A 262,702-nucleotide genomic window follows, 5' to 3' on the forward strand; every position below is an offset into this window, starting at 1 on the left:
AATTAAATCACAGCAAAATATCATGAAACAAAATACGGAAGAAGTAGGACAAATAAGGAACCAAAAAAAAAGTACAACAATTGAGACCCAGACCCAACAATTGACACACCGATCACTGTTTTTGACTCGAATCTGATTGGGTCTGACAGAAGACAGAACCATTGGCTGAAATCTTTGGAACACCATTGTACCATCAGACCTAGACCAAATCACACCAAACTTTGTATGTACTTTAAGGAACATCAGAGACATGCACCATTCCAATTTGAAGATTTGTTAACATAATAGAATCACCAGAAAAACCGCGAAAGAGAACGAAGAAGCGAACCAAAACAAACATGCACACATGACACGTACCGCCCCCGAGCAAGGAGTTCTCTTTTAAAATTCAACCGCCGTATCCACCATTGAATACGCGTTTACTCTTGAGTTCACCCACCGTTGAAACTGTTCATTTGCTTGCGCCACCAGAACGTCAGGAACCATATGCTTCGCCTCACGATGAAACAACTTCAAACGATCACCATTTACTGCATGCTTCAAACGCAAACTGTTCTTCCCAGTAAGACGATAAGTACCAGACTTGCTGTTCACAGACAAAACAGTGTACGGACCCTCCCAACGGTCACCAAACTTCGAGTCTTGAACAGCCACCTTCAACAACACTTCTTCACCAACCTCAAAAGGTCTTCTAAACACCACCTTGGCATCATATCTACGCTTAGACATCTTCTTGCGCTCATCAGACACCAATCTTGCTTCTTCACGCACCTTCACTAACTGGTCTTGAATCAATTCAATACGCTCCGCCAGTTCTTGTTGTTCCTCTCCTTCCGCAAAGTCTAAACGAGGCGCAACCCAAACAGCAGGAGTTCTGAATTCATAACCAAATAGGAGATAACTTGGCGAAAACCCAGTACCAACATTCTTTGTAGACCTTAAGACCATCAAAGCAGCATCCAAGTACAAATCCCACTGATCAATCTTGCCTTGATCACGAGCCAGTTTTGCCAACACAGAACACAGCGAACCATTCAACCTTTCACACATACCATTAGCTTGCGGTCGATAGCTAGTAGTCATGATATTTTTACAACCCAACTTCTTCAGGAAATGATGAACATACGTAGAAATGAAGTTTGCACCTCGGTCACTGAGAATATATTGAGGTACCCCAAAGAACTTGCAGAAACTAAAATAGAATTCTCCTGTAGTGTTTTCATCAATATCGGGAACAGCAAGAGCAACCGGATAACGAGTAAGATGACATATACCCGTAAGAATATACCGATTATTTCGAGCAGTAACACTCAAAGGACCCACAGCGTCGACACTCACCATAAAAAACGGGTGTCTTGGAGTTTTCACAATCGCACCAGGGTTGGACCTTACCGCCTTGACCCTTTCTCGAAACTGACATGTTTCACACGTCTTGACCACCGTAGTAACCATATCACGAGCATCCTTCAGAACATAGAACTTGACAACCTTGTCTAGCGTATTCAGAATTCCCAGATGATTCTCTTGATGTATCTCTTTAACCTTCTCCAACGCATTAGCTTCATGTAACAGCTTTCTGCCCGAGTTTTCTTCCAAGAGACGACCATCAACAGCAATCACCAATTTCTTACACTGATACCTGACCCGTTGTTTCACCTTTTCATCAGCATCTTGTGGATATGAACCATTCGTCAAAAAGTAGTACAAACTGAGAAACCACGCAAAAGAAATAGCCATTGTGTCAACAAATACAATTAAATAAAACAGAGGTAAGTCTTATTTAAAGGGAACCAAAGTCAACTTGAACCACCAACACAAACCGAAACACAAATCTCCACCAACGATAAAATGATTCTTTGGATTATAGAAACCTTTTGGATATTGGATAATTTTTCAATTCTTGGATCTTGGATTTAAGAAACTTTTGTTTTTTTTGGATCTTGGATTTAAGAAACTTTTTGTTTTTTTTGGATCTTGGATTTAAGAAACTTTTGTTGATTTATTTAAGTTTTTTAACAATGCGATATTTATACTTCTACAACTAAAGTTACACTACGTTTTTTTTTTTTGACAATTAAATTAATTATATGAACACTTGAAACAATAAGTCCCTTAGACTATTTTGAGTACATCTTCACCGCAATCTAACCTGTCCTTGAATTCTTCAATGGAAATAGATCTAGACAATGGATCGGCTAGATTATCCTCGGATCTTTTGAAAATGATGTCAAATTCGTAATCCAGAACAGCGGCACTCCAACGATTCAACTTCATAGTAGACTTTGACGGCTTGAAAATATGCACCAGACTAATATGATCAGTTACCAACAGAAAACGACGTCCTTTCAGCAGATGTTTATAAGTAAATAGACCCCAAACCAGAGCGAGACTCTCCAATTCATGAATATGGTAGCGGGCTTCAGGACCACGTAAACCACGAGAAGCATAAGACACCACTCTCTCATTTGCACGAGTCTTTGGATCATCACATTGGGACAACACAGCACCCAAACCTTTGTGGCTAGCATCCACAGACAACACCTGATATTTCTCCTTATCCGGGAAAGCTAAGATCGGAGCAGAACAGAGAGCCTTCTTCAAAGTATCAAAAGCATCTTGTTGATCATTACCCCAGACAAAAGGTACATTCTTTCTCGTTAACTTGGTCAGAGAAGAAGCAATAGACCCATAACCTTCAACATACTTGCGGAAATAATTACACAAACCAAGAAAACTTCTCAAAACAGCCACGGACGAAGGCACCTCAAAGTTACGTATCTTGTCTACGTTTCTTGATCCAGGGGAAGCACCTTGACTACCGATACAGGAGAATGTGCAGCTACAGTTAAATATTTAGTTTTATCTAAAGAGAAATCAACTTGTTGTATAAAATGTTTTTGTCATTTGACCTTTATTTAATATCTAAAAGAGATAAGAATTAATTCTAATGTTAAAAATAATTACGTTTTTTATCTATTTGGTGACCCTATGGTCACGTGATCATTAGATCCAAAGATTTAAAAAACATTAAATATATATAACATAGAAAAACAAGATATGATGTAAAATTACTTAATAAATGTATCTAGAAGAAGAAAGGTATAAATATATTAAAGAAAACAAGAAATATATTAATATCTAGAAATACAAATGGAAAAATTCTTCAGAAAAGATGTAATCTTCATTCAGCACCGGCTAAATGTTTTTCCATTTGTATTTCTAGATATTAATATATTTCTTGTTTTCTTTAATATATTTATACCTTTCTTCTTCTAGATACATTTATTAAGTAATTTTACATCATATCTTGTTTTTCTATGTTATATATATTTAATGTTTTTTAAATCTTTGGATCTAATGATCACGTGACCATAGGGTCACCAAATAGATAAAAAACGTAATTATTTTTAACATTAGAATTAATTCTTATCTCTTTTAGATATTAAATAAAGGTCAAATGACAAAAACATTTTATACAACAAGTTGATTTCTCTTTAGATAAAACTAAATATTTAACTGTAGCTGCACATTCTCCTTATTGCTCGTGACAATATATTTATCTATATTATGTATAATTTGTGTTTAGCTTTACAAAGATTTTAAAAAGGTGAACATTTTGTTAAATCCTAAATATCTTAAATTCTGCTAAATATTAAAAATTAATTGATGCTAAATACTCATCTATTATAAATGTTTCATTAAAATCCTCTTGCCATATCCATTCATTATAAGTTTCATCATAATTCTTCCATTTTATCAAGAACTTCATCCTTTTTTTAAATTTTCTGTGGTCCAAAATCTTTTCAACTTCAAAATTTTCATCATCATCATCATTTTCTCTACTGTAAAAATTGAATTTCCAATAATAAAATAAATGGAAGAACATATATTAAATAGAGAATTATCTAAAATTAATAGTGGCTATTGGCAATTTTTAGATATAAACTACCCTATAAAAATATCAGATTATAAACATAGAGAAGAAATAAGAAATGTTAAAAATATTATTAAAGTAAAAGAAGAACTAATAAATAAATTAGGGTATATACCTGTTTTCTTTTTTCTTGTTATAATATTTCCGAAGTATGATTATAAGGGACCCTATGTATTCATGGAAAAAGGACTATTAATATTATACCATTTAGTTTCTGGTAACTCAATTAGAGACATGGAAGATTTTATGCCTTCAACATCATTTTATGAAATTTATAAACAGTTTTGGGATAATAATAGAAATGAATTGAATAGAATATTTACAGATTTATTAGAGAATATGTTCTCAACTACACCAATAAGAATAATTAATGCTTTAAAAATAAACCCCTTAGGTTTTAAGAATCAAACTCTATTTATAGATGGTCATGATAGTAGAGTTGATTATTTGAAAAAAGATATTGATAGAAAAAAATTTTATTCATATAAATTTAAAAAAAGTGGTTTAAGAACACAAGTAGTTTACGATATAAATGAGTTTGCAATATATGTATCTGAAAGTAAACCTTGCAAAAATTTTAATGATGGACAAATGTTTTTAAGTATGAAATTAGAAAATAAACTTAACGAGTATGACTGTTTAGCATTTGATGGAGGTTATTATTATTATATAGATAAATTTTTAGAAAATTGTGATAAAAAAGGAAATGATAAAATAAACAATAGCAACTTTATGTTTCCAATTAGGAAAAAGATAAACGAGGATCTTACTGATGATGAGATTTTATATAATGAAACTTTTGGTAGTTTTCGTAGTAAAATAGAAGGATGTTTTGGTCATCTAGGAAATAAATTTAAACGATATAATAATAATGAAGGAAGTTGTAAAATCACAGATATAAAACTATATAATATTCAATTGAAACTATCTTTATTACTATTAAATATTCAAAGATTTTGTAGCTTATATAATATTCCATTAAAACCTAACCACCTATTGTGGGCTAATGATAACTTCAATTATCCTAACCCTAAAAATAATTTGATAGACAACATAATATACAAGTTTGATATTTTAAAGTTAACCGAAATGAGCAATAGACAGTCAGAATTTATAAACAACTATTTTGATTGTAACGAGAATCAATCTATAAGATTAAATGAAATAGAAATGGAAATCGAAAATGATGATGATGATGAAAATTTTGAAGTTGAAAAGATTTTGGACCACAGAAAATTTAAAAAAAGGATGAAGTTCTTGATAAAATGGAAGAATTATGATGAAACTTATAATGAATGGATATGGCAAGAGGATTTTAATGAAACATTTATAATAGATGAGTATTTAGCATCAATTAATTTTTAATATTTAGCAGAATTTAAGATATTTAGGATTTAACAAAATGTTCACCACAGTGGCCCAAGTATTCAACTGAGTCGCGGCCAAAGAAACATTTCTTGCGCTTCAACTTGAGATTCGCTTTTCCACAAGCTTCAAATAACAGACGTAAATGATGAGCATGTTCATCCATACTCTTGCTGTACACTAAGACGTCGTCCAAAAATACTAAGACGAATTTACCAATATAGTCCTTGAAAATACTAGACACCACCTTCTGAAACTCAGAGCAACCACTAGAAATCCCCATAGGCAATACTTTGTACTTGAACACACCCTTCTTGGTAACAAAACCAGTCAATTCAGCATGATCTGGGTTAAGCGGCAATTGATGATACCCAGACGTACAATCACAAGTACTAAACACCGTAGCATTAGCAGTGGCTTCAGTCAACTCGGCTACAGTAGGTGTAGGAAATTGAGTACACAAAATCATCTTATTCAATTTTCGATAATCAATCACAGCACGCTTCTCGCCAGAGTGCTTATCCACTAAGAAAGCAGGAGACGCAAACAGTCCTTCACTTGGTTCAATTAAATCTAGAGCTAGCATTTCCTCAACATAGTTGTCCATGATTTCTTGCTCATGCCACCCCAAACGAAAAGGCCTACTTGTTACTGGTTCCCAACCTTCTTTCAAATGAATGTCCATTTGATATCCCTTGATCTTCGTCAAACCAGTCACCTCAGAGAAACAGTGTTTGAATTCTTCAACAACAGGCATCAATAATGGATCAACACCATCAGTTACATTACCACCATTAAACCCACTAGACCTGGATTCACCTTCAACGCCAATAGGACCCAAGCCTTCTTCAAACGTCTCTGTATATTTTTGCGAAGCCTCAACATGATACACCTTGCTTGAAGACACAGGCAAATGAGTGGTGTAACACTGCAACTTCACCATCCCACTTGTAGACGGTATACGAATAGTAGACTCAGACAAATTAATTTCAATACCATATGCTTGAAACCAAGGAACACCGAGCAAACAGAGCTTGTCATTCTTGCCACCTTCGTCTTGTACACACATATGATCCGGTCGCACCTTACCAGCTACAGAGATTGGTACATCCATGACCACATTGCTCTTGCTTGGCGCCTTCTTATTATTGAACCCAACCAAATGCAAACTATCACCATTCGGTACTAAACCCAAAGCATCAACCAATCCTTTAGAGATCACCGACACACTTGCCCCAGTGTCAAAGGTAGCCTCAACAGCATTACCATTGATAGTCACCACACCACGCAAAGGAGAGCTGACCTTCATTCGATTCAAATTGTATGGATATCTATACACCGACTCTGTTTCACTCAAAGCCAAATCCGCTTCATCAGATACCATCACCAACTCCGAGTCCAAAGAAACATCAGAACCATAACCAGACATACCAGAATCTCCAGAATCATAACCAGCAGAATCACTTGACGAGTCATTATCCACTACATTAATTCTAGCACCAACATTCATTCTTTCTACCGCAGCAGCTAAATGTCTCTTTGCCCTCTTTGGTCGCTGCAGCCTCAAGTCTTTCAGACCATCACTAACATCCCTAGCAGCACTTTGGTCGATAGCTAACCAATCCAGCATCGAAAGACCAGCGTCTAAACTCCTCAAAGTGTCCCAAACATTCAAGGTATTAGTCTTGACAGGTAACCTACGAGGTTTTGACCGCTTTTTCCTGGACTTGACCACAGGACCAGCAACACCAACAACCGGAGGAAAAACATTTTCACCCCTAACAGGAGCAGCAATACCATCAACCGCAGGAACAAAAGCACCATTACCAACTGGAACCGGCATAGTCATGACTACATCACCTTGATCCACCGCTTTACCCTTATTACCCCGCTTATTCGGCGTATCAACTGGCACAGCAGACACAGGTCTCTTCACACCGTAAATCTCGTTAACACCGTTGTCATTCAGGGTATCAACCAAGTTCACCGACTTGTCATTTTTCTTTAGAGGATTTTCACCATTACTACGAGTACCAATCACCTCCTTTAAGATCGGTACTCCTTCTCTTTTCCCTGGCTTTCACCAGAAAAGTTTGAAGACCCATTACCAATGGGTATAGCATTACTACCACTTGCAACCCCAGACCCAAAATTGTTCTTTTGCAAGAACTCCGGACACTCAGGCTTCTTATGTCCTTCTTTATTGCAGTAAAAGCAGACCAAATTACGACGAACAGAAGCGACACCACCAGTATTACCACGAGTACCATTTTGAGCCACACTGTTAGTTAAGTTTACTGTGATGTTTTGATAATAGAGTTATATAATAAGATGATATAGAGACAAAGGTAGATACTTTGAGACTGTTCTATACAATTTTATTGTTCTTTTTGATTATAAATTATTCTAGCATATTTATACATGAAGAGATGTCGGAGTAAGTAGTAGTAGAGTTCATGCAAATGACTGAGTCTCTATTATCATAGACTACTTTAAATTAATTAAATAATGTAAATTATGGATTTCGGTTATAAGTCTTGATCTATTAAAAGATCCATTGTCTTATTCAGTACAAGAGGTTCTTTTATGTCTATTTCTGATGTAAATTGATTATGATGTATTTTAGTATGTAAATGAAGACTTATTTAATGTCAGATCATCACATTTACCAAATTAATGCTCAACCTTTCTAACTTGTCCACCAAAGAGAACATACTGGACATAGAAGCAGCATCCGATACAGAACCACTTGCAACCGAAGGAGCAGACACAGGAAACTTAGGGACTACAGTCTCAACGGGCTCAAAACCAATAGTACTTGCGTACTTGACCAAACTACGCTCAATCTGCATAGCCTTTACTTTCGCCTCTTCAAAAGTCACCGGTGCACCTTCTTTTTCCACCTCAAAAGCAATGTTGGGTTTGATAGCGTTAAGAAACGTACGCACTTGCAAACTCTGCGATTTGTTGTCTAAAAGCATGAACAACTCTTGCATCTTGAGTGCAACATCATCCACTGAAGGGTATTCAGCACCTTGTCTAAGACCTTGTACTTGACTCCAAAACTTATCCTCTTGATCATATAAATATTGCTTCTTAAAAGCGCTCACGAAGGCATCCCAGGTAACTGTATTTGCACCAACCACGTTGAACCAAGTCTCTGCTTTACCAACAAGCTTGTCACTAGCGACGAACAACATTTCTTCATCACTCAAACCTCCTGAGACCTTCAACCTTTGCATACGATTGACCCAAACCAAAGCAGAATTACCATCACCTTCACCAGAGAACTCTCTAGGCTCATTCATGAACCTCATACCAGCACCACGTTTAGTACTTGAGTTTGCTTCTTTGATAGACATAATATAACTTGAGTAATAATACATGTTAGAACACATATATGATCTGGTAGGCCGGACCACTTGACAACTCCCTCTCTTTCCCTTTGTGTTTACCTTGAACGACGAGATCAACAAATAAAAGAGATAAACCAATAATTAACAACAGAAGACTGTAAAGACTATTGTAATTATAGAGAGATAGACACAAATAGAGAGATTATAACTGTTGTGAACATATATGAATTCATATGCATAGATCAATAAATGATGATCATGGCAAAAAACCAGATCACATCTATGGCAATTGCAATGGATCTATAGTCACTGACATTCACTCATTCTACTAGAAGTACTACATCATCCTCATAGACAGATATTATGAACCTATTGACTCTGTTATTATTAATGGCCCTTATAAAGTGACAGTTAGAGCTGACAAATACATTGGCATTGGCATTTGACAAATATGTAATAGTTTATTCAAGTTCAGGTCAGATCATGTACTATTGGCTGAGCTGACAACTTCCTCTAAAGGCATTTCTCTTAATTGCTCCTGATCTAACAAATCAATCCGTAGTCAAGAAGCTAACCCAAAACAATATTTTGACCGAGAAGAAAAAGTATAAATACCTTGACATTTTATAGCAATTGAAGGATAACATTTTTCTTGGAGAAATAAAAACCTATACAAGTTCTAACGGACTTTCTCTGTGTTCTTACCTTTTCTCTTATTGAATATCTACTCTCTCTTCATCTCACAACATTTTTTTCCGTTAGTTGCTTGGTAAATCCTACAAGATGAACAACTCTGGTAACTCTGGTAACTCTGGTAACTCTGGTAACTTTGAAAACATTACCAACCTTGATGTCTCCTCTTTGACTATTGGACCTTCTGCTGGAACATTGACTGATGCCCAGATGGATGAGTCGATTGATCAAATACTTAGTGAAGCATCAACTGTTAGCTCGGCTGCAAGTCCTGGCCAAGACTACAGAATGGTAGAAGAAAACCTCGCTATGCTGCGAAACGAAATGGCATCTACGTTGAGAGCTTTTGGCACTGCTAGGAGCCTAAATGATAGTGCCGCAGCCGATAGAGCACTCCAAGAAGTGGAGCGCATTAAATCGAGCATCCGCAGCTTAGACGAATATAAGTCTATGGTGTTGAAGATTGATGGAGCTGCAGAGCCCACCGGCTTCCAAAAGCAAAATGTTTCCTCTAGTGCTAGCGTTGGAGCTGTTTCGAGTGGCCTTTCTTTGAGTCGCCGGGGTTTGCCCAAATATCAGTTACTAGCCAACTCACATAGACCCTTTCCTAACGAAGAGGCTTTTGAGTCGGATGAGCACTTTCTACGTACCTTTGAGAATGTGGTATACTCTTCCTCACAGGATATTGAAGCCGTGTGGAAAAGATACATTCCATTGTGTCTTCCGTATGGAGCGGATGCCTGGGCCCAGACTAACTTGAAGCGCTGCGGATCCTGGACTGAAGCAAGAGAAGCATTTAAAAAGCACTTTGGTTCGAAGTTCAAGACTAGGGAGTATAACACTCAGGTGTTTACTATGACCATGAAGAACGATGAACCCATTGGCACATACACCAATCGCTTTCTTCAAACTGTTTACAATGCTGGCATACCGAAGGATGATCCTCGAGTAGCTGATCGTTTTCTTGCTTCTCTGACTGCTCCTGTACAGACTTTGACACGTCTGGCGTGTATGAATACGTTGGGTAGACAGACAGAAGATTCTTCGAGTTGGACTGTGGAAAACATAGCCGATGTCGCAAGAGATGTGTTGGGTGATGATGCGTCCAAATATACTACGTCTACTTCCTTGTTGCCTGGTGTGGCAGGGCTGAGTCATGCTGTTGGTGTGAACCCTTTGGGTCATGCTAAGAGACATGCTAGAACGATAAGAACGCAGGTTGATCGCTCTGCACCTTACAATAAACCTGGCACCAGCAAATCATACTTTTGCAAGATGCATGGGCAAAATAGCACTCATACCACGGATAAGTGCTATACCATAAGCAAGAATAAAAACAAAGAAAAGGAGAAGGCAACTATCTCTCGACAACGTGACAATCCTTGCAGATTTTGCGATGAACCTTGGATTCCCGGTCACAGTTGTACAAGAAGAAATGTCTTGGCTTTGACAGCTGCAAAGACCAATGATGATAAAAATAAAGACAATGACAATGACAAAAAAGAAACAGACGATGATACTGAAATGATCACGGATGATTGCTTTGACTGTAAGTACACAAACGAGATCAAAGCGAAAGATGCTTTACATAAAGACACTTTTGACTTATTGACACCTATTATTATAGAAAACCACAAGATGATGGCAAAGGTTGATACCGGAAGCACACATACTTTTATAAAGTTAGACTCGCTTAGAGCTAAATTAAATATAAACAAAATAAACAAAAATATTAGTGGTTTCTTTAATTGCTTGTCTAAAGACAATAAAATTTCTCGTATTGGTATTACAGATCCTTTGACTGTAAAATATACAAATGGAATCATTTTTAAGCACCAATTTGAAGTCATAGATTTCAATGATAGCTTTGACTTTGACATTCTTCTTGGTACGGACATTATGAGTAAACTGGGTATTGCACTTACAGGTGTTGCATACAATTTAGAAAATGATAGTGTTAATCCAAATGATAAAGACTCTATTTTTTCTAATGCAAACATCGTAACAACTGATACACCTGAACCTGATAATTCACCTGCTGGATCTGCTGAGGAGGTTGCACAGTTTATGGCTTCCATCCAAGATGCTATTGATGAAAATCAAAAGATACCAGTAGAGTCATTTTGTCCTATTCCAGAATCCATTATCAAGTTGCCCACACCTGAAGGAGCAACCGCTTATCGTCGTCAGTACAGCATCCCGCATACATTGAGGCCTGTCCTAGATGAACAGATAAATGAATGGCTTAGAACAAAAACAATAGAGAAGTGTGGTGTCAATACTTCTTTTAATAGCCCGGTGTTACTTGTACCTAAAAAGAACAAACAGGGTGAAATTGTCAGCCATCGAGCTTGTTTGGATGTTAGACTTTTAAATAAGATCTTACCACCAACATATAACTTTGAAGTGCCACTGGTGAGAAACATTTTTGAAAACTTAAGAGGCAAGAAGATTTTCTCAACTCTTGATCTCTCTAATGCATATCATCGCTTTAAAATCCATCCTCCAGATGCGCATAAATTAACATTTTCTCATAATGGACAGCAATACTGCTTCATCAAGGGATGCTTTGGACTAAAGAGCCTAACTTCTCAATTCTGTAAGGTTATGGCCATTTTGTTTGAGGGTATGGATTGCGTTCAATCTTTTGTTGATGATTGTATCGTGGCCAGTGAAACACCCGAGCAACATGCCAAGATGTCAAAATGGTGATAGACAGATTGATACAAGCCAAATTGATTTTGAATCCAAAGAAATGTGTTTGGTTTCAGCAGTCAGTTAGGATACTTGGATTTGTGGTCAATGCAGATGGGATTATGGTTGATAAAGCCAAACTCACTAACGTTGAATCATGGCCAGTACCAAAGACAGCGAAACACATTCAACAGTTCATGGGTTAATCAATTATTTTAGAGAATTTGTACCGATGATCTCTACTGTTGCTGAGCCTTTGACTAGATTAAGCCATGCAAAGAACGTAGAAGAGCTGTGGTCTGATGAGCAAACTAAGAGCTTTAATGCCTTGAAAGCCATCTTACACTCAAATATGCTTTTGCATTATCCTGATTTCACCAAAGAATTCTTTGTTGCCTCTGATACTTCTCAGTATGGTATATCGCTGTATTATTTCAGAGAGATGATAAGGGTAGAGACAAATATATTAGTTTTGTGTCCAATGCTCTATCACCCTCACAACGCAGATGGAGTGCTACTCGTCGTGAGTTATATGGTGTTCTGATGGCTTTTCGTCGCTTCCATCAATATATTTGGGGACGCAGATTTACATTGCACACAGATCACAAAGCATTGATTTATATGCATACTCAACGAGATTGCAACAATATGATGTTGAATTGGTACGAAGAAATTCTGACTTATGATTTTGATGCTGTGCATATTCCTGGTATCCTTCTTAAATTGCCAGATTTGTTGAGTCGTTTGTATTCCCCTCTCGACCAATTCGAAGGTGATCACAAACTGGTAGGGGGTAGCACTGGCAATCGAAAGCGAAATGTACAAGCTGCCAAAATAAAAAGAGTTGCTATTTGCAGGAAGAAATATAGCAGAGATAAAAACCTGCATGTTCTTACCACGCAGCTGGTTGAGCAGACTAAAGAACCACTTGATTATTTTACACCGCCTGAGACTGAAAGAGAAAAGCTCTTGCGTGATGCACATACTTTTGGACACTTTGGCAGCCATGCTATTGTGCGTGAACTACACTCTCAAGGACTTCATTGGACAAATATGTATCAAGAAGCCAAGGAACTAGTAAGTTCATGTCCTGAGTGCCAAAAGCATAATATAGCAAAAAGAGGTTACCATCCACTGACAAGCATTATTGCATTGCGACCCTTTGATCATGTATCTGTTGATTCTGCAGGTCCTTTTCCTGTAACTGAAAATGGGAATACTGAAATCTTGGTCTTGACTGATATTTGTTCAAAATATATTATTGTCAGAGCACTTAAGAACCAACAATCAGATACCATTGCTCATACATTGATGCAGATCTTTGGAGACTATGGATTTCCTCGTATCCTACAATCCGACAATGGCAGAGCATACCATAACTTATTACTTGAATCTATTTCGAAAAAGCTCGGCATTGATCGAAGGTACTCCACTCCCTACCATCCTAGAGGAAATGGAAGTGCTGAATCCAGTGTAAAAATTGTGAAAACACACTGAGAAAGATGTGTCAATCGAATAGCAAAGACTGGGATTACTACTTACCAGTAGTCCAGCTTTCTATCAACAACGCTATCAAGAATAAGACGTTGAGTTCACCCTTCTCATTGATGTTTGCACGCAGAGTCGGCTTACCTAAAAACTATGAAGAAAAGAACAAATATCCACTTCCCAAAGATATGATGACGCGCGATGACCTTGAGCAGCGCATTGATCACATGGAGAAGATTGTCTTTCCCGCTATCTTTGAAAGAACTCAAAAGATAAATGAGGAATATAATAAGAGGTTCAATACAAAGAACATACTTGTTGATATTGAACCCGGAACATATGTTATGGTAAGACTGCAAAAGAGACCGAGTAAACTGTCTCCATTATATGAAGGCCCCTATACTGTTGTAAGAAGAAACAAAGGTGGCTCATATGAATTAAAAGACGAGCAAAATGAATTATTGCATCGTAATTATACACCATCAGAACTGAAGATTGTGACCATTGATGAATCAACCATTGAAGAAGAATACTTTGAAGTAGAAGATATTCGTGATCATCGTGGCAAGCCAGGAAGACGAAAGTACTTGGTTAAATGGACTGGTTTTGGTGAAAGAGCTAACACTTGGGAGCCTGCATCTAGTTTCCAAGATCCTACAATCATCAATCGCTACTGGGATAAAGTTGAAAAACTAAAAAGATTAGAGCATGAACGCATTGAATCAAAATCAAGCGATAAATCTGCATCTAACAAAGAGAATAAGAATGATGTACTACACAAGACAGGAACAAAGAGAAGAAACCATCCTACTAGACAAAGTAGAGAGAAATTATCCACAAATGGAAGAGCTAGCAAAAGAATTAAATGCTAAGTGACATGAAAGAGAAGAAAAACTATTTTCCTTTTGAAGAACACAAATTGCATAGACTCTAAACCATTTTTATGTCAAGTAACGTTATATCAAGCCTAGATGTTCACATTGTAAGAAGCCGTTTACAACTATCAAAGATGAGTTGACTCTGGAGGAGGGTAATGTTGTGAACATATATGAATTCATATGCATAGATCAATAAATGATGATCATGGCAAAAGACCAGATCACATCTATGGCAATTGCAATGGATCTATAGTCACTGACATTCACTCATTCTACTAGAAGTACTACATCATCCTCATAGACAGATATTATGAACCTATTGACTCTGTTATTATTAATGGCCCTTATAAAGTGACAGTTAGAGCTGACAAATACATTGGCATTGGCATTTGACAAATATGTAATAGTTTATTCAAGTTCAGGTCAGATCATGTACTATTGGCTGAGCTGACAACTTCCTCTAAAGGCATTTCTCTTAATTGCTCCTGATCTAACAAATCAATCCGTAGTCAAGAAGCTAACCCAAAACAATATTTTGACCGAGAAGAAAAAGTATAAATACCTCAACATTTTATAGCAATTGAAAGATAACATTTCTTGGAGAAATAAAAACCTATACAAGTTCTAACGGACTTTCTCTGTGTTCTTACCTTTTCTCTTATTGAATATCTACTCTCTCTTCATCTCACAACAATAACCTTAGGCACAGTTCCTTCAAAAGACAATGAAGATATATGTAAAAGAAAATTTATAAAAAAAGTTTCGATTATTAAGATTAATTTCTTGATTTTTTTTATTCCTTCTAAAGTTCTTTAAGCTTTTATACTTTCTTTAGAATAAATTTCTACAAAGACAATTGCTTGTCATTAATCTAGAACAGATCAAACTTGCCCAAAAGCAATCACGTTTGAAATGTCAAACAGGAGAACAATTAATACAATTAAATTATAAAATTCAACAGATTCAAACTGAGATGAACTGTCAAATACAATAAACAAAATAAAACAAAATAAAATACACAATTAAATCACAGCAAAATATCATGAAACAAAATACGGAAGAAGTAGGACAAATAAGGAACCAAAAAAAAAGTACAACAATTGAGACCCAGACCCAACAATTGACACACCGATCACTGTTTTTGACTCGAATCTGATTGGGTCTGACAGAAGACAGAACCATTGGCCGAAATCTTTGGAACACCATTGTACCATCAGACCTAGACCAAATCACACCAAACTTTGTATGTACTTTAAGGAACATCAGAGACATGCACCATTCCAATTTGAAGATTTGTTAACATAATAGAATCACCAGAAAAACCGCGAAAGAGAACGAAAAAGCGAACCAAAACAAACATGCACACATGACAAAAAAAAGGTGGTTTCTTGGTTTAGTGGTATAATTCTCGCTTAGGGTGCGAGAGGTCCCGGGTTCGATTCCCGGAGAAACCCTATTTTGCTCGTGTCAACTTCCTTAGTCTTTTGCAGAAACGAAAATGATATTGTTACGAGACAAGGTTTGATTTTTATACCAGTAACGTATAGAAGAGTCTATACAGCAGAAACCAGAGTAAACGAAAGATTGTATGTAATGAGTACCACGTTGTTAAGGTAACGAGGCTTTAAGTAAATGATTTAAAGTAAAAAAATGTGAGTCATAATGAACTCGTTGAGATAGACCAATTTGATTTGTAATAAAGTGAAACTAATTGAGTTGTAAGACTATTCTAATAAGTAATAGTATCATGCATGAAAATAATCATGTCAAACAATAGAAGTTTCAGGCAGAATGAGAAAGTAATACAAAAATCAAGTGTGATGTTTTGATAATAGAGTTATATAATAAGATGATATTGAGACAAAGGTAGATACTTTGAGACTGTTCTATACAATTTTATTGTTATTCCTTTCTGACTATAAATTATTCTAGCATATTTATACATGAAGAGATGTCGGAGTAAGTAGTAGTAGAGTTCATGCAAATGACTGAGTCTCTATTATCATAGACTACTTTAAATTAATTAAATAATGTAAATTATGGATTTCGGTTATAAGTCTTGATCTATTAAAAGATCCATTGTCTTATTCAGTACAAGAGGTTCTTTTATGTCTATTTCTGATGTAAATTGATTATGATATATTATAGTATGTAATTGAAGACTTATTTAATGTCAGATCATCACAACGTCAATACTTCAAGAACCAATGGATGATCAAGCCGTATATATTCCAACAACTCCAACAGGCATAGGGCCTGTTGTGAACATATATGAATTCATATGCATAGATCAATAAATGATGATCATGGCAAAAAACCAGATCACATCTATGGCAATTGCAATGGATCTATAGTCACTGACATTCACTCATTCTACTAGAAGTACTACATCATCCTCATAGACAGATATTATGAACCTATTGACTCTGTTATTATTAATGGCCCTTATAAAGTGACAGTTAGAGCTGACAAATACATTGGCATTGGCATTTGACAAATATGTAATAGTTTATTCAAGTTCAGGTCAGATCATGTACTATTGGCTGAGCTGACAACTTCCTCTAAAGGCATTTCTCTTAATTGCTCCTGATCTAACAAATCAATCCGTAGTCAAGAAGCTAACCCAAAACAATATTTTGACCGAGAAGAAAAAGTATAAATACCTCAACATTTTATAGCAATTGAAAGATAACATTTCTTGGAGAAATAAAAACCTATACAAGTTCTAACGGACTTTCTCTGTGTTCTTACCTTTTCTCTTATTGAATATCTATTCTCTCTTCATCTCACAACACCTATGTTCTTTGACAAACAAAGTAACATAAGATGCTTTTGAAAGCTTATCAATAAAATATTTCATATGCCATCTAGAGCAAAAATGCTCAAAACACAGCTTAAACATGCCAATCTTTGACGTGTCGTTTCTCAACAACTACATTATCAAAACAGTCTGTTTTTCCATTTAAAACATGTTCTCTCACTCCAAGAAATTAAACGGCACCATTGATTTGGCTGTTGCGTGAATTTCGTTTTTTTAACCTAGGAGGATTACGAGAGGTTCGTGAAGATGGAAAAACAAGATCATTGAGAATTTTTGGAATGACTCAATCTACGTCTGGTCCAACCGAAATGAGGTATGACCATGTCTAGGTACTTCCAAGAAAAAGAAGACGAGTCCAATAAGATGAAAAGGCCTAGGTTATTTGAGCATTGGCGTCAGACCTGCATTCAAAGCTCATTATACGTTGTTAATGATAGAAAAGAGAACGTTTTTAGTAAATATTGATTAGTAAATAGGTATTCTCTTAGCATTATTCGATCAGCATAGTATAGGCGAGTAGGATTTACTATGAAACATGAGCAGCTTCGGATATGATAATCACAAAGAAAACTCTAATTTATCGAATGCATGTAAATCAAAGATAAATGAGTATGCAACAGGAGAAACATTGTAAAATTAAATCGAAAGAGTTGACATGCTTTGAAGATTGATGAAACAGTCATACAACTATACTTTCAAATTCAATATTTATGTCACTCTTTTGAAGTGGATGGAGTGTTCCCCTTATTTGTTTTTATATATTCTTGCCTCTATGTATTCTAAATCATTGTCTAATCTTTAAGCCCAATTTGATTTTGATTTTTTTTTCAATCACATATGCAATCAGATGATTTTTAAAGAAGCCTCAGATGTAATCAAACTTATTCTAACAAAGTCGATAACCTAACAAAATAATGCACTGATAGTCGTACAATGCATGATGTTTATGTTGAGGGGCTTAAAATGCTTAAAGCTCTAATTGTTTTATTTCACAAATACACACAAATTAAGGAGTTCCTAAAAATGATAAATGCTATAGCCTGGGATACCATAGATAGTGAAGCCCATTGATTTGACCATTTTTGCAAAGCCTTCGTTATCCAGATGATGTTGATATATAAATGGTGGGAATATAGCGCCTTCTCGGTGAACTGTTGCCTTCACCATGGTAAATGTTGTTCCTACACCATCTAATGGTACCTTATAGTTTAAGCCATTGTGAGAAGGCATATCTACAAGCTTATGAAATGTGTTAGTCAAAGTTTTATGCATCCATGTTGTCTTACCAGATGACGACCCATGGCAAATTCATTGTAATCTATCCTAGCTCCATTAGTTTTCTTATTAAAATTAGCACATTCAATATCGTTTACCTTCCATTAGTATTTCATTTTGATCCAAGTCTTGTTGCTTCTTTAAAGACAAATCACTTTCTTGCCAATTATTTCTATCAAAAGCCCAAAATTCATTATCTTCACGATATTGCAGACAATTGGGAACAACAACATCTGCATCTGCCAACATTAAATCCGAAAATATAGTGGCTGGGTAAGAATGCAATTTGACGTCAATCCAGACAACCCAGCTATGATATTCCTTTAATGCTGCTGCCAGTAAAAAGTTTTTTGCTTTTGCTAGTGCTGCTCTTTTAGAATCAAGTACAAGTGTAATGTCATCTGGTCTCTTATCAATTTCAAAATCTCTTTGAAATATATCGATTTCATGGAATTTATGTCTCCAACGAGTTTGAAGAATTTGGACCTTTTCAGATAGTTTTTGTAGTGTGTTGTCTGAAGAATCAGACACTAGTAAGCCAATAGAGATGAGTTTGTTTGGATAGGTGGAGATATCTAATAGATCAAAGTAATTATCGAGGTAATCTTGGTCGTTTTGAAGCAGTGTCAACACAAGGATGCGTTCTTTTGCCTGTCTACCATGTGTTGTTGAGTTTAAGTTATTTAAGTTCGAATAATTATATTTTCTTGGCGTTGATGTGCTTGTGTTACTGGTTGAGTGGGCTGCAATAATACAACCACTATCTGATATTGAAGATAGCTTTAGCTGATCATCCGAGAATTGAAACAGAAATACAAGTAGTGTTGTCAGGGCTAATCCGATAAGGATAATGCGCTGTTTGCCTCTAAAAAATGAAGATATTGTAGACACCATCACCAGTATGTTACGAAATCAATAAAATATGGAAAACAAAAAAAAGTGAACAATAAAACTGGGAGAGTAATTAAAAAGTGAAAAATTATCACTCCGGTTGCCTTTTTGGATTTTCCATCAGCCCTTTGAACACTGGTTTGAACAATAAATTTTCATACAATACCTGGGTGGCTTTTTTTAAAGAGCCATTACTCCCTTCCATGCCGATTTCTAATGCACTCTCTAGTGGCTTCCATATGAACTTTAGAAATTGTATAAATATCCATGCAACTAGTAAGTAAAAAAAGAAGCTTTACACAGAATAATAACAAGAAGTCCTCTTTTATTTTCTTGTGACTCTATTCCTTTCACCTAATTCAAGTCTAGTTACCATACTCATTCTAATACACTTTATTGAAAAAAAAATTTTTTTTTTGTGTAGAAAAAAAACAAAAACAAAATATTAAGCAAAAATCAATTTCTAGAAATTAAGCAGAGTATGAGATACATGAATAATACTTATATTGTTACTTACATTGGATTGTAAGAAAAAACAGGGAACAGAGGGAGATAAAAGGGAAACAAATCAGTTACAGATATGAACCAGTATATGTAAAATATTGACACGGATACAAAGAGGTAGTTGAATACCTCCCTTACTATCTTCATACTACTAAACAGTATGACCAACCAATACCAAGCTGTGATTGACGCCAAAGGTTGCACCATCAATCACTGATTTCTTCTACTTACATTATCTTAAAATAAACATCTCAACAAATCATCCACAAGAAACTGAGCGTGTTTAGGCATTATCTTGGCATATCAAAAGACTTTTGGATTATGGTACTGAAATAAGCTCAAAAACCGCAGACCTCCATTGATTTGTACACATTTGGATAGTTACATTGCTTCCTCTAATTTAAAAACCAATTCAAATCCAATTACTTTATATTTTTTTTCTCTCTTTTCCTCCCCTCTCCTCTCTGATTTAACAGCACTCAGTTAATACAGGAATTACAAAAAAAGTATGTTCTTTAGATTTATAAACTATCTTATACTAAAATTTCTATAACAATAAAGCTTTTCAGAAACTATAAATTACTGAAGGTCACAGTTCTAAAAGATTTCAGTACCTTTGTTGCTGAGTTCGAATGACCGAAAACCGGGCTAATTTTTATTTCGAGTCAGTGTAGGATTACAAAAAAAGACATGTTGTACAAATAAAAAGGCGATCTTTCTTTCCTTCAACATGAAAGTCTGGAACACATATACATATTTCTTATTTGCTTGAGTATCCTCGTTTGTGATGGAAATTCTCTCTTTCTTTGCTAGTATTTGGTAAGCATATGTGTAATTGAGATCAATTATCTCTGCATAGTTAAGTTGAATTCTAGGTTGTTGTTTGACTTGATCTCAACCACTTTTTTTTTTATTAAAGTTACCCAATCAAATACAGTGAACGCAGCGTTACTGTATGCTTGTATTGTTACAGAAAGACTCAAAGTCGCCACAATATTTGCTGCAAAGTTAATTCTGATTAACCCACCAACTGGCGTCTCAATTAATTGAGTTATAAGGAAATATAATCATTTGTAAATAGGCTGATTCGTTATTTTACTTTCATTATGTCTACGTGTCAAAAAAAAAATTCAAATTTACTTCACAAAATGCAAGAATGATGCCGATGCTTGTTTTGAACATTATGTTCATTACAATTTTATATTTATTAAGGCTCAAAGAGCTCAAGTGATAACATTGATGTAGACGAATGGTGGGTAGACTTTGAAAGAACAGATGCATCGACGAATATACCAGTAATAAGTTCATGTTCATTTTTATTAGACCAAAGGCAAAGCGCTCAAAGCCTGGAAACTGCTTGTAGATAGCTGCCCGCCGGACATGCAAAGTGGCACACTCTCATGCCAGTTGGCATGCGAGGCGGGTTGCCAACTGGCACATTATCATGCAATTTAGCAGTCTCTTATGCCAAATATACCAATATAATAGCAATTATATTACTACGCGTATACTTTCTCAGGTCTCCTGGTGTCTCTTGTGACCTCTAATTGTCGTTTCTGCATTTTGCACATATTCAAATACCCACTCATGCCAACTGGCATACTACTATGCGAGATTTTCAGCCAATGACACAGTATCATACCGCTTTGCATGTCCGCTAGGCAATCGGCGTTTCTTCTCTTCCAACCTTACTATCAACAATTTGAGCTTACTCTATCCTTTCGCTAGTTCACTGATTAGTCTACCTACTTCATTTGAGAACTTCTCTTATCTGAATTAAATTCTCAGCTTACTCTGAGCAATGTGCGAACGCATCTTAAATACTTCTGTTTTGGAACTATTTTATTGATATTTTACAGTTCGATCTTTGGGTCATTGTTATAGGCAAATTGACTCCTTTAGCCAATTTATTTTGCATACAGCTAATTTAATACATGACTTATATGCTTCAATTCACCCTACGTATTGCTTTATTTTTCTTTATTCTGAATTGGTGAAATACCTCTTTGATTTGCAGAAGCCAGGATGTCCTCTTGGCGCTGTTTATTTTGTGCAACATATGTACTACTTGGGTTGATCCTTGTTGTATAGTCCTTTGTCTATGATTTATCACAAACAATCAGGTCATAAACACAAATAAAAACAAGTTCTGCTTTAGAACTATCTAAAAGTGAGTTACTGAGAAATTGCAGCATTGTTCTGTATAGTAAAACGACTTTAAATGAAGCGGAGATGCTGGGCTTGGTATTACTTGAGCTATCTGCTGTTGTGTAAGCTCAAAGCCAAAAAGAAAGGAATAAAAGTCAACTTGATCAGACTGTGTTGCGTTGTATGAAACATTCAATGCAGATCGCTTCATAAAAAAAAAAAAACGATGCCTATACAATTACAATCAGTACGAATGCTAAGAAAGACGATAGTTTATAGTCATCAAAGGAACGCTTAAAAGCCAAACAAAACATCATGCTTATAATTTTCATGAAAGCGATCCATAAAGCGAAAGATTAGAGAAGAATGTGGCAATGCTTATCGTGCTACCGAAGGCTCTCTCTCTCTCTTTTTTTTTGCTAATTTCTGTGGATGCCTGAAAATAGAAAAAACAACGGCTAGACTTATGATTATGCACTGAGATCAAAAAATCTCTTGGCTTAATAACATTACAAGTAACACGGTGGATCGGCAGAATATGGCTTTATATCACACGCACGTTATTTCTTTCTTGTACAACAAGATTATCCTCTTGGCAAAACAATAGTCATGCTTTGAGAGTTGCAATGCCTTGAAAAAAGAAGAAAAGATATAATTTTGAATCGCTAATAATCCCGTTTTATTGAATTCATATAAATATAAACATATTGACATAAAATGTAGCATATAGAGAAAGGAAAAAGAGATTACATATATATATACACACACAGATAAATGATCCAAATAGTGTTGTAACTATTGTGGCCACATTGGTCCAAGCCATCCCAATTTACCGAAAGCATTCCAGAGTACGCTTGTCTTATTCACATCAATGCAGCATACTTTCTGAGCTTCAGATTTACGGAACAAGGATTTAGTTTCATAAGCATTTTTAGCAGCCAAGATAAGAGCCCATTTGCATTTCAGGTATTGTTCTGGAGTAAGACGAAGCGTTGCAGCAATTGAAGCTTCATCCCGATGCAATCTGTCATAATAAGGCATATGCTTGATTTTGAGTGGATGTCCTGTATTAAAACATGAGAAACTGTACATCTGAATGGTGCAAAAGAATACATACCTCTCCATTGAACACGTACAGAAGGCTTTCTGTTGAATGAATCAAAAGTAGGAATCCACTCTTCAGCACCTTTGAATGCAGCAGCAACATCAAAATCTGCAGCTAATTCATCGTAGATAAGAGCTGCTTCTGTAGAACGCTTAATAATGTAATCTTCCTTTTCTGCCGGAGCTTGTTTCACGTTGGTCTTCACTGTATTTGCGTTTCGAACACTACTTGTAGGGCGTTGTCTTGGTGTTTCATCACTTTGCTTGACAACAGGATAAGGATAAGGAGAAAAAGAAGGTGATGCTTTTTTGGTATATTTTCTTTTCATCTTATTGGTAACAGTTCCATGAATACATGATAAACTGGATCCTTTTCTATCTGTGAAATTAACAATAAAAGGCATATTGAATGCACCACGAGTAGAGCAGGATGATGGAGAAGGAACTGGGTTTCTTTGTTTGCGAATAGTGCGGGATGTAATGATTTCCGAGGAAGTCTCATTTACAAGAGAAGAGATGGCCATAATCGATTTTTGACGTGGCTCAAGTATAGTCAAAGGATGAGAGGGCGGGGAAGGAGGAAGAGTATAAGGTGATGTCCAATTTGACCGAACAACTTGATCTTCTGGCTTGAAATGAAAGTAGTGGTGATGATAGAAGTGGATATGATTTGATGATGACGAATTATGACCAAAGTTAGGCTCTGAATGCTGTTTGGGAGTAATTGGAGGAGACATGATTATATTATTGTTATTGCTGAATTGTTGTTTAATAAAAGTCATTGCCAAAAAGAAGGATTACTATTTTTTTTCTGAAAGAAAGAGAAAGATAAAGTAAAAGAAAAAAGACATTTTTTAGGCTTTTATATATTGTTGTAAATACGATGACAAAATTAGTACAAGCGCAAAACCGATAATTCGTTTCTAAATCTATATACCAAGACTTTATATTAAATTTGGTGAAAAAGATGCAATTACCTTTTTACTCGAATTGTCATTTTTATATTCTTTTTTTTTGTTTTAGAATCAAGATGGGTCTTTCCCCTCTTTTTTTTTCTGGCATATTTGCTTGCAATCATGCGCTTACTTTCCATCAGAACTAGATTGACATGTAAGAAACCATTTTTTTAAGCTTATTTTTTTTAAATGTCAGAATCCAAAAAGAAAGAACAAGATGTCCATAGTACTTCTTAATTAGGAACTCGAAAGGGTATCAAGTCAGATGCCAAGTAGTACGTCAAACCCGAGGTTTGAGCTCAGAAGGTTAAAATAATAGAGCCATGTACAGCATGCATCTATATAGATAATAAACAGCGGTAATTGATGAATGCTAAGCGTTACACGATCACTTTTTAATATCCATAAAAATAGTCTTCCTTTCTCTTGCCTAATAAATTGCATGTTAAAAAGACAAAGTTTATTGTATTAAGTGATTAAGAAAGAATGGTCCGGCCATCAATGCGAGGGAGCGGTATGATTATAAATAAATGTGTGTATAAATTCTAACTACTAGATGGAGTGTCTTGTTCCTCGTCTTTTGTAAAAGCTTCTGCTTCGTCTAATTCAACATCAAACAAGTAATGGTAGTTCAAAATAAGGTATTTCACAACAGTTTGATGATGCCCTATATTTGACATAGTGGTAGCAAAGGAAGTTGGGCTTGGTGAAGGCTGTAATAAAGTGGGACCAAACACAATAGCCAAATTGGTTGCGTACATGTGGTTTGTAGCCTCAAAATCGGTTACACTAGATAAAAAATAAGATACAATCTTGATATATAGAAACTTACGTGACAAAATGTTCGATAATCCTTTTCAACACTAAATAATTGGAATAAGGTAGTTTTTTGATAATTTTCTTGAGTAAATAAACTCGTTCATCATGATCTTCTAAAGCTATAAATCATATAATTTAGTTTCTGTTGCGTTTTTGTCTTGTTTACCTGCAGCATTGATCAATTCATCATAGTATGTATAGGTCAATAAGGGCTCAGGAAGTTCACGCAGAAATTGCTTCAAGGTATCTGCGACTACATTGATATCAGCCCAAAGGGGATCGCTTAGGTCCACTTTACTGACATCTTTATTAAATGTAGTCTTGAGAGCGCTCACGACAGATCCTGTGCCAGCTACACGATAGATACCTACTTCTTCTAGCCCGCGACGTTCAATTTCTTGAATGCATTTGTCTACCACAAGTGGTATCTGGTGATCGCGTATCAGACTATCCAAAGGGACGCCAAAAACAGATGTTCTGGAAAACGGCTTGGAGCGAGTTTCAGTATTAGGTAAGACGATAGGGTCTACATTGATTGAATCAGCTGCCAAGACACTCTGTCTCTTGGCAGCGCCTTCACGAGAAGAACTATTAATATACTGCATCCAGTCTTGCATGTCTTCTCTGCTCATGCCTTGAAGCAAGTATTGGCCGCCTTCTTCGGTCACAATGCGAAACACAAAATCACGTTTTGTATAAGTACTAGCAACAGAAGTTGTTGCATGAATTAAATTAATGACAGTAGATGCTTTGATGGAAGAAAGATGTGGAAATAAAGATGGATGATCTATATGGAGATGAGGTGGAAATGCAGCCATAGAATGTGGACGAAGCCCCTTCAAAAACGAATTGATACGAGGCATGACACTGTGCTGTTGTAATTGATGTGATGGTAGTGTTGTAGATGATTTGGCTTGATTGGTCTTACGGTCTTGTTTATCTGCCTGTCGAGCTTGTTCTAGCTGTTTCTTTTGAAGCTTGTGTTGAAAGCTAAGCCATTCTTTATCAATACGATCCCTATCTCTAAAATATCGTTTCAGCTTTTCCATTTGCTCAGTCACTAGCTTGTTAAACACAGTCGTACGAGGGCCTGCGCGAAGAACCAAATTGCCTGGTTGCTTTTTGTTTTCCCGAGCTGCCAATTCGCGCAAGTCTTTCCATGTGTGTTTTGATTCGTTAGGAGAAAGAAGGAAGGACATATTGATGCTCTTTGTCTCGACAGGTTGCTCGTCCAAGTCTGTCTGAACGTTCTGAACAAGTCGTAAGAATTGAGTGATGCAACGACGTTTATCGAAATTAATCATATAGTCTCTTGCTTCATAGGCGTCAGGCACATGAAAACAAAGTTCCAGCATGCGCTCAAATATCCACCCGAGGCTAGGAACAAGCCATGGGTGATGTTGTCCAGAAGAAATGGAAGAAAGCGAGTAAGAACTTGATAAAGTGGATGGCCGAGAATGACCAAGCACAGGTTGAGTCTTTTGCATCTGATTCAATAAGCCTTCAAGCGTGTCCAGACTAGCATGACCGTGCTGCATAGCCACATCATGCCATGCTTTAGAGAACAAACGGATTTCTGGACTCACCAAAGCATTGGCAATAGCGTACTCCACAAAGCCCGGTACACGTCCTTCAGGAAACAAGGTCAGCTTTTCGCTCATCGTCTTGCTGGTCAAGACAATCTGTAAGAACTTTTCTATACGTAAAACGCGTGTCTTGGAATCAATATTCATATCGGCAATCTCATGAATGACCCAGCTTCGAATAATGAAATGGATGCAATACAGGTACTGGATAGAGCCAGGAAAAGCAAGTAACAGGTCATCGTCAGAAAAAGCAGAGGGAGAAACAACAGAGCGTCGAGCACCTTCAATCGCAGTAAAGATGTCAGAAACAATGACCTCTTCTGACAAAATGTGGTAGGTTGTCAGGTGGGAAGAAGGTGAATCTATCACAGCCGAAAGTACAGCCGACATTCGAGAAGTACGCGAAGGCTTTCGAGCGGGCAACCAAGCATATAGATCACTGGCTTGTGCTTCAAAAACATCAAACGTTTGGATCCAGTCTTGCATGGTCACTGCGCTGAACAATTGACGAACAACACGATCGACTTGTTCAAGTAATACTTCAGGTGCAAAGGAGTCAACCAGGCTCTTTGCGTCTGCTACTCGAGGTTGACTCGTAAGCGATAATGGCTGGGATTTGTTCGTGACCAATTGTAGTGTCGTATGGTATCGTTGTGTCGTGTTTGTCAATTGGCGGTAAAGACCTTCAATACCCCGAGAGCGCTCAGGATCAAATGCAATGGCCTTCATATCGTAAATGGGAGACATAATTTTTTGAACAAACTGTTTTGATAGTTTGTTTAAGCGCTCTTCAATCACTTCAGCCAGTAAAACAGTATCTGCATGTCCTTGGTGGTCTTTTAAAGGTCGAGACCACTCTTCCAATGCCATTTTGGCATGTTTGAGAAAGCTTGCCACATACCGAATAATTTTGGCTTCGTCTACAAAATCATACGGATGTTCTTCCATCCAATAAAGCAACAGGTTCAAAATGCGCAATTGTATACTAGCCACTTGTTTCCAATCATAAGCATTTACTGTTCCTTGAGCGTGTGTTGGGCTGAAATAGGACTCTAACAGTATCAAAGAACCTTTTCTTTTTAAAGGATGTCGTGCTTTTGTTTTAGCATCTACAAAACGTTGTTGAAACATCTCGAGTAAATGCGCTGGGGAGCAAAAAGTGCGATACGTCGTAAAAAAGACATGGATATATTCTTCTTCATCTGTAGCTATCTTTGAAGGTTGTTGTTGATCAAATCCTTCAGCAAGTGGAATCATATGCCATTGTTCTTTAAGCATGTCTTCGAAAGGAGCAATACTCGTTGCAAGCACATCCACAAGCTGTTCTAAACTACCTGCTTTTAAAGTGACTAAAAGCGTATCATCATCTAAAATTTATGAGCATCAGCTTTTGTGTGTTTATGTCAGTATAAGTACCTTTGGTTGTATCGTGTTCGTTCTTTAAGAGAGCAGTGGCCTTAAAGACCAATTCGCCATGCTGAGTATTCAAGAACATGTCGCCTTGATGCCCATAACTATTTCGGTGTGCATGAATAAATGCCTTTGTAGAGAAAGTACGATGATGTCTATTTGAAATCAAGGAGCCTAGCCAAGTACGACTGTTTTCTTGTTCGAATAAATCACCCAACTTGGTTGGGTTCTCATGATGTGCTAAACGAGTACCACCTGGAGGAAAGCTATAGGTGCGTTGACGAATCATTTTGCCTTGTTTGTTGGTGGAGGGTGCATTGGATTCATGACTTTTTGTAACTGGTTGTTTCTTGTTGGGCAAGAAATAATCGCTTTCTAAAATAGACTTGTTCTTGGTCTTGCGCGACTTTTTTTGCTGACTTAAGGTATCTTGGTGTCGAATATCCAAAATGGTACAACTGTCCAAGATATTGGGAAACTTGAGAGATGCTGTAGAAGGAGGAGCCACATCAGCTACTGTCGCTGTGCTCGTCTTGTTTTGTCGTTGTTGAAAACCTTGACCAAAAATTCTAGGCTCACAAGCAAGGGAACATTCTTGTAAATGCTTATAGTCATGTGGCACAGACATGATATCTGTGACGGAGTGTTCAAAATAAGACTGCAAGGGACCTATGGGCACAATGTCTGGTATTTCAGCAGGTTCAAAACTAGGCTGTCTTTGTTGCCATTCATGTAGACCCGTCGTGATGATATCATGAATAAACTGACATTCTTCAAAATCAATTGTAGGTGTACACAGTGTGTTTTTCGCGTGCTTCTTAAACCGATCAACCGATTGTCGAAGCGTACCAAAAAAAGGTAAACCAGTAGGATGGATCTGTAATACCTTTGAAAAACAAACCATGGCTTGCTTTGACCAATAATCAGCACCTATTTCTTGAGTGAACAGACCGTATTCTGTCAAGAGGGGAACCCAATCGGTTTGGATGTGGCTCACCAAGTCACGATCAACAGCCTTCCATGTCTCTCTTAATCTCACAATGCCAACAGAGCATACGCCAAGCGCAATAGCACACCAACCCATGGTATCACCTAATTCAAACAGATGGAGACCAACACGTATCCAATGAGAGAGTAGCTGAGAGCGCATGAATGTGCAGTCTTCTGTAGTACCTTCATCTTGTTGATTCTCAATCAAGATATGAACCCAAATGAGTTTTGTCAAGAAATGAGGTGATGCAGGCGTAAACACAAGTGAGTTTGACATTTGAATAGGTATTTGTGGTCGAGGCAGAAACGACAATGGATTCAACAGATCTTGGCCAAACTGGTTGTATTTGATTGTATGAAATAAACAAATCTGTTGTGCAAAACTAAATGTATCCATTGACAAAAAGAGACTCGGTGTCAATCCTGTAATCAACAAATTTGATAAATTGATAGAATCTCGACGTTTATGATTGCTATGATGAGCCTTGATGTTTTCTATGTCTGTTGAATCCTCTTGTTCTTCAGTATGACTACTAGCAACTAACAAAAAAAAAAAAAAAAAACATATGAACACAAAATGCTTATCGCATCACCCTGATTACCTAAATTGACAGTGGAACTATGTTCATGTGTCTTTTTTGCGTTTTCATGGACTATCTTGAGTACTAAATCTTTGGTTTCTTTTGCTTGTGGATGGCTCAAGGTACTCAAGATATCCACCATGCCTGTGGCTACATCCCCTATCACGTCTAAAGCAAACTGTTGACACCAACCTCTAAACAACTGAATCACACGCAGCTCTGTCGCCTGAGTCAAACACGCCTTGATTTCATTCAATACGCGTGATCCTGTCGTGAATGTGGACCAAGTCAACAGAAACGTGTCTGAAAACACTGAGTCCTCCTCTGTTGTCAGCAACTGATGAACCAGTGCATGGATGGTTGTACAGTGATTTTCGGACCGATGACTCCGATTTAGCTCTTGTGTAGCGTCGTACATCCTGCTATGAAGCATGCTGATCCAAGCTTGACCTAGATCACCGTACTGTGTTGAATAGGTCCCTATCTTTGTCTGTTGGAAAAACAGGCTGAATTGAAACACATCTCGGTCATGAATCTGAGCTTGTAATGCATGAAGAGGATAGTCTGTCTTTATCTTCCATACATTCTCTATTCGACGGCATACGTACAGTGCCTCTTGAGCAAGGACTAAATACACTTGTTGTTTAGGCTGTTGTGTGGTCTGGTTCAGTTCCATAAAGATCGTGCCATACAATGACAAAGAATGAGAAAAAAGAATCTGTTGTGCTTCTTGATCAAATTCAGACGCCACAGGACTCATTGTCATGGAAGCACTGGCAATGCTGCTGGCAGATAAAGAATAAGTCAATGAAGGCTGGCTCTGGTGTTTGTGTTGACTGGTAGGAGACAAAGGAAAGAGAGAACGAAGAGGAGATTCAGAAGCAATCTTATAGAAATACAACTTGTGTCCTCTGAGAACTACTTTGTACAGTTTCCATCCACGATCCAGTTTTGCTTGTCGATGAAATGGTTTGAAATCAGATTTTTTGTACAGGTAGCCTTCTTTCAAGATGATCAGACTGTTTCTCTTTTCTTCTTTTTCATCATTGATGGCCATGGTGTTGGTTGAATTTCTACGACGAGTGGTTATATCGATAGGTGATGTTGTAGGTTGAGTGAGTGAGTCAATAGCCATCATTGACATAGGTCGCGTATTTTTCGTCTTTGATGTAGAACAAGAAGAAGAAGAAGAAGAAGAAGAGAAAGAGCATGTATTGGAGTCAGGCATAGACTGATGATCCTCATCATGCTGTTCTAAGTTATCAATGGACCATGATTTCATATTTGAAGAACTAGAAGGACGAGGACTGGTTAACAATGGTTGTTCTGTATTGGAGACAAAAAACCGATGTTTTAGAAATGAAAAAGCGTTGCGAGAAGACGAATTCTCTTCAGACGACCGTGGTGAAGTGGAATTTCTCTTTGTCTTTTTTGATTTCATCACCCCAAACTATTTTTAAAAGAAAGAAAAAGAAAAAATATAAAAAAGCGGCAAAAAATAATGAAAAAAAAAAAAAGTTCTTTCTCCTCCCACCCCTCCTCATTTTTTTTTTTTTTTTGTTCTTTTGATATTGTCCCTCCCCCCCTCCTCCCTTCTTTATTATATATATATATATATATATGCTCCTTAACTCTTTTTTATAACAAGTATTCTATTTTATTCTGCATGATTAAAGAGATAACTAACACTTTCACCATTGTGCTACACAAATAAATATAAGAAAACAATGCAATAAAAAAAGCAAGTCACTTACTGTTCTTCGAATGGCTTCTGCTAATGTATAAGAAATATCAATGACTACCAATTTAGAAGATTGGTCCATTTTTTCCTTTGGAATAGGGAAGGTATTGGTGACAACCAACTATAGAATATTAGGAGATCAAATCAAAGAGGGGAGGGGAAGCATTGTTTTACCTTGTATACACTATCACAAGATTCAATCTTTTGAATAGCATCTCCACTCAAGACACCATGAGTAGCAATGATATACACCTTATCAGCACCACATTTATGAACCAAATGTTCAGCAGCATCCAAGAAGGTACCCACATTATCGATAATATCATCCTATCTCTAGGCTTAATCATCTCTATCCATCATGGGGGGGGTGTACACTTACAGTCAAAAAGGCAATCTTGTCCTTGACATCACCCACCAAAGTAATTGTACTCTCACCATCCTTATCAGCAACCACACTGACAGCAGCATTCAAGATATCGCCATTCGTGCCCGCTTCATTCAGAGATGAGATGGAAGCAGTCAAATCATCTTCTTCGTTATCGTCTTCTTCATAAACACGCACACTGTCACCTTCACCATGCTTGGGCATGCCACTGTAAGGACGGTTGTGGCCTTGAGGACCCATACGAGAACGATCCTTGTGAATCAAAGCAAAATCAAGACGAAGAGCATCAGCTAAAGAAGTAACTCTGTCTGACATCAGTAACATCTATCTTATATCTTGTCTCTATACCTTTTAGCACCGCCTGCATTCTTGGACACAATGACACCGTTTTGCCAGTTGGGAACACTTTGTGTGATCCAACGGGCAATAACAGGTTCAGCATACAGATTATCAACAGGGCGTTGAAAGAAACCTTGCATTTGTGAAGCATGAAGATCCATGGTCTAAACAGAATAAATATATTTCTTATGTATGTATATATATATATAACTTACAATGATATGGTCAACACCAGCAACAGCCAACATGTTAGCAACAACTATTATGTCTCGTCAATAACAAAAAGAAAAAATAGAATCCTATAGTATCCCACTTACGTTTGGCAGTAATACTTGTTCTACCTTTACGCTTACTTTGTTTACAGTAAGGAAAGTAAGGAAGAACAGCAGTAATACGCTTACTTGAGCCAATACGAGCAGCTTGAATCATGATACAAAGCTCAATAATATTATCATTCATATTGTTGCTACCACTTTGGATAATAAAAACATCCTCGTTACGAACAGAAACACCTATACATGTTGGTAATTAGTCACTTATGTATGATCATTTAACCTACGTATTTCAACATTGGTTTCTTTATTACTAAACTTCTTTAAAGTACAGTCAGAAAGTGGTGTCCCAAGACGCTTTGAGACAAGAGCAGCAAGCTCAGGGTGAGAAGAACCAGCCAGAATTTTGGTATTACGCATAGTTGCCAATAAGAAAAAAAAAAAGAAAAAAATGGTGTTTTTCTATTTTTTTTTTTGCAAGATGGGCAGTCACAAAGTGTCATATCAATTTTTTAAGCGTGTTATCACATGCCATTAAAGAGGATGTTTATAAATTGAATTTATGCATCGCTTGTTTAAATTCCCTTTTTTCTCTCTTTTTTCTTCTTCATGTCTTCCTCTAGTAAATTCAACAATAAACAGTTTGAACAGCTATTATCAGAAATTCCTTCTTTTTATACTCAACCTACAGTTCAAGAGCCTTCTTTTCGAACCACAGTTGATGATGAACTCACTATGGGCGATGATAGTGATGCTCCTTATGAACATACATTGATGCAATCTGGTTTATTGGACTGGCTTCATGATGCTGGCATCAAAATACCCCAACAACGACTTCAAATGCTGCTTGAACATCTTACACATAAAAATAAATAAATCTTAATTCAATATAAAATGAAGCGTGTGAAATGAGATGAATAATACAGAATACAAAAATACACAACAGGATGGAACAGCCATGGATGAAAAGGGTTCTATTTTATCCAGATGACTCTGTCCGAGTTCGTTTGAAATCACTACATTATATTCATCAGTTCATAGAAAGACATCGATGTGACTTACTTTGTATTGGACAAGCAGTTGTTGTTTGTTGGCATGGCAAAGAAGAAGAGGAAGTGGCATTAAAAAAGAAAGTCATGTTTTTAATAAAGATACTGGCATCTTGTTTAGCAGGTCCTTGGCTGAAATTAGGGTTTCCGTCTGTCCAATGATTAAACATAACTCGACTTGGCAATCCCAACACGTGTGTAGTCATTCGATACTTTTCAATCCCATCCACATAAAAGACAGTCAAGTTAGGAAACCAATCAAAACGGTATTCATGGTAATCTAAAGAAGGATCAAATCCCAAGATAGATTCACCATGGGTTAAGGGTGATGCTCTCCCATTCTCATCATAGATCAATGGGTGCATGGCAAAATAAGCCTGAGGTGGTTGTAACGCACTGACCAATTCAATATCAATTTCACCTTCCGCATGATACAGAAACATGCCTGCCACAGTACCTGAAACAGCACTGGATCTGATAAAACTACGAAATGAGCCATACAATATATCCTGTCTGTCTGTGCCTACACCTCCACATGTGATATCATATCGACTGGCGTTGGCGATCAGATGTGTCTTGACAGCAATTTCAAGTCCAGCTTCTGTGATTTGTACATTCGTTCGCTTAAATGTTCTGGGATACGTGTCATTGAATTTGGCTTGAATCACATAGTTAGAAAAGAACAAGTCTTTAAACGAGTAGAATTGTTCTGGGTCAATCAATGAATGATTTGATTTGGTTTGATCAAAGTCAATATGCCATAATTCTTGCCATTGCGTGTCTTTGTCTTGCTGGTAGCCACAATCACACTGATTTAGGTTGGTAGTCAATTGAATGGCTGTTACTTTTACTATCAATAACACTATTATAAACCAATGCATAAAGAAAAAGGAAAATTAAAATTCCCTTTTGATTTCGGAATTTATTTTCAAAAAAGAATTCTATTGTCTTCTTGATATCTGTGGTTGTGGTTGTGGATGTCTTCTTGATGACATATGCATACCCTATAGATAAATAGATAAATATACACACACACACATATATATATATATATATATATATAAATACCTTCATACTCATGAAATCAATCTCTAATTCTTCTTCTTCTAATACAGAAGGTGCAGCATGAATATTATGGGGTGTTGCTTGTCGATCCGCTATTACAGTTGTTTAATCATACTATACCATAGAGGATACATTACCTCTTCTTCTTCTATCTTGACGAGAAGGAGATGCATTCTGATGTCTATCTAAACCTGCTCTTTTTCTTAAATGTCGCTTGTTATGAACACGGGCATAAGCATCTTTAAACAGATCTTTGACTTCAAATTCAGTCTCTATCTCTTTATCTTCTCTGACTTGTTTCTTTCTTTCTTCAATAGCTTGTAATACCATATCATGTAAATGATGTCTTTCATTCTATACCATTGTCAGTTACAATATACGTTGGAAGTTTTCTTGCTTACTTCATATTCATCTTGTAATAGACTGATTTCTTGATCGAATTGATATTTGGATAGAGATAATTCATAATTCCTATAATAGACTGCATCTTGAATTGTTTGTTCTCGACGTAATTCCATGTCCGCCAATGTCTCTTTAAATGTTGAATGTGTGCCTAACACAAAAGGAATAAGCGCCGATTCAACCTTCATCTTCTTTTACCTAACTGAATAGCTCGAATTTCTTCTTGTAAAGACTGCAATTTCTCTCGATAAATACTAAGTCTATGAGTACATGGATTGAACATGATGTACTTTACTTGTCACATTGTTCCCAAAATTCAGTATCCATCCAACTCATCAAATCTTTGAATTCTCGTATCCGACGCAACATTTTATTCTCATGGTCTATCATTGTTTCTTCTATTGCTGTGTAAGTCAATCTATACATTGCTTAATTTACCTGGCCATCGTTGAAATGAAGAAGAAGGATCGTCATACACATAATCATCTGTTTGTGCAACCTTTGAACCAGTCGTTTGATTTACAGGCTGTTGTATGACTTGAACAGGTGGAGGTGGGGGAGGTGGGGGAGGATGGCTTAATTCTTGTGGTGGATAGACTGGAGGATGCCAATGATAACTTTCTTCTGAATGCCATTTCTGTTGTTGGGGTAAGGGAGGCAATGGTTGCAATGGTCTATAACTAGAGGGTTCATACATAGAAGAGGGTTGATATCTAGCTGGTTGATAATAGTCGGGTGGTGGTGGTAATGAACTCACACTGTTATTATTATTGTTGTTGTTATTATTATTGTTATTATACATGTAAGGAAGAGGTGGTGGTGGTGGTAATAAAGAACTAGGTGGTGAACGCGTAGAACGGTAATAATATGGGTCATGAGATGGTGGTTTTGTCAAATGAGATGATGTAGAAGTAGTTTGGTTTGACATGGTTGGATGTGAGTCTGCACCTGCCTGTGCAACAATAAATCCAAACTGAGGCAACATGATATAAGGAAAGAGAATAAAAAAGAAAGAAAATCAAGTAGATGCCTTTTTATGTTTATGTTTATGTAAGTGTAACAAAATATAAAGAGAGAGAGAGAGAGAAAAAGAGGAAAAAATAAAGAAGAGATTTTTTTTTTATTTTATTTTATACAGTCCCTTTTTAATTTTAATCTTCTGAAGCTGTAGGCGTATAAATATGTTTGCCACGCTGTTGATATGAGGTCATGCCTTTACCACTACCTACAACACCCACTAAAAGAAAGTAACATGAATACATAGATCATAGATAGACGATAGACTTACCTTTACTGTGTGGGTTATCGGGTGTCTTGAAAATACTCTTTTTATTAATGACAGGTCCAGATACTTTCTTTTTCTTATTGGATCCTGTAGCAAAATTCAACCAAGCACTCTTCTTGCTCTCGAATTCACTTGCCTTTTTCTTTTTTAATGCATTGGCGGGTGTGGCTGGTAATGCAATAGCAGGAGGAGGGGGAACCACAGGTAAGACAGGTTCCTTCTTTTTCTTTTTCTTATCCACCACTTCAAAAATACCGGGTTCTCGTTTCTTGGTAGCAATGGCCTTGATATCTTCTGCCTTGACAAATTCAACATCACTATAGCCTTTGAATTTGACAGAAAATACTTGATCAGCACCACCAATAGCTGTAATCGTGGCTTTATAGAACTGTCCATCACCAGACCAACGTGCCATGACTTCTTGATCAACCGAAAACTCATGTAGCTTGAGTGCTGTTGTTGTCGTGGCTGATGGACTCGATTCGGATTTCCTTTTTTTTGTAGGTGGTGATTCTGTATTGGTTGTTTCTTGATTGACTGCTTCAAACATGGCTATTAGTTCTTTTAGATCTGCTTGTAGTTTCTGTAGTTCTTCATTATTAGCATCAGCCTGTAAAGCAAGTTCAACTTGTTCGAGTTGAAACTTGTAGGATTCAATCTCTTCTGCACTCATCAAAACAAAATAACAAAACAAAAACAAAAACAAAAAAAAAGAGACACGTCGTCCACTTGATGAATGCATGGCTCTTTATTACATCACGTGATTGGACTGTCTTTACCATTCATAATCAAAGCGTTCTAATTTCTCAGTTGCTTCATCCATATCTTTTTGTGCCTTTTTACGCATATAAAAGATAGAACAATCATTGTTGGAACAAATCACATCTTGATGTAATGACTCTTGACAACGTTGGCATTGTGTCCAGAGTCTCGAGAATTTGACAGAGAGCTTGTTGGTAAGTTCTAATTGATGACTATAGAGTTCAGGCAAACGATCTTTGCATTGTTTACAAGCAGCCGAGGTATCTCCTTTAGGCAAAGGTGCTTTACAACCTAAACAAGTAGCACTCTTGACTGCAAATCGCATTAAGCCACCTACAGTAGGTGTAGAGATATTGACTGTACGTGTATGGGCACCCGATACTGAACATAGGCATGAATAACAATGGCTATACAACAGATGTGTCACTTACATAAACTTTCTGTCTTGTCACCCAAGATAGGTTCAAAAATACGTAATAATGGCTTGGAAAGTTGATTTTCAAGGTAATATTTTGTATCAATAGGAATATTGTTGTCCAGCACATACAAGGGATCTTCAGATCGCTCATAAGCAGGCGTATTACTACTTGCCTTGATAATCACATAAGCAACACGATCACCCAAGGCAGGGGCTGAACCAGCATCACGCTTCCTCATACGCTCAGCTAATTCGACATGCGGTTGTTTATTGGTATAGTCTGCTTTACTGAGTGCTTTTGTAATCACCAGCTGAGATAAATCGACCTTGTTCTGTAAGAGATCAGCAATCGTCTGTTTCACAAACGCTTGAGCACCTTCTACATCGCGTTCAATCAACATCTTGTCAAGGCATTTAGACACTACATTTTGTACAAGACGACAATTATCACGACGCACTGTCTAGAGATACAGAATATACATACATATATAAGTGAACTTGATTTAACCATTTGATCTGTTTACTTGCCTCAATACCTTTGGCATCTAATTTATCGTATTTGTCTTCTCTTGTCCAATACAGACCAGCATATCGTTTCTTGTTGATCAACAGATAAGGGAAATAAACCTTTTCAAAATCAAGATTGATGGGACGAACAAACTCTTGAGTGACTAAAGTGGCACCTTCTCTACCTAAGGCCATGGCTTCCTTCAAATTATCGACACCAAATTTGATCATGACAGAATCTGTATCACCATAAATAACCTTGGCATCATGCTTGTATCCATTCTTGATCGTGAAATGCTCTTCTACTTTCTCTTTTGTCTTGAGAATCATGCCACGACCATAAGCAGTGACACTAGAAGAAATTTGGAGACAAGGTAATTTACCTACAGTTGCACCTGTGAAACCATAGACCGAGTTAGCACTGATCTTCAAGGCCAATTGACGACCATCCAAGACAGCACGTTTAAAGGGATCTGTTTCTTTCTTAAGGTCATTCTTGGCACGCTTACGAGCAGCCAACAGGTCACTCAGGATTTCAGGCAAGACGCCCTTGCGACGTGAGGCTTTGACAAACATGTCATTGTTGGGTGTGATTTCATAGTCTACGTCTTTGACCAAACCTAATTTATGCACGGTTTCGGGTAACAGTAAGGTTGTGTAACACAGGTTATGTGCCTGCATGATAGAGGGATACAAGGAAGTGAAATCCAGTGTGGCAATCGGGACATCGTAATAACCACGCTCAGGTTCAATGACAGTAGCACCTTCATAGGGTTCTTCCATGGTCGCTGATTTCAAGACAGGAATCACCAAGTCCTTTTCGAGTGCACGACGGTACAGTTGAGACACCACTTTGATCTGTTGACCACGAACCAAGATATAATTGAACGGAATACCTGTCACTCTCGCCATCTCGATATAGTTAAAGAGCAACATGAGCTTATCCATCAATCGCAAAGGCAAAAAAGCATCTTTAAGACAGTAAACAGCAAGACGACGACGTGTCTCTTCATTTCCGTTCTGAAGTTCAGTAATGATCGAGTGATGGACATCTTCTTTTTGTTCACCCAAGAATTCAGCCGAGACAGAATTGAGGGTATAAGAACGGAGTTTATAATCACGTTGAATAGCCTGAAGCATGTCGAGTTGCAAACGACCATCGAGATTGATCGACTTGTTTTCTCTTGTACCATAAGCCTTGGAAGAAAACTTGACATCTTTGGCTTCTGTCTGTAAGCCTTGGATTCTTCCGAGGAAAGGAAACTTGGTGACGCCTAAATGTTTCGCACGGTCCAACAAGTAAGGGAAATCAAAATTGGTCGTGTTGTAACCAATGACAACATCGGGATCTACTTGGCGAATAAAGTCACTCCATTTCTGCAACAATTGCTTTTCATCGTCAAACGACAGGACTTGAGAACCAGCAATATGAGCACAGGAACCTAAAGTGAATACATTACGAACAAATGGCTTTGTTTGACCTTGGATTTGAACAACAGAAGCAATCTGGATGACAGGATCCATATTGGGCTCAGGAAAGACACCTTTTCTACCAGCACATTCAATATCAAAACTCAAAATTCTTAAGGGAGCAATGTCAGACCAATCTCCTTCAGGTGCATGACTTATTAATTGATTGTATCTAGAATTCCCGCCCCAAGAATCAGTATGTATGCTTTCACAATCTATTATTTACCTCACATTCACTTCAATTTGTGCCAACGATTGTTTAGTGTCTACAAATGACCATGTTCCAGTAGGCAGTTCAATCCAATTAGCACCAAGTACTTTACAGTCAATCATAAAACGAAGGACATAGTTCATGTTGCTTTCAAATGTGGTATCTGCCTGACAAGGACGACTTAAGCCAGCCACATTTACACCTTCTTCAATCTTGTTTTTACATTTGGAGATATCTCGAGGGTCTCTTGTGGTGACTCGAATAAAGGGTGATTTGTGATCACCATGATACCCATAAATACTTTGTTTCATCACAATCTCGACACTTTCAACAGCATTTATACGTCCCACAGCAGACTAGTGATCATATGAGCTACTTGTTTGTTTGGTCCATTATACTTACAGCTAAAGATGACTTGAGAGAAGGTAAATGACTATGTTGAAATCCAACAGGAGCAGGGAAATAGAAATAGGGCAGAAAATCCCTGACATGACACACGACACTATGACCATTCTATTTCAATCCATGTCAATGATCTGTGCTTGATTGTCACTCAAATACTTACCGCAGTAGCACCATACAATCGAGCAACAGGTTTAAAAGCATTAAAGTCCATATATTCATCCACTTCAATCTGTTGAAAGACTAATTGATCCTATTAGATACCGCCTGATTGGGTTGACAATTTACCTATTTTGTCTTTGGTAGGATCAAGTAAAGGTGCTTTAGGACGGCCCCAAGTGGCTTCTGTGTTTTCAACTAAACAAACCATGAGCCATGGATTATCGATCAAGATCACTTACTTTGAATATCGACGTCCATATCCTCATTCAACATTTTTAGTTCGTCTTCAAAACTAGCGGGTGGATCACTGCTGGTGTCTTTATGGACTATCTTTCTCTTTTTCATGGCTGATCCAGGCTCAAACGGTTGTGAAGAATAAGTAATGTCGTCGCTTGACATAATGAGATTAATGTAAGGGAAAAAAAACTGAAAAAAAAAATTAGTCAACGCGTTGTCACGCGTCTTGTCAAAATTGGCGTACTACGCAAATCACGTGTTACAGCGCATAGCAGATACTCTGCTTATCGAATAATGCCCGCTTATTAGTCATTGGTCCTTTTCAAAGCATTCATCTTTTGAGTTTCTCGTATAGCAATGAGATTTCTGAAAACAGTTTCCGACTTACTGAACACTGCAAAAATTAGCTTTTTTTTTTTTGGTCTCCCTATACTTAAGAATACCTTTTTGTCTCCTCGAAGCCCTCTCCATTTATGGAAGTAAACTCAAGTCACAATTACTATAGATGGCATCCCCTCGACTTTAAGGAGACAGCTTGAAAAGACCAATATCTACCGAAAAGGACTTCTTTTTTTCCAATTACAGCGTAAAATAAACTTTGAATGCAGATTCGAAGGCAATGCTCAAATTGACTCGACTTTTTCATCTTAGTAAACTCGCTTTATTTTTATCAAAACTACCAAGAGATGACCTTTCCTCATTTCGGTTGGAACAGATTTCTTTTTTTTTTGTAAAATATTTTTATTAAAATGTATGTTTTTAGTTACACATCACAGAGGGGTGTAACGTGGATAAGCTGAAAAAAAAAAGAGTGCACAAAATTAGTCATTGAGAGAGTCAAAAAACGTTTAAGAGCAAATAATGTTGGTGCAGTGAGATCAAAGTCTGACTAATAATGTCGGAAATGATCTACTCAGGGTTGAAGGGTTGATTGTCCAAGGCGAAACGCCAGTAAGCGGACCATATTCTCCATTGGCAGACAGATAGGACCGTAAAGAGACGACTGTCAGGCAGTAGGAAAGGAGGGCAGGATTCGAGACAGAGTAGGCGATAAACCGTATCAGCTGACAAATACATCTGTGGTTAGAAGCAGATGAGGACTTCAATCCAAATGATCCATTTCCAAGGACAAATAAAGAATGAAATGTTCAAAAGAGTCGATACTCGAAGAACACAGGCGATAATTACTGTTGTGAACGCGATTGATTCTATATAGCTGTGCTTCTGTAGGCAGTTTCTTATTGATAATTCTGAATCAAAGAGTTCTGGAAGGTAAGAGCATTGAGGAAGATCAGAATAGACGCAGCAATTTAGATGGCAAATTCAATTGAGTATTCGAAGCACTGGAATAATTATGCATCCTGTAAGCCTTGGACGTGTATTGGCTCCAGAGAGGAGAGTCATGCAATTGGCTCACTAATGATTGATCGTTTTCTTCAACATTTACTTGCTCCACTTCATTATAGATATAAGAAATCATAAAGGTTTGTAACTGCACGCAATGTCGAATCAGTATATCGTTGTACAGCGAACGGCATAAGAGGGGAAACTTGGAATACTCTGTGCGTACTTGTAAACGTAGCCAGTGCATGTTTTCATCAAACTTGAAGAAGATCATTGCAGGCAATTCTGTATGTCGATAGAGCCAATGGCCAGAGGGCAGGTCAGAGAACATCCTAGTTAAAAGAAAATGCAGCAATGTTTGGATAGGCACTCGCTGTAGGTTAAAGTTAATCCCAAAATGGTCAAATGCTTGAAATATGACAGGAATGATAGAGAACTGATGGCAGATATCATGTTTTCGCAAGACCGGAGAAAAGAAAGGCAGAGTAGGAAAGGAGGAGCTGGTAGACATAAACAGTAGATGATGGCTTAAAGCACTCTTCAGCAGCGTATTACCTTGGTTTCGATCAAGAAGAGCAAAAAGCCATTTCATCTGGAGTACTAAATGTTGGCGCGCAGGATTTAGAAGACCAATGCCACCCTGTAGGCGGGGAAGACATAATTGATCGAAAGATACCTTGGGATATTTCTCTTGCCAGACAAACTTGTATATCAACCGCGGTATTTGATCTAAAAATGCTTGTGTCGGGTGGAAAAGCCGCAGACAGAACCATAGTTGGGACAGGATGAGAGTGTTTGCAATCATTGCACCTCCTCGAAGAGACAAGCGTCATTGTGAGAAAACGTAAATCAGTGTTTGTACTTTTTCAAGTAGCATATCCTGAACTAAATTTCTCTGCGTACTAGTATAAGGCATGTAGAGGTTGGATTAGACCTACATTGGGTTATTCTAAAAATTTTCTGATCGAGTTTTATTTTTTTCATCTTCACGGACCTCCCGTGGAGCCTTGAGTCAAAAAAATGAATTTTACAAAACTGCCAAATCAATGGTACCATTCGACTCCTTGACTCCAAAGAACATGTTTTGAATAAAAAGACGGACTGCTTTGATAATGTAGTTGTCGAGTAATGGTCGATCAAAAATTGGCTTGTTTAAGCTGTATTTTGGGGATTTTTGCTCTAGATGGCATACGAAATGTGATAGTAATGAATCTTTCTAAAGCATTATATGCTATTTCGAGTACTAAAAAACATGGAGAGATAGAAAACTAGGCATTTTTCAATGTAAATATGGGAGTAAATGGACATAGAACATACCAGATGGCATTGTGTGGAGACTGAAATGGAAGGCAATTCCGCAATCAAAATGGCAGCGGCATACCTTTCATATTATCCTTTCTAGTTAATTTGCGTAATATAATTCTGTATGAATTGCCCCCGTCTCTTGAGTGCCATTAGGGTAACTTTACGCGGAGCAATAATAAAATCTTTAAAAAAATGGAGCTTTTGTTAAGAACTGTTTGAAGACGTGGTTATTCGGCTTTGGTATATTGACAAGAGTTGTAGATCTTTGCTTTCTGAGTTTGCTGATACAAAAAAGACTGCAAAGTTGTTGCTAAAATGTTGAGCAAATGGACAAAAATGGTCTAAGATTTTTCGCCCCTATCCCATCATTTTTATAATGCGATTGCCAAGCAAACACATTCAACAGAAACTACAGATTCAGACGCACATTTTGATTATTTAATTCTGTAGCGTGAAAAAGAAGATCACAAGTTGTCAAACTCAAGGTTTCCATGGGTAATACCCTTTGGTCGAATGATCATTTTGGCCATTTTTTACAAGTCGCTTTTTTTTTTTTTGTTCAAATCAACTCCAAAAGTACCATGGATGTTAGTAAACATCATTTGAGAATACTTAAACTATTTAGGAGAATATAAACAGACCCTATGACACATTCATACGCCTAAGAAAGCGCCTCTCCCAATCATTCATGTATATACTAGAATTGACATTTATTTCAAGCTAAGAAAAAAAGTAAAAGACGTTGACATATTATAACCACCACCAGAAGAAGAAGTATTGGTCTAATGTTATCTTGTTCAATAATGAAAAGTTATGAAGAAAATCATGTATGACATCTGTTGTGAACATATAGAATCTATATACATGTGATGATCTGACATTAAATAAGTCTTCAATTACATACTAAAATATATCATAATCAATTATCATTCTATACAGTGCGGCTGATAAATTTTGTCCGTTTTGAGAAAATACAGTATAATCTTCTCAAATGTAACCGAAAATACTGTAAATGACGATTTCAGAAAAACATTATGTCCGTTTCCCAAAAATAAATGGAGAGTCTTGAACCTGCTGTTTGTCTTGATGGATAGTCTTGAAGACTCCCAGGGAACCAACTTGAGTAGAACAAACCTTGTGATCGTGGAACTTGCTAATCACAACCAAGCACCAGTAACACAGCATGATGACCAACCTCGGAGACACCTTAGACACCACCGTAAGTAGAGTATACCTAGGGATCTTGAGCTTGCTAACCATAACAGGGTAGAACCAGGGAGAGAGTCAGCCTTGGACCAGTAACAGACCTTGATGACCAACCTTGCAAACACCTAAACAAAAGGACTTTAGTGTATTATACTTTTAATACCATTGGAAGATACTTACTAGATATTCACTGAGCCATGGGAGTCATTCTTGATTGACCTTGAGACTTGTTGAGTAACCTTGGAGACACCTGAGAGAAAGCCTTGTCGATAGAGAAACACCAGTTTCAGTCTAGAAAGTGCCACCATGCCTTCTTTTTCCCCTTTGTGTATACAAGTACCCCGGAGTACAAGTATCTATGTATTGAGAATCAGTAAACCCAAAAACTGATATCTGTATACATATTTGCTTCCTTTTAGGTTTAGTGTTTACCCTTTGTCTGCAGCCAGTTAGTACGTACATGTATAAACAATCGCTATTGTCCCCTAGCTTTTGGTTACACAGGTCTTAGTACAACGTCATATCTAAACAGCGCCAAAAAAGCAAAACACTGAACAGACACAGCTACACGGCTGGAAGGTAGCACTCTTTTAGCTCCATAGGTTAGCTAGACAAGAGCTCGGGTACCCTGAGCAATATGGTCTTTATTTTGACAACAATGTAAAAATAAAAGACCACATTCGAAGTCAAGTGGCTTAGCCAATCAATCTGTTGCCTTGGCCACTTTAAGAGATGCATGAACAAATGGCCTTTGTGTTATTTTCTTATCAGATGCATTATAAAGTTGCTTGTTGTACACCAAATGATAGCAAGAAACTTAGGGTTATGCATGCATAAGTAAGCAGATTGAGCCTTCTAACAGGTATAAAGTTGCATATATGGATAGATAGAATCTATAAGGAAAATATAAAGGTGTTAAAAGTGATGAACAAATCTATCAAATTAAAAGCCTAACAAGTTCTATGAAAAAAGAAAAAGAAAAATAAAGATGTCTTTTGCTTTGATTCTATGTGTGATGTTTGGGTAGTGAAATGAAAATAGAATAGAATAAAAAGAAAACAAAGAAATACAGTGAGACTGTTCAGTACTTTTTTATTACAAAAATAATTGATTATCTTCTAAAATATATCTTTTCCAGGTTGTCTTCTATACTACCTGATTTATTGACTAATTATGATTACTGATTATTGATTACTTAACACTTTGACAGCTTGGGCCTGGAAGTTGACAATGTAGATTCTCCTTTAATTCTCCTGGTTACCTAAAAGTTACCATTATACTGTCATTATACAATGCTTACTTTATGTTTATGATGTATAGTGCTATAAGTGATTATTCATTTATATGATGAAAGACTATTTATTATATTTTGTATTAAAAAGTGCTCAGATCACCACAGGCCTGGAAAAACCAGTAGCAGCGACAGAAGAAGAACTAGGCTTGCTTGCCAAGGAGGCTGAGATTGACGACAAAGCTTTACATTCACTCGTCTGATGAGTGGTGACCTTATGTAATTCACAGTACTTGCCACTGCTGGTAGGTAAGGCTTTCTTTGTGATCTTTCCTGACTTAACAGCGTGTTTAGAAGACATGACAGAAACAGAAGGAGAGGAGCCAGAAGAGCCAGAGGAAGGTTTGTTACCCATGAACGACATCTCATGCAAGTCCTTGGAAATGTGGAGAGCCATTTGCATCAAGTGATCAATGCTCAAGCGTTTTTCAGCGGGCAAATTAGCACGGGCAAGGGAAACACGCTCACGGAGAGCTCCAGGCATGGCCTTAAAGAACTTGTCAATGAGTACAGCAACAGGTAAACTCTGGTCAGCAGAGCGACGACGTAAATCGCGGAATCTATCAACAAAGGCAGCAAAAGATTCACCGTGATTCATAGAGATGTTGACGAGTTTGAGTGCGCAGTCAGCACGATCTTGTTCAGTCGAACGACCAAAGCGAAGAGTAATGGCCTCCTTAAAGTCGCACCAAGTTGGACTTTGTATAGGATGAACCGCAACAAACTGTTCGTACCATTTCCTAACAATGTTTGGTAATTGTTGTGGGACTAGGCGACGATAATGATCATCAAGATTGAGACCATTGGCAAAGAGAACATCCTCAAAGCGGATGAGGCAAGCCGTAACATCAACAAAGATGGGTGCTTGGTGGTCATGAACCACACCTGTCCATTGAAAAATGGGTAAATTAGGTGGGCAGACAGGAACAGAAGAAGGAGCAGAGGGCCAAGAAGACAGAGTAGTAATAGCAGGGCCTTGAACCTTTACCAAAGCTTGCTTGATCAGGTCAAGATCTCTAGTACGAGCAACAAGATCTGAACGCAAAACAGTGATATCACAACCCTCAGGAGGATTAGCAACCTTAGTTCCCAAGATGACAAGTTCAATTGTCAGATCCTTGACTGCTTGCTGGAGAGTTTCCAAGTAAGTGGCTGGGAGAGCCGTACGAGAAAAACCAGAAGAAGAGACAGGGTAGTCTTGACAAGTATCCATGGGAGAATCAGAAGTAGGAGAAGACATAATAAGGTAGGTAGTATAAAGTAGAGCTAAATATACGTTCTTAATCGAAAAAAAAGTGATATAATCACTAATAAAATGGTCAAATCAATAAGTCGATTAGAACCAAAACGGCCAAAAGAAGTCTGCTTTATTAAAGGTTATATTTTGTATTGTATTTATACTGTTTGTATGATAATTGATTATCCTTAATTTGGGACTGAGTGTGTATACACTAGCTAATCGGTTGAATGGATTAAGGTACACAAGAACTGGGTACATGATCAGGGCACAGACCACGTCTACCACTGGTATGGATACAGATGTCAATTTATGATTATGTGAAACTGCGGATAAAACTGTGATTGAAAGATGTATCTATACATGACATTAATACTTGGTTTTTAGGACATGAAGGGATGAATAGTGCTGTGTATACAACAATTTGCCGAAGAATGTGGAAAACCTACGATTGAGAATGCTTATTCGCCGAGGAAAATAAGGGATTCAAGTTTCGCAGGATTTTTTTCTGAAAACGTTCGTCATTTTTTGCCTAAGTTGTCCAAAAAAAGCGCTTTTTCTGATACTAATACAAGGTCAACACAACAAAAATATGTTAATTTATGTTTACAAATGAGTTTTATGGGACACTTAATGTAACTACTGTATATATATATATATATATATATTAGGAGTAATTAACTATCATCTAAATTAAATTCGATCTTTCACTAAGTATTCATCAAACTATTATGCTTGTATCAATTTTTTTAATGTGTTTATTGATTGAGCCGCGTACACTAAGAGTAATAGTCAAAGTGAAGAGGAGGGTGCAATTAAAATGAAAGTTAATAAAATAAAACGAAATATACTAGACAAAATAAACTAAACTAAAATAAAATATATAGAAAGAAAAAAAAAGTTACATGATTGAATGGCATTGATCCTCTTCAATGGTCTGACGAACATTGAACCGGATGCTTGCTAATATGGTCGTGGGTACAATGGGGGGACTTGTCAAAGATAAATCTCATATGAGCAAGCCAGATTTGTGAAAGAGTAATTATGAGGATTCTGTATGGTTTTTATGCTTGTATCAAAGAGGTGGCACATGGTGAAATTGATTTTTTTCAAGCCAATAAAGAGCAACAAACACTCAAAATCATGTATCAATTGCCTTCATTTATTGGCTATGGTGTAAACACATACAACAAGCTATAAAGCGATTCCCGAGATGATGGTACAGATGCTAGCAAAATAAAATTAGCAATCATAGTAAAGCATGTGAGCAAAAGTGATTACAGAATGATATTCGAGCGATTGATTTTTTTAGCTGATCTCATTCAAGACGTATCTCACTACTGATGACTCATACTTAAGGGTATTTGCATCATTGACTACAGTCTACTAAACCTTTTTCATAGTGCTCTTCCTTTAAGTACTTGTGTTCAAAGCCAAAAATTACTTCACTTTTACTACTTTTTTTTTTTTTTTGGTGAAAGATAATGACTATGTATAAGGTTAGGCGTACTCATATTACTTTGCCACTGGTAGATGACTTGGACTACTGGGGATACTGTTGTATAAGAGCAACCTCAAGAGTGATGAGACAAGTAAGCTATATGCTTTCTGTGGCAATTGTATTGACCTTTCTTTCTTTTAGACCTCAAAGCTATTTGTTTTCGGTAGTGCTATCTATAAAGGCTTGTCGTTGAGGTATGCAAATAATAAATCAAGGCACTATGACTCATACCCCATTTTTTCCTTGTAATCTTGCTTAGGTTTTGAATAAATGTTGTCATTCAATAATTATAGTGCTCGCTTCCTTCCGGAATAAGGTTGACATTAGTGTTGTCTGGATTGAATCTATTTTTGGCTAGTGGTTGTGCTTTCTCGAGATGTTCTCTATACTAGTGTTTATAGTCAATCTTTGTTATTCTTTATAATATGCAACTCTTTAATCACATCTATATAGTAAATGATTTCTATAATTATTTATACATCCATGTATTTCAATAAATAAAATAAACCATTTAAACCATCCATATATGTAATATGTATCTGTATTTTTATGTAAGATGTGAGTGGACTATAAGGACCATACGATATAATGGAACTGAACCTCACCCGTATATTTCTGCAGTGTGATTTGACAATACGCTTCTATAAATGCTGTTTTGTCTTATATGTGACTTGGTGCATTAGCACCTTTTTCTAACAGTAGTGCTGAAGAGTACTTTAGCACTTATACATTCAAGCTGAGAAGTCTTATGTCAACTTTTTTTTTCTTTTTTGGAAAAATGGAATAGTTGAACACCAATGGGTAATGGGTGGAGGAAAAAAAAAAACTCTGTGTTTTATAGGGAACCAGCATGGGTTCAAAGTGGTGATGATAAAATCCAAACACTGAAAGCAAAGCGCGCCTCGGAGAGCATGTATCACCTTAGAAGCTGAATCGGAACCAACTAAGATTGGTTTAGGAACAACAACTAATTCAATTTAAGTGATTATCTAATGCTTTAGGCGATGAAGAAAAGCACTAGAAATATTGTGAAGCTCGTTTAATAATGACAAACTGCATTATCTAATGCCAATGTTGCACTTTGTAATGTCAGATTTGCATTTACTAGTGCTATTTACTTCCACTAATGCGAAATAGCATGAACAATATCACTTTGCGCTGAAAAGACATAATTGGTGAATATGAACTTATTATTAACTCAATAAACTGTCTGATCTTAATTTCTTGCTATTGTTTTGACATTGACAAATCAATTGAAGACAATGTTATGCTTTACACAGTTGTGCTTGTTATTAAAATGAAATTGAATGCTAATTGGGGTATTTATGCTTAAATTAGTTAATTGTTTCTACATAATCGGGCGGAGGGATAGACGGTATTCTTTCTAATGTTGTGTTTGTATTACTGTTGGTAGAAAGCAACTGTGCCTGAGAAGCCATTTCCATTTGGCGTCTAAACTTAAAATAACAAGGACACAATTGTGGTTGAGGTTCTTTAAAAGGTTTTTGTTGATTAGAATCTGGCATACATTGTAGCATCAAATCTTGCTCTACCATATCAGGCTGTATCTTATTCTTGTCATCATTATGTGTTGGACGAGCTGTGACATTGAGTTCTGAATATGAAGGTAAGCGACCATAGTCTTCTTTTAGTCGACAATCAAACACACCAATGGGTGTCTCTAAACGGATTGTCTCGCGCTTCCTGATTACATGCCGTCCGCCTTCTTTAGCATTGACTGGTTTTCGCAATTTGGATAGCCATGTAGGCTGAGTTGGATGTTGAGATGACGGTATGGGAGGAGGAGGATAGAAAACAGAAGGAGGATTCGACGTGTTGACGTTAATGACAGGTTGTCTTATATGCGTGTTCGTGTTGGTAAAAGACATGGCAAATGCTGCAGGTGGTGGTGCTACTGCAGACATGGCTTCATTTGCATGGTGCTCAATAGATGATGATGGCATGACCATAAACCCTTCTTCTCCAAGACTACTGCTGCTACTATGATTCGAGTTTAATTCAGGACGAAATAAGGTTGGATCATCATCGTCTACATAAGAAATAGCCATACTAATACTGAGATGATGCTTGAATAGAATATCTTTGTAATAAGTCGTATGGTGGATGTTTCGCATACAAGTGGGTGTGGCAAATGTGATTCGATAAGCAATAGTGTCTGTCAAATCAACACCTCGTCCATTTTTTGTAAATACAGATTTCAGACTGTCGATTTCGTTCAATATCTCACCGCTTTCGGCTAGCCTAACAGACGCTAAATAAGGCAACTGGAATTGTTCTGTGTCTGTGCGATTGGCATGTACCTCGGCAACATGGTAACGTCTGTTTTCGGTCACTATGAGTTCCATATGGTCTAGACGGACTTTCTTTCGCTGGGGTTGCATAATTAGCTTAAGGAAAAAAAGGTCGCCTGATGAAAAGGCAGCACGTTCTACAACCAACTGAACATCGACAATAGGTAGGTGTTTTTCATAAGTACGAGAAAGGTCTTGTAATGAGTTGTTGGTCAATAGTGAGTCTGACATGTAAGTACGCAATACTAATACAGGCTTAGAGACATGCCAGTTATTGAGCAATTGAATGCCTGGACCAATTACATGAGCATCCACTGTATGTTTTACTCGACCATATACATCTTCGATTGTCTCCACAATGGACTATATCTAGTTAGATGCATTGCTTGTATTGTATATAAAGGCTTACATTAGGTACAATAAAGGCGAAAGGGAAGCGATGAATACCAGCAGACAGTTTGATGTACTCATTTTTTTTGGATTCTAAAATTACAACGCTTTCATCGCTTAATGTTTTTTCATAGGTTAAGCGTGTCCCACGTGCACCAATTCCTGCTCATTTGTTTGTCAAATACTCTCTAAATTCATTCTAGTTTTACCTTCGGGCCAGTAAGTAGTAGCTGTTGACTTGAAAGTAACAGTAATACTTGTTACTTTGGTAGATTTAGACAAGGATAAGACAATGTTGCCCGTAAATACGGTGGAAGAGTCTTCTGAAGGCGGTCCTCGAAGGATCAAGGGTTTAATAGGATCAAACGACAATCGTTCTTGTGTTAGTAATCCCAAGTGCATCTTGACAAAAACAAAAAGAAAAAAGAAAAATTTTAAAATTTCAATCTCCTTTCTTTTCTACTCATGAAGTCCTTACTTGAGGTTGTTGAACAGTGCGACAGTTTCCCTTATGAAATAGACGCCTCTAGCAAGCTTGATATTCATCATGCTGTGCCAATTTACCTGGGATCTCAAAAGATAGGAAATGTTTTACCCGATGTGATGAAGGCCTTAAAAGAATACAACCATAGTCAAAATGATCATAAGCCTTTTGAGATCACCGAAACACTCATCCGTTTTGCTTCATGGGTTGATACGGTTCAGAAGAGAACTAAAGTGGTCGAGACACTTATGAATACTTGGAGAGCGGATAAGACATTTGATGCATTATCTGGCTGGAGAAATGAACTGTATCCTGTTTATGGAGATTCAGAACAAGCTGATAATGTTGCTTTTGTTATGGAGCGTGCAGCAACTCCATTGTTTGGCATCTCGACATTTGGCGTACATTTAAATGCTTATACACGCGATAAGGATGGAAATATCTGTATGTGGGTGGCTAGAAGATCAAAGACGAAGCAGACATGGCCAGGCCTATTAGACAATTGTGTATGATAAGCACCTTTGTAAAATCATGACTAAAAAAAAAGGATATGTTTTTAGGTTGCTGGTGGCATTTCTTATACGTATTCAGTGAAAGACACAATTATCAAAGAATGCGATGAAGAAGCTAGTATTCCTCTTGATATTGCTTCCAAGGTAGGATAGAAAGAAAGATACACATATGTTAAAAACATTACCTAGGCTAAAAGTGTGAATGTAATCACTTATTACACTTATACTTCCAATGGATTACAGCCTGAGACACAGTATATTTTTGATTTAGAATTGCCTCAAGACTTCACACCCACTCCATGCGATGGAGAAGTCGACTGTTTTTATCTTTGGCGACTTGATAAAGTGAGAGAGACTATTTTGAACAACGAATGGAAGACGAACTGTGGTTTAGTGGCTATCGACTTTATGATGCGACATGCATTTATTACTCCTGATGAAGAACCTAACTATATTGACATATCCTATCGTCTTCATAGAAGACTAGAATTCCCTACACCAAGAAAAGGACATCATGCTTGAATATTTACACACATAAATTTATTTAAATAAACTTAAAGCTTGGATTCATGACCCTTTTTGTAAAGTGTAGCGTAACCATTGTTAACTACTACAACGTCTCTTTCCTTCACTTTAGCAACAAAAACAACCCCTTGTGTCTTGGGATCTTTGCTGTCTACTTTCCACATGTAAATTTCAATGGTTTCGCCAGGGAATACAGGAGAAGCAAATCTGCCTTCAATAGACTTGAAGCGGGTAGGTTCATTATCAGCCAACGCTTTGATGATAGCATGGCCACAAGCACCATAAGTACAAAGACCATGAAGAATAGGCTTAGGGAAACCAATGGTAGGTGCTAAAGCAGTATCAATATGAAGAGGATTGTAATCACCTGAAAGACGATAGATTTGTGCTTGATTGACAGTGGTAGGAAACACTTCTACAGCATCTGGATTACGTTTAGGGGGGTTGTAGGAAACACCTTTAGGTCCTTTGGGACCCTATAGACAAAAAGAAATTAGCCTAATATCTATCTATGTAGAACATTAACTTACATTCCATCCACCATAGCCACGAACAAAAGACTTAGAGACCATACGGCAGTAATGCACCTTTTCTTGTTCATCATAGAGATCAATTGTGGTCTCAATCACCATACCAGAACCTGCATAATCACATGAGAAAATGGCTTGTAATACAATGGATTACCTTTGTCATAAATACCGGTACAAGTCTTTTGAGCACTAAAATTACCACCATCGACGGGAAAGGGCTTAAAGACCTCCAAAGACTGTTCACCATGCACAATCTTATTAGGGTCATAATGAGGCATACCAGGAAGAGTACCTTTGCCCTGAGCGCGTTCCTTAAACAAGTTAACATTATAATCATCACCCTTGAGCAAGAGAACAAGAGGATAAGTAGGAAGAGGAGCAAAGTCCTTGTCTAAATAAGGTTAATTTTTTTCTTGGATGTGTATGGATTGTAGCTTACCCAGTTCATATAAGTACTTTAATTCGTCTTCTTTAACACCCACACCGAGTGCATACAATAAAAAATCACGACGGTTACAGACAACCTTTTCGCTTTCAAACTTATGGCCAACAGCCTTGTCTACATCAACTTTGAATCCTTCTACTGGCATACTTTGATATAGAAAGATAAAAAAAATACGAAAAACAAAACACAAGATAAGCTGTGAGATTTTAATAGTGAAAGGGAAAAAAAAAAGTTAATTCTGCTGACGAATGAATTTTCGCACATTCCGTTACCCCGCAAAGTCTATTCAATTTACCTTATGTAATATATAAACGCTACTACGGAATCATTGAAATCATTTCTCAGATTGTTTCGAGCCATATAATGCTAAGAGTCTTAAAGCAATGTCAATACCATGATAGCATCTTCTTTGCATATGGCTAGTTAGAGCATTTAAAATCTACTTTTTATGAACTCATAAAATCAGAAAAAAATATTTTTGTTTTGTATTCTGAGACATAAATGTGAATACACTCACTGTGTCCAAGTTCATTTGGGAAGACAAAAGAACATTTCATACTTTCAAAAGAGATATAGGCATTAGGTGTCATCTATAAAATCTATTTAGTCATCCATTAAGTATACCTTCAATATTAAATTCCTATTCCTCTAGAACTAGATTTCTCTCTTCGCCTTTTTATCATCAACATATTTGAAACAGAAATGCATTGTGGGCACTAGACAACTTTTGGTTACGTTTGGCATCAGCAAAACCAATTATGCATACTATATCTTTATTATGCTTTTAATCCTCGATTTATGCCTTCTTCAAGAATTAAGCTTATTGTACAATCTTAAATTGTAGCTTGGTCTTCTTTCGTCAGCCCTTAACATAAACTAAAACTAAATCCAATAATAACAGTACCAATGGTGGAGTGGCCGCCCGCTGCAGGTGAGAGCGTTTATTGAAATAAACAATCATTTCTGCCTTCCAATTCACGTTTTTCAAGTTTCCTGTGTTTGTTCATACATAAAAGAAAATGTTTGTGCAAGCATATACCAGGTTCTGAAAAAGTAGGAGAATCATCATTTTGGTCTTATGATACCCGGTAAAAATCTATATTTTATTTGTAAGCTTATGAAGACTGGGCCCTATAGGGTACATGTATAAAGAAACTATAGAGGGATAGAAAATATGGAAAGAAAGAGCAGGAAGCATAGACGATGATGTACTATAGTGTATACAAGTAAGAAAGATAAGAAAGAAAAAAAAGTAAAAAAAGAAGAGAAAAGAGAGGTGCACAATAGAAGTAGAAACACCATCTCTACTAAATAAAGCGAAGGTATTAACCATAAGAGGAAAGTCATACCAGAGGCCTTATGATATCTTTAAGAAATCTTCACATTTCACTTTTTTGCGATTTGTGAGTGATAGAGAGATTGTAGACATAACATGTCTTGGTATGAATCATTCTCCTAGATGTATAAGACACACTTAGACTGTTACATATGCAAAGGTGCTATAAAAAGTGTACGCTATAGCTCAAAAATAGAATATGCATTTTTGACAGATAACTCAATATTTTAGTTGTGAATATGGTATGTTCTTCACATCATTCAATGTGCGATACCTAACCTACAAAATTTGGCTGTAAGCTTTGCTAATAGTTTCTCTGAATGCTTCTAGTTTACTATTTCCCTTGAATATCTTTTTTTTTCTGTGTTTTTTTTGCCAGGTTTCTTCATTTTTTGATCTGACAACATACATTTAAACTCAGACTTTCTTGCGGTAGCACTCCGTCTATGCCAAGCTCTGAAGCATGTTATTTCATTCTATAATGTTCGTCTTTGACACAAACAAATGGTTTGTCTTCACCAGATATACTAAATAATCGGCCTTATAGCTGCATTTCGTAGGAAAATGATTAACGTACATTATCGCTTTTTTGTACCTTTAAAAGGAAAAGAAAGGTATATAATACGCCTTCATGAAAACTGTTTAAGAATAAATGCTTGCATTGTTCTAATCAAATTGATAGAAACTTTTTTGTGCAGCTAGAAATAAACAAAAGGCATAATGTTACATAGATCTCACAAATAAAGATTCTTTACTTTTTTCTAATCTCATCACTCTACTCATGTCTAATCAAGAAACTAACGACAGCAGCCGCCATGAGTACAACAAGCCAAACGAAAAACAACTCTACGGTGCCTACCGGTCTAGCATGGACAATAGAAGACCATCTGACATTGCAAGATTGGTAGAATTACCTGTGTCGACTGTCAGAAGCATAATTGAAAGATTGAGGTAGGCTGGCAGCCCTCATCGTGCTAAGCCCTACAAAATTAATAAGAGGACTGAAAGACACCTTGGTCGCATCCTCAGGAAGAATCCTTTTGCCGTCTGCAACACGTTAAAAGAAGAACTCGTGACAATGAACATCAATGTTCACAAAGACATTGCGATCTTAGCTGTTCAGCAAATGGGCTTCCGATCGTTTGTGGCAGCAAAGAAGTCTTGTCTCTATCATCAGCAGAGAAAGAATAGACTTCACTGGGCCAGCAGTAAGATTAACTGGACAGATGATCAGTGGCGTAACATCATCTGATCAGATGAATCAAAGTTCTGTCTGTCTAGCAGTTCAGACAGAAGAGTGCTCCGAAAGGTTAGTGAACACTATGAGGAGGCGATTGTACTATGGTCTGGGGGTTTTAAGCATTTAGCCATTGTTGAAGAGGAGTCTGTTAAGCAAGATGTTTATGTGAATATTTTGTCTCAAACATTGCATCCATGGTTAATGGAGCTCAAAAGAACTCAAGACAGGGATTTCGCCTTGCAAGAAGATGGTGCTATTTGTCATACGGATACCTATGCTCGATGGTCAAAAAACACTCATCAAATTAGATGCTCTGAGTACTGGCCTACTCAAAATCCTGATCTGAATCCTATTGAGCATATTAGAATGCTCCTAAAAATTTTGTGGACAACAGAAGGGTTGAGGTACACAATATCAAAAGCCTCAAGTCGATACTTTGACAAGAGTGGGAGAACTTCGACCCAAGAATATGCTGCACGCTTGGTCGGAAGCATGAAAAGCCGATATCAAGTGGTGATTGATGCTAAAGGTGGCCATACCAAGTATTAGTTTTTGTTTTATTTTCTTTTAATAAATAATCTAAACTTTTATTTTATATAATTTATAGTGCCCATCGTTTATGCTTTAGGGGACTTATTCAAGGATGAAAATCATGCCATTTTTCTGTCTTCAGAATCCATTATGGTTTATTCTTTTGAGCAAACTATATTATGATGAGCACAAAAACAAGAAGAAAAAGAGATTTTTGTATTGTATCGAATGATTTCTTCAATCAAGCAGTTTTTTATTTTTATTCTTTAAGTTCTTAGGATATTCTCTTTTTACTACAAAGAGCTTGTTAATATTGTTTGTAAGACATTGTGCAAACCAAACCAAAATATAAGGCTTCATTTAAACCAGTAAATTTAGCAAGTCATCTTTTTTTAAAAAAAGATAACTTCTTGAGATTGTACGACAGTTAGAGAACATCAAAAGAACGAACAAGATTTATAAATAGCATAGAAAGCAAACAAGTGTACCATTTTAAGCGCTTTTTGATAGTCAAAGTCCAAAGCTTATACAAAGTTTTGTAGCACTGAAGTTTAAACTTTATTTGTTTCAACACTTATGCAACATTATGTCAACCATGAAAGCTGTCAGTGTCCACAGATATAGCCTTGTGGTCACCGAACTATTTAGAATTATGTTTTAGCTATTACAAACCTCCCTTTACTTTATGTACACAGAATAAACCAGATCTATACCATTTTAAGAAGTTGCAATAAATCTAGAATTGGAAAGACTAATTGAAAGTAAGAAAGTTTACGAAAATGCATAAATTCCTTGATGCATTATTAATTAAATTCACTTGGCCGGATAATCTGTGAGGTATCAGTTGTAAAGCAAGATCTTGATTAATAGGGCCGATAAATATGTACATGTAAGCATTTATAGGCTTTTTATTTGTTACTAACAATGCCCCTTTTGATTGACGCTTTTGTCTGAGAAGGAAAATCAAGCTTCGTTTCTTGTAAGTGCTAATACAAGCAAATGGTATTCTTAGGTCCAGATTTACAGGGCTTTCTTTTTATATATATATATATATATATAGTAATGATTCACTAGCCATATTTCATTTTAAACCTATTTTTTAAAATACATAACAACAAAAACTGTGACAAGAGCTATTGGAAAATGTGCGATGTTTTTGCACTTTAGATTAAGCATCACTTTTGTCTTTGCAAATTTTTATATTGAACTAATGTATCTCAGTATAAGCAGTGCAGCACACATACATCCTTTATGCTGACTAAAGTATGCTTTACTACAATCCTGAATCGCAAACAATTGAATATTTTAAACAGAAGCAATTTTAGATCTTAGAATTGAAAGAACCTTGTTTTTTATTATCGTAAGACAAGTCTTTTCCACATAGCTGTAGGACAATAGCAATGTACTGAAAGGCAAAAAGCTAAAGATCCAAGTTGACGATATCATAGTAAGCCATCTCTCGTCTGTGCTAATAGAGATTATGATAGGGCATTGATTTTGTTTTTCTGGTCTGTATAAGATTGTTTTGAGAAGAAGAATGAAGTACCCTTTGTAAACCATGCTGAAAAAGTATATAGCTACTAAATTGATACGTATATCAGTATAATGAGCAAACAAACACAAAAGTAAGCATCACACACTTTTATGCTACATCGGAGGAAGCGACCGTTGATGTTGCTTTGACTGGCTTCAATAAAAAAAAAAAGAATCTTACATGCTTGAATGTCTTTTGATCATATTTTTAATTGCGATAGATGTAACGTAAAAGTGCCCAAATAGAGGGGACATTGTTTAATAACAAATAACACATCTTGTATTCTATTGAGAAGAAAAATACCCTTTATCTTTCTTTACTCCTCTCTTGCCTTGCATGTTCTGTATATTGCTAAAGAGTTTTTGTCGACGGGTAGAAGCTGAAGCTATAATTATTGAAACATATCTGAGCGTTGTATAAGACGTTTTGATCGACAATGTAGACAAGGGAAAGTTTGTACGCAAGAAAAAAAAAATTAAACTTGCAAATTCATTTATCTAAAATGAGCAAATCTATTTCTGGAAGCTGAGCAAGACACTTTCATATAGGATTGAATCATCTCAAAGAAAACTAATGCATAGTTCATAAATGATAAATTAAAAAATCAAAAAGTTCTAGAATTATAGTTTCTTCTTTCTTTCATTGGCCAACATATATTATCATTTATTCTTTTCTTTCTTCAGCAAAGTAGAATTATGTAACTTTAAAGTTATAGGCTTGATTCAATCCTTCATACATACACGTTAACGATAAGTATGGCAGGACTACTTGATAGATTGACTCTCAGGCTCATACGAATGACATTCTCGCGCATTGAAATTCATAACAAGAATTACCATGTGTTCTTATTTAGATATTCATATACTTTAAAGCAGGAACATGGACTGAGCTTTATGCTTTGTAGTACTATGACATATAAACGTATAGAATTTAAACTACGGAATAGTCGAATTGAAGATAAACAATGTTACTTACTCTTTTTAGTAACTTTACAACCTGCCAAATGCAAGAATCACCTCATTTTCAATCAACATACCGAGCTTATGGATTTAGAGTATCATCTAATTCATACTGTCTTAGCATACAAAGGTGACCAAAAAAGATTTAATGTTACAATGCATAGAGAACTCCGAAGTAATGTTGGATAAAAGTTCGACAAGGTTTGATTAGTGTTATATTAATTGATACCCGGTTTAAGGGAGCAAAAGTAAAATAGGACTTTGTAATTCTATAATTGTTGAATCATAATTATAGATTCCCTGTAGTGTAATGTGACATGTATTATATATTAACAATAAATTCTTTGTCATTTCATTAGTTTGAAGGTTGATGAAAACACAGCAAAGCACGTGCGAGTAGACAGGAGAGGAATTTGTACGACATGCTCATCTATTTCAATGATTGAATGGCCGATTATGCTCTCCCTTTTTCTTTTTTTAGGCACAAGAATACAGAGTGTATAAAAATAAAAATAAAAATAAAATGAAGATTCAATTGCTACACGATAATATATGTTAATTTATGTAGTTCTATTGTTTGGATCAACAACCTATTAAAATCTTCTGCAAGGCAAACAAAAAGGTGTTACTTTCAAAAGAATAACGAAGCGGATCTCTGAATACGGATGATCGGTTTTTACTTGTAAATATACACTGTACAACGTTGAGATTTATTATATAAATATATATGAGCACTATTCATTCCCTCTTATTACTTTTTTTTTCTTCATATTACTTAATAGTACCTATATCCTTTTAATAATTTATAATGTCTATGCCTAGCTACAATCCTAACAACAATAACAATTTCTTTGGCCACCCGTATCACCCATACAGTGACAACAATAAGATGTTCTCATTTCCTCCTCCTCCACCATTAGTAGTACCACCATCTTTTGATCGAGACATCTCACCTCCTCGTAAACGAACTCGTACTTCGCCAGAACAGTTAGCTATTCTCGAGAAATCCTTCAGTTTAAATCCCTCGCCCAACAACCGTGTACGTGAGCAATTAGCTCATCAATTAGGTATGCCTGAGCGATCAATTCAAATCTGGTTTCAAAATCGCCGTGCCAAAGTCAAAAACCAAGCTAAGAGATCAGCTCAATTACAAGATTCGACACTGTATATGCAACAACAATATGCTGCAAGTGCTGCTGCTGCTGCCTGTCAAACTGCTGCCTTTCAGCAACAACAAGATTCAATCGATCCCAATCTGTATTATTATTACTATTATTATTATTTCCATCAACAACAACATCAAAATGTCAATGCTGAGGATAACAAAGCTGTAGGTGACGCTAGTCAAAGCCTTTCAATGCCTCCTCCTCCTCCTCCTCCACCTACTTCCTCTTCTTCTTCTTTCTCTTCATCAAGTCCTTGGTCAGTAGAAAATCAAACTGGCTGCTCCATGACACCTCCTATTCATACTGGCATGCCTGACTTGACTTTATCAGCTTCTACTTCAAGTTCCTCTACTACTTCAGACAACTACCGTCATTCTTCTCATGTCCATCGTCGCAATCATTATAGATCTTCGTCAGCTTCTCTATCTTCTGAGCGCATACGAGCTCATTCTGTGGGCCCTTATCCTTATTATCGAAAACCTACACCTCAAGAAAGACACTCTTCACTGGGTCCTCCTAGCTCCATTTCTTCATACCATTCTACGTCTAATATTCAACCACAACAACTCTTGTTCTCAACAGAACCAAGGTTATATAACTCCTCAACGATTATTGAAGAAGCTTATCACCTTCCTACAGCTCATGAATCAGGTAAAGTAGTTTACTCATTTTCAAAACAATTAACTAACGTCTTTAATAGTGAGATATCCTCAACAAACCTATAATCTCTCTGTACAAAATCTTCAAATTGGTAGCTGGAAGCGTGTTAGTGACTTACATTGCCATGTGGACCTATCGGCTCGCACCTTGATCTGGTCTATAGGTGATGATCAACAAAGTTTCCGTATAGAAATCAATTTGAATCTGGTCCAATTCATTCGGACGCATAACCTCGGTAGTCTCTATAAGCTTGAATTCTTCTTGAGTTCACCTAGCCAAGTCAAGTTCTTTATGACAGTGGATGGTACTTGGGTTCAATGCCATGATTTTACACAAGATAAACAAGCTTCTTCAGAAAATGTACATGTTTTGGAAGGCTTCAGTTTACTACGAGACGAGTTTATGGACATTTTGATGCAAGCACCAGATCTTCAATCCTTAGTAATCGAAGAAGAGAAAGAAGAAGTAGGGTCCTCATTGTATAACATTAATCATCATATTAATAATAATAGCAGCCAGAGTCTCATTGTTGATGATAGCAGTGCCATCACATCTACAGGAGATGATGGCATGGCAACCAATTTGCTGTTACTTCAAGGACTACATTTACCCCAATAAACTTTCATGGAGTAGCACAAAACAAATTTTTCTTTGGAATATAATAGACATTGAGTGAGATTTATTTACATTATTGCTTGCTGTTTTTCTCCTTGTATTGATAGTAAAGAGAACCACCCACCATAGCCAAGACAGTGAAACCTTGTGCTGCAACTAAAATGAATAGGTTACGATGCTGATTCCTTGAATTATTATTTACCTCTCAAACGAAACATGTTATTAGCATAGGCTCTGTTACCTGTCTTTACACCCACAGTGGCAGCAACAAGAGCAAAACAAGTTAAAGCAACACCTATCATGATATTAGACATAGTAGGCAATTTCTTTTTTCTTACCTGCTGGTACAAGAGGTTCTTCTCTTGACTTTCTTTTTATTTTGTCAAGAGCTGATTCACCTTCCATGGCGATTCTCATGCGTTCAATATCCTCCCGAGTATATTCCTTATTGTTGTTTGACATGATGAGCAAACAAGGAAAAGAAGTAGACTACGCGCTTACATTTAACTGCACCCACGCACTTTTTTTTCTCTCGGGCTTATGAATAAATTCGGACTTGAATGCATAAATGATTTATTTAAGTCAGATTTTTTTCTTCCCTGTCAAGACGCCAATCACAATGGTATAAGTAATAATAGTCAATATGCAAATAGCGGGTATCGTGAATCGCACGACTTGAATAGGAGCACAAGTCATTCTGTACTGAATTATGAGAAATCATTCTACATGTCATTATTACCTAAGAAAGGTCCAAGTACTAGTTCGTTTATTATGTTCGGGCATAAAATAAGGGTCTTCATCATCGTCATCACTCTCAGCATATGAAATAAACTCTATAGCTTCTTCCTGTTCATTTTCTGATATTTCTTCTGGTTGTTGCGATAACAAGCCATATTCTTCTTCGGGTATCATATTCTGATTAAGAGAGAAAAGGAAAAGAGATAGAAATAAAGAGTAGACGTCATACTCTAGTCGAAATAGACAAACAAGCCACATCTATTTCCCCGCGTGTATGTGAAGGTGTTGCATAAACCAATCAAAGTTTTAAGTTAGACACCGCGTTGGTTTATTTGAGCTGATGTCACAATTTAAGCTTGATTGACACACTTTAATTAAGCACTGTTCCACTCTGATTGACGGACCTAGGTAAAGTTGAATAGCAACTTTTGGAAAGTGAAAGAATTCGGTGATTGAAACAGAAGGGAAACAGTAATAAAAAGAGCCCAAAAATTTTAATTTCGAGTTTTTTTTTTCTTCTTTATCTAATATTTCTAATATGTCTAACCCTAAGGTCTTTTTCGATGTCTCTGCTGATGGCCAACCTGTTGGTGTAAGTATATCATACGCGTATTTTTTTTTTTTTAAAAAAAACACGGCTAATCATGATTTCTTTAGCGTATCGTCATGGAATTAAGAGCTGATGTTGTTCCCAAGACTGCTGAAAACTTCCGTGCTCTCTGTACTGGTGAAAAGGGTTTCGGTTATAAGGGCTGTATCTTCCACCGTGTTATTCCTGACTTCATGCTCCAAGGTGGTGACTTCACCAACCACAACGGTACTGGTGGTAAGTCTATCTACGGTGCCAAGTTCGCCGATGAAAACTTCACTCTTAAGCACACTGGCCCCGGTCTCCTCTCCATGGCCAACGCTGGTCCCGGTACCAACGGTTCTCAATTCTTCATCACCACTGTCAAGACTGCTTGGTTGGATGGTAAGCACGTTGTCTTTGGTTCCGTTGTTGAAGGGTAAGTGATTGTGTTTGTCAAAGGTGGAGTGTTAATTTGATTGTTTTAGTTTGGATGTTGTTAAGAAGATCGAATCTTTCGGTACTGGCTCTGGTCGCACTACCAAGAAGGTTATCATTGAAGACTGTGGTCAACTCTAAATTATTTAAATAAAGCTTGTTTTTTAAAGACGCGTATTTTTTCTTTTTCTTTTTTATCATGTCAGTCATTAAAGGTGTATTGATAGACTTGAGTGGTACTATCCACATTGATACAAAAGTGATCCCTGGTGCTATTGAAGCTGTTCAACGCCTAAAGGCAAGCAATATTCCATTCAGGTAAAGAGCTTTGATCATTTAAATACACATAAAAAAAAAACTTATCTATGTGTATTTCAAAAGGTTTGCTACCAATACAACAAAAGTATCTTCAAAAAGACTGGTTCAAAAACTTGCAAGCCTTGGTTTTCAAGTAGAAGAAAAAGATGTATATATAAATTTGCAAGGAAAAAGCACACTGAAATAACTGTAGCTATTCACTTCCTTATCTGCCTGTCGAGACCTAGTTAAGTCAAAGCAGCTCAGGTAACTTACCATCATACAATGAAGCAACACTGATAAAGATAGACCTTTGTTATTGATGGAAGACGAAGCCATGGAAGAATTTAGTGGCATAGATAGCTCAAGTCCTAATGCTGTCGTCATTGGCTTAGCACCTTCTAGATTTAATTATGAAAAGGCTAGTACCATATACTTTTGAATCTCATACTGACAGTCACCTAGTTAAATGAGGCCTTTCGCTTATTATCCTCAGACTCAAATGTTGACTTGATTGCAGTTCACAAGGCAAAGTACTTTGCAGACAAAGACGAGAAGCTGTCTATGGGACCGGGTGGATTTGTGAAGGCACTTGAGTTTGCTTCGGGCACAACTGCCAAAGTAGTAGGCAAACCTACAGTTGATTTCTTTCAATTGGCTTTACAACAAATGTAAGTTCTTTTTTCATACTCTATGCTGATTATGCTATTCTAGAGACATGCAAGATAGACCAAACCAGGTTGTCATTATCGGTGACGATGTTTCCAATGATTTGGGAGGAGGAGCAAAAGAATTGGGGTTACATCGATTTCTAGGTAGACTACATAGGTTTGCGTACATTAGATTGACTCTTTTCATAGTTCAAACTGGTAAATATCGTCCACAAGATGCTGAAAATTCAGATCAAGAAGGTTTACGAGTGTTTAAATCAGTGGTTGAAGCCATTGACTATGTCATTGATCAATTTAATGAATGAGATTGAAATTTTTCTAAAAAAAAGGGGAGAACTGTACTACTTGCAAAACAGCAGGATTAAAATGTGCCTAACCTTTTTCTCTTTCCCCCTTTTTTTTTCTTTCTTTCTATTTCGCTTATTTTTTTTTCTGGTTTTCTATTATTTGATATAAATATATAAAACGCTTTTGTTAGATATAAAGACTTATACGTTTGAAGAAATTTCAGCCCCATAAAAAATGTCAGGACTTGATCCTCAACGAAGACGATCTGTTCTAAGCTCTTCATCTCATAACTCTTCTCCCAACACCTTCGATATCTCCTCGGAGCTCAAAATAGGTGCCCGTGCCTTAGTTCAAGGCAAAGTGGGTAGTATTCGATTTGTAGGCACAACGAGTTTCCAAACAGGTAAATGGATTGGTATCGAATTAGACGAACCTCAGGGCAAAAATAGCGGTGTAGTCCAAGGCAAACGCTATTTTGACTGTAAAGCCAATCATGGTGTCTTTGTCAGACCGAGTCAAGTGAAGCTATTGCAAGACCAAGACGACGATTCAGACGCGACAAGCTCGTCTGAGCGTAGTTCCCCTATAGCAGGGCGGTTCGCGCCTGCTCATGATCCCAACTTGGCAGCGGCTAGGACAGTGCAGCAGCATACGCCTTCAAGCTCTTCTACGTTATTGCCTTCTCGTATTAATTCTCCTTCGAGAATCAGTCGATTGCCAAATGCACCAGGCAGAAAGCCGTCCACTATTCCTGCTGGTGGGCTAGCGTCTGCTGGTCGAAAATCAGCTTCTCCCACTGCCAGCCTTACAGCATCTAGGAAAAGTAAAGTGGCTCTCCCCTTATCGCCTCGATCCAATGCAAATCCACCAAAAGATATAAAAGAGAACAAATTGCAACAATTACGTTTACAACAACAAGAAAAACTAGCTATGCTTCAACAACAACAACAGCAACAACAACAGTTGAAAACACAACAGCAGCAACAACAGCAACCACAACAAAAAGAGGAAGAAGAAATAGAAGAGCAATCACAAGAAGAAGAAGAAGAAGAAGAAGAAGAAGAAGAAATAGAAGAAATCACTGACCATGAATCTATCACTCAGGAACAGCATGACGTAGAATCTATTTCTGATGCATTCGAAGATCGAGCAGGCATAATCTCAAATACTTCTTCTACACATATTGTACGCCAGCAAATGCCTCAAACGCCTCAAGCGAGTTATGGCTCACTCGCTACTAACTTACCAGTCAGTAAATCAGAACAAATGGTGCCTCTAAAAGACTATGAGGAACTTCGTCTTAAACTTAAAATCTTGGAAACAAAACGACAAGAAGACCGAGAGCGTCAACGAGAACATGAAAAGGTTAAAGAAGAAGCTGAGCAGTTTTTGACATTGCGTAACAAATTACAAGACAAGATTGCTGAACTACAAAGAGAATTGAGAGAGACAAAGAGACAACTCAAGGAATCAGTTACTGAACAAGAAATGTATGAAAACAAGTACAATGATGTGATTGAATCACTTGAAATGATGACTTTGGATAAAGAAGTGGCTGAGGAACGAGCAGAAAATTTACAACAAGAAGTCAATGTATTGAAAGATAAGATTGAAGAAATCAGTGTTGATCTGGATGTTCTGAAGAAGGAAGCAGACATCATAAACCGTATTCCTGATCGCGATAATGAGGAGAAGACACCATTAGAAGTTATACAGCTTGAAAGACATAATGAAAGATTAAAGGAAGCATTAATGAGGTAAAATTCCCTTTCAAAACCCCCAGAAGAAGGATACTTACACTGATGTTGTAGATTACGGGATGCTACAACAGCTCGTGAAAATGAACTCTTAGATAAAGTAAGGAACCTGGAAAAAGAGACTTATGAATTGGAAGAAGTGAAGTTACAGTACGAAAAAACACGCGATAAACTTGAAATGGCCGAATTCACTATTGAGGAACTTAAGCAGCGATTAGATGATGCACTCGGTGCCGAAGACTTGGTTGAGCAGCTCACTGAAAAGAATTTAGCATTGGCAGAAAAGATGGAAGAGATGCGCATGGCTATTGATGATTTGGAAGCACTCAAGGAGCTCGCTGATGAATTAGAAGATAACCACATGGAAACAGAAAAACAATTACAAGCAGAAATTGGTAAGTAATGTCAAGCAAATGACAGTATCTCTCAAATGGATGTATAGATCACAGAGATATGCTTCTGCGTGAACAAATGGAACGCCTTCGTTCTAGCGAAGAAACAAGTGCAGACTATGAAGGCACGATTCAACAATTCCGTGAACTTGTTACTACTTTACAAAACGATTTAGAGCAATTGAGATACAGAGAGGTTAGCCAACAATCCGAAAAACAAACGCTCAGCAGTCAATCGCAAGCCATGATGTCTTTGAATATGCAACTACAATCCACTGTAATGAAAGCACAAGCTAAATCCATTGATCTTGAACTCAGAAAGCTGGATGCTGCTCAAGCCAATGATCGCCTCAGTTACATTCAACCTTATCTTCCTGAAGCCTTTTTCAAGACAGAAAACGATGCCATTTCTTGTGTCTTACTTTACAAGCGTCTGGTATTTAAGGCTGAACTGATCATTAAGCATTTGGATCAGAACCAGCCTATCAGTGAAAAGATCATGGATACTGTGTCTGAAAGTCTTGTTTCTGTGTGTGAAATGCGTCAACGTGCTGGTTGGTTAAGTGACTTGAGCAAGCGATTTGTCACCTTCATCGTCAATTGTAATCCTGTCACATTTATTAAAATGGGACAAGTCTACCATGATTTGGTTGGTACTGAAAGACGCTTGACAGGTATTGTGGACTTGTTGAGAACAGATGAAATTAATGAAAACGAGTGTGTCATTGAGTTGCAGCGCATGATTGCTCAATTAGAACATTTGAGCGACATTTATCTTGTTCAAAGTGAGGCTAATCATGTAGACCAATTCTTTGGTTTGACCCGAGCTTTGGACTTGAATGCGGACCGAATGATTGTTGAGTTGACATTTGTCAAGCAAGCTGTGACAAATGCGGCACGTAATGAAAGTAAGTCCTATCCACAGTCTATGCTATTGACTCATATTTCTTCTAGCTATTCCTATTGTAGAAGGTCTCAATCAACTTGATTTTGAATATCTTGAACCACTGACTCGTCTGATTGTTCAGGCAAAGAATAGCAAGATATTGGCCAAGTGAGTATATCAACTGTATTTTCTTGCTTTTCTTACCATGTATGACACTTAGAAAACTATTGCGCCAATTAGAAGACTTATCAGAACAAGCATTGACACTCAAATCAGAGTATCTTCATCGCTTCAAGATGCTGTATTCTATCAGCTCCAAGCTGGGTAAATTCTGTTATGAAGCCTACAAGCAAATTGCTGTGTATGTAGAGACTAAAGTCAGCAGCAAAGAAGAGATCAGCTTGGCTCTCATCCAACAAATCGTGTTCAACAAGGCCGACGAGATCCTCGAAATTCCTGAAAGCACCATGTGGGAGGCATGTCTGAAGACCTTAAAATCACTTACCAATGAACTCAACACTACATTTGAACGCATCTCGAATGAAAACAAGACAGAGAAGAGTAATGTTTATTATGGAGTAAAATAGGAAGCTAATGTTTGTTTAGTTGTGACAGGCGTTGCTCCTTGGGTACAGCGTGCTTCTGACATCAAGGCAGAGGTTGTTATGAATCACGACATGGAACGCAAACTTCAACAACACAGTGATGAAATTGTAAAACTCATAAAAGATGTCAAATTCAAAGTAAGTTGTTGCTGTATAGTGCAAGTGTTCATGTCCTTGTTTAGGATCAAGCGCTTCAAGAATCAACCGTCAAGATCGAACTTCTTGAAAAGCGTATGGAAACAGTTAAGAAGCAAGCTGATCAGATTGCTCTTCTTGAAGAAACGTTGAGCAAATCACAATCACAAGAGCAAATGTATGCTGAAGCCATGGAGAATCTACAAGCAGAATACGATGCTTTAGAGCAAGAAAACACGCAATTAAAGCAAAAGGCAGCCAAGAAGGAAGAAAAGAGACTTTCGATTGCCAAAAAGGCCACAGACTTTGATCTTTTGGAAGACAATGCTTCTACTTTAGCAGATACACCAACCACAGGCGTGTATGAAGGACATATGGAGTCACTCAAAGCAGCCATTCGTTATCTACGTGCTGAAAATGCTTATCTCAAGGGCTCTGATATTGTTCGCTCGCTTCATTTGAATGATAGTTCACCTACGCAAAAGAACAAGTCAGATACAAAATTGCAAGATACGGTGCGTTCCTTTGCATTGGAGACTCGTATGCTTGTCAAAGATATGCGTACAGCAAGTGCCACTCCAAAGGTAGTTCAACTTTCGTCTGACAGAAGAGGCGGCAAGTGGCTTAGTAACAAGAAGTTACCAGACTATCAATACCAAACACAACAATCTGTACTGTATACCCTAAAACAAAGACTTCATGTATTGAAAGATAAAGTGGTTGAATTACAAAAGGATCAACCTCTTGACTCTATTGAATCAGCGCTTGTCAAGGTAAGTGTATACGATATATATATACATGCATGTTTTTTCTAAAGCTCTTTGATTAGGGACAAGAGAAGGATCGTCAACTCAAAACTTTGGCTAGAATCCAATTACCTAACAATGGCATGACCATAAGTAATCGATGCGTTCAACTCAAAAGCATGACAGAATTTGAAAAGATTCATAATGCTTTTGTTCATTAATTTATAAACCCTCTTGTTGTAAAAATTTCTACTGATAAAATATTTTTTATTTTGTAATAAAATGATATAAAAAGTGTGATGATGCAAACAAATGTAAAAATGTTGTGATTGTGAATAAATATTTAATAGTTGATTTAAGCAAAGGCTGAGACAGTAGATTGCTTGACATCGCTGATAGAGGCATGGAAGCCTTCGTTGTCGATCTTTTGGGCGCAAACATGCTTCAAGAATTCCTCAAATAAGTAGTAAGTATCTTGAGGTCCACCCTTAGCTTCGGGATGGAATTGAACAGAGAAAATAGGCTTGGATTCATGTTGAATACCTTCGTTGGAACCGTCATTGGCATTAACAAACAAACGCTTCCAGTTCTTGGGCATGTCGTTATCGTTCAAAGCGTAACCATGGTTTTGAGAAGTAATATAACAAAGACCAGTATCGACATTGAGAGCAGGTTGGTTGTGACCACGGTTACCGAAAGGCAACTTGTATACTTGTAGACCAGCAGCCATACCAAGCAAAAGGTTACCCATACAAATACCAAAGATAGGCTTGTTCAAGTGTTCAATAGCAATCTTCAAGTTCTTAATAGTTTCGACACAGACAGTAGGAGAACCAGGACCGTTAGAGACAAAGATACCATCGAATTGATCAGCAACAGCATTGAAGTCATAGTTGTAGGGCAAGATAGTAACACTGGCACCACGGCTAGCAAGACAACGAAGAATATTTTGCTTGACACCACAGTCAATCACAGCAATCTTGAGATTACCCTTAGGGTTGTAGGTAACAGGAACCTTAGTGGAAACCTTGGCAACTAAATTTTCTTGGTTAGGGTTGGGGAAGTTGAGAGCGCTGATGTTATCAATCAAGGATTCTTTGCCAATGCTGATTTGAGCTAAAGTAGAGCCTTGATCACGCAAGAGTTGAGTCAAAGCACGAGTGTCAACACCGCTGATAGCAGGAACATTGTAACGAATACACCATTCAGCCAAGGATTCAACAGCAGTCCAATGAGAGTATTCAGTAGCGTAATCGTTGACAATGATACCTTGAACTTGAATAGCGTCGGATTCGAAATACTTGTAAAGGCCAAATTCATCTTTGACTTGACCAGGAACACCATAGTTACCAATCAAAGGTTGAGTGAAGACCAAGATTTGACCAGTGTAAGAAGGATCAGTCATGGATTCAGGGTAGCCAACAAGGGAAGTAGTAAAGACGGCTTCACCGAATGTGTTAACTTGAGCACCAAAGGATGTACCATGGAAGATTTGACCAGTCTTCAATTTAAGAGAAGCAGGGACAGAAGTAGCAGTGTTTGACATTTTTTAGTTATTGAGAGAAGAAAAGAGTAAAGATAGATGGAGTTTGCTTTAAAGGTTTAGTTTGACAAGAGATCTGTAGAGTTATCAGAGGATTTCCAAACTAATAGTCATAAATCAAAAAAAAAATTAGATTGATAAAATAGGAGGAGGTTGAATTTTTACTTACTTTGATCGCAAATATAATCGGCTGAGCACTTTTCGTAGGCGTGAATATACATAAAGTTACGTTATGAAAAACGATAAATCAATTAGCCTTCTAATATAATATTTTAAAGGCTTTGTTAGTTAAAAAAGGAAGTTTTTTAATTGACAAAGAAGAGAAGAAGAAAAAAGAAAAAGATATGAAAGCATGCAAGCATCCATCTTAATATACTCATCTAAATGTGACTTGTCTATTGACTCTTTTGGTTTATTTTATTCACAATGTGTCATAGACCATAATTGTCATAAAAATTTTCTTGATTTTGGTTGGACAACATTTCAAGATAAGCGACAGGGACAAAATCAATTGAAACAAGGAAAAAAAAAGAGATGTAAGGTATCTATAATCTATTTCAGTTATTTAGTATCACATGAAAACTTTTTTTTAATTAAATTTCTCTCTTTTTCTTTCAATGTTGTATTAAATAGGTCTACTTTTCCTTTGCTGATTATACTCTAGTTTTTTTTTTATAATGTATCGTTATCTTTTTTATAAAAAAATACATGTTTTTTATTTGTCAAATATTAGGCTAATCTATATTGAATATTAAAAAAAGAAACATCATTTGTGCAACTTCTCCTTATTTTTTTTTCTCTTGTGGAATGCTCTTTATTGATTTAGGCATGACACATTTGGATCACAATAGACCAAGTCTTTAAGCATATATTGATAAGAAAAAGCATTAGAACAACGCTTGCATGTTTCAGACAATGTTTATCAGTTACTTCAATTGTTATTGGTTTAATAGCTTTCAAATTGAGCTTGCTGTTCATACATGTCGATATCTATTTGGCGTCAAGTCTGGAAATAAATCAACATCACCACCAATTGAATTAGTTTGAGAGTATCTCTTAGCTCACAAACCAATCATTTTTTGTTTGAAATTTGCTAATATAGACGAACGATATGCATATTTCCCGTAAAGGTTATTTAATCAAGGACATAATGACTCCCTTCAAACTTGAGACTTTCAATCTACATTGGCAATTGTTCAGAAAAAAAAAGTGAATCAAACCTTATCGTCTTTAATTCTTTGCATTAATCAGCGCAAGAGGAAACAGTGCGTTAATCGATTTATTCCCAGACTCATATGTTTAGTGATAAACTATCACTACTATCGAAACAAGCATTATGCCTTTTTTTTCTTCTAATGCACAAGAACTTATCTTGAACAGCCATTCTTTTTTTTTGTCTCATCCTCAACAAAAACTAACACATGTGTTTTCTTTGTCTGATATATGTAGAAACAAGTATTCAGATAACTTTTTCCGAGTCTTACATTGTTTTGGCTGACAAAAAAGGACTTATCTGGGATTCTTTTTTTTCCGCAACTACCCCCAAAATAGACCATCGATGCATTTTTTTCAAACATCTTTCGCATCAGTACACAAGAACATTTCTATGCAAAAACATGTCAAGTTTTGAAAAAGTTGAAAAATGATCAGACGTCCTTACTACCCCCTGATGTTTTTCTTGAAGTCACTGCTTCTTACACTTGTTCTCCTTTAAATATATCCCCTATTCGATGAGTTTAATAGAATAAATCTTCATCCATAAAAAAAAAGTTTTGATTTATACAAAATTGCAATTTGTGAGTGATAGAGCAATTTTTAATTATGGTATCTATTGGTAAAAAATGTCTGGGGCTGGAAGTGTTAGATTTGCAAAAGTCATATAAGAGTTGTACACAAAAAGTCAAAAATAGAGAAAGCATTTTTAGAAGTAGCTCAAAATTTTAATAATATATATGTACTATTCTCTAAATCATTAGATGCGTCTCGCTCATATCTATAACTTTTGTTAATGTGTTACTTCTTTATCTTTTTGTTTTTGTATATTTTTAGGCGATCATTTTTTAATTGATTTAAAATGCCGCCAAAATTATTTCTGATAAATTCATGATCAAACCCTCCAAATGATGATTATGGGCCCTATTGCTAATAGCTGCAGTCGTTGAAGACAGTTCATTGTAGAAGATTGATTCTAAGAAATATGATCTCCTTTTTAAAAATGCGACATCTTTCTAGAAAAAGGTGTCTAATCTGTTTTTCTTATGTGTATAAGGAAAAGTTACAGACGCGATAGTCTAAAACAAAAGCCATTTAACCTGAGTCTATTTACAATTGAAATTGCAGTTTTATGGGACTAATATACATTTAGATCCATTCTAACATTACTAAGCATGTGATTTGAGCTATTTCAAATCAATTCTAGAGCTAAATTCTTTCTATCATCCCTCGATAGTACGTGAACTAGTTGATTACAATATCGAATTGCCTTCACCAGATATAGATCTGCAAGAAAAGAAGAGGCTTTTCTTACATTGTATGCTGCAATAAAAAACGATTCTTTTGGCACATAACGCTTGAAATGACTTGTATCGCAGGGTTCTGATGAAATATTAACGCAAAGAGGTTTAATTGTAATATGTTTTGACTCAGCGTAAAAAGAAATGAATGTTTGTTTTCTTATCGCTTCAAGCCTAATACTCGACATTTCTTCCTAGAAGAATGCGTAGGTGAGCTAAGCTTGCAAGCTATTTTCAAAATAATGGCCAAGGACTTACATGCCAAAGACTATTTAATATTCCTGAATGAATAAGACGACGAGTTATCATACAAAGAAAACAAAGTCAATGAACCACAGGTAACAATCAACTGACTCTCAAGCAATACAAAGATCAAAATAATGATGAATTTTCCCAAGGCAAAGGCTTCCTGTATCGAACTAGTTCAGAACCAGGATGATAGAGGAGTTATAAGGGATCTCGATTATATATTAAGGAAGATCAAGAAACAATCATTGTATACGTTTTAACGAGTATTAGACTCAGAAAGAAAGACAGGGGAAGGAAACCCAAAGATGCTTGGTAAAGATGGTTGGGTTATAACCACAAGGGAATACACTACTGTTTGTGCCACGAATGAAAACAGTACGTCACAAACATGTGTGTATTGTTTTGCCAAACTTCAGTAGCTTAAGCACTGGTTGATCACAAAAAGGAAGGCTTGATGTCTATTGGTAATGGTGAAAACGGCAGCATAGCTTTAATCAAACAATCGTATTCAAGACTGGTCTGCATCTATATGTGCTGATCATGTACTCGTCTTTGTCTTGTTGCAAGTAGCATCCAAACTGCTTATTAACTAGGTGGGATGCACAGAAATAAACGTTTAGCAACCTGAATCTACATCAAAAAAAAAAGGGAAAGTGTTCTTTATCATGACAAACTGTAACACAACACTTTTTTCGAATACAGAAGACAAAACCTTATTTTGTTCAGACTTTTTTTTTACTTTTATCTAAGCCATTATTCTATAAGAATCAAACAAAGAAGCAGCAGACAAAGAGAGTATGTAAATAAATACAAAGAGTACACAAACGCATCACAAAATGACATAGGCTTTTTAAAAAAGACCAAGAAGGAATAAGAAAAGAAGATTGTGCGAATCGAATCAGTTCCGTTAAAAAAATTTAAAAAAACGGGCTTGGTTTCTTTTTTTTTTGATTTCTTTCTTGTTTTCCTTCTCGTTTGTATAGAAAAGAAAAAAAAAAAACCTAAGATGAGTAGAGATGAAGAATATGACTACCTTTTTAAAGGTAAACTATACATGTATACCAACCTACGGGCTAACATCCTTTCTTTTTTAATAGTTGTTTTGATTGGTGACTCCGGTGTTGGTAAGACTAATCTTTTGAGTCGTTTCACTCGTAACGAGTTCAACTTGGAGTCAAAGAGTACTATTGGTGTTGAGTTTGCTACCAGAAGTATTCAAGTGGATAATAAGGTGATCAAGGCTCAAATTTGGGATACTGGTAAAATGATAAAATAAGGCATCCATTTTTTTTAATTTATATTTTCGCGTATTATAGCTGGTCAAGAAAGATATCGTGCCATTACTAGTGCGTAAGTAAAAAGAAAAAAAGAAAGAAAAAACGACAGGAAGTTGATTCTTTTTTTTTTGGCTAGTTATTATCGTGGTGCTGTTGGTGCTTTATTAGTGTATGACATCTCTAAGCATTCTACCTATGAAAGTGTTGACCGTTGGTTGAAAGAACTTCGTGATCATGCTGACTCCAATATTGTCATCATGCTCGTTGGTAACAAGAGTGATTTGAGACATTTAAGAGCTGTTCCAACTGATGAAGCTAAGCAATTTGCAGGTAATGAGCTATTAGTCATGATTTTGTACAACTCACAGTTCGCCAGCTGACAATGGCCTTTCATTCATCGAAACTTCCGCTTTGGATGCCACTAACGTTGACCAATCCTTCCAACAAATTTTGACAGGTAAAGCAAACAATTTGTACACAGGATGTTGAACAGTCTTTTTTTTTAGAAATTTATCGTATTGTGTCCAACAAGGCTTTGGAATCATCCAGCAACACAATCAAGCCAACCAGTGGTCAGACAATCCTTGTTTCTCAAACACCTGATGAACAAGCCAAACAAGGCGGTGGATGCTGTTAATTTTCTTGCCATTATTTATTTCTCTATTATCCAGTTTCTTTCATACCATCGCCTTCAGAATATTGTATTCTCTAATTAAAAATACTCTTTTTTTGACTTATTTTTGTTACACGCATAAAATCAACTTCAGGAGCCGTACAAACACTCAAGGTCTTTCTAAGTCTGCTTCTCAATCACTTTTTGAATTCAAGGTCATAATTATTTTTCCACATTGCAAGCAGGATATTGATAGAATATCCGATATAGGGGTTCTTTGATGTGGTTGAATCACCTTCAAGGCCAATAAAATATCGTTGAAATTGAAAATAAAATATAATAAAATAGACATTGGTTTTTATTTCTTTTTCTCTTTCGCTCTCTTTCTCTCTCTCTTATGGAAAATAAAGTAGGATCGACAGGTAAAGGCATAAATAAAGATTGGCTCCCATATATAAATGCAATTCTGTTAGTGCCTTATTTTTTTACAAGAGCAGAATTAGCTCAGATACATCAAGATGTGCTTGACAACAAACCCAATGCAAAGAAATTGATTGTCGTAGAAAACAAAGTCTATGATATTACTGAATTTATCGTTGATCATCCTGGTGGTGAACGTGTTATCAAGACACAAGTTGGAAGGGATGCTACAGGTGAATTTTTTTATGGTGTCACTTTTTCTGACTCATCCATGTATTACCCTAGATGTCTTTAAAGAAATGCATCCTCCTTCTGCTTATGAATTGCTGGCCAATCTTTATGTTGGTGATGTGGAGCCCAAGATGATGAAGAACAGCAAAGCAGCTGCATTTGCTCAAGAGATCCGTGACCTTCGTTTACGACTTGAAAAAGAAGGCTTATTTGAGGCGAGTACAAGTTACTATGTTTATAAGGTGTTGTCCACGGTGCTTGTTTGTGTTGTAGGACTGGTCATTCTTCAGCTTTGGGGTAAAACATCGACACTTGCTGTTGTTATCTCAGCTGTCATTGTGGGTCTGTTTTGGCAGCAATGCGGATGGCTGGCTCATGATTTCGCTCATTATCAGGTTATCAAAGACCCTCATCTCAACAATCTTTTCTTGGTTACATTTGGTAACTTGATTCAAGGGTTCTCGCTCTCCTGGTAAAATCGCACTGCATCTCCGATCGATACTAACCTTAACTTTAGGTGGAAAAACAAGCACAACACACACCATGCTAGCACCAATGTGTCGGGGAGGATCCTGATATTGACACTGCGCCTATTCTTTTATGGGATGAATTTGCAGCAGCCAATTTTTATGGCTCTTTGAGTAACTCTGGCTATGATAAATTCCTTGCAGAGCATGTCCTACCCTTTCAAACTCGATACTATTTTTTTATCTTGGCATTTGCACGTACCTCTTGGGCCTTTCAATCCCTCAAATATTCTTTCAAAAATGAGAGTCTGACCAAATCCAAAGTATTGTCTTGGTGTGAGCGTTTGTTTCTGATGATCCATTGGGTCTTTTTCTCTTCTTGCGCCCTTGCTTGGATAGACAGTTGGAGGAACGTAGCCCTGTTTTTTATTATCAGCCAAATGACAGCGGGCTATTTGCTTGCTTTGGTGTTTGCCATGAACCATAATGGTATGCCTATTCTTTCTTCAGCACAAGCTTCAGCCACAGAGTTTTATGAACTCCAGGTGATTACGGGTCGAGATGTGACTTCTACAGCGTTCGGCGATTGGCTTATGGGTGGACTTAACTATCAAATTGAACATCATGTAAGCTGCGTATTTTACACAATATGGTATTCATTCTCTTAGGTGTTTCCTGAAATGCCACGTCATCAATTGCCTCTTGTCAAACCTATGGTTAAGCAACTGGCTCAAAAGTATGATATTCGATATCATGATACTAGTTTTCTAGGTGGCACATTTGAAGTCTTGAAAACATTGGATATTATTCAAAGACTTTCTTTAAGACTGAGTAAAAAAGTATATTAGTGCGGAATTACTTTGAAAGGGAATATTATTTTTAGCCGTTTTGTTTGTGTTGAATGTTCCAGAGCGATTGAGGCTCTCTTTTTTTTTTTTTTTTTTTTTTTTTTTTGGTGAAAACGGAGCTAAATTGAAATCGGAGAACAAGTTCGTCATGATCATAAATACCCTTCATTTTTTTTTATAACTTTTTTTTATTCTTCTTTCTCTCTTTAAAAATGCAACAACGTTGTTATCCTCATCAACCCACCTTACGTGAACTTTTGAATCAACTTGTAAATACCTTCAAACATTCATTCGACTCAAAAGTACACGCCCATGCTCCATCTTGTCAAAGAGAAGAAGTGGCCAATGCCAAATTATCTCAATTCGAAAAGACATATGTTTCTTTCCCAGAGTTTATTGATATCGATACCGGGGCTGGTAGAACACTGTATGACAATGGAAATGTCGATAAAAAAGGACAATGGTCTCAATTAGCCTGCTAAATTCTCTTTCTTTCTCTCAATTGTTTATATATTCTCTTTCTCTTTTTTGTATATTATCCTATTGTATTATATGTATTATACCAAACCTTATAGTCTAATCAGAAGAAAAAAAAATAAAGCATTTTATCGCTCAGGCCTGTTTTTTTTAAAGTTTGATCGATGAAATGACCCTAGCGTATGCACAGAATTTAATCTAAAAAAAAAAAAAAAAAAAAAAAAAAAGAGACGGCTAATAAAATTAGACTCGTAAAATAAAACATTCTTCCGGTGGTTATTTAGGCGAAGTACCAAACTATAAAAAGTCAATATAAAACATGATATTATAAAATACCTGCATAATTGCTTGGAATAATGCCTATTGTACCATCCGATTTACGTGCTTGCCACCAATTTCCATTACGGTCAACTACTTCCAGAATCTCTCCTTTGGTAAAACTCAGTTCGTTTGGGTCTTCAGGATTCGCTTGATCTAGATTTGTGTAAATTTTTTTTTTGTAATGTTTACTTACATGCATGCAATGCTTGTACTTTTTCACGGTATTCGAAATTCGGTGGTGCTATCTCCGAGCTGGTCATGTTAGGTTCCACAGTAGCAGGATGAGTGGGTGATGCAACGCGATTGTGTTCTGGTGAATCTGTCTTGGCTGTCATTTCATACTGTTGTCCCACTATACCCACTGTGTTTCCATATTGTGAAGGAGCATATTTTCCTATCCTACTCTCTTTTTCACTCCCAAACACAATGACCCATAAAAACTAAAGAAGTGATAAGTAAAACATAAGAGCAATCTACTTTACTTGAATTATCATCAGAATGATGTAGCCTGCAGCATAAGCACTAGCTCCACTTCGGTATCCTGCTGTGAATTTCGTCACTGGCAATACGAAATCAATTTGATAGGTCACCATGGATATACTGGCAGCCAAGAAAGTCAGAATCTATTACACAAGTCAATATAACCGTCGAATGTACCTAATGTACCATATATCTGTAATGGGCATATGTGTTTGTCGTTAGAATAGTACTTGTTATAATAATCAACATAAGCTCATAGACAATAATCCACCAGGCACCACCTGAAAGACCTCGTCTAAAAACACAGGCACCAATAAAACTGATGATCCAAGCACACTAAAAAAAAAAGGATTGTGGGCATGACTTTTGATAACTATGACATATGATTTACAGCAGAAAGAACAAGTGTAGTTAGTAGAAATAAATTATCAGCAATAGATGCCATAGAACAAGTTTAAGAAAAAAGAAAAAGAGAGAAAAAGGGGAAACAACGTATGTTTTTATGTTGTCACACCGTCTAACCGTCACACACAGAGAGACACTCCTATGAATGCTAAAGAGGAATTCATCAAGTTTAATTTAAACATCATTGCAATAGACAGATTTAAGGAGGGAAAAAAGAGAGTGAGATCATTGACGTCACAGTAGCTTATTTCACACGAGACAACTGAAGCCCATATTCATTTAATTGAGCCTCTGTCACTTCAGAAGGACTGTTCACCACGAAGTCTTTACCACCAGCAGCTTTGGGGAAAGCAATCACATCTCGAATTGAGCTTGATTCACACAAAATAGCCATCAATCGATCAAAGCCTAAAGCAATGCCACCATGAGGAGGACATCCTCCACCCAAAGCATCAATCAAATGATCAAAACGGTTGTATTCATGCTTTTGTAACTCGAGCACTTTTTCCAGAATAAATGTCTGCATCACAGGGGAATGGATACGGATGGATCCACCACCAATTTCCATACCATTCAATACAAGATCATAGTGTTGACCTCTTACTTTGGCTGGTTCTGTGGCAAGTAAGGGTATATCTTGATCAAAGGGTGCTGTAAAGGGATGGTGTGTTGCTTGCCATGTTCGAATACCTTCTTCGTCGGGTGTAAAGAGAGGGAAGGATTCGACCCATAAGAATTTGTATTTCTCTTGGTCTAATTGAAGTAGTTTCTTTTCTTGCATTAAGCTAGAAAGATGTAGACGCACTCGTCCCATGATTGTATTACCACCATAAAGATAGTTGAGTCGCTTATAGACAACCACTAAATCACCTTGTTGAATATCAAGTGTTGTGTTTAAATGACTCTCTATGCTGCCAATATGTTTTGAATGGCGTAAAGTACTGCATTTGGATGGCCATGAACCCATATTGTTTTCATTGATCTTGATAAAGTTAAAGTTCTTGTCGTCTGTCAAATCCAGTATCTTTTGCATAGCTTTTAATTCACCGCCGGTGATAGCAGCACCTTTTTTGACGACCATACAATCCATTGCTTCATTGTTCACAATATCTTGCATAAAAGAACCAATATCATTGATCTTCATGTCAAAACGAACATCAGGCTTATCAGATCCATACTATAGACATATTATGAACATGCTAATTTTTTTTTTTTTTTTTTTTTTACCTTGGACATGGCTTCATGATAAGTCATAGAAGGGAAATCCTTTTTAGACAGTTTTCTACCGAGTACTTTATCCCAGATAGTGGTGACCATACCCTCAATAATACCTTGCACATCTTTCATTTTACAAAAAGACATTTCTAAATCAATCTGTGTAAATTCAGGTTGACGGTCTGCTCGTAAATCTTCATCTCGAAAACAACGGGCAATTTGGAAATAACGATCAAAACCAGCTGCCATCAACATTTGTTTATGCTATATACAACATAGATTAGTAAAAAAAAAAAAGAAAGATCATAACTCAATACACTTTACTTGTTGAGGACTTTGAGGCAATGCATAAAATGCACCTCTTTTTCTTGTAGGCACAATAAACTCACGTGCACCTTCAGGTGTTGACTTGAACAAAGTAGGTGTCTCAATCTCTGTAAATCCATGTTCAGTCAAATAGTTTCTGACAGTATTGGCTGTTAGAGATCGAATGCGAAGATTGTGTTGAAGTTCTTGTCTTCTCAAGTCAAGATAACGATAACGAAGCCTGACTTCTTCATTAGGCTAATGAGTATCAGTAAGCGAAAAGAGGTCAATAAACGACTTACGAGTTGTGCTTGGTTTGGCCAAAAGGGCAAAGAAGGACTGGAAGGATTCAGACAATACAATTGAACGATTTCGACTTCAATATCGCCTGTCGCTTGTTTTTTGTTGGACATGCCTTCAGGTCTCTTTTTGACAATGCCTTCAACACAAACCACACTTTCTGCAGACAAGGATTGAATCTGCGTCTTGAGGTTACTGTTGCTCGAATCTCGGTAGACAAGTTGTGTAACACCTGTATGATCTCTTAATGGCAAAAAGATCAATTCTTGAGACATGTCTCTGTTGCATAATGAGTTGTCATTGATTGTTAAGCAGGATATTTACCTTGAAGAGAGTGCCCAGCCACATAACACAACACGCTGTCCTTCATCAGAAGCACGCAAATCGCCACAGTAATGAGTACGGCTCGGATATTCACCTAGGTGTTATGGTTCAGTAACATAATCTCGAGATGTATTAGTGTACCATGGTATCGCTCATGATCATTATAGCCATGTAAATATTGCTCTCTTCTGACAAGTGTCGTACTCAGCGGACGTAACTGAACAGGAAGAAGTCTCACCATAGGTCGAGACATAGCTCGGGTGATAATGGGTCGACTTTTTACTAATGCCAATCCAAGACGTGAGATCATGTGTAGAAGAAAAGTTAAAAGAATAGAACAGGGCTCAATGAATTTAATAACCGCAAAAAGAACAAGTTTATTTACATATGCATCATATCTTTTTTTTTTTTTTTACATTTCCTTGCCAGAAGCATTCTCAACTACAACTTCGGCGGGCTTCAAGTCAGTATTAGGACGAGTGGGTCTCAATACACCTTCCTCCACTTCAGCATAGCGTTCACCACGCTTAACATGGCCACTTAAACCGGTATTTTCTGGTTTGCGTGGAGAGAGCAATTGGCTAACTTCCTTCTTGGCTTCTTGTGCTTTTTGTTCAGCCCATTGGAGTTCTTGGTCAGCAACATCCTTGACAGTAGAAATACCACTCTTGACATGTTCAGTACCTGATTGATACCAACTCTTGGCAGTTTCTTCTGTTTGAGCCTTCAATTTCTCAGCACCGGAAGAAGCTTCACGCTGTAATTCATTCAGACCACTACCAAGACGGCCCTTGCCTTCTTGAAGACTATCGACAGCACCACGCTTTAAGCGTTCCTTTTCGTATTGAGCATTAGCAGAAGCTTTGTCGGTTTCAGCCTTGAGACGACCCGAGACATCTGAAGCGGTTTCTTGAGCACCAGAGACAACCGATTGAGCTTCATTCTTGACCTTGTTCCATCCAGACTGTAATTGGCTTGTCTTTTCTTGAATTGTGTTATCAGCATCTCCCTTGATACGATGGGCTTCATGTTCAACATCTTTAGCCTTCATACTGGCCTTGTCCTTGACATCTTGCCACATGGATCCAACCTTTTCCTTGTCTTGTTCATATTGATGCTTCAACTTGTCCTTTTCGTGTGTAGCTTCACGGCTGATATCAGAGGCAGTATCGTTGGTCTTACCAAACAAATTGGACCAAAAGCTTTCAGAATGTTCCTTGGGTTGAGCATGACGACCGTCATCACGAACGGCCTTTTCTTCCCAGACAGCACGGACCTTGTCTGTGTCTTTGCCAACTAAACCAGAGGTATCGCGGACATTATCATGTGCATGGCGTTCAAGATCAACTTCCCATGCAGGCTTGGTGGGGTCCTTGTGGCGCTTTTCGTAAGCCATAGGGTTACCGTGAACAGTAGGAGCAGGATCATAGACAGTTCTTTGAGTGACGGGAACAGAGGGCATTCTTTCATTATGAACAACATTGTTGTCGTGCTTGTCAGAATCAGAAGAACCAAAGATACCACCTAGAAAACCACCTTTGGAATGATCATGATCCACAACCACCTTAGGGCTGTTGGCAGATCGTTCTTTAGCACCCTTATCGTCCCAAACAGGCTTGACTTTATCAGTGTCTTTGCCTACAAGACCACTGGTGTCCTTGACACGGTGTTCAGCTTCACTTTCTAAAATTTCCTCAGGATGAGACTTGGTCTTGATCGGAGAAACCTTTTCTTTCACCATGGGGTTCTTCTCGGCTTTTAATGAATCCTTGTTGTCCTTGAGAGAATCCTTGGCATCTTCATATTTGTCTTGGGCTTTAGAGGCAGCATCATGAGCATGTGATTTCATTTGATCTGCAGCTTCACGGCCTTCTTGTTTAAGTTTACTATAGGCATCTTGAGTGGCATCACCAGTAGAACGAGCTGATTCCTTCAGGTGATATTGAGCATCTTTCAGGTCGCCTTTGACTTGACCGTTTTGAATGACACGTTGGCCTAATTCAGCAATTTTCCTGTTAGTTTCCTTTGCATCTGAATCACCATTATAGAATTCTGAGACAGTTTTAATTGCATGAATTCCATATGAATTACTTACTGCTCTCTTCTTTCTGACGTTGATAATAAGCAAAACCACCAGCAGCTAAAAGTAAACTAGCAATAAATGTCTTGCTTGGACCTGTTTTTGGTTCTTTTTGAGTAGAAAAGTATCTTGTGGAAGGACGTGCGTTTAATGCAGCCAAACGAGTCTTGTGGAGAGTTAGTTTATACATTGTAATAAAGATAATATAAGAAGATGAAAAAAAAAGGACAAGAAATAATTGTTTTATATAGCATTGACATGACAATAATCTGATCTAATCATGACATCACAAACCCATACCCTTTATTATCATTCGTGATTTTTCACATCATGATGTGAGGATAGAGTCAAGTTTTATGGTTTAGGACTCCAATTCAGGAAACGCGTTAAAGGCGTGGTTGGGATTTCGAAAAATGAGTAGCCTAGGATTGTTAATATTGAAAATAGCACTGCATATAATTATTTACCTTTTCCTGCAATCAGGATATCAAGAAGAGGTTGGAATAATTTTTCGTAATCAACACGCGTATCTGTCAGACCAGGTTGACCTGCAGACCAATGGGTGGTCTGAATACCCCATTGAAGCATATCAGATTTAGAAAAGATACAAGGAAACATCTCCAAAAGGGGACCAAAGATATCAGGGCGTGTTTCTGGTGCAAGTTCCATGTCGTTAATCAGGTAATAGATAGGGTAACGGTGCTCAACATTTTTATGGTAATCCACACAGGCCTTTAGCAATTGATGTCTATCGTTAGAATTAGATAATGGGCCTGAGTTTAAAAGACTGGCTAGTTTAGAGGTTGGTTTGATTGGCATAGCAGCCGAGACTGCTTGGTTAATAGGAATATCACCAAAGATCTCAAGCACAACAGCATCCATCAATTCCTTTCTTGATCGTTCATTTAATTCTTCCATACTGGTAGGTCCTTGTGCGACCAATTTATCCTCTTCTTCTTTTGAAAGTACATTACCATCCACAGCGAGTTTTTGAAGAGTGCCAGCACGGGCATCAAGAGCAACAAGCTTAGAAAGATTCAAGATCAAGGTACTGTATTGGAATCGACCTCCTAATGCTTCAACAATTTTGTCTGCTTGAGCAGTCAATGCAGATAAATGATCAGGCACATTAAATCGTGTCTTCATCATTGCCTTGCGTAATTGTTGCTGAATCTCTGAGGGTGTGGTAGGATAGCGAGCAGCTGAGCTAAGAGCACCAAACTGAATGATTTTAGCGTCCATGGCAAGTAATCGCTCGGTTTCCAATACGAATTTAAGGGGTTCTGTCAGTTTTTCTGTCTTTTTCAGGTGCGATTGAATCCATTGACTGAGGCGGTCTTGATGTTTCATTTTGAGCAGTGCTTCTTCATCTGGGTGTTCCCAATCTGTACCATTTTCTTTAAATGTCATGACATCAACAATGGCCACATCGTCAGGGTCAATGTTGCCTCCTAAAGCTGATTCATGAACACCCCAACCGTGTCCTTGTGTACGCTCAATAATGCGAATACCGTATTCTTGTTGAATGATGTCTAGATCCATGATGCTTGACCAAGGAATTTCAATCCAGTTATTGATTGTCTCACAATGTTCCAACTCAGTTTGCCAGTTCTGTTGGTTGGATTCACATAATGAAAGCAGTGTCGTCTTGTCTTGAGCTTCATAGCGTTTAGCCAAGTCTTCAAATGGTAACCATGGGTACGTGTGATTGATTCTCAGCATAGGTGCAATGATAGTACGCTTTGTTTCGAGAGCAAGACGAAGAGCGTTTCTAAATGCTTCTTGTTGCTCAGGGAAGCCACTGCCACAGGTTCAGTCAAAAGTAAATACATACAAACATACCTGTGAGGAAACCATGATAGATATCGCTCTTCGTTAGGATCAGGTTTCTTTTGTTTCTTAGTTACTGTGTTTTGAAAAGCGGGCGAGTCTTGTTCGAGATGAGGCAATAAAGTTATCGTGGCAAGCACAAATAACACGAGAAATAGAATATACACTACAAGACGCTGTATTCTTATCATAGGGTACACGCGCTCAATAGAGAGAGAAAAGAAAGAAAGAAAAAGAGGAGAGACAACAGTCTATAGGGAGGGGAAAAATAAAGAGAAACAAGGGGAGTTATTTTTTTTTTTTTTAGATTGTTGATCTTTTTTTTGAAATAACCGCTTTTAGTAATAAGCCATTAACCTAGTATTTCTTTATTGCATCTTTTTGTTCCACTTCAGTTACTAATTTCTGGAGTATGTCTAAGGCAGAAAGTGTACCTTGCTCACTAAAATTGACTGCTTCAGACGTGTTTGCTCCTGAAAGCAAAAGCATGTAATCTTTGAGTCCATGCATAGTTGCAAAAGTGGCAATGTCTTTCGTCTTGCTCGAGTGAATATCATAAACAGGTACTTGAGCACCTGTTTCAGCAACCACTTGTTCAATACGCTTCATGAGCTTGTTCGGATAACTACGGACTTGTTTACCCGTGATAGCAGTGGTAATCTTGGTGGATTCTACACCATCTTTCTCGGCATGCAACATGTATTCCCGGTGGGGTGGAGGTGTAGCCGATTCAGTAGCCAACATAAACAATGTGCCAATCACAGCACCGTCTGCGTCTTGAAGGACGCGATACACATCCTCTCCGTGACTTATGCCACCTGCAGCTAAAAGAGGGATAGGAAGATCATGGTTTCGAATAGCTTTTATCAAGTCCGAACGTAACATTGGTTGATGATTTTCACCTGTACCATGCAGAAACGAACCACGATGGCCACCAGCCTCTAGTCCTTGTGCGACAATGGCGTCTGCTTTACGGGTTGAGTCCGCAGGGTCCAATCCGGCCAACATGAGTGCTTCTTGGACCGTGGTTGCTGTGCCAATTAAATACGTACCTGCGTCCCAAAGCTTGTCTCGAAGAGGGTTGGGTAGCATCCCAAACGTAAAGGAAACAACGGGCACTTTGGTCTCTAACAAGACAGCCACTTGTTCATCCAAAGGAGGAGAACGTAGTTTGTATTCGGTAGGAATAGGAATACCGAGTTCCGATCGAATTTGGTTTAATACGTCATCAATATGAGGGCAATGCTCTTGCAGCTCGGCCTCAGTGACAGGTTGAGTAGGGCGACAGAACAAATTGACCGCAAAGGGTTTGGATGTCTTGGCTTGAATGGCCTGAATAGTTGTGCGTAATTGAGAGGGAGGTATCATGCCAGCTCCTAAAGAACCTAGTCCACCTGCATTACTAACAGCAGCTACTAATTCAGCGCCTGTATGACCAGCGCAAGGTGCTTGTACAATAGGATACGTTAGCTTTAAGGCACGAGTAAAAGAAGAAGACCACATAAAGAAAAGAAAAGAAAAAAGAAAGGTTCTCTGCTTCAAGTATTTGTTTGTAAAAAACAAAGTTAGAGAGCCGCCTACCATTTAAGAAACTGTATATCGTCATTAACTATATTTGATGATCTGTATGATTTTGTAGCATAAATCAAGGGACTTTATTAAATATGTATATACACAATGTAGTATTAGGCACCCAAGGTGCTGTTGTTACTAGAGGAAGCAGTGGAACTACCACCGTCAGGATAATAGTAAAAACTGATAGCAATGACAATATAGACAGCAATTAGCATAAGGCCTTCTAGCCAGTTACTTTCACCATCCTAAATATAAAGTGTCAATACAAAAATACACAATGGTAGTGCTTACCATAATCAAATAGTTGACCATAATGACAGCAATCAACAATACAGCAGTTTCATAAATATTAAAATACAGACTCATCTCAACATTCATACCCCAACCAATAATAACCATGAGGGGAGTAACAAGAAGAGCAATTTGCATACTACTGCCCACAGCCACACCTAAAGCCAAGTCCATCTAGAGTGGGGTTAATCCAAAACAAAAGAAAAGAAATAAAACTTACCTTGTTCTTGATAGCACAAGTAACAGCCGTAAGATGTTCAGCAGCATTACCGACAATAGGGAGAAGAATAAGACCAACAAAAGTCTCACTGATATGCCAAAGTTCAGTCACTTCTTCAATAGCAGACACTAAAAATTCTGCACAAACGCCTACAATGACAGTGACAACAACAAGACTATCGTGACAGTTAAATAACACAACGCTTCATATATATAGATACATACAGGGTAACAGCCATCCAAGCAGGAAGCTGAGGTTCCTCTTCTTCTTCGTCATCATCGTGACTAGCATGTCCTTCTTCTTGTAAGACTTGTCGGTCTTGTACTTTAAGACTAGCATGACTGACTCTACGAATATCTGGGCTTGAAGGACCCATAAACTATTTAGGCAAAAAACGCAAATCAATATCAGCCTCAATGTCGTACAATCGAAAATTCCTATTTTTCTACATACCAGATGCTTATGAGTTCTGAGCTAAACAAAAAAGAGAAGAAAGGTGAGTCTAAGGTGACACAAGCCACATCTAAATGACAATGTTACCTGAAAGAGTAAATAAGAGAAATACAAGATCAAAAGAATGATAGCTGTGGCCCTGGAGATGTTGAGAATGTCTTGTGTTAATACAGCAGCAGAAGCAGATTCAGCAGAGTGGATCGATCCATAAAATGCAGCTGGGATCAAGAGTGAAGCAACGGAAATGAAAAGCAAGGAGGCTGATGTCTGTGCAACTGTCTTGTTAAAGTACTGAGCTTTATAGTAATATCCACCGCCCCAGAAGCACATGCCGAGAACAAGTAACAAGTTGGAAAGGATAGAGCCAAGCATAGAGGCTTGGACAACAACAACCAAGTTTTGTGTCAAAGAAATAATGGAGATAATAAGTTCAACAGCATTACCGAATGTTGCATTCAACAAACCACCGATAATCTAAAATTTGTAAGCTTATAGGCTTTATTCCGTCATTTCACTTACTTCGCCTGTTCTTAAAGCAATGTCTTCTGTTGCAAAACCCAAAAGTTTAGCGAGAGGAACAATTGCCAGGAAGTTCATGATAAAAGTGATCGTAGGAGACCATACAAAATGAGAAGCAATACCAATAGGTACAAATACCAACATCACGTTAAGCCATGATGATTTAACAATGGTCATAAACCCATCTTTGGCAGAAATATGACGATTGGTCTTGCTTGATTGTGCTTGGCTATGATGTGTTGAATGTCTCGATAAAAGTGATTTTTGAGGTGTGTTCCCCATAGCAGTGGAAGTTGTAGGTGATTTGTCCATAGTGATAGCAGACGAATCTTCAAGGCCTGGCTGATTACTCATTTTAAGGTATTAAAAAAGTAAAAAAAAAAAAAATAAAAAAAAAAAAAAATAAAAGATACTTTTATAGAAAGCTAATTTATACGCAGTTTATTTTTCCAAACCAGGCACAAATCAGTCTCATCAAAATGATGTATGCGTCTACTGTTTTTGTTTCACTTCATATTCTTTTCTATTTGACAAGTTCTCTACTGTTTGTAATGCATATCTTAAGATCAAAATACTCACCTTTGACTTTCTTTAAGCTACTTTTTTTAACAAATAGGTTGTGATGTAAAAAAGTAAGCATGAAGTCATCTGTGTATATATATTGATAACTTTTTTTTCTGTGACACTTACTCTAAAAAAAAAAACGGATCGACAAAAGTGGCGGTCCTTTCTTTTTTTTTTTTATTTTTCACAAGGATAAACAAAGACGTAACCTATACTTAAACATACGTCAATTATATCTCTTTTCTCGGACATATCTAGTCTTTTCCTTTTGAAGGGAAAATGTATGAAAAAGGACTTGTAAATGCTTTATCTATTTGAAGACCCGAATTGTTAAAATGGCGTCTAGGATTACTTTTCTAGAGAAACTTGTATATACACACTAACGCGTGTTAAGCATATATTACTTGGCAATGAACCAAGTTATGAGGTAGCTGCAAACTAGTCAAATTAATTGCATGTGTGTCAGTTACTTAATATACTCGGTGCTCTAAAGCAAAAGTATGTAGTAACTTTGTCAACAGTCGATATAATAAATAGATTTTTTTTTTTACTCGGTCAACAAGAGAGACAAATCCAACTGATCTCAAGCATATGAGCTGGGTTACTTCTTTGAATAATACATTTAGTATTTCTTTTGAGGCTATGGCAACCACCTATTCATTTCTTTACTTTAAGGCACTATTTAATCATAAAGACTTCAAAAGGATGCTAATTTGCTTTTTCACCAATCAAAAATCATGACCTGCTCAATAAAAATAAAATAAAATACGTTTTTTTCTCATTTGCACACACACACACACAATTATATTCAGTCATGAATGAGGCATGTCGAGCTATAGTTATAGAGTACCTACTTCATAATTGTTACAAGAACACAGCAAAAGCACTATTGAAAGATATGCACGACTTGGATAATTGTTCAAAAGTCAAAGAAGGTAAACAACTATGAACAAAACATAGTGTATTGACTATCCATAGATATGAACAGCAATACTAACAACACTCAACAAAGTAAGTCTTTGCATGTCCCCTTTGGAATACTCACATAGATAGCATATCCTCTTTTAGACATGAAACATAGTGCATGGCATGATATGGACACTAGAAAAGGTATAGAGGCACAGCCAAGACGAGTATTAACATAAGCAGAGATTCATCATGCTATAAGAGAAGGAGATATTGCACACGCATTTGAATTGATTCAGACACACTTTCCTGACCTGATGGAAGCATATAACACACATGCGAATACGTCTCTTCATGATGCTCTTTATCAATTACGCTGCCAACAATTCATTGAAATCCTTAGGGCACAAGGCGACATGGAAGCGGTTCAGTTTGCACAACAGCATATTCGACCATGGCGTAAACTGTATCCTGAAATAACCAACAATGTACTTATTCTGATTGCTTATAATGAACTAGAGAATGATAAAACACGAGAACTATTAAGTCAAGAAAGAAGAGACAACATAGCAGATAAAGTGAATAAAGTGATATTAGGTAATCAATCACTCCAATGTCTCCCAACTCATTTATATATGTTAGAATCAAGGCAATTTTCTTCTTGTACTTCATTGGAAAAGTTATGGAGACAAAAAATCATTGTGCAAGTAGAATTGGATAACCAGCGTAGACAAGAATCATTCAAAAAAGCAACTGAAAAAGTGTTTATCTAATCCACATAGTTTGCCTCTTCAAATAAAGGGTTTATTTGAATATCAAAAAAAAAATAAACTAGATTTCGTTCACAACAAGAGCTATGCAGCACACATCAGTTTAACTGTAAAGACCATATTGTATACACTTACCAGGAGGAAGAGATTGCTTAAGCTTGGCAGCCTTGGACTTGTCCTTGACGACAAGAGTGTAGAGGTAGCGAGAGCATCTGACCTTGAACTTGACAGAATCAGCGTTCTTCTTGATACGTGCGGCTATCGATGGACATCAGTACACAATCAGAACAAAGCAAATACAACTTACATTGAGCATCCTTTCTACGGGCAATTTCAAGGAACTGCTTGATATCCTTAATTTGCTGAGGCTATCATAAAAGATTAGCATATGGTCTGACTGGGTCGATGACAGTTTCCTAGTCAAGTTGATGTGTATATTTGATTGAATCCATCCATCCATCTATTGATGTATCCATCCCTTTCATCGCTTTGATATATGAAAACTGCCATCGACTCTAGTGTAAGATAGGTTACCATTTCGGACGTTATAGGTGTTCGGGAAGAGGGGGATTTTCAATTCTGCATCCTTTTACTTTTTTTTTTACTTTTCGCAAACAGGTATGGAGTTTGAATTGATAACCAATCAGCATGATAATCTACCTTGTTCTGAAGCGTCTTGTTTGTCTTGAAGTAAAAGTAACTATGGGATCTCTGTTGACGTTGGTACTATCTCAGTTTGCGCCTTCTGTCACATAGTTGAATGTGTCTGCCTAATGTATTCCTTTCACTTCTTTAAGTGTATAAAGCCAGTGTCAGAAATTCAATGTCCTACAACTTTTTGCTTCTTTACCATGTATTGTTCTCGAAAGAAGCTGTTATATACAGTACAAAAAACAAGCCATATTTATTGTCACGCGCCTGTATTGGCTTCAACACAACACCACTATAAGCCATTGTTATTATCAACCGGCTTGACAGTGGCTCATCATCATGAAGCCACTGAAGTTGCTTTACCTTCCGTACTTGCTTTTAATGAACAGATCATCCACATTATTCACAACACAGGCCTACCATGGTGGGCTACTATTGTCTCTAGTACCATACTGCTACGTTCTTGTTTGACGTTTCCGATTGCCGTCTATCAACAACAAAGCATAGGCAAGATGATCAACCTTGCCCCCATGGTCCAAAGCTGGGGAGAGACACTCAAGACCCAAGTCGGTAAACAGTCTGTTCGTCAAGGCTGGCATTATACGCGATACCAAGCTGAACTTCAAAAGAGATATAGTCAGAAAGTAAAGGAGATCTATGCGCATTATGGCTGCTCGCGTTGGAAATTGTTACTGTTGCCTTACATTCAGATCCCATTGTTTGTCAGCATGTCACTCTCATTAAGACATGTGGCTGCCATGCCATTGCCTTGGTGGGGACAAACAGCAGAGACACCTGCATCAGGCTTATCCGATGAAGGGCTGGGTTGGTTTATGGATCTGACAGTGGCAGATCCTACCATGATGGTGCCTTTCTTGATTGGTGCAGGTAACCTGATTAATGTAGAGGCAAGTATAATCAGAAGACAATAACAAACTTATGGTTTTATTTAGTTGAATGCTTGGTATGCAAACAAAGCACAGAGTAAGAAGCAAACCATCATCACCAATGTACTTCGAGGCGTTTCGATCGCATTTGTGCCTATTGCAGCACAGACACCCATGGCCATTGGCTTGTATTGGCTATCTTCTGCTTGGTATAGTGTAGCTCAGAATCTTGCGTTTAGACTACCTGCTGTTAGAACTGCTTTAAAAATGCCTTTACTAAACAATAAAAAGCCTGTGGATCATTAGAGATGAAGAATGGGTTTTATTTACAGAAGATGTGAAAAGAGAATGAGAGGGTTATGACAAATTACGTTTAATTTATTGTATACGGATGAGTTTACTGACGAGCAGCAATTTCCTTAGCGGCAAGAGCAGCACGCTTAGCCATCTTGGCGTTGGACTTAGGGCCCATGATACCACCACCCCAGTGACGACGTTCTTCTTCCCATTTGGCAGTGAAGTTGGTGTTGACAGCAGAGACAACAGTGGCCAATTCAGCCTTATCAGCTTCAGAGACTTCAGTCAAGGCAATAGCAGTAGCAGTCTTCTTGTGAACAAGAGTACCGAGACGAGCCTTACCCTTAACAATACAGTATGGGACACCCATCTTACGACAGAGAGCGGGCAACCAAAGGACCAATTCGATGGGGTCAACATCATCAGCAATGATGACCAATTGAGCCTTCTTGGCTTCAACCAAAGCGGTGATGTGGTTGATACCGTACTTGACAACAACAGGCTTGTCAGTCTTGGCAACTTCCTTCTTTTCAGCCTTGGCAGCAGCAGCAGCACGGAGACGATCACGCTTTTCAGCCTTGGATTCAGGTCTGTACTTGTGCAACAACTTGAAGACTTGAGTGGCAGTGTTCTTGTCCAAGACATGAGTGAATTGGTTCAAAGCAGGAGGGACCTTAAGACGTTGGTAGATGATCTTCTTTTGACGTTGAAGACGAACGTATTGGGGCCACTTGACGAAACGAGAAACATCACGCTTGGGTTGAATGTCCTGACCAATGCCAAAGTTCTTGGGAGTCTTTTCGATCAAAGGGTTGGCGGTAGCCTTGGTGGTTTGCTTGCCCTTGATGGGGTAAGGAGCAGGGGCAACCTTCTTGCCAGTAGACTTCTTGGATGGAGGCTGTCATGGAGTGATAAGGGTTCGATCAGATTCAAATTTTACATTAAAATTCACAACTCTGATAAAACTACACTCTAACAAGTTGATATAGAATCAACTCAGCCAGATTTTATCAACATTGTCTTTCCACAGATACAAGAAAGTGTATTGTCAGCGTCCACAATCATGATCTTTTACAAAAGATGTTGCTTTATCTACACAATAACTTTCTCTTTTTTTTTTCTGGATGGAAAGACAAGTGAAGTTTTATACACGAAAAAATAAAATTCAACTTACCATTTAGACGGATGGATGGATCGTTTAAGAAGAGGTGAAAAAGAAAGAAGCAAAACGATGACAAAAACAACAATGTATTTTATACACCACCCTAAAAAAAAATTATCGTGTTACTTGGAGTCAAAGAAGATCCCGGGTCGGAAATTCATGATAGGAGCGGTAGATTAATTCTTCCCGTTATCATTCAAAGAATATATATACTCATTTGAAATACATGTATGGACAGATATGTTGCTCATTTAACAATACCACCATAAACTATCTAAAAATAAAGCAAAAATAAAAGAAAGGGGGTCAACAACCTTATAAACAAATCCAAAAATTAAGCTTCAATGTACATGTAACAAAGCCTGAATTAAAAGACTTGAAGATGTATGTTATGAATCTGATCCGGCAACTAACGAAAATAGATCCTTTAAAAAGAAATGGTAAACTCATTGAGAATTTAACCTAAATTAAAAAAAAATAACTTTCGATATTATCTGGGAAACTCTATGCGTACGCAAGTGACTTTTTTTTTGGGTTCATTTTCACCTGCTGTCAACATGAATTAAATTTTCACTGGTACCTTATACGGAACGAAACGTAACTGGATTACAAACACTAGTGTAACATCTTGGGCTCCATCTTTTTTTTTTTTTTGTATAAAAATCATCCCTTTCATTTCTTCTCACCCTCCTCTCTCTCTTTTTTTTTCTTCTCGTAACCTTAATTCCCAACATGCTTTCTGCCATCACCCGTGCTTCAATCAAGCCTAGCCGTATGGCTTCTCGTGCTTTCATTTCTACTTGGAACGCTGTTCCTCAAGGTAAAGAGCGGACTAGGAACCTTTTTTTTATTCTTATTATTTCGCTTATTCATCTTCCCCGCGTTTTTCAATGAATAGGTCCCCCAGATGCTATTTTGGGTGTTACTGAAGCCTTCAGGAAAGACACTTCTCCCAACAAGATGAACTTGGGTGTTGGTGCTTACCGTGATGATGGTGGTAAGCCCTATGTCTTGACCTCTGTCAAGAAGGTAATGAGAATCCTACTGTTTTTGGTTATTTATAACATTTTATAGGCTGAGAAAATCTTGATTGAAAAGAATTTGGATAAGGAATATGCTGGTATTACCGGTGTTCCTGCTTTCACCAAGGCTGCTGGTGCTCTTGCTTATGGTGATGATAGCTCTGTCATTGCTGAAAACAGAGTAAGTGAATGCATGCCGCGTTCTGTGTTTATTCATATGGTAAAAAAAATAGTTGGCTATCACTCAATCTATTTCTGGTACGGGCGCCCTTCGTATTGGTGCTGAATTTTTGAATGCTTGGTACCCTCATGCAAAGAACATTATTGTGCCTAATCCTACTTGGGGTAACCATATTCCTATCATGAAGAATGCTGGTCTCAACTTGGAAAAGTACACTTACTTTGACAAGCAAACCAATGGTCTCAACATTGATGGCATGTTGGAAGATCTTCACGTGAGTCTACATCTGTATACGAATAGTGTCACTCACGTTTGATTTGAAATTCAATAGAAATCTCCCAAGAACACAATTGTCTTGCTCCATGCTTGTGCTCATAACCCTACTGGTGTTGACCCCACTAAGGAACAATGGGACCAAATCTCCAAGGTGATCAAGGTAAGCAAAACAAACAAGTCTATGGGTTGACATCAACAAAATAGGAACGTGAACACTTTGCCTTCTTTGATATGGCCTACCAAGGTTTCGCTTCTGGTGACTGTACCAACGATGCTTACGCTCTCCGCAAGTTTGTTGATGAAGGTCACCAAGTCATTTTGGCCCAATCCTTTGCCAAGAACATGGGTCTCTATGGTGAACGTGTTGGTTCCTTCTCTGTTGTCTGTGCTGATGCTGAAGAAAAGTCTCGTGTTGATTCTCAACTCAAGATTATCATTCGTCCCATGTACTCTAACCCTCCTATTCACGGTGCCCACCTTGTCCACACTGTCTTGGACACTCCTGAATTAAAGAAAGAATGGCTTGGTGAAGTTAAGCACATGGCTGACCGTATCATCACCATGAGACAAAAGCTCAGAGGTCACCTTGAAAACGACTTTGGATCCAAGAAGAGCTGGAACCACATTACTGACCAAATCGGTATGTTCTGTTATTCTGGTATGACTCCTGAACAAGTTGACAAGATCAAGTCTGAGTGGCACGTTTACTTAACTCAAGATGGTAGAATTTCCATGGCTGGTATTTCTTCTCAAAACGTCAAGTACCTCGCTGAAGCCATTCACAATGTCACCAAGGACTAAACCATACAAAACAAAATAATTGCTGTAAAATAGATGTTTCTTTCAATTCCTTATTAAAAATCACCTTTCATCACAATTCACACCATAGTTTATGATTTCATGATATTTTGTGAAATGAAGCAAATCTAGCTAGATTCTCATTTCGTGTGCGACATTGACTTTCTTTTTCTTTTTCTTAAAATGCTCTTACTCTCAAGCAGTTTTGTTGTTTCTCTTGTACTGTATTTGGTGATACATTTTATTATCAACGCCAAAAGAACCACCAATGAGTTAGTGTCTACACGTAGAGTACCTTCAAAATCCAGTGCTTTTTTAGAAGCCTGCAACACAGAACTCAACAAAACGCCCTTGCCTGTCTTTATTCGCGTGTATCTGATTGGCATTTTTGAGACCATATATATTGCCTTGTGTCAACGTGGCTTATTTAACGCTAGTACAACAAAGGATATCAACGAGCAACAAGTGGACGCGATCGCACGACTATTCCAGGGCAACCAAGCCTTAGCTGTCATCACAGGTGGTGACTCAGGTATTGGGTTAGAGATATGCAAAGTCTTGCTTAAAGCTGGTTTTCGTGTTGTCATTGGTACAGATTGCATGTATTTGAATTAAGCAGGTCTGATTGAATTGGATAGGGACAAGATCAATAGAGACCTGTCAAAAAATCATAGAGGAGCTACAATCACTCACTGGATCTGATAAAGTATCATGTATCCCACTTGATTTGACATCATTCAGATCAGTACGTGATTTTGTAGACCAAGTCAAGTTAATCGCACCCAAGAGAGACATACAACTATTGATTAGTAAGATCACTCTTGTTTGTCTATATATCTCATTTGTGTTAGATAATGCTGGAATCATGAACACGCCTTATACTGTTACAGACGATGGCTATGAATCACAATGCCAAACAGTAAGTGATTCAACAAAAAAAACAGACTATTGACTTGATATGGACAGAATTATCTTTCACCTGTCTTATTAACTCGGTTGCTTTTGCCTTGGATGAACACAAAACAGGGTCGTGTCTTGTTTGCCTCAAGTTCAACTCTCTATGCCATTAATCAATTAAACACTAACTTTTCGTATGGAAAGTACAGACTCAATGGACTTGATCATTATGCATTTAGTAAAGCATGTATTGGTCAACTCGTACCGCGCTTAGCTAAAACGACTCGGGTGCCAATCTACTGTAAGGACAAGGAACACATACATTGTGATCTAATTTTTTTTTATAGCGTATCACCCAGGCACAGTGCGTACTCGCTTATTTGCCCACACAGCTATTTTTAATTTAGCTTTTGTATCGAAATTGTTTGATTTTATTATGCTCTCCCCAAAAGAAGGAAGTCAGACGCCACTTTATTTATGTTTGACAAAGGATGTAGGAGACACGGGTACATATTGGGCAAACAAGCGTCCACAAGCCTTACCTTCTGTTTGGATAAATGGAAAAAAGAATGATATTGAAACTTTATGGAACGATACCTTAAAGAAATGTGGTTTGGAAAAATAAAAAATAAAAAATCGGAAAAAACCCATTCTCCGAGTAGGGAAGATTTCTTCTTTTTTTTTACCTGGACTTTTTTTGTTTTTTTTTATTTTGTTACATAATAATGACTTCTCAATTCTTTTGGAGAGCAGGCAGTCTTCTTGGTACGTGTTGAATCAAGCAAGAAAAGAAATAAGCCTTATTTTAATTTTTATCATAGGTGCCACTGGTTTAGGTTTGGGTGCTTATGGTGCACACGGACTTGCCAAAGTAGTAGGTGATAATCCTACTAAAATCAAGGTATATAACTTTAAGATACGATATAGGCTAATGTGTGTTAGAATTGGACCATGGCCGCTGAATTCCAAATTGTTCATGGTGTTGCACTCTTGGCCTTGTCTTCTATTCCTCCTAGTGTTCGCCGTATTCATCCTGCTGCTCAACCATTGATTTTGAGTGGCACCATCATGTTTAGTGGCACAATTTATTTGCTTACGCTTCAACGTGATAAGTTCCGTGCTCTTGGTCCAGTCACTCCTTTGGGAGGTCTTGCTATGATGGCTGGCTGGGCTGCTCTTTTGTTGTAATTTTTATCAGTCTTGATTGTAAAATAAACTTGTGTCATTCCATACTATATTAAAAATTGATGGTAGGCATATTGACAAGGGTATGCACAACATTCTCTTTGTGTTTCAGAGCGCAGAACTATCTTTTCTAGCATTGTTGTCGATAAACCTACTTGGTGACTCTTCGATTTGTGCGTCAAAGTAACACCAAACGGAAAAGAAAATTTAGCATGTTTATACATACGCGAAATGCACAAGTTTAATAGATAGGGTCTGCCTTAAAGGCAGTCTTCAAGTTTGGCAGCATAATATCTGCAGTAGCCTTTAAGGGGTCACTGTACAAAATTCTATTGCAAGCATCTGCAATTTTCGAAGTCAATATCTCCTGTTCAAAAAGCTGTTTTCTCTTGAGTTTGCTTTTGCAAACCGACCAGAATCGCTCCATCGGATTAAGCTCAGGCGAGTAAGGGGGAAGGTACAAGCACTTCTAGCCTTGGCTCTAAATGAGATTCTGAATGTTTTAATGGTTATGAATAAGAGCATTGTCCATAGTCAAATAATGACCATGAAATTCCTCATGACGACACTACTAACGAAATTGAAGTAATGTACAGTAACAGTGGTACTGTTACTGATCACTTTTGCATTCAAAACTCCTGCTGATTTCTCTTCTTCAATGGAGGTAGTACTCTTGGTCTTCTTACATTGATATTTACAACACCAAAAGAAGAAACGGCTTTTGTTTTGGACACTTTCACGATTGCACTTTTGCCTTCTTTAGACCAAGAAAAAATTCGCTTAAGATTAATATAGAAAGCAGCTTCGTCAATGAACACGCAGTTGTTGGTGAGATCCATATCAGTCTCTATTCGTTTTTTTTACCCATTGATAACGCTCTTCGATCTTTTCAGGGCTGTTTCTCTCCAGAACTCGTTAACGAGCCTGCTTGAAGGTGATCTTACACTTAAACTTAAGAGATTTGTTAGATCCTGTTTTTACTGATATCGAATCCGCCAAGCTTTTCTGTCAACACTTCAAGCATACCATCTAATATAACGGGGTATGTGTTTTCGTCTGCCCATTCAATCATAAAATCCTTATGCTCATCAGTTAAGGTGGGCGGTCTGTATACAGGTCTTCCATTGCCTGTAGCCCTCTGAATATATTCATGAGGATCTTTGTTATTTTTGACCACTCAGCCTTGTGTTGTTCGAACGTTAATGTTGAGAGACGTGGCAGCAACACGAACACTCGTCGCTTTTTCTTCCCTAAGAAAATAAAGCTTTTCTTTTTCAGCATCCTTGTACTGCTTATATACCTTTGTTCTGACAGACGTTTGCTTCAGCTTCCTTCTTAATTTCTTTCTCGGGAAGCTTCAAATTTGTGTATCTGTCGTAGTCTGTTACGCTTTCAACAGGATACATCTTATTTTCAACTTCCATTTCGAATTCAATGACTTCGTTTCCTTAAATGTCATGTTGGCTTTCAAAACCGTCTTCAAAAATAATGCTATTCATTTTCTCAATAAAATGTAGAGAAAGAGAGCTAGAAAGCTACACCATTTTTTTCTATTTGATATGCTAGTTTCTTCTCAGTATGTACCTGTGTATTGAAACCTGTGTACTCAGAGCTTAAAAGTAGGAGTAAAGTAAAATTCGTCAGAAACCTTTAAGGATACAGTTTTTTCCTTTTTACTTCTTTTAAGTGTGTTAAAGGGTTGAAACAAAACGCTCGTAAGACCACAATTGTAACTTCAAATGTTATAAAAGATGCTACTCATAAATTATAAGATACATATAACTTTATTTTGCGCAAAAAAATAAGAATAGCTAAAAAAATATTAGCCATACCTGGGAGCAATGCTATCTTTGTAATAGTTCTTGATCAGGTTCAGATCGCCTTGTGCGAACTGCAGTACATGTCTTAAAGAAAAAGCGCTGCTTTTGCATTCGTGCATTGTTCTGTATAGATCACTGTGATACGCCTCCACCGAGTTAGAAGTTCTTGTTGGATGCGAAGCAAGCAAATTCTTTATCAGCGATTGGCATTTGAAGGTCATACTGCTCACAGCGAAGCACATCCATCATCTCAGCCATCTACAACAACTTGGAACCTGGTGTGGATCAACCCAAGTGTTTCCAAGAAGATGGACTGGGCTTCAGCTCGTCTTGAACGATACATGAGACTCATTCTTTATGCTGGGAGGAACAGCCGAATGGTTGCATACAACCCTTTGAACGCTCTGCATATAATGCATGTAGCATCCTTTCAAGCAGCATATACCTTCATTGATCTACTCTTACAAGCCGCTGCCATTGACACTGTTTTAGAAATAATAGTTAAAGGCATGGAGGAAACCCAGCCGCTGAGCAGCTGAATAGTTCATGATCATGCCCAAAAACTGTTACTTGTTGAGTTTACAGTGTTCAAACATCTTAATGAAATATTTTGCAAAAGTTTCTATATTTAACGAGCCCATTATGGCTTGAAAAAATACGATGCTTTTTTGCATTTCAGGCACGTGAATTACAGAAGAGCAAAGGCATTTCTTGTCATTAGCAACAGCCTTATAGGTAACATCTGTGACGATAGGCTGTTTTGCGAAAGGGAGGTTGTACTTCAGCATATTGTAGACCAAAAAAGCAACCATAAAGGACTTATCATCAGCAACTTGTGTATAGGTGATGTAGCCTTCGTACTCTTTTTTTTATCTCGGCTGTCGCCCAAGAAGTCAGAGTTCTTGCTAATGCCCAAGGATGCTTTGGTAGCATTAAGCTGATATTTTGCTCTATATTGATTCTCCAAAACAGAGATGATTCCTTCTGCCGCTTTGGCGAATTCTCTAGGACGAGATGTAACCCCAATACTTAGGCTTTTTGGTGATAAGAACTTATCATTTTGTACCTTTTCATACAAGGCCTTGTCTTCGTCGCCTGAGAGATGAAGTCTGTTGTATACTGCAAAAGAATGAAAACCCTCACATTCAGCATTGCAGCTAGTAACATCTTTGATATCATCGAAAATCAAAGCGAATTTGGTTTTGACATTGTAGCGTCTATGCTTTATCACTTCCTTGCAATGCATGCATGCATGCCTGGGTTTGTATTTTTTTCTAAAGTATGAAGAGGTCTCATATCTTTATTAAAAAAAAGGGCAGCTCTCCTAATTACAATAAACAGCTCCAAGGCAGTTCTTGAAGCGAGTAGGACAGCCTTTGGCTATTTTTTTTTGTGCCTGCTTGAAGAGCCTAGCCGATGTCAAGATTACATTTGAAAAATGCTGTTTCGTTTCCATTGAGAAGCTCAATATCGACAGACTTGAAATGCTTTCCATCGGGAAATTGCTTCTTAAAATAGTTTTTCTTGTGATATTCAGTATCTGTTGACATTTTGTTTATTTTACTTTGAAAGAATATAGTGCAAAGAATTTGTACTTTAGCGGCTTAGTCCATCCAATTGAAACTTCGAGTACACAGGTTTTATACAGCACCTCACAAGCTTCAATTACTTTATTTTTTTCTCAATGGTTAAAGACAGCATGTTATGTGTCTTTTTAATCGTGAATTTTGTTCTGTTCATTGGAACAACTAAAAAAACTGTCTCTATTGCTTAGTCATAAAGCAGTATATTGTATATTAATATGATTATTGTAGGTTTTTTTTCTTATTGCCATATGAGCAAAATATAATAAGCAACTAAGTCCATAAGTCATTCATTTCTAAAAACTGATAATAACTGCAATTCAGACATTTAATATATGATATAAGTCAGTAAATCATTTTAGCGGAATATTTGCCAACAGAACTGATAAGCCCTTGATGAAGAGGTCAACAGCTCTTGGATTATTGGTCTTGCTTTTACTGTTAACATTAGCATTTCATACTTCAGCTTTGGGTATTTCTCTATATGGTTCCTGGGCTCTAAATCAAACAAAGACAATACATTACTATGTTATTTTTTACAAAAGAAAAATTTAGCCGTTGTTGACATTGCCATTGCCCCCTCTTGCAAGTCTGAAAAATACACTGAAGATTTGTTGTTGACATCTCTTTTGATGCCTATTCCACCCTACAATAAACATATACTACTTTAGGGCTGCTTGTGGAAGAAAAGCAAGCACACATAATTTTTGCTTTACAGCTGGCAAACAAACCATGGCTCCAAATTTCTCCATTTGCTCTTGGTGATGCTTGTAACCAGCGAAAGGACCCTTGCGAATATTTGGATGGATGTGGCGTAGGGCTCTTTAACTCTCTTTCTTGGGTCTCCCAATTGCCTTGCCAGGAAGAGGAGAACCAGTTTCGTTGATGCGTTTAATGCAATCGTCGACCATGTTTCTTTTCATACCTACGATCTCTGCAATACGTTCAGCAGATTTGACCTCTTTTTGAAAATAATAACGACCCCAGTACTGATGTTCTTCGTACATTTTGTAAAATTCACAAGCGTGGCTTGTAGCATTAGCGGTTGTTGAGGTAGATTGCATTATGAGAATAGAGAGAAATGGTTCTTTCAGTATTAGTGTTACCTTAATTTTTTTTTAAAAATTTCCAGAACTTAATTAGTAGGGCAGCGTTTTACCCCTTTTTTTCTGTTCCTACTTCAAGAGCCCAACCAATGTCCAAGCTACGCTTCGAGAATGTCTTCTCTAATCCATTGCAAGGTTCTATATCAAAAGTTTTGAAATGCTGGTCGTTAGGATAAAGTTTTTTTTTGAAGTAGTTTAATTTGCGGTATTCTTTATTTGTCAAGATATCAAGAAACTGATTGTAAGAGAATATAAGGCAAAGGGGATCAGAAAGTGTAAGATGTCATTTATGTCTCAGTGGCTTGTTTCTATGCATCCAAATTCCAGGTATACGAGTTTTGGTATACGGGTTTTATACGGCACCGCTTCGATATCGAGCTTTTGCTGAGAACTGCTTAAAGACGCAGTCTACTGCTGAAGTTTTGAGAAAATGTGCAAAAATGCTTATGAAGTTTTTCGCTCATATCTTCTCATTTCTATAGTACAAGTAGCAAGTAAACATATCTATCAAGATTTAAAGCATTTGGTGGCCATTTTGAGTATGTAAACTTATCAATAGCTCTATTTCTCATTTTTTAGAATCAAAAAGAAGCTCAAAGAGTTTCTAAGTTGATGATTTTTACGAGTAATACCTTTTGTATTTGAACAGCTTTAGGTCATTTTGAACATGTCGCCCCCATTTTTTTTTATTCAAGTCGATTTTAAAAGCACAGTGTATGTCTAGACTCTAACCATCATCATAATTTCTCTCTAGGCATACTTCTTGGCTTTCTGAATAGCATTAGTTGTTTTCCTTGATATGTAATTTATCCTCTCTATAAATCAGAGTCAAGATATAATAAGGAACAATTGCTAGAAATTTATGTTTGCATGAAATAGTAGATTAGTTTTTCACAAGACAAAATGTCATTGATTTCATTAAACTATGCACTTTCTATAATCGAGACATTTGCCACTCTTTTTGATGTATTGCTTGAAATAATGAAGGGATTATAGCCATGAAAACAACTGACAAATACATAATGTTGCGTAACTGCACAAAAGGAACATAAAGTACATTAATGCATTGTCAGATCTGCAAGTTAACCATTGATAAGATCTATGAATAGCTTCATGTCTTCTTTTCGCTCAAAGAGAAAAAAAAAGAATGATTCTTTATTCTATATACAACTAATAATCATTTCCTTTCGATCTTCTGTCGCTCTTTTTCTGTGAATGCTTCTTTTTAAATTCCTTTCTGTGCTTATCTTCTACTTGTTTCCTATATAAATGGTTAGTTTTATACACAACAATGGTTTGCTTACAGTTGTTTGATGCGCTCTAAAGTAACTTGATCTGGTTCTTTCGTTACTGCTACTGAATGCTTGATCACATCCACTAATTTATCATAACAATCTTGGATATTCTTTGCTTGTGATCGTGTCTTGTCAGAAGTAATAATCAGTTCATTGTGTTTACTCTTCCTTAAATGCGTCGAACTCTTGATTTTTTGTTTTGCATAATCAGGTAGCCAGTCTGCTTTAGATAGTGATAGACGCAAGTCTACCTTTGTATTCACTAGCGAGTGTAAACAAACCTTGTTTGCTTTGAGATCTACTTGCCTTTATTCACGTTTTGTCCACCAGGACCACTGCTTTTACTAAACGAGATCGAAACGTGCTCATGAGGTATACTGCTCTGCTTAAACCTTTTTTGCCACTCGTTAGCTTCTTGATAACTCCATGGCTTTGTGGCGTAAAAACGACGTACTATTCTTGTAAGGTTACTCATGATATGACGAAAAGGTTTACGTATTTTCTCTAGAGTATGATTGGGTCAATAGAATTTTATCTCGATCATTGAATAGCTCTCAGGATTTGTTCAAGGCAAAACAGCACATTTGATTGGATAATCTGAGTCAATAGCTACGGTATAAAAGGGAACCCCTAAGAATTTTTTTTTTTTCGACTCTATTCTTTATCAGATTTTTTTTTTTTATATATATGACAAACAGTTCAACAACTTCAACTGAGAAATTATTATCAGCATGTGGTGGTGCACTAGTGACCTCTATTATGGTCACACCTATGGATGTTGTAAAAATGAGAATGCAGACACAAACCATATCACCCAAGGCAGTGTGCTGTTTGACATTGAATAACTGTCTTTATTCCATCAAACATGGTATTCAATACAACAGAATCACTCGGAGTGGAGCATTGTCAACTTTATATGAATGCAATTCTGCAGTCACTACTAACATGAACAGTACTGCATTCAAGGGTACTTTTGTAAGATTTAATTCTACCCGATCTCTTTTTTTTTTTTGACTCATAATTTTTTTTTCTAAGGATGGACTTTACAAAATATTCAAATATGAAGGTCCTACTGCCTTATGGAAAGGATTGTCACCTGCTATGCTCATGTCTGTCCCTGCAAATGTAATCTATTTTGTAGGCTATGATTACTTGAAAGAAGCTATTCAGCCTTCCATGTCAACCTACAAAGATTATTCGCCTTTAGTTGCTGGTGCATTTGCTCGAACCATTGCAGTAACTATGATCTCTCCTATTGAACTGTTTAGAACGAGACTTCAGGCTACTACTGGTGTTCATGATTTTGGATGTATGTAACCTTTATGCTTCATTATTTCAGCATGCTCATATTATCAATATAGACGTATTGGACGGTGTAAAAAAGATGGTGGCACAAGGCGGCTTAAAGGCTTTATGGAGAGGTCTGCCCCCTACTCTATGGCGAGATGTTCCATTTTCAGCTATCTACTGGATGGGTTATGAAGAATGCAAGCGTCATTTTGAACTCAATTATGATTTTGGTGAATTAAATGTTGCTTTTCTTTCTGGTGCTTTGTCTGGCATGGTAAGGAGATATATATTTATGTATACATACATGTGTTGATTGTATCCTAGTTTGCAGCTGCCATTACAACACCCTTTGATGTAGCAAAGACAAGAAGACAAGTTGATGCTGGAAAAGGTAATCTTTGCACCTATCAAAACGTATACTGACATATCATAGACAAATCCACCTTAGTAGACTCCAAAGTACCTGGTATCCTTAAACAAATCTATACCGAAGAAGGATTCCGAGGTCTGTTTAGAGGCATTACTCCTAGAATGGCCAAGATTGGACCTTCTTGTGCAATCATGATTAGTAGTTATGAAATGGGCAAGGTTTTCTTTTCAGAACAACATTAGATATATCATTGCATCTTCTCTCTGTATATAGCTCAAATACCCTCTCGTATCTTTAGAGAATAAAGCGATTTTTGTATAGATGCACTCTTTTATATATATACAATCACAACTTTAAGCTACAATCCATGGCTTCCAGCCAACTCTCATCACTCTGACTGCCCAAGCAAGTAATCCAACAAATACCATCAAGACACCACCAAAATAACCAAACATGGCTGCAAATGCCCAGGTACTAGCTGGATTCGTTACTGTGAGCCAGACAGCTAAACACATCACATCAGTGAGTGTAGTGGCGATAAATGTCATGTTGGCTATTCCTACATAGTCACTAATCAGACCACTTGTAATTTTACCGATAATCATGACACCTGAAATAATAGCAGACATGTTGGTTCCAATCCAAGGATCCAGTCTCAAATAGTCGGCATAAGCTTATTTTAAAGGATGAGCACAAGCAATAAACATTAACATATGACATATCTGGTAAAAAAACTTGAGGGTACCTATATATATATAATAAACTGGATGGCAAACAATAGCACAAACTGAACATTCTTAATGGACTCAGATCAAACATGCGAATGTCAGCCACTTGAGGTGGATTCAAAGGTCTTACTGTACATACAGAAATAATCAAGAGTACAAGAGAAACAAGCCCGACAATACGAAGTGCCCATTGATATCCGAAATGATCTATTGCAACTTGTATCACGTTGGAAAGAATAAGACCGTCAAACCCTGAGCCTGAGACGACAATGCCTACACTAAATCCTCGTCGTTTGGAAAACCATTGTTGAGCAGCACTCACACAGGGAAGCCATACTAGGCTTGGACCCACGCCCATCAACGCCCCCTGGGTCAAATACGAATGCCAGATCTGATCAAGGTTTAGTCGTGTCATACCATTGTCAGATATCTTACTTGGGTAGCAATACTCGCGAGCATTACACTCACTGTCTATAACAGCAGTGCTGCCACAAGCACTCATTTGTATCCTATTTTGACTGCAAACCAACTGTAGAATGGACCTACAATATTTGCTAAAGCTAGTCATAATGATCCAATCCATGACAATGCGTTCATTTGATTTTTAAAGATACGTTGGTTGTAGTAGTTTAAAAAATGCCCCATACATAATTGTATCCTTGTCTAAATGGTATTGTAACTATCTCTGGACAAATAACTCTATGTGATTTACATGCAAAATAACCCTGTTTTATTTTACCGAGAAGTTCACCTTTCTTTTTTTTTTTTTTTTTTTTTTTTGGTTTCAACAAAAGCAATTGTTATGCAAACAACCATAACCAGTTAATTTAGGATTTGACTTTGACCAAAATAAGAATATGTATTTCGTATAGTAACAGATAAAATAATGAATTCAAAGCTGTATCTTCATTGATAGAATACCTTTTTTCTTTTGATATACTAACAATAGTACAAAGTGTACAGAATAGAGTCTCCTATAAGTGATAGATCGACGATGAAGCTGGGATTCGATATCACGGACATGAGCAATGCGCTTATTCCGCACCTCTCTTTGTTTTATTTTATTTTTTAATTTAAGTTAATTTGACTTCTCTTTTATCTTTAAACAATGACAAGAAAAGGTAACATTGAGTTTATATAATTGTGTATTGACTTGCCCTACTTAGACTTTTCTGATAAAGTGATTTTAATCACAGGTAACATGTATGTATAGATATAATACTGACTTCTATAGGTGCAAGTGATGGTATTGGCAAGGAAACAGCCGTTGGATTAGCAAAAATGAATCCTAAGATGATTATTTTGGCTTGTCGTGAATCGGATAAGGCAAAAAGGTCAAACGAATTAGTCTGTAGTTATACTAATGCCCTGTTGGAATATATGGATCTCGCTGATCTTTCCACTGTCAAAGCATGCGTAGATCGACTGGTTAATCAGAACATCACTATTGATGTCTTGATCAATAATGCAGGTGTATTAACCAACCATAAGAGTTTAACAAAAGACGGATTTGAGATACAGGTAAGAAAAAGAAGAAATCAATGCCTAAATGACAAAGTTTGGTACCAACTATCTAGGTCATTTTTACTTTACTGAATTGCTGATAGCCAAGCAAATCATCAACAAAGACGCTAAAATCATTCAACTCTCAAGTCATGCCATGTTATTTGGCCGTATTGCGTTTGAGGATATCATGTTTGAAAAGAGATCTTATAGTGGTTGGAAAGCATATACTCAATCCAAACTGGCTAATGTTGTCTATGCTAACTATCTACACAGACAAGGTTTCAATACTTATTCTGTTCATCCAGGCATGGTACGAACTAACTTTGCCAAGAAACATTCATTCTATCTACTCGACATAATATTTTATCCCATCTTTTATCTCTTGTCTAATTCACCAGCTCAAGGTGCTCAAACTAGCATCTTTCTTGCCTCAACAGACCAACCCAGTGGTCTGTATTGGATGAATTGTAAGCCATTTAATTTGTTCAAGAGCAAACAGTCTCAAGATGAATCTGTTCAAAACCAGCTTTATGTATACAGTCAAAATGCAGTCTATTCAGCAACAGGTGGATCAAGCACAATGCCTTCTTCTTCATCTTCCTCATCGTCTTCTCTTTCTTTGAATCGATGTGATGCCATAGGTTCAGCTTCTTTAGATTCTTCTTCTTCCTCATCAGATAATCCCATCTCTCCTTCATCTTCTGAAGAGATATAACCTCTTTCCATGTCCATTAATCGCTTTTGGTCGTCCGTCTACAGAGTATCAAATAAAGCAACTAGCTATCATCTGACTTACCAGAACACTGCGCTCTTGTTCAACAGAGGCTTGGAAGTCCTTTAGACTAGTAACAAGTCGAGACAGGTTGTTTTTACGGTTTTCAAATGCTGCTTGTTTGTTTTCTTTTTCTTTCTGTAACAGTTCAATGTCCCTTTCGAGTTCTGCAATTGATCTGTATTCGCGATAAGTGATACTATCTAGCAGATAATAGGCTTACTCATTATAAGTATCTCTTGTCTCGTAATTCATGATTTCTCTGGCTACACGATCATATTCTAATTTCTGATCTCTCACTCTTTGTGCCTCAATCAAATCTGTCTTGAGCACAGTGATATCTGCTCCAGCTTGGGATTGTATTATAGCTATACATGCGAATAAGATAGTCTGTTATCAAAGAAGCTTTTACCTGTCTTTTCACTCGTATCTTGATAGTCTTGAATATCCTTTTGATTAGCTGCTTGAATAGAAGCTACTCGTTCAAGATTTGTTTGATAGCCTAGTAATAACACAAGAACACCTTCTAATCGACAATGCCTACATTATTATCTGTTAAATTGATTGTATGGTTGCATGCTTGTTACTTTACGCTGATTCTAAAGTGTCATCATAAAGACAATCTAAATATTCGAACGCCTTTTTTTCAATTGTTTTTACGTGTCTTTCATCAAGTGCCAAACGATTCTTTAAATAAAGTTCTAAATACACTATGAATATCTCTTTAATGAATCGCAAAACTATACCATCATCCATATTGTATATGCTGTATAAAAAATGTAAGAAAAAAAATCTTTAGTTGGATTTTTGACGGCGTTTCAAGCTTGTCTCTGTTAAAGAGAGAATGGGGCTTTTTGTTAGGGATGTAACTATTTTCGAGGTATGATATTAAACATGAACATTGTTATCATTCGAGAAAGCATAATGATTTGTACGTTATGTGCCATGTAATTGAAAGCATATTTAATGCTTGGTTTTCCTTTGCTTATATAAATCTTTTTGACATGCATAGCTGCTTCTTCTACACGATGGGAACCACTACAGTTATGCTTATATACCCTGTTAATGCAATGCTTTTTGGCATTAATCCAACGCATTTGATGGCATAAAAGCCACTTGCTTTGAAGATTAACATGTTGAAAAAAGACAAAAAAAAAACGTATTTTCGTTTTCTGCTGACAACGTACAATTTTTATGCATCTTTTGTTAAACAAACACCTCAAGAGCGCTCTACAGATTTCTAGAAACATTTTTAGCTATGTACCGTTGCAATAAAAGTCTCACGTATCTCTGACAAGCGACGGTTTTGTGATTTTGAGTAAGATGACCTTACCACCCCTCGACCATTTTTTCAGCATTAGGCCTTGATTACTTTCATACTCCGATCATGACATTTTCTGTGTGTAGGATACTTTGACGCACTTAAAACGCATGAATCGAAGAGTTAACGAGTAGATTCATCAGCAAGTGTTACAAAAGAGACGCAAATTCTACTACAAGTGTATTAAGAGCGATAAAAAAACGATTGAGATCGTAGGCAAAGCTTCGACAAAAACGTAAAGCATAATCAAGTATCACTGTCGTTTGTTTATTTACTTCACATTTACGTTACGTTTTTACTTTTTTAGCACTGTTTGACACTCCAAGGAACATGCAGTGTCTCTTAGAAGCCCATACATATCATTGTCTATGCAGCTTTTATTTAAAAAAGAAAATTTCACCATCCCTTTCCATAGCATTGAATCTGACGCTCTCTACATTGAAGATTCTCAAATTGAGCCGATGTAGTTTGATTTGGTTATAATAAGAGGATTGCTATTTACAGCCTGATAGCTCAAACAAAAGATCGAACACCTAATTATTGGGAAGAGTTGCTTTTTCATTGAATTTACTATGTAATGAAATGTCCACACTAAAGAAAGGAGTCAAGAAACCTTATGCACATATTGCCTTACACATCATAAGAACACTGTAACCAGACAAAACCGTAACTGTATGTATTTAATGCAATGAGAAACAAAACCGCATTGATTAAAGTGGATATGCTATTTAGTTGTAAATGCGAAATCCACATGTTTATCATAATAGAATGCAATTACAGAATGGAGTTTTTTTATCCATTTTAAGTATCTGACAGTTATGTACTACTGAACGCCAATAACTGAAGACGCCCTTATTCTAGTAAGAATTTTCTGCGCCATTACGGATTTTAGTAAAAGAATTATTGTGTTCATCTTGAGGGCTTCTATTTAACCTTTGATGATAATAAAAGAAGATGTATTTCCGTTGTGGAGGGTTCGATATTTCAAACACCAACCCTATTATGCTTGTTTGCCACGGCTAAACATTCAAATATGGTTGAAATTGCACAAAACTATGAGAAAAGCTCAAGAGACGTATGGAGAAATAGAAAAAAGCAGTAGATTAACCATGGAGTTATTGAGAAAAAAGGGGAAAATGTTTGTTTTTGCTAAACAAATACCCTAGAAACATATTTGGTTACACATTGCAATAGCCAAAGTTTATATCTCTGTCAAATGATGACTTTATGTTTCCTTTTGGTAAAAAACTATAAAGCATCTATCTTTATTACTTTCAAAGGAGAGAGTGCACCTTGAACATAATACACCGTGCTTTCTTTTTTTCTTAACAGATAACAGCACTCTTGTCATGAGTTCATTACTTGTGTTTGACATATAAACCATTGCAATCCTATTCACTGTTTGTTTGTCTTGTCAAACATATTGATCGCTCTTTTTATTGTTAGCTTTAATTGTTGACCCCAGTACTTTTTGATAAATATGCGTGTGAGTCTTGTTTGACTAATAGGTCTAGTCTTTTGATTTTCTTTATTCTTTCTCCAATCTCCTTCTTTTTGTTACTTTTGCAAAATGGGCACAACTACTTTTTCATAGGGTATTCTTTTGTTTCTCCTACACTTTCGGTCTATATGATCTTTTTTTTTTTTTTTTTTTTTTTTTTTTTTGGACTCGATAGTTGACTGTTCTTTCCACTAGGTGTAACAGTAGAAACTCAGAAAACTTTATTTTATTAATTTCTACCTTATTCTGTAAACAACTCTGGGTTCTTGAACTAAAGGGAACTCTTTACTCTTGAGAATAAACTTTGCTTAAATAGGATATGAAGATCCAAAAAAAAAAATTAGGTTGAAAATCTTTTTAGATAGTGTACTAGCATATATGAAGAAAAAGCTCACTGAATGTCACCATCATTTTTTGTGTTTCGAAATCCATTGAATGTGTTGTTACATCCGCATTGCGTTTCATTAACACTTTAACACTCCTTTTGGTATGGATACACAAACCATACACTCCATTTTTTTTTTTTTTTTTTTTTTTTTACAAATATGCGTCTATGTATATTGTTTATATTGACTTGAAACGCTGTTTTAGATACTTTTTTAAGTGCATATTCCGATTCACCAATCATGTACGCGCATGCATGTAAATTTACCTAAAGACTAGAAAGAAAGGAAATATTGGTCAATGACGTATCCAATTCTATTGTTCAAGAGTGATTACGCACTTTTTTATCTATGACTGCAAACCTCGGTTAAGTTTTTTATTTGTTTGTGTTGTATGAACACCATGCGTTAACCCCCTTTTTACTTACCAATTTTTTTTTTACGAAAAAAGTATAAAATTCATTACCGTGTAACATCACGAGATCTGTGCGTATAACCGAGTCTAGATGTTGCATGAAGAGCGTATATATAAATGACTCACTTATTTTCTCCTTTTTTTTTTCTTCTTCTTCTTTATTCTTTCAGTTGCTGGTCAATTGCTTGTCTTTATACCATGAAATCCATTCTATTCCTCTCTTTATTTTTGTGTATTGCACAAGCACTTCAAATCAACTTTTCTTCTCAAGAAAGAAACATGTCAAATAGAGACTCTGCTCAATCCCACTATGAGTCTGTTCTGGACGATATCCTTAGTCAACACAATGAAGGTTTATTGACTGAACTTTCAATGGCTATCAAAGATCCTCATACTATGTACGCTGTCCTCAGACCTCAAGCAGATGTGTTAGTCCAAGGCCCTATGGAAGATGTATGTGTAGCACAAATGCCAGGCATGATTGCAAACCAAATCCATGAATTCAGTCATGCACTCTATAGTCAGGTTGACACAATTGTGACTGATGTTTGGAAAACAACAGACACCGAATTACGCCAAATGATTTTGCATGCCATCAACCAAGGTTCCTGGGAACAAGACGTGTTGGATGAAATCGTTAGTTCGGTTGAATTTATTAATATGGAAATATCAGATCGATTAGTGGCTATTGCACATCAGTTTGATTTCCTCGGCAAGATAAGAGCTGCTTTGTTAAACTGTCAAGCTATTTTTGATCCTCACACCACAAGTGCTCCACAAACACTGACAGAAAAGATTTGGACTGCTATTTTGATTTCATTCCGTAATCCTGGTGCCTTTGAACCCAATACCCATGGCTTTTTGAATAGATATATCTTCGATTTGATTTCTGATCTTCAAGGTGAATTGTATGGTCGAACCATTGAGTTGGCCACAAGTATTTATGAAGACCTTGCCTTTAACATGTAAATAAACTTTTCTTTTTTTCTTTTTCTTTTTTTTTTTTTAAAACGGAGACATCAACATAGAATCGAAAGTAAAGAATTCTGTTAACAAACATGATTGGATCTACACTGAATAGCCTTTTTTAGCTCACATGGCTATTGTTCTCCTGAAATAAAGCGTGTACTACTCTATTCTCTTGTTCAGGGACACAGCAATAGTTTTTTTTAGCCGTCACATCCAATGTGTGTGTGTAGCATTATTTTTTTTTTCTCCTCTTTTCTACTGTTTTCTTTATATACACACAATATGGACACGAATCATGATGTGATGGATTCTTATGAATCAACAGAAAATGCACTTTTAGACTCATTTAAAGCAGCAGCACTTAAAGTAACCACACTTTATAAAGACTCATTATCACAGAACCGAAAAGCTTATGCAGCAGGATATCAACAAGCACTTCAAGATCTGTATGAATTCTTAAGTAGTACACCTGAACATGGCATGATTCCAGTAGGAGATGTACTGCAATTTGCTCGACAAAGAAACAGTCAGCTAGTTCATGAGATGAAGGGTATACCTCATAAGGAACAACCATCTCAACCACCACCCAAGAATCCATTCTCGATTGATCCTCAATCACAATTCACATTTACTCATGATGTGAATCCATCACAACGCCATGATGTATGGGATACTACAACAACAGACAATAATAGCAACAAACGAAGGCTATTCAATGAACTATCATTTATGGGAAGACCAATGAATCTGGATAACTGGCAAGAACAACCTTCCAAGAGAAACAAACGAGGTGAAGAAGAACCTCAATCATCCTTTCAACCCTTTTTTCCACCATTGTAAATGTATAACACATATTTATTAGATGTACAAACTTAAAGCCATAAAAAACGTAATTTCCCCCTTTTTTTCAAATGTATGTCAGCTATGAGTATGTAATAAAGTTATAGCATTGTCAGCATGGCATTAAAGTTAAGGTGGTGATCAACAAAGTACTTTGTAGCCACTTGTAATTGCTGTTCTGTCATGCAGGTAGACTGAAATCGTTGTTTCTAAGCAGAGTTTGTTAGCCTAAAAGGATGTCTAAAATGAGACTTACATAATGATAAAGAATATCGGTATAAATCACTTGAGATAATGTTGTATCTTGAGTACCTTGCTTAGCTAATTCATGTTTAATGCATTGCTTTAGAATCTATTTTATTCGGTTAATGTACTTTAGAAAAGAAAAACAGGACTTACACTCTTGTTGATTTTATATGGATTTTGTGGTTGAGAGGGCGGTAAAGAAGGTACTTGAGATACTGGCTGTGGTTTTGTAGGGATAGGTAGTGGCATATCTTGCTTTTGTCTTGTCATGGCTTCTATCATGCCTTGTTCAATACGTGTATCCGCCACATGAGGCTCGATAGAAGGCAAAGTCAAGAATTCATGGTAATGTCTTATACGATGTGCATACATGGTTAGTTCTGTCTCTTTCTTTTCGCCATATAATAACAAGTTATCTTGTGAATCTGAACTGTTCATTTGAACCACAAGGGCTCGTTTGGTTGTATTACTTTCGTCAAACTACTCAAGATGAGTCTATCGATGTCTATTGTTGTTGTTGTACTTACATCATCACGAAAGATAGAGATAAAGAAATCTTGAGCGTCAAGAGGATATCTATCCTAAGCGTCAATCATCAATACTTGGTGTTCAAGACTTACGCTTCCCAACGCCATGCTTCATACATGTAGATATTCAAGGCTTTTGTGTCAATAATGCCTTTAAGAGCAAAAGAAACATGGTATCGGGTGACTTGAGCATCAGGATCACTATGAAATAAACATAGATCGTCTATGGAAGTCTTGTCTTGCCACTTGAAATCTAACTCTTAATATGTTTGTTCATCACTTCGTTTTTTTTTTACCTTGCCCTAACACAAGTGATCCAACACATAATGACTGTTGAAGGGTCATGAGGAAGACAAAAGAAGAAAACAACAACAAAAAAAAAGTTATTTTTCTCCTGTGTTCTCATCACATAGAATGAAGTTCAGATTAACACCCCAAATTCAACACCATGTCGTGAAAGCATTAGATCATCCAGAGTTTTCTATTGTCTATGAACAAGAAGCAAAAGAGATTAAAGTGATCGATTTAGAAAAAGATACACTTTATCCAGTCTCGATGGATCTGATTGAACATGTTGCTCCATTGACAGGTAAATGACCATGCATCAAGTCTATTCTGATCATCTAGGCGCGTATTTTCATGAGCTCATATCGGGTTCGAGTCTCTACTTTAAGCCAAAAGAGACAAAGCCACAGGTGAGGTAGACATGATGCAACGGCAGCTCACATGCTTCTAGGATCCTGCATTTGTTGCTTATATGGAAACCTTACGCGCTCAACAGAAAGAACGTGAATATAAACAGATGGTATCGAATGTCATTAGCTCACAAGATCAAAAGCTGAATCTTGGTATTAAACCCGATGAAATTAAAGAGATCAAAAGTCATATTGTCACTATCTTTAACATCATGTTCTCCATGGCTGCTGTCTACATAGCCGTCTATAAAGCTTCTCAGACCATAACGCAAGATATAGGCCTTGTAAGTCATTCAACATCGATCGTCTTTACTGAATGATCTCTATAGCAAGTCTTGATGGGCCTCGGTGGCGCTGTTTTAATTGGCGTCGTCGAAGTCCTGCTTTATGCTAATTATGCTTATATGTCAACCTCTGAAAAGAAAAAGAAAAAGAAACACAAATTGACCACATTGTAATTTATTGATGTTAACAAAGTTCACTAATGGGAAACTCTGAAAGTCCCAGTTCATCTTCTTCTTCCACCAAGACATGATCCAAATAGTCTTCACGTAAAAGAGGCGAGTCTTGCACTGTCTTTTTCTGTTCTTGTTCAAGTAGCAGTAGCCTGTCTCTTAGTTCCATACAGGCATTTTCCCAACGCATCTTTTCTTCCCATAACTCACGTAGTCTTTTATACGCAAGTCCGCTCATGACTTCAAAATGATCCATGGCATTTTCCAGTGCCACTTCAGCTCTCCTGGCTCGTAATTCAGGATCTTTTTCCCTAGAGACATGCGTAGGTGTTGGAACTTGAGGTTCTTCAGACGTTTGGATCTGTGCTTGTTCTGTTTGCACTTGCATATGTCGCACATTTTTCTTGTGTTGTGTCTCTCTGGTTGTGTTGTCCAATAGATGAGTAATACCTAATGCTCGAATATGTTCAGCTGAGAGAGCAGCCGCCACTTGATCACTCGGCCTAGGCTCATGAGCCGTCTTTAACCGCTCCAATCGCTGCAAAAGAGCAGATTCGATCATATCCATGCCTTGTGTCTTGGCCAAGACTTGGTCTGTAGCCACTTTATGTGATTTCTTATGGCTGACTGTACTCAAATGACTACGGACAGAGACCGAGTGTCTAAGAGACCCACTATACAGACTTGATTCTCTTTTCTTGTTGGGCAAAATAGGATCCTTTGCCTTGCGTGACACAAACGTCTCACTATGAAAAGAAGGAGATCGACTACTGCTGATAGTAGCACTTTTTGTCTTTTGTGGCACGATTTCAATATGAGGTTTGCGTAGTTCATAAGCACTCGTCAGCGTAGAGGATGATGAAGATGAAGCAGGTAAAGAAATCGTGCTGGAAGGTACAGAGGCAGTAGAGGGAATGATGGAAGGTGCTCGTTTGGTCTTTCGGATCCTTGAGAACAGTGTATTGACAGATCGTTCAGAATGATTGGAGGTGGAAGTACGTTGAAATTCTTCTGGGCTTGTGGTCTTCAGGAAATCCACTAAGGCTTGTGTGCCTGTCATCATGCGTTTGCCAGGACCGAATAAATCAGACATATCATCATCGTCATCATCTCGGTAAGTGATACTCACGGCTCGAGCATCTTTGGGTTGAAAGTTGGTCTTGTTAGGCATTTCAAGTGAAAAAAAAAGAAAAGAAAAGAAATTACAACTTGTTTATTTAAGGGGGGAGGGGTGTTATTTTTAAGGAGAACATTATATTTCTAGTGATACATTCGTGCTTTCCACGCTTTATTTTATCGAGTACTGAACGCAAACCCTTTTGCTCTTTTAGAGGCTTGTGTATCCATAAAAGAATCTTCTTCCATGTCAAACGTATTGCTTCTTTTATAGCTTGTATCAAATGGTTTAAGTCCAGCAAGATCATTGTGAAGGGCAGTTTGACTGGAAGTATGAATATCCGGAATGGATTTGAAGGCATCTGCCAAACTGGGTTCTTTGTGATCATGCATAAATTTAGACTAAGAAATTAATAACTCGCTCATAAGGTCCTATGGAGTTTTACCTCTTTTAAGCTCGTCATTTTCTCTGCTAGATGTGTAAGACGATGATGAGAAGCAATACGGATCGCTTTATCTACAGAATCACCCGTATGCAATAGATCCGCTAAATCAAGTGCCTTGCTCACTTTTTCTGATTTACAAGCCAAGTTGATCAATTTGAGTAAGGCTACATCCATCTCCATGTCTGCTTCAAGGAAAGTATCTCCAAATTCATGTATGGCATTGGTTGCTTCGGCTTCATCGCGTTCATGAAGTGTGCCTATGTGTGTACGCATCACTTTCTCTTCTAAAGCACCCACTTCCATGTGAGTATCCAATAAAGGTAACTGTAATGGCAGATCTTTGACAGGAGGACGAGGGAAAAAGGGATACATGTTTTGACCACGCAAGACAACACATACAAATCGATCACGTAACACACCCACTGGCCAATACTTTTCTGTACGCTCACCTGCATACGCTTTACTGTCAAACACAGGTACCCAAGTGGCTTGATAAGGACGACGTTGACGATGCAAGACACGCAAAACACCGGCAGAATCATAGGTAGCAGCTTGGTTTGTTTCACTAAACCCAATCCAGTTCAATTGACTGTCACTGCTTAATTGTAACTTGTCTTTCTGGATCACTTCAAAATTATCCGTGTTGAGCAAGAGGTAATGAAGGTTATGTTGGTGTTTGAATGAGGGGCCGACAGCATAGACAATCAAAGCCAAGTCTGTCATAGCACTGATGCAGGCCACATTCTCAAGGGAAAACAAGTGACGCTGAATACCCGAGATGGAAAAAATACGTACATAACCTAAAGAAGTAGTGACAATCACAGAGATACGATTGATGGCTACATTCATAATGTCTTCACCAGGAAGCATGTGTTGTGTCCAGTCTTTATCTGTACCCCATGTATTGGGTCGATAATACAAAGCAGATAATGTGCCTAGCTTTTGTTCTTTTCCGTCTTCTTCTTCTTCATCATCATCATTGTCTTCGTCTTCTCTTTCATGTCTAGATTTCTTGGGTGCTTCTTTCCCTTCGACTGCAAATACAGTACCTGAAGCACTGAGAGCACCCAAACTGAAATTCTGCATATCTGTAAAATGAAAATTACGATGTTCTGTCTGGTCATGGAATTCAACATTGATTACAGAATGATGGCCTTCAAAAATAGTAGAGATAGCTCCTGTCAAATTATAAGCCATGTAACGACGTTCCCCAGGAGCTGGATCAAATCCTTTGCCTGGTTCTGGTTTATGGTAAGGGGTTTCACCTGGCTGAAAAGGCGTAGGTGGTTCAAAGGCTGAATTGAATTTCAACTGTTGTTTCTGTAAATCAGCTGCTGCATAGCGTTCAATGGTGGGCTTGGGCCGTTGTTCTGTCTCTTGTTCTGCATAACCCGCACCATCATCATCAATCACAAAATCACCTAAATCTTCACCTTCTTCCTCCAACACGTCTTCTAATGCTTGACCTTCATCGTCCATGTCAAGAGGATCACCCAGACTCATATCGTCAGCACCATCCAATGCTTCATCATCCACCGCTAAACTATTGCCTGCATATATGGGCTGACTACTTTCCATCTTGACTGACTGGCTTTGCCTGGGTTGTGATTTGTGAGGTTGGGTGAGTTCTTTTTTGATGGTTTGAGCAAGTAGAGCAGGATGAGGGTACTGACTATTGTCTGTTGGAATCACATCTTTCCATACACGCAGTTGACCATACGTATCTGACTATAAAGACGTCAGCAAAAAAACCCCCTATATTAGATAGTCTGATCTTACCATGGTTAATTCATTCTCTCTAGGATTCCATGCTAGACTTGTGACAGGACTGGATGTAATTTCACTCCTCACAGCTCTTTTCTGTTTTGTGTCCCATACAACCACACTGTTGTCTTCTGCACTACTGGCTAAATAATATCCATTGGGAGACCATGCTATTGTGATCACCTGACTTGTATGTTCACCTTGCAATGTAAAGAAAGGAGACCATAGACCAGTCTTGAACACACGCACATCACGGTCTCTTCCAGGGAAAGCAAAACAAGAGCCATCAGGGTGCCATGCCACTGTAGACTGAGAGATAGCATCAGGAGGTACATTGTAACCATAAGCCTTTAAGGTCTTGATACATTCAGGCACAGGTTTCGTGTTGGATACATCCCAGATACGAATATCGCCTTCAATATCAGATGAAATAAGATGTGTACCGTTGTGATTGTAGTGTACAGATTTAAGGGGACTTGTGTGGCCTTCCAACATGACAATCTTTGAGTTGTCTGCTGCCAGCACAATACGAATCATATGGTCACTAGCAATGGTGAGATCAATCAAGTCTACTGGTACTTACTCAGTAGCAATGGCAAGTTTATTGCCTGAGGGATGAAAAGAAAGACTGCGTACAGGAACAGCACTTCTCACCAACATTTTATCAAGTGAATGATCTGGTCTATACAACACAACATGACCATCTACAGAACCTACAGCCACACTACCTGATGTCTGATTTTAAATCAATATTGATATATATACATATACACACTTACGGAAGTACTAAGACATGTTACATGTAGTTCATTTTGATCTTGAATATCTGTACTCATATGTTCTTGATCCTCTTTTTGTATCTCGAATACTTTGAAGCCCGTATCATTCACACCTGCAAAAACCACTTCTCTAATATCATGTTATGGACAAAGGCTGGTAAGGGAGGGGGTTACTTATTTACCTTCCATTAGGTTTATAAGAGACAACACTTTGGCCGTCTTGACCAGCATAAATGGCTCTCACTTCATCAAAGAGCATATCTAGAAAAGAGAAAAAAATAATAATAAAGAAAAAAATGTTTTTTTAAGGCGCGTATAGACAAAAATACGCGAGACGCGATGCTTCCTCAAGAAAAGAGTGGTCACGAACCAATGCAAGCACTTTTTGTTGTTGAAAAAAATAGAATAAAGTGCTCATAAAGTAGTACAACTTGTCTTTTTTTTTTATCGCCCCATGGTAATGTAAATCAACCTTTTCTTTCATTCCTCATCAACAGGTTTTTTTGCTTCAAGCCTTTTTTTTTTTATTTGGAGTTTTGCAAAAAAAAAAAAAGAAAAGAAAAAAAATAATCCATCATCATGATATCTCTAGTAATGATACTTAGATTTCAGCCAATTCACGGAGACGACGAACGGTAGAACGAACAGTGGCAGCAGCAGTAGTACTATCCAGTTGATTAGAGACAAATAATATAGATATGAATAACTTACGAGACGGTGTAAGCACCACCAGCTAAGGTCTTCTTACAACCCTTACACTTCCAGATACCAACAGCAGTACGCTTGACAGCATCCTTACCACAGAAAGTACAGGTGTACTTGCTGTGTTGGGTGATTTCCATCTTCTTGACGGTCTTTCTGAGAGAGGCACCATAACGGGTACCGTATTTACCGGTGATTCCGACTATATCAAGAGGTTAATATGTGTTGTTGGTCCAAGGTTGTTGTTCTACCTTTCTTTGTGCGCTTAACCTATAGATACATGTTTAATAAAAATGGATGGATGGATGGATGGATGGATAATATTACCATTTTGAATGAGGATAATAAGAGGGAGGGGAAATCAGCTTCTCTGTGGATGGCTTAAAAAATAGGCCTCCTCGTCCTCCTCCTCCTGCTTTGGTTTTTATTCACACTCCGAATATATCGCACAACTAGGATGATCTGCAATATTATATATATTTTTATTATTACAAACTTGTTTCATGTACACTTTGAGGAACAATAGGCAATCGCATACTGTTATGTATTTGTTGTTGTTGTTGTTGTTGTTGTTGTTGTTGTTGCTGCTGCTGAGTGGGATAATAATGAACACGTAAATGCCTACGCATATTACTGTGTACACTAAAACTACGCCCACATCCTTGAAAATGACACTTGAAAGGCTTTTCTCCTGTATGTGAATAGATATGGATACGTAAAGAAGAAGGTCTTGAGAATGATTTACTACAATGATGACAATGGTATCTGTGGTTGGTAGGTGTCTTGAGTTTCTTTTCTGTGGGTTCTGGTTCTTGCTTTGAGTATACCTTATGAGGATAGACCATGGTGGGTGGATAACCTGAGGTAGTATGTGCTCTTGCGCGTCTCATTGGCATGGGTTGATAATAAGGCATTTGGTCAAAAGAAGCAGAGATTGTACGACGATGAACCAATTTTTGAGAACAGTGTTGTTGCTGGTAACAATGATAGCATACAGAGGACATTTGTTGCAATGAACGAGCTGCTTCTAGCGTAGATTCCATGCCCAAAGAAGAAGAACGACGATGATGTTTGGCTAAATAACTATCAATATCTTTTTCTCTCTCTCTCTCTCTCTTTTATATATATGTATATATATAGTGTACTTACATTCAACAGGGAAAATGCTGTCAAATACATGCTTAATAGAAGGTAAAGTCACTTTATGGTTCATCTTGTTAGAAAGAGAAAGAGAAATAAAAAAATAAAAAAAATAGTGGTTATATATACATGTGTGTGTGTGTTTGTGTGCCGATCAAGTCAAATGATATTGCATTTGTTTATTGCAGATCAATAAGTTTTTGTAATGAAAACGCCCAAAGTGTATCATATGCAACTTGAAACATCATCATTGAATTTAAGGAGAACTAACTTTACTCCTTTCCTTTCTCCTTTTTTGCTCTTCTGTTTTTTTTTTTTTATTTAAAACCTATGTCTGTGCGTTGATGATACATGTAAAATTGGAAAAAGATCTAATTGAATGAGGATTTGAAATGTTCTCCTTACATTTTACTTACTGTAAAATCAAAAAATAAGGTACCACCACTACCAAGTAACCATGGATAATTGATCAACAAATAAGTAGGATCTGTTGAGTCTAACACAATACTCTAAAACAAACAAATAAGAAACGTTTGTAGTCAAGAGACACTTACCACACAATAGGTTAAATTACCAACTACACTAAAGATAAACATGCTTAAAGAAAGTCCTTCTACACTTTCATTTTTAAAGTTTTGCATGATTTGTGGTATACGGCTGGAACAATACAGAATAGCACTGCCCCAACCCAGCAATTGTGGTACAAGATGCCATTGACTCAGATCAATGTGGTGTCCCTCTCGAGGCCAAAAGAAAAACAAACCTGATCCGGCTAAAAGACTAATCCAAAGTAAGAGACTTGAAACAAAAAAGATTCGCACAATATATCTCGTCTGTTTGTTGGGGGTCTTGTGTAGCAATGGTGTTCGTTCATGATCAGAACCAGTGGCTACTACTTCTTCAACAGGCTGTTTAGGATACATAGTTCTATAATAAAATACTTGTGTCATCAACAAACAATCTGCTAATAAATAGTATAATGCTAATAGCAGCTAACATAAAGGGATTAAATGAGACCTTGCATCTGTCCTAATTACCATCGTAAACAGCAAATTTTCTAAGATAATACCGAGTAAATTCAAGATATCGCCCAAGATCCATAACGAAAGAAACGTAATAGATACACCATCTGTGTTCTTTCTTGTATAGTTTTCTTTAAATTGTCTGATAATGTATCAGTACAAAGTATTTATCAGTCTGTCTTACGGGGTAAATACAACAATCCAGCAAAAAATACTTAGATAGCCAAAGAAACTGGCTATGGCTTCTGACGTTGGCATTCTAAAGTGTCAATAAAAAAGATAAAGAAAAGGAAAAAAAAATAGAACGATAGTTGCTGCTTTTTAAAAAAAAAAAAAAAGTTTTAACCCGTTTTTTTATTTTTATTTCCTTTTTTGAGTCTACTATGACATTCAAGATATTGAAATGCTTCTTGATACTGTTATATAGGTTGCACAGATGGAATTGTCAAAAATACTTTCAGTGTTCGCACTTTGAACTCAAAATTATTTTCATCAAGACACCTCTCTTTCTGTATGAATGCCTAGTGCATCCAAGATGGTCCCCAGTGGCAACGCTTTTTGAACGCTTCTAGTGTTCTAAGTGTGAAAGCATCAAGTGAAGAGAAGGGGGTTTTCTTCAAATATGAGATTTAGTTTTGGGACAGCATATCCTTCAATGGTACAAAAGAATTTTAGAATGTATATAAGCGAATTAGTTTATTAATAAAGAAAAGGCGGTTCGGAGAGTTCTTTGTCTTCTTTACGGCAACGTTCGCAGTGTAAATGCTGTAACCATAATTCGTTTTTATATCAAAGCGAACTTCAAGTAATGCAAATACATACAAAAACAAACCTTGGTCTTTGACCAAAACAAATGTACTTTGCTGAAAAGCGAACATTGGGGCAAGCTTCCATCTCCACTTTTTATGTCCGCAGCTTTAAACCATATTACGATGTTTGGAAAAATTGAAGTACGATATTTTGGTGCAAGGTATAAGAAGCACGGAGTTTGACTTCCACCATATAGACATATCACGAAAGCTAGATGTAGCTATTCATTTGTATAAGAGAAGAATCAACGATACGTTAACTTTCTTTTAAAACTTGACAATTTTATTCTTGATCCAGAGAAGACCAAAACTTATTTTCGTAAGTCTTGAATTTGTGCAAACACATACTTAACTATCATGATAGGAGCCAATCTGACGCCTTTAAATCAGTCAACACTATTTTGATTTCAATTGTTGTCTTCTGTATCTCAGGTAGTACAAAGTTAATTGAAACAAGTGTAATTGTAGATCAATTTAGTAAAGCTGTTATCATAGTTTCCCCCTTTTTTTGTGCTTATAGACGTATTTTGCAATAAAAACTCTTTGTGGGTTATTTTATAGCTTTGTTAAGGAGTTGAAGAAAATTTTGTAGTATATAGGGACATGCTGCGTCTAACAACAGTTTATGCATACATGTTTGTGACACTATACATGTTTATGCTTCATTAAGTTTATACTCTAGATTTGCTTAGGTGTAAAAGACATCGTAGACCTGTGTCTACTATTTCCAGAAACTTCAACATCCTAAGTAATTATTCAGAAGGCAAGGAACAACAAGATACAAAAACATGAAAGGTGCTTTTAGTTTGTCATAATCCTGAATGGCCCTCAATCAAGAATGGTCGTAGTATAAGTGAAAGAGATAAGGTGTCTAGCTTTAACCATTGATATCTCAGACATAACCATTTTGCTCTTTCATAAAACTCTTCCTGGTTTCTCTGTAAGCGTCAGTCACTTTAATACTGAACTAATTTAAAAACAACGGACTTTTGTTCGAGCCCTTTTATTTGATCACGTCAGATAGAGTTTAGCCGAAGGGTCGTCCTCAATGACTTATTCATTTTTTATAACTTAGGCCTTTCTCAAGCTGTTTCCTCAAGTTCGGGGAGATGCTATCTAAAGTAATAGTAGCACTAGAACATTTCCATAAGTGAATGGGGGGAGGTCTGGAGAGACGAAAATGCACTCTTTTGGGAGAATCATAAAAGGAAGTGTCAACCTTATTCCTGCAGTGTTCAATGTGTATCCTCTCAGGCCTTTTGGTTAAGATCGAGTGCAGTGTTCAATGTGCCAGAAGTTGGTTTCAAATTGAAAAAGGCTAGTTGTTCAATGCCTCATTATTATACACAGAATTTTAAATTTTATGTTTCTCAGAAAGGAAAGACGGATTTATAAGAAATATGATAGAAAGTGATAAGCCACTGAGGACGTTCATCCGGCTAAACTCTATTCGGCATGATTAAATAAAGGGGCTCTCCTGTACAAGAAGCGGTGCCTCGGTCAAGAGTTTAGCATCTCTTTAGCGGATCAAGTAAGTATTTTAGGTTTCTGCCCTTGTTCTGAGCTGACTTTGATTTGGCGAAATGTTCTCACACCCTTTAAAAACCGTGACGCTATTAATATTCAGAAAAAAAGCACTAAAAAATTTTCTTGTTCTACAGATTAGGTTTTTCTCGACACCGACATTCCCTTCGTGCTTAGTTACGTTGAATCCTTTGTCGGTGGCATATACATCAACTTTCTGTCCAGGGCTTTTGAGCTTGACGTGGAGTAGCCCTGCTCTGTATATGCGTTTTTTCTGTTTCAACTGTTGTAATCAATAACTTAAACAAACTAATAAGCGATTTCTCCATCATGGCCGATGTCACCTACTTCTGTACAGCAAATAGTGTTTCTGACAAACTTTTGTATTCTCTGTTGTTCGTTTTATTGATATGTTCATGAATAATATACCTTCCCCAGGCAAAAAACCAATGAGGAACACCACTAGCACAATACAATCTTGAATTGAGTTTGTGTCTCTCATAAAAGTTAGATATACCAATGAAGCTTCTGGCAAGAATCCAGGGCATTCTTACAATTATTTTTGATGCCATTGCTATGTCTATATAATAAGCTAATTCCATATCATCTTTAGCAAAATTGTATATCTAGAAAGCCGTTAAAGCATATTCCTTCTATCTCCCTTTTTTTTCAGTGTACGTATCATAGGAAACTGTAGTTTTGTCTTTGAATCAACTGCCTGTATAACTTGAGTACATGCAGCCCAAATGTTATTGAAGTTGAAGACCATAAATCTGTAGTTCAGCTTTGTTGACGAGGGTACAGAAACATGTTTAAATGAAGCCGACAATAGTGTATTCCATGACCTGACTTAGAAGACTAAAGTACAGTAGTAAAAGAGAAAGAGAAAGAAGGATCAATAGGCCATAACAAAGGAAGACACAATAAGACAAACTACTAGTTTCCTATGTAAATGCATTATGATACAGCATACTGGCAAGTCGCATGTTGAAATTTCGTGAAACATGTTGGCTTGTCGCGTTTCAAGTTTCACTTGACGCGTTGAAATATCCGAGGGAGCAATAGGTTCTGAGAACTTTATAAGTCGACATTACAAATTTATCAAGCCACGGCTTGACCCAGAAAGTGCCAATAACTTCAGTGATTGGTACGCACACTTTAATCAGAGTGCCCATCACTACAAGATTGTAGCAGTAGGTATTCATAGCAATAACTAATTTAGCATGTACTAAAAAAAGCGCCATTAGAAAAAGGGCAATGCAATGAAAGTCTGGAAAAAGTTGATAAATGACAAATGTTACTGGCGAATGCTCAACTAATAAATCTTCAGGTCGAATCAAGCCAATCTCAGCCAAAAACTAACACTAAAAGAACTCTTAACACCATAAATGTTGTCCAAGCGTGAGTCGTTTGTGAAAAGCTAAAAGTATTAATATCAGATCCTTTCTGAATAGATTTGATGCATTCACTGCACCCAAAGGTGTTGGAAAGCTTGTTTTCGAAGAAATTGATGTTGAGACAAAATTTGCTAGCTATTTTGAGTTAGCTTTAAGCCATTTTGATATTTCCTTAAGGATTGTGTTCAATAATACGGGTCACGTAACGATAGAATATTCTCTACCCAATGATATTATTGAGAAAATATTCTAGAAGGCAGTGACGTCTGTGTTTTGATAAAGTAAGTCTTAAGAACTTACATCTATCAACAACACAGTATTTATATCTTTTCTATCCATTCTAAAATCTATATTCTAAATCAAAAAAAGAAGGAAGTAATTATATACTTCATGTTGATTGATCCTTGCTTCTTGACGAATACGACAATAGCTTGGCTTTTACTAAAGGCAATTTCCTTATACAAATCAGGTTCAGCTTTGACTTCTTTCTTCCCTTGTTGGTTAATTGAGGTTTAAACCTTTTCTTGTTTGGTCTATGCATATAGGGAAGGTTATATTCAACCTCGATTGGCTGTTGGCGGTCGGAAATACTAATATCTGCGACATTAAGAGTCCTGAAGAAACCAAGCATCTAAGTAAAGACTTGAACAAGCTATTGTAAGTATTCGATCTCATATAATATCTCACTCTATTTACATAGCGTGTTCAACGTATCATTAAATTGGAGCGACCCTTAGATGCTGGGTTGGACGAGCTCTGTAGTTTAGAATACTTAAACAGATTTAGAAGCCATACTCAAACCAAGCTATATGGGAAGCCGTTGAGGATGAATGCTTCCAGGAAACAAGAAGTCGAATATGCTTTTGAAGTAAGATGATTAAACTATCTATACTTCCATTTGAAATAGAGACATAACAATTTAATAGCCTTGACCTTGATGAGCTGTTGCATGTGCTGCAGCAAATAAGTAAGAGGAAAACGGGTGCAGAAAAGCGCGTATTTAACGTGCTCGCTCAGCTGTATGTCATTAGCCATCACTCAAATACATAAAGCAATACTAAAAGTCTTTATTGATTGTAGCTCTGGACACATGACCTTGAAGAAGACGACCTCTTACGAAATGCGTTTGCAGTCTGGGATAGTGCCGGACATCTGTCAGCTTTTCAAGCTGAGCTTGACTCATGCCCCACAAGGGTAAGTGAAACAATTATGAATACCTACAGCATTGTTCTAACATTTAGGACATAGGTATAATCAACTCCTCTTCCCTGAACTTGTCATCTTCTTGGATTTAGACGACATAGTCGGGGTAGCATTTTTTTAGGCCTTCTACTTCATTGATGTCGTTGGCGAGATCAAAGGGCTAAGCTCAGATCCAGATCATGTAGCCTTGGATACTTACCGATTGGGTATCTTTGGACTACAGATGCTGCGGTCCTACAGCCTGAAGACTTCTTTGGTCTTTCAAGTGGTCGGTATGTATAACTGACAGAAATAAACAAATCAGACAAACTCACGCTTTAAAATAGGTCAGGAAATGAAGTTCTTCTTGTGTGAAGTGGTGTCTGGTATTTGCTTCTTGTTTGAGGTAGGAAGCTTGGTTTTTCCGTTGACATACGACGAGTATGCCAACGTTTACTCACAAGTCAACACGTTGTACAATGTCGCCAGTCTGTATGAGCGGCATTGTATACGCATTGAAAAAGAAAAAGAAAGAGCACAATGGCAGTTACTCGATTATAATGCTGTCAAGAACATGTTTGAGATCAAAACAAGTTACGCTTCAACAGTGAAAAGCAAAGCAGCTTCTTCAGCGAAAGACTGTGAATAAAAAAGCTTAAATCAAACTTCTATTTAATGACCTGTTTTAGTACATGAATTGTTTTCTTTGGAGAGAGCTTTGATCTTTGTCTTTTCCCACTGCAACTACATTTAAAAAAGATCAAGAAGAACATCATTGTAGGCACATTTTAGCAACTGTGCCTCATTTAAATCTAGCTTTTATTCTTTAAAACTTTTCTCCTTGATGGTAAGAATTCTTATTCATTGTCTCTAGCTTTTCTTCTGTAGCTGCAAATAATAATTTGTTATTTTCAGCGACCTAATCCTGAAGCTGATTCAATGCACCCCTTGGACCTACCATATAAATTAGAGAGTTAGAGATATATAAAGCAAATGTTTAGTTGATATTTGTACCACACAATCGAATGAATTATTGCTTTGGGGCATTTTTTGGCGCCCAAGTGGTTTGTTTGGAATAGTTTATCTTGTTAGCCTCACAGCCCTTCAAAGCCTCTGGAGCTCAATCAATCAAAACCAAACAGCTGCCTTAGTTGAAGCAAGATGTCTTCCTGTCTTGTTATTCTAGGTTTTATAGCAGCAACTGATCATTTCAAATAAGAGACTTGTGCAACACACCATCAATTGTTTAGAGGAAATTAACCGTCTGAATATTATCTTTTTTTTTAAGGTCAATGAAGGTAATACAAGCATGATTGTTACTGTATTTCTTTTTATTATTATTATTTTTTTATTTTCTTAAATGACCCGTGGGGCTACTAGTCCTGATTCCATATCAACTACAGTGGACTCAATAGCTACTCACTCTGGGCCAGAAGTTCACCCTTCTTCTTCTTCCTCTCAATCCAACAACTCACCTGTTGCTTCTAGAACTCGATCTAAAATGAGTCGAGCAGGATCCAACACAACAGACACCAACAGTACTGAATGGGAATTTCCTGAAACACCTCTCGAAACCAAGACCAATTTAAATCGGTTTGATCAGATTGTAGAGCAATTTGCTGTGAACTTGAACGATAAGATTCCAGAATCAAAGTATACCAATGTAACTCCCATGGTCAAACACTCTCGCCTGGATCCTAAAAACACTGAACCCAGCTTACTTCGTCTTTTGCCTACGGAAAGAAAAAGACTGTCAGATCACACGCCTCTCAAGAAGAAGGGAATTGTTCGCTCTTATAACTATGCTCATTGTGCTGCGGCTCATAAGAGAAATAACAAGAAATTGACATCCAGAGACTATACAGGACTAGATGGGTCTTTTTCGGTCTTGTTTATTGAAAAGGAAACTAAGGACCAATTGAAGCGCAATTATCGTACGTTGATTGAATCCAGCAGTAAGAGTACAGCTTTCTTCAAGAATGTGTCTGGTAGAACATCGTTTAGCCCAAAATCACTTAATTCAGAAATGTCATCAGGTTCTGTGGAAGATGATTTACCTGTCTTTTCTCCCAAGCCAACATACGATTATCCTGAAGATTTTAGTGTTGGGTTCCAAGACAATGAAAAAATGAAGGAGACTGTTGTTCTTGTTGAAAAAGAAGCCAATGCAAAAGAAGAACAAGACAATCTAGAGATTGTAGAACAAGAGACTGTAGAGACTGTAGAACAAGAAATAATAAAGACAATAGAATAAGCATACATGTTTTTTTATTATAAAAAAAGATTTTGTAAGAAGTAATTGAACAAATTTACACAATAAGGAAGGGAATCAGTTATTATTATTTACATAAAATGAATTTAAGTACGACCATGGGCAATGTCATCACCCTTAACAACCTTGGCTTCATTACCAGTGATCTTACCAGCCATTTTTTCAAGGTTACCCTTGATCTTTTCACCAGCAGAAGGCTTGTGTTCAGCATTGTCAGCAGTGGTAGGATGTTCGCCAGCTAAATCATGGTTGTCATTAGGATGTTGCTTAAGAGTAGGACCGACTTGAGGTTCACCAGCGTGTCTTTGACCATCTTGGTGGTTAGCAGTAGTAGGTACACCACCATTAGCCTTGTTGTGATGAGAAGCACCATGGTCACCTAATTCAGCAGTAGGCTTGGTGTGGTGAGTGTCTGTGTGGTCATGGGCGATACCGGTAGTGGCAGTAGAGGGAATAGCAGAAGAACCAACAGCACCAGTACCAGTAGGGCCAGTAGCACCGGTAGCTCCAGTATGATCAGTATGGCCAGCAGCACCGGTAGCTCCAGTATGAGCATGATGGCCAGTGTGGCCGATAGTAGCGCCAGTAGATCCAGTATGAGCATGATGGCCAGTGTGGCCGGTAGTAGCGCCAGTAGATCCAGTGAGACCAGCAGCACCAACAGGACCACCAGCAGTAGGAGCAGCACCAGTGACACCAGTGGGAGCAGTACCAGTAGTACCCATAGGACCAGCACCAGTGACACCAGTAGGACCAGTGCCTGAAGCACCACGGCCAGTAGCACCTTCATGAGTACTTGTTACATGGTGACCACCTGTGTTGGTAATACCATGGCCGCCATTGACGCCAGTATCATGGTGGTGATGGTGATGGTGACCAGGTCCATCATGAATGGCTTCTTCAGCAGCAGTGTGGCGAGCATGTTCAGCAGTGTTGACGGGAGGAACAGTGGTGCCGGCATGACGGTTAGTGGGAGAAGGATTGTGTTCACCAGCACGATCGGTGCCAATAGGAAGACCATCGCTGTTATCACGACGCTCAGCAGAAGTACCATGAGCACCAATAGGAGCAGTAGCATGGCCAAAGGGCTCATTTAAACCAGTAGCAGCAATACCATGGTTTTCATTTAATTGACGAGAAGCATTGTTAGTGACTCCATTAGAAGCCAAAGTAGTAGGATGAGTGTTGTTGTAAGCAGAAGACATGTTTGTATAGTAGATAAATAATGAAGTTCTTTGATTTAAACAATGCGCTTATTTATATGTTTTCTATTCTTTTCATGATTCATCAAGTACGTCAATGAGTTAAAGTGGGATCATCATGACGTTGTGATCGTCGATGTCATATTGCCCATAAATGGGGAAAATTCGAGTGTAATGCTGTACTTTAATTTTAGGGTTATTCGGCAAATGAAGTAATGCAAATCCATAAATGTTATCGTGCGAAACAAGTAGATCATGGAAATATGATGTATGTAGTGCTAATACGTATGAAAAATAAACAGCTTTTTTTGAAGGTGAGCATAGTTATACTTACTTAAACTTTGTTTGAGACAAGTGTTCATGAGCGAACAATGTCACTCATTGAAAGTGAGCCATGCATTGGTTAATCAAATTTCTTGAGGTTATTTTTGCATAAAATGATGAAATGTCTCAATGACGACTTTAAGGGACTTTAGGTTTCAAAAATCGCTCTTTGTGTGAATTTTTTCTTTACTCAATTAAGCAAGAGGAACACTCCAGAATTTGGGTAATAATTAAGAGAATTGAACAAATCAAGATTCAATCTAAGAATTGTTTCCAAACCAACAAAGAAGGTAATGTCATAGGAGTATTATGCTCACAGTTGTGACGACTTCGATTTATTTCAAACAGCACATTAAGCGCGTTGGAATCAACTACCAAGATAAACAATGAAAAAGTTGTTTATTGTTGTAAATAAATTATTTTTGTTTATTTTCTGAACTTTCTTTATAAAATTGTTTCTTTTCTTACTATTTCTATTACATTTACACAGAAATAATTCTTTTTTTTAAGTAGACATTAGATTAGATAAAATGGTTTTCTAAAGCAATAAGCGAAGAAGCTAGTAGAAAGCATATAAAAAAAGGCTAGACTGACTTTTTAGAGTTGTTTAGGTAATACACCAACGCAATAAATAGATATAGACAAAAGCTCTTTAGCAAATTTGCATAGCTTCAAAAAAATCAACCTGCAAAAAAACCAAAGAAATGTAAAAGATATGTACAAGCTCAACAAGATGTTGTCATTAATAGATAATTTCTAAAGATACATCTGTGCCTTGATCCATACAAGGGAGAAAGCATCCATTCTGATGACAATGAATAAGAACTTGGCATAAGCGAAGTGTTTCCGTTTGAAAAATCTGATGATCTTAGATCAAAGTTATAATCGAAAAAAAAATTAGAAATTCAAGAAAAATAATGGGCTAAAAGTGCCTAAAAACGACAAGCTATTAAAGAAAGTAATAACAAAATTTGTAGATATAGACACTGCGCATCTAATGGTGTATAAAGCGCAGCACAATTGCTAATAAAATAGTGAGATATCTTTTAAAGACGTGTTTTCTGTTTTTCTAAGCTGCAGCGTACACTTTTTTAGTATTTTTAAATTTAACACTTTGAGTATGTTTTACGGACCTAGAGAAGCAATTCGTACAAAGACATGTTATGTCTACAATGTCTCTATCAACCGCCAATCACAAAATAATGAAAAGTGAAGATTTCATAAAGGGTATCATAAGGCCAAATTGACGATTTTTCAACTTTTTCTCAACTTGCTATATTTTTGCATAAATATGTTCTTTTATGTATGCTTTAACATAAGGAACTTAAAAAAAAGGGAATTAGAAGGCAGAAATGATTCTAATGAACACTCGCGCCTGCAGCGGGCTGCCAATTTGCCATTGGTACTGTTACTATTGGACTTAATCAAAAATGAAGTGTAAGGAAGGCTAGTGGATGAATCAAGATGCTATAACAATTTTGATGCTCAAAAAAAGGTACACATTGAGGAATAATTTGCTTGTGCCAAATGGAATCGAAATATATTTCATAGCCTCGATTTATATCTAAACTGCCTGAAATCAAAAATGTCATAAAATAGATTCAATTGCGAAACATGTCCTTTTGGTAACTTTCCTTTGGACAAGCAAGCATGATTTTGTACAGACTATGCCTCTCTTCCTTCCTTCTTTCTTCTAAGACTATCCAACAAGAACGACTTGAGAAAAAAAAAGTCGAGATAGGATACTTTATGTATCGTTCTTGTTATTCTTAACCTCATTTGATTGAACTTCAGAAGGTTCAAATTTGTCAGTTTTCATATGTTCTAGTTTTTAAACCACCATATTTTGAAAGCTTGCTGAAGACAATGAATCAAGAAAGGCACTCATCCAATTTTTCTAATTTTTTTTTCTATTGGACCACGACGTCATTTCTCTGTCCGGGTTGATAAAACCCTAACCGATAATTCAAAGTGTAACCACCTTCTCTTTTTGAAATACTTCTCTATGCCTGCCGATCAAAGCCATCCTTTTGCCACATTTCCTGCAACAACAGGTAAGAATGGCAATGGCCTTCGACCCTATTACACGCCCGGACTTGTAACCAATGGCAACTACACTGTCATGCCCGATGGTAATCCACCTTTGACAACACCTTATTATGATGATATGGACGACTTGATTGATTCCAAAGTGGCTGCTCGCGAACTGGTGAATTTCATTGTACTTAAATACCTGACAACAGCTATCAGTAGTCCATTTGAAGTGTCCAAGACATTATTACAAGTACAATATATGCCTCGTGAAGAAGCTGAAGTGACTTCTATAACTCAAACATCAGTGGAGTCAGAAGACGAAGCTGAGCACCATGTAAGAAGCCACGCATGTATTGAGCTCAATGTTTACGTCTATGATAGGAGCTTTCGTCCGAAGAAGAAGAAGAAGAAGAAGAGGATTTTTATAACGAACATGCTCATAGAAGACGACGTTATAGTGCTGATCCTTTAAATACTGGCACATTGGATGTAGACGACCCCGTATTTAAGAAAAAAGTTACTGTGGATGCCAGTGGGTATGTTGTTCGCTCCAGCGTCTATGATGATGCCACTCGTCCACCACATCAAATCAAGCCTATTGAAGGTGGTGTCTGGCAAGGCATTGGCAAACTAATGAAGCAACCCCATGAAGGCTGGCGTTCTTTGTTTAAAGGACAATATACAAACTGGCTCTATGAAATCTCCCATTTGTTTCTTCAGCCTACACTTGAAGGATCTTTGAATGACATGTTTGATCTCTATGATGATACCATTCCTCTTGTTCATCTGGACCATGTTGGGCCCAATTTGGCTACTTTAATCGCCAGTAATCTGATTGTAGGCTTCATTTTAAGCCCCTTAGAACTTATCCGAACTAGGTAAGCTAAATACAGACATGAAGCCTATGGCTGATGTAATACACAGAATGCAAGTACAATCCGCTTCACCTTTACAACGCAAATACAAAGGACCTTTCCATGCTCTCAAAACGATTATTCAAGAAGAAGGAGGTATTCAAGGCTTGTACTTTTCTCATAATACGTTGCCAACCATCTTGTTTCATACCATCACACCTTTATTACAAAACACGACACCTTTAATCATTGACCGCGTACTCAATATCTCAGCAAACGAATCACCCTTTTTGTATAGTCTAGCTGAATTAGGCTTAAATACGCTAGAGATCTTGATTACCTTGCCTTTAGATACAATCCGTAAACGTCTTCAATGTCAAATCAGAACAAGAACACCGGGAAAGAAGCGATTTGAACCTGTGGTTGCCACAAGGCCCGTACCCTACACTGGTATCGCCAATGCTGCTTATTGTATTATCAAAGAAGAAGGTGAAAAGACTAAAAAGAAGGTATCACTTCAAAAGAAGAACATATTAACAGACTGGAGTCTAAGAGGCTTGTATCATGGCTTTAATATGCAATGTACATCTAATATTGTATTGTTCTTTTTGCATGCTATCAATGGCATTGAAGGTAAATAAATAGATATAGTATTGAGCACTACTAACGATTGAATAGACGACTATTATGAAGACTTTTAATAAAAAAAAATATAGTGCTTTGTTATGAAGACTTGAGATTGTAGGCTTGTGATACTCTTCTTGAGTGTTTTCCAGACCCATCATCTGCAGGAACAGGTGTACTTGAAGCTGCCTTTAGCGAGTATACCAACTGAATCATTTGATCTTCATCTTTCTCTAGTATCATACCATGTTGAGATGCATAACTCGTATCTGCTCTTAATATAGATCGAATTTGGTTTTGACACTTGTCAAAGACTTGAGCATTATGCCTCAAGTTCACATTATCTGTCATATATCTGTATTTTTCGATTTCGTGACAAAGGGAAGCAATGTCTGCTAATTGATACAGGATTTCTTGACTGACAGACTACTCATAGCATGAGTCAATGTAGATCTGAATAAACACTTACCGCATCATCGTCTATGTTTTTGTTGTTGGAGACCATCACTAGATCTTCATTGGTCGTGATGCCCAACTCGAGTAACAAAATCTGGGCATCAGGCGACAGTTTCGTCTTGGAATGCACCGCTTCAATAAATCCAATTGCCAGAAAATTATCTACAGCATTCTGGCTTGCTTCTGTGGACAAGACTTCACGATAAATTGTACGGCGGCCTGTGATCAGATGAGCTGCAATCCATTGGGACAAGACAGGCACGATTTTACGTGGCATGAAGGGTAAATCACGCAGGGCAGATAAAGAGCAAGACGTGATCCAATAAGCATCCAGAGTAGGGTATATAAACGAAGCTAGTAAACAGACGCGTGTATACTCTACTTCATTGTTCTCCATCGTCACTACTTTGGTATATTGTTCTTGATCTTTCTTGATAAGCAAGTCCTTTTTTACAAACCAATCGAGCAAGACATTGAATTTCTATGGTATGTTATCAGTAAACAGTTGTATTGTATGCCTGACTTGCCTCTTCTCGGTTCCAAGGATACACAAACTCATGTCTAAATAACCGCACCAAGAAGGTAAATTGTGAAAATAGATCTTCTTTGGTGGTCAATTCTTTTGTGCCCGATAAATAAACCACACTAAATAATGCCTCAGGAAGAAAGATCTCAATCAATTGACTAGCCATGTAGGACAGATCCATGACATTGTCTGCATGTTCTACTACACGCACAACCGTCTGCTCTGTAATACGTTTGCCGTCCATAGTGACATTGTTGCGAGCATCCAAAAGATCAAGCGCATAAGCAACAATTGTGCTCACATCTTCATCTGGTTGCCAATCCACACTGATGTTCTTATCAAGCAATTCTTGACGAAGCCATAAGACATGCTTGTAGATCTTACCCATCGTAATGCCTCCCTGGGCCCGGCCAAACAAAAGTGTGGCAGCCACAAGTGTGACAGGGCTCACAACAGAAGCTTCATGTTGGCCACGTTGTACTTTGCGAGCCACATAGTCTGCCACAGCATCTTCATCTTTAACAGCAATCGCACTAGATGGAGATTTAATGATCTATGGACATGCTATCTTATACGTACCTGACTCGTTTACTACGATTGGAGGGTAAAGCACCCTCTTGTGCCGTCTGCCTTACATCAATCACTTGCCCAAATCCAACAAAAGCACGTCCATATTTCCCCTTGTCAACACCCCCATTGGACTCCTTTATAGCCGCTCGATCAGCCACAGTAGCACTTGGGCGAAGAAAGGAAGAAGTGACAGTCAAGTTGCGCGGTTTTTGATCCAAGACTTGATCAATCAGTGTACGTAACTCGGGAATCTTTTCATAAGTGATATTGATAGGCACAAGCACTGTCTCTTTCTTTTTGCGTTTTGTAGGCGATAGATTGCTGTCTTGATTATGGCCGATGGTGCCTTCGATGACCATGTTCATCATGCCATCGTGATAAGCTGTTTGTAGTCTGCCTGTTCGAGATCGTGCGCGTTCAATCACCATCGAAAGTGCGCCATGTTCTTTCAGGATGACTTCTGTATACGCCGCTGCAACTGCTGTGTTTAAAGGCGATCTTGAAGTGAGATCACGACGTACAAAATACGCACCCGAAATACGAAGAATATCTGAAATGGGACCTAACAGAGCCAATGCTTCATCGCAGACAATGGCAGGAACAGGAAGTTGATATCGCAAGCAAATATACCATACAAGTAATTGATCAATGATAGTTTTGGATACAGGAACATAAACTACATTCTTGTCTTGAATTTGTTCTTTGAGACGAGCAATGTCTAGCTTATTGACCCTGAGACTCGTGAAAAGACGCTTAAAGAGTGCATTGAGAAAAGCACCTGCAGACCAAATATAAGGAAGTTGAGTGCGTTCTTTCATGCGTTGTAGAATCTTGAGAGATTCACCCACGACTGTCTTTTGAGGCACACCCGAGGTTTCAATAATCTAAATTGTTATTCCATCCGATCACAGCATCTCAAAGTATGTTACCTGTTTAATACTCTGCCCTACTCTTCTATCATTCAAGACCTCAATACGTACATGTTCTTCATATGATTCAGGAGGATCTACCCAGTGTCCCAAATGCGTCATGTTATCCTTGTTCTTTAGAATATCAGAATCATCATGACACCAGTCATCAAGACTAGCATCAAAATCATTGACCCATTCCTCCATCTTTTTCTTGTCCTTGAGCTCTTGTCCAGGTTTTTCCAGCGACAAGACAAGTTCAGTCAACATGCGTTCTGTTCTCTTTTGGATATCAGAAGCACTAAACACGACGGATTCAATCTGTTTATCAATGATCGAATGCCGTGTAGCGCCAGGAGGCAAATAAAGCGCACAAGCCCAGCCATCAGGCACAGAAATATTACGAAGGCCCAGAGGAGGTGAAGGATGAAGATAAGCGTGCGTGCCAAAAGCGAAATTCGTCATATATGTATTCCAATCCATATGCTTGAATTTCTGTAAGTGGAACTGAGGGTCGTGAGCCATGGTTTGTTCTAGTTGTTGTACATTTTGATGATCAAAGACCCAACGACGGCGTATAAAAGGTTGTACTGCATCCACCACACGAGAAGCCAATTCAATCGTGCGGTTCAGTAGGTTGGCATCTGTGTTTTGATTGCCTGCAGAGGATCGAACACTGCTGTTGATCGCCTGAGTGACAGAGGAGAGTGATTGGGGCAAACTGTATTTCATAAAGAATTTGGCTTTAAATAAGGATCGGTTGGCAATAAAGTAATCCTGTGCGGTAGGCAAGACTAATTTAGTGTTGCGAATCCAGTAACATCGTACTGAGTCATACGCTCGCTGCCATGTTGTCTCATCAAACCCGTTGGCAGAGACTTGATAGATATAAGGAAAGTATTGGACATGGGGTACAATGATACTGTTATTATCCATGCCATCGTCTAATTTTTCATTGTAAGGCAATAGAAATCGATACCCGGGTGGTTTCATGTTAGCAGCCGCGCCCAATACCACACGCACCAAGTAGTCTACAGGCACAATATCGGCCAACATGGGACCCATATCAGGCTGTAAGGCTTGAATGCCTTTACTCATCAAAAAGACAGTACCATTGGCACCTGTGACACCATCCACCTAGATCCTGTTTCAATATATGTGCGTTTCTTGCTTGGTGTTGACTTACCCATCCAGGCAAAGGTTCATACGCACCAGCGCCCACTTGAGTAGCTCGAACAATAGCCACTGGCCATTGTGCTTTCCCGCCTTGCGCTTCTTCAATACGGTTCAAATCAACACGCTTCATAATCAAATGCTCTGTTAATGACTTGGTAAAAGCATACGTATGAGGATAATGAGCCAAGATACGCTGTGTCATTTTAGGAATATCCTGAAGTTCAAGGTCCACAATCTCTGTTAAAAGTTCTTCAGGATCTCCCACCAGCATAGGATATACTCGTTCCTGAACGTGACCTTCTGGTAAACTTGAATCTGTATAAGCCAGTGACATGTGAACAAAAGCCTCTATAAAAGGAGAAATAAATACCATATCTAGCACCCATGCTGGCTTACCCATATGTTTACATTCATCGGCCAAATCCATCATACGCAATGTGCCGAGGGTATTTGTCTATTCATATGAACATATGCACACCCGTCAATGCTATGGCTTACCTCTAAGGCTAAATCAAGTCTTTCGTTATAATTCAGAGTGGCAGCACAATGAAGCACAATATTCACATGATCAATAATACTCTCTCGATCTACCTCAGAAATGCTTAAATCAGGCGAAATTAAATCACCAGAGATAGGAATGATCTTGTCCTTCACAATTGAATCAAATACTGTCTTGCCCATCATGCGTCTCAAGATCAAGAAGGCCTATTTAAAGTTAGTCCAACGGGGAATGCTGTTTGTGTCACCTACCTTATTGTTGAAAATCTCATTCCTTAATCGCTCAGAAGGTCGACCAATCTTACTCTTTTTGCTACTTCCACTTCGTATCAAGATATAGATACAGCCCATGTCTTGTTGAAGTGCTTGAATAAGTTTCCATAGAATGGCTTTGCCGATAAAGCCTGTGACGCCTGTCATTAAAATATTCTTGTGCCTGTAAAAATCGATCACTGGGCCCTGAAATTCGGTCAAGGTCGGTTTGTAGTCTTGTTCATTGACAGAGTCGTCAGGCGCAATGGTTGAGTTGGTAGTGGAAGAGGTATCGTCGTCATAGGGCGTACTAGGTGTGCTTTGATCATGAATTAAGGTGGAAGGCGTATCTTCATTGTCAGTAATCGTCACAACGGGTGGGGGTAAACTAGGGTCATGTTGTTGTATGCATTCTGATTCTTCTTTTTCAATTAAAGTGGGTGTTTCTTCTTCACTGTGTGTGTCACTATTGTCTACAAGAGAGTCTTTCTGGTCTGTCATATTCAAAATAGAGTGGGTTGCTAATCTCGACAAACTCAGCCTATAATATACTTATAAACAAGAAAAGAAAAAAAAAGGGGGGAAATTTTTACAGAAAGAGAGAGAGAGAGAGAGAGAGAGAAAGAGAGAGAGAGAGAGAGAGAGAGAAAAAAGAGAAAGTAACCTTTTAATCTAAAGCTGCCTCAGCCCAACTTTTTTTTCTGTACAAGACGTCACCGGACTTTTAATGTAATTTAGCGTTTGAGGGAAATCCTTTTTCATACGCTTTTTTTTTATATATCACATTATGTCAGACACGAACAAGGAAACCACTGTGAGTACAAAAGAAACGCGTTTTACGATTACTTATGATAGCACCTAGACAAATATAAACACTACTTCTATAGCAAAAAATAATGCACTCAACACTACAACAAATACACCAGCAGCAGCACAAACAACACAAACTACAACAACAACAACAGAAACACCAGCTGAGCCACCTCAAGTCACTCGTCAAAAATACGAAGAAGCAAAGCACGAACTACAAGCTCTACTAGCAAGAAAAAAGCAAGTAGATACGAACTTGGTAGACTACAAGATGATGTTCTATTTGAGACTAATCTGTATCGTAGATTAATCTCGAAAACTCCATCTACCTCTTCGAGGGTTCATATTTAGAAGACACGCACCAGAATGGAAATATTATTCGTGGGTTTGATGGCTATTTGACCAACAGAACAGACAGAAGAAGACCCAAATTTACAGAATTAGATAGACTCTTTTCACTATCTTCGTCAACGTATCAAAAGGTATTCACGGTAATACAGCCAATGTTGTTAACATAAAACAGGCTCTTGCACAAAAAGAAGAAAAAGACCAGGACTCTAGCCAAGATGATAGATCTGTTGCAGGTTCACCAAGTGCTAGACGGGAAAAGAAGCGTAAATTAAAGCATGATGGTAATGGAATCAAGAAAAAGAGGAGCTCTGCCGGCAGAGATACAGAAGATGAACTGGATGTCTAAATTTGCATAATAATAAAACTAATCTATTTTTTTTTATTTATTTTTTCTTTTCTTTTTTCCCACTTTTTTATTTTTTTTTTTTGGAAATGCTACCTTCCACTGTCTTGAGATCACCTGAGCTTGTACAAAAAGTACTCAAGGTAATCTATTGTATTTCATGAACATCTCTATTGAACCCGATACAAGAGTTTTATGAGTGCAGGTGGATATGATTCAGCTGTTCTTCCTGGGGTAAACATTTACACACATCTATCTTGACGTTACTCAAGCAATTCCATAGCTTCGAGTACTTAATAGTGAAAATGGACGCATTTTAGCAGAATTTCAAGTGGAAAAGATGCATTTAGTAATAAATTCGCATTTGAAATGTCCCCCTTTTTTTATTGACACCTTTTAGAATAGACTTGAATCTGTGCACGGTGGTTTATTAGCCACTGTGGTGGATATTGGAGGTTCACTTGCCATTGCCTCTAAGGGCTTATTTGCTACTGGTGTGAGTACAGATATCAATATTAGCTACATTTCTGGTGTCAAACAAGGCGAGAAAATCACTGTCGATGCACGCGTAGATAAACTGGGAAAGACACTTGCATTTACAACAGTGGAACTGTCTAGCAACGGTCGCCTAGGTAACTAACTTTCGGGAACGAACTTTTTTTAATTCTTTTGATTTCCGATAGTTGCTCTTGGAAGACACAACAAGTTTGTTGCTCAAGCCTATAACCATCCTGAGAATATCATCAAACCATAGAGGATAAATAGATTATCCAGTAATAGATAAACTTTTTTTTTTAAAAAAAAATATAGTCTGTGTTGCACATTTTTGTATGTTTTTTTTTAAAAAAAAAATCTGGAACGCGTTCCTTCACTCGGGAAAACGCGTCCTTTTTTAATTTTTTTTCTAGCAGTTGAAAATTAAAAAAAAAGGGGTGTGATAAAAAAAACGCGCATTGTTACTGATCTTGTACTTCTTTCTTTCTTTCTTTGTTTCTCTTACTTTATTTATATATATATATATATATATATAGAGATATATTTATTTATTTGATATGCCATATCAAATCTTACCTGCTGCTTCTACTCGTAATACATGTCCATCGAAAACACGACATCAAAAAAATGATGTTTCTCAGGTAAATTTATACATGAATTTGCGCGTAGGACAATGTTACTTAAAATCTTTCCAGTTACTAGTTTCTCTTCAAGCCAGACTCGGGTTTGCTCAATTCAAAATGAAGCAAGGCTGGGAAACATCAACTCTATTAGACGTAGAACAACTCTGGAAACAAAAACAACAGAAACTTATCAGTGAATTACCTAAGCCAAGATTCACTCAGAGAGACATCATTGATAAAAAGATCTTCATGCCTTCTCCTGGAGCTAAACACCAAGCCAAAAAAGCAAGGCTAGTACGGACTTATTCTTTTCCTACTGAAAAGAAGAAACCAATACGACAACAACAGCAACCACCACCACCTCAATCACCCGATACATCTTCATTATCTTCTTTAATAGAAGAGGAAGAAGAAGTTTTTCATTGTCCTTCACCTCCTTTACGTCTCCGAAATTCATTAGATTATTTATCTTATGCCATTGCCATGACTGAACAACAACAGCCCTCATCCTCTTCTCAACCATTACCTGATGTCAGTGAAGTTGAGCCTCATTTGACAGAAGAAGAAGACTATACCATAGTGGAACAAGCAAACAGCCCGCCATCATCCCCCGTCACTTCAGCTGCTAAAGCCATCATGATGTTTGTAAATAATAATCAACCACCACAGCACTAAAGGATTTTCCTTTTTCTTCTTTAATGTAAATGTACACAATCTCTTTATCACTAGCATGTCTCTCTTTTTTTCTCTCTAAATAAACTCTTGATATATATATATATATATATTCTTTCTTTATTACATACAATTAAAATGCTCCTTCAGGGAAAGGACCATATTGTGCAATATCATCCTTCTTTTCACCTCCGACTTCATAAGATATACGTAAACGAAGTTTAACAGCAGTCTATGATTCATTTTAGTTACAACTTTGTCGTCTTTCTATTTACCTGTTGTGGATTATTGATTCTCATGAGTTGCTTTTCAGTTGTGTTAGGCTGCACAACTGTGTTGGAAGCTGCGTTTAATTGCAATCGTTGACTCTTGGGTACAGCAGCTTGAAATTGTAAGTTACTGATAGTGCCTTGAGAGCCATTGTTGAAAAATAAGATTTGGATATTAATAATGTTGGGATTCGTACGGTCTCGAGAAGGTGCGAGTCGAACTGAAAGGCCGTTCTTTGTATATGCTTCGTAATCTGCAGCATTTGTGGACGAAGGCAATACTTGGCCTAAACTATCAAGTGAATCTAAACCAGTGTTTGTAGCAGTTTGTGGTGAGGGTTCTGTATTTGTCTTTGATGTTGCTCCTCCTAAAAGATCCATTAAATCATTATTAGTTGTAGGTGCCATAGTAGTGGTAGTAACAGCAGTAGTAGTAGGTGCTGGAGAACCACCAAACAAATCTGCCAAAAGATCAACATTGGATGCCTTGTTGGTTTCTGGTACTACAGTAGGACTGGTAGTAGCTAAAGGACTTGACATGACGTCTGTTTGTTCCATCAAATTTCCACTACCATCACCTCCTCCACTTGTACCAACACCCATCAAGTCCAAAAGTAAATCTTGATCACTAGGACCTACAACACTTGTACTATTTTGACGTGTAGGCCCAGATTTTGTAGCCTGAATAATAGTACGTGCCTCAGGGATAGGCATACGTTCCAAGACAGCAGGGCGAATGGAATCATGCGAAAATAAATTGGTATACTCGACAGCACGTTGTTGAATCTCGACTTCCATACTAACTGTGTGCTGGTGAAGCAATTCCTTAATCTTGACTTGTGCGTTACTGTCTGACAAACGAGAGGAAAGCTTCATCAAGGCAGTCATCACATACTCACGCGTCACTTGGTTAGAATAAGGACCTAACAAGATACTTTCTAAAAGTCGAATGACAAGCACATCCGATACTTCAATCACCACACCTTCTTCTTCTTCAAAATTGCCACTGCTGACAAGTACATCACCATATTCACCAATGACCCACACACTAGCTAATACCAAACCTTCTTGAGAAATATCTTGTTTCAATGCACCATAAAGCTTTTGAACCGTGTATTGATGTAACTCGGTTGTTTGTGCTACAAGACGAATGAATCCGGCAAGTACTTCTTCACGTACGAAATTGCCTGCGAGTTTCAACATGCGCAACATGGTGTCAATGTGCCAGCGTTGATTGGGTGCGAATCGTTCAGCTGCAAGTGAAATTTTCGTTGTCATGCCTTGTTTAAATTCAGTATCTGCCACTTCCAGGAACGCAAGAAGTTCACGGGTCAAAACACGTACATTGCCTTCGTTAATCAAAGCAAAACTAAGTTCAAGAGCACGGCGTCGAATGGAAATGTCGCCATCACGAAGACAATCGAGAATAATGTTGCGGTGTCTTTGAACTGCTTGTGTTTCAATTCCGACAGTTTTGTTCAATGTCTCTAAAGCAACGTATCTGCAAAATGTCAATATCCATATGATGTATTTTTAGACATGTACCTGATATTGTTGTCTCGGTTACTAAGGAATTTACCAAGGATATTCACAGCCAAAACACGCAAACCAGCTTCACTTTGAATGTTCATGATGGTCAAGACAGTTTCATACAAGATGGAATTGCCTACATTCTTATTGTTTTCTGTATTGGTGGCTACTTGAGCAAGAATGTCGTTCATGGATTCAGAAGCTTCACGATCATCTTTTGCAAGAATACGTAAAAGACGAAGAATTTTGACTTGAAGGAAAGGATCAGTAACACCTGTCACATCATGTTCAGGAGAAAATCCAGCACTAGCAAGGTTTTTGAGATGTCTGACTAACAGAGGAACCGCCTATAACAAAAGTGAGTGATCTATACTGATGCTATCGTCATTACCTTTCTAAAGATGGGAATATTGTCAGGGTTTTGCTGACACATTTCAGTAACAAGCGTAATACCAGTAATCAAGACACCATGGCTACGGTCGTTCAAAAGAGATTTGGATCGAGAGATAAAGTTTTCAGCTAGTTCAGGGACACGAAGAATCACTCTTAAAGCGCACAATGCAGCCTATGACAAGATGATCAGCCTCTAGTTTTGATACATATACGTGCCTTTTTTCTAATGTAAGTGTTGGAACTGCCCATCAACTTTTCAACTTCTGAACATAGATCACGAGCCATTTCTGAAGAAGAAATGTTACCCATTGTACAGAGTGCTAAACCTACAACAAACATATTGCTATGGTTGAGATCACTATCAAAATGATTTAATTATCAGCTATATGCATTGACTCAATTCTTACTTTTTCAAGCTGTTTGTAACCAAAGTAAGCACTTCGGTTTTTTCATCAATTAGGAGCATAATCCCAAGATATCCAAGGCGTTTGTCAGCATACTTGGGACTAGCGACCAGCTTTAAGCATTCCATTTGACCAAAATGAGCAGGATAACCGAGCATATGAATATACAACAGCTTGGCAACATTTGTATGACGCGTATCAGGATTTTCATTCTTAAAGGCTGTTCGAATATTAGCACTTTCTTTCTGAATAACGGCTCTTTCTTCTGCTGCTGTCTTGCATGCTCTAACAGCACGAATAAGATCTATTCAAAAGTTAAGCATGACAGATGGACAAAGGAAAGCATACCCTTTAAACGAAAGAGGGGGAGTTTGGCAAGGATTTCTTGCGAGATTTTATTGATGTTTTTCATCATCTTGAATAAAGGAAAGCTTCTCTATGCAAAATGAATATCTGAAGCTTTATAAGTGAAAGGCCCTTTTTTTACACTAAGTGCAAAGAAGGAAAGGATGAAACAAAGAGAGAGAAAGAGGAATGAAGTTTAATAAGCTGTCTCTCTCTCTGTGTGTGTCTATCTGTCTCTTACTCTTTGCCAATCGACGTCACGGAGCGCTGAGCTTCATTCCAATCAGCATAAATGAGAGTTACACTCCGTATCTTTTAACCTGAAACACTATAAGAACCACAGCTCTCAATACATGCTTAACTGTTATGCAACTGCTTTCGGTATTAAGCTATTTGAGTGGTTAACGCCGATCATGCTTTACCAACAACATTTTATAATAGAATGTTATTCCAAAATACTTTCCGTGGTACATGGGCTTTTATCATCATGCCGTCTCCTATGTTTTCTTATTTTTCGCCACTATACACTCGTCTTAACCAATCTCATTTCTTTGTATCAATGCATCATGAATGTAGAGTTCAACAAAGTCAAGGGAACTGCATTTTTAGATATCCTTGAATAAAAGAAAATAAGTTTATTGGGGCAAAAACGACGATTTAGTTAAATTATTGACTTTAAATGCTCATTTAGACTTTGCTCTACTGTAATAAGCTAAAAAAATCTTGCTAATCGGCTCTTAGGATGAATGCTTACTTACTGTTTGATGCAAAGACTCAATTTCGGGTGGAAGAAATCAAGTTACTTCTTTTTAATCTCCGCTGACAATTCATTTTGTGCATCCTTGGCAGACTTGGTCCACATTTACATTACGGATCAGCCACATTTTTACTTTTCTATATTCTTTGTCACTAAGAAGATATATACAATTGCTTATAAGTTCACGAATAGGATCTTTATAGGACGCTTTGAATAAAAATGCTGAAAACACAGCTTAAACAGGCCAATCTTTGATGCCGTATTACTCGATAACCAGACTATTAAAACAGTCTGTTTTTTGTTTAAAACATGTTTTTTTTCGAGTCAAGGAATCAAATGATACTATTGGTTTGGCTTCTAGATGAAATTCATTTTTTGATCCGTGGAGGATCCACGAGGGCTCGTGAAAATGAAAAAACAAGAATTTTTGGAATGAGCCAAGGTAGGTCTAATCCAACCATGACTCTTTCCAATTCCCAATACTTTTCTCGGGCAGTGGAGTCAGAAACATCTCCTAAGCCTAAAAACACTAGACACACTAGAACTCCTTACTTTGGGTGCGGTAAACGTATTTCAACAATCGATCTGTTATATGCCACAATAGATCGCTTGCCTCAGGATTTTGGCCAGATGACGCTATCTCACCAAGCATGTCTTAATTTATCGATGAAGGTCGTTTTACAATCTTTAAGACCACGACTTCCTTCATTACCTAAAAGAATTCAATTCGTTCCAGTTCAAGCATTTATGTTGTTCAGCCAAGATTTTAAGTTAATCCATTGGAAACATCCAGATCATATTCCGCAAGAGCTCAAAAATTCTATCTTCAGATCATCCGAAGGCTAGAAAGTAACAAGTGCCAATTCTTCCCTTTCTTTGTCAAACACTGCCAACCTCCTACTGTAGAGGTATTACCTACTGTACCATCATCACCACCAGTATCTTTTATTCCATTTGTCAACCCCTTCCAATTTGCGACTCTGACTGGGCCAGTCATCATGGTATCGACAAAGAAGTTTCGGTTAACTTGTCAGAATGCTGCATCTGATCCAGAGCGCTTACAAGCTATCGCTAGTGTCTTTTGGGTCAATTTTTGGAGCTGGTCTCTGCTGCCAGTTGCTCGTAATATGCTGCACCGATTCCTTGTTTTCAAGCTACCCACAAGACAATTTCTTCACTCTATAATTCTTGATACGTTCCCCTCGCCTCTTTGTCCGATTTGCACTATTCATCTTGAAAATGAGAAATATCTCCTTTTCTGTTGTCCACCAAAGAAGTTTTTCTGGAACAATCTCATTTTCGAATTCCTTTGGCCTACAACCCTTGTCGAAGATGTCATTCAAGCACTTATAACACTAGACTTCTCAAGAATAGATTATTTACAAAAAAAAATTTAACCATTGTTGACATTGTCATTACCGCCCTCTCGCAAGTCTGGAAAGCACACTGGAGATTTGTTATTGACAACGTCTCTTTTGATGCCTACTCCACTCTACAACAAACACGTACTGCTTTACGGCTGCTTGCAGATGAAAAGCAAGTACATACAAGACTGTAATTCTTCTCTTATTTTTTTTTCGCACTCATAGCAGTGGCGTACCTTTCATATTATCCTATCTAGTTAATTTGCAGCATAATCACATAATATAATTCCATATAAATTGCGCCCGTCTTTTGGATACTATTAGGGTAACTTTACGCGGAGCAATAATAAATCTTTAAGAAAAGAAAAAAAAAGGCATAGCTAAATCACTTAGGTGGCTAAAAGTGCATAAATCTACTAGAAAGATCAATACAATGCATTAATCAAAGCTGTAGTGCTTTATTTAACGCAATAGATGGTATACAAACCACTTGTAAAAGGCAAAAAAACGTATCTTCATTTTCTGGTAACAGTATACACTTTTTATATATTTTTTAAAGATACGACATTTCTGATGTGCTCCAAAATACTTTAGGAACATTTTTTATTATGTATCATCATAGTAAAAAGTCTTATGTATCTGTGTCAAACGATGATGTTTTAAATTTTGATCTCTCCAAAATATTCCCTTGCATTTCATTCTCCGATCATGACATTTTCTGTGTATATGATACTTTGATGTACTCAAAGTACACGAAATCAAAGAAATAGCCAATAAGTTCATTGACAAAAACTGTAGAAAAGAAGAAAAATTGAGTCAGGACATAAAGAAATGATAACATTATCATAAGGGTAGTGCGCAGAAGCTAGACAAAAGCATGCAACACAGTTAAACAGCATTGTCTCTGATTCATTTGCATTGTATTCTTCATCGCTCGAAGAAGCATTCAATTCAATTCTATTTCTGATCTGACTTCATCCTTACTTGCATCAAGAGATCGACTGGGACAGATGCGAAGTGTTTCTTGTGACAGAAAAGTATTTCTGCGAATTAATTAATTCGTTTGCAAATTTAGCTTCTTTCAAGAGCCAGATAAATCACAAAAAATCGAACAGCATTTCTGTATTCAACATGAACTCTAAAGCAGATTTAAAAGCTGCACGAGATGCCATTGGAAAAAAAGAGTTTGGAGAAGCCGTCAAGGCTTGTAAACGCGTTTTGTTATGGGAGGGTGAAAATTACAACGCGTATGTTCTTTATTCGTAACCTGCAGTAAACTCATTTAGAATAGTTGGGTATTTCTAGGTGTTGCTTATACAGGTCTTGAAGATGATCAAGAAGCCGAAGAGGCTTATAAAAGAGCTATCGAAATTAATAATGACAACATGCTTGGTTGGCAAGGACTTGTGAGTTTTTATGAGAAGCGAAATAAACTTGACGATCTAGCCAAAACTGTCAACGAGCTGATACCTCGTTCAATTGCAACGTAAGAAAACAAGCTCAGTGATATGCAGTTAACACAATGTATTAGTGGCGATGGAGCCAAGCTAGCTGGTTATCTCAAGAAACTACTGAATGTTTACAAAACACAGAATCAACAAGACAAATACCTCGAGACCTTGAAGGAATTCTTACCCATGAGTCCTCATTTTGATTTGATTCGAGATCAGCCTGACTTACCCCCACAGATCGATATCTGGAAGTTGATTATCAGTCAATCAGAAAAAGAACTAGCTCAACAAATTGAACATGAGGTTGCCTCACGAAGATTTAGAGTCAATGCAGGCACGCCTGCTCAAGTATTAGCTGGTGTTGAAGCAGATCTCTATAGTGTGTCTAAACTAGGTTTCATGTATGAGAATGTACTGGCACTCGTACCTGAAGGAGACACTGAACAACAGCAAGCATGGGAGCTGAAATTACTTCATTTCTATACAAAGCGATTATTGGGAAGCAAAGAGAAAGAAAAGGTGAGTAAGACAAGCCATGTGCTTGCTGATAAACGACTTGCTAGCTCCATGAAAAGATATTCAGTCTGGCTAACAAACTTGTAAATGGTCCTGATCCATTACCGCTTGAGCTTTTGATTGAGTCTTGCAATGTTGATTCAGCCGAGAAATACGATTGGGACTTGATTCATGATTTAATGACTCGATTCCCTCAGCATGGGTTGTCTAAATTAGCCAGAGGTTATCAATGCTACAAAGAAGGAGACGTGGATCAGGCATTTGATTTATTAAGTGAAGGTTTGGAAGCCTGTCCCAACAGTGTGTTTGGATATCAGTGTGTATGTTGGATTTATTATGAATCAAAAGAATATGAAACAGGTTTGGAATATGCTACTCGAGGAAAAGACTTAGTCAAGAAGGTCAAAAACGAAACAGGCATTCTCAAGAACAAGTAAGTAACATTATTGAATCGCTTCATTGACCTTGTTAGCACTTTGGTTTCTATGGAATTGTGTATTGCCCATTGTTATCGCTTACTAGACGAAAAATATTATATGACTGCTATGGGATTGTACAAATCTATTCTTCAGATATATCCAGACAACACAAGCGCTTTAGAAGGCATGGGCCTAATTCTAACGCATGAAAGGAGATTGGATGAAGCATTACAGAACTTTGCTCGAGTACATGAATTGGATCCCAAGAACCATGCATCTGTTGCTGAATTGGGTTGGGTCTACTTTGAAAAGAAGAATTTCGATCAAGCTATTCAGTACATCAATAAGGCACTTGAGATTGCAGGCACAGGTGTCGTCAGCTACTATTATCGTTTGGGCCTTATCTATTGGTCTATGGAAGGTAATTCAATCCACCGTGTACCATTGTCCTTATCATATGATAGATGCTGCAAGCGCATTTGGTTATTTCATGCAAGCTGTTAAATTGGACCCTTATTTTGCAAGTGCATTTACTTGTCTAGGCCATTATTACCGTGAAATCAAAAGAGACAATAACCGTGCCAAGAAATGCTATCAAAAAGCTTATTTATTGAACCCTTTGGATGCTGAAGCAGCACATTGTTTGTCGGATTATTTGATTGTAGAAAACGAACTAGAAGAAGCAGAGAATATCTTCCGACAAGTCACAGAATCTTGTCCCAAGGTTGGATGGGCTTGGAGACGTATGGGTTATGTCAATATGGTAAATAGCACACAAAGGACAAAACAGTCATTTTACTTACACGTTAAAGAAATCACACACATTCAATGAAGCTATTATTTGTTTCCAAAAAGCTTTGCGTACAGACACAAGTGATGTTCGTTGTTGGGAAGGTCTTGCTGAGTCATATTCTCGAGCAGGTCGTTTTGTAGCTGCACTCAAGGCATTTGATCGTGCTACTCAACTCGATCCTCACTCAATTCATGCCAATCACGAAAAAGCCTATGTTCAAAAGAAAGTAGGGCTGTTGGACGATGCTATTGCTACCTTCAAGCACACATTAACACTTGCTACTGAACAAGGAAAGACTGATTACGTACCTGCTTTGGCAGGCTTGGCCGAAACTTATTTAGATCATGCCAAAGAAGACTTTCAGGCTGGTTTCTTTGGACGTGCTTCAAATGGTTGTAACCTGGTATTTCAAACAGTCTTTTTAGGTCTTCAACAAGATAGCACGATCACTGTGTTTTGGAAACTTGTGGGTGATGCCTGTGCTTTCTACCGTCACATTCCTAGCTATTTAAACAATTGTGCCTATAAAAGCTTGCAGGATGTCATCCAGCTTGCATCCAAGGCACATGATCAACTCAAGTTGGAAGCAGATGTCACTAGCCACTGGGTTAGTGAGTTCTTGGCTCTTCAAGACATGAATGGCTTTAGTTTACCACAACAGACGGCTCTTGATGTTGTCTTGTCGTGTGCTTCTTATGCTTATAAACAAGTGATTGTGCTGTCAAAGAACCACAAAGCAGTTGCACCCGATTTCTGGCATGATTTAGCTGTCATTTACTACCATATCAGTTGGAATAACAACAAAAAACAAGAGGAAGCTATGATGGCCATCAAATGCGCCAAGATAGCATTGAAGTTAGAACCAACGCAATACATGTACTGGAATACATTAGGTGTGATTGCAATGGCAGTAGGAGATTTACACAAGATATCTCAATATGGGTTCATCAAGGCTATTGAATTCAATAATCGTAGTGCTATTCCTTGGACAAACTATGGGTTCTTGTGTTTAACGATGAAGGATTATGAATTAGCCAACCAGGCATTTGAAATGGCACATTCACTAGATCCTGAATGGATTTCTGCTTGGGTAGGACAAGCTCATGTTGCTTCTCTCTGGGGTGACGATGCTGCCGTTATTTTTGAACATGCGTTTGAGTCAAGCAATGGATCTGCTCTTGAAGCAAGTTATGGTTATGCACAATCGATTTACCAAGGTCTAGTATCTGGTCAGATCAAGAATGAGACAGCAGCTATCATGCCTGTCTTTGCACTTGAGAAACTGACAGAGAAGAAGCTGAACGATGCACTCTCGCTTAATTTAATGGGTTTATTGTCAGAGCGATTGGGTCAATATGGAAGAGCAGCTGAGTCATTTGCATCAGCCATCTTGGCAGTAGAGGCTCAAATGGAAACTTCCAAAATAGGTCAAGAAGAAGGTGTGGCTCGTTTAGCCAAGATTCGCGCTAATTTGGGTCGCACACTCTGCGCCAGTGGTGACTTTGAGGGTGCTATTGCTTCGATTCATGATGCTTCTGGTGTTTATGCTCAATTGAATGCAGGTATTGCTTATTATTTCCTTGATAGATTACCAGAATCACTTGGAATGTTTGAATCAGCCTTGAATGCTACTCAAGATGATATTTCGTTACGTCAAGATGTGGTTGTTTTACTTGGCAAAGTCCTCTGGGCTTTAGGTGGAGAAGAACAAAGAGCTGTGGCAAAGGACCAATTATTTTCGAGGTAAACTAAGGGGAAAATAGGAAAAACGAATATCAATCTATTTTTAGTATTACGGACAATCCCAACTATTTGCCTGCTATCTTTTCATTATGTGTCATGGGCATGCTTGAAAATGATGATACATTAACAGCTGCTGCTTTACAAGAATTAGCTAAAATATCAGTTCACATTGCCTGTAAGTTTCATAATGAAATCAAACACAGTACTTATCCTATTTAAGACGAATCTGATAAAGAGCAACTTATATCATGGTTATTTGCCAAATTCTACCAGCTTGGAGTAAGACTAACCTTTGACATGTGATAAAAGAGTGACTAATGAAATATGACGTAGGAGGATCAAGCAGGATCCATTCGTGCTCTGGTGAAAAGTGTTCATCAAACACCTTGGCTTTCACTTGTTTGGAATCGTCTCTGCACACATTTGGTTCAAATTGGCCATGGAGAAAAAATGATTGCTTCAAGTGCGTTGATTATGTCTACCAAGTCTCATACAGCTAATGCAAAGTCAGAAGCCTACGAATATGCAGCCTTAACAGAAAGCCAGCCGAAGGTGTCTAGGAAATATGCACAACGCGCTGTGATCCTTGCTCCTTGGCGTTTAAGCGCTTGGAAAGCATTATAGAATATTGTCATTTATTTTTAGCTCTAATCCAAATAAAGAAAATGACGTCCTTTTATTGTATGACAATTTAGATTAAATTACCGCGTTCTGTAGAATAATATAAAAAGAGCACGAGAAATAAATATATCTCTTCACTGTTCTTTAACATGGCCTTTACTTGTTCTGATATCTGTAAAATCTTTTTCGGTAAGTTAAACACTTAAAGAGGCTTGATTTATTCATCTATATAATTAGCTATTGTTCTTCCTCCTCTTGGTGTCTTTTTGGAAAGAGGTTGTGTATGTGATTTCTGGATTAACATTGCTTTAACCTGCCTTGGTTATATTCCTGGTATCAGTAAGTTGCTTATAGTGTAAATGATAAAGATACTTAACATCATACCGTAGTCCACGCTCTTTATATTATTCTGAAATATTAGTCCACAGCATACTCATATACACCATTTGTACTATATTTATCATATATAATGTAATAAAGAATTTATTCAAGACAGTCGGGTTGTTCTTTTACAATCATATTATACATGGGTTGAAACTGAGCATAACCTGCTTTTTCATCACCCAAAATATGATACGTTTGTGTAGCTACTAAATCATCAATCAACTTGAGATCTTTATATCCATTAGGGTGAGCAGCTTCAGCCATCAATTGAGAGTGACATGATTTTTCCATTGCAATAAATGCCCAAATAGCTTCATCTACTGTCTTACCAGTAGTTAATAAGCCATGATTTTGCATGATCAAGGCCTTGTTGGTAGGACCTAATGCTTTAACTAAGCGTTGTCCTTCTTCTTCGTTAAACACAACACCACCAAAATCTTCATATACACTATGAGCACCATAGAATGCACAAGCATCTTGAGAAATAGGCAACAATTTTCTACCTAACGTAGAGAATGTTCTACCATAGATAGAATGGCTATAATATGATGAGATACAGGTGTATGCATGTCATAGACTTACGTATGAACTGCACAGATAATATCAGGACGAGCTTGATGAACGGCAGCATGGATCACAAAAGCAGCTTTATTGACCATTTGGTTACCGCGGACAATAGAGCCTTCATGATCTACTAAAATTAAATCACTGGCTTTAATATGACCAAAGTATTGCCCAAATGCATTGACCCTAATCAAAATGAGTAAACAGTCAACATCAAGTATAGATCATTACCAGAACAAATCTGGATATTCAGGATCTCTAAAAGTCATATGACCAGCAACGCCTTCGTCCCAGCCAAACTTGGCAAGCAGGCGAAAACCAGCAGCTAATTTTTGTTTCATATGAATACGCTGCGAATGAACATCATCAAATTGAGGTAAGGAAGGAAGGAACACGGGTTGCTTTTCTGCTTCTCTTGCTTCTTCCTCTGTTTCTGAACCTGTCAAAACAATTTTTCTTTTGGATCGAAGAAAGATAGCAGCCTTGGCATGCATTTGTTTATTGATTTCATTTGTTACTTCAGAGCTATAAAATAGAATAAGTTGTTTATTTTTAAAGAGATAATTCATACATGGGAGGAGCCATTGCAATTGATGGGAAAAAAAGAAGCTGCAAGAAAATAAACTTTTATAGCCTTTTTTTTATAACACAGTGACACAGGTTGTACTACATGAGTAGAAACCCCTCTTTATGAGTTCATGTTCAAAAGGAGCAACAAAGACGTATGAAAACTCCTCTATTTCCTTCTGTTACTTATATCAATGTTCTATCTATGCATTCTAAAATAACAAGACTAGGCATATAAAAAAATAGGTTGTTCACACGAAAAAATTCCCATTTATTATTAAGCATAAATCTCACATCGATTCTTTTTTTTGAGTAACGTTTTTTGTTCCAATACATACAACATGCAAAATGAAGCCTTTAAATAGATTTGGTTAAACGGTAAAGGTGTGTTTTCTATGGTTGCGTTGCATATATGCCTTGAGTTGGAAGAAAGTCAGCAAATGATTTCAGGGACGCAGCTTGAATATACATGGTTAAAGTAAGCGAGAAGATCATTATAATAGCTGATATTTCAGCCATTCATTTGGTCAAAGCTACCACTCTTTTAATAGACTAGCTTCATAAACTCCTCATTTTTTAGGTAATCATGTTTCTTCTAGATTTATGGTGCTTTCTGGTCTGATTATACTCAATTAACGTTAGCAAAAATGACATGTTAAATTTTATCTGCAATTCAACTTCTAGTGTCATTTGACAGAGAAAAAATAAATAAATGACCAAAAGTGCATAAACAAAGCGAAATGACATATTGACTCCATAGCAAAAGTTTTAGACTCTAACTTAAGGTATCTAAAAATATAGAAAGAGTTGTATGTTTGCTATTAAAAACAAGAAGAAATTGACACAATTTAAAGCTTGGTGCAAAGTGGGGGAAATCTAAGTTTAGTACATTGGTCTGGTCACTCTTGGTAGTGTTCCGGATTCTATTATAATCCTTTGTGAAAGACTTTATCTCTTAGGTATCAACAATTGTGTCAAGTGCCAAGTAATTGAAGGTATTTTGAAATGGCGTCCCTTACTTATGGTATTGGTAGTGCCATCTGTAGTATTGAACAAGGCAAGATATAAAGAGCACTGACTCTCAGGAGCAACGAACGAAAAACTTGATATATCTTTTTTGTAACAAATTAAGGGGTAGCCCAGATGACGGCTATTTTCTTTGGGATTATATAAGACTCATGTAATCGTACTGAATGCTTCCACAAAAGTATTGTGTTAAAGATATTCCATATGACTAGTCACTTTGCTTCACATACACTAGTTTCCATTTATACGATCATTTTATTTTTTTAAAAATAAAACTTTTAATGCATAAAAAAAAAAAAAAAAAAAAAAAAACGAAATTCAAAAGAAATGATAGACTGAAAGTGTCTAAAAACGAAGAGCTATTGAAAAAGTGCAATAAAAAAGTTAGTAGGTATTAGAATGGAGTATTTAATAATGTAAAAAACACAATATGTTTGTTGGTAAAATATTAAGCTATCCTTAAAAAAACGTATTTTTCTCTAAAGCTGTAGCGTACACTTTTTAAAGTATTTTTTGTAAATCTAGCATTCTGAGTGTGTTTTATAGGTCTAGAGAAACAATTCGTACTAAGATATGTCATGTCTGCAATGTCTCTATCGATCACAAATCACAGAAAAGTGAAAATCGATTTCCTTTTTTTTATGGACGGATTTATTTTATTAAACTCATCGAATAGGGGGATGTATTTAAAAGAGAACAAGTGTAAGAAGCAGTGACTTGTCTCAAAAAGGTAGAGTTTACAAGTATTTAAAAACGGATAATTTTCGTATAGTTTTGATGGCGTCGTCGAGTATAACTTGACCATCATAAAAGTGAGCATCAAAGTGGTGGCGCCAGTACGCGTTCCAAATAGAAGAGAAGACAGCAGAGAGAACTTCAAAGCAATTGAGGCGAAGGTGTGTATCTAGTAGTTGGTAATGATCAATGTTCAAAGCTATTACATCTAGATAAAGCTGGGAAATAGAGAAGCGAGAAGAGTGCTTGAAGAACAAATTGATAGCATTTGTCCAAGTGTCTTTGTTGGCCCTGCATGTAAACAACATGTGTTCGGGAGTTTATGTTAGACCACAGAATCCACACTTATCATCTGGTAGTTGAAAGATAGTGGTAGTTATCGGTCTTCAAGAGATCTTGTTATGTAAAAGGCGATACCAGAGGTCCTTGGTACAACCTGGGATTAATATTTGAAGGAAACGCTTGAAACGAGTAGGGTTCAATGATTGAATGGAAGGAATATCTCGCAAATACATTTGACGGAGATCAGAGTTGTTGAGATCGAAAACTGAATATTCATTGAAGACAAAATATAGTAGACACGACTCGTAAAATACTGGGTGACAAGGATCAGTTGATTGAGTCATAAGGTCTTACATGAAGGGTAGAAACAGTAGTTTACCATCTTTGTAGACCTTGAAAATCCGAGACAGTAAGCCTGGGATGTTGCATTCTTTACGTGTTTTGAAGCGGAGAAATCCTGAATTAGGGTCAACCTGCAGAAAGTAAGAAGTTTTTTGTATTCGAATAGTAGCATTGTCGAGAATGTCGGAGACTGTATGATCAACTTGACACAAGTCAACAAAAGGCATTTCTAGACAGACAGGCAAGCTGAGGGCTATATTATCCCATGAGGAGGAGAGTGGACAATCATCAATTGCTTTGAGTATGGCTGAAAGCGTGAGCAACCCGGAGAGACGAGTGGGCTTACAAGCCTTTGGGAAAAGCAAGGGTACTTCGTGATATGGACAATCAAAGGCTATTTGAATGTAGGAGACGAGGAGCTGGAAGAGAAAATCAGGGATTGGGCGATCATTGCAATCGTTGTAAAGGAGAGATCTGATATATCTGTATTGCAAGACTTTCTGTTGTGAGGATATGTCCATCACAGATAGGCCTCCAGCAAGTAGTGGATGGTAAATAGTAGTCTTACACAAAGGGGGGAAATTCCTTGGCAAACGAACTTATAAATCATGGAAGAGATCTTGGTGTAAAAGTATGCCGGTAGAGCAGTGAAACAAAGAACATGCCAAAAACGAGATAGTAGGATAGAGTTGGCCAGTTTTGCTCGACCATAGACAGGGACTTGTCTAAACTTGTACCGTTCGATAACATATTGCAGCTTTTGGATGGCTTCATTGCAGAACGTATCTCGATGAATGGTAGTAAACCAGAGAGGATAACCAAGGTAACAAAGGTAAGAAGGATTGTTAGCATCAAACTATTGAGACTGTAATTGTCTAATGCGTCGATGAAACGTGTCAGATAATGAGCGAGATTGACCCGACAGTGGGAATGCAACCGATTTATGATAATTCGTTCTTGCGTTTGATGCTTTACTGTAACACTCGAGGTGCTCTTGGAAGGCTTTGAGCTCGTTCACATCATTAACAAAAACCAGAAGATCATCAGCATAAGCGAGCAGTTTGATGGGTCTAGGTGTAACCATTTGTAAAAAAGGTTTGGATGTTTGAGCAGCAATTGAATATCCTCGAATACGATCGTCATTCAAGATAGTAAGCAATAAAGGCTCCAGAACATAGTTAAACAGGACAGGCGAAATAGAGTCCCCTTGACGAAGTCCACGACGCTGTCTAACGTTGTCTGAGAGGAATCCATTCATATTGATCGCAATAATGTTTTTGAAAAATAAGTTTCGGATTGTCGTGATGAATGTTTGAGGGAAACCAAACTTATCCAGGACTGCGTAGATATAGTCTTCGTAAAGGTAGTCATATGCCTTGGCACTGTCGATGGCAACACCGATACCTTTATGAGCACATTTCTTTGCATCTTCCATTATAATCTTCACTGCAATTCCGTGATCACCGATAAATCTACCGGGCATAAAACAGGCTTGAAAATGATTTATAATGGTGTTGGAAGCCTGTATGACTCTGATGTTGAGTATCCTTGTAAACGCTTTGCAATCAGTATTGATAAGGGAGATTGGTCGCCCGTTAGCTAGGTTTACTAAATTTCCTTTCTTGAGCAGTAATGTGATGCAGGTTTGTAGCCAGGACTGAGGAAAGACGGATTCGGTAATCGCGTCATCATACACTCTAGTGACCAAATCTTGACAATTAGGATGCTCTACGATAAGCCGCAAGATGGCATAAGGTAATCCGTCTCTACCAAGGCTGCTTTGTTTGGGACATCGTTTTAATCCTTCAACAATGTCGACAAAAGGCATGGCAGAACAGATGTCATTGGAGACTGAGCTGCTTACCTTGGAAGTAACGTTGGATATGAGGGAGTTCAAAAATCGACGTTGTATTGTTTTGGCCGAATAAAGATCCTGGTAAAAGACTTGAACTGCTTCCAATTTGTCTTTGGTAGTAGTACATTCCACATTAGTAACTGGATGATTGATCGTGTTGAACTGGCGTTCACTATTACGACTTTTTGCCAAGTGCTTAGAGTAACCTACATTCCGCTCGCTTTTTTCCATCCAAACTTTTCCTGCTCTGAGGGTAGCCGTGACAAACATTTCGTTCTGCAGAACAGCAATTTCATTCTCCACTTCTGGCAAAACGGTGTTGATGAACGACTTCTGCTGCTTGTATAATCGACACAAAAAGTTACGCTTGCTTTGGAGTTCTTTTAGGCGCTTCTTGCGCCAAGACGCTCTGTTACTATAGTAATTTTGAGTGATCTTTCGCACATAACCTTTAAAGCGATCCCATTGTAGTTGAGGTGAATATGTGGTATTAGCCAAAACTTTTGTCATAAAGTGACTGATGCTAGTCTGTATCTTGTGGCAGTAGGAGTTTTTGGTTGCTAAATATGGATCTGCTCTCCATAATCCTTTGCCTGTGTTTGCATAACCAAAGCGAAGTGAAGTGGTCAAGAGTGCGTGGTCAGTTAACTTGGGAGAGAGAAACTCCAGTTCGCTGCCAGTAACATATCGACGTATATTACCACCCGCAAATATGTAATCGATGCATGACATTGACTTTCCTCGTCTAAAAGTAGGGAAATAGTTGTAAAAGTCATCATCGTCTTTTGAATTGAGACAATCACTAAAGTTGGCAGCTATGAGGGACATAAACTTCTTTGGTCGAGAGGAGTGAGATCCGGATATATGGATTGGTTCAAAGGAGAAATTGAAATCCCCAACCACTATCATACTCGACATGATGTCTAGAGAAGAGTCGAGTGAATCGATGAAATCCATAAGAAGTTGAAAGAATCGAATACGAGCGTTGTCTACATTCGAAGCCGGTGCGTAAATGTTGAAGATGTAAAATGGATGAATACCTGCTTCTCCAGTAACTGAAAATTTTGGTACAATTATGCGGTTATCATCTGAAGTTTTTACATGATCCATTTGAAGGTGTCTGTTGTTGTTGACTAGATCACATTTGGTAGTCCATATTGATTGATAGGCTTGTAATTTATAACTGAGTGGGACTGTAGAATTTTTAAAATCAGGGAGTGAGAGGTTTGTTTCTCGAAAGGCATACATGTCGAGTTTCTGCAGCTTTAAATAACGAGTCAGATTGTCGGTCAACTGTTCATTATACCGTTTGTGAAGGGTACGATAGTTGAGCGAACCTAGTCTGGTATTTAAGCTTTTGGTTTTACTATTATGATTACTCATAGTAGTAATTTGGTTAGAGAGTACGATTCAAAGAAGAAGAGGCTTTAGAAAGCACTCTTCCTCCTTTTGGCCAATGTAAAACGGGACCTTTGAGTATAGCTTTCATTTTGTTACCTAATAGGTCTATTTCCTTTTTGGCGCGGTTTGATTGGATAGCGGCCTTTCTCAACTCGCTTTTGTATTTAATTGTATCTGGAGTCTCCCTCATCGATGTTGGTTTGATCAATTCTATATCCTTCCTTTTCGATTCCTTGCATTAATTCATCTAAGATGAACTCCTCAGCTTCGTCACTGTCGGCGTTATCTGCATTTTCTTGCATATCCTCATCCATGGATTGGTTTTGTTCATCCTGCTCTAGAACTTCCCTTTCTGCCTCGGAATGAATAAGGATTAAAGTAGGTTGAGCTTCAGTCAATGCCGCTGCCTTTTCTTCGATATCGCTCATGAAATCATGAAGACAAACAGTCGTTGGTCTGGCCTGATGGCTTTCTACTGGGCTAGGTCTTTCAACCTTTCTTTTGCGGTTTCAAGGTGCAAGAGAACATTCTGCTCTCAAATTCTCCATGCTACCACATTGGTAGCAACTCTTTTTACGGCTGTCCAGGATGGGGCAATTGGCTCTGATATGATCATCAATATGGCAATAGTTGCAAATGGGCTTCATGTTGGAATACACCAAATGAAGTTTAGTCGTCATCCCAGCCGAGGATCTGAGGTGTTAATGCCTTGTAACTGACATTTTTCTTCTGATTCAAAGTAACGAATCCTTTTCCTGTAAACCAGTTGCCATCTGTAGTATGGCGGGGACCAATTTCTAAAATCTCACCGTAGCCTTGGAAGATTTCAATCAGTTGTGGCTTCAAGAGTTCCTCATCCTCGAAAGGAATGTTGGAAACGCCCACTCTAACAATAGTAGAGTCTTTCTCAAAAGCACGATCCATTTGAACACGTCGATCGTATAAGATGAACTCTTTGTTTAAAGCCTGCTCACGTTCTTTATAAGTTCGAAAATTAATTTCGATAAAGTGCTGCTTTTGACCAATGTTTCTTGTACGAAGACCGAGTCCGTTAGGATACTGATCTCGAAGGTGCTTGTTCAAGCTTTTGTCTTTGAAGTTCACACCGTTGAATTCACTAGTAGCGATGACAATTGAGTTTTTGGCCGTAGCCTCGAGAAATTGTCTACGAGACTGAAGCGATTAGCGATCAGCTGTTTGATCGTCGAGATCGAAGGCATGTCGACTTTGTGATCTTACAGTTTGTGCGTAGGATCGAAATGTGAACTGTTGGTATTTCTACCAATCAGATTCCCACTTTCAGAAAAAGTGTTGCTTAGCGGTGAAACCATGTGAAGATTTGCTAATGGTATCATAAGGGCAAAATGAAGATTTTCCCACTTTTTCAAAACTTGCGATATTTCTGCGTAAATATTCTTTTATGTATGCTTAAGCATAAGAAGCTCAAAAAAAGGGAATTAGAAGGCAGAAATGATGGTTTATTCTGATAAATACCCGCACCAGCAGCGGGATACCAATACACTTTTGGGGCTACTATGCTTATCAATTTTATTTAAAATAAGATCTTATAAAAAGCTTGGTATTTGAAAAAGTCATAAATTAAGGATCAAAAGCATATTAGGTGTGTAATGTGCCAAATGGAATCAAGACTTATTTATTAGTCATAAAGTATGTATGTTTTTAATTATATAGATAGGAATGAACACTTGAAAACGCTTTTTCTTTTTTCATGCTCCTATACAACTTTTTACACGGTTTTTGTGAATTCGGCACTGTCAATGTGTTTTCTATTAACCAAAAAAAAAAAAAAAAAATAGCGAGGGAATTTGACTATTTTTCAAACTTTTCAACACTTAAAAGTGTTCGTACAGGTACATTTTAATATGATATAATTGAAAGAGTAATTTCAAGTCTATAAAGAGAAAATGCAAATCTTACTCTATTCATATTTGTGCAACTATCATAAAGGATCATTATTCCGTACTTCTGTTCATTTGAGGTGACATTGCTTGTTGTCAATTGACTGCTTCCTCATGATGAATAGTTTCTATGTAAGGAAAAAGATCATGCATGGTAAGGATTCGAAGAGGACGATGTCCTGGCAAATTATTGTCTGCAAGCATGGCCGGCGAAAAATCTTCATAAGACAACTTGGCTATCACATGTAAGCTTTAACTTCTCTTTTCATGAATGACTTACTTCTTTCTAACAAGACAGCATTCCATCCTGCTTTTGTTGCACCTATGATTTGAAAGAGAGAGAGTTACTATCTACATACCAAGTTGTTTCTTTACCAAAGTAATCCCTGCCATTGTTTTAAGTTGTTGGTTATAAAAAAAATTTAAACTTACTTTTCGATATCGTCTCCTACATGCAATGCATGTTTAGGTTGAATGTCACCTGCCATTTTAAGTGCTTTGTCGTATATCATTTTGCTTGGTTTTTCATGACCCACAAGGGCACTGGCAAGCACAAAATCAAAATATTTTGTTAAATTTAGGTTCTGAACCACTTCCACTATTGTTCATATGAGATATGAAACACTTGATTTTCTCAAACTTGCCTACACGCTCATCCGAGTTACTAATCACTCCCATTTGAAATCCATGACTTTTCAATTGTTCCAAAGTGTCAATGACATCAGGGAACACGGAATAAGCTTCGGCAGTTGTAAATCTGGTATATAATGCATGATATAATTGATCAAATGTTGGATCCAAGACTAAACTATTAAGTACAACGCAAATACTTATTTTTTAATTTACCTTTGGATTGAATACCCGCATTGATAAAAGTAGAATAGACCAGCTAATATCATAAGAACAAAGAATAGAAAATAGTATCTTACTTGTTTCCACCAGCCATGTGCTGTCATGCCTTTATTTAGGCCATAGAAAGGTGCTTTTGCGAGTTGCTGTTTATAGGCTTGTCCAAAATGTTGATTTATTTGTTCCCTTGTTACTCGGATACCAAACTTAGAAGCTTCTTCTACCTAATTTTCAGCATAAGAGAGGACATTCAAAATGCAAGAGTGTTTACATATTGAGCAGAAAGACTTCCTTTTGGTTTAAATAACGTATTATAAGCATCAAATGTAATCAAACGGATTCTTGACATAATAAGAGAGAAAGATAAAAAAGATAAAAATAAACAAGATAGCCCAAATTTAATGCATAAGGCGAGTGCAGTCACATCCACTTAGATTGGCATATAAATTTATTTTAAATAAGCTCTTTCAATTGTTTTTCAACTTCTTCCCAGTCTTGTGTGGGAACATGTGTAATTTCTCTCTTAAAGTGTGATTCAATCTCGGACATTTGCTCCCAAGTTTCTTTGCTGTCGACCAGAATAATACTGACACCAGTACGGCCAAAACGACCAGTACGACCAATTCTATGAAGATAAGCTTCAAAATCAACTTGGCCGCGTTGATCTAAAGGAAGATCATAGTTGATAACAAGAGAGACTTGAGAAATATCAATACCACGGGCAAGTACGTTTGTTGTGATTAAAACCTTGAATTCACCTCGACGGAAATCGTCCATTACCTTATCACGTTCTTCAGGCAACATTTTACCGTGAAGAGAGACAACAGAGTGGCCTTGGCTCTTCATGCGTCTGGCAATTTCATCAGCAGAATCACGTCGCTTACAGAAAATAATACTTTGACTAACAGTAAGCATGTCATAAATATTGCAGAGTGTTTCGTATTTGTGTTCTTCACTATCACAGTCCATATAGAGTTGCTTGATAGCATCCACACTCAAATCTTCTCGCTTTAATGAGATCTCATTTGCTTCGGGTGCGAAACGAGCAGCAAATCGACGAACATGCTCAGGGAAAGTAGCAGAGAACAAGACAATTTGTGGGTTGCTCTTGATTTGAGTCTTGATACGAATACTCTGGTCACCTAAACCATCCTGATCCAACATGTTATCTGCTTCGTCCAACACAAAAATCTTGATGGCATTCACAGGCAATAATCGACGCTTGATCACATCACCTACAGAACCAGGCGTGCCTACAATGACTTGTGCTTGAACGCTTTCGTTTCTTCTAAGTGAATCTTTGACAACCAACTTTGTTGTAATATTAGTGAATTTACTCATGGCTTCAACGACATCCATAATTTGACGAGCAAGTTCACGAGAAGGTGCGAGACAAATAGCCTAAGGCTTGATCAATATAAAATTTAACTAAATAAATGGTCTTACTTGTGGCACATTCATGCCTTGGTTTACTCGGGTAAGCATAGTAAGCACAAAGGCAGCTGTTTTACCAGTACCACTCTGAGATTGACCAATCATGTTCTTGGGACTAGTCAAGCGATGAATATCATTGTCAATCTAGCTGTACTTACGGGTTACCAATAAGTAAAGGCAAAGCGCGTTCTTGAATCTTACTAGGCTTAGAAAATTTCATGGCGTATAAACCTTTTAAAAGCTCAGGACTCAAACCTAATTGCTCAAATGATTTAACAGAATAAAGAGGTGAATTAGGATCAGCTTGTTGATCAGCAAGTTTGACTTGGACAACATGTGTACTGTTGATCAAGTTGTTTTGTTCTATTCGATAAAGTAAGTAACAAAAACGCGTTTGACCGAGTATCTTCTTACCTGAGTCATGAGGCCCGGATGCATCTGCTTTTTTCTCTAGCATCAGATCAGTTGTTAGATGGTCATGTAAACACATTTCTATTTTACCTGGTGCTGAAGCAACTGGTACAGGTCCTGAATTAGCAGTGGCTAAAGAGAAGACAGGTAAATACAGACATTGAGATGATTTCACTTACGTTTGTCTGTAGCGAGATCACCCAACTTGAGAGTAATGTTATCAACAGGATCTAGGCAAATATATGAGATCTAACTTGTCTTGGGAATGATCGACTTACCAGACATACTAATATGAGCTTCCTAGTTCAAGAATTGAAGAAAGAGAAAAAAATTAGCCCGGTGACACCAGTTCGTTTCTTTTTCAAGCCGCGCCTTGCTGACGCAACTGGTAGCAACTTCTTTATGCTTTTAGTCTCAACTTGGTCTCCTTTCTATTAAGGAGCTATAGGTGAATCAAGCAGATATCACTAGCTATAAATGCTTCCTTGATTTATAAAGAGAGAGGCGCGCGCGCGCGCGCATACTGTCTATTTACATTGCATCATTTTTCTTTTTTTTTAAAAAAAAGTTCTCCTATGTATAAAGGAAGTCTTTGCATAGCATTGAATAACATAAATGAATAGACATAAAAAGGGCTCTCTCTCTCTCTCTCTCTTTGTTTATTTATTTATTTGTTGATGATAATTGATTAAATAATGCTACATTGATCCTTTTCATCGGCAAAGATGTGATATTCATCATGCTATATATATATAAGAGAGACATGTATATCACTTTTACCTGCCCCTTCCAAAAAAAAAAGGAAAGGGGGAAGGATGAAGTTTTGCCATTTTAAAATAAAACAAATAAAAAGTTGTTTACTATTATCTTTTCTTTCTTGTTTAACAATGATTGACTATTCTTTTGATTTTGTTACCAACATTACTTATTTGTGTATTGATGAAATCAGAAAAAGAGGTGAGAATAATTTAGAAAAAAAAATTCATGCTAATCATGACAAGGACTTGATGAGCCCAAAATTTTTTGTAAATCAAGTAAGTTCAGTAGTTTTTGTCGCCGTGACATTGATCAATTTTAGTGCCTAATAAGGGCTTGTTTATCAAGGTCTTTGATAGACAAGAATGTACAAAAGAGGACCTCTTGGACGTACATATTCACTCAGTTGCTTCACTTATGCTGGAAACCCTTTGGAGTGGACATGACCGTATCATTTCAAAAAAAACCTGGCGAAAAATAAATTATTCAAGCAAGTGAATGGACCATGGGATGGCCTTATACTAATATGTCTATAGCATGCACACTATCGAGTCTTTCTAATACAATCAGCAGTAAAAGTGAACAGTTTTTAATTGACATATTAGAATTTTTGATTGAATTACTTGACCACAAACAACAAAACAAACTAAATGCTTACAAGCTAGGTGATGCTTTGGGGAAAGTAGTCTTGGGTCCTGCCGACTGTAGTCCCATCATGGCGGAAAAAGCGGGTCATTTCTTAACTCGAATGATAATAGAACATGCCAAAATTAAACATCGTCAGAAGAAAGCTACACAGGCTAAACTTATACATCGTATTGATTCTGGATACCAAGACGCGCCCTCGTATTCATGCCATAGCTTTTACAGCGAATATCGACCTATCTGCAAGTCGCAAGGCACATTGGCCAGAGCAAAACACTATAATAGAGTAGCCTCCCGAAAGAAAAAGGCGAGTCTAGATTGGACGGATCATATATTGGGCGTTCAGTCCATGTTGGATAATGACTATGATTTGATTCCTGAACCTCCAGAAAAACCATGGATATCTATCTTTACTAGTGCTGATATGCTATCTAAAAAGAATATACATGCTTCTCCAATACTTTACCGTATCTTGCGTGAAGCTTGTAAGCCCTTGCTTCCAAAGCGCTCTGATCCTTTTAGTATGTCGTACCTGTTTAGCTCCAAAGCATTTTGGGTAGAGGCCCAACTCGCTCAAGCCTTCAATGAGTTTTATGCCATCAGAATCTATACAGAAAACATGATCAAACTGTACGAATCACAAGATAAGTCCAATCCATTAAAAAAGCTGAACAATTCACTTTCACATCTCAAGCTGAATATCCGCAAATATGCATCCAAGCATGATTTCTTTGATAGTGAAGAAACACTTGTCGGGCTGTCAGAACCACCACGACAAAAATCAGCACAAGTCAAGAACGCTATGAAGAAAATGGTTCGTATGAGTCATTCTCAACATGGAGGAAAAGGTGATAGAATTAGCCATATTCTTGTCTGAACTGTCATTTATTGACGTGCCGGCTATGTTTTAATCCAAATGTATCTTCTTCTTTTTTTTTTCATGCGCAATTTATCTTGTTCATATCTTTAAAAACCATAATAATTATCATAATAAAGGATTACCTCAAGTTTGTTTGCTCTATTTTTCATGAGGTGAAAATAAATTAGTAATTATGTTAGGTATTTATATACTTGTTCAACGTTAAATTAGTGTACAGTAACAAGAGAACGGTATTTCGACTGGCGATGTTTGGGGTTTTTAAACCATATATGTATGCATTCTTTGTCACTAAAAAAAGAACTGCGCGACCTCTCTTTATTTTACTAATATCAGGAAATAGGAACAGGTTCTCCCGGGTATATTACATTAAACAGTGTAACCTGCCATTGCAATCGTACATTTCTTGTTGATCGAGAGGCTTCGTTATTGGTTATGTGTACTACATTAGTCAATTGATTGATTTTATATTTTTCTTTAGGATAACATATGTGAAGTTTAAATTTTTTTCTTTTTGGGCGTTTGTTTTTCTCTTTTTATTTGGGCATACTTTAGTTCTAAAAAAAGAGAAAGAGAAAGAGAAAGAGAGAGAGAGAGAGAGCGCGCGCGAGGGAGAGAGAAAAGTTGAAGTAATTTCATGTTCAAAACAAAGCTCAATTTTTGAAACATGATTATAACTAGAATTGCAAAAACAGCTCAAAAAGTTTTACTTAAAGTTTAGAGTTTCTTTCTTTCTCTTTCTCTCTCTTTCCTTTTCGGCATACTACAATCACACGATAAAACTCATTTAGAAAGTAAACCACTTGCTTTAGATGGTTTTTCTCTCTAAATATTTTTTGTTTTGTTTTGTAAAGATTACATAATATAAATTGGTGGTTTATTATTTTTTTTTAAAAAAAAAGGTATATGGAGCGAGTACTTTTTTCTCTTTAATATCATAATAGGCCTAAAAACGAGCATAGAAAGGGAATTAAAAGATAATAGCATAAATAGCAAGACAAGTTGAAAAACGATAGAATGTACATGGTTTTTTTTTTTTTACAATCGAAATTCTAGATACGTTTTTGGATTAAAATGACACTTTTTCTTTTACTTCTTACCTTTACACATTGTGGGCAATTTCTGATAACTGTTTTTTATTTTGAACAACTGGATTACTGTTATCGTTTTCAGAAGAAGCGAGATGATAATCATTTGCCGACTGCTCCTGCTGATGATGATAGTGTTGCTGCTGCTTTTGTTGTTTTCGCCTTTGTTTCTGTTGTTGATGACTTTCGTACTCAAGCAAAGGCTGCAGAATACGACGACGAGCATTGATAAACCAATTGCTTATTTGATTGACCATCAGTCCAGTCTCATCAGCTAGTTCTTGCTTTTCTCGTTCAGTTGGGTATGGATGTTTTTTATGCATAATAAGCCACTGCTTTAGGTATTCGGTCACTTCTTTAGGTAGGTTCTCTCGTCGTCTTCTTCTACTAATATAGGGTCTGTAGGTATGGTAATATTGAGGCTCGGTGATAAACGTCGTTGTGATTTGATCTTCTGTCACTTTGCTAACAGGGGTTTCTTCTTTTGGGGATATTGGATGATTGTTTGTATGGATATCAAACGTATACATCTGACGCTCTATGTCGTTAATTTGGTCATTCATAGGAGATGTTTGCTGAAGTGATTCTGTGGTGGATGATGATAATGATTCCTTGCGTGTCACTGGTTCTGTTAAAGAAATATCTAGCAAAGCTTTATTCAAGAAATTGATTTAGTTTATCACGATGCCCAAAATATTTTTTTCTTGTACCTGATGAAACATTCATTCGTCTTTCATTTTCCCATACTTGTGCATTATATTCCAGCATGTCTCTTGTTCTTAGGCGATGTTCTTCAATAAGAGATTGAACTTTAATTTGGTTATCATCTCTAAACGATAATGACGAAACGCCACTATCATTATCATTGAACAAAACGATAGGTGAGAAGGTTTTCTTACTCAAGTCGTTAGTATGTTTTTAAAAAAAAAAAAAAAAAAAAAAAAAAAAAAAAAAAAAAAAAGTTCTTTTTTCTCTGGACTACCTTACTTTTTGTTGTGGAAAACAATGATTCATCTATAATCAAACAAGACGCACAAATAAATAAACAGAAAAAGAAGAAATGTTTTCTTTTTCTTTGTTAGCGATATCAATTAAAAACAAAATATAGTCGAAAAAAAAAATGAAATAGAAACAGAAATAGAATTGCAAAAAGGAAATAGAGAAAGAAAGAAGGAAAGAGAGCAATCAATGAACACAAAGTCTTTTATATATGGGGACAAATAAAAAAATAAAAATTAAATAGTCCATATTACCAGTTGAGCCCCGGACCTTTTTTTTTTTTCAAGCATTTTGTCCTTTTTCATTGTACTTTTTTCATGTACGCATTGTTGATCAGTACTAGCCAATGTATATAAACTATTCTTGTAATAGTATAAAGCACGTTTTCTTGTTTGAATACAGATTCTATGCTCAATAGACTCTATAAAGAAATTTAGCAGGAGCACTCTACAAAATCATTATTACGGAATAGATCAAGCTGATCATGGGTTGAGACAGGTTCTTGAATACACAAAGGGATTATTTTCAGGATTCATGATTACTCATTTCTTTGTATTCTAAACCTTGATCTCATTATGTTGTATGAGAAGGTGAATAACAACATTTCTAGTACTACATAAAGCTTTAAATTAATAAGGAAAAGATTTGAAAGTCTTCTATTCTTCCAACATGTGTTGAATGAACAACCTTTTTGTTAAAGAAAAAACTATCAGTATTTTTACATACGTATCTGATTAATGTTGTTGTGCACAGACCAAGGGAACTTTCTTTTTTCTATTAAGAGTAGAACATAAAGGAATCAACTTTAATTTATGGTTTTTTTTTGTTTAATCTTTTCCATTTCATTATTCGATTGTTGTATTATTTTTTTCCGTAAAATTCTAAGTAGATAAAGAATTTAAGTGTAACCTATAGTCCCTTAGCTCGTACATGGCAATCTTGCTTTATAGGTCATATGAGCCGATTAAGAAAAAACATATACTTTCTTCATTAACTTTACATCAAAATGTGTAATTTACATCATTATCGACGTAATAATTGATTGTGGGAAATAGTCTGGAATGCCCTCTTCTTCTTTTGTAAATAGTGAAGAGACACATGTCATTAAGCTGAGTTTGACATATTGAATGTCTAGTTTTTTTTTTCTGTTATCTGATTATCCTGTAGTTGCATAAATTAATTGAATTCAAGAAATAAGCATTCAAACCCTCTTTATTGTTTTTTTCAGAATAAAAGAACTTTTTACAAAATAAGATAAATAGAATCAGACGTCTCTAGTAAAAAAAAAATTGGGTGATACAGCATTCCTCTTTTCTGGAAAAAAAAAGAACTTGTCAGTATCGCTAGTTACCAAACGCACTATTCTGTCACCTTGTATTTATCAGGTAATTTCATTCATCCTGAGTATAGCATATTTAAACTTTTTTTGGAATAAAAAAATTGACAGGAAATGCAACTATCTATTGAAGACCCTATCATAAGCCTGTATTTGACTTCAAGGTTTTGCAAGAACCTGAACATTATTTTCTTAAAAAGGTTAAGTCTAACATATGTTTTGCTTTATAGTACATCTAATTGCTTCCTCATTCAACACAATAAAAGGTGTTCGTTGTCTTAACTTGGATTAAAAAGTAACGTGTTGGCGATACGTCATTTATAAGGGACAGTTTGAACTTTAATGCTGTACTTTACTTATATAGGCTATCTTGATAAGCCATAGCTTTTCTGAAAATAATGTCAGAAAAAAGAGTCTTTTATATCTCTATGCCTAGATAAAAGAATAAAGTATAATAGTAATTTATTTAGTTTGATTCATAATAGACATTCCCATTAAAGTGCATCTCTTGCAAATCAGGTGTTTTGGTTTTCTCTAAAAAGGGAAACTATGAATGAGCGAGAATGTCGAGCCAATAAAAAATTTGATTTTCGTCGAAAATCGTGATTGTCAAAGAATTAAGCAATATGATTCGCTTTAGAAGACCGAGAAAACGATTTCAACTTCGATCGGCGTACTTGCAAATTTAACTGTCAAAATATTTTGGAATAAGCTTCTGCTAAACAACTCGTGCAACAAAATAAATAAACAAATAAGAAAAGCTTCTATTGACCGCCTTTTAAGAACAGATAAGAAAAAGAACTTTCTTCCTACATGCCATTTTATAAAACATCGTCTGATAAGTTGAATGTCGCACACGTTCGAGTCCTGTTTTATATCTGTCACCGCGGTATATGGTTTGCTCTTGCATATTGGAGTAGGACAAAAAAAGACATCTTTCTATGAGAAAAAAAGAAGAAAAATGAAAGTGAGATGTCGACAAGATCGTTTTGATATTTTGTAATACAATTGCTAGGCTTCTTTTGACTGTAGTGTCCCTAAATATGGGGTTGTCCTTATTAACTGACATGTTACAAGATTACGCCGCAGGTAATATAGCGCAGTTTTTATTAATTCAGATGATTCTCGGTCATCACCGCGAGTTTCGAGTAGAACCAGAATATTTGTCTCTATTTTTTGATGGTGAGAAAAAAAAAGATAAATAGTCTTGATATAATAAAGTCACCGTCTGACTATGTTTCTTTTTTAACAATAGTGAACAAAGAAATGTAACCACCAGCTACTTGATTTGATCTATACGCATGTTCTTTGAAAATCGAATTCCTCTAAGAGTAAGCCAATGGAGAATATCGCACAATGATGTTTATGCTTAGTAAGCACATGAAAAGATCAATGCTCCAAATTAGTAGCGATAGCTACTTTTTACAGGCATATCCTACTTTTCTAGATTGAAACGCTACTTATTTTGATTAATACAAATACAATGAAAAGCTGAATCAGATTTATGAAAAAGCGCTTGATTCTTATGCATACATGTATTCTACCTTGAAATACATATCAAAAGTGCCGAGATGAAATAAAATACAAGTCCAAAACGTATCAAATTAATGCACTTGTCTATTACATTTTATTATGCTCCTATCATACAGAGGAGCAATCTGTGTCCATTCGATACCTCTCAACAAGATGCTTTTTATGGTTTTGTTTAATTGAATATACTTTGTCGTTAAAATCAAGATTTGGATCAAGTTCTGCATATTCGATAGACTACTTTGCAATACGCATGACATTGTGAGAAATTTGTAAAATGCTTTTTGTGGTGCGTAAAACGTACCACAAGAACGATGATGGTTAAATTAAGGGTGTTTGATAGGACGCCTTCTTGTGTTTTGTGGCAAGAGACGGTATCAGAAGGATTAGGAGATTCGATGAAAGGCTCTCTTGTTTACACACATGATGTCGTACAAGTTATTTCATAGGAGTGACAGAGATCAATAGGATCATCAAAACTAGTTTTCATAATGTCTCTGCTTGCTTTTATTTGTGCTTAGTATATGCAGAAAAGAAGTCCTTACGATCTACTTGATCTATAAAGTCTATTGCAATAAAAAATCTCACTTATTATATACTTTAGAATGTTGCAATTTTTTTTTTCAGCTGATCTTGTTTGTAGTAGCATTTCACTCTATCTTTATTGAGTATAGTGAGACAATGTGACATGGTTATTAAAGTTTTTGCGTACTTGGCTATCTACGTTTGAGTCTAGTGCTCCTAATTGATTAGCTCTTTTACCTTTTCAATGCACAAACTTTCTCTCAAGCTATTTGGTATTTCCTGTTCTCATAGGGTTAGAATCAAGGTGTTTGCTCTTTTAAAAATTTTAGGCATTTAACTTTTTTTGAAAAATATAATTTTCTTGTATCAGCGTTTACATGATTTGTATAAAGAGATTAATCGCTTATATTACACTGAAAAGAGAATATGAACAATAAAAATTTTAACGAAGTGAATACAGATTCATTAAAAGAGAGGATCAGAGATCAAAATGTGCATTGCTTGCAATAAAGCGTACATTGAAGGTATTTACTAGGATACTTGCTAGAGAAAGCATGAATTAAGGAATGTCATTGCAGCTAGGAAAGAAAAGCCATCTGGATCGAGGATATCTTTTTGTACAGCTTCTTGTATGTCTTTAAGTCATTATTCTTACGATTTTTTTATGCAAAATAGTGACTAAAGATTAAAGCAGGAACTCGTTAGTGGAAGTTATTCTAATGTTTATTTAATTTCATCACCAATAAGTGCTGCAATGAAGTGTTATTCTTTTTTTAGACCCAAGTCCATGAAACAAAATCAAAACCAGGGTTCTCTCAACTCCAAGACAAGGTATAGCTTGATCTATTGTCTGCATTTAATGAAATGGAATTTTTTTTAAGTGACAAGTGAAGATTAGTCCGATCGGCCCAAAATGGGCCGAAGTTCAAAATTGCAATTGCACGTTAGACACTCTTCCTTCTAACTGTTTTTTTATTGCGTATCATTTGACGAGCCTTCTGTGTTCTGTATAACTTATGGATGAAATGGATTGCTTTTGCTTCAGAAGAGTTTCTTTAAGTCAATCGATTCTTGAAAAAATCCATTCAGCCCATTTGGGCCGACTATTCAATTTGCGCTATAAAAAGTAGGAGTAATTCAATAAAAGACACGACAAAGGCATTTTGTTACCTACAAAAAATTATTTACCCATTTTTTTTTGCATTCCTAAACAGCCTCCAAATGCTTGAAATAGCTGTCATTGCAGATCAAACAACAAGTTTAGATGTAGCTGGTGCAAAATATCAAAAATAATCTCAATGACCAAACGTAATGATTTTTGGGGTCTTTGAGCATCTGTTTATGATGCGCGCAATAAGAAAAATGATAACCTGCCTAATAAAAAAAGGCAGTTTTACTCTCTAACTGGACCGATGTGATCTCTTATTGGTAATAAATAACCAATAAAAACCTGCTGTAGACTAATGTCCCTAACAAAAAAATAAAAGTCACTTTCCAAGAAATTAATGGCACTAAGCCGAAAATGATTGTCTCTTTATGTCTAAATAAAATTGACCTAAAAATGATATGTATTTTCTGATTTCACTAAAAGTCGCTTGTGATTAAATGCAAAATGCTCATATTCTAAAGCAGATTTTGAAAAAGGAAAGATGTGCTGAGGATTCATTAATATATATTTTGATATTAATAGACACCTATCTATCACATTCTCATAACAAATTTTCTAGCATGTTCTTGCTCACTTTAGACTAATCATTTTGAGCGAAAGAAACGGTGACGGCGACGATAGTAAGGAAACGGTGACAGTGACATATACGGCGACGTATAAACTTTTTGGTCATTTCCCTCCTCTTCTCATTGTAGTATGTCCACTCAAAATTGTAAATAAACAAATTAATGTCTTCGATTGTATAAAAAACTTGACTAAGAAGCTCATTCAATTAGTGAAAGATAAAGAAGATCTCATCCTGCCTTTGAAGTGGAAGCCTGGTGAAGATCGCATGAGTAAATTGTTACTGAGTGATCCAAAAATCATAAATCTGGTTGTTCATTCTTTAGTTGGTAATGTATTTTATTACTTGTATAAAGATATGGTATGTATTTAACACAAATTGTCTATAGATGCAAGTATTCCTGCCAATAGCTATATTCCAGCCCAAACTGAATGGACTGATACCCAAGGTGTATATACCTTGTATGCTTCGCGAGAAAAGAATGATGACAGACTTGCTCCAGTACTTGTTGCTGTTCACGAGGAAGTTACCCATGTTACAATGTTGGACACTATTGAGTACTGTACGATGGTTTATGGAAAATTTAGGCTTTTGCCTACAGTTTTAATTATCTCTATCAATGGCTTGTCTAGTTTGATGGATGATAACGAATTCAGTGTTGTTGACGACTTATTTTTAGTGCAATGTAAGTCCAACTTTTGGGCGCGGAAATGTTTTTTGTTTTTTCCTGATTCAGTCAACAAAAGTGTGACTAATACGCCTAGACCTTCACTTACGCCATTGTGTCAGTTTATATGTAATCCAAACAAAACACTTATCTTTCACCACAATTTAGAAACTGAAACTATAAGTTTGACATGTGAAGTTGTAACAAATAGAGAAAGTTTAAATAAAAACTTTTATTTCGATAATAAAGACATTAATAAAAACATTATTCTTGTTGTTTCTTTCGTCGTTGGATATGATGGTAAGAGGATTTTAGACTGTCAGATGATTTATATGACTGAAAAAAACCTTCTGCTTTGCCTTTGTTAAATATAAGTTTCCAGTTTTTGTTTTTTCCTGGCTTGCTCAAACTTTCAATAAATAGAGCATCTTCAGTAGTATATATCTTTGTTGTAACACTATTCTCTTCCCTTGTATTATCCTCTTCCAAATTTTTTTTTGTATTTGTTCAATCGCAAGTATTCCTTTTTCTGCATAACTCTTTGTTTTTTTGTTGATGCTGTCTACTCGATTATCGTTCTCTTCAATCATTTAATTGGTGAAAAGCGCTTGATTTCTTAATCCTTTGATAGGTTTCTCTTGACAGAATCTCTTTTGCGGTAGAAGACAATAACTGTGGTGATCTGAGCACTTTCAATACAAAATATAATAAATAGTCTTTCATCATATAAATGAATAACCACTTATAGCACTATACATCATAAATATAAGGTAAGCATTGTATAATGACAGTAAATAACGATAACTGGGATAATATGGATATTTACAAATAAGGAAATCATAATGGTAACTTTTAGATAACCAGGAGGATTAAAGGAGAATCTACATTGTCAACTCCCAGACACAAGCTGTCAAAGTGTTAAGTAATCAATAATCAATAATCACAATTAGTCAATAAATCAGGTAGTATAAAAGACAACCTGGAAAAGATATATTTCAAAAAACAATCAATCAATTTTGTAATAAAGAAGTACTGAACAGTCTCACTGTATTTCTTTGTTTTCTTTTTATTCTATTTTATTTTCATTTCACAACCCAAACATCACAATAACATTAAGGCTGCATTTGACCTATGATGCTCTGGAATTTGATATAGTTCGTGACGAGTAAGAAAGAGCCCTAGGGCAATCATAGGATCCAATGTCCCTTGATTTAAGTGATTAGACACAGCATTAGCAGTCAGTAGTACGCATTTTTTTGGCCCAAAACTTGCAGCTTGCTTCGAGTAGAAGTCCATTTCTACTGATAGTAAATTCTCTTTGGAAGCCGGCACTTGAGAAAGATTTGGTTACAATTACAAGAATAATTGGCAGTACTTTGTAGCGTTTATAAGTATGAGATGCATATGTTATAAGCCTTAGCATAAAATCTTGGTCAATCTGATATTGAAGTTCAATTAATATTGGTGGCAGTGATTTTAATTGGCAACGCATAAACTACATCCGACCTGCTACCATCAGTCCATTCCACTATGACGAATTAGTTGTTTGACTTTACTAATATTGTTCGCAAAACAAACAAGAAAAAGTAACTTTTTTGCTAATCTTGTTCGAAATGTCAACAACTTTTATTTTATTTTTCTAAAAAGCAACTCATATCACTCAAAATCATTGATTTTCTTGTTTGTGGGGAACAAACTTGTTCGTTTTGTCAACAATAAAAGTTATGAGGCGACAAGTACTGCGACAATAATAGTAGCTTTATGAGTGAAAAAATTCTTTATTTTTTTTTTACAAGTACAATAATACTAATAACGTTTCTTATTAAAAACAAAAAAAAAAAAGGTTTGCACAATGCAATACGTTGATGCACTCCTAAGAGTTTGACATGAGACTCATCTAAAAAGAGTATATTGAGTTATGTTGAATATTTAGTAATTGTTTGGGTTTCTTTTAGCAGAAATAGCTTTTTGGTTTTTCTTGCAATTGTCTTTCTGTCTTACAAATATGAACCAAACGACTATTTACAAAATCACTCAAATGCAACAACAAGTTTCCCAACTCGAACAAAAAATCGAATCACAGACTCAAATACTCGAGGGATTGATGCATTTATTAGCACCCTCTTTTGCCCAAAGTGATAGTAATGAGATCAATTGTGAAGTTCTTGAAGCAGCTCAACAAGGTAAAAAAAAACAAGCTATTTCTTTAGAATATGTATAAACATTTGTTTTTGGAAAATGCAGCAAGAGAAGGCGCTGTTGCCAACTCTCTTAATCCAAACTTGATGGGCTTCCGAGACATTCCTAGAGTACTTAAGGAAGCAACAAAAGCATTCGGCTCTCATGGATAACATAGACACGTTACGCCACGGTTGCGTTTGCTTGTCCTGATCAACTTATTCAAGAAAGAAAGAAATATCACTGATCTTTTAATTGATGATAAAGCGAATGAGAATGACTACAGGATCCTCAGAACCATCGCAAAAAATACCCACGATGAAATGGAGTTAGAGCTGCTGAAAGCTTTAAAGAAGAATGACAAGCAGCTGTGTTGCCTTTATGGTCTGAAGTGTCTTCTGCTCTATTCGCAAAATACACATTTAAGCTTGAAAGCAATGCTGTTACTCATGGCTTTCCTCTTCAAAGATGTCAGCATTCCTGGGCAGCCGGTCTATTGCTCTTCGAAACACACAAGCACAGAAGTAATAGAGCAAGAAATAAGGCTTCTGTTGTTGAAAGAGGGAATAGTTCAAGGATCAGGTATAATAAACGCAAAACATGCATTCAATGAAATTTTAAAATGCCTAACAAGAATCGAAACTATACAATGAAAACCAAGTTAGTGTCCTCTTGTATGGTTTTTTTTTTTTTTTTTTTTTTTTTTTTTTTTTTTTTTTTTTTTTTTTTTTTTTTTTTTTTTTTGTTTCAGAAAGAGAATTAGGCTGCTTCTCAAGGTTTCCTTTAGGGCCCTGCTGCATCTTCTCGGGAGGCCTCAGATCAGTATACTGATCGAAGTTTGTAACATTGTCCAGGGGATAATTGATTTCGTCAACCTCCATCTCCATCCCCATCTCAACAACTACGTCGCCTTAATCGTTAAACATGTTGCCTTTCCCGTCTTCGTGAATAGTAGAGTCCATTTTAAACAAGGCAGGTAGCTTATATAATTTTTTTCTGTCCCATTTTTATTTCAAAAAGTGTATGTTCATAAAAAAAAAATTATATAAGGAAAGGGGGCAGATTTACCTTATGCAGATGTGCTCGAATAATGTATAAACTTTATTATAAAAATGTACATATAGATATCATTCCATTATGAAATACAAAAAAGAGAAACTAATCTATCAGAATAGATTTCTTTTCATTGGTTTCTAATTGGATTTGCATAGCGTCCATTTTTGACATAAGTTCTTCAATCTCTACGTCTGTCACAGACGCAGCACCTTCCATACGCTTCTTGCACGTATTTAATGCAATTTCTGCGGTTTTGAACTTGTATTCCAATGCACTCACCACTGCTTGATGTGCTTTCAAGTCGTGTTTTGCTATTAATAGTCGTGTTTGAATAGCTATTTGGTTCTTTTCGTCTTTATCAAAACTGTCCTCCTCTTCAAGTGTAGTCACAATGGATGATCGATTGCTACCTGTGCTGCCTGTACTAAAGTTTGTAGGCGGACGAATCATAGAGTTACGAATACGAGGCGAGGAAGGAACAGAGGAATGGTTACTGTGTGTACTGTCGTCTTTGATTAATTCATGGTCATAATGCATCAGCTCTGTTATATCGCTTGAGAACCGCTTGGCTTCTAATTTCATTTTTTCGTACTGTTCTATTAATTGTTTGTCAAGAACAACAAGGCTTTTCATCAAGATGCGATGTTCAGGATGAACCATGTTCTTGCTTTCATTGGATCGAACGCGTCTGATGTCTTTGATGACACGGGTCAAGTTTTTGATTTCACGTTTATAAGCAAGCAATTGAGACTCGAAACAAGCACGGAAATCAGCCATGCTATGTGCTTCGATGTCTTGTTCTTGTTCTTGTTCAACATGTATGTTTTGTAGTTGCATTTCAATACGTAAGTGCTCGTATTTCTTTTGAAGGGTATCCAGGCTACGTAAAACAAATTCATTGTTATCGTTCACATCTTGTACTTCGAGATTCTGAAGTGTCTTTTCCACTTGGGCTGATTCATTATGTTCTTCTGACATTTGTCTAAAGATCGATTCACGCTTAGAAGACATGTCTAATTCGTGTTCTAAATGTTGAATTGATTGACGTAAAAGCTGTACTTCTTCATCTGCATTTGAAGGTGCATGTTCAAGCACTTCCTGATATCGCAAAAGTACTTCATCTAACTCCTTGAGCGTGTCTTGATGCTCATGATGTAAATTAGCCAAGCTTGATTCAAGTTCTCGAATTCGGTGGTCTTTTTCTCTACTTTCTTCTTGATTCTTGATAGCATGTTCAAAACTTTCACCTTGGGAGGCGGTTTGAGCAAGCAGTTGATCTACTTGGGCTTGTAGTCGCTGACGTTCTTTTTCAGTTGCATCATGCTTTTCCTGTAATGCTTGTAGCTCCTTTTGATGTTCTTGATCTACCATTATTTTTTCTTCTTCACTGCCCTGAATTTCAATCTTGGTTGAACTCATCAGTTCATTCACTTTGTCTTTTAATGCCATACGTTCTGATTCGCTGGCAGTCAGTCGACTCTCCAAATCATGAATGTATTCTTCAGTATTTTCGTCCACTTCTTTCAGCTTCAATATCTTGCCTCGTAATTCACTCAACATTTCTCGATCATGCACTGTTTCTTCTACTGCTGTCATGAGCTTTTTCTCAAGCTCAGTAATATAAGTCTCGTCTTTCAGTCGACGTTCCAGCAACTTGCTTACACGACGTCGCAATTCACCAATGGTCTTTTCTTGGCTTTCAATCACAATCTCTAATTGTTCAATCTTGGCCTGTTGTTCTTCAAATCCCTGATCCGAATGGCTTAGAGCAGCTCGAATCATAGCCAATTGAGACTCTAGACCTGAAATAGATTTTTCATATTCTTCAATCACAGGCTCCACCAAGTGCTGAAAATCAAAATCCGTCGACTGTTCTTGACGCAACCTGACCAGCTCCTTTTCCACTACTACATTGCGTTCTTTCACAAACTCGGCTGCTCCCTGTAATTCCTCTACTTGTTGCTGCAAGTCTGCAATCATGACATGCTGTTGATGATACAGTTCATCAAAATCAGGATGTTCCTCACTACCAAAATCAGACAGCACACGTGAATTCTCGATAGATTTGGTTGGCTTATTGCGAAGTTCAGCCTTGAGTTTGGAAATTGTGTTGCGCAAGAAATCAAGATTGTCGTTTGTCATCCATTCCTCCATCTCGTTCTTTTCCATTTTGTTCTTGATGTTGCGTGCGCGATTAGCGTATTGAAGTGTGTTGAGTGTTTCTGACAAGTTGGATTCGGCTGGACTGACACAGGCAATCATAAGTGTCATGGCACTACCGCCCAATGAATCTTGCAGGAGTCGAGTGAGTTTGGAATCACGGTAAGGCACATGTGTGCTTTTTTTTGAAGGATCACCTAGTGCTGAGATGACATTGCCGAGTGCTAATAGGCCCGCATTGATATTGATACCTTCCTTTCTTCGGTCTCCTTCTGCTGCTGTTCGTTTGAGCTATTGACTCATGTTAGTAAGACTCATAAATACGATTCACTTACTCTTTCACTACCAGCCAAATCTACAAAATGAAATTTAGAACTCGTAATGACCCAATCACCATCTTCATTTGTGGCAGCAGGTTTGGATAATCGTTGCTTTTGCGGTTTAGAAGGTACTGGACTGGCCGCTCTACTTGACTGAGGTGAATTCGACACAAACCGTTCTTGTTTTAAAGTAACAGAAAAAATAGCATGAGATCGAGACGACTTTTCGTTCATATCAGTAAAACCTGTGGCACGATTCTCTGTACCTTGTTGAAGAAAGCTTATAATTTAAAGTTTAATCTCAAATATAACTCCAGGTACCTACTATAAAACATCATCTGTGTTGTGAACTGTTACTTCCTTTACGCCTGTCCAATAAATGTGGCCTTTTGTATCCTCTCTGATGGTCACGGGTGGTTTTTCTGAAGGAGGGGCTGGATTCAATAAATCAATCAAATCTTCATTGTAAATCTCAACAAAGGATACTTTGACGGAATAACGATATTTAGATGAACTTGGCTGAGATACAGGGCGTAAACCTATGGTTTGCTGCTGCTGCTGCTGTTGTTGTTGTTGTTGTTGCTCAAGCAAACTGAACAATAGAGCCATTGCTCGAGGCACAATGCCGTTTTGATCTGGGTCTGAAGCTTCCGTATGTTGTGCTGTTCCCATGGTATATGTCTTTCCTGAGGATGTTTGACCCTAATAGAGTTTAGTCTTACATCACACTGCATTCACTCTCTATTATTTACATAGGCAAGCATGGTGACATTATAGCCTATCAAACAAGTTGAGTAACACATTTTCATTTTTTTTTTTTTTTTTTACTACCTTCTACAAATTTCTGAACTGGCTTTTCGCCTAAGCGAGCAAATATTTCACATTGTTGTGTATCTGATCCAAAAACATGGTCATAATGAAAATATTTGTTTTGTGGTACTACTTGAATATGTCTGTCTTGCGATCTTAATACTTCTCCATTAAAACGTTGTGTTCGGTCACGTTCCATCAGTGGCCTCACTCGTATGGCTTAAACAAACTTTAATCATCATGGCTATTTCTCAAGAAAAAAGAAAAGGATAGTTACCTACTTGAACAGCCGCCATTTGGCCTTGGGTATCTTTAATCATTTTTTTTAGAAAAAAAAAGTTTGAGGAAAAAAAGGGGATTAGAAAACTCAACAGCAAACATTTTATACCCCCCCTCCCTTCCTCCTCTTTTTCTATCTCCTTTTTGTGTAACAATTGATTTATTGACAGCCAATGGAACAAGTTACACTTGACAAAAAAAAATAAAGGTTTTATTTATGCAGATTAAGCAGAGTGAAGAGTTTCCAAGAACTTCTTGGAAGCGGCAGTAGAGGTACCACGCTTCTTTTGGTCCTTTTTGACCTTACCAGCAGCAACCTTTTCAGCCTTGATGAGTTCAGCACGACGAAGAACTTGAGCGTAAGGGTTAAGACGGTTCATGACACCTTGGTTCTTGAGAGGGTTCTTCTTTTGAGTGAAGGGACGCTTGTGGTGCTTGTTACCAGCAGGACGAACAACAGATTGGATTTCGTCAGAGTTGATAAGACGAGCAACATCAGGGTTGGTCATGATGTGAGCGGGCAAGACGTAGTCTTTTTTCAAGGTGGCGGGAGTTTCATAAGTACCATAGAGCTCATCCAAAAGAGCAACAGCAGATTGAGTCCAGATAATGAAACGACCAAGGTGTCCACCAGGAGCGAGTTGTAAGAGATTGAGACGACGCACGTTCACAAGCTCAAGACCGGGCAAGTTACGGAAAGCCTTAACAAGGCCGTTGTCTTCGTTATAGATCACAAGAGGACCACGACGTTGTCTGTGACGACGGTTACGGAGCTTACCTTGACCGGCACGCAACTTGCGAGAGTTGGAAACCTTGACGACATCAGCGTAGGCATTAATAGCCTTCAAGAGAGCAACAGCATCCTTGGTCTTGATGAGTTGTTCAACTGAGTCAGCAACGACAAGGGGAACTTCTTCAATCTTTTCAACGCGATGACCACGAGCCATGACCAAAGAGGGGAGAGCAGAAGCAGCCAAAGCAGAAGCAGTGGCGAAACGCTTTTGGTTCAAGTTGGTCTTGATGTGCCACTTTCTCCAGGTCTTGGTGGGAGCGAACATACGACCACCACGACACATGTTACCGAAAGCAGCTTGACCGGCACGGTGAGTACCGGAACCGTTGACACGAGGAATACGAGCAACGGCACGACCAGTACCCCAAGATTCGGCAGAGGTTTGTTCACCAGCCTTGCTAGAGACAGCATAAGGTTGACGCTTGTTCTTGGCCATGTTAGTGTGGACAAAGTTGACAATGTCAGGACGAATAGGAGCCTTGAAGACAGCGGGGAGGGGAACAGTAGTAGAGACACTCTTGCCGTTGTCGGCATAGACGTTAAGAACAGGTCTGGCAGCGGACTATAAGATATGAATGAGTATATAGATTCGACAATGGGTTCCATCATGAGTCATCAACGCCATGTCAACATGATCTGTCTCAAATTCGATTTTTTTTCGTTGATATAGGATTCATGTTGATTCATGGTGGATGGATGATGATGGAAGTTGAATTATAGACAATAGTTTACCATCTTGTATATTAGATGAAGATAAAAAGAAAGAGATTCAAAGGATAGATGTTCCGTGGAGACCAAGACCCTAAGAACAATGGGAAGGGCTCTCGAGCCGGAAGCACATTGAATGTCCGCATTGCTTATTTTAAAATTGGATTCGCTTGGCCTTTTCCCGTTTCCCTTTATTCCCTTTCTCTCTTTATCATGTCTATACCGAGGTCACCAGCCGAACTAGAAAAGCAAACAGCTATTTCTGTTGACCCAAATATACCTATTAGACTCTACTTTCGCTCTGCCGACTTGTTATTGAAACAAGCCCGGGTTTATAAACTAGAACACGACTTGGAACGTACTTATATCTTGTACATGAAATACACAAAGTACGTATCTATAAAAATAAAAGCATAAAGAGAAATAACAAGGTTTGATTAGCTTAGGTATCAATGAACTACCTAAACATCCGGCCTACCGAAATCCAGAAAACAAAAAAAGTCTTAAATTATTAAACAAAGTATATGTCGAGAACATATAAAATCATGGATCATTTATAGTCTGTTAGAATTGCTTGGAGGCATTAGAAGCCTTAGAAACCATGAAGCCAGCTCTGGAAGAAGCATACAATGTCTATTTGGAAAAGGTACAAAAAGTGAAGCAGTCGGTTCCAAACAAAACCAGCCAATGGCAACCACAAACACAAGAAAAGAGTCCAACCCATGACCAAGTTGAATGGAATCTTCAAGAGGCTTTGAAAGGTGTTGCAGGTGTTGGTATCAACGAAGGAACTCGGTTAGTATAGTGCACATCTTGTTGTTTACTGACAAGACAATAGACCAACGCATTATCAACAATACCCAACAACTGAATATCCAAATCATTCATTGTTTAATCAAAGTGACAGGTAAAGAAATATACATATATATATAGAAAACTGTTCCTAATACAACGATCAAGGTTTACTTATCAAAGTAACCATATCAAGCCATCTGCACCACCAGAATTACCTCCTAAACTTCATCTTTTGCCTGCACTACCACCCAAACTACCTCTTCCACACCACAAGGCGCCAGAATTACCACCCAAGATCAAGTTAGAACAAGAACAGCGTACTAGAGGACCTACAACAGATGGTAAGTTATCGCATGATAGTATTTCCACTTATGAAACAAGCATCTACTGAAAGAGGAGAACCACTTCGACAAATGTTGTTGCCTAAGGGTATTCATTCTCGGTTCCTTTTGATTGCAGAACCCAATACGAGGAATAAGATTGAAACATGTGGTATTTTGGCTGGTACTTTGGTAAGTCTCTGTCTGTTTGATAACATACTCATCATTCCGCTAGAAAAACAATATCTTAAGGATCACTACTTTGATTATACCCAAACAGACAGGCACAGCAGATACTTGTACAACAGAAAATGAAGAGGATTTGTTTGATATCCAAGACAAACATGACTTATTGACTTTTGGTTGGATTCATGTAAGTTTTATTCCATTAGCCTGCCTTAATTCTGTTAGACACATCCTACACAATCTTGTTTTTTGAGTTCTCTGGATCTACATACACATTGTTCGTATCAACTTATGCTGCCTGAAGCCATTGCCATTGTGTGTGCCCCTTCATATCAACCCAAGTAAAGTAGTCATTGTGTATATGTTCGTACTTATTCGTCATAGCTTTGGTATATTTCGATTGACAGATCCTCCTGGGTTAGATATCATTAGCGAATGTAAGCAGACACCTGCTTTTCACCCTCATCCAGATTTGCCCATTTATACGGTAAGTAAACAACTAACAGAATTATTTGTAACACAACTATAGAGTGCACAAGAAGCAGGTGGTCATATTCAAATAGCGGATTATGATTTTAAAGTTTTGGATTTACGAAAATAAAACTTTTTTTTTCTTCTTTAGTGCAAATGATTAGAAACAAAAGAGGTGAAGCAAATGAACTTAACCGCTTTCTAAGGCTGTGTTTCGTCTCTTGTTGATGATATGTTATTATTCTATACACTTGACATGATGCACTATGGTTCTTTTTATCAATAATAGTAATAAAAATAAAATAGAATAAATAAAAATACGCGACGTGTCTTTTTTTCTGTCTTTCTTTTTTCTTCTTCTTTATGGATATAAACAAGTATCATATTGCAACCACTATTAACCCTGCTACTGCTGTAACAAATGCTATCAAGGGCTATTTTATTAATTCCCTTCAAGAAAATTTGATTGTTTCGTAAGCTTCAATTCTGTAAACGTGTAAGGTTGACATATTCGTAGTAAAGGATCGACTATTGAAATCTATTCCATCTTGAATGAAGGCATCAAACTCTTAACTCATTTCTCTATTTATGGTGTAGTAGATAGACTCTCTGTCTGTCATTTACCTGTAAGTGTTAGATCGTCAACTACTTTTCATAACTCCAAATAGGATCGTGAGACTTGTTCATTGTTTATTCTGACAGATCAAAAATATTTTACTATTGTTACTTATAGTAGTCGAACAGAAACAATTGTTACAGAGGGCCATGGTATCTTGACAGAATCACAAGCCAAAATTACAGATCAATCTACAGCAATTGCTATGGACACTCGAACTAACACCATGCTTGTGAGTGCCTTCACAGGCTATTTGTTTTCTATTCCATTAGCTAAAGAACAAAAACTGAAGGCAAAACGATTTTCACCTGAATCTATTCGGTATAATAACATTATGTCTACTTGTTATCTGATCGACAATTAGAACAAACGAATTTGATTTCTTAGATATGGTAGCATTAAAAGGCATTCAGCAATCTTCTGTTGCTGTCTTGTTGGGAGAAATCAATGAACTTAAGACAATCAAAATATTTCGCTATTCAAGCAATGAAATGGTCGAAAATGAAAAACTGACAATGCGAGTAGAAGCAACTACACACATGTTGATTAGTGTGCCTGATCCTATTGGTGGTGTACTTGCTATAGGCGAATACATCTTGTCCTATCATGACTTGAGTTCATCAGGCAGAGAAACTAAAGAACTCAGTATTGATCCTGTAATGATCACATCCTATACATTTCTCGAAAATAGTTATGATACTTGTATGCTGGGTGATTCAGAAGGATATCTTTATTTGTTAACATTGGAAGTGCATAATATGAAAGTGATCAATATCTCAAGTACAACTATTGGGCAAATTCCTATTCCTAGTTCAATTGTTGATTTAGGTCGTGGCTTATTTTACGCAGGATCAACAAAGGGAGACTCTTGTGTGTTTCGTTTAAACAAAAGTCATGCAAGAACCAGTGTGTGCATCTTACATACATTTCATAACTTGGGTCCTATTATTGATTTTTGTCTGTTTGATTATGATCAACAAGGAAAGGTAGTATACATAGATGCATACCTCTAGACTCATAATCCCATGAAGCAAACAATGGTGTGTTGTTCAGGTGTAGACAGAAATGGATCATTGCGTGTTGTTGAAAATGGTGTTGGATTTACAGAGCAATACAGTGTGGATATCCCATTAATTAAAGATGTGTGGGCATTACATGCTAGTGACAGGTAATATTACTCTGACCAACTATGTACTTATACAGAGTAGACAAAAGCAAAATGCACTGCTTATTACTACATTTGACCAAACCGTTTTTTTAAAACATATTCAACACACTGAATTTCGAGAATATACCACTTATGCATCTCTTGATTTGCAACAAACCACACTGGCATCTATAACGACACAAAAGGGGCATTTGGTTCAAATCACACCCACTTTTATACGATTGATGCAACATGATGAACATGGTAGACTGTTGGATGAATGGAAACCACCTGTAGGGCAGTTTATTGCTTTGGCTGAACTGAGTTCAGCACAATGTGTAGTCTGTTGTGGTTCAAACACACTTGTTTGTTTTGCACTGGACGATAACTTGTATCAACAGAGGTAAATTTATCTTTGTAAATGTATGTGTGTAACAAAGATCATATAGTACTAGGAAGGTGACAGACGACCATGTTGCTTGTATCAAACTCAGTTTGGGTAAAGAGAATGGTATTGGCAAAGATTGTGTCATGATTGGTACATGGAAGCAACGTAGAATACAAGTATTGAGCCTGCCTCAATTGGTGCCTTTATTGGAACACACACTGCAGAAAGAAATAGGACCTACTGACCTTGTTCTTGTTCAGTTTGATAAGACAGTATACCTTTTAGTCCTGTTTGGTAAGAGATATACACAAAAGCACTATTCATTCATTTGTTAGGGGATGGTCAATTATTGAGCTATGTCTATAAAAACAAGCTTCTAGAAGAACGACAGACGGTTGTAGGCACTTATTGTACAAGCATGCATGCTTACCAACATCGAGGAGAAACCAAAGTGTTTATTACAGGCAGTCGACCCACCATTGTCACTCATTTACATGGTACACTCTATTTCTCAGCTGTCAACCTGAAAGATATGTATCGCTTTACTTCATTTAATGATCACATGATCTTGATGACACCCACAGGTCTAATGTTTGGCGAAATTGACTTGAATCAAAGACTACATCATACTAAAATTGTACTGGAAAATGAAATGCCTATTCGTATTCGATACATGCCTCAGCTTAAATTATTAGCGGTGGGCACCACCATGATCTTTAAAAATTTGAATAACAATTTCTTGATTCGAAAGGGCAAACTCAACATTCTAGACGCACAAACATTACAAGGTATTACCACTATTTCTATTATGTACTCATTAATCATGTTCATAGTCTTGGATAGTTACACACTGTCAAATGAAGAAGTCGTAGAGAGTATGACAGTAGCTCGATTCCCTGGTTATCAACAAGACTTCTTGTTTGTTGGTACAGCTATTCCCGATCCAGATGATCCAGAAGCAAGTCGTGGCCGTATTCTTGTGTTTGATATTAAGGAAACACATACCTGTGAATTGATTGAAGCGATTGACATGTCTGGTGTGATTTATGATATGCGGTCATGCCATGGTTCAATTGTAGCCTGTGTTAATGGATCCATTTTTTGTCTAAGTAGCTTTCGACCTGACTTACCTTTAGGTGCTCGCGTGAAATTTGATTTGAATATTCATCGCAATGTTCTTGCTTTGTGTCTGGATGTGCGTGATGATCGTGTACTTGTAGGTGATTTGATGCGATCCATGTCAGTCCTTCAGATGCTTTCAAAAGACCCACTTCAGCTGGAACTCTTGGCCGTGGACTCAAAGCCAGTTTGGATGACAGCTGTTAAATTTGTAAATGATCATGTCTATATTGGTGCAGATGATCGTAATAACCTGTTTACACTCATTCTTGACGAACAAAAGAAACATAATGGCATGGCCAAGTTGGAACTCACCAGTGGATTCCATGTAGGCTCTTTGGTCAATTGTTTCCGACAAGGTACACTAGTGGACATTACCAATGAGGATACACATACGATTACACAGTCAATTGAACCAGCCTTCACATATGCTACTGTGCATGGATCCATAGGGGTTGTCAAAACAATTTCAAAAGAAGCGTTTGAGTTCTTCAAGCAGATACAGAACAGCATATTGAAAGAAAGCCAAAATATCGGTAAACTGGATTATGTTGCTTTTAGAAGTTATAGGCCAAAGATCAATAGCCAGCATCATCATTTCTTTAATCAAGAAGAAAGCGATATGCCTTCTTATTATTTGGATGGTGACGTGCTCAAGTTATTCAGTAATATGTCTATAGCAGACAAAACGAAGATCTTGGCAGATAATGGGATCAAGCTTTCAGTGACAGAAGTAGAAGAGTTAATTTATAGTCTAGTATCTAAATAAATGCAAAATATTCCATATAAACACGATTTTCCAGCACGAAAACTTTAAATTTGAATAAAATACTTGATCCGCTAAAGAGATGCTAAACTCTCGACCGATACACCACTTCTTGTATAAAAAGCTGTCATTTTCGAATTTAACTCAGTATTGGAGTAACTGACGCTTGCAGAGAAACCAGGAAGAGTTTTATGAAAGAGCAAAATGGTTATGTCTGAGATAACAATGGCCAAAGCTAGATACCTTATCTCCTCCACTTATACTACGACCATTCTTGACTGAGGGCCATCCAGGAATATGACAAACTAAAAGCACCTTTCATGTTTTTGTATCTTGTTATTCCCTGCTTTCTGAATAATTACTTAGGATGTTGAAGTTTCTGGTCTGAGATGCATTGTTTTCATTGGTAATGCAGACATTTGTATAATGAGCATGAACATCTTGCTTCCAAGTTCCACCATATCGTGAGTGCCTTTTGATTCTTGAACCAACACCCATTCCCCAATCACCAATCATCATTATCAACTGTTTAGAGGTGGCTTGATGTTTTGACTTTTTCTTTCCTTTGGGATCATAGTTGTCTTTTGCTGTTATTGGATTTAGCCATGCACACTCTTGCGAGCAAATGCGATCCCTGCCCTTCTTCATGTACATTTTCATTCTTATATTCCACTGCCTCATTCTCGGATTGTCATAAAAGCCTTTCAACACGTTCTTGCTTTCTTGTAAATGTTGGTATGTTCCCCAGGTTTCATCTTCGTTTTTTGTGCTTCCAAAGCTTTGGCTCAACGATTCTCTTTTTGTTTCCAATATCAATGCGTTATCTTATTTGAGCGCAGTAAGCTTGTGTCTATAATGGAAATTTTTACTTCCAAAATCAACATCTTTAGCAGCGATTGTCTTTGCTTCATGTAGTGCTTGAAACTCGGGGTTTTCTTGCTTGAGTTCTTCTTCATCCAATGCAGCAAAACGGTTGTATAGTTTCAAACAATAGACGTATTTATCGAATGTAACAGGCACGGGCTCAGACATCTTCACAATCCCATTATCAGTTCCTGAGAATGTAAATTCTTGAAAGATTTGTTCAGCAACCGGGGTCAGATTAACATCTTTTGCCTTGAAAACAGTCCTATCGTCGTTCGCGTTGACTACTTTGACAATAATCTGATGGGATTCTTACTTTTTTTTTCTTCTTGATTCTTCTTGAGCATGTTCAGCGCTCGACGCCGAACGTGCAAACAAAATGTACAATTAGACAGCTTTTTTTTTTTTTTTTTTTTTTTTGCACTTTTGAATATTCAAATAAGTTTTAAATCGTTGGTCTTTGAGCATATCAATAAGTTGTGAGATTTCTTTTCGGATTTCAAGCAACGTTCGTTTTTTGGTGATATCAGGTTCAGTTTTGGTTTGCTTTGGAGTTGAAATAGGTTGAACACTGGATTGTGTAGTTGGTTGAGCAACTTGAGCACCCAATGGTCTGCTTCTCATATCATAGATTATATTTTGAATTTCTTCTAGGGTATCACAAGTGCAACTATTCACGTCTGTCAAGCATCTACATAGTTCAGCATCAACGTGATTAGCCGGAGTGTAAGGGCTAGTTGGATCAATACTCATTAGTCTTAATTGGTTCATGGAAGTACTAGCTTGGCTAGCTTGAGTAGTAGGTTCAGGAAAAGGGTTTCTTCTGTATCTTTTTGCTACCTTTATTTTAGTGCCAAGTTGCCATCATTATGCGCCTTGTAGTTTTGCCTCAGTTCTACCGATAGATTCTTGACTTCTTTCTGTAGGTTAGTAATTTTTTTTAAGAGTTGCGTTGTCTCTAATAGACTGATTGCTACGATGAGGCTGCTGCTCGAGAGTAGCTGTTGTTTGTGTAGAATTATTCGTCTTGGTACTCATTATTCTTACATACTTTGAGCTGGGTAAAATAGTTGTGTTTAAGCTAAAACCAATTTCGATCGCTAACATGCAGCTTGAACTTTCGCCAAATCAAGAGAGAATTGAAAATAGCGTCTTTGTGGCTAACAATCTCATTTTTGACTTGAAAGGGGTTTCTATCGTACTTGAAAAAAAAAAACTCAGTCTATCTTGTCCATGAAGACAAAAAAGAGAATACAAGGATGTAGTATCCAACAGAGATACCTTTAGCTTAGTGCTTAGCATAGGACATATATTTTGAGTAAACCTGGCGTATTCAGCACAACGGAGAAGATCAGTGGCAAGTGTAACAAAACGTAGCTGATGGCCAATGTGAGCATAATTGGCCTTAGAAGGGATATATGGCTTAAGAATTGCCACAAGAAGACATACGTTCCTTTCATTATCGGAGAGATCAGAGCGATTGTTTTGCAAGTATTGAAGAGTTATTTCACCTTCTTGACACAGCAAACTTTTTAGAAAGCCCCTGAGTTCAAATAACCTTTTTCGGCTGGCATCTTCAGTTCCATCTTTTGCAGCGTCCTCCTCTTCTACGGCTTAGCTCTCTATGCTATGATAGACATATGGTGATGGTGGCAAGGTGGCTTCTTTATATACCTGTTTATCAATGGGTAATGTTGTGAGATGAAAAGAGAATAGATATAAAATAAGAGAAAAGGTGAGAACACAGAGAAAGTCCGTTAGAACTTGTATAGGCTTTTCATTTCTCAAAGAAATGTTATCTTTCAATTGCTATAAAATGTCGAAGTATTTATACTTTTTCTTCTCGGTCGAAATATTGTTTTGAGGTTAGCTTCTTGACCACAGATTAATCTGTTAGATCAGGAACAATTAAGAGAAATGCCTTTAGGGGAAGTTGTCAGCTCAGCCAACAGTACATGATCTGACCTGAACTTGAATAAACTATTACATATTTGTCAAATGCCAATGCTAATGTATTTGTCAGCTTTAACTGTCACTTTATGAGGGCCATTGATAATAACAGAATTACTAGGTTCATAATCTCTGACTATGAGGATGATGTAGTACTTCTCGTAGAATGAGTGAATTTCAGTAACTATAGATCCATTTCAATTGCCATAGATGTGATCTGGTCTTTTGCCATGATCATCATTTATTGATCTATGCATATGAATTCATATATGTTCACAACAACCAGAGCAGGAAACAACCAAGAGTTTGAAGAATATGTTGGAGTGATGCTTGATAATAACAAAGCTTACGACAGAGTTCATCCACACTATCTTACACAAGTACTACTGGATTCTGGCTTTCCTAATGAATTTTTTAGATGCATACAGAACCTTTTCTTTGACAATGAAATCTTCATCAACATGAATGGATTTCTATCCAATCCAGTGAAACAGCGAAGAGGACTAAGGCAAGAAGACTCTATATCACCAATACTTTTTAACTTTGCTATTGAGCCATTCCTACTATCAATTATCAACAATAACAGTATCTCAGGATATTCAATCTAAGCTAGCAAACCAGCAGATCAAAGAACAGTTCAACTCACTCCACCAACGCCTGTCAAGATCCTAGCCTATGCAGACGATATCATCATATTTGTCAAATCTAGATCGGAATATATGCAAATGGAAGAATGCTTCAAGACATATAGTCAAGTGTCAAGCTTCAAGATTGATTATGAAAAGTCCCAGGCCTTTCCACTCCATGGAGGTAAAATGAATGAATATTTTGAGGTAAGATTAAAAACGTACATCCAGCAACGTATGAAATGGTACGACTACAACAGTGCTGACTATATCAAATACCTGGGATACCGAATTTGCGTAAAAAAACAACAGAGAGAAGTGTTTGTAGCCAAAATGACTGGAAGAATCAGAGCTCAAGTGGCCTTTTTCAAAACAAGAAATACTTCTATGTACGATAGGGCAAATATAGCCAACACAATAACACTCTCCAAACTATGGCATGTGCTCAGATTGACACTACTACCCAAAGCTATACTTTCGACCTTGAACTCAATCATCTACCATTATATAGTCGACGAGAAGAAATTGCAAATCAAAAAGGATGTCTTTTACCTGCCTAATGTTAAAGGAGGTCTAGGGCTATTAAACTTGTTTGCCTAACAGGGATCTCTACAGATGAGATATATCGAAACTCTGCTCAACTGTGAGCAATTTAAACGAATCCCAAAGTACCTGTATGATATAGTGGTATACGCTCTTCAAGTCGAAACGAATAACCCAAGCCTCGGATCTATTATGCTCTTCTCTGACTCTAGATATAAAACATCCCTAAACAAAGACGGTGCATTTGGATTGATTTTTTGAAACAATGGATGTATTGACAAAGCTTTGTAACCCAAAAGATGAAGTCTCAATATCATTACCAGCAATCAATTGTATGACTCTGCCCCTTTCAACTGTATGTAACAATTGGAAAGACAACGCTGAGCTGACATTCATTGGCAGTCCAACAGCAAAGAAAAGCCTAGTTTAACACTTTTTTAATCTCGACTTAGCAACCAATTAAATTTCATTCAAAAGCTGAAATGAATAGAGTAGACCAGCAATATTATCCAAATTAAAGAAACACACTTCTAGCAACCCGTTGCAATTAAAGCAGTATTTTCTACGACATATTGAACAAGACAATGAAAGAGAGTCTCAAAAAATCCTTGGGTTTTGAGACATATCTGAAGGAATTACAACACGACAACAAAGCGATTCTCCAAGTAAATAACCAAGGCCTCCGAAGAATACTGCTGGAAAACGTTCCTTTAAAAAAGCCAAACGAGTTCAGTAATAATATCAAGCCATGCCCAATGGAAGCAATTCTACACAGCACCAATGCATCATTCTGCAAAAAACATTTGGCTCAAAATTCTACACAACAGAATCCCTAGCAAGCAATTTCTACACGAAAGACGAATAAAAGGCGTCAAAAATGGTCGATATATCAATTGCAACCAAACAGAAGATGCCAAACATTTACTAATCTCTTGTGGAAATAAGGCAATGATTTGTCAAGGTGTATTCAACAAGTTCCTTGGCTACCCAACCGAAATTAATACAGATAGAATATTCCAAGACTTTAAAAATCTTAGACTTTCGAGATATCTCATCTACAACTTAGATGTAAATATCAACATGTATGACTTCTTTGCGACAATAATTCGATCAATTTGGTATAGCCACTTCCAACATCGTTTCCATGGAGTGCCTTTTGACCCTGAAAAAAAATTCCGAAAGAAGCACCAAAGAAATACCAAAGATTTCAAAAATGAAGAAGAAAACAGTAAAATAGTTATACAAAATGATAATTATATGGCGAATCACTTCACTCTGTGTACACTTGACCATCCTTTAATGTTTTCAATACAAAAAAAAATCCTTTTGTCAAAATTTAAACCATCATCGTTTGACAGAGATAGATAAGACTTTTACTATGATAATGCATAATGAAAAATGTCTCTAAAGTGTTTTGAAACACACCAAAAGTGTTGTATTTGTGAAAGATATATAAAAAGTGTATGCTATCGCCAGAAAATGAAGATACGTTTTTTTTGCCTTTTACTCAGCATATAAACATCCAAAACAAGTAGTTTGTATACCACCTATTGTGTTAAATAAAGCACTACAACTTTGATTAATGTATCATGTTGATCTTTCTAGTAGGCTTCTGTTCTTATAATCGCATTCGTGTTTTTATTAACTTATCTGCGTTTTTGAATCTGCGTCTGATGTTGAATTTTTTGGAATGTCCATAATTAGGTACTGAGTCACAACGTCCCAAAACAAACAATCATATTCTGCTACCAGTCGATAAAAGAGTTTATATTGTAGTAGAGTAGTTTTGATCTAGTCGCTTGGCTTATCTAATGGGCTTTGTGATATTGAGTTCAATACTCAAAATGTCAATTCTCTAAGGCTTGCATTCTACATACTTCCCTAAAACTTATGTTGATAAGCTTTGCTCATTGTCATAGTAATAATTCAATAAATGCCATCATTATCTCGCTCATTAGCACATGAATAATGCTTATGCGCACTAACAATGAAGGATAATACATGCAAAGTATTTGACAGGATGTCTAAAAATGGATTGACATAGCAACATTAACAAAACCACGATATTCAATGCGTAAAGTAGTCATTCAAGTAACGTAGAATTCTGTTTTTTTCTAAAAAAAAACAACTGATTGCGCTAATACCATCAAGTTTCGCTCTCATATATAGACCCCTGGATGTGTAACAAGCACGTATTTCCAACTGAAATTAGCTGGTGTGGCTCTTTTCTGTTCCATTAAATGATCGAGATGATTTCTTGCATCATTCCTAATTGTGTTACAATCCGACCAAACACAAAGTAACTGTCAACAGTAAGAATACATTCTTGACGCTTTTGTTTGAAAATGTTTCGCATGACTTAAAAGAATGCGGACAAGTAAACGCTTTTTTAAACAATAACAAGTCTCCATAAACGTATTTATGCATTCAGCGCTTGTTTATTTCATCAAGTCACACAAATGATGAATATATTTTTTTTTGTCGGTTTGTGAGTACAAGTTCTTTTTTCTCTCTCTTTCTTCCTTTTTCTCCTCATGAACACCATTACCTCTCAACTCTCTACACTCTACTCTTTATGGTCTTCAGTTCAACTAGACCCTTTAACACTAAATAAAAAAATAGAGGTGACACCAATAATTTGAATTTCAAATTTCGTTTATTAACTTGACATAGCCTGTCATACAAGTGCTCGAAACACTTGTCATAAATGAACGACAAGAAAAGAGGCTTTTAGAAGCAACTATTCAAGACATGATGGTAATAAGCAGTCCCAACCACAAAGTTATTTATACAAGCTAGACATATATCGAAGAAGCTTCAGGATTATTAGGTGTATCATTAGAAAACATGTTAGATTCTCATGGTGTTGTATGGACACCCGACATTTATCCTGACTTAAATCCTACTTGGCCTAAACAAAAATCGCTGTACGAATTATACTCTAGACTAGATCATGTAAGCTTTTAGTGTTTGGAATGTTACGTGTATCATAACAATGGGATAGGAAATTACTACTCGAAGACAACATGTCGAAGAATGGTTGATGGAGATACAAACACTCTGTAAAACATTAGAGTTAGACTATAGATTTAAACCCATAAAAGTACGGAGCATCTATCTGTACATGTATATTTACTTTTTTTTAGGAGTATCAAGAAAACAATCTCTCTTGGGCTACTATTCAATATGTAAAGTAGACTACACACGTGTATAGGAGAACAATTGCTGATCCTTTCTATTTTGATAGATTAGCTGTACATTACGGGATTTAAAGCAACTAGAGGTAATTCTATATCTTTTTTTTCTTAGTAGGCTAATCATTATGTATAGAAAGAACGTATTTACCAGTTCAATACAATCATGAAATCCATTCATTTCTACTGGCATATGTTGGATTATAGAAACGATGCCTCACTGGATTTTTGCGAGAATTTCCCTATGGCTATTGACATGACCATGACAAGAGAACAGCAACAAGCAGAACTGGACCGTACAAACGACTATTTTCATCATCCCTCAAATCCATTCCAGCTTACTGAACTACCTCTGTTAATGGACAAACAAGCACAGATGAAATCTTTGTTTGATGCCAATTGTCAAATGTACCATTATTCTGTCACTAAAATCATGGCTGTATGGGACGAGTTCAATATACCCCTTTTAGAGAGGCCTGTTTTACCGAACCGATTAGGGGCACAGGATATGCGTATTGTAAGTTCCAACAGTCATGTCATTCAGTTGTTAATTCAGGTATAAGCTGAAGGATATCTTAGATGGACTCGAACCGATGATAAAAAAGAAGTTTGATGTGTATATTCAACAAGTGAGTTTTGGGTATCGTCTGTCATTGTATTGATTTTGTTTAGTTTAAGGAACAACTTATACCTTTATGGGATGCTTGTCTCCTATCTGAATTAGAAAGAGATGTATTTATTGCTTCTTTATACGAAAAAAGTAAGTCGAAAAAAAAAAGCATGGTTGTTTATACAATGACAGATAACAAACTAGAAATCAAGACGGCCGTTGAAATCCATATAGCCTATCTTAAAAATATCCGTGGGGAAGGACAAGCACTTCAGGCTTTGATGAAAGAGAGAAAAGACTTGATTCAGGAAATGATTGATTTTGAAAAAAAGGCTTCTGATCCTAGACGTTTATTCCAAGCTTCATTTCGATTGTTGGAAGAAGAGAAGTGGCGAAATTCATGTTTGCCTCGTTTATTACAGTTAGATAGACAGTTGATCAAAGCCATAGGAGAATTTGAAAAGTTAGCAGAAAAACCTGTCATGATTGGAGACAAGCGTTATTTGGATGCCTTGGTAATTCTTTAGACAAAAATAATGACTCTTTGCTCATACTATGTTGTAGTTGGATGAAATTGCAGATCGAGAAGCAAACCAAACATTCTTTGGCTTTTTAAATTCGGATCCCGTATCACATAATAGTTCCTCCACTACTAATACTAATACCACCATAACAAAACGTATGAAAAGCAGGCCTGCTTCAGTCATGCTGCCACAAAAGAAATCATCACTGCCTTCTATCAAAGCACGCGCTGCCTCTGCTATTCTAACGCCACCACCACCACCACCTAAAAAAATCAATCCTTCTCAATCCATGCCACTCAAAAAAAAAATCAAAAAAGATCCTCCTAAGAAGGAGCTCGATTCCACTACAGCCTATATCCAATCCAACATGAACCTTAACAAAGCATTAAGGCCTCATCGTATGCCTTCCTTGATACCCACCCGAGGTGGTTTAGCAACTACTAAATCTGCTTAAAGAAGATAATACTGTTTTTACGCTTCAATTCAGACGATGCTAGTTTTTTTCTGGACGAATCAAAATTAATTTCCAGATGTTTTTTCTGCCTATTTTGGACGAAATAAAAATGGAAATTAGACAGAAAAGAATTAGCTTTTTGTATGAATGAGTTTACATTCAGACATTTATCTGTAAAGGGAGATCAATTGTTAGAGAAGAAGTATCAAAATGACTGGTTATTGTGGCGTTTTGAGACTTTTTAAATAAAAAGATTGAATATAGAAATTATAAAAAAATAAAGAGACGTGTAGGAAATACTTTGAGACCGTTTATAAATGTATTGAGGTAAAAGTTCGAGAGAGATTTTTTATATTCTAGGCTTATATATGATTTGGATTGTGTCCTTAGATGTAACTTGAGATAGGACTTGATGATCTGAAGGTTATATTAGATGGAATAAGAGTATTGGCTTTTCCAATGAAATATACTTTGTGAACCATCTTTACAGTTATTTATCATTCAAGATGAGATCTGTTTACTGGTTCCTGGATTATATGACTCTATTCCGTAGGAGTGTAAATTTTGATTCAGCTATATCATTGTTTAGAATGAACTCAGTTCTATTGCTATCAAACTATGACTAGCTGGCATAATAATAATAATAATAATAATATATGACAAATGTTCTTGTTATGAGAAAAGATTTATTTGTGATAATATACCTTTTTTTATTTATTTAAAGTTATTTACACCAGATCATCAACAATAGTTAGATTGACTTGTCTGTTATAATGTTTTTTTTAACGAGGTTCATCTTATTTAAAGAAAAATTAAGTTCTCCATCTGCTCCAAGAAACTGACCACGAAGATATAATTATTAAGTGTTCAATTGATATGGACATATTGGTCACTAAACCTATCTAATAGTTAGTATCAGAAAAAGAAAGAGAAAGCAGCCTGAAATACTGAAAAAAAATAAAAAGAGCAGCAAAACGTCAAAGGAATCAAGCCTAAGTTAATCCAGGGGTAATATGCAAGAAGTGTGAACTTTCCGGCCACTCTTCTGCACGTTCACCTCTCTGCTCCTTTTACAGAGTAAGTCAAATACTATGCTTCAGAATCTTGGGCCAAATTACTCTGTTTACGCTCGTAAATTACCTTTTCAAAATTGTGTCAAGGAAGAATATCAAAACATATTGAAGCAGAAAATAACCTCGTGTTGTAGCGCTGTAAGAGAGATAGTGTTTAGAGCCAAACTTTTTGTGAACTGGTATCTTTCGAAAACCCCAAGTGAATCCGTATCTGATGGTATCTTTGGGCAACAGTTTTGGTATCCTGTCTGTCAACTGGTGAACAATAGAGAACCTAAAAACACCAAGCTTCTGCCACAAAGTTTTTTACAAGAATGGGATAACTTCAAAGCTGGAAATCCTAATGCCACTTTTAATGAAGACTTGATTGGAGGAGCTAGCCAGTACATCGCTGAGGCCTGCTAGGAGCTAGCAACCACATACGAGAATGCAGTTGTAGAAAGACATGAAAATATATTGAGAAGATTTTTGCAATATCAAATTCAAATTATGTTTGTTGTAAGAGCTAATAATCACATTCATTTACCCTAATTACTTAAATATTATGTATATAGTCCATGGCTTCGAAGGACGTCGATGATATTGCTATAAAATATGGATATCAGTATGTATGCCAAGGTGAAGCGGTGTGGTCTGAACAGAAATCACTTGAAGACCCTATGATCAAACGAAGAATCGATGAACTATGCCTGCCACTTAAAAACAAACTCGATGCTAGAGTTAGTATAAAATCGTTAGCTGATAGCCCTGGCTTTTTTGTTCCTTTGTTGTTTCATATATTGGCTGTCTTCGAAAGGGAACATCAGTCCCATAAAGCGTTTGACGTTAGAAGACTTCCTTTACTAAGGCTGTCCAATGTATTCCCTTCACCACCATGCCATTGGCGATCAGTGACAATTTCGGTCAATGCATTAGCAGCATTTCTTCCTGGTGAACCACTCCCCAGAGGGTATAATGATCAGCTGCATTTATTTTACAAGGTATTTGATTTTAAACCGCTTAGAACCAAATCGTAAGTACATGGTTGTAAAAAAAAATGATTTTATATAATAGTCATTTAAAATATGTTTATTATTAGGATTAAATCTTTATTACCCACTGGAACAAATAAGAGGCTCTTTGGTAACCTGATCAGATCAGACGGTTTTTCTGTTGATTTTGTTTTTAACAAACGAACAATCACAGAAAAACGTTTAACCAAGCAAATCAATCAAGTTGATCTGATCCTGGATGGTTTTGAGCAGCATAAAGTTGGCAGCCACTATTTACCAATAGCCGTAGATCCAGGAAGAAAAAGGGTTTTCACTGTATTTGCTGGTTCAACTGGTAATATTAACAACTTCAGACAATGTTCCATCAAGGAATATTACCACTTGAAAGGCTCTACAAAATCCTCAGCAGAGCAAGAGAAGAAAAAGAAAGCATGCGGTAACAAGACGATTGAAACAAATATACCGACTAATAAGGCTGCCGATGAATCACTGTATATGGAGTATGCCATTTATATGCTCGAAAACATTGGTCGTATTTTCAGTTTTTACAATCAAGAAACTGCAAAAGAGACCTTTTTCTTATACCAGGGTCGTCAACGAGCACCGGAGCGAATAGTGAAAATTTTTTAGATGGTACCAAGAAATACAACAAGAAGTCAAGAGGAAACAAACGAAAAATAGCAAAGAACAAAGGGAAGCGGAAGAAGAAGGGGAGCAAGTCCGGAAAGAAGGATAAAGGAAAGAGAAAAATGGTACGGAAAACAACAGAAACAAGGTAAAAAGTTACTTGGGCATGGCTACGATAATTTTTATACTCATAAGTTTATGGTACTTGGAGAAAGCAATTTCTTTCAGTACAAACAGGAGGTACCACTGATAGTATTTGGTAGTGGCATGTTTGGGAAGGACCATGTGAAGATGAAAACGGTCCGGACTGATGTCACTGGTCTTCTATACAGAACGTTGAAAAAAAGAGAGAGGACTGGTGACTTACTCGCTGTGGACATTGATGAATATTTGATGTCCCAAATATGTTTTAAATGTGAAAGTAGGACTTTGGGTGGTATTAGTGATGCCCACAGTAGTAGTGTTCTCGTTTGCAAGACGTGCAGAACATTATGGCAGCGTGACATCAACGCTAGTTTGAATATGATGAACATTGCCAAGTCAATTTGGAAAGGTGAAGGCCGTGCAGAACGATTCAAGAGAAATTAAAAAGAGAAGCAATGATCGCCGTAATAAACACGGTATTTCCTTCAGGAATTAAGATTGTTATAGGTAAAGTCATCTAGCATACTATTGTACTTTCTCTAATAATTCTTCTCTTTCTGTTTAATTTCCATTTTTATTTCGTCCAAAATAGGTAAGAAAAATATCTGGAAATTAATTTTGATTCGTCCAGAAAAAAACTAACATCGTCTGAATTCAAAGTAGAAATACTTGAAATCTTGGGATTTTGTTCGGATTGGATTTTGAGATATAATTTAACTAGTTTGCTATATTTTTGTTGATAATATAGTAAAAGCTTTATTGATATAAGTATATGATATAATTGATAATGCAATATTGAGTTATCTTACTTTTTCTAATTCTCGAGTAATGCTTGAGACAAAATCCGAAGAAAAAAAATAAAGTGATAGGATAGATGATAATTATATGTGTAACAGGTACACAACAAAAAAAGAAAAGGGAAGACAGAGACAACTCAAAGGTATACTAAGTACACACTATTTCGCAACCTTTCATACTGTAATTTATGCTGAGCCCTCCATCCTCTTTAAAACTCCACTTTTTTTTTATTCTTTTTCTTTCTGTATAAAAGATGGACGTAATAAAAGCAATACAACATTATACAGATAAAATGATTAGTGATGTGCCTGGCATGAAGGCGATTCTACTTGATACCGAGACAGTAAGTTTGTCTTATTCGACATGAGCTCATGAGAATAGACACCCATCATTTCACTTGTCACGACTCAATCACAACTCCTGACAAAAGAATGTTACCTTATTGATCGGATTGACAATAGAAACAGAGACAAAATGAAGCATTTAAAATGTATCTGTTTTCTAAGACCTACACGCGAAACACTTCAGTACCTGATTGCTGAGTTACGTGAACCTGCTTACGGCGACTATTACTTATGTAAGTTTGCAGTGTCATACAATAGAGAACTTATATCACTCGGGTTAGACTTTAGCAACACACTACGTAAATCAGACGTGGAGCAATTAGCAGAAGTGGATGAACATGAAGTGATTCGTGAAGTACAGGAATACTATGGTGACTATCTGGCCATTAACCCCGATTTGTTCTCGTTGGGCCAAGATCCTCTTTATCTATTTGGCCAAACTGTCCAGAGTTGGGATACAGACACACTCGAACAATCGATCAAGGGCTTATGTGCCGTATTACTCAGTCTGAAAAAGAAGCCAGTCATTCGATATGAGCGTCAGTCTGCAATGGCCAAACAACTAGCTCTAGGTGTCCATCAAACCATATCTTCAGAAGGTCCATTGTTTGACTTCAGAAGACCAGATACACCGCCTATTTTGTTGATCCTGGATCGACGTAATGATCCTGTCACACCCTTATTGACCCAATGGACCTATCAAGCCATGGTGCACCAATTGATTGGTATTCATCATGGCCGTGTTGACATGTCACGCGTACCTCAAATCAAACATGAACTTAAAGAAATCGTATTGAGTCCTGATCAAGACCCGTTCTTCAAGAAATCCATGTATATGAACCTGGGTGATTTAGCTGCAACCATTAAACAATACGTGGACGAATATCAACACAAGACAAAATCAAACATGAACATTGAATCAATCGCAGACATGAAGCGATTTGTAGAAGAATACCCAGAATTTAGAAAACTGTCTGGTAATGTCTCGAAACATGTGGCATTGGTGAGTGAGCTAAGTCGACGTCTCTCACAGGATCACTTGCTGGAGATTAGTGAATTAGAACAAGGATTAGCTTGTAATGAAAATCACAATAATGATCTCAAGAACATTCAACGATTGATTGCCATGCCCGAAATTGATGAAGATGCCAAAGTACGTCTGGTCTTGTTGTATGCTCTTCGTTATGAACGTATGGCCAATAATGCAGTCAAGTCACTGATTCAACTGTTGGATCAACACGGTATTAGTGAACGCAAGAGTGCAGTAAGTATAGACAATCAGTATTATTGATGACTTATGCTATCCATAGCTTGTACCGGCCATTTTATTTTATGCAGGTTATCAACAAAGACAAAATGATTTGTTTTCAAATCAATCCTTCTTGTCTCGAGGCAAAAGTGCTCTTAAAGGCCTGAAAGGTGTAGAGAATGTCTATACACAACACACGCCTCATTTAGGAGACACACTGGACCTGCTTATCAAAGCACGCCTCAAGGACACAGACTATCCTTTTGTTGCTGGTGAATTTACCCCTGAACGACCTCAAGACATCATCGTGTTTATCTGTGGCGGGGCCACCTTTGAAGAAGCCCGTTATATAGCTCAAATGAATGCTACTGTACCTGGTGTTCGTATTGTTTTGGGTGGTAACTGTATTCATAATTCAGATTCATTTTTAAAGCAACTGGCTCAAGTGGGCACGAAATTCATGAGTTTAGAATAAAATTTATTTATTTTTTCCTTTTAATTCTCTTCATGTCGATTCCACCTCTTTCTCCTTCATCAAGGCAATTCATGCAACAACCTTCACCTACATCTCCTTCTTATGCAGAACATAAAAGAACACTCTTGGACGATGTGAAAAATTGGTCTGAACAAAAAGTAACAGAGTGGTTGTCTAATCAAGCCTTGGGTCGATTTAGTCAAAAGTTTATAGGTAAGACTCTATCCAGATAACATCATCTCATCTCATCAGAACACAACATCTCGGGCTCTGTCTTACTGGACGTAGATTATGAAGCGTTGAAAGCCATGGATATAAAGACAGTGGGAGAACGAGTGCGTCTATTGACTGCCATTAAAGCACTACGACAAGAATGTTATCTAGCTGCTTCTTTAGCAGCTAGAATACCTGCTCGAGTATGTAGCTATGTATGGCTAGCATAAACTGACACTTTTATCAGGATAATAGAGGATTATTAACTCCAGCTACAGACAAACATGAAGGATTTAACATGACGGAAGCCAATACGAAACCCTCTAAATCGTCAGAGACATCAAGTGCTAAAAGTCTATTAAATCGATCCAATTCGTTTTCACGGTTTTTAGGCAGATCTGAATCCAAGCGATCTCAGCGTAATGCGAGTGTGGCTACCATACAGCCAGCCAACCCATCCCCTACACAACAACAAACTCCACCTACCAATTCAGATATCTATTCACTCAGTCCATCAAGTCCCAAGACACTTCAAAAGGTATAATTCATGCTGAGGTATTTTTTTCTGACAGTAATGATCTAGAGAATATCGTTGGAAGGTGGTATCATGTCTATGGAAAAAGTAAAGCAGACATGCGTCAAAGTGTTTGGTGAAGATGGCCAGACGCGTATTGTGAATGTCCATACAGCTAATGAATCCAAACAAATTATGGCTAAAGTACTTCACAAATTTGGTATTGACGAATCCAATGCAGACAGTTATTGTATATTTGTAGGCTCTAGTACGAATGGCGAAGCCCGTGCTTTGTCTGATACTGAATTAGTCGAGATTTGTCGGTCCGTCGATCGCCCTGAAAAAGAACGCTTAATTTTACGTAAAAGGCACTTGTACCCCACACATGAACAGTTCAAACGCAAAGGGACGATTAACACTAGCCATCGACGCCCACTCTATCAATGGCAACAGGCCAGTGCCAGTTCAATCAAAGACACCTTGGACAGTTCACGGAGTCGCCGACGTTTCTTTGGTGAACGACCACCTTCCGAAATCATCTCGAATAACCTCCATTCGTTCTTTCCCAACCATAATCGTGAAGTATTGGAAACAGCGGGTATTAAAGCACAGAGATTGTCCATGACCAGAAGAAATTCGGCTTTAAGTCGATTTGAGCCACGTACTTATCGAAACAGTGTCTTGCCTGAATTAGTGTCTGTTTTGGGTGTGGATCTAGATAAATTCTTAGAAGAAGAAGAACAAGAGTTTGTGGTGAGTCCGAGTATTAGTAGTAGCAGCAGTAGTAGTAGTAGCAGTGGCGACGATGGCAGTGGTCTATCGAGTGATGATGATGAAGGAGAAGAGAAAAAAATGGTCGCTGAAAAACAGAGCATCAAGATTGATACCCCAGTCACCACCAATGTGGATAAATCCAATGAGACTGAAATGACACGTAACAGAACATCCAGTTTACCCGTTAAACCATTAGAACTCGAGAATGTGCCTGTGATTCGTGAACCTGTAGGGACACCTAAACCTAAATTACCAGATACTTGGATGAAGGGATCGTTGATTGGAAGAGGCACATTTGGGGATGTCTATTTGGGTCTAAACCCAATCAGTGGTGAACTCATGGCTGTCAAACAAGTCGAATTACCTGTGGAAAATTCCGCTAGTGAAGAACGTAAAAAATCCATGATCAGGTCCCTGCGTCGAGAGATTGAATTATTGCAAGATTTAGAGCATGAAAACATTGTACAGTATTTAGGGCACAAGACGGATGAATCGTATTTCAGTATTTTCTTGGAATATGTGCCTGGTGGATCTGTAGCTGGTTTACTCTCGAGTTACGGTGCATTTCAAGAGCCTTTAGTCAATAGTTTTGTGAGACAAATTCTAAAAGGTCTGAGTTATTTGCATGGTAAAGATATTGTTCATCGTGATATTAAGGGTGCCAATGTATTGGTGGACAATAAGGGAGGTGTCAAGATTACTGACTTTGGTATTTCCAAGAAAGTGGAAGAAGAGATGGGCACACATGCAGCACATCGACCCAGTCTACAGGGTTCTATCTATTGGATGGCACCCGAAGTCGTCAAACAGACACATTATACCATGAAGGCTGATATTTGGTCTTTGGGTTGTATGGTAGTAGAAATGTTTACAGGCGATCACCCATTTCCTGAATATTCACAAATGCAAGCCATTTTCCAGGTAAGATACTGACATGTATAGCATTGATTCACATCTTGTTTAGATTGGCTGTTATACTTCACCCAATATTCCCCCTAATTTGAGTCAAGAAGCACAAGACTTTTTAAAGTGTACATTCCAATTGTAAGTCTATATACTTCATACACTTCTTTTTGTTAATGGGTTATAGAAATCATGAAGAAAGGCCTTCTGCAGAGGAATTATTAAAGCACCCTTTTCTTCATGAATCTCAAGAAGAAGAATTGATATTGGAAGGTACTTTTTCAAATGAAAATTAAAGTTACTGTAGCACATACGCTTTTTTGTGAATAAAGTTTTTTTTTTTTTTTCTCATGACAGTTTATAAAGTTCAGCATGGTCCATGTACCTGCATATAATTCAGTTTGGCACTCATAGGACACTTGTGCAGAGAAAACCGATTTTTTGTATTGACACACGTTTTTTATGGTTACACGCTTACATTGATATCATGACTATATAGCATAAATGAAAACAGGAATATATATCTTTATTATACATAAAAACACAGAGAGAGAAAGAAAGAGAGAGAAAACCATATACAAACATAGAAAAAAAAATAATAACAATCACACATATACATATTAACCATAGAGAAAAGAAGAAAACGAATGGAGGTTGTTCATTGTCGTCATTGTTGTTGTTGATATTTACAAGTAGCTATAAAGGGTTCTAATTGGTAGAGACTTCATTATTAGGAGGATCAAGGCTAGGAAATGAGACATAATCGTCTTTGAAAGACAAAGTGCGTTTCTGATTCCAGTCATTGTGCCAGTCAATTGAAAAGTTGTCAGAAGACATGCTGCAGGAACGCATCATACGGCGATCATGGACTTCCTCTTTATGATTGTTGCCTTTTCGTTTCCAATCAGACCAAAATTGAAACATAGTTGCTTATAATTGTTGCTTGAGAATATAAAATAAGAAGAGAAAGGGAAAAAGTGATAAAATACATAGCTGTATTTATATCTTTTTGCGTTAATGATCGCCGTCTAGACACTGTCTTATTTTGGGATCCTTTGTGCTATCAAGGCCAAGCTTTATATTTCTCCAACAGTTGGCTGGGTCAAACAAACTCCTACTTCGGGGATTCAAGTCAATCAAGGAGGAAAGGTAATAATAGTAACCACGCTTTTTTTCACTTATAAACATGGCGATAGAGAGAGTGCATAGCAGAATTATATATAGTAACAGACTCTAGTTTTCTTTAAACAGAAATATCCATTTTTGTCCATTAAAGCATATGTACTTTTAATATCAGCCAATAAAATAAGACCGAAGAGTTTAGTTGATGATGTTTGTCTGGAGCTAAAAATAGTAGTAGGCATTGCTACTTGTCAATCCAAAAGAGAGTCTGGCCTTTCTGTTTTCTATACATATATATACACATGCTTTATATACAAGTGCTCCAAATAACTGGGACTTTTTCGATAGGCGATCTTAGTCTTTGACTATTTTAGATAGTAATGGGTGCCTGAGCGGAAATGAAATCTAAAGAAAAAGAAAAAAAAACTGTTCTGGACAACTTTTGATACCGCGCGCAATACTTGTCGGGCTTGAACATCTCGTGCAAGTGAGTAATGTAGGGAGGAGTCCTTTTCTTTTTTTTTTTTTTTTTTTAGTTTTGTCACTCCACATTACATGTCAATTAATGACAATCATTCCATTGGCGTTTGTTTAATATTCTATTAAAAGATGTGCACTGTTCAAGTAAAGATGAGTAATTAAAATTGTTCAAGATTCTGAATGATTAGTGATGGCCAAGATATAATAAAAAAAAAAAGGAACAATGAAATGAACTGTTCTTTTTCTACGATCACTTCCTTATAACCGTGTAATACTGCATTACCCTATTAATTGTATGATAACATCAATTGTCAAATCAAACAAGATATTTTCTTATCACTGACATGTACACAACTGCTGTATCTTCAAACCAACAGAAGCATATTCTTAGGTGCATTCGATTCCAAACTCTTATTGTCTTCTTCGAATAAGCGGCTTTCAAATGATGACTAAAATAAAAATATTTGTTTATTACACAGCTTGTTCTTTTTTTTCTTTCTTTTGGCTTTCATACTTTTTTATAAGGTACAATTTACTAGGGATCTTAGACGAAATGTATAGAGCAAACGATAAACAAGCCAAAAAATGCATTGATTCTCGCTGCTTAAAGACTGGCGAGATATACTATAGAGAACCTGCTGTGCAAGACAAGTTAATTATTTTATTCAAAATACCTCGCATGCTTTTAGCTTCTATTGTTTTGTTCATTAGTATCAACTCGTATAGCTATAGTTAGCTTCGCATGTATTTACGATTCAGCATAATCCATAGCCTAGGATATGTTCAGCGTAATTAAAGGATTTTCTAAAATCAGTCGTATTGTGCATCATACAAAAAAATACTCTAACACAAGAGGGCAGATAAAAGACGTCTACCCAGAGTTTAAATCTAATGATTGTGTAAAAGCTGGCGGACTTCTTTAGAGACATCACTTTTTAAATGGTATATATTGAGAAAATAACAAGGCGAAGCTTTTACTGCAAAGATAATGGATATTATAAGAAATATTCATTCTACTAAAAAATAAACTACTATTTTACTTGATGCATGAGCTTGTCGCACTACGAGTGTATTTGTAGCAATGTTAAATTGAATTAGACAATCATTGATAGTGTTTAGTTCTTTCAGATATATTGTTAAAGCAAAGAAGTTGTCCATTTTGAAGATAATGCGCTTATTTACTACTATTGGTATTTTGTCAACTGTAAAGTAATGCCGATTGATTGCTTTTGTAGAGTACATACTGACATGTAATGCGCACTCTTTGTTAGTTGGTGAAGTAGGAATACTAGGTAATGCCCTTGCAGAAAAATAAGGCTGGCAATTGTTATCCCTTGATTCAATGTTTTTTGGAATAAAATTGATAGGAAAGTGATGAGAAGAAACTCATACAGGTTCTCCTGGGATACGATAATGCATTTGACATTTTACACAGTAGGCATTTTGCTTTCATTGGTAGAACAAGTAGAAGTTGTACGCTTCTTTGAGTCTTTTTTCTTAATTTGGATAATCAAAGCGTAATTTCTTCTAATGTGATACTTATTCTTCAAGAAGGGCAACATATCAAATAGCTTTTGTTTTATTATATTATCCTAAGCTGATCTTGAAAGTAGTTTAGCTTATGTATCTGAAGTTGGTGGATGTGGATTTTGTCATATAGATTTTGTATGGCACCTTTCTTGCAAGTATCTCTACGATTTGATATTTGATAATGATGTTAGCCTATTTATTAGGTAGATTGTTAGAATAATGCGTTAGGTAGCCACGTTTGTTAGGAAAAATTGCTGTATGTTATTGAAAAAAGTGTCTCTTGACTATTGTTCCTTTGAGAATAGTCAATGAAGGGTCAATAAATGTCCTACTACTGCTCGGATAACATCTTTTATTTGTATTTATAGGAAAATTATATAATAAAGATTCATAAAGATATAAGTGAGCATACTTATTAAGTATGGCTGTTTTATTATTCAAGCAATCCTAGGTACAAGATAATAAAATTTATCTGTAAAAGGAAATATATGCAAGTATGTTGAGCTTACTGCGTGCTAGAATTGGTTCGTTAGCATGGTTGGGATATATAGACACATATTGATAGTCACTAAGCCACTGTACCTTTTGGACGAGAGAGCCATCCATTTAATTTCATTGGCCAGTATCTCACTGCGTCATCTACCAGCATTGATTTAAGAAGGGAAAATACAGTGACCCCCGCCTACAAATCATCAGAAAAAAAAAAACTCACCATTGAGTTTTCAAGAAAAGCGGTCTTTTTTTTTCTCTTTCACTTCTCCCCTCTCTCTTTCTTACTGAATTACACAAACATGCTTCGCACCACTGCTGCTACTCGTACTAACCTTGCTCGTGTTTTGGGCCGTCGTAACGCTTCCACCAATGTTGCTGTTCAAAACCTTGAAACTCGTTGGAAGACCCTTTCCACCGCTGAACAAAACACTATCGCCAAGCAACTCGAAGAAGCACAAAAGGGTGATTGGAAGGCCCTCTCTTTTGACGAAAAGAAGGCTGCCTGTATGTTGACTATCGATTTCTAGCAGACATTAACTTTTTGTATAGATTACATTGCCTTTGGTGCTCATGGTCCCCGTGAACCTTTGACCAAGCCTGGTCATGGTATGAAGGTCTTTGGTGGTGTTGTTGGCACTCTTGTTGCCTCTGGTGCTCTCTTCTACGCTATCCGTGTTGGTGGTAAAGTATTTACAAAAGAGTGGGCAGTGTGTTAAAAGGATGGGGAAATGTGTGTCCATAGCGAACTTTTTTCACTAATTACAATGCTGTTATAGGTCAAGAAACTCCTCGTACCATCAACAAGGAATGGCAAGAAGCTACCAACGAATATCTTAAGAGCCAAAACTCCAACCCCATCTTTGGTATTTCTTCAGAAGGATACAAGGGCACCGGTTATGTCAGCAAATAAACACTCTATCATTATTAATCTCCAACCTACAGAAAATTTTGTATATCACGTTTTAGACTTTCTTAAACGTTTTCTTTATGTTTGTTATAAAGCTTCATTCAAAAATGGGTTTCATGTGGTATGCACATATAGTGTTTGTAACCAAAAAAAAAAAAAAAAATCAGAACATAAAAAAAAGGGTTTTACAAGGCTTGTCTCATTCTCGAAAAAAAGTAATTCTTTTGCAAATCATTAAAGCTGACAGAAATATACTTTCGTATTCATCTAAAATATATATTACTTGAGCAATACATCCAGAAGATGTGCCGCTTAATTTTTTAAGGCCACGTCTTCTTTTTGAGCTGAAATTAGCGTTGTCATGGCAACAAAGTACCGAGAACGATTTGTTTCACATGATTATGGTGCCTGAAAACTGAGTGTTTAAACAACCAAGACATCAGGTATTCGTGCCCTAAAAGTGTGATGTTAAATGTGTGTGTGTGTACAGTCTGACTGTGAAAAAAAACGCAAAAAAAAAAAATTAAACGCCTTGAGATGATGAGTCTCTTCTTTTTTTCTTTGCAACACATTAAAGGACAGATCGTCAACTACATTACAACATCATGTCCCAACAACAAGTCAACATTACAGATCTAGACTTACCTGCACTTCAACAAGTCAAATCTCAACTTGAAGAGGTAGTTTCTAGTTCTGGAATAAAAAGAAAAAAACAACTCAACCTCTGTCTTGTTAGGAATTAAGTCATTTGACACAATCATATACAAAGCTTAAAGGTGTTCAAAACAGATTCTCAGACTGTGCTGATAGTGTCAACTCTTTAAAAACAGAAAAATCTGATGGTAAGGGCTGCATTGAATTAAACATGACTAAAACGCGCCCTTTTTTTAGACAAAACGATTCTTGTACCTCTCACTTCATCTATATCCTTTTTTATATATATATATTCGCATAACATATTTTTTTAGACGCGTTTATTTTCCTTAACTTTAACACACCTCTATGTTCCAGGTAAATTGAGTGACGTCAATAAGGTTATTGTGGATGTTGGTACTGGCTATTATGTTGAGAAGGTACATAAAAGAAGGAATATGACAATAAGCACGTGTATTTAAATCATTTGTTGCAGTCTGTCGGAGATGCTTCCAAGTTCTATAATGACAAGGTAGAATATGTCAAAAAGAATCTCGGTACACTTGAAAAGACAGTTACAGACAAGCAAAGCACATTAAGAGGTATATCACCAAACTAAAAAAAAAAAAACATCATTAATCATCTTTTATTAGCTATTGTCAATGTCATGCAAGATAAGATTCAACAAGAACAACAACAACAGAAATAATTCATTAATTAGGCTTTTGCAGCACAGAAATACTAAATTTATCGAGAAATAATAAACTTCAAAGTCCATTTTCAATTTGTACGACTTGCTCCTTAACAGTTTATTTCTTTGTCCTCCTTTCCAAAGAAAAGTGGTTGTCCAACTTTTTTTTTTTTTTTTTTTTTTTTTTTTTTTTTTTTTTTTTGCTCCTTTTCCTTTTTATATACTGTTAAAACATGGACCTCTTTAGTCGTGGCAAATCCAAAGGGAAAAAAAGGCCAGTCATTGATCCACCTCTTATCGAGACTGCCACTACCACTAATACAGCCCAAGTTTTACAACCTCATTCTCCCAACAGTCCAAATGTTCATTCGGGTCCTGACGACTTTTTCTCATCAGGTAATAAACAACAATTAAGCCAGAATATAGAATAGCATTTTTAGAAACCTAGTCTAGGGGTAGGTCGTTTAGTTGAAGGATCGCCTTCCATAAGAAGCTCGCAGTCGTCTGCACCAAGCACAGATAGCGAATACACCAATGTCGATGCCATGACGGAGGCTGAAATTGAAGAGTTTTTTGAGCGCATGCTGGTAAGGTGTCGAGCTCAGTTCTATTCAACTAACACAAGAATTAGACAAGAAGAGGTATTCATGATAATAATGCTCGCGCAAAAATGTCTTCCTTTTCAGTTGAAAAAAAGAGATTGATGGTTGCTCAGGAAATACTGTCAGAATGTAACTCACCTTCAGCACAATCTAACCGAAGAGGAATGGATAAGAAATCAGACCACCAGACAGAAAGTAAAGGACCAGATTATTATGTACGGAAATTGTCAGACATGTCAAGGGGAGTTAACACAAAAGTTGTATCTCATCTTGCTGTGGGTCTTCGAACAATGCCATTAAGGTAATTTAAATTGTATTTTTTATTTCACTCCTTAACGTTTTTTTTTTCGACATGTTAGTTGGGTCCGTCAATTTATTGACATGCAAGGCTTATTAGTGATTACTGACGTCTTGAAAGCTTTCAATAAGACAAAAAACAAGTAAGGGAAACAACCATTGAGGCCATTATAATTAAAACTTGTTCTAGGCAAGAACTTAGTTTGTCTGTAGAAGGTGACCTGTTGAAATGCTTCAAGGCACTCCTGAACAACAGAGTAGGAAACAGATAATATCATATTACATGTTTGGCATGACTAATTCTAGTAACAGGTTGGCGCACGGGAAGCTCTTAAACATCCGCGATGTGTTCAGGAAATTGTTCATTGTATTATTTCACCTTCGATTAATTCACGTCGACTCGTATGTGAAGTTTTGGTATTTATGTGTTATTACGAAGTGCCTATAGGTCAAGACCTTGTCTTAAAAGCTATGGATCAATTGCGTGACAAAAATCGTGGTTTAGGTAGATTTGATGCTTGGTTGACAGAACTTGAAATCACACTTGGTGGGCGTGGTCGTATGGGCAGTATGGTGGGTGCCAGTGAAGACTTTAAGCGGATGGCAGCCTATGGTTCACCAGACAACCAATTGACAGAATACACATTGTACAATATGATCTTGGTCAATGCTATTATCAATGTGGTAGATGATACAGAAATCAGAATTCATCTTCGAAATCAAATGACAGCGTCTGGTCTAGAACGCATTATGGAAAAAATGAATGAATTGTGCGATGAGCATGTGGATAGACAAATTCGCGAATTCAAGAGTTTGGCAGAAAGCGATCAGGATGAAGTGATGGAAATGTATCATGAACATATTCTCAGTGACCAAAATGATCCGCGCGATGTGTTTGAATGTATTTTGTTGAGTTTGGAAGGCACTCGAGCTTATGATTTCTTTTTAAGCTGCTTGCAACATTTGCTGTTAGTCAATAATGAAGAGACTGGATTGAAGTCAAGATATTTTCAGATCATTGATAATCTGGTGGCACAAGTGGTTTTAGATCATAAAGGTTTAGCAGAAGACTTCTCGACAGACTACACAACGACTGTACAACATCTCATTAGTAAATTTGCAGATCAGGATCAACTAAAAGCAGCACTTGAAGATCTCAAGGAACTGCAGCAAAATTACGATGAAATAGAAAAGGAGCGAGATATGCTTCGACAAGAATTATCACAACAAGGAGGTAAGTAATCTTCTTAAACAAAATTAAATCATAACTTTGTTAGATGCACTCGAACTAGTTCAGCTTAAAGAAAAGACAGTATCTCTTGAAGATTTGCTTCGTATGTCTAGACATACTATTTCAACACTTCAAGAAAAACTACGAGAGGTTGAAGCAAGCTATGAAGCCAAACTCGAAAAGGCAGAGCTTCAATTAGAAGAATTCCACAAACTTGTAGGCGACGAAGCAGAAAATGATAAAAAAGAAGATTTGGTTATCCCCCGAAAGCGTCTCACGATGGCCATGGATAAAATCCGCGCTCAGGAGGCACTTGAAGGAAGTAAACGAGAGACTCGATTACCTATGGAATCTGTCATGCCTGCTCTGGACAAAGATGATAGCAAACACAAATCTATGGCACTTGGCTTATCTGAGGAATTTAAGAGTCAATTGGCTCGTCAGTTTGGTGCCTCGCCTGGTCTTGGTGAATTTGGATTGCCTAGTGTTTTAATGGGATCAGCAGTAAGGCGCACTAACAATCGTCGTAGGCTTGCAGCTCAAGCTGAACCTGCATTGCCCCCTATTCCATCCGAATACATTGTATCTGGAGAAGCTTTGCCAAAAAGAAGAGATTCGCTTGACAGTCGCGCCTCTGTCTCTAGTTTACGAAGAGAGAGCTCGCTTCAGTCCAAGAGTAGAAAGAACAGCCTTTCTTCTGTACGTTCGGAAACAAATGACGATACGTCGTCACCGTCTGGTATCACTTCTATCCATGAAGCAGATGAAGATACAAAGACATTAGTTGCTAGTGTTCCACCACCACCTCCACCACCTCCTCCACCACCTCCTCCTATGAATGGCTCTTCTATACCAGTTCCTCCTTCTCCATCCCCATCTCCAATGCCAGGAGCTCCTATGAATGGTGCAACACCACCACCACCGCCTCCTCCTCCTCCTCCTCCTATGTCAAGTTCAGCAAACAATACGTCACCACCACCGCCTCCTCCTATGCCAGGCTCTATGAACAGTACAGCTCCACCTCCACCTCCTCCACCTTCTGCACCTTTCCCACCCCCTCCTGCCCCTGGTGCCATCGGTATGAATGCCCTTGCCCCACGTAAACAACTTAAACACATGCCAGGTGTCAAAACTCGTCAACTTCAATGGCAAAAGCTCAATGCTAACCATATTGGCTCGACAGTTTGGAAATTGGGTACATCTGCTGAAAAAGAAGAAGAACTAGAAGCATTGTTGGATAAGGAAGGTATCTTTAACCGCATGGAACAAGTGTTTGCTCAAAAAGTGGTGGCTAGTAAACGCGCTGCACCTAAAGAAAGACGACAAGAGATCAGCATCATTGATTCGCGTAAAGCATACAATATCAGCATTGCTGTCTTGGCCAAATGTAAGCATATCTCATTCAAGGAATTCAAAAAGAAGATCTTGGCTGTGGACGAAAAGTTTTGTACAGAAGTGTTACTCAAGAACCTATTGGTCAATGCTCCTTCGCATGATGAGATGGGTAAATTATCCGTGTTCTTGAAGACAGCGTCAGAAGAAGACCTTGCTAGTCTATCCAAGCCAGATGCTTTCTGTGCCGAGGTAAAGCAAATCATTGATAACAGAGAGACTATATGACTAAACTTATTCTAGATCATTTCTATTGATCGATTTAAAGAACGTATCACCAACATGTTGTTTGTTGCAACATTCAATGAACGTATTACGCAACTTGGAAAGAACATGAACAATGTCATGGACGCTTCCACCAATCTTAAAGAATCTCAAGCAGTGAGAGAACTTTTAAATGTAAATGCCTTTAGAATGATCCTATGTTTTGTCTGACTGTATGTGTTGTATAGATTATTCTTATGATTGGTAATTTTTTGAACGGTACAAACTTCCAAGGTGGTGCCTTTGGTGTTCGTATTGGCAGTATCAACAAGTTAGTAGATACCCGAGCTTCAAGTAATGATACCACACTACTTCATTTTGTATGTACAATGATTGAAGAGAAATTCCCGAGCATCAATGAAACCCTGCTTAAAGATCTTGAACTTTGTGGTGAAGCATGTAGAGGTAATGATAGAAATGTCTATTAGAGTCATGACTGATTTTTTTGTTTAGTCACTATGCAAGATTTAATCAAGGACTATAATGAACTTCGAGTAGGACTCCAAACACTTATTCACGAGCTTGACGTCCATTACAATGAAGACTATGAACCAGAGCCAGGGGATAATTTTGCCTCAGCCATGTACAAGTTCCGTGATCGGGCTATTGAGAAATTCGATCAGCTTGAAGTGCGTTATACCTCTATGGATGTGGCCTATAAAGACGTAGTATCTTACTTTGGTGAAGATCCAAACGAAATGAAGCCCGATGAATTCTTTGGTATTTTCCAGACATTTACATCTAGTTGGACAAAGGCTAAATTAGATATTGTCAAGCAAAAGAAAAAACTAGAACAAGCAGAAAAGACAAAGCAATTCCAAGAACAACGCAAAGCTCGTTTGAACAAACGACTTGATATGACTGAGAGTAAGTTACAATCAATTGACAAAATCACTCATTATCTATAGCTGTGTCTGAAAGTCAAGATGATAAGGACATTATGGACAATTTGTTAGAAAAATTAAGATCCGGTGAAATGTCCACCAATTCACATAGAAAGAGCCGCATGTCCGTGCGAGAAAGAAGAAGAACCCGGGCTGAGTCCATGGTCGTAAAGGCAGAAGATTTATTAAGGCATATACAGAACGAAGAAGAAGCGCCACCTTTACCAAGAGCAGCAAGAAGTAGTTCTAGAAGATTTACTAGCTCTGATCGCATGAAAAAATTAGCCTTACTAGCAGATAAAGGAGAAGTGGCTGCTCCATAATCAAGTTACTAAATAAACCAATTGGCGATGTCCACAAAAAAAAAAAAAAAAAAAAAATACGCTGAGCTTCAATGTTGAGATGAAACGTGTGTGTGTATGTGTGTGTAATCAATGCCATTCTCTCTTTTCTTTTCCTTGTTTACAAGGTCCTTTTATCTTTTAAGAAAAAGAGAGGCTTCTGCATAACTTTATAAAAGAGAAAAAAAAGTAAGTGAATTTATGAAATTCAACATATTTATGCTATGCAGTCTTTCGTATCATGGCTTCTCAAAAAGAAGAACCTACTGCGTCCTTTCTATTTGGTGACTCGGCTGGAGATGACCCTTTCAGTCAACTGCAGCAACAACAGCAGCCGACCCCACCAAAAGAAGAACAACCAGTGGCTACCGAAAAGAAAGTAGCTGGTGACGCCTCGAGTCTTTTTGATAACAGTACAGCCGGAGTAGACTTATTCTTTTCATCTACTGCAGCTACTGCCAACACAACACCTCAATCGGCTTATCCTCCCACGACGAACGCGTCTTCTTTCTTTGATCAATCACAAGGAACAGGCTCATTTTTTGATGACTTGAATCAACAACAACCTGTGTCTCTGACTCAAGCTTATGACCCCACGACTTATAGTCAACAAGAAGGAATAGAGGCATACGTTCCTAATGGCTATCAACAAGGAGCTGAAGCTCAAGCGTATGATCAACAACAACAGCAACAACAGCAGGAATGGGTTGAATTTGATCCCAATGTTCATTACTATTATGATGAACAAGGAGGTGTACATTATTATGATCCAAACACAAACCAAGAATATGATATGAGCCAATATGGATATGATTATCAATATGATCCTCAATATGCTGAATACTACAGTCAACAAGAGTATGATCCCAATGCTTATGCTCAACAGCAGCAAGTCTATGACACAAATACCTATGCTCCAGTCACACAAGATCAAACAGAGAATTCCTACTTTGATTATAGTCATCAACCTCGAGAAGTAACGCCAACTGATAATGCAGTGGCTAAGGTGCCTGCTCAAGTTCAATCTGAGCAAACACTCGATACTCAGCAATACCAACAAGGTGACCAATATGGTTCACAGCAACAAAATTATCAGTCTTATGAGCCAGTTTCGACTGAGACTGTTAGTGTGGACCGATATGCACCTGCTGAGTACAATACTCAAGCAACAGATCTACAAGTTCAAGTACCACCACTTGACATAAAAGACAATGGCCCTTCTCCTTCTGCACCACCACAAAAAGCAATTGTGACACTGCCATCACTACCTCGCTCTTCTGCCATGTCTCCTGGAGCACAAATCAGTTCTCATCGAGGCTCATTTGATGCTAAAGCTAATTCTGAGATGGATCAATCACCATCTAAATTTGTACAAGAAGATTTGAACGACTTAGATGATTTGGTTTTTGGCGGCAATAAGCAACCTCAAGTAGAAGACTTGGACGATTTGTTCGGAATAGACAACAACCAAGATCAGAAAGTGCCTGAAATACATCATGAGGCTGATTCTATCTTGTTTGGTAGCGAGCTAGAACAAACTACACAAGAAGTAGCATCTAAACCAAAAGAACAAGACTGTTCCTTTGCTTATGAACTTACGGAAAACAAGAAGGAAGAACATCAAGTAGAGCAACATGAAGACGAACAACCAAGTGAAGATAATGCTCAAGCAGAACAACATGCCATTATTTCCGAGGAATCAAATCATTCTGCTGCTTTTGAATCTCAAGAAGCAAATTATGAACATCAACAGGCATCTCAGGAAACTGGCAAAGCATTTACGCAAGTACCTGGTTTTGAGAATCAAGACCATATCAATTATGAGTCAGTTAACCAAAAAGATTCTCAAGGAAACTACGAGTCTGAACAAGCTATTGATTATTCTCCTCAACTGTCAGAATATGGTACTCAAGAAACTGCTAAATACGAATCTCAACAATCAACTTATGAGGCTCAAGAAGATGTTAATCATGAACCACCACAAACTGATAGTTATGGATCTCAAGAAGTTACCAGTTACGAGCCACAACAAGCTGCTAGTTATGAACCTTATCAAACTGCCAACTACGAGCCTCAGCAGTCAGCCTACGAACCCCAGCAAACTACGAGTTATGAATCTCAGCAAACTGTTAGCTATGAGCCTGGACAATCCACTGAATATGAGCCTCAACCATTGACAGGTTATGAACCTGAACCATCAGACTATGAACCTCGTTATGCAGTCACTTTACATGAGCCTCAACCTGCCGCTTCTCGTGAAATCCTTCGTCCTCCGCCTACAAAATACCCTAGTATGCCCCCGCCTTTCCTCCTGCAGCCTCTATCAAGAGTGTCTCTTCTCCCCCACCTTTCTCAACCATGCCACCTCCTCGTTCCAACAGCATTACTGAGCCAGACCGTCATCAAATGACGTCTCCTTTCCGCATGATTGAGCGATCTGCCACTGTTCCTCCTCCCATGACAGAGCGTATTGCCTCCCCACGTCCTCAATTAGTGCCTTGTCCTGATCCTGCTTGTGAAGGGGAAAACAAAGTCAAGGCCAAGTTTTGTTGTGAATGTGGTCGTCCTTTAGCAGGTATTTCTCGATCCACGACACCCTCTGCCGCTACCATGTCCTCGTATGATGTGATGACATTTACTCGTCCTCAAGATGAAAAGAAAGACGCATGTAAAACAAGTCTGGATCAATTCTTAAAGACCATTACTGGCGATGTGGAAGAAAGACGTCGTCTTGTTCTGAATTATATTCAAGGTCGTTTAGGTGAATTTGAAGAAAGCAAGGCGCTTTTGTGGAAACTTGTTGAATTGATGATTCAACACCATGAAGATGCTTTAGGTGATGGGTAATGTATGACTGACATGTGTACCTATGTACTTATATGAATTTTCATAGTGGTCAATTGGATAAATCCATTATTGGTCTACTCTCTTCACATTCTCCTGCCGGTATAAATGATTTGGATCAACTTGAATCTATGTTGGCTCAAGGTGACCGGCAAAGTGCTTGTCAGTTTGCTGTTGAACACGATATGTGGGCACACGCTCTTATTATTGCTTCTATTGATCCTGATCAGTTTAAGCATATCATTACTCAATTCATTGATCGGGGACTCTATACTTCTCAATTGGAATGGAAACCTCAAATTGCAGACAATAAGAAGTCATTGCGTATGTTATATTCTGTCTTTAACGGAACAGGTGCAGCATCAGGTTAGTTAGTTATTCACTTGCATGTATACATACTAAGTAATTGATAGTTGCCCAATTTGTTAAAAATGCAGTCGAAGAAGAACCGATGTATACTCAGAAGACACTTGAAGGATGGAAAGATGCTTTAGCACTTGTTCTGGCTAATCGTTCAATGAATGATCAAGAGGCCATCCATGGTCTAGGCAATCAGCTAGAACAAGCTGGATTAACGAACGAAAGCCAATTATGGTATAAACAGAAAAAAAAAGTTTCACAAGTATACCAACCCTTTTTTTTTTCTGAATTAGCTATTTGTTGTCGCCCGACTTACTGGGTCTAGGCACTGCATGGAGTGCTGATCTGGATAGTTTGTACTTGTACGAATTATACGAATTTGGATTGAATTCTAGAACTACAATTCCTCAACAATTTAAACTTTTGCTTGCTTGGTGGTTATCTGATTTAGGATTCAATCAAGAGTCTCGAAAATACGTAGATTCGATTGTTTCTGTCATTTCTTTGACTGATGCTTCTAATGTCTTACAAAGCTTTAAAGAATTAGCCGCTCAAGATTTCCCTGAAATGTAAGTGTGCCTACCTGTACTTATTGTATTGATCAAAATTTAGTCAATATTTACTAAACAAGCAAACATTGGACACATTGATTGCTTCTGTTGAAAATGCAATCAATAATCAAGGTATGGCGTATACACATACCAATGATTGTTATATCCTAATTTTTTTTTTCATAATAGGATCTTATCAATCTTCTTACAACCAAGACTATGGCAGCAGTTATCAGCCTGTGTCTGAAAAAGCAGTTACAACTCCTTTCGGCCAACAAGCAAAGGGTATTGAATCGCCTTTTGGTGGCTACATAGCACCAGCAGAAAGCAGCGGAGCTTGGTGGAACAATCCTGCTGATACAGCATTGGACAACAATCAACCAGAAAGTTATCAACCAGAAAGTTATCAACCAGATGCATATACCCCTGCACCTACAACAAGTTATCAAGCCAACAATGAGGATGACGATGATTTAGGCTTTGGTAATTCAAAGCCAAAGAAGGCGGAAGAAAAGAAACCAGAAGAACAAAAGCCTAACCAAATCACTGAAGAAAAAGAAGAGAAAAAAACAGAAGTAAAACCTGCTTCTGGAGGTAGTGGTTGGGGTCTCTTTTCTTTGTTTAGTCGTAAAGAAAAAGACGGTGATGAAAAGAAACCTGTCGAAGCCAATTTGGGTGAAAAAAGCTCGTTTTATTATGATGAGAAGGAAAAGCGATGGGTCAATAAGCTTGTAAGTCATTATTCTATCTATCTATATGTGCTCATCCTATATTAGAATGATTCTAAACCTGCTGCTGCTACACCTCCTCCTCCTCCCAAATCAACCACGCCTCAACCTGTTACTAATACATCAGCACCACCAGCACCACCAGCACCACCCTTATCTGCCATTAAGCCTAATAACATGCCTCCCTCACGTATCAATTCAGCTCCCCCACCTACAGCAGTTTCTTCGTTAGGTAGTCCTTTACCAGCAGGATTCAGTACGCCTCCTCCTACTGCTGGAAGAAGAGCAGGTGGTGCTAGAAAGCCTATGCGTTCTCGTTATGTAGATGTACTTAACCCTCCCAGCTAATCCTTGTATGCTTTATTCAAACATGTCTGGAGAATAAAGGATGATTTTCAAATTTAAAATGATACAAAGAAGAGGGAAAGCAATAGGAGAGTCTTTTCGTACACACAACATGCACTTAATAGTAGCAAGTGCATAAGAGAGAAATATAGCTTGTATATCTACATATGTTTTATTGATAATTTATAACGTCAAGATAGCCACATTTTCATTTCCTTCTTCCATAGCAGAAGAAGGATGAGTCAAAGTAGATTCATTCAAATTTGACGTATCCATTAAACGATAGTCTTCCTTAAAAAGTGTTGATTGAACAAACTGTTGTAATTGTTGAGGTGTCCATCCATCTTCTACAGCTTTATCTATGCCTCCACGCTTTTGAATTTCTTGTTGTAATAAAGCCTCAGTCTTCTTAACGGCCAAGCGATAGGCAAAAATATCTTTACGTTGTTGAGCAATCGATTCCAATTCATGGTCCAAGACAGCTTCTAGTTCTTCAAAATGGCTCATTTTGAGTTCGAGTTTCTTGACTTGTGCATCCACTACTGAGTGAACAAGTCGCTTTATTTCACGCTTTTCAATGTTCGATAAAGATCTCGCTTTGGCAGCAGCAGAGCCTAATGCTACAGAAGCAGCCTTTTCAATAGCTGTTCGAGGTCTTTTAGCCTCTCTCTCATCTTGATCTACTTCTTGTTGTTCTTGGCAAGCGATAGCAGCCTCTGCTGCAGTAGAAGCCACTTTGGGATCCACAGTAGAAGCCAAAAAGGCAAGGATAGACATGACAGGGTTATCTGCTTGCGAAAAGGGTGTACGTTGATGATTCAAAACAGGGTTGACCTGCTCTTCTTTTTCACGATAAGGTTCATCAATAGGCATTTGTAAAAAGTGAAAAATACACTGTTCGCGCGTTTTTGTGCCTACATAATCAGCAATCGTATTCCAGTCATCATCATATAGTTCAATGGCTTCTAATAACAAGAGTATTTCTTCATCTGACCATGGTGCATCTTCTTCAAGGCCATGTTTATAAGGTGCTGCTTCATAACGAATAAAGTCACTACTGAAACTGGTGATAGGGAACCGTCCATCTTTATAACAAAGGGGACATAAATCCATATCTTTGGTCTTGATGCTGTGATAGCGTTCACGCGAACAATCAGCACCACACGTTGTACAGCTGAACTTTTTGGCATCTTTGGCAGCACTGGTCTCAAATACTTTTTGCCGTAATTCGACATTGAGTGTGGTTGATTTAAGCGAAGTGTTGTTGGCCACAGGTTTGATATTAGGTTTGAAGGGTACAAGTCCGCGTGGTGTATCCGCTGTCACTCTGAAGTGACCTGTAAAAGGAGGACCCACAGTAGAAGGCCATGTAGAGGGATCACACTAGATTATGTTAGTCCTCACAAGTATAAGTCAAATTTGTCTTACTTCATAATTGATCAATCCCCATTGCTCTAAAAAGGCATGAACACGCATAATAGCGCATACATCCCCAGCCAGGTTACGTCTACAGGCGGTAACAGCTAGATATTCTTTAGGATTGAGTCGATACGTGTTGATCATGAAATCACGATAATCCTGATAAATTAATGATGTCTTTGATGGATTGGCGCCTGTAAAGAATTCAGGTAGAGACACACGTTCAATGTTATGAATAGTCTTCATGTCAAACCAAGATGTATATTCTGGTATCTTTACAGGCTGTGTTTGATCAATCAAGTATTGACGTGCTTCTAATTCAAGTTTGGCGCGTGGAGCGGCAGCATCTTTTTTTTCTTCTTTGGCATCTTCCATAGGTTGATCTTCTGTTGTAGGGTTTATATCTTCAAATGGAGTGTCCGTGAAAGAATGAATATGGTTGTTTGATTCTTCCATCGCGTCGTATTTATATATAAATATATATGTTTATGTACAAAGAAGAAAGAGAAAAAGTTGAATAACTGAGATTCAATTGGGAATTTTGAATGACGTAGACCAAAAGTTCTTTATTTTTGCTAAAGGGTAGTATTATTCAGACTTATTGAGAGCAACCAAGATCTTGGACTGAATATCATTCTTAGTCAAAATAGCATCTGCTAATCGACCTTGAGCCATTTCCTTTTGTCCTCCACCACCGCCTTTCATATGTTTCAATAAATATTTCAAAATCTAGATTGGATTCGTTAGTCAATTACAAGTTAAGGATAAAAACTCACTGAATTGGCAGTTTCTGTCTTGATTTGACAACTGTTTAATGCGACTACAATGGTGTTGCCATTGACTAAAATATGAGCAGATTCAGGTTGGCTTGATTTGAGCACATTTGCACGTTTTTGCATAAATCCATTATCCAAATCGGCATCAATCAAATGAATCTTTACATTCACATCTCCATAAAATAATAAGGCTCAAAAGAAATAGGCAAATGCATTGACTTACCTTTGATAGTAGCAGAAATAGGCTGATCAAATTTATCTGCAGAAGCCAACTTTTCATTCATCATGTCAAGTCGCTTTTGCAAGTCCTTTTGCTGCTGTAATGTCTTTTCAAGTTTGTCCATCATGTCCGTTGTATTATTAGCTCGTAATAATTTAAGTGCGTCAGGCACAGGAGCAAAGGCTTTTCTGTACCATTCAACACAAGCCAAACCTGCTACAGCTTCAATTCGTCGTGTGCCTACAAAGAGATATTCGTAACTTGTTAAGCTTGTACATTCACTTACCTGCAGCAACTGAGGTTTCATTTAATATCTTGAAAGGATAAAGCTTTCGAATATTATCTACATGTGTACCACCACATAATTCTTTACTGACACCAGGCACATCAATCACTCTTACAACCTCGCCATATTTTTCAGAAAAGGCAGCAATAGCACCTGCATTCACTGCGTCTGATAACTTCATATGCTATAATACATGTCAATCGATAATCTCAATCAAACAACTTACTTGAACGAAAGTAGGGCCACCAGTTGCTGCTATATGATTGACCCAATCTTCAATAGCATCCAATTCCTTCTGTTTTAATGGCTTGCCATACGTAAAATCAAATCGTAACTTGGTAGGCTCTACTGTAGATCCAGCTTGAACGATATCCTGTGATTTCAATATTTTACGAAGTCCTGCATTTAACAAATGTGTCGCTGTATGGTGCACTTCAGCACCTTCTCGACGGCTCATGTCTACTTGTGTTCTGACCAATTGACCCTTTTGTAAAAATGCCTGATCTTCCATTAATCTGTCTGTCACTGTTTGATCTGGACTCAAGTCAAGGGGTTGAATGCGTAAAGCAAGACCACCTTCATAAGGGACCATTACATCATTCACTTGCCATGTATGTCCATTGGCCAAAGTAAGTGTACCTTGATCAACAACTTGACCACCACCCAACCCATAAAATGGACATGGATCAATAGCCACTGTCACTTCAGTCTCCTTCTTTTTTTGCACTGTATCAATGGCCAAGATTTCGGATTCTTGTTGAAGTAAACTATGATTGTAACCAGTGAATTGTGGTTTGATGTTCAAGTTTCGCCATTCAGCAAGTCTTGATTTATCATTGATATCATCTACCTTCCAAGATTCTTTGCCTGCTTGTTTTTGCTTGTTCCTTAATGTTTCCACAGCTACAAACAGATGAGTCAAATATGTTGGAATAGACACTCTACCTTCAATATCGACTGTCCAGCCTTTTTCATGAGCAATAATGAATGTTAAATCAAAAGGAAAACCAAAAGTATCATATAATTGAAAGGCAATATGAGGAGGGATTTGTTTTGTGGCTTGAAGGCTGCTTTGGTTAAACACAGTCTCTAATACTTGCATGCCTCTATCTAATGTAGCCAAAAATGCAGTTTCTTCATTCATGATAATGCTCTGAATAGAAGAAGCGCGAGAAGCCAACTCAGGGTATTCATCATGATTAAATCCAGACAATAGAAAAGGATATAGTTCAGTTAAAAAAGGTTCTGTATACAAAGACAATCAGATACTTGGATACACATACACACTTTACCATTCAATCCTAATTGTTTAGCAGATCTTAATGCTCTTCGAATAATTCGTCTTAATACATAACCACGGCCAACATTACTAGGGACCACACCATCACCAATCAAGAAACACATTGCTCTAAAATGATCTGCTATGATCTTTTCTTGAGCACTTGGATCCACATCATTCGGTGCCTATGATTCGTTAGCGTCTCTTGAGAGTAGTGTTTATACATTACTCGCAACCCTCTATTCTGAAGGACTTGTCTCAATCCTCCAATTAATATCTGAAATTGATCAATTTGAAAGTTATTTTTTTTGCCTTGCAAGACAGAGATCATTCTCTCTAATCCCATGCCAGTATCAATACAAGGGATAGGTAGATCAGTCAATACACCTTCTGAAGTACGATATTTCTCCATAAACACAAGATTCCAAATCTCTAACCAAGGATCCTCTAGAGATGCATCTTTTGTGTCCCAAAAGATTTCAGTGCATGAACCACAAGGTCCTTCACCATCACCCATAGACCAAAAATTATCTTCTGGTCCACAAACCACTATCATTTCGTCTGGCAATCCTTGTTGTTTCCATAAATTGTAGGCTTCTGTATCTCCTTCCAATACGCTGCATCATGTAAGTTCATGCCCAAGCGTATCCATCACTTACGTGACTCGTAATCGATCCATAGGTAACTTGAGTTCATGTAACAAAAACTTCCATGCGTAGTCGATAGCTTCTGCTTTTGAGTATTTACCGAATGAAAAGTTACCTAGCATTTCAAAGAAAGTATGGTGACGAGGTGTGAAGCCTACATTGTCGAGATCGTTGTGTTTGCCACCTGCTCTCATACATTTTTGTATACTCGTAGCTGATCCAAAAGGTGCTGTTTTGGGCTTTAAAAAGTATTCTTTAAAAGGTACCATGCCTAATAGAAAATATTAGAGCATGTTTGTCATAGTCCATTCTCTTGCCTGCATTTGTAAACAATAAGCTTTTGTCATTGTGAGGTACAAGACTAGCACTTTTGACAGGTGTATGATCTAGTTTTTCAAAGTATTGAATAAATGTAGATCGTAGTTCACGAGAAGTTAATTGACGCAAGAGACGTGTCTGGATCCCCTGATGCCTGAGCGTTGCATTGCGAAATGCAAGTCTTACTTGATGCATTTTCAATATAAAAACAAAAATGATTGCCCATGAAAATACAAATAAACAGGGAGGTTTTCTCGGCATTTTAAAACCATGGTTACACGTATCAAATGCAGATCCATTGATTATTTATTAGATATTAACGACCATTTAAGAATCCAGGCATCCAAGAAGAGCGCTTTTCGCGTTTATCATCAGCGGGTTCAACTACATTTCCACCGCCTCTTAAAGGCTTAGCAATTCTACCAAAGTTAACAGCTGACATGGCAGGTTGACTGGCCTTTTGAGAACGGGCCTGTTCCAACCGATCACGAACAGCTTGTAATTGTGCTTCAAACTTTTGATTTTGATGTATTAATTTTTCTTGTGCATCACCTAAAAGGGCTTCTAGACTTTGAATACGTTCATTTCTTGCAATCAACTTGCGTTCTGCAACAGCAACTTCCTTTTTAAGAGATCCATTTTGTTCAACCAACTATTCAACAAGTCAATAAACACTTACGTTTATATCAACACCTTACCTGCTTTTGTACATTGGTAAGTTGTTCAAGGTTACGTTCAAGAAAGGCCATTTTCTTTTGCTGGGCTTTATTGTTGCTGGCCTTAAGGACATTGTTGTATTGCTCGCGTGTTTCATCCAAAGACATTTCTAATTCAACGACTTTTTCACAGCGGCTTTGAAGATCACGCATCAAAGCCTTCTTCATCATTTCAAAATCAGCCAATTGTTGTGCCATTGTCTTGCGCATACGTTCAAGATCTTTTTCTTTCTCAGAGATATCGACAGGTTCTTTGGTAGCTTGTTCAGATAAAGCAGTCTGCATCATATTCAGCCACAAATATACATATAAACAGACAGACTTACTTGAAGTTGATCATTAGCAGCCTTGAGGTCATTCATGGCTGTGCTTAATTTGACATGCTCATTACTCTTCTTTTCCAATTCCGCTTTTAATTCTTCAATCTCTCTTTGTTGTGTTTCCCTCTTGGTGTTGTATTGGAATTCCAATTTTTGCTATACAACCACACTGAATAAAAAGTAATCAATCATGATAGTTTACCTTAAGAGTAGAGATGGTCTCTGCAATATCTTCATTCTTTTGTACTTGTGCTTCTTCTTCTGCAATTGTCTTGTCTAACAACTCTTCATATTCTTGTTCTAATAAGGCACAGCGGTTTTCTAACTCTTGTTTCTTCTTTTCAATGGCCGTTTTGGCTTCTGTCAAATCATCAATCGTATGACTATGTTGCTCTAACAAACTACGGGATTCTGTCAAATCACGTTTCAGGCCAACCAGTTCTTCTAGTGTCATACCATAGCCATCCAACTCGAGTTTCAGGAGCGCATCACGAATCAAACGTTCTTTTTCAGTAATTTCATGAGGCACATCAAATCCAGACATAATTTGAGCCATTTTTTCTGCTTTCTTTTTCTCTTTTTGACTTGACCCAGATTCCTTTTGTGCCTGTTGCCGCATTTCAATCAGACCCTTCTTGAGTTCTTCCAGTTCAGCCATGAGTTCTTGATTGGCTTCTTTGAGCGAGTCGACTGTGATGGCATTTTCTTTACTTTCATAAGATATTTTCTGAAGTTGCAGGCGAAGTCCGCTTAATTCAGATGTCATAACATGATTTTCTTGTGTCACCATTTGCTCTTGTTCTTTATAATAGTTGATTTCTTCTTTCAATGAATCCAGCAGTTTTTCACGGTGATTAAGTTCAGTTTCTTTTTCCGTGATTTGATCCATCAATTCATTTTCTCGCTTCAAAAATTCATCTCGTTCGTCTTTTTCAAGCACAATAGCAGGTGTAGCAGGACGAGATTCATCTGGCAATAAAGGACTTTTGAAACCTGAAGGAGGAACACATTCACCACGTGACACCTTTTCCATTGTAACCCATCTTTCTTCAGGCACAACTTGACCTGAACGCCAAAGCTCAACTTCACCTTCCAAAGCAGTAATATAAGCCTTAAATGTCACAGTCTCTGTCTTGACCTTCTTGAGTAAAGCCTTGAGTTCAGCAGGAGATAGATCAGCATTGACTTTGGCCTTATTCCTGATTGTTTTAGCACGCATACCAAAACGTAAAGTAGAGAGTGTCTCAGCCTCATTGTACGACGACGGAGAACAATTGATAATCAAGGTTGTTCGAGAATTACCACCCAAGGATTCTTGCAGAATACGAGTCAACTTGGAATCCCGGTAAGGGACATGACTTGACTAACATAGAATGAGAACTCTCCATTATTGGATTATTGAAAGCTTACCTTGCCATCCGTCAAAGCATTAATGACCATACCAAGAGCGGTGAGGGACTTATTGATCTTTTTGGCTTCTTCCAATGTTTGACCAGAGGCACCTGTCTTGCCCACTTTTTCAGAACCAGCCAGATCGACAAGATATAACTTTCCACTTTTGGCCGCACCAGTGTCAATATTCTTTTGTGTGATAGTGATGACAACAATAGAATGACTTCGTGAACTCTCAGCATTCATATTTGTGGCCGAAACAACTCGATTTCCACTTCCGTTTCGCATGACTTCATACACATCTTCTGTTGACCCAACATAGACTTCTAACAAGCCTTTCACGTACACACCATGTGTCTTGTCTTCATGTATAGGCAAATTATCTTGTGTGGCTATCATGGACATATAAGAAACAACTCAAGCAAATCAACACACTTACGATTAAGCAAGTCTCTTACTTTTTCCATGTAAATTTCCATATAAGATACTTTGACAGTGAATTCCAAGTTACTTGGTGCAGCCATGATAGAATCAAAGATCTGACCTACAATACGAGGTATGATACCCCGCGTGTTTTCGTCGTCAATGTCCGCACCCTAATCTAATGTTAACGATAGAATTCACATGAGTTACCATACCATCATCGTAAATGTTTTTCCCGAACCGGTTTGACCATATGCGAATACAGTTCCGTTATAACCAGCAGTGACATCTAAAATAAGACAATAGATTTAAATACCGCAAAGAGCTTATTGTTATGGTTACCATCCACAATGGTCTTGATTGAATAATCAAAGACATCTTTTTGTGCTGTATTCATGCCAAACACTTTATCAAAAGCAAAAGAACCTTGAAACTCTTTGCCCTTAAAAAAGAAAAAAAAGAAGAGAGTGTAAGGCTATAACGACAAAAGAATGATATATACCTTTAATTCAACCTGTGTGCCGTCTTCATCAATATCAATCACAGGAACACCACCTTCTCTTATTTCTAGCGAGTTTTGAGGTCGAAAACGACAAACAACTTTAATATTATTAGACATGTTATAAATTACAAGAAAAAAGAAAAAGGGAAAGGAGAAAATAAGAAAGTTAATAAACACGAGCGCTGTTTGATTTTCAATTGTGTGATTGCTAAACATGCATAGCTTTTTTCCCTTTTCTCTCTCTCTCTCTCTCTCTCTCTCTCGTTGATTAACTATGAATCCCTCACCCTCTATTTTGGCAGAAACAATAACCGCACCTCCACCAACTACACGAAGACCATCAAACTATGTGTTAGAAAACAATAAGCCTAATAAAACAACACCCCCTCCTTTATTACCTCGTATACAATCCTCTGAAGTTTCTTTCTCGAGTCTAAGTCTACAATCACCTACTACGCCTACTCACAAATATGCACATACCAAGTCACCTACTGAGCATCATCCTTATTTCTCAGTTTCTCAACTGGCCGCTATTCGACTTTTATGTTCTGCAGTTGAAATAAACGACTGGTCCTTTTTATCGCTCGAGAAATATGCCGCTTGCTATAGCGCGTAAGTATGGTCGTTATTGTCTTCACACTCATTTTGAATTAGGCAAGGTGCTTACGATCTAGAAATGAGCACTTTGGGACTCTCTATTGATCTTGGCAAGTAGTCATTTTTTCTGAATTGATTGACATATTCATTATCTGTATTTATAGCTGCCAATAACCCAAGGACACGCAACTTTACTAGGCTAGTGGCTCATTTACTCTCACTGTTGAAAGAGTTGCAGTCGAACCAACATGAGTAAGTCTACTTTATGTGTATGTGGGGTCCTAATCGAGATAGAACCATTCCTATCCAGACGTTTAACGCGTTATTCTTGACAAATGCATTAACAAAGCAGTTTGCATGTAATTTGACCAATCAAGAGCTCATCCATCAGTTTGAGGATAGCAACTCTTTGCAAGGAGAACAACTTGTTGAAGCTCTATTGTATGTCTTGATTAACATGGATCCATGGTAAGCCAATGTTTAGGTAGTTTTTGTCTTATTCATTGGTCTTAGCTTTAGTTATTCAACCTATGAATTTTATACTGAGATCTTGAATACCATGATTATCCTATGTTCTACTCAACTTCGTCATTCCAAAGCATCGCAGACCAACAACTACTTCTTGCACGTATTAATGCACAAATTTGCTAACAGAGCAGAAACAGTAGTCGCTCGTTTATTAGAGAATCTCATTTCTCAAAAGACAGCACCGCCTCAGTCATCCAGTGTCATGTATACTGCGTATAATTATTTTTTCTCGGGAAGAACCAATGTCTTGTCGGATACTGATAGCATACCTGTAGCAGATCGCAGTCTTCTGCTCTTGTTGTTGTTGGGAACACAACCTTTAGAAAATGATAGTAAATGGATGAAAGCTTATCGATTTGCCTTAGCTACTTTGAGTGATCATAATAGTAAATATCTTTACTTATACCAACATAGGCTAACATAAAAATGTAGTGGTATCGAACGATATTGATGAGCCTGATAGAAAAATGCATTTGATTTCATTCAAAGACTTGTTTGAAATCTTTAGTACCTCTTTGCATATAGAAGAAAGAATGCTCTTGTTTTATTTGATTCTTAAAGAAAATGAAACGTTTCGTGTTTATGTCTTGTCAAGAACAGACCCGGAAACAATTGTAAGTTATATGCCATTCTATGTTTCACGGCTTAACAATCTATAGTACATGCCCATTTTAAGGCTTATTTATGAATCTATGGAAGGAAAGACTAATTACTCGCAAGTATATGTTCTTTTTGTCATCTTGTTAATACTAAGTCAAGACGATGTTAATAATGAAGCGGTCCATAAAGTGGTAAGTTGTTGATGCAAATACATCGTGTTTCCTAAATACAAACAGGTTGTAAGCAATATTACATGGTTTATTGAAAGACCATTATTAAAGTCAGTATCGCTGGGCGGATTGGTGATTTTGATATTGATTCGTACACTCCAGCTGAATCTATCGCATCATAAAGATGTGTTTATTCATACAAATGCACTGGCTATCTTATCCAACATGTCTAATAGAATATACGACATGCATGCTTATGTTGCTCAAAGGTTCATAAGGTAAACTATATCTGCAATATTGTACATAGATCTAATACGATGGTAGCTTTTTTGAAGTATTGGCCCGACGATATATAAAATCCACCGAAAGTCTGACAATAGATATTTCGGTCTATGAAGATATTTTAGTTCTCTTGCTAGAAACTATTAATTCCGCCTTGAGTTACTGTCTAAAACATAATGCTCAATTGGTCTATGCCTTATTGCAGAAGCGTGAAATATTTACTCCCTTTGAATCACATCCTCGACTAGCTGACTTAGTGCACAATTTAGAACAAGTAATTCAATACTTTAATACCCGTGTTTCTGAGGCTAATCTCAAAGCACCATCTTCAAATGAAGTGCTCAGATTGGTTGAACAAGCAGCCCGTACTTGGTCAAATCAAAAGTTGATTGTAAATTAAGCATTTGTAGCTTTATAGTGTACTGACAAGTCTATGTAGTTATTACCCGTCTTGAAATTCTCATATGAAGAAGAGCAAAATTCTTTTGAGTTCTTTATACCTTACATATGGGCATTGATTCATCGCAAGTCTTTCATTTACTGGAGCGAGGAAAAATGTCATGTACTAGACAATTATCGAGCGATAAATGAAGAAAATGCATAAACTAATAAAGTTAGATAAAATAAAAGTGAAAAATTAAATGTTTGTGATATAATCACTAATAAAATGGTCAAATCAATTAGTCGATTAGAACCAAAACGGCCAAAAGAAGTCTGCTTTATTAAAGGTTATATTTTGTATTGTATTTATACTGTTTGTATGATAATTGATTATCCCTGATTTGGGACTGAGTGTGTATACACTAGCTAATCGGTTGAATGGATTAAGGTACACAAGAACTGGGTACATGATCAGGGCACAGACCTCGTCTACCATTGGTATTGATGCAGATGTCAATTTGTGATTATGTGATGGTCTGATCTTTAACATTTTTAAACTAAGATAGAAGAAATCCATCGAAGCTGCGGATAGAACTGTGATTGAAAGATATATTTATACATGGCATTAATGCTTGGTCTTTCAGGGAATAACTAGTGTAAGAAAGGATGAATAATGCTGTGTATACAACAATTCTAGCAATAGTATCTCACTTCTCTTCTCTTTTTCCTTCATTTATGTTAGTTAATATGTATGCACCAGCATTCAGCCGTGATCGACAGGATTTCTTTACTTATCTGCTAGAGCTTTCTCCTTTCTCTGAGCTTTTTGATATGTCCTCCTCTCACTCTATCGCTACAATTCCATTTGTTTTTGCCGGCGACTTCAATTATAACTTTCAGCTCTTCCCTCAAACCGCTTTTGATAATGATACATTTCCCGGATTTCTCCTCAATGTCGTTGGCACCACCTCCTTTGTGCAAAATGTTGTGAACATATATGAGTTCATATGCATAGATCAATAAATGATGATCATGGCAAAAGACCAGATCACATCTATGGCAATTGCAATGGATCTATAATCACTGACATTCACTCATTCTACTAGAAGTACTACATCATCCTCATAGTCAGAGATTATGAGCCCAGTGACTCTGTTATTACTAATGGCCCTCATAAAGTGACAGTTAGAGCTGACAAAGACATTAGCATTGGCATTTGACAAATATGTAATGGTTTATTCAAGTTCAGGTCAGATCATGTACTATTGGCTGAGCTGACAACTTCCTCTAAAGGCATTTCTCTTAATTGCTCCTGATCTAACAAATCAATCCGTAGTCAAGAAGCTAACCCAAAACAATATTTTGACCGAGAAGAAAAAGTAAAACATTTCTTGGAGAAATAAAAACCTATACAAGTTCTAACGGACTTTCACTGTGTTCTTACCTTTTCTCTTATTTAATATCTACTCTCTCTTCATCTCACAACAAAGACAAATGGTTTGAGAAATAGTTTTTATTTGTGGATATGTCTGAATATTTGAAGGGGGATACGACAGTGTTGAGTCAATTGATTTTTTTTTCCGCTATTCATTACTTTTTTCTGAATTCAAACACCGACAATCGACAAAATTACACAAAACAGCAACATCATCACAATCAACAACAGTAACAACAACACCCAACACAACCCAGAGCCAAAACTCAGCACACTGAATACTTTGGAGCAAACTAAAACCAGCACTTCCGAGTTGTCGCCTGCGATCCCTAACACAAGCGACATCCCTCACCCTCCTACCAAGAAAATATTCTCAGTTTTGGGTACCATTGATACTCAAAAGTCACCTAAACTTCTGTTCAAGCGTACACGATCTAATATGTTTTCAAGCGAAGATAACACTAAGACAAGGGAGATCAAAGCGTTGCGGTCTAGGGCCAATACTCCAGGTACCTCTGATGTTCCTAACTCGCTTCCATTGATCTCATCTCCGGACGTTACAAACCTAGCAATCTTTGGAGTTTCATCCAGTGTTTTTGAAGATTCACTCCCAGACGTGTGTTCTCAAATGGACCATATCGCACCATCGCCCTCCATTGACAGTGGAGATTCTGAGCAACGGGTGCAATTATTTCAAACAAAATTTGAGCAAATTGATAAACGCCTTAATCAATTGGAACACCTCACCCGAAAAAAATTAGAATTGGAAGCTGCTCTAGCTAGCGCCAACATTAAAATCCGCCAATTGGAGATCCAACTGCAACAAAACTCGGATTCTAAAATGATTAGCTCCCCAGCTCCTAGAAACTTTGAAGTCCCTGCTGCATTCAATTGGACATTGGGCTCACAAGCCTCAAAGTATGCATCGGTAGCTGCACCAAATCAAAAAAGGGATCCAACACCGAGGGAGGCCCTAGAGCTCTCTGCTCGATCGGCACCAAAGACGAAATCAGCCCCAAACAAACCCAAACGAACCACTGCTAAACAACGACAAGCAGCTGCCAAGGTCTTTTCAGCACCTGTTCCATATGAATTACTATCAATTTCAGACGAAGATGGTAAATATGCACCAGCATTTAAATATGTCTATCTGCCAAATAAGTATAGAGATCGCCTCTCGACAATGCGCAATAAGCTGCACAAGCTGGGCGCTGCTTCTGGTCGTCTTTTAGATATTCACTATCCAGCAAGAGGAGTTGTTGCCGTACGCATCCATGTTGGATATTATAACGAGTTTACAAATCTCTTGGAAAAATGGAAGATTGCACCACTCCTGGATTTCAATCCTTTGGACCATCATCACCTTCGTGACCCCAAACTTCTTGAAACTTTAACCAGTGACGAGGAGCGCACAACAAAGTTGAGGGAAATCCATCAGCAACGTTTGATCCGTGCTTTGGAATACATGCGTGTACATGTTCGCAGGCCAGTGGCCCGTGATTTTGTATATAGCGGCTGGCTTACTGCGGGTATGGCTCAGTCAGCTTTTACAGATGGCACATTCCGTATAACATCCTTCCTGAACAAGGAATTTGACGCTGACGACCTAATGCAAGATCAACCTGGTGACACACCAGACAGTGATCAATAAAATGAATACTACTAATCCAAACACCTCTATGCACCCACCTACAAATTATGACTCCAATTGCGCCCCTATCTATGATTCAACTTTCATTCCTTTAACCTTCACTATATGGAATTCTACTGGCCTCCCTCGTTCAGTAATATCTGCAGTTACCAACACGTTACAGTCAAGCTCACTCTTGTTTATTACTGAAACATGGCTATTGCCCTCACTCCGATACCATACACACTGGCAGCAATATCATACCTATGCAGTACCTGTTTCGTCTACTTACCGTGGTCAAATGGGTATGTTGTGAACATATAGAATATATATGCATATGATGATCTGACACTAAATAAGTCTTCATTTACATACTAAAATATATCATAATCAATTTACATCAGAAATAGACATAAAAGAACCTCTTGTACTAAATAAGACAATGTATCTTTTAATAGATCAAGACTTATAACCGAAATCCATAATTTACATTATTTAATTAATTTAAAGTAGTCTATGATAATAGAGACTCAGTCATTTGCATGAACTCTACTACTACTTACTCCGACATCTCTTCATGTATAAATATGCTAGAATAATTTATAATCAAAAAGAACAACAATAAAAATTGTATAGAACAGTCTCAAAGTATCTACCTTTGTCTCTATATCATCTTATTATATAACTCTATTATCAAAATATCACACAACCTCAGCAGCACCAACACTAGGAACACTTTACAACTGTTTCCATCTTTGTCAAATGAAGAAACCTACTTGCGATTTACCCACGTACAAGAACTTCAAAATATCAGAGACAGATTCTAAAGCACATGCTATAAACTCTGTGTTCACTGAACTTGAGTTAGACGAATGGACGAATTTTGACACTTTGATTATGAAGGACACAATATCATTTAGCGGAGACCAATCAATAAGAAGATACAAGGCTTCATTAGCGAAGATTAGCAAACGTTTGAATCGATACCCGTATGTAAAAACCTATGCCAACCAGGTGAACCTGTATTTGCAATCTGTTGATGTTCATAAGAAGTACATGGAGAAATTTGAAGATCATTTAGAGAAAAAGGCGAAAAGACGTTTGTTGTGATGTAAGAGAGAAGATAAAAACAAAGAAGTCGATTAGAACTTGTATAGGTTTATTATCCAAAAATATATATATCTTTTTCTAGCTCTTCATTCTCTAGGTATTTATATATGAAGAGATGTCGGAGTAAGTAGTAGTAGAGTTCATGCAAATGACTGAGTCTCTATTATCATAGACTACTTTAAATTAATTAAATAATGTAAATTATGGACTTCGGTTATAAGTCTTGATCTATTAAAAGATACTTTGTCTTATTCAGTACAAGAGGTTCTTTTATGTCTATTTCTGATGTAAATTGATTATGATATATTTTTAGTATGTAATTGAAGACTTATTTAATGTCAGATCATCACAGGCTTATTACCCGACTGACGAGGTAGATTGACTGATTGATCGCGTTGTTCTTGGTATCCAAATTGCTTCTCTTTGAGTCGCTGATACAAGCGATTGTCGATTTCAGTACAAACATCCATGAGGTTATTTAATTCGGTAATTTTGTCCCTTTTAGCGAGCTCGTCCTTGATAAACGGCTTCAAATTTAAATAATATTGGGACATCAAAGCACAATCATCCCAATTTGTTTTGATGGCCAGAGCACGAAAAGCAGCAGAGTAGGTGGCACAAGAACCAGTTTGTTTCAATGCACGTATTTTGTCAACAGCGGTCTTTTCGGGGTTTGGATCTCCGAAAGCAGTGAACATGGTATGTTTGAAATAATGGTAGCTTGTCAATACAGTACTTCTTTCGTTGACAGGTTGATCCAATTGTCCGAGGTAAGGTTGAATGTAAAGAAAAGCATAACCCCCCAGATTATTGATTGCGTAAAGTATTTTAGCCTCATCCGACACAAAACGAGCAGGGTCAGAAGCAAAGATCAGAGCAAGCTGAGAGAAGAAAGTGTCACAATCACTATTTTTGCCAGTGAAAATAGGTGGATTACGCATTTTTAGTGCAGGCAAAGGAGCGTTGTTGCTGGTGTTTTCCTTACGAAAAACAACGTTGGTGTTTAAATAGTCGTGTATTTCCAGACCGAATTGGGCAATGCGTTCTTGGAGTTCAACTAAAACGTTTTGTGCGTTCGTGGTTACACGCTCGTTCAAATCTTGATTATTGGTATTAACAAGATTCTGCAGATTATCCAAATCTGTTTTGAGCAAAGACAGATAGTGGTCTAAATTTTCTAGTTGTTGAGGTAAAGCTTCCTCAAGGGCGTGAAATTTGGCGGTAATTTGCTCCATAGGGCTTGACGTTGCAGCGAAAAATATTTTTTAAGAATACAAGTGGGGTTCAAAAAGTTGGACAGATAGACAGACAGACAGACAGACAAACAGACACGTTACACAAAATTCCCAAAATAGAAATAGTGGCTCAAAATACTTGTGTAATATATGATTCTCTTTTTAGGTAACGTTGCACAAAAATTTTGTTTTTTAGTTTGACAGTAATTGTGGCTTTTACGAACGCAAGGAAATGAAACAATCGGTTGGGTACGTTGAGAATCCACGGAGTTATACGATTTCAAAGTTTTGACTATACAGGCAGAGGAGTACACAAATCGACGATCTAAGTATTCAATTTGTTTGGTCAGTTATAATGTCAGGAACAAGACAGACCGAAGAATACTTTATAGGCAAGATGAGCTTATCAATTGGCTAGAGAATATAGAGATATTTATTATACTACAAGTTGATAATATAACTGACGAAGAAGTAACTCAACGACAGAATAACTAAACTATTTATACTAATGTTGAGGTAGCGTGGAATATATGTGAGGAAGGGGCTAAGTCATAACATGACGAGGCTTGGCAATGCGTTCTACCTCATGACCTGAGGACTGAGTCATTTGTACATGGGAAAGTGGCATTGTTTGTCTTGGCATTGTTACCTTAAAACTATGCCATGGATGCTGGTAACTAGATGCTGGTAACTTGATGCTTGGAACTAAAGGTTGGAACACTGAGACAAGCGTGCTAAGGTTAACAAGGCTTGCTTGGTTCATGACAGGATCCATACTATAATACTTCAATGTATCTAGGTATGACGACCCTAGAATCTCCAAATAGCAATCGGTATCCATTGTCTTTTGAAGCACTCGAGAGGCATATCCTACTCCGGAAGATGTCATGTACCCCCACATCATCAGAGAGCCACCTCCATGCTTGAGCAATAGCTTGTAGTTATGGGGCCTCGCTTTAAACCCTTGCTGTAACCAAGTGTATGTTGCACCATCTGATCTCCAAAGATTGATCTTCGTCTCGTCGGTAAAAACGACACTCTTCCACTCATTTGCGGACCAGTTACGATATTTTAAGGCCCATTTGTATCTCTTCGAAAGGTGAGAAACTCTCAGAAAAATTTTCTTCTGCTTGAGCTTTGAGTATAATCCTACCCTTTTCATCAGAGAGACTGTTCCACTATACGTCAAAGCAATACCCTGTCCAGACAACTAAGTTTGGACTTCTTTGACATTCTTCAATGCTCCAGTTCGGATTTTTATTCGTAGCAAACAAGCCGTAAGATGACCTACTCTTGATGGTCTACCGGTACCAGTGCAAGTTTTCATTTCTGGCAACTCTTTTCTAATACGAGAAACTGTTGATTTGGCAATACCTGTTAGTTTTGAGACCTGACGAATCGATTTGCCAGATAAAAGTGCAGATTTGACATTGTTTCGTTTATCGTATGGGAGGCTGTAAGGCATGATAATAAGGAGAAAAGGTATGTATATAGAATGAAGAAAAGGGAATTTTTTTCTGAAAAGCTTGCCGCATTTATATGTAGTCGGGTAGGTTGTGCTAGAATTTGCCGAAGAATGTGGAAAACGCACGATTGAGAATGCTTATTCGCAGAAGAAAATAAGGTATTCAAGTTTTGCAGGAAATTTTTTGAAAACGCTACGTCATTTTTTACCTAAGTTGTTCAAAAATGGTATTTCTTACTAAATAGAGAAACTGAAGTAACCAGCAAAAAAATGTGCTTTTTCTGATACTAACACAAGGTCAATACGACGAAAATATATTAATTTATGCTTATAAATGAGTTTTATGGGACACTTAATGTAACCACTGTAATATAAATTATGGACTTCGGTTATACGTCTTGATCTATTAAAAGATACTTTGTCTTATTCAGTACAAGAGGTTCTTTTATGTCTATTTCTGATGTAAATTGATTATGATATATTTTTAGTATGTAAATGAAGACTTATTTAATATCAGATCATCATATGCATATAGATTCTATATGTTCACAACAACGTTCAAAGAGAAAGTTGAATAATCAAACACAGCTCAACTCAGAGGCAGAAGTATTACTTAAACAGAAAAAAAAGTTTCGCGAAATAGAGACAGCAATCACTAAATCGCATGATGTTTATGATTCCTTGGTTTCTGATGCTACCAATTGTCGTTTAACAGGAGTACAGGTAGTAGCTCTAGTTAAGACTTTAGAGGATATATAATAAAGGACTGTTACTAAATAGGAAGTATTTAGGAAGCGGAAAAAGATATCTTTATTCAAATGGAATTAATTTCATACTTAAATCAAGTCTAATTTCCTGTCCGGACCGGCCATCTTCCTTCTCTTTCTGTCTCCAGGCTTTGGTATCGTAGGAGTGAACTTACGCTTCTTATTCTTATTTCAGTTACGTAAGAACTCAGGCACTTCAATATCATCGGGCATGACAAAAAAAAGGTGCTTAGCTAGCTCAGGTTAAAGATTATATTTTGTTGTGAACATATATGAACTCATATGCATAGATCAATAAATGATGATCATGGCAAAAGACCAGATCACATCTATGGCAATTGCAATGGATCTATAGTCACTGACATTCACTCATTCTACTAGAAGTACTACATCATCCTCATAGTCAGAGATTATTAACTTAGTGACTCTGCTATTATTAATGACCCTCATAAAGTGACAGTTAGAGCTGACAAATACATTAACATTGGCATTTGACAAATATGTAATAGTTTATTCAAGTTCAGGTCAGATCATGTACTATTGGCTGAGCTGACAACTTCCTCTAAAGGCATTTCTCTTAATTGCTCCTGATCTAACAAATCAATCCGTAGTCAAGAAGCTAATCCAAAACAATATTTTGACTGAGAAGAAAAAGTATAAATACCTCGACATTTTATAGCAATTGAAAGATAACATTTTTCTTGGAGAAATAAAAACCTATACAAGTTCTAACGGACTTTCTCTGTGTTCTTACCTTTTCTCTTATTGAATATCTACTCTCTCTTCATCTCACAACATTTTTTTCCGTTAATTGCTTGGTAAATCCTACAAGATGAACAACTCTGGTAACTCTGGTAACTCTGGTAACTCTGGTAACTCTGGTAATTTTGAAAACATTACCAACCTTGATGTCTCCTCTTTGACTATTGGACCTTCTGCTGGAACATTGACTGATGCCCAGATGGATGAGTCGATTGATCAAATACTTAGTGAAGCATCAACTGTTAGCTCGGCTGCAAGTCCTGGCCAAGACTACAGAATGGTAGAAGAAAACCTCGCTATGCTGCGAAACGAAATGGCATCTACGTTGAGAGCTTTTGGCACTGCTAGGAGCCTAAATGATAGTGCCGCAGCCGATAGAGCACTCCAAGAAGTGGAGCGCATTAAATCGAGCATCCGCAGCTTAGACGAATATAAGTCTATGGTGTTGAAGATTGATGGAGCTGCAGAGCCCACCGGCTTCCAAAAGCAAAATGTTTCCTCTAGTGCTAGCGTTGGAGCTGTTTCGAGTGGCCTTTCTTTGAGTCGCCGGGATTTGCCCAAATATCAGTTACTAGCCAACTCACATAGACCCTTTCCTAACGAAGAGGCTTTTGAGTCGGATGAGCACTTTCTACGTACCTTTGAGAATGTGGTATACTCTTCCTCACAGGATATTGAAGCCGTGTGGAAAAGATACATTCCATTGTGTCTTCCGTATGGAGCGGATGCCTGGGCCCAGACTAACTTGAAGCGCTGCGGATCCTGGACTGAAGCAAGAGAAGCATTTAAAAAGCACTTTGGTTCGAAGTTCAAGACTAGGGAGTATAACACTCAGGTGTTTACTATGACCATGAAGAACGATGAACCCATTGGCACATACACCAATCGCTTTCTTCAAACTGTTTACAATGCTGGCATACCGAAGGATGATCCTCGAGTAGCTGATCGTTTTCTTGCTTCTCTGACTGCTCCTGTACAGACTTTGACACGTCTGGCGTGTATGAATACGTTGGGTAGACAGACAGAAGATTCTTCGAGTTGGACTGTGGAAAACATAGCCGATGTCGCAAGAGATGTGTTGGGTGATGATGCGTCCAAATATACTACGTCTACTTCCTTGTTGCCTGGTGTGGCAGGGCTGAGTCATGCTGTTGGTGTGAACCCTTTGGGTCATGCTAAGAGACATGCTAGAACGATAAGAACGCAGGTTGATCGCTCTGCACCTTACAATAAACCTGGCACCAGCAAATCATACTTTTGCAAGATGCATGGGCAAAATAGCACTCATACCACGGATAAGTGCTATACCATAAGCAAGAATAAAAACAAAGAAAAGGAGAAGGCAACTATCTCTCGACAACGTGACAATCCTTGCAGATTTTGCGATGAACCTTGGATTCCCGGTCACAGTTGTACAAGAAGAAATGTCTTGGCTTTGACAGCTGCAAAGACCAATGATGATAAAAATAAAGACAATGACAATGACAAAAAAGAAACAGACGATGATACTGAAATGATCACGGATGATTGCTTTGACTGTAAGTACACAAACGAGATCAAAGCGAAAGATGCTTTACATAAAGACACTTTTGACTTATTGACACCTATTATTATAGAAAACCACAAGATGATGGCAAAGGTTGATACCGGAAGCACACATACTTTTATAAAGTTAGACTCGCTTAGAGCTAAATTAAATATAAACAAAATAAACAAAAATATTAGTGGTTTCTTTAATTGCTTGTCTAAAGACAATAAAATTTCTCGTATTGGTATTACAGATCCTTTGACTGTAAAATATACAAATGGAATCATTTTTAAGCACCAATTTGAAGTCATAGATTTCAATGATAGCTTTGACTTTGACATTCTTCTTGGTACGGACATTATGAGTAAACTGGGTATTGCACTTACAGGTGTTGCATACAATTTAGAAAATGATAGTGTTGATCCAAATGATAAAGACTCTATTTTTTCTAATGCAAACATCGTAACAACTGATACACCTGAACCTGATAATTCACCTGCTGGATCTGCTGAGGAGGTTGCACAGTTTATGGCTTCCATCCAAGATGCTATTGATGAAAATCAAAAGATACCAGTAGAGTCATTTTGTCCTATTCCAGAATCCATTATCAAGTTGCCCACACCTGAAGGAGCAACCGCTTATCGTCGTCAGTACAGCATCCCGCATACATTGAGGCCTGTCCTAGATGAACAGATAAATGAATGGCTTAGAACAAAAACAATAGAGAAGTGTGGTGTCAATACTTCTTTTAATAGCCCGGTGTTACTTGTACCTAAAAAGAACAAACAGGGTGAAATTGTCAGCCATCGAGCTTGTTTGGATGTTAGACTTTTAAATAAGATCTTACCACCAACATATAACTTTGAAGTGCCACTGGTGAGAAACATTTTTGAAAACTTAAGAGGCAAGAAGATTTTCTCAACTCTTGATCTCTCTAATGCATATCATCGCTTTAAAATCCATCCTCCAGATGCGCATAAATTAACATTTTCTCATAATGGACAGCAATACTGCTTCATCAAGGGATGCTTTGGACTAAAGAGCCTAACTTCTCAATTCTGTAAGGTTATGGCCATTTTGTTTGAGGGTATGGATTGCGTTCAATCTTTTGTTGATGATTGTATCGTGGCCAGTGAAACACCCGAGCAACATGCCAAAGATGTCAAAATGGTGATAGACAGATTGATACAAGCCAAATTGATTTTGAATCCAAAGAAATGTGTTTGGTTTCAGCAGTCAGTTAGGATGCTTGGATTTGTGGTCAATGCAGATGGGATTATGGTTGATAAAGCCAAACTCACTAACGTTGAATCATGGCCAGTACCAAAGACAGCGAAACACATTCAACAGTTCATGGGGTTAATCAATTATTTTAGAGAATTTGTACCGATGATCTCTACTGTTGCTGAGCCTTTGACTAGATTAAGCCATGCAAAGAACGTAGAAGAGCTGTGGTCTGATGAGCAAACTAAGAGCTTTAATGCCTTGAAAGCCATCTTGCACTCAAATATGCTTTTGCATTATCCTGATTTCACCAAAGAATTCTTTGTTGCCTCTGATGCTTCTCAGTATGGTATATCCGCTGTATTATTTCAGAGAGATGATAAGGGTAGAGACAAATATATTAGTTTTGTGTCCAATGCTCTATCACCCTCACAACGCAGATGGAGTGCTACTCGTCGTGAGTTATATGGTGTTCTGATGGCTTTTCGTCGCTTCCATCAATATATTTGGGGACGCAGATTTACATTGCACACAGATCACAAAGCATTGATTTATATGCATACTCAACGAGATTGCAACAATATGATGTTGAATTGGTACGAAGAAATTCTGACTTATGACTTTGATGCTGTGCATATTCCTGGTATCCTTCTTAAATTGCCAGATTTGTTGAGTCGTTTGTATTCCCCTCTCGACCAATTCGAAGGTGATCACAAACTGGTAGGGGGTAGCACTGGCAATCGAAAGCGAAATGTACAAGCTGCCAAAATAAAAAGAGTTGCTATTTGCAGGAAGAAATATAGCAGAGATAAAAACCTGCATGTTCTTACCACGCAGCTGGTTGAGCAGACTAAAGAACCACTTGATTATTTTACACCGCCTGAGACTGAAAGAGAAAAGCTCTTGCGTGATGCACATACTTTTGGACACTTTGGCAGCCATGCTATTGTGCGTGAACTACACTCTCAAGGACTTCATTGGACAAATATGTATCAAGAAGCCAAGGAACTAGTAAGTTCATGTCCTGAGTGCCAAAAGCATAATATAGCAAAAAGAGGTTACCATCCACTGACAAGCATTATTGCATTGCGACCCTTTGATCATGTATCTGTTGATTCTGCAGGTCCTTTTCCTGTAACTGAAAATGGGAATACTGAAATCTTGGTCTTGACTGATATTTGTTCAAAATATATTATTGTCAGAGCACTTAAGAACCAACAATCAGATACCATTGCTCATACATTGATGCAGATCTTTGGAGACTATGGATTTCCTCGTATCCTACAATCCGACAATGGTAGAGCATACCATAACTTGTTACTTGAATCTATTTCGAAAAAGCTCGGCATTGATCGAAGGTACTCCACTCCCTACCATCCTAGAGGAAATGGAAGTGCTGAATCCAGTGTAAAAACTGTTGAAAACACACTGAGAAAGATGTGTCAATCGAATAGCAAAGACTGGGATTACTACTTACCAGTAGTCCAGCTTTCTATCAACAACGCTATCAAGAATAAGACGTTGAGTTCACCCTTCTCATTGATGTTTGCACGCAGAGTCGGCTTACCTAAAAATTATGAAGAAAAGAACAAATATCCACTTCCTAGAGATATGATGACGCGTGATGATCTTGAGCAGCGCATTGATCACATGGAGAAGATTGTCTTTCCCGCTATCTTTGAAAGAACTCAAAAGATAAATGAGGAATATAATAAGAGGTTCAATACAAAGAACATACTTGTTGATATTGAACCCGGAACACATGTTATGGTAAGACTGCAAAAGAGACCGAGTAAACTGTCTCCATTATATGAAGGCCCCTATACTGTTGTAAGAAGAAACAAAGGTGGCTCATATGAATTAAAAGACGAGCAAAATGAATTATTGCATCGTAATTATACACCATCAGAACTGAAGATTGTGACCATTGACGAATCAACCATTGAAGAAGAATACTTTGAAGTAGAAGATATTCGTGATCATCGTGGCAAGCCAGGAAGACGAGAGTACTTGGTTAAATGGACTGGTTTTGGTGAAAGAGCTAACACTTGGGAGCCTGCATCTAGTTTCCAAGATCCTACAATCATCAATCGCTACTGGGATAAAGTTGAAAAACTAAAAAGATTAGAGCATGAACGCATTGAATCAAAATCAAGCGATAGATCTGCATCTAACAAAGAGAATAAGAATGGTGTACTACACAAGACAGGAACAAAGAGAAGAAACCATCCTACTAGACAAAGTAGAGAGGAATTATCCACAAATGGAAGAGCTAGCAAAAGAATTAAATGCTAAGTGACATGAAAGAGAAGAAGACTATTTTCCTTTTGAAGAACACAAATTGCATAGACTCTAAACCATTTTTATGTCAAGTAAAGTTATATCAAGCCTAGATGTTCACATTGTAAGAAGCCGTTTACAACTATCAAAGATGAGTTGACTCTGGAGGAGGGTAATGTTGTGAACATATATGAACTCATATGCATAGATCAATAAATGATGATCATGGCAAAAGACCAGATCACATCTATGGCAATTGCAATGGATCTATAGTCACTGACATTCACTCATTCTACTAGAAGTACTACATCATCCTCATAGTCAGAGATTATTAACTTAGTGACTCTGCTATTATTAATGACCCTCATAAAGTGACAGTTAGAGCTGACAAATACATTAACATTGGCATTTGACAAATATGTAATAGTTTATTCAAGTTCAGGTCAGATCATGTACTATTGGCTGAGCTGACAACTTCCTCTAAAGGCATTTCTCTTAATTGCTCCTGATCTAACAAATCAATCCGTAGTCAAGAAGCTAATCCAAAACAATATTTTGACTGAGAAGAAAAAGTATAAATACCTCGACATTTTATAGCAATTGAAAGATAACATTTTTCTTGGAGAAATAAAAACCTATACAAGTTCTAACGGACTTTCTCTGTGTTCTTACCTTTTCTCTTATTGAATATCTACTCTCTCTTCATCTCACAACATATTTTATTAATAAACAATTTTATGGGCTACTCTATGGAGCATAATGCCAAATTGTATGAACAGTTTTTACAAAAGAGAAAAAGGAGAGAGAGTGAAAAAAACCTGACAGAAAGCAGACAACAGGAAAAAAAAGTAAAAGAGAAAAGAAACAGAGACAGAAAGAGTATTGTATATTTGCATGATTCCAAAGGCATGACCAACGGCTGGGAACTTTGATAATCACTTACCACCGTGGCAGCGCAGAGGAAAGACATGACAAAAATAGTTCGTCTATGACGAGACCAGAGGAGGGAGCCAACGATCACCAGGATCTTGATCAGGACGGATATTTGCAAGAGGATGCACAAGTACATCAATTGCATAGAGTAACTGAAGCAGCGCCGACCAAAAGGGAGGAGGACCAGAGGAAGCCTTAGTTGGCAGTTGATTCAGAGCATAATCAAGACGATGAACACCAGCAGGAGCAATAGGTAGTGCATCCCATAATGCTGGGTCAAGCGCCTGACATGACAAAAAGTGTTCACGGGAGACAAAAGCACCAGAGAGACAAGGACATTCTTCACGCATATTCGCAAAGCGACCAAGACGCCAACGCACCAAGCGACTACGAGAAGTACGAAGCATGGGCAGGTAAAGAATTGGATCCGGCTTAGACGTACAAGGACGACAAGCACGGAGAAGGACGGAACGACCACGAGCCGCATGTCGCACCATCTGGCGGTCAAATTGGCTCTGCCATTGTCGTCTAAAGTGAGTGCGAAGTTCAGCATTAGAGACGGGCTGTGGGTCCGGTCACTATGGCGGATTAGTTGTTTGACTTTACTAATATTGTTCGCAAAACAAACAAGAAAAAGTAACTTTTTTGCTAATGTTGTTCGAAATGTCAACAACTTTTATTTTATTTTTCTAAAAAGCAAGTCATATCATTCAAAATCATTAATTTTATTGTTTGTGGGGAACAAACTTGTTCGTTTTGTCAACAATAAAAGTTATGAGGCGACAAGTACTGCGACAATAATAGTAGCTTTATGAGTAAAAAAATTACTTATTTTTTTTTTTACAAGTACAATAATACTGATAATGTTTCTTATAAAAAACCAAAAAAAAAGGGTTTGCACAAGGCAATACGTTGATGCACTCCTAAGAGTTTGACATGAGACTCATCTAAAAAGGGTATATTGAGTTATGTTGAATATTTAGTAATTGTTTAGGTTTTTTTTAGCAAAAATAACTTTTTGGTTTTTCTTGCAATTGTCTTTCTGTCTTACAAATATGAGCCAAACGACTATTTACAAAATCACTCAAATGCAACAACAAGTTTCCCAACTCGAACAAAAAATCGAAACACAGACTCAAATACGTAAGGGATTGATGCATTTATTAGCACCCTCTTTTGCTCAAAGTGATAGTAATGAGATCAACAGTGAAGTTCTTGAAGCAGCTAAGCAAGGTAAAAAAAAACAAGCTATTTCTCTAAGATATGTATAAACTTTTATTTCTTCCTGAAAAATGCAGCAAGAGAAGGCGGTATTGTCAATTCTCTTAATCTAAACTTGATGGGCTTTTGAGACATTCCTAGAGTACTTGAGGAAGAAAAAAAAGCATTCGGCTCTCATGGAAAACATAGATATGTTACGCCACGGCTGCGTTTGCTTGCCCTGATCAACTTATTCAAGAAAGAAAGAAATATGACTGATCTCTTAATTGATGATAAAGTGAATGAGAATGACTACAGGATCCTCAGAACAATCGCAAAAAATACCCACGATGAAATGGAGTTAGAGCTGCTGAAAGCTTTAAAGAGAAATGACAAAGCAGCTGTGTTGCCTTTATGGTCTGAAGTGTCTTCTGCTCTAATCGCAAAATACACATTTAAGCTTGAAAGCAATGCAGCTACTCATGGCTTTCATCTTCAAAGATTTCAGCATTCATGGGCAGCCGGTCTATTGCTCTTCGAAACACAAAAGCACAGAAGTAATAGAGCAAGAAATAAGGCTTCTGTTGTTGAAAGAGAGAATAACTCTAGGATCAGGTATAACAAACGCAAAACATGCATTCAATGAAATTTTAAAATGCCTAAGATGAATCAAAATTATACAGTGAAAACCAAGTTAGTGTTGAATCTCTTCGAAATGAAAAGCCTTCTTTAGAGTACGCAAACCTATATTGTGGTGATAAATTTGAGGATTCTGAAGATGACATCTTTTCGGAATGGAAAACAACTGTCGTCCTTGTTCTCCTTCTCCACCTCTTCCACCTTCTCAACCTAAGAAAAGGGGCAAACGCAATGAAGACAAAAGCCAATCAGCCAAGTCTAAGCGTACAAGAAGAAGTAACAAAAAATAGTCACGACCTTAAATAATAAAACAATTTTTTTTCTATCACCTTCTCTTAAAACGTTTATGTTATAGATAAAGTTCACAGCTCCTGAATTCAGCCTACATCCAGAAGCTTAAACTCTCTGAAACCTTATGATTGCATAACATTGACTCATGGTCTTACTCATCTTAAGAATTAGACAGTACTTCCAGCGCTTTTTTAACAATCTGAAGAATTGCTGCGCTCCTCTTTGATTGGTATGGAAGAACGCCTTTTCCGCAGTGAAGTTTTTTTTCTCTAACATAGCCATAGACAGAAATTGATATACTACTGGGCCTTTATATAGATAAAAAACAAAAGTCGAAACCAGAGTTAGAGTGTAAGTAAACATATAAGAGCTACTTGTTTCTTTTTGTTCCAAGTTTTGACATGGAATGTCACATCGCCTGGTCCCGGTACTGGTGAGTGTTGTTTTGGAAAAGAGTTTTGACATTGCCTTGTTCTAATTTAATTAGTTTGTTTGTTCTATATGTTTAGATGAGATTAGTGTGCTTCCATTTAAAATCAAAGTATGTTTAATCTGTAGATGGCTCTATTTTTGTCACTTGAAAGCTAACGTAGCGCCTTTTATTTTCTAGATTCCAAAACAAGTTCTTGCTGTCTCTTGATTTATAGTAAGTCTGATATGTTATTACACACCTTCAATATACTCAAAACTAACTTTTTTTTTCAAAAAAGAATGCCCTCCTAAAGGAATTGACTATTTATCCGTACAAGACATGCACTTTGTCAGGTAAGTTTGATGGATAGCAAGATGGTGGTTTTTTTCTTTTTTTTATTAAAAAAACCATATACTACATACAAATTATTTTCTGTGTCTATCAGTGTTGTCTCAATTCCGAATGACAAAACGAATTGCTCATTTAACACTCTTGCCTCGCTTGTATATTTCTGTTTTCATTAGATTCAAGTAGTGCTTCTTTTCTTTTAGTATTTCTTAGTAAAAGTATCGTTTTTTTCATTTATAATAAGCGTCTAATTTCTAATAATCCTAAAAAAACAAGTGACATTACGAACAATGTTGGTAACTAAAGCGCCAAAACACTTGGTTGTTTTGTAGCCAAAGTTGTTCCAGAAGTAAACAAGTTATTGCTGTTTTGTTGCTAATATTGTTCGAAAAGCGAACAATAAATTTAGTTGTTTTGTTACTAAAGTTGTTCGAAAAGCGTACAAATAATTTGGTAACATTTCGAACAACTTTGTACGTTGAAAAATTGATGCCAGCTATTTCTCAAACAACCATTTTGCTGTAAAAATTGGTAACTTTGCGAACAAAAATTGTACGTTTTGTAACTAACTTTTCCGCCATAGTGGGTAGTGAACGGTACAAGACATTCTGTTGAAGAAGCTTGACCAGGCGAGGGTACCGTAGTTGATCACGCAAAAGCACTATCAAGCAGTCATCAGGGAGGTATTGTACACGCAAAGCAAATTTGGTGACAAGGATGTTGTACCTATGATTCATGGCAGGAAGACAGGTGAGGTGTTTTGCAACTTGAAACCAAGAGCCACCAACAAACATACGGACCAGGCGATTCTGCAGATCATCTAGGTGTGTCATGTCTGCCGAAGCAAGACGGGATATAGCCAAACCATACTCTATCTTGGGACGAATAAAGCAGGCATACAGCCGAGAGGACAAAAGAAGTGAGAAACCATTGCGGTGAACACCGACAGAGGTTAGCAGAGCCATGGTCTTGATGGCCTTAGCAGATCTCAAAGAGATGATGCCAGGTCCATGGATGCCTTTTTCTCGAAAGGGTACACCAAGATAGATGAACTCGTCCACGAGGGGCAGAGATTCGCCATACAATGTCAATCGAGGGCCATCACAAGGTGAGTTTAGAACTGCACACTTGGCCGGACTCCAACGATATCCAAGGGAGCAAGAATGCTCAGCAGCAAGGTTCAACATATGCTGGACTTGACTACGAGAGCCGAAGATCGCAACATCATCCGCAAAAAGAAGACAATTCAGAGGAATTGCATCAGACATACCAGGAGGACATACCAAAGTAGTACCAGCCGTAGCAGCAGAACGAAGGAGAGAAGGAAGAGAGTTAATGTACAAAGAGTACAAGTGCGGAGAGAGAACAGAACCTTGCAGAACACCCGTGACAGGCTGAAAGGGAGTAGAAGAGTGGTTGGCTATCAGCACAGATACTTGTACGTCGTCAAACAAGTTGACTAGTAAAGCAAGCACAGGCCGAGGTAGAGAGGAGCGAGCCAGTACATCCCAGATGACACGTCTGTCGACAGTATCATAAGCAGCCTTGATGTCAAGAAAAGCAACAACAGGACGGCGATGGTTGGTTAGAAAGTAATCATGCATCAAGTCATGCAAGCATAGAGCTTGATCCAGAGGACTACGTTGAGGACGGAAACCACCTTGCGCAATGTCCAGTGTAGGCGAGTGTTCATGAAGACAATCAGCTATTGTAAACTCAAAGAGCTTACGCATGACTGATGTCAACGAAATCGGTCGATAGTTGGACGGATCAGAGGGATCACCTTTTTTGTGTATCGGGTATACATTAGCAAGACGCCAGAGAGAAGGAGTATAAGCCCATTGATAACACAGGGAGAACAGGAGAGACAAAAGCGGGGCAAGGTCCTTGGTCACGGCCTTCAGCATTTCTGCTTTCAGGTGATCGCTTCCAGGTGCCTTCCGAAGAGGTAAACGCTTGATGTAATCCATGATCGTGTCTGCTGAGAACATATCCAAATTGGATGGCAAGACAAAAGGAACCAAACTATCACAGGAAAGTGGTGGGGGTGGACGAGATTCTGATGGGGCAACAGAGAGCCAGCATAGACCGAAGTCAAGTGAGTAGCCATAGCATCTACTGAAGCTTTAGGGCCATCTTTGTGAGCATAAGTACCGGAACAATCACGTCTTCTTTTCATACGAGAGAGGGTGCCAGTGGCTTTAGAAAAGTCTTGTTCCAACTGAGCACAGAAGTTCTTCCAAGAGAGACGCTTAGCTTTAGCAACAAGACGACGAAAGTGACGATGTGCATCATGATGCAACGACCACCAGTAAGCTTTGTCAACACCAGAGGCATGACGCCACCTACTATAACAGCGATCGCGTTCTCGAGCTGCTGATTCGATATCAGGAGTCCAGTACTTCTTCCACCATTTTCCAGACCGATGTTGTCTTGCACCAACCGACCCATCCAAAGCCTCGTAGAAGCACCCATTAAGAGTAGCATTCAACTCGTCAATATCAGGGCGTTCAAGCGGTGGCGCAGAGACCAGCTGACTCAGAGTAGATTCCAGAGGAACTACAAGTGAGCGAAACTTGCTTTGGAACAGTGCCAAAGGTTCCTTTTCCCGCAAGCGAGATAGGTTCCAAAGGCGTCGTGGAGCAAGACCGTCAGAGCCAGCATGAGCCCCAGATCCCAAAGTAGAATCATAGTCGAATGACAAAGTCATCAACCGGTGATCAGACCCAAGGGAGAGATCAGATTCTACTGCGACTTGAGCACCACGCATATTCCACGAGGAAATATTTGTAATGAACAAATCGATGATACTACTCATTTCCATACCACGTCGAAACGTTGTAAAGGTGGGCACACCACGACAAAGAGTAGTATTCAGCACAGCCAGGCTCGTTGTTCAAGCCATGCACGCATAGCAAGACCACGCGAGTTGGTAGCGGAATCACCAGTGAATCACCAAAGCGAGCATTAAAGTCACCACAGAGGATAGAGTCAGAGTTGAGAGGAATTGAGGAGAGAGCGGATAGCACCAGCTCATTAGAGAGACTGGGTGGAAAGTACGAACAATGCACATTGACTGCTCCCATTTTGAGTGAGAGAGTATATGCATTGAAAGACGGCAACTGGGTGACAGGAAAAGGACAGGAAGGAGAGACAAGAGCAGAGACACCACCAGAACCACGGTTGTTTGCACCAACTACCTTTGATCCATATAGATGGTATTGCGACCAATCTATAGGAAGATAGCCGGCTGTGAGCCAAGTTTCAGTGATAAATAGGATACTGTGTCAAGACATGTGATATAACATCGTGGATGGTCGTGGTTTTTAGGCCATTCGCATTCCAGATGCTAATGGAGAAGGAGCGTGATGGGTGGGCGGGAGTATGGATTGGATCCATACTCATTAAAATTCCATTTCGGAATCAGTGGCAGAATCCTCAACAGCCGTTTTGTTTCGGAAAACAAAAGCAGCTTGCTTTGGATTTTCCTTTTCCAAACGAGAACGAGCAGAAGCAAGAGCCAAAGAGAGGTCAGCATCGTCAATCCAACCCAACTCAACGAAGGATCGACCAACAGGGCCAACAAGAAGAGGACGCAAGAAAGAGAGGGTATCCACAGCGCGGCTGTTCACCAGTGAGGCCATTTCGCTTGCTCTGTTTGCTTCAGACAAAGCAGCGAACTTGGGATCAGCAAGGTGCTTAGGATCCAAAGGATCGAAGCCACCGACCAATTCAGCACCTACCTTTTGCATGGTAGCAGTGAATTGCTCCACATACTGCACATGCATCAGGAGGCCAAGCACACCAGAAGCAGGAAAAGAGATGTCAAGGATGCGTCCAGTATCCACACCAGAACGACGGAGACGAGAGCGGACTTCAGATCTATTGATCTTACGAGAGCGACCAAGGTACACATATGTAAAGCCCTGAGGACCTTTGGCAGCAGGGCTCACAAAGGCACGGGCAGCAGCAACTCGTTTCTTCTGCGAAACGCGGGCAGGACGGGCAGGAGAGAGGCAGGCTTAGCAGCCTTGGCTGCCCAAGAGGAGGCATGGATAGATGAGCCAACACTGCCTGGGTGTGTGGCAGTGGGAGTAGGGGAGAGACAGGAGAAGAGACCTGAATGCCGCCTTCGGACATTGAAAAATTTGACTCGAGAGTCCGGACACGAGAAAGGAGCTTGCTGTTTTCTGACTCCAAGAAAATTTTTTCCTTCTCAAGGATGGAAACCTTTTCTTTCAGAGCTATGAGTTCTGAAAAAACAGTTTCGTGTTGTTGTACCTGTTGTGCTAGGGTCAGCACAAGTTGATGCAACTGCTGGATGTCCAGGTGAGTTGCCATTTTTGATGGATGGATGCTTTTTTAGACGGATGCACTAACGGATGGATAGGATGCAGTGTTAGATTTTTTGACAGAATGATCGAATTTGATTGGTCAAAACCAAAAAAAGTGATCAAAAAGCGAAAGAAAGGTGGGGGATGTAGCTCAGGTTAAAGATTATATTTTTATTAATTAACAATTATATGGGCTACTCTATGGAGCATAATGCCAAAGGGGATGTAGCTCAAATGGTAGAGCGCTCGCTTAGCATGCGAGAGGCACTGGGATCGACGCCCAGCTTCTCCATTTTTTTCCTCTTGGCTATGCTACGGTCACAGGACAGGTTTGAGTTCAATAGAGTCTGGCTGGTGGATATTGTCAATTACACAAAAATATAACTGTCAAAAGAGTAGGTTTAATTTTGTCCGTCAATAGTTTAAAGGTTTTTATTGAAAAAAGTGATTTAGGAGTGGCGTCCCTGTAGGGCAAATTACTCATCACAAAAGGTACATTACAGAAAGAGAAAACAGATAGAATCAAGAATTATGGTGGTCAAAGGGAGGGCGAGCAGAAAATAGGAGGGAGGAACAGCAGGAAGTAGCAGCGAAGCAGAACAGGCGGTGTTGATGAATTAGATAATTATGACAGATCAAAATGATTGCGGCATAATAAATTTATAATTTTTGTATTTTTGTTTTTTTTTTTTTGTTATGCGGTAGCCTACAGATAGTATATAACGCGTACAACAGCACAAAGAGAGAACTAGGCATACTGTACTGTAGCAGCATGATCAGTAAGCAGCTGATTAGCCGAGGGCACAACAGCAGTAGCGTCAGAAGGTGGCGGAGCCAACCAGTCCAACAAAGCAGAACCAGAGGTGACAAGAGAGTCCCCAACAAAGTCAGCATCAGGGTTACAGATCTGATCGATCTGCAACAGCAGAGACAAAATAGCAGGCCAACGAACAGACCAGTAGGCAACAGCCCGTCGACGTGCATTGGTACCAGGCGGTGTATCGCGAGGTAGGCGATTTAACCAGTAGTCCAAGGGATTAGGACTATACCTAGTATCAGCAGCAGTAGCACCAGGAGGAGGAGGAGGAGGAGGACGAGGATCACCAGGAAACCGAAGTTTACCAACCGCATCCAGACAGAGAAGAAGGTGAGCACGACTAGCGTGCGGAGCACCACAGCGACAAGCAACAGGACGAGCAGGCAACCAACCCATACGCCAACGAAGAATTCGACTTCTGTCAAAATTCGTCATTGGCAGATACATGATAGGGTCTAGCATGATCAAAGGTCGGCATGCAGAGAGAAGAACAGGAGCAGAGAGAGGAGGTACAGGAAAGAGGGCTCTGTTGAGCATCTCCTGACGAAACTTTTTGATTAATTTAGGCAAATCACTCTTGCTCAAGGCACAATCATCATCATCAACAACACCACCAGCAGAAGCAACACCATCACCACCCACCGTAACAGACACACCACCAGCACCGAGAGTTACCACACCAGAAGCACCAGAAGCACCAGAAGCAACACCAACACCACCAGCAGACACACCAAAAGAAGAATCCCAAATTGGATTCTGATCAGCCAATTTGGCCAACCTATGTCGAGATGACACCAAAGAGGGAAGCAGCAGGCGAACAAGAGAGTCATCAGGCACCTGATGGTGTAGACGCCAAAGCATCTTGAACACCAATATGTGCACCCTTTCTGTCATAGACGGCAGGCTACACATATGGCGAAACACCATAGTAGACGAGGTACGATGACCACCAAAAGCAAGACGAAGACATTGATCTTGGGCCTTATCCAGCAACTTGAGATGCCGTTTTAGAAACCAAGAGATAGCCAGGCCATACTCGAGTTTAGGGCGAATAAACGCAGCATAAAGACGAGCAGAGAGCAACCGAGAGAAACTAGCAGAGTGCAAGCCTAGTGACTGCAGACTACGCATACCAGCAAGAGCAGATTGTGTATTACGAGCCAACAGCAAGTCCAAGTCGAGAGATCCTGAGGCATTGAATGGCAAGCCAAGATACGCAAAAGAAGAAGCAGTAGGAATGGCCTGACCATACAAGGAAAGAGGAGAAGAGAGAGGGATATCATCCGTGTTGATAACCACGCATTTCTGCGGATTCCAACGATATCCAAGAGAAAAAGAATGAGCTTCAGCTCTTGCAAGCAAATGAGGCATGGCTTCAGGCGAACCTATCACCACAACGTCATCAGCATACAAGAGTGAATTCAACCAAAGACCATTGTAGTGTCGAGGGGGAGAGTCCACCACACGAGCACTAAATGACTCACGCAGCACAGCAGGCAGCGAGTTAATGTACACAGAGTACAAGAAAGGACTAAGGATTGAACCTTGCAGAACACCAGTACCAGGCCAGAAACCAGAAGAGCAAACACCAGACACCAAGACACAAACAGACACCTCATCAAACAAGTTTTGCAGTATACCTAGCATAGCATCAGAGACATGAGTCTCCAACGCACGCCAGATGATACCACGATCAACCGTATCATACGCCGACTTGATGTCAAGAAAGGCCAAGACAGGAGAAGAACCATAGTCAAGACGATGCTGTTGACAAAGATCGTGCAAGCATAGTGCTTGATCAGGAGCACCACGACCTTCACGAAAACCACCTTGTACAATGTCAAGAGCAGGAGCAGTTTCAACAAGCGTATCATACAAACATCTTTCCAAAAGCTTACGTAGAATAGAGGTAAGACTAATGGGCCGATAAGTTGCAGCATCTAACGCATCACCTTTCTTATAGATTGGCACCACCTGTGCCACACGCCAAGAAGAAGGGGTACAAGACCAGCGCCAACAGAGCTTGAACAACAACAGCAACACCGGAACAAGAGACGAACGAATCGGTATCAGCATTTCAGCACGCAGGTGGTCAACACCAGGTGCCTTACGTCTAGCCAAACGCTTGGTCAAGAGGAAGTCAGACTATCCTCATTGAAAGGACAATCGTCCAGCGAGTGAGGCCCAACAGGAGCAGGAGGGTTTGATTGCCGATTGGCAGGAAGAGAGTCACCAGCAAAGGTACTTTTCAGATGACGAGCCATCGCAGTAGCAGCAGCAGTGGAACCATTAGGGTGTGAAAAAGAAGCCGAAGTGGTTCGACTTCTGAGGATTTTCTTGATCGTGCCACTTGTTTCAGACAATGGCTGACTTGCCAATTTTCCACAGAATTGCTTCCATGTTAATCGACGACGTCGACGCATTGCTTTTTGAAAGGCCTCTTTAGACTTGAGGTATTCAGCCCATCGGATGCAGCGTTCAACCGGATCAGGTGCACGTAGCCAGCGGTTATGCATGGACTCACGCAGTTCAAAAGCCACTTGCAATTCATCAGTCACTATGGCGGAAAAGTTAGTTACAAAACGTACAATTTTTGTTCGCAAAATGACCACTTTTTACAGCAAAATGGTTGTTTGAGAAATAGCTGGTATCAATTTTTCAACGTACAAAGTTGTTCGAAATGTTACCAAATTATTTGTACGCTTTTCGAACAACTTTAGTAACAAAACAACTAAATTTATTGTTCGCTTTTCGAACAATATTAGCAACAAAACAGCAATAACTTGTTTACTTCTGGAACAACTTTGGCTACAGAATAACCAAGTTTTTTGGTGCTTTAGTTACCAACATTGTTCGTAATGTCACTTGTTTTTTTAGGATTATTAGAAATTAGACGCTTATTATAAATGAAAAAAACGATACTTTTACTAAGAAATACTAAAAGAAAAGAAGCACTACTTGAATCTAATGAAAACAGAAATATACAAGCGAGGCAAGAGTGTTAAATGAGCAATTCGTTTTGTCATTCGGAATTGAGACAACACTGATAGACACAGAAAATAATTTGTATGTAGTATATGGTTTTTTTAATAAAAAAAAGAAAAAAACCACCATCTTGCTATCCATCAAACTTACCTGACAAAGTGCATGTCTTGTACGGATAAATAGTCAATTCCTTTAGGAGGGCATTCTTTTTTGAAAAAAAAAAGTTAGTTTTGAGTATATTGAAGGTGTGTAATAACATATCAGACTTACTATAAATCAAGAGACAGCAAGAACTTGTTTTGGAATCTAGAAAAAAAAAAGGCTCTATGTTAGCTTTCAAGTAGCAAAAATAGAATAAACATACTTTGATTTTAAATGGAAGCAGACTAATCTCATCTAAGCATATAGAACAAACAAACTAATTAAATTAGAACAAGGCAATGTCAAAACTCTTTTCCAAAACAACACTCACCAGTACCGGGACCAGGCGATGTGACATTCCATGTCAAAACTTGGAACAAAAAGAAAACAAGTAGCTCTTATATGTTTACTTACACTCTAACTCTGGTTTCGACTTTTGTTTTTTATCTATATAAAGGCCCAATAGTATATCGATTTTTGTCTATGGCTATGTTAGAGAAAAAAAACTTTACTGCGGAAAATGCGTTCTTCCATACCAATCAAAGAGGAGCGCAGCAATTCTTCAGATTGTTAAAAAAGCGCTGGAAGTACTGTCTACTTCTTAAGATGAGTAAGCCTACGAGTCGATGTTATGCAATCATAAGGTTTCAGAGAGTTTAAGCTTCTGGATGTAGGTTGAATTCAGGAGCTGTGGACTTTATCTATAATACAAACGTCTTAAGAGAAGGTGATGGAAAAAAAATTGTTTTATTATTTAAGGTCGTGACTATTTTTTGTTACTTCTTCTTGTACGCTTAGACTTGGCTGATTGGCTTTTGTCTTCATTGCGTTTGCCCTTTTCTTAGGTTGAGAAGAGGGAAGAGGTGGAGAAGGAGAACAAGGACGACAGTTGTTTTCCATTCCGAAAAGATGTCATCTTCAGAATCCTCAAATTTATCACCACAATATAGGTTTGCGTACTCTAAAGAAGGCTTTTCATTTCGAAGAGATTCAACACTAACTTGGTTTTCACTGTATAATTTTGATTCATCTTAGGCATTTTAAATTTCATTGAATGCATGTTTTGCGTTTGTTATACCTGATCCTAGAGTTATTCTCTCTTTCAACAACAGAAGCCTTATTTCTTGCTCTATTACTTCTGTGCTTTTGTGTTTCGAAGAGCAATAGACCGGCTGCCCAGGAATGCTGACATCTTTGAATAGGAAAGCCATGAGTAGCTGCATTGCTTTCAAGCTTAAATGTGTAGTTTGCGATTAGAGCAGAAGACACTTCAGACCGTAAAGGCAACACAGCTACTTTGTCATTCTTCTTCAAAGCTTTCAGCAGCTCTAACTCCATTTCATCGTGGGTATTTTTTGCGATTGTTCTGAGGATCCCGTAGTCATTCTCATTCACTTTATCATCGATTAAAAGATCAGTGATATTTTTTCTTTCCTGAATAAGTTGATCAGGGCAAGCAAACGCAACTGTGGCGTAACATATCTATGTTATCCATGAGAGCCGAATGCTTTTGTTTTCCTCAAGTACTCTAGGAATGTCTCAAAAGCCCATCAAGTTTAGATTAAGAGAATTGGCAATACCGCCTTCTCTTGCTGCATTTTTAGGAAGAAATAAAAGCTTATACATATCTTAGAGAAATAGCTTGTTTTTTTTTACCTTGTTGAGCTGCTTCAAGAACTTCACTGTTGATCTCATTACTATCACTTTGGGCAAAAGAGGGTGCTAATAAATGCATCAATCCATTACATATTTGAGTCTGTGATTCGGTTTTTGTTCGAGTTGGGAAACTTGTTCTTGCATTTGAGTGATTTTGTAGATAGTCGTTTGGTTCATATTTGTAAGCAGAAAGACAATTGCAAGAAAAACCAAAAAGTTATTTTTGTTAAAAAACCTAAACAATTACTAAATATTCAACATAACTCAATATACTCTTTTTAGATGAGTCTCATGTCAAACTCTTAGGAGTGCATCAACGTATTGCATTGTGCAAACCTTTTTTTTTGTTTTTAATAAGAAACATTATTAGTATTATTGTACTTGTAAAAAAAAATAAGTAATTTTTCTTGCTCATAAAGCTACTATTATTGTCGCAGTACTTGTCGCCTCATAGCTTTTATTGTTGACAAAACGAACAAGTTTGTTCCCCACAAACAAGAAAATCAATTATTTTGAATGATATGACTTGCTTTTTAGAAAAATAAAATAAAAGTTGTTGACATTTCGAACAACATTGGCAAAAAAGTTACTTTTTCTTGTTTGTTTTGCGAACAATATTAGTAAAGTCAAACAACTAATCCGCCATAGTGTAGAGTGTAAGTAAACATATAAGAGCTACTTGTTTTCTTTTTGTTCCAAGTTTTGACATGGAATGTCACATCGCCTGGTCCCGGTACTGGTGAGTGTTGTTTTGGAAAAGAGTTTTGACATTGCCTTGTTCTAATTTAATTAGTTTGTTTGTTCTATATGCTTAGATGAGATTAGTCTGCTTCCATTTAAAATCAAAGTATGTTTATTCTATTTTTGCTACTTGAAAGCTAACATAGAGCCTTTTTTTTTTTTCTAGATTCCAAAACAAGTTCTTGCTGTCTCTTGATTTATAGTAAGTCTGATATGTTATTACACACCTTCAATATACTCAAAACTAACTTTTTTTTTTCAAAAAAAGAATGCCCTCCTAAAGGAATTGACTATTTATCCGTACAAGACATGCACTTTGTCAGGTAAGTTTGATGGATAGCAAGATGGTGGTTTTTTTCTTTTTTTATTAAAAAAACCATATACTACATACAAATTATTTTCTGTGTCTATCGGTGTTGTCTCAATTCCGAATGACAAAGCGAATTGCTCATTTAACACTCTTGCCTCGCTTGTATACTTTTGTTTTTATTAGATTCAAGTAGTGCTTCTTTTCTTTTGCTATTTCTCAATAAAAGTATCGTTTTTTTCTATTTATAATAAGCGTCTAATTTCTAATAATCCTAAAAAAACAAGTGACATTACGAACAATGTTGGTAACTAAAGCACCAAAAAACTTGGTTATTCTGTAGCCAAAGTTGTTCCAGAAGTAAACAAGTTATTGCTGTTTTGTTGCTAATATTGTTCGAAAAGCGAACAATAAATTTAGTTGTTTTGTTACTAAAGTTGTTCGAAAAGCGTACAAATAATTTGGTAACATTTCGAACAACTTTGTACGTTGAAAAATTGATACCAGCTATTTCTCAAACAACCATTTTGCTGTAAAAAGTGGTCATTTTGCGAACAAAAATTGTACGTTTTGTAACTAACTTTTCCGCCATAGTGTCCTGATCTCAAATCCAAAGAGGTAAAATAAGATGCGCCTTGTAGGCGGTCAAGACATTCATCAATACGTGGTAGAGGATTTGTGTTGCGCTTAGTGACTTTGTTCAAGGCTCTGTAGTCGATGCACATTCTTAACTCACCATTCTTCTTTCGTACAAACAGTATTGGTGCGCCCCATTCCGATATGCTCTTGCGAATTAAGCCCAAAGACAACAACTCGTTTAGCTGACGTTTCAATTCGTCCAGCTCCGCTGGGCTCATACGGAAAGGCGGTCTATTAGTAGGCTTAACATCTTCTGGGATATTAATGACATGACTGAACTCCTTTCGCATTGGTGGTAATCCTGGTAGTTTGTCTTGAAATACTGAAGGAAATTCCTTTACTAATTGTTGAATCCAAATGTTTGTATCATCCAGCTTAGTTTCGTTTAATTCTTTAGTAGTCTTGTCATCTACCAAGCACAGAAAGTAACATTCTGTACCCTCCTCCTCTAGAGCGGACTCTAACTGAAGATGTGAAAGTAACTAATTTAGTTGAGGGTGTTGTGGATGATTAGCTGTGGTAGAAGAGATAGATCCTTTAGTTGGTTGAACAATCACACTCTCAGCATTAGTAGGTATGCAGCAACGAAGCGTCCAAGAGTCAGTGTCCCAATTTGCTACCGGTTGATGTCGCTTAAGCCATGATCGTCCCATAATCAAGTCGAATTTAGTTTCAAATACGAAAGCCGACATCATGCTGACATGACCTTGTAAATCTAACTCAAATGACAGCTTTTCGGTAATTGCAGCGATGTTACCACCAGCAGTTTTGACTTCTCTTCCTCTGACTACTGATCGTTTGCCCAAGACAATATCTGCAATTCTCGGTGATATGTAACTCTCACTGGCTCCATTGTCGATTAGGATTTGAATCTGTACGGGTTTCGAGTCAATAGAGTAGACAAGACCATTGTACAGAGGTAAAGCGCATGTCATAGTAGCGCTGAGAGAAGCTAAATATGAGACATGCTTGATCAATGCACTGTCATTTAGAGGGGAGGCAGATAGGTCACAAACGACAGGTACTAATTCAATGTTGGGTTTATGTAACTGTGCAAAATCTGCCATGACACTGGTTATAGATGAGTTGTTATCATCATTGGACTTTGGGTAGGAGTCAGAATGCATTTCTTTATTATCAGCATTGTGGTATTCATATTCCTCAACTGCATTTAATTCAGCACGGTCTTGATTTCTTGCTCTGCGTTTAGCTCGTATGTCTTTCATTACGGCTTGTTTTGTTCTACACTCGGACTCTATATGGCCTATTGCGCCGCAAAAGTAGCAAGCTGGTGCTTCACGGGGACCTGAGCGGTAATACTGATCATGCTGTCGACCACCACGAGTCATACCACGGTTGGCATCTCCTCGAGAACCACGATAGTAACGATTGTTACTTCTATTATTTCCTCGGTGATTTTCACCACCACGAGAGTTACGGTTAAAGCGACCGTCTAGTGCGTCCAACTCCATTGGATCATCCCTATATGTGGTATGTTGAGGGACTTGAGCAGGGCGAGTGAAAGACAAAACATTGTGAGATACTGAGTGGTCTCGAGCATTTTCGAATGCGATTGATAGCTGCATAATCTTCTCAAGATCTCTTTCTTCAAAAGGTATACCTCGCAACTGGCTGACTAACTCTTTGTTTTTGAGGCCTCTAATGAATTT

At 37.5% G+C, this 262,702-nt stretch overlaps 93 protein-coding genes and 2 non-coding genes across 95 annotated transcripts; 48 read left to right on the forward strand and 47 right to left on the reverse strand.

The window, feature by feature from the left end:
- Positions 1-4,537: 4,537 nt before the first annotated feature.
- On the forward strand, positions 4,538-5,299 carry B0P05DRAFT_619074 (uncharacterized protein; the record flags this gene model as incomplete). The annotated part of the gene is made up of 2 exons (XM_051583424.1): positions 4,538-4,748; positions 4,830-5,299. 2 exons carry the CDS (start codon positions 4,538-4,540, stop codon positions 5,297-5,299), a joined length of 681 nt encoding a protein of 226 aa, XP_051432887.1.
- Positions 5,300-15,790: 10,491 nt separating this feature from the next.
- B0P05DRAFT_t66 lies at positions 15,791-15,862 on the forward strand. The gene has a single exon. It is a non-coding gene; the product is annotated as a tRNA-Pro (tRNA).
- A 2,310-nt stretch (positions 15,863-18,172) lies between these two features.
- B0P05DRAFT_549575 (Anp1-domain-containing protein) lies at positions 18,173-19,493 on the reverse strand. The gene is made up of 3 exons (XM_051579148.1): positions 18,603-19,493; positions 18,516-18,547; positions 18,173-18,468 (listed from the first exon to the last, which is right to left on the reverse strand). Exons 1-3 carry the CDS (start codon positions 19,396-19,398, stop codon positions 18,247-18,249), a joined length of 1,050 nt encoding a protein of 349 aa, XP_051432888.1. The 5' UTR covers positions 19,399-19,493; the 3' UTR covers positions 18,173-18,246.
- Positions 19,494-22,842: 3,349 nt separating this feature from the next.
- Positions 22,843-23,480, reverse strand: B0P05DRAFT_474045 (uncharacterized protein; the record flags this gene model as incomplete). The annotated part of the gene is made up of 2 exons (XM_051574766.1): positions 22,843-23,111; positions 23,165-23,480. The coding sequence occupies 2 exons, from the start codon at positions 23,478-23,480 to the stop codon at positions 22,843-22,845; spliced, it is 585 nt and encodes a 194-aa protein (XP_051432889.1).
- A 1,067-nt stretch (positions 23,481-24,547) lies between these two features.
- B0P05DRAFT_549584 (uncharacterized protein) lies at positions 24,548-30,775 on the reverse strand (the record flags this gene model as incomplete). Its single annotated transcript, XM_051579149.1, has 6 exons — positions 24,548-24,896; positions 24,940-25,045; positions 25,093-27,879; positions 27,929-29,452; positions 29,515-29,545; positions 29,567-30,775. 6 exons carry the CDS (start codon positions 30,773-30,775, stop codon positions 24,653-24,655), a joined length of 5,901 nt encoding a protein of 1,966 aa, XP_051432890.1. The 3' UTR covers positions 24,548-24,652.
- Positions 30,776-31,074: 299 nt separating this feature from the next.
- B0P05DRAFT_549591 (phosphoribosyltransferase-like protein) lies at positions 31,075-32,652 on the reverse strand (the record flags this gene model as incomplete). The annotated part of the gene is made up of 8 exons (XM_051579150.1): positions 31,075-31,195; positions 31,248-31,355; positions 31,409-31,561; positions 31,614-31,923; positions 31,968-32,122; positions 32,174-32,217; positions 32,276-32,470; positions 32,518-32,652. Coding segments are annotated over 8 exons (1,145 nt in total), but the record flags the coding sequence as incomplete, so codon positions are not given.
- A 187-nt stretch (positions 32,653-32,839) lies between these two features.
- On the forward strand, positions 32,840-33,106 carry B0P05DRAFT_588957 (uncharacterized protein; the record flags this gene model as incomplete). The annotated part of the gene is made up of 2 exons (XM_051582700.1): positions 32,840-32,852; positions 32,922-33,106. 2 exons carry the CDS (start codon positions 32,840-32,842, stop codon positions 33,104-33,106), a joined length of 198 nt encoding a protein of 65 aa, XP_051432892.1.
- A 77-nt stretch (positions 33,107-33,183) lies between these two features.
- On the reverse strand, positions 33,184-34,489 carry B0P05DRAFT_179190 (concanavalin A-like lectin/glucanase domain-containing protein). Its single transcript, XM_051573155.1, has 3 exons — positions 34,482-34,489; positions 34,348-34,436; positions 33,184-34,283 (listed from the first exon to the last, which is right to left on the reverse strand). The coding sequence occupies exon 3, from the start codon at positions 34,158-34,160 to the stop codon at positions 33,261-33,263; it is 900 nt and encodes a 299-aa protein (XP_051432893.1). The 5' UTR covers positions 34,161-34,283; positions 34,348-34,436; positions 34,482-34,489; the 3' UTR covers positions 33,184-33,260.
- B0P05DRAFT_549600 (uncharacterized protein) lies at positions 34,192-35,830 on the reverse strand. Its single transcript, XM_051579151.1, has 7 exons — positions 35,185-35,830; positions 35,042-35,144; positions 34,945-35,000; positions 34,746-34,897; positions 34,482-34,698; positions 34,348-34,436; positions 34,192-34,283 (listed from the first exon to the last, which is right to left on the reverse strand). Exons 1-7 carry the CDS (start codon positions 35,729-35,731, stop codon positions 34,221-34,223), a joined length of 1,227 nt encoding a protein of 408 aa, XP_051432894.1. The 5' UTR covers positions 35,732-35,830; the 3' UTR covers positions 34,192-34,220.
- A 17-nt stretch (positions 35,831-35,847) lies between these two features.
- On the reverse strand, positions 35,848-36,739 carry B0P05DRAFT_549604 (uncharacterized protein). Its single transcript, XM_051579152.1, has 2 exons — positions 36,035-36,739; positions 35,848-35,983 (listed from the first exon to the last, which is right to left on the reverse strand). The coding sequence occupies exons 1-2, from the start codon at positions 36,444-36,446 to the stop codon at positions 35,898-35,900; spliced, it is 498 nt and encodes a 165-aa protein (XP_051432895.1). The 5' UTR covers positions 36,447-36,739; the 3' UTR covers positions 35,848-35,897.
- Positions 36,740-39,619, reverse strand: B0P05DRAFT_549609 (DNA polymerase family B-domain-containing protein). Its single transcript, XM_051579153.1, has 4 exons — positions 39,415-39,619; positions 37,740-39,360; positions 37,225-37,672; positions 36,740-37,174 (listed from the first exon to the last, which is right to left on the reverse strand). The coding sequence occupies exons 1-4, from the start codon at positions 39,540-39,542 to the stop codon at positions 36,807-36,809; spliced, it is 2,565 nt and encodes an 854-aa protein (XP_051432896.1). The 5' UTR covers positions 39,543-39,619; the 3' UTR covers positions 36,740-36,806.
- A 20-nt stretch (positions 39,620-39,639) lies between these two features.
- Positions 39,640-40,445, reverse strand: B0P05DRAFT_549611 (uncharacterized protein). Its single transcript, XM_051579154.1, has 4 exons — positions 40,203-40,445; positions 40,090-40,158; positions 39,965-40,044; positions 39,640-39,912 (listed from the first exon to the last, which is right to left on the reverse strand). Exons 1-4 carry the CDS (start codon positions 40,360-40,362, stop codon positions 39,772-39,774), a joined length of 450 nt encoding a protein of 149 aa, XP_051432897.1. The 5' UTR covers positions 40,363-40,445; the 3' UTR covers positions 39,640-39,771.
- Positions 40,446-49,283: 8,838 nt separating this feature from the next.
- Positions 49,284-51,247, reverse strand: B0P05DRAFT_598236 (uncharacterized protein). The gene is made up of 3 exons (XM_051583173.1): positions 50,996-51,247; positions 50,806-50,948; positions 49,284-50,759 (listed from the first exon to the last, which is right to left on the reverse strand). Exons 1-3 carry the CDS (start codon positions 51,186-51,188, stop codon positions 49,419-49,421), a joined length of 1,677 nt encoding a protein of 558 aa, XP_051432898.1. The 5' UTR covers positions 51,189-51,247; the 3' UTR covers positions 49,284-49,418.
- Positions 51,248-52,319, forward strand: B0P05DRAFT_549629 (NUDIX hydrolase domain-like protein). Its single transcript, XM_051579155.1, has 3 exons — positions 51,248-51,776; positions 51,831-51,926; positions 51,972-52,319. Exons 1-3 carry the CDS (start codon positions 51,252-51,254, stop codon positions 52,302-52,304), a joined length of 954 nt encoding a protein of 317 aa, XP_051432899.1. The 5' UTR covers positions 51,248-51,251; the 3' UTR covers positions 52,305-52,319.
- On the reverse strand, positions 52,320-53,568 carry B0P05DRAFT_549630 (HotDog domain-containing protein). The gene is made up of 4 exons (XM_051579156.1): positions 53,277-53,568; positions 52,992-53,228; positions 52,838-52,947; positions 52,320-52,783 (listed from the first exon to the last, which is right to left on the reverse strand). Exons 1-4 carry the CDS (start codon positions 53,425-53,427, stop codon positions 52,337-52,339), a joined length of 945 nt encoding a protein of 314 aa, XP_051432900.1. The 5' UTR covers positions 53,428-53,568; the 3' UTR covers positions 52,320-52,336.
- A 6,067-nt stretch (positions 53,569-59,635) lies between these two features.
- On the forward strand, positions 59,636-61,346 carry B0P05DRAFT_549638 (uncharacterized protein). The gene is made up of 3 exons (XM_051579157.1): positions 59,636-60,699; positions 60,749-61,173; positions 61,221-61,346. Exons 1-3 carry the CDS (start codon positions 59,691-59,693, stop codon positions 61,239-61,241), a joined length of 1,455 nt encoding a protein of 484 aa, XP_051432901.1. The 5' UTR covers positions 59,636-59,690; the 3' UTR covers positions 61,242-61,346.
- On the reverse strand, positions 61,347-62,284 carry B0P05DRAFT_549640 (hypoxia induced protein conserved region-domain-containing protein). Its single transcript, XM_051579158.1, has 3 exons — positions 61,662-62,284; positions 61,526-61,618; positions 61,347-61,479 (listed from the first exon to the last, which is right to left on the reverse strand). Exons 1-3 carry the CDS (start codon positions 61,783-61,785, stop codon positions 61,397-61,399), a joined length of 300 nt encoding a protein of 99 aa, XP_051432902.1. The 5' UTR covers positions 61,786-62,284; the 3' UTR covers positions 61,347-61,396.
- B0P05DRAFT_549644 (uncharacterized protein) lies at positions 61,745-62,284 on the reverse strand. The gene is made up of 3 exons (XM_051579159.1): positions 62,063-62,284; positions 61,825-62,020; positions 61,745-61,767 (listed from the first exon to the last, which is right to left on the reverse strand). Exons 1-2 carry the CDS (start codon positions 62,233-62,235, stop codon positions 61,906-61,908), a joined length of 288 nt encoding a protein of 95 aa, XP_051432903.1. The 5' UTR covers positions 62,236-62,284; the 3' UTR covers positions 61,745-61,767; positions 61,825-61,905.
- A 315-nt stretch (positions 62,285-62,599) lies between these two features.
- Positions 62,600-63,208, forward strand: B0P05DRAFT_588968 (cyclophilin-like domain-containing protein; the record flags this gene model as incomplete). The annotated part of the gene is made up of 3 exons (XM_051582701.1): positions 62,600-62,653; positions 62,719-63,068; positions 63,118-63,208. The coding sequence occupies 3 exons, from the start codon at positions 62,600-62,602 to the stop codon at positions 63,206-63,208; spliced, it is 495 nt and encodes a 164-aa protein (XP_051432904.1).
- B0P05DRAFT_179571 (HAD-like domain-containing protein) lies at positions 63,153-64,449 on the forward strand. Its single transcript, XM_051573156.1, has 7 exons — positions 63,153-63,385; positions 63,449-63,533; positions 63,579-63,631; positions 63,674-63,785; positions 63,830-64,035; positions 64,079-64,179; positions 64,225-64,449. The coding sequence occupies exons 1-7, from the start codon at positions 63,267-63,269 to the stop codon at positions 64,338-64,340; spliced, it is 792 nt and encodes a 263-aa protein (XP_051432905.1). The 5' UTR covers positions 63,153-63,266; the 3' UTR covers positions 64,341-64,449.
- A 198-nt stretch (positions 64,450-64,647) lies between these two features.
- Positions 64,648-64,851, forward strand: B0P05DRAFT_441712 (CAP Gly-rich domain-containing protein; the record flags this gene model as incomplete). Its single annotated transcript, XM_051573759.1, has 1 exon — positions 64,648-64,851. A coding segment is annotated over one exon (204 nt), but the record flags the coding sequence as incomplete, so codon positions are not given.
- Positions 64,852-69,130: 4,279 nt separating this feature from the next.
- On the reverse strand, positions 69,131-70,726 carry B0P05DRAFT_549654 (small subunit of carbamoyl-phosphate synthase). The gene has a single exon (XM_051579160.1). It carries the CDS (start codon positions 70,388-70,390, stop codon positions 69,200-69,202), a length of 1,191 nt encoding a protein of 396 aa, XP_051432907.1. The 5' UTR covers positions 70,391-70,726; the 3' UTR covers positions 69,131-69,199.
- Positions 70,727-74,155: 3,429 nt separating this feature from the next.
- Positions 74,156-75,063, forward strand: B0P05DRAFT_473944 (rab11 protein; the record flags this gene model as incomplete). Its single annotated transcript, XM_051574758.1, has 6 exons — positions 74,156-74,192; positions 74,247-74,408; positions 74,466-74,499; positions 74,563-74,756; positions 74,803-74,883; positions 74,933-75,063. 6 exons carry the CDS (start codon positions 74,156-74,158, stop codon positions 75,061-75,063), a joined length of 639 nt encoding a protein of 212 aa, XP_051432908.1.
- B0P05DRAFT_179957 (uncharacterized protein) lies at positions 74,937-75,467 on the forward strand. Its single transcript, XM_051573157.1, has one exon. The coding sequence runs from the start codon at positions 75,054-75,056 to the stop codon at positions 75,318-75,320; it is 267 nt and encodes an 88-aa protein (XP_051432909.1). The 5' UTR covers positions 74,937-75,053; the 3' UTR covers positions 75,321-75,467.
- B0P05DRAFT_549674 (delta-6 fatty acid desaturase) lies at positions 75,387-77,083 on the forward strand. The gene is made up of 5 exons (XM_051579161.1): positions 75,387-75,461; positions 75,513-75,692; positions 75,745-76,121; positions 76,241-76,783; positions 76,826-77,083. Exons 1-5 carry the CDS (start codon positions 75,437-75,439, stop codon positions 77,003-77,005), a joined length of 1,305 nt encoding a protein of 434 aa, XP_051432910.1. The 5' UTR covers positions 75,387-75,436; the 3' UTR covers positions 77,006-77,083.
- Positions 77,084-77,807: 724 nt separating this feature from the next.
- B0P05DRAFT_473991 (SH3 domain-containing protein) lies at positions 77,808-78,231 on the reverse strand (the record flags this gene model as incomplete). Its single annotated transcript, XM_051574763.1, has 2 exons — positions 77,808-77,956; positions 77,997-78,231. Coding segments are annotated over 2 exons (384 nt in total), but the record flags the coding sequence as incomplete, so codon positions are not given.
- Positions 78,232-78,932: 701 nt separating this feature from the next.
- B0P05DRAFT_473975 (tRNA synthetases class II-domain-containing protein) lies at positions 78,933-82,682 on the reverse strand (the record flags this gene model as incomplete). The annotated part of the gene is made up of 9 exons (XM_051574762.1): positions 78,933-79,865; positions 79,916-80,167; positions 80,228-80,467; positions 80,512-80,788; positions 80,834-80,927; positions 80,975-81,108; positions 81,250-81,817; positions 81,851-82,205; positions 82,287-82,682. The coding sequence occupies 9 exons, from the start codon at positions 82,680-82,682 to the stop codon at positions 78,933-78,935; spliced, it is 3,249 nt and encodes a 1,082-aa protein (XP_051432912.1).
- Positions 82,683-83,125: 443 nt separating this feature from the next.
- Positions 83,126-85,048, reverse strand: B0P05DRAFT_549686 (uncharacterized protein). Its single transcript, XM_051579162.1, has 3 exons — positions 84,756-85,048; positions 83,381-84,714; positions 83,126-83,335 (listed from the first exon to the last, which is right to left on the reverse strand). Exons 1-3 carry the CDS (start codon positions 84,932-84,934, stop codon positions 83,268-83,270), a joined length of 1,581 nt encoding a protein of 526 aa, XP_051432913.1. The 5' UTR covers positions 84,935-85,048; the 3' UTR covers positions 83,126-83,267.
- A 13-nt stretch (positions 85,049-85,061) lies between these two features.
- B0P05DRAFT_549687 (2-nitropropane dioxygenase) lies at positions 85,062-86,320 on the reverse strand. The gene has a single exon (XM_051579163.1). The coding sequence runs from the start codon at positions 86,244-86,246 to the stop codon at positions 85,101-85,103; it is 1,146 nt and encodes a 381-aa protein (XP_051432914.1). The 5' UTR covers positions 86,247-86,320; the 3' UTR covers positions 85,062-85,100.
- On the reverse strand, positions 86,220-88,275 carry B0P05DRAFT_549692 (calcium/proton exchanger). The gene is made up of 8 exons (XM_051579164.1): positions 88,240-88,275; positions 87,802-88,159; positions 87,370-87,756; positions 87,283-87,303; positions 87,054-87,208; positions 86,830-87,004; positions 86,610-86,783; positions 86,220-86,563 (listed from the first exon to the last, which is right to left on the reverse strand). Exons 2-8 carry the CDS (start codon positions 88,153-88,155, stop codon positions 86,429-86,431), a joined length of 1,401 nt encoding a protein of 466 aa, XP_051432915.1. The 5' UTR covers positions 88,156-88,159; positions 88,240-88,275; the 3' UTR covers positions 86,220-86,428.
- Positions 88,276-89,090: 815 nt separating this feature from the next.
- On the forward strand, positions 89,091-90,203 carry B0P05DRAFT_180226 (CTLH/CRA C-terminal to lish motif domain-containing protein). The gene is made up of 5 exons (XM_051573158.1): positions 89,091-89,300; positions 89,434-89,475; positions 89,515-89,868; positions 89,914-90,127; positions 90,177-90,203. The coding sequence occupies exons 1-4, from the start codon at positions 89,180-89,182 to the stop codon at positions 90,042-90,044; spliced, it is 648 nt and encodes a 215-aa protein (XP_051432916.1). The 5' UTR covers positions 89,091-89,179; the 3' UTR covers positions 90,045-90,127; positions 90,177-90,203.
- On the reverse strand, positions 90,103-90,691 carry B0P05DRAFT_588981 (60S ribosomal protein L38; the record flags this gene model as incomplete). The annotated part of the gene is made up of 4 exons (XM_051582702.1): positions 90,103-90,125; positions 90,177-90,299; positions 90,349-90,409; positions 90,647-90,691. The coding sequence occupies 4 exons, from the start codon at positions 90,689-90,691 to the stop codon at positions 90,103-90,105; spliced, it is 252 nt and encodes an 83-aa protein (XP_051432917.1).
- Positions 90,603-91,898, forward strand: B0P05DRAFT_549698 (60Kd inner membrane protein-domain-containing protein). The gene is made up of 3 exons (XM_051579165.1): positions 90,603-90,831; positions 90,892-91,600; positions 91,646-91,898. The coding sequence occupies exons 1-3, from the start codon at positions 90,815-90,817 to the stop codon at positions 91,883-91,885; spliced, it is 966 nt and encodes a 321-aa protein (XP_051432918.1). The 5' UTR covers positions 90,603-90,814; the 3' UTR covers positions 91,886-91,898.
- On the reverse strand, positions 91,882-93,477 carry B0P05DRAFT_549702 (50S ribosomal protein L30e-like protein). Its single transcript, XM_051579166.1, has 2 exons — positions 93,051-93,477; positions 91,882-92,774 (listed from the first exon to the last, which is right to left on the reverse strand). Exons 1-2 carry the CDS (start codon positions 93,051-93,053, stop codon positions 91,977-91,979), a joined length of 801 nt encoding a protein of 266 aa, XP_051432919.1. The 5' UTR covers positions 93,054-93,477; the 3' UTR covers positions 91,882-91,976.
- Positions 93,478-93,707: 230 nt separating this feature from the next.
- B0P05DRAFT_549704 (aspartate aminotransferase) lies at positions 93,708-95,394 on the forward strand. Its single transcript, XM_051579167.1, has 6 exons — positions 93,708-93,858; positions 93,937-94,067; positions 94,113-94,241; positions 94,294-94,515; positions 94,573-94,677; positions 94,722-95,394. Exons 1-6 carry the CDS (start codon positions 93,771-93,773, stop codon positions 95,316-95,318), a joined length of 1,272 nt encoding a protein of 423 aa, XP_051432920.1. The 5' UTR covers positions 93,708-93,770; the 3' UTR covers positions 95,319-95,394.
- A 24-nt stretch (positions 95,395-95,418) lies between these two features.
- Positions 95,419-96,904, forward strand: B0P05DRAFT_549710 (uncharacterized protein). The gene is made up of 5 exons (XM_051579168.1): positions 95,419-95,904; positions 95,954-96,124; positions 96,167-96,234; positions 96,282-96,513; positions 96,560-96,904. The coding sequence occupies exons 1-5, from the start codon at positions 95,499-95,501 to the stop codon at positions 96,835-96,837; spliced, it is 1,155 nt and encodes a 384-aa protein (XP_051432921.1). The 5' UTR covers positions 95,419-95,498; the 3' UTR covers positions 96,838-96,904.
- A 3-nt stretch (positions 96,905-96,907) lies between these two features.
- B0P05DRAFT_549717 (uncharacterized protein) lies at positions 96,908-97,487 on the forward strand. The gene is made up of 3 exons (XM_051579169.1): positions 96,908-96,977; positions 97,034-97,113; positions 97,155-97,487. The coding sequence occupies exons 1-3, from the start codon at positions 96,938-96,940 to the stop codon at positions 97,398-97,400; spliced, it is 366 nt and encodes a 121-aa protein (XP_051432922.1). The 5' UTR covers positions 96,908-96,937; the 3' UTR covers positions 97,401-97,487.
- Positions 97,488-103,206: 5,719 nt separating this feature from the next.
- B0P05DRAFT_580380 (uncharacterized protein) lies at positions 103,207-103,676 on the reverse strand (the record flags this gene model as incomplete). Its single annotated transcript, XM_051582014.1, has 2 exons — positions 103,207-103,463; positions 103,508-103,676. The coding sequence occupies 2 exons, from the start codon at positions 103,674-103,676 to the stop codon at positions 103,207-103,209; spliced, it is 426 nt and encodes a 141-aa protein (XP_051432923.1).
- A 212-nt stretch (positions 103,677-103,888) lies between these two features.
- B0P05DRAFT_573205 (mitochondrial carrier domain-containing protein) lies at positions 103,889-105,103 on the forward strand (the record flags this gene model as incomplete). The annotated part of the gene is made up of 5 exons (XM_051581490.1): positions 103,889-104,176; positions 104,237-104,510; positions 104,563-104,765; positions 104,816-104,882; positions 104,925-105,103. 5 exons carry the CDS (start codon positions 103,889-103,891, stop codon positions 105,101-105,103), a joined length of 1,011 nt encoding a protein of 336 aa, XP_051432924.1.
- Positions 105,104-105,188: 85 nt separating this feature from the next.
- Positions 105,189-105,640, reverse strand: B0P05DRAFT_549733 (uncharacterized protein; the record flags this gene model as incomplete). The annotated part of the gene is made up of 1 exon (XM_051579170.1): positions 105,189-105,640. A coding segment is annotated over exon 1 (271 nt), but the record flags the coding sequence as incomplete, so codon positions are not given.
- A 1,113-nt stretch (positions 105,641-106,753) lies between these two features.
- Positions 106,754-108,272, forward strand: B0P05DRAFT_180494 (uncharacterized protein). The gene is made up of 2 exons (XM_051573159.1): positions 106,754-107,110; positions 107,148-108,272. Exons 1-2 carry the CDS (start codon positions 106,871-106,873, stop codon positions 107,808-107,810), a joined length of 903 nt encoding a protein of 300 aa, XP_051432926.1. The 5' UTR covers positions 106,754-106,870; the 3' UTR covers positions 107,811-108,272.
- Positions 108,273-111,624: 3,352 nt separating this feature from the next.
- Positions 111,625-112,480, forward strand: B0P05DRAFT_549743 (uncharacterized protein). Its single transcript, XM_051579171.1, has one exon. It carries the CDS (start codon positions 111,686-111,688, stop codon positions 112,454-112,456), a length of 771 nt encoding a protein of 256 aa, XP_051432927.1. The 5' UTR covers positions 111,625-111,685; the 3' UTR covers positions 112,457-112,480.
- A 258-nt stretch (positions 112,481-112,738) lies between these two features.
- Positions 112,739-113,296, forward strand: B0P05DRAFT_474086 (uncharacterized protein; the record flags this gene model as incomplete). Its single annotated transcript, XM_051574767.1, has 1 exon — positions 112,739-113,296. The coding sequence occupies one exon, from the start codon at positions 112,739-112,741 to the stop codon at positions 113,294-113,296; it is 558 nt and encodes a 185-aa protein (XP_051432928.1).
- A 101-nt stretch (positions 113,297-113,397) lies between these two features.
- On the reverse strand, positions 113,398-114,414 carry B0P05DRAFT_588995 (uncharacterized protein; the record flags this gene model as incomplete). The annotated part of the gene is made up of 6 exons (XM_051582703.1): positions 113,398-113,505; positions 113,553-113,648; positions 113,696-114,022; positions 114,070-114,118; positions 114,163-114,322; positions 114,366-114,414. The coding sequence occupies 6 exons, from the start codon at positions 114,412-114,414 to the stop codon at positions 113,398-113,400; spliced, it is 789 nt and encodes a 262-aa protein (XP_051432929.1).
- Positions 114,415-114,483: 69 nt separating this feature from the next.
- On the forward strand, positions 114,484-115,084 carry B0P05DRAFT_573211 (endoplasmic reticulum-based factor for assembly of V-ATPase-domain-containing protein; the record flags this gene model as incomplete). Its single annotated transcript, XM_051581491.1, has 3 exons — positions 114,484-114,658; positions 114,697-114,764; positions 114,806-115,084. 3 exons carry the CDS (start codon positions 114,484-114,486, stop codon positions 115,082-115,084), a joined length of 522 nt encoding a protein of 173 aa, XP_051432930.1.
- A 148-nt stretch (positions 115,085-115,232) lies between these two features.
- B0P05DRAFT_639105 (uncharacterized protein) lies at positions 115,233-116,396 on the reverse strand (the record flags this gene model as incomplete). Its single annotated transcript, XM_051583703.1, has 1 exon — positions 115,233-116,396. The coding sequence occupies exon 1, from the start codon at positions 116,388-116,390 to the stop codon at positions 115,233-115,235; it is 1,158 nt and encodes a 385-aa protein (XP_051432931.1). The 5' UTR covers positions 116,391-116,396.
- A 19-nt stretch (positions 116,397-116,415) lies between these two features.
- On the reverse strand, positions 116,416-119,594 carry B0P05DRAFT_549747 (uncharacterized protein). The gene is made up of 4 exons (XM_051579172.1): positions 119,325-119,594; positions 119,129-119,280; positions 118,561-119,089; positions 116,416-118,509 (listed from the first exon to the last, which is right to left on the reverse strand). The coding sequence occupies exons 1-4, from the start codon at positions 119,379-119,381 to the stop codon at positions 116,758-116,760; spliced, it is 2,490 nt and encodes an 829-aa protein (XP_051432932.1). The 5' UTR covers positions 119,382-119,594; the 3' UTR covers positions 116,416-116,757.
- Positions 119,595-119,925: 331 nt separating this feature from the next.
- B0P05DRAFT_473972 (60S ribosomal protein L37a) lies at positions 119,926-120,229 on the reverse strand (the record flags this gene model as incomplete). Its single annotated transcript, XM_051574760.1, has 2 exons — positions 119,926-119,989; positions 120,036-120,229. Coding segments are annotated over 2 exons (258 nt in total), but the record flags the coding sequence as incomplete, so codon positions are not given.
- A 402-nt stretch (positions 120,230-120,631) lies between these two features.
- On the reverse strand, positions 120,632-120,793 carry B0P05DRAFT_443206 (uncharacterized protein; the record flags this gene model as incomplete). The annotated part of the gene is made up of 1 exon (XM_051573774.1): positions 120,632-120,793. A coding segment is annotated over one exon (162 nt), but the record flags the coding sequence as incomplete, so codon positions are not given.
- Positions 120,794-121,175: 382 nt separating this feature from the next.
- B0P05DRAFT_549760 (PQ loop repeat-domain-containing protein) lies at positions 121,176-122,488 on the reverse strand (the record flags this gene model as incomplete). Its single annotated transcript, XM_051579173.1, has 4 exons — positions 122,373-122,488; positions 122,204-122,330; positions 121,721-122,158; positions 121,176-121,675 (listed from the first exon to the last, which is right to left on the reverse strand). Coding segments are annotated over exons 1-4 (740 nt in total), but the record flags the coding sequence as incomplete, so codon positions are not given.
- A 4,287-nt stretch (positions 122,489-126,775) lies between these two features.
- On the forward strand, positions 126,776-127,749 carry B0P05DRAFT_573216 (uncharacterized protein; the record flags this gene model as incomplete). Its single annotated transcript, XM_051581492.1, has 6 exons — positions 126,776-126,786; positions 126,845-126,937; positions 126,999-127,112; positions 127,167-127,227; positions 127,273-127,393; positions 127,448-127,749. The coding sequence occupies 6 exons, from the start codon at positions 126,776-126,778 to the stop codon at positions 127,747-127,749; spliced, it is 702 nt and encodes a 233-aa protein (XP_051432936.1).
- Positions 127,750-128,317: 568 nt separating this feature from the next.
- B0P05DRAFT_549772 (uncharacterized protein) lies at positions 128,318-129,356 on the forward strand (the record flags this gene model as incomplete). Its single annotated transcript, XM_051579174.1, has 1 exon — positions 128,318-129,356. Exon 1 carries the CDS (start codon positions 128,461-128,463, stop codon positions 129,352-129,354), a length of 894 nt encoding a protein of 297 aa, XP_051432937.1. The 5' UTR covers positions 128,318-128,460.
- A 3,547-nt stretch (positions 129,357-132,903) lies between these two features.
- Positions 132,904-134,487, forward strand: B0P05DRAFT_589003 (mitochondrial carrier domain-containing protein; the record flags this gene model as incomplete). Its single annotated transcript, XM_051582704.1, has 4 exons — positions 132,904-133,266; positions 133,314-133,810; positions 133,857-134,419; positions 134,465-134,487. The coding sequence occupies 4 exons, from the start codon at positions 132,904-132,906 to the stop codon at positions 134,485-134,487; spliced, it is 1,446 nt and encodes a 481-aa protein (XP_051432938.1).
- B0P05DRAFT_549780 (male sterility protein-domain-containing protein) lies at positions 134,480-139,417 on the reverse strand. The gene is made up of 9 exons (XM_051579175.1): positions 138,797-139,417; positions 138,545-138,751; positions 138,443-138,500; positions 138,057-138,394; positions 136,892-138,007; positions 135,972-136,846; positions 135,394-135,925; positions 134,880-135,347; positions 134,480-134,836 (listed from the first exon to the last, which is right to left on the reverse strand). The coding sequence occupies exons 1-9, from the start codon at positions 139,295-139,297 to the stop codon at positions 134,510-134,512; spliced, it is 4,422 nt and encodes a 1,473-aa protein (XP_051432939.1). The 5' UTR covers positions 139,298-139,417; the 3' UTR covers positions 134,480-134,509.
- A 72-nt stretch (positions 139,418-139,489) lies between these two features.
- On the forward strand, positions 139,490-140,343 carry B0P05DRAFT_549781 (histone acetyltransferase subunit NuA4-domain-containing protein). Its single transcript, XM_051579176.1, has 4 exons — positions 139,490-139,610; positions 139,659-139,865; positions 139,912-140,088; positions 140,130-140,343. Exons 1-4 carry the CDS (start codon positions 139,584-139,586, stop codon positions 140,301-140,303), a joined length of 585 nt encoding a protein of 194 aa, XP_051432940.1. The 5' UTR covers positions 139,490-139,583; the 3' UTR covers positions 140,304-140,343.
- Positions 140,344-140,363: 20 nt separating this feature from the next.
- Positions 140,364-141,194, forward strand: B0P05DRAFT_549784 (HotDog domain-containing protein). The gene is made up of 5 exons (XM_051579177.1): positions 140,364-140,443; positions 140,490-140,534; positions 140,584-140,649; positions 140,701-140,932; positions 140,984-141,194. The coding sequence occupies exons 1-5, from the start codon at positions 140,390-140,392 to the stop codon at positions 141,052-141,054; spliced, it is 468 nt and encodes a 155-aa protein (XP_051432941.1). The 5' UTR covers positions 140,364-140,389; the 3' UTR covers positions 141,055-141,194.
- Positions 141,195-141,306: 112 nt separating this feature from the next.
- On the forward strand, positions 141,307-142,212 carry B0P05DRAFT_639115 (uncharacterized protein). The gene is made up of 2 exons (XM_051583704.1): positions 141,307-141,436; positions 141,491-142,212. Exons 1-2 carry the CDS (start codon positions 141,353-141,355, stop codon positions 142,091-142,093), a joined length of 687 nt encoding a protein of 228 aa, XP_051432942.1. The 5' UTR covers positions 141,307-141,352; the 3' UTR covers positions 142,094-142,212.
- On the reverse strand, positions 142,103-145,226 carry B0P05DRAFT_549791 (adaptin N terminal region-domain-containing protein). Its single transcript, XM_051579178.1, has 7 exons — positions 145,035-145,226; positions 144,690-144,990; positions 144,499-144,640; positions 144,281-144,454; positions 143,905-144,236; positions 142,366-143,860; positions 142,103-142,322 (listed from the first exon to the last, which is right to left on the reverse strand). The coding sequence occupies exons 1-7, from the start codon at positions 145,099-145,101 to the stop codon at positions 142,224-142,226; spliced, it is 2,610 nt and encodes an 869-aa protein (XP_051432943.1). The 5' UTR covers positions 145,102-145,226; the 3' UTR covers positions 142,103-142,223.
- Positions 145,227-148,183: 2,957 nt separating this feature from the next.
- On the forward strand, positions 148,184-152,768 carry B0P05DRAFT_549800 (uncharacterized protein). Its single transcript, XM_051579179.1, has 10 exons — positions 148,184-148,399; positions 148,444-148,638; positions 148,684-149,122; positions 149,167-149,552; positions 149,592-149,959; positions 150,003-150,301; positions 150,351-152,074; positions 152,122-152,249; positions 152,295-152,353; positions 152,408-152,768. The coding sequence occupies exons 1-10, from the start codon at positions 148,284-148,286 to the stop codon at positions 152,696-152,698; spliced, it is 4,005 nt and encodes a 1,334-aa protein (XP_051432944.1). The 5' UTR covers positions 148,184-148,283; the 3' UTR covers positions 152,699-152,768.
- Positions 152,769-152,844: 76 nt separating this feature from the next.
- B0P05DRAFT_549803 (plasma membrane proteolipid 3) lies at positions 152,845-153,189 on the forward strand (the record flags this gene model as incomplete). Its single annotated transcript, XM_051579180.1, has 3 exons — positions 152,845-152,884; positions 152,933-153,034; positions 153,085-153,189. The coding sequence occupies 3 exons, from the start codon at positions 152,845-152,847 to the stop codon at positions 153,114-153,116; spliced, it is 174 nt and encodes a 57-aa protein (XP_051432945.1). The 3' UTR covers positions 153,117-153,189.
- Positions 153,179-154,228, reverse strand: B0P05DRAFT_573225 (class II aldolase/adducin N-terminal; the record flags this gene model as incomplete). Its single annotated transcript, XM_051581493.1, has 4 exons — positions 153,179-153,617; positions 153,662-153,829; positions 153,875-154,168; positions 154,215-154,228. The coding sequence occupies 4 exons, from the start codon at positions 154,226-154,228 to the stop codon at positions 153,179-153,181; spliced, it is 915 nt and encodes a 304-aa protein (XP_051432946.1).
- Positions 154,229-158,488: 4,260 nt separating this feature from the next.
- Positions 158,489-159,698, reverse strand: B0P05DRAFT_573226 (uncharacterized protein; the record flags this gene model as incomplete). Its single annotated transcript, XM_051581494.1, has 2 exons — positions 158,489-158,590; positions 158,661-159,698. 2 exons carry the CDS (start codon positions 159,696-159,698, stop codon positions 158,489-158,491), a joined length of 1,140 nt encoding a protein of 379 aa, XP_051432947.1.
- Positions 159,699-160,015: 317 nt separating this feature from the next.
- B0P05DRAFT_589013 (uncharacterized protein) lies at positions 160,016-160,498 on the reverse strand (the record flags this gene model as incomplete). Its single annotated transcript, XM_051582705.1, has 2 exons — positions 160,016-160,326; positions 160,378-160,498. 2 exons carry the CDS (start codon positions 160,496-160,498, stop codon positions 160,016-160,018), a joined length of 432 nt encoding a protein of 143 aa, XP_051432948.1.
- Positions 160,499-160,520: 22 nt separating this feature from the next.
- On the reverse strand, positions 160,521-161,182 carry B0P05DRAFT_573227 (uncharacterized protein; the record flags this gene model as incomplete). The annotated part of the gene is made up of 2 exons (XM_051581495.1): positions 160,521-161,016; positions 161,091-161,182. The coding sequence occupies 2 exons, from the start codon at positions 161,180-161,182 to the stop codon at positions 160,521-160,523; spliced, it is 588 nt and encodes a 195-aa protein (XP_051432949.1).
- Positions 161,183-161,647: 465 nt separating this feature from the next.
- B0P05DRAFT_549814 (HAD-like domain-containing protein) lies at positions 161,648-163,003 on the reverse strand. Its single transcript, XM_051579181.1, has 7 exons — positions 162,891-163,003; positions 162,700-162,843; positions 162,617-162,659; positions 162,415-162,573; positions 162,203-162,368; positions 162,051-162,156; positions 161,648-162,006 (listed from the first exon to the last, which is right to left on the reverse strand). The coding sequence occupies exons 1-6, from the start codon at positions 162,966-162,968 to the stop codon at positions 162,093-162,095; spliced, it is 654 nt and encodes a 217-aa protein (XP_051432950.1). The 5' UTR covers positions 162,969-163,003; the 3' UTR covers positions 161,648-162,006; positions 162,051-162,092.
- Positions 163,004-163,072: 69 nt separating this feature from the next.
- B0P05DRAFT_589016 (P-loop containing nucleoside triphosphate hydrolase protein) lies at positions 163,073-164,749 on the reverse strand (the record flags this gene model as incomplete). Its single annotated transcript, XM_051582706.1, has 7 exons — positions 163,073-164,020; positions 164,066-164,168; positions 164,212-164,416; positions 164,468-164,503; positions 164,555-164,596; positions 164,644-164,694; positions 164,743-164,749. 7 exons carry the CDS (start codon positions 164,747-164,749, stop codon positions 163,073-163,075), a joined length of 1,392 nt encoding a protein of 463 aa, XP_051432951.1.
- A 342-nt stretch (positions 164,750-165,091) lies between these two features.
- On the forward strand, positions 165,092-166,933 carry B0P05DRAFT_181512 (uncharacterized protein). The gene is made up of 4 exons (XM_051573160.1): positions 165,092-165,421; positions 165,466-165,498; positions 165,543-165,710; positions 165,757-166,933. The coding sequence occupies exons 1-4, from the start codon at positions 165,280-165,282 to the stop codon at positions 166,740-166,742; spliced, it is 1,329 nt and encodes a 442-aa protein (XP_051432952.1). The 5' UTR covers positions 165,092-165,279; the 3' UTR covers positions 166,743-166,933.
- Positions 166,934-167,479: 546 nt separating this feature from the next.
- B0P05DRAFT_549835 (homeobox KN domain-containing protein) lies at positions 167,480-169,093 on the reverse strand. The gene is made up of 3 exons (XM_051579182.1): positions 168,818-169,093; positions 168,541-168,725; positions 167,480-168,482 (listed from the first exon to the last, which is right to left on the reverse strand). Exons 2-3 carry the CDS (start codon positions 168,596-168,598, stop codon positions 167,845-167,847), a joined length of 696 nt encoding a protein of 231 aa, XP_051432953.1. The 5' UTR covers positions 168,599-168,725; positions 168,818-169,093; the 3' UTR covers positions 167,480-167,844.
- Positions 169,094-173,761: 4,668 nt separating this feature from the next.
- On the forward strand, positions 173,762-174,886 carry B0P05DRAFT_639127 (uncharacterized protein; the record flags this gene model as incomplete). The annotated part of the gene is made up of 3 exons (XM_051583705.1): positions 173,762-174,100; positions 174,165-174,281; positions 174,342-174,886. Coding segments are annotated over exons 1-3 (678 nt in total), but the record flags the coding sequence as incomplete, so codon positions are not given.
- Positions 174,887-176,625: 1,739 nt separating this feature from the next.
- Positions 176,626-177,045, forward strand: B0P05DRAFT_589020 (uncharacterized protein; the record flags this gene model as incomplete). Its single annotated transcript, XM_051582707.1, has 3 exons — positions 176,626-176,803; positions 176,865-176,929; positions 176,977-177,045. 3 exons carry the CDS (start codon positions 176,626-176,628, stop codon positions 177,043-177,045), a joined length of 312 nt encoding a protein of 103 aa, XP_051432955.1.
- Positions 177,046-179,474: 2,429 nt separating this feature from the next.
- Positions 179,475-181,528, reverse strand: B0P05DRAFT_619264 (P-loop containing nucleoside triphosphate hydrolase protein; the record flags this gene model as incomplete). Its single annotated transcript, XM_051583426.1, has 7 exons — positions 181,422-181,528; positions 181,166-181,363; positions 181,087-181,112; positions 180,660-181,036; positions 180,484-180,614; positions 180,350-180,411; positions 179,475-180,305 (listed from the first exon to the last, which is right to left on the reverse strand). Coding segments are annotated over exons 1-7 (1,668 nt in total), but the record flags the coding sequence as incomplete, so codon positions are not given.
- Positions 181,529-181,647: 119 nt separating this feature from the next.
- Positions 181,648-182,790, reverse strand: B0P05DRAFT_549849 (ribosomal protein L4 domain-containing protein; the record flags this gene model as incomplete). Its single annotated transcript, XM_051579183.1, has 1 exon — positions 181,648-182,790. The coding sequence occupies exon 1, from the start codon at positions 182,650-182,652 to the stop codon at positions 181,648-181,650; it is 1,005 nt and encodes a 334-aa protein (XP_051432957.1). The 5' UTR covers positions 182,653-182,790.
- B0P05DRAFT_549864 (uncharacterized protein) lies at positions 182,603-185,033 on the forward strand. The gene is made up of 11 exons (XM_051579184.1): positions 182,603-182,778; positions 182,949-183,313; positions 183,366-183,444; positions 183,493-183,719; positions 183,763-183,831; positions 183,885-184,060; positions 184,101-184,231; positions 184,275-184,412; positions 184,451-184,566; positions 184,610-184,712; positions 184,755-185,033. The coding sequence occupies exons 2-11, from the start codon at positions 182,997-182,999 to the stop codon at positions 184,824-184,826; spliced, it is 1,428 nt and encodes a 475-aa protein (XP_051432958.1). The 5' UTR covers positions 182,603-182,778; positions 182,949-182,996; the 3' UTR covers positions 184,827-185,033.
- Positions 185,034-185,052: 19 nt separating this feature from the next.
- Positions 185,053-188,758, forward strand: B0P05DRAFT_549881 (CPSF A subunit region-domain-containing protein). Its single transcript, XM_051579185.1, has 9 exons — positions 185,053-185,169; positions 185,214-185,322; positions 185,365-185,633; positions 185,677-186,298; positions 186,344-186,480; positions 186,521-186,862; positions 186,909-187,141; positions 187,183-187,635; positions 187,681-188,758. Exons 1-9 carry the CDS (start codon positions 185,060-185,062, stop codon positions 188,733-188,735), a joined length of 3,330 nt encoding a protein of 1,109 aa, XP_051432959.1. The 5' UTR covers positions 185,053-185,059; the 3' UTR covers positions 188,736-188,758.
- A 310-nt stretch (positions 188,759-189,068) lies between these two features.
- Positions 189,069-189,251, reverse strand: B0P05DRAFT_474001 (uncharacterized protein; the record flags this gene model as incomplete). Its single annotated transcript, XM_051574764.1, has 1 exon — positions 189,069-189,251. The coding sequence occupies one exon, from the start codon at positions 189,249-189,251 to the stop codon at positions 189,069-189,071; it is 183 nt and encodes a 60-aa protein (XP_051432960.1).
- A 5,935-nt stretch (positions 189,252-195,186) lies between these two features.
- Positions 195,187-197,543, forward strand: B0P05DRAFT_549897 (microtubule associated protein-domain-containing protein). The gene is made up of 11 exons (XM_051579186.1): positions 195,187-195,339; positions 195,389-195,472; positions 195,515-195,670; positions 195,720-195,818; positions 195,862-195,903; positions 195,963-195,998; positions 196,046-196,426; positions 196,473-196,538; positions 196,582-196,669; positions 196,712-197,034; positions 197,084-197,543. The coding sequence occupies exons 1-11, from the start codon at positions 195,250-195,252 to the stop codon at positions 197,495-197,497; spliced, it is 1,779 nt and encodes a 592-aa protein (XP_051432961.1). The 5' UTR covers positions 195,187-195,249; the 3' UTR covers positions 197,498-197,543.
- Positions 197,544-198,588: 1,045 nt separating this feature from the next.
- On the forward strand, positions 198,589-198,975 carry B0P05DRAFT_573239 (uncharacterized protein; the record flags this gene model as incomplete). The annotated part of the gene is made up of 1 exon (XM_051581496.1): positions 198,589-198,975. The coding sequence occupies one exon, from the start codon at positions 198,589-198,591 to the stop codon at positions 198,973-198,975; it is 387 nt and encodes a 128-aa protein (XP_051432962.1).
- A 152-nt stretch (positions 198,976-199,127) lies between these two features.
- B0P05DRAFT_589028 (uncharacterized protein) lies at positions 199,128-200,192 on the forward strand (the record flags this gene model as incomplete). Its single annotated transcript, XM_051582708.1, has 2 exons — positions 199,128-199,582; positions 199,649-200,192. The coding sequence occupies 2 exons, from the start codon at positions 199,128-199,130 to the stop codon at positions 200,190-200,192; spliced, it is 999 nt and encodes a 332-aa protein (XP_051432963.1).
- A 65-nt stretch (positions 200,193-200,257) lies between these two features.
- Positions 200,258-200,773, forward strand: B0P05DRAFT_549908 (uncharacterized protein; the record flags this gene model as incomplete). The annotated part of the gene is made up of 2 exons (XM_051579187.1): positions 200,258-200,337; positions 200,399-200,773. Coding segments are annotated over exons 1-2 (211 nt in total), but the record flags the coding sequence as incomplete, so codon positions are not given.
- A 554-nt stretch (positions 200,774-201,327) lies between these two features.
- On the forward strand, positions 201,328-203,223 carry B0P05DRAFT_549912 (vacuolar protein sorting-associated protein 45). The gene is made up of 4 exons (XM_051579188.1): positions 201,328-201,474; positions 201,513-201,708; positions 201,757-202,739; positions 202,786-203,223. The coding sequence occupies exons 1-4, from the start codon at positions 201,385-201,387 to the stop codon at positions 203,197-203,199; spliced, it is 1,683 nt and encodes a 560-aa protein (XP_051432965.1). The 5' UTR covers positions 201,328-201,384; the 3' UTR covers positions 203,200-203,223.
- On the forward strand, positions 203,201-205,950 carry B0P05DRAFT_549915 (kinase-like domain-containing protein). Its single transcript, XM_051579189.1, has 6 exons — positions 203,201-203,412; positions 203,452-203,615; positions 203,660-203,950; positions 203,996-205,621; positions 205,665-205,744; positions 205,791-205,950. Exons 1-6 carry the CDS (start codon positions 203,232-203,234, stop codon positions 205,897-205,899), a joined length of 2,451 nt encoding a protein of 816 aa, XP_051432966.1. The 5' UTR covers positions 203,201-203,231; the 3' UTR covers positions 205,900-205,950.
- A 149-nt stretch (positions 205,951-206,099) lies between these two features.
- On the reverse strand, positions 206,100-206,637 carry B0P05DRAFT_549916 (uncharacterized protein). Its single transcript, XM_051579190.1, has one exon. The coding sequence runs from the start codon at positions 206,525-206,527 to the stop codon at positions 206,312-206,314; it is 216 nt and encodes a 71-aa protein (XP_051432967.1). The 5' UTR covers positions 206,528-206,637; the 3' UTR covers positions 206,100-206,311.
- A 2,763-nt stretch (positions 206,638-209,400) lies between these two features.
- On the forward strand, positions 209,401-210,314 carry B0P05DRAFT_549918 (cytochrome c oxidase subunit IV). Its single transcript, XM_051579191.1, has 3 exons — positions 209,401-209,731; positions 209,777-209,908; positions 210,004-210,314. The coding sequence occupies exons 1-3, from the start codon at positions 209,527-209,529 to the stop codon at positions 210,135-210,137; spliced, it is 471 nt and encodes a 156-aa protein (XP_051432968.1). The 5' UTR covers positions 209,401-209,526; the 3' UTR covers positions 210,138-210,314.
- An 86-nt stretch (positions 210,315-210,400) lies between these two features.
- Positions 210,401-210,880, reverse strand: B0P05DRAFT_181945 (uncharacterized protein). The gene is made up of 2 exons (XM_051573161.1): positions 210,780-210,880; positions 210,401-210,724 (listed from the first exon to the last, which is right to left on the reverse strand). The coding sequence occupies exon 2, from the start codon at positions 210,704-210,706 to the stop codon at positions 210,494-210,496; it is 213 nt and encodes a 70-aa protein (XP_051432969.1). The 5' UTR covers positions 210,707-210,724; positions 210,780-210,880; the 3' UTR covers positions 210,401-210,493.
- On the forward strand, positions 210,669-211,551 carry B0P05DRAFT_549921 (prefoldin, alpha subunit). The gene is made up of 6 exons (XM_051579192.1): positions 210,669-210,814; positions 210,871-210,976; positions 211,026-211,057; positions 211,133-211,207; positions 211,264-211,369; positions 211,421-211,551. Exons 1-6 carry the CDS (start codon positions 210,740-210,742, stop codon positions 211,474-211,476), a joined length of 450 nt encoding a protein of 149 aa, XP_051432970.1. The 5' UTR covers positions 210,669-210,739; the 3' UTR covers positions 211,477-211,551.
- A 122-nt stretch (positions 211,552-211,673) lies between these two features.
- Positions 211,674-216,484, forward strand: B0P05DRAFT_549924 (uncharacterized protein). The gene is made up of 10 exons (XM_051579193.1): positions 211,674-212,045; positions 212,090-212,361; positions 212,420-212,500; positions 212,548-212,614; positions 212,670-213,591; positions 213,635-215,172; positions 215,224-215,379; positions 215,433-215,649; positions 215,698-216,111; positions 216,153-216,484. The coding sequence occupies exons 1-10, from the start codon at positions 212,004-212,006 to the stop codon at positions 216,449-216,451; spliced, it is 4,008 nt and encodes a 1,335-aa protein (XP_051432971.1). The 5' UTR covers positions 211,674-212,003; the 3' UTR covers positions 216,452-216,484.
- Positions 216,485-216,576: 92 nt separating this feature from the next.
- B0P05DRAFT_549930 (Sec23-binding domain of Sec16-domain-containing protein) lies at positions 216,577-221,398 on the forward strand. Its single transcript, XM_051579194.1, has 9 exons — positions 216,577-216,658; positions 216,700-218,760; positions 218,787-219,312; positions 219,363-219,679; positions 219,727-219,907; positions 219,967-220,242; positions 220,286-220,356; positions 220,414-220,955; positions 221,001-221,398. The coding sequence occupies exons 2-9, from the start codon at positions 216,711-216,713 to the stop codon at positions 221,298-221,300; spliced, it is 4,263 nt and encodes a 1,420-aa protein (XP_051432972.1). The 5' UTR covers positions 216,577-216,658; positions 216,700-216,710; the 3' UTR covers positions 221,301-221,398.
- Positions 221,399-221,480: 82 nt separating this feature from the next.
- Positions 221,481-223,091, reverse strand: B0P05DRAFT_474032 (SWIRM domain-containing protein; the record flags this gene model as incomplete). The annotated part of the gene is made up of 2 exons (XM_051574765.1): positions 221,481-222,680; positions 222,726-223,091. The coding sequence occupies 2 exons, from the start codon at positions 223,089-223,091 to the stop codon at positions 221,481-221,483; spliced, it is 1,566 nt and encodes a 521-aa protein (XP_051432973.1).
- Positions 223,092-223,255: 164 nt separating this feature from the next.
- B0P05DRAFT_182104 (alanyl-tRNA synthetase) lies at positions 223,256-226,984 on the reverse strand. The gene is made up of 9 exons (XM_051573162.1): positions 226,945-226,984; positions 226,242-226,894; positions 225,937-226,195; positions 225,507-225,894; positions 225,291-225,462; positions 224,225-225,243; positions 223,999-224,182; positions 223,716-223,952; positions 223,256-223,665 (listed from the first exon to the last, which is right to left on the reverse strand). Exons 2-9 carry the CDS (start codon positions 226,501-226,503, stop codon positions 223,475-223,477), a joined length of 2,712 nt encoding a protein of 903 aa, XP_051432974.1. The 5' UTR covers positions 226,504-226,894; positions 226,945-226,984; the 3' UTR covers positions 223,256-223,474.
- Positions 226,559-226,894, reverse strand: B0P05DRAFT_474120 (uncharacterized protein; the record flags this gene model as incomplete). Its single annotated transcript, XM_051574769.1, has 1 exon — positions 226,559-226,894. A coding segment is annotated over one exon (336 nt), but the record flags the coding sequence as incomplete, so codon positions are not given.
- B0P05DRAFT_474102 (kinesin heavy chain) lies at positions 226,929-229,712 on the reverse strand (the record flags this gene model as incomplete). Its single annotated transcript, XM_051574768.1, has 8 exons — positions 226,929-227,237; positions 227,285-227,434; positions 227,481-228,641; positions 228,689-229,062; positions 229,110-229,266; positions 229,309-229,382; positions 229,436-229,535; positions 229,596-229,712. 8 exons carry the CDS (start codon positions 229,710-229,712, stop codon positions 226,929-226,931), a joined length of 2,442 nt encoding a protein of 813 aa, XP_051432976.1.
- A 144-nt stretch (positions 229,713-229,856) lies between these two features.
- On the forward strand, positions 229,857-232,459 carry B0P05DRAFT_549939 (Dymeclin). Its single transcript, XM_051579195.1, has 10 exons — positions 229,857-230,207; positions 230,250-230,302; positions 230,357-230,444; positions 230,487-230,660; positions 230,706-231,106; positions 231,153-231,334; positions 231,380-231,511; positions 231,557-231,768; positions 231,815-232,163; positions 232,212-232,459. The coding sequence occupies exons 1-10, from the start codon at positions 229,870-229,872 to the stop codon at positions 232,374-232,376; spliced, it is 2,094 nt and encodes a 697-aa protein (XP_051432977.1). The 5' UTR covers positions 229,857-229,869; the 3' UTR covers positions 232,377-232,459.
- A 2,264-nt stretch (positions 232,460-234,723) lies between these two features.
- On the forward strand, positions 234,724-235,113 carry B0P05DRAFT_447791 (uncharacterized protein; the record flags this gene model as incomplete). The annotated part of the gene is made up of 1 exon (XM_051573834.1): positions 234,724-235,113. A coding segment is annotated over one exon (390 nt), but the record flags the coding sequence as incomplete, so codon positions are not given.
- Positions 235,114-247,537: 12,424 nt separating this feature from the next.
- Positions 247,538-248,761, forward strand: B0P05DRAFT_619382 (uncharacterized protein; the record flags this gene model as incomplete). Its single annotated transcript, XM_051583427.1, has 4 exons — positions 247,538-247,755; positions 247,875-248,337; positions 248,406-248,637; positions 248,717-248,761. The coding sequence occupies exons 1-4, from the start codon at positions 247,578-247,580 to the stop codon at positions 248,759-248,761; spliced, it is 918 nt and encodes a 305-aa protein (XP_051432979.1). The 5' UTR covers positions 247,538-247,577.
- Positions 248,762-253,965: 5,204 nt separating this feature from the next.
- B0P05DRAFT_t67 lies at positions 253,966-254,038 on the forward strand. The gene has a single exon. It is a non-coding gene; the product is annotated as a tRNA-Ala (tRNA).
- Positions 254,039-262,702: the final 8,664 nt, after the last annotated feature.

Source organism: Gilbertella persicaria (assembly GCF_025201335.1).
Source record: "Gilbertella persicaria strain CBS 190.32 chromosome Unknown B0P05scaffold_31, whole genome shotgun sequence".
NCBI lineage: Eukaryota > Fungi > Mucoromycota > Mucoromycetes > Mucorales > Choanephoraceae > Gilbertella > Gilbertella persicaria.

Coding starts and splice junctions, on each gene's coding strand:
- B0P05DRAFT_549575 (XM_051579148.1), bottom strand. CDS start 19,398: ATGGTGTCTACAATATCTTCATTTTTTAGAGGCAAACAGCGCATTATC. Junction 18,548..18,602: donor AAATGAAATACTAATGGAAG/GTAAACGATATT, acceptor GAGCTAGGATAG/ATTACAATGAATTTGCCATG. Junction 18,469..18,515: donor TTGCCATGGGTCGTCATCTG/GTAAGACAACAT, acceptor ACATTTCATAAG/CTTGTAGATATGCCTTCTCA.
- B0P05DRAFT_179190 (XM_051573155.1), bottom strand. CDS start 34,160: ATGCATTGGTTTATAATAGTGTTATTGATAGTAAAAGTAACAGCCATT.
- B0P05DRAFT_549600 (XM_051579151.1), bottom strand. CDS start 35,731: ATGTTGCCTCAGTTTGGATTTATTGTTGCACAGGCAGGTGCAGACTCA. Junction 35,001..35,041: donor TTTTGGGAACAATGTGACAA/GTAAAGTACATC, acceptor TCATAGACTTAG/TATTTATCGAGAGAAATTGC. Junction 34,284..34,347: donor TTGATTTCATGAGTATGAAG/GTATTTATATAT, acceptor ATTTATCTATAG/GGTATGCATATGTCATCAAG.
- B0P05DRAFT_549604 (XM_051579152.1), bottom strand. CDS start 36,446: ATGGCACGTTGGTCTGGTGATGGACAGTTCTATAAAGCCACGATTACA. Junction 35,984..36,034: donor CGATAACCCACACAGTAAAG/GTAAGTCTATCG, acceptor ACTTTCTTTTAG/TGGGTGTTGTAGGTAGTGGT.
- B0P05DRAFT_549609 (XM_051579153.1), bottom strand. CDS start 39,542: ATGAACTATGTCCTTCGTTTTATGATTGACTGTAAAGTACTTGGTGCT. Junction 37,673..37,739: donor TAGATGCCAAAGGTATTGAG/GCAAGTAAACAG, acceptor CTGTATCTCTAG/ACAGTGCGTCGTGATAATTG. Junction 37,175..37,224: donor TGACAAGACAGAAAGTTTAT/GTAAGTGACACA, acceptor GCCTATGTTCAG/TATCGGGTGCCCATACACGT.
- B0P05DRAFT_549611 (XM_051579154.1), bottom strand. CDS start 40,362: ATGTCAAGCGACGACATTACTTATTCTTCACAACCGTTTGAGCCTGGA. Junction 40,159..40,202: donor TATGGACGTCGATATTCAAA/GTAAGTGATCTT, acceptor TGGTTTGTTTAG/TTGAAAACACAGAAGCCACT. Junction 39,913..39,964: donor GATTGTATGGTGCTACTGCG/GTAAGTATTTGA, acceptor GGATTGAAATAG/AATGGTCATAGTGTCGTGTG.
- B0P05DRAFT_598236 (XM_051583173.1), bottom strand. CDS start 51,188: ATGCACTTGGGATTACTAACACAAGAACGATTGTCGTTTGATCCTATT. Junction 50,949..50,995: donor TACTACTTACTGGCCCGAAG/GTAAAACTAGAA, acceptor ACAAATGAGCAG/GAATTGGTGCACGTGGGACA. Junction 50,760..50,805: donor TCGCCTTTATTGTACCTAAT/GTAAGCCTTTAT, acceptor AACTAGATATAG/TCCATTGTGGAGACAATCGA.
- B0P05DRAFT_549629 (XM_051579155.1), top strand. CDS start 51,252: ATGAAGTCCTTACTTGAGGTTGTTGAACAGTGCGACAGTTTCCCTTAT. Junction 51,777..51,830: donor CAGGCCTATTAGACAATTGT/GTATGATAAGCA, acceptor ATATGTTTTTAG/GTTGCTGGTGGCATTTCTTA. Junction 51,927..51,971: donor CTCTTGATATTGCTTCCAAG/GTAGGATAGAAA, acceptor AACATTACCTAG/GCTAAAAGTGTGAATGTAAT.
- B0P05DRAFT_549630 (XM_051579156.1), bottom strand. CDS start 53,427: ATGCCAGTAGAAGGATTCAAAGTTGATGTAGACAAGGCTGTTGGCCAT. Junction 53,229..53,276: donor AAAGTACTTATATGAACTGG/GTAAGCTACAAT, acceptor AACCTTATTTAG/ACAAGGACTTTGCTCCTCTT. Junction 52,784..52,837: donor GTGGCTATGGTGGATGGAAT/GTAAGTTAATGT, acceptor TTTTGTCTATAG/GGTCCCAAAGGACCTAAAGG.
- B0P05DRAFT_549638 (XM_051579157.1), top strand. CDS start 59,691: ATGTCTATGCCTAGCTACAATCCTAACAACAATAACAATTTCTTTGGC. Junction 60,700..60,748: donor TCCTACAGCTCATGAATCAG/GTAAAGTAGTTT, acceptor CGTCTTTAATAG/TGAGATATCCTCAACAAACC. Junction 61,174..61,220: donor TCGAAGAAGAGAAAGAAGAA/GTAGGGTCCTCA, acceptor TAATAATAATAG/CAGCCAGAGTCTCATTGTTG.
- B0P05DRAFT_549640 (XM_051579158.1), bottom strand. CDS start 61,785: ATGTCAAACAACAATAAGGAATATACTCGGGAGGATATTGAACGCATG. Junction 61,619..61,661: donor AGAACCTCTTGTACCAGCAG/GTAAGAAAAAAG, acceptor ATATCATGATAG/GTGTTGCTTTAACTTGTTTT. Junction 61,480..61,525: donor TAACATGTTTCGTTTGAGAG/GTAAATAATAAT, acceptor TATTCATTTTAG/TTGCAGCACAAGGTTTCACT.
- B0P05DRAFT_549644 (XM_051579159.1), bottom strand. CDS start 62,235: ATGATACCCGAAGAAGAATATGGCTTGTTATCGCAACAACCAGAAGAA. Junction 62,021..62,062: donor AGTACTTGGACCTTTCTTAG/GTAATAATGACA, acceptor AATTCAGTACAG/AATGACTTGTGCTCCTATTC.
- B0P05DRAFT_179571 (XM_051573156.1), top strand. CDS start 63,267: ATGTCAGTCATTAAAGGTGTATTGATAGACTTGAGTGGTACTATCCAC. Junction 64,036..64,078: donor CAATTGGCTTTACAACAAAT/GTAAGTTCTTTT, acceptor ATGCTATTCTAG/AGACATGCAAGATAGACCAA. Junction 64,180..64,224: donor GGGGTTACATCGATTTCTAG/GTAGACTACATA, acceptor CTCTTTTCATAG/TTCAAACTGGTAAATATCGT.
- B0P05DRAFT_549654 (XM_051579160.1), bottom strand. CDS start 70,390: ATGTCAAACACTGCTACTTCTGTCCCTGCTTCTCTTAAATTGAAGACT.
- B0P05DRAFT_179957 (XM_051573157.1), top strand. CDS start 75,054: ATGCTGTTAATTTTCTTGCCATTATTTATTTCTCTATTATCCAGTTTC.
- B0P05DRAFT_549674 (XM_051579161.1), top strand. CDS start 75,437: ATGGAAAATAAAGTAGGATCGACAG. Junction 75,462..75,512: donor AAATAAAGTAGGATCGACAG/GTAAAGGCATAA, acceptor CAATTCTGTTAG/TGCCTTATTTTTTTACAAGA. Junction 75,693..75,744: donor AGTTGGAAGGGATGCTACAG/GTGAATTTTTTT, acceptor GTATTACCCTAG/ATGTCTTTAAAGAAATGCAT.
- B0P05DRAFT_549686 (XM_051579162.1), bottom strand. CDS start 84,934: ATGATAAGAATACAGCGTCTTGTAGTGTATATTCTATTTCTCGTGTTA. Junction 84,715..84,755: donor CTATCATGGTTTCCTCACAG/GTATGTTTGTAT, acceptor AACCTGTGGCAG/TGGCTTCCCTGAGCAACAAG. Junction 83,336..83,380: donor TATCCTGATTGCAGGAAAAG/GTAAATAATTAT, acceptor TAACAATCCTAG/GCTACTCATTTTTCGAAATC.
- B0P05DRAFT_549687 (XM_051579163.1), bottom strand. CDS start 86,246: ATGTGGTCTTCTTCTTTTACTCGTGCCTTAAAGCTAACGTATCCTATT.
- B0P05DRAFT_549692 (XM_051579164.1), bottom strand. CDS start 88,155: ATGAGTAATCAGCCAGGCCTTGAAGATTCGTCTGCTATCACTATGGAC. Junction 87,209..87,282: donor TCAGAACTCATAAGCATCTG/GTATGTAGAAAA, acceptor TTGCCTAAATAG/TTTATGGGTCCTTCAAGCCC. Junction 86,784..86,829: donor CTTGTGCTATCAAGAACAAG/GTAAGTTTTATT, acceptor ACCCCACTCTAG/ATGGACTTGGCTTTAGGTGT.
- B0P05DRAFT_180226 (XM_051573158.1), top strand. CDS start 89,180: ATGAATGAGGCATGTCGAGCTATAGTTATAGAGTACCTACTTCATAAT. Junction 89,301..89,433: donor TTGTTCAAAAGTCAAAGAAG/GTAAACAACTAT, acceptor ATCCTCTTTTAG/ACATGAAACATAGTGCATGG. Junction 89,476..89,514: donor TGATATGGACACTAGAAAAG/GTATAGAGGCAC, acceptor TAACATAAGCAG/AGATTCATCATGCTATAAGA.
- B0P05DRAFT_549698 (XM_051579165.1), top strand. Junction 91,601..91,645: donor GTAACCTGATTAATGTAGAG/GCAAGTATAATC, acceptor GGTTTTATTTAG/TTGAATGCTTGGTATGCAAA.
- B0P05DRAFT_549704 (XM_051579167.1), top strand. CDS start 93,771: ATGCTTTCTGCCATCACCCGTGCTTCAATCAAGCCTAGCCGTATGGCT. Junction 94,242..94,293: donor CTGTCATTGCTGAAAACAGA/GTAAGTGAATGC, acceptor TAAAAAAAATAG/TTGGCTATCACTCAATCTAT. Junction 94,678..94,721: donor AAATCTCCAAGGTGATCAAG/GTAAGCAAAACA, acceptor TCAACAAAATAG/GAACGTGAACACTTTGCCTT.
- B0P05DRAFT_549710 (XM_051579168.1), top strand. CDS start 95,499: ATGCTCTTACTCTCAAGCAGTTTTGTTGTTTCTCTTGTACTGTATTTG. Junction 96,125..96,166: donor AGACATACAACTATTGATTA/GTAAGATCACTC, acceptor CATTTGTGTTAG/ATAATGCTGGAATCATGAAC. Junction 96,235..96,281: donor ATGAATCACAATGCCAAACA/GTAAGTGATTCA, acceptor TGATATGGACAG/AATTATCTTTCACCTGTCTT.
- B0P05DRAFT_549717 (XM_051579169.1), top strand. CDS start 96,938: ATGACTTCTCAATTCTTTTGGAGAGCAGGCAGTCTTCTTG. Junction 96,978..97,033: donor GAGAGCAGGCAGTCTTCTTG/GTACGTGTTGAA, acceptor TTTTTATCATAG/GTGCCACTGGTTTAGGTTTG. Junction 97,114..97,154: donor ATAATCCTACTAAAATCAAG/GTATATAACTTT, acceptor AATGTGTGTTAG/AATTGGACCATGGCCGCTGA.
- B0P05DRAFT_180494 (XM_051573159.1), top strand. CDS start 106,871: ATGAATCCTAAGATGATTATTTTGGCTTGTCGTGAATCGGATAAGGCA. Junction 107,111..107,147: donor AAGACGGATTTGAGATACAG/GTAAGAAAAAGA, acceptor TAAATGACAAAG/TTTGGTACCAACTATCTAGG.
- B0P05DRAFT_549743 (XM_051579171.1), top strand. CDS start 111,686: ATGAAATCCATTCTATTCCTCTCTTTATTTTTGTGTATTGCACAAGCA.
- B0P05DRAFT_549747 (XM_051579172.1), bottom strand. CDS start 119,381: ATGAGTACAGATATTCAAGATCAAAATGAACTACATGTAACATGTCTT. Junction 119,090..119,128: donor AAACTTGCCATTGCTACTGA/GTAAGTACCAGT, acceptor CACCATTGCTAG/TGACCATATGATTCGTATTG. Junction 118,510..118,560: donor GAGAGAATGAATTAACCATG/GTAAGATCAGAC, acceptor ACGTCTTTATAG/TCAGATACGTATGGTCAACT.
- B0P05DRAFT_549780 (XM_051579175.1), bottom strand. CDS start 139,297: ATGACAGACCAGAAAGACTCTCTTGTAGACAATAGTGACACACACAGT. Junction 138,501..138,544: donor GACTTGATTTAGCCTTAGAG/GTAAGCCATAGC, acceptor TCATATGAATAG/ACAAATACCCTCGGCACATT. Junction 135,348..135,393: donor ATCCTTGGAACCGAGAAGAG/GCAAGTCAGGCA, acceptor AACATACCATAG/AAATTCAATGTCTTGCTCGA.
- B0P05DRAFT_549781 (XM_051579176.1), top strand. CDS start 139,584: ATGTCAGACACGAACAAGGAAACCACT. Junction 139,866..139,911: donor AGCAAGTAGATACGAACTTG/GTAGACTACAAG, acceptor TCTGTATCGTAG/ATTAATCTCGAAAACTCCAT. Junction 140,089..140,129: donor CTTCGTCAACGTATCAAAAG/GTATTCACGGTA, acceptor AACATAAAACAG/GCTCTTGCACAAAAAGAAGA.
- B0P05DRAFT_549784 (XM_051579177.1), top strand. CDS start 140,390: ATGCTACCTTCCACTGTCTTGAGATCACCTGAGCTTGTACAAAAAGTA. Junction 140,535..140,583: donor ATTCAGCTGTTCTTCCTGGG/GTAAACATTTAC, acceptor GCAATTCCATAG/CTTCGAGTACTTAATAGTGA. Junction 140,650..140,700: donor AAGTGGAAAAGATGCATTTA/GTAATAAATTCG, acceptor GACACCTTTTAG/AATAGACTTGAATCTGTGCA.
- B0P05DRAFT_639115 (XM_051583704.1), top strand. CDS start 141,353: ATGCCATATCAAATCTTACCTGCTGCTTCTACTCGTAATACATGTCCA. Junction 141,437..141,490: donor AAAAAAATGATGTTTCTCAG/GTAAATTTATAC, acceptor AAATCTTTCCAG/TTACTAGTTTCTCTTCAAGC.
- B0P05DRAFT_549791 (XM_051579178.1), bottom strand. CDS start 145,101: ATGATGAAAAACATCAATAAAATCTCGCAAGAAATCCTTGCCAAACTC. Junction 144,991..145,034: donor CCCCCTCTTTCGTTTAAAGG/GTATGCTTTCCT, acceptor ACTTTTGAATAG/ATCTTATTCGTGCTGTTAGA. Junction 144,237..144,280: donor ATATTCCCATCTTTAGAAAG/GTAATGACGATA, acceptor CTTTTGTTATAG/GCGGTTCCTCTGTTAGTCAG.
- B0P05DRAFT_549800 (XM_051579179.1), top strand. CDS start 148,284: ATGAACTCTAAAGCAGATTTAAAAGCTGCACGAGATGCCATTGGAAAA. Junction 150,302..150,350: donor GTATGGGTTATGTCAATATG/GTAAATAGCACA, acceptor TACACGTTAAAG/AAATCACACACATTCAATGA. Junction 152,250..152,294: donor AATATCAGTTCACATTGCCT/GTAAGTTTCATA, acceptor ATCCTATTTAAG/ACGAATCTGATAAAGAGCAA.
- B0P05DRAFT_549814 (XM_051579181.1), bottom strand. CDS start 162,968: ATGTCAAGAATCCGTTTGATTACATTTGATGCTTATAATACGTTATTT. Junction 162,844..162,890: donor GAAGTCTTTCTGCTCAATAT/GTAAACACTCTT, acceptor GCTGAAAATTAG/GTAGAAGAAGCTTCTAAGTT. Junction 162,369..162,414: donor TAACTCGGATGAGCGTGTAG/GCAAGTTTGAGA, acceptor TATGAACAATAG/TGGAAGTGGTTCAGAACCTA.
- B0P05DRAFT_181512 (XM_051573160.1), top strand. CDS start 165,280: ATGAAGTTTTGCCATTTTAAAATAAAACAAATAAAAAGTTGTTTACTA. Junction 165,499..165,542: donor CAAAATTTTTTGTAAATCAA/GTAAGTTCAGTA, acceptor GATCAATTTTAG/TGCCTAATAAGGGCTTGTTT. Junction 165,711..165,756: donor GCGAAAAATAAATTATTCAA/GCAAGTGAATGG, acceptor ATATGTCTATAG/CATGCACACTATCGAGTCTT.
- B0P05DRAFT_549835 (XM_051579182.1), bottom strand. CDS start 168,598: ATGCTGGAATATAATGCACAAGTATGGGAAAATGAAAGACGAATGAAT. Junction 168,483..168,540: donor ACGAATGAATGTTTCATCAG/GTACAAGAAAAA, acceptor TCTTGAATAAAG/CTTTGCTAGATATTTCTTTA.
- B0P05DRAFT_549864 (XM_051579184.1), top strand. CDS start 182,997: ATGTTCCGTGGAGACCAAGACCCTAAGAACAATGGGAAGGGCTCTCGA. Junction 183,314..183,365: donor TTGTACATGAAATACACAAA/GTACGTATCTAT, acceptor AGGTTTGATTAG/CTTAGGTATCAATGAACTAC. Junction 184,413..184,450: donor TGACTTTTGGTTGGATTCAT/GTAAGTTTTATT, acceptor TAATTCTGTTAG/ACACATCCTACACAATCTTG.
- B0P05DRAFT_549881 (XM_051579185.1), top strand. CDS start 185,060: ATGGATATAAACAAGTATCATATTGCAACCACTATTAACCCTGCTACT. Junction 185,170..185,213: donor CAAGAAAATTTGATTGTTTC/GTAAGCTTCAAT, acceptor ACATATTCGTAG/TAAAGGATCGACTATTGAAA. Junction 186,299..186,343: donor ATTATGATCAACAAGGAAAG/GTAGTATACATA, acceptor AATCCCATGAAG/CAAACAATGGTGTGTTGTTC.
- B0P05DRAFT_549897 (XM_051579186.1), top strand. CDS start 195,250: ATGAACACCATTACCTCTCAACTCTCTACACTCTACTCTTTATGGTCT. Junction 195,473..195,514: donor CAACTATTCAAGACATGATG/GTAATAAGCAGT, acceptor TATACAAGCTAG/ACATATATCGAAGAAGCTTC. Junction 195,671..195,719: donor TATACTCTAGACTAGATCAT/GTAAGCTTTTAG, acceptor ACAATGGGATAG/GAAATTACTACTCGAAGACA.
- B0P05DRAFT_549912 (XM_051579188.1), top strand. CDS start 201,385: ATGGACGTAATAAAAGCAATACAACATTATACAGATAAAATGATTAGT. Junction 201,709..201,756: donor TTACGGCGACTATTACTTAT/GTAAGTTTGCAG, acceptor CACTCGGGTTAG/ACTTTAGCAACACACTACGT. Junction 202,740..202,785: donor TTAGTGAACGCAAGAGTGCA/GTAAGTATAGAC, acceptor TGCTATCCATAG/CTTGTACCGGCCATTTTATT.
- B0P05DRAFT_549915 (XM_051579189.1), top strand. CDS start 203,232: ATGTCGATTCCACCTCTTTCTCCTTCATCAAGGCAATTCATGCAACAA. Junction 203,413..203,451: donor ATTTAGTCAAAAGTTTATAG/GTAAGACTCTAT, acceptor TCATCTCATCAG/AACACAACATCTCGGGCTCT. Junction 205,622..205,664: donor AAATGCAAGCCATTTTCCAG/GTAAGATACTGA, acceptor CATCTTGTTTAG/ATTGGCTGTTATACTTCACC.
- B0P05DRAFT_549916 (XM_051579190.1), bottom strand. CDS start 206,527: ATGTTTCAATTTTGGTCTGATTGGAAACGAAAAGGCAACAATCATAAA.
- B0P05DRAFT_549918 (XM_051579191.1), top strand. CDS start 209,527: ATGCTTCGCACCACTGCTGCTACTCGTACTAACCTTGCTCGTGTTTTG. Junction 209,732..209,776: donor TGACGAAAAGAAGGCTGCCT/GTATGTTGACTA, acceptor CTTTTTGTATAG/ATTACATTGCCTTTGGTGCT. Junction 209,909..210,003: donor CTACGCTATCCGTGTTGGTG/GTAAAGTATTTA, acceptor ATGCTGTTATAG/GTCAAGAAACTCCTCGTACC.
- B0P05DRAFT_181945 (XM_051573161.1), bottom strand. CDS start 210,706: ATGTGTTGCAAAGAAAAAAAGAAGAGACTCATCATCTCAAGGCGTTTA.
- B0P05DRAFT_549921 (XM_051579192.1), top strand. CDS start 210,740: ATGTCCCAACAACAAGTCAACATTACAGATCTAGACTTACCTGCACTT. Junction 210,815..210,870: donor TCAAATCTCAACTTGAAGAG/GTAGTTTCTAGT, acceptor CTGTCTTGTTAG/GAATTAAGTCATTTGACACA. Junction 210,977..211,025: donor AAAAACAGAAAAATCTGATG/GTAAGGGCTGCA, acceptor CCCTTTTTTTAG/ACAAAACGATTCTTGTACCT.
- B0P05DRAFT_549924 (XM_051579193.1), top strand. CDS start 212,004: ATGACGGAGGCTGAAATTGAAGAGTTTTTTGAGCGCATGCTG. Junction 212,046..212,089: donor AGTTTTTTGAGCGCATGCTG/GTAAGGTGTCGA, acceptor CACAAGAATTAG/ACAAGAAGAGGTATTCATGA. Junction 216,112..216,152: donor ACGACTTGATATGACTGAGA/GTAAGTTACAAT, acceptor CATTATCTATAG/CTGTGTCTGAAAGTCAAGAT.
- B0P05DRAFT_549930 (XM_051579194.1), top strand. CDS start 216,711: ATGGCTTCTCAAAAAGAAGAACCTACTGCGTCCTTTCTATTTGGTGAC. Junction 219,313..219,362: donor GAAGATGCTTTAGGTGATGG/GTAATGTATGAC, acceptor GAATTTTCATAG/TGGTCAATTGGATAAATCCA. Junction 220,357..220,413: donor AAATGCAATCAATAATCAAG/GTATGGCGTATA, acceptor TTTTCATAATAG/GATCTTATCAATCTTCTTAC.
- B0P05DRAFT_182104 (XM_051573162.1), bottom strand. CDS start 226,503: ATGCCGAGAAAACCTCCCTGTTTATTTGTATTTTCATGGGCAATCATT. Junction 226,196..226,241: donor CTTATTGTTTACAAATGCAG/GCAAGAGAATGG, acceptor ATTTTCTATTAG/GCATGGTACCTTTTAAAGAA. Junction 223,953..223,998: donor TGAAACCTCAGTTGCTGCAG/GTAAGTGAATGT, acceptor ATCTCTTTGTAG/GCACACGACGAATTGAAGCT.
- B0P05DRAFT_549939 (XM_051579195.1), top strand. CDS start 229,870: ATGAATCCCTCACCCTCTATTTTGGCAGAAACAATAACCGCACCTCCA. Junction 231,107..231,152: donor TACTTTGAGTGATCATAATA/GTAAATATCTTT, acceptor ATAAAAATGTAG/TGGTATCGAACGATATTGAT. Junction 231,512..231,556: donor ATGAAGCGGTCCATAAAGTG/GTAAGTTGTTGA, acceptor AAATACAAACAG/GTTGTAAGCAATATTACATG.